The following is a 250,425-nucleotide window of genomic DNA, read 5'->3' as shown; positions in this document are numbered from 1 at the left end:
GCCTGTAATCCCAGCACTTTGGGAGGCCGAGACGGGCGGATCACGAGGTCAGGAGATCGAGACCATCCTGGCTAACACGGTGAAACCCCGTCTCTATTAAGAAATACAAAAAACTAGCCGGGCGAGGTGGCGGGCGCCTGTAGTCCCAGCTACTCGGGAGGCTGAGGCCGGAGAATGGCGTGAACCCGGGAGGCGGAGCTTGCAGTGAGCTGAGATCCCGCCACTGCAGTCCAGCCTGGGTGACAGAGCAAGACTCCGTCTCAAAAAAAAATAAAATAAAATAAAATAAAATAATTTAAAAACAGGCCTGGTGCTGGTGGTTCCCAGCACTTTGGGAGGCTGAGGCAGGTGAATTGCTTGAGCCCTGGAGTTTGAGACCAGCCTGGCCAACATGGCGAAACCCTGTACAAAAATTAGCTGAGTGTAGTGGCACACGGCTGTAATCCCAGCTACTCAGGAGCCTGAGGCAGGAGGATCACATGAGCTCAGGCAGGTCAAGGGTGCAGTGAGCCGAGATCACACCACTTCATTCCAGCCTGGGTGACAGTGAGACCCTGTCTCAAAAAAAAAAAAAAAATAATTGAAACAATTTTAAAAATGAAAGAATAATCTAATGAGACATTCTCACAGGCTTATAATGGTGAGATAATTCCACAATTTTGGGCCACTGCACTCCAGCCTGGGAGACAGAGTGAGACCTTGTTTCAATTAAAAAAAAAAAAAAAAGAAAAGAAAAAAAGAGAAAAACCCAGGGGCTGGGCACAGTGGCTCATGCCTGTAATCCCAGCACTTGGGGAGGCTGAGGCGGGTGGATCAACCTGAGCTGGAGACCAGTCTGGCCAACATGGTTTACCTTCATGGCCTCAGGCACATTTCTTTTTTCTTTTTTCTTTCTTTTTTTTTTTTTTTTTGAGACAGAGTCTCACTCTGTTGCTCAGGCTGAAGTGCAATGGCACAATCTCGGCTCACTGCAACTTCCACCTCTCAGGTTCAAGTGATTCTCTTGCCTCAGCCTCCTGAGTAGCGAGATTACAGGCACGCGCCACCATGCCCAGCTAATTTTTGTATTTTTAGTAGAGACGGGGTTTCGCCATGTTGGTCAAGCTGGTCTTGAACTCCTGACCTCAGGTGATCCACCTGCCTCAGCCTCCCCAAGTGCTGGGATTACAGGTGTGAGCCACCGCGGCCGGCCTCCTCAGGCCAAGCTCTGAGTCGGCTTCATCATCTGTAAAATGAGAATAAAAATAATACCTACTTCATAGGGTGGCTGTGGTAATTACTCAAGATGAAGTATTTGTGACAGATCATCACAATAGTAGTACAACTAACTCATCACAGTGCCTGGCCTGTAAATGTTCGTGGTTAACTACAAATAAATAGGTCATTGGGAAGGTTAAATGGCACCTACAGATGAAACACATCTATGGCAGTGCCAGGTACATGTGTAAAAATAGAATATATGATCTCCTTGGAGCAGAAGATTTTGTGGTTTTCTTTTTTTGAGTCAGAGTCTCACTCTGTTGTCCAGGCTGGAATGCAGTGGCCCAATCACGGCAGCTCACGGCAGCCTCCAACTCCTGGGCTCAGGTAATCCTTGTGCCGCAGCCTCCCAAGTAGCTGGATCCTTGGCCTCGCAAGGTGCTGGGATTACAGGCATGAGACACCACGCCAGGCCAGAGCAGTGGTTTTCAATGGCTGCTCATTCGAATCACTTGGGGAGCATAGCGGCATCTTGACACCCAGGCCACACTCCAGGCCAATTACATCAAAATCTCTTGGGGCGGAGCCCAGGCAGCGGTACTTTTTGAAGATCCCTAGGTAGGGTAGGCAGAATGATGACCTTTGGAAGAAGGCCCAGCCTACTCCCTGGAACCCATGTACATGTTAAGTTACATGGCACAGGAGACTCCAGATAGTAGATGGAATTAAGGTTCCTCATCACCTGACCTTAAAAGAGATAGGATATCCTGAATTATCAAGGTGGGCTCTTAAATGTGGAAGATGGAGGCAGAAGAGCCAGTGTCACAGAGACGGAACCAGCTATTGCTGCCTTTGAAAACAGAGGGAAGGCCGGGCGCGGTGGCTCACGCCTGTAATCCCTGCACTTTGGGAGGCCGAGGCGGGCAGATCACGAGGTCAGGAGATCGAGACCATCCTGGCTAACACGGTGAAACCCTGTCTCTACTAAAAAATAAAAAAAAAAAAACCTAGCCAGGCGTGGTGGCAGGCGCCTGTGGTCCCAGCTACTCCGGAGGCTGAGGCAGGAGAATGGCCTAAACCCGGGAGGCGGAGCTTGCAGTGAGCTGAGATCCCGCCACTGCACTCCAGCCTGGGCGACAGAGCGAGACTCCGTCTCAAAAAAGAAAAAAAAAAGAAAACAGAGGGAAGGGGCCAGGAGCGAGGGACTCTTGTCTCTAAAAATAAGTAAATTAAAAAAAAAAATAAACTTAGATTCTTTTAAGCCACCGACATTGTGGTAGTTTTTATAGCAGCAGCGGGCAACACGGTCAAGTTTACGAACCACTCACTGCAGGAGGGGTTCTGCTGCCTCTTGGCCATCATTTGCCAAAATCTTTTCTCAGCTCCTTCCTGAGAGGCAAAGGCTGGTCCCAGCTGTTTCCAGTCGTCTTGATCAGAATTTTCCCCTTATGAGATTCACCCTGCTTTAGTTTTATTTGTGTCTTTTTCTTTTCTTTGTTTAAGAGACAGGATCTCCCTCTGTTGTTCAGGCTAGAGTGCAGTGGTACAATCACAGTTCACTGTAACCTCAAACTCCTGGGCTCCAGTGAACCTCCCATCTCAGTCTCCCCAGTAGCTGGGACTACAGGTGGGTGCCACCACACTGAGCTAATGTTTAAATTTTACTTGTTTTTCAACTGGTCTTCTGACACAGGATAATTTTTTTTATCTTTTGTAGAGATGGGGGTCTTCCTGTGCAGCCCAGGCTGGTCCCCCCACCTCCTTTTTTTGAGGCAGGGTCTCTCTCTGTCCCCTAGACTGGTTTGCAGTGGTGTGATCACAGCTCTCTGCAACCTCAAACTCCTGGGCTCAAGTGATCTTCACACCTCAGCCTCTCAACTAACTAGGATTACAAGTGCGTGCCACCATACCCGGTTAATTTTTAAATATTTTGTAGAGATGGTGATGGGGAAGGGGTCTTATCATGTTGCCCAGGCTGGTCTCCAACTCCTGGGCTCAAGTGATCCTTGGCTTTGACCTCCCAAAGCTGAGATTACAGGCATGAACCACCACACCTAGCCCTCAGGCTGATCTTGAACTCCTGGCCTCAAGCCATCCTCTATCCTTGGCTTTCCAATACCCTGGGATTACAGGCATGAGCCACCATGCCCAGCCCTCAGGCTGGTCTTGAACTCCTGGCCTCAAGGCATCCTCTGTCCTTGACCTCCCAATCCCCTGGGATTATAGGCATGAGCCACGATGCCCAGCCTTATTTTTGTCTTTATGATCAGATCCTTATTGTTGTTACCCAGTTTAAAACTTAGAAAACCATAGTTTTAAGTAACAAAACTTAAAGTTTTATGACATTAGCACATGGATGCTAATGACAAGCTCAAAATTATTTGTCAGTTGGTTTAAAAATACATGAAAAGAGTTAAGCATTTATAGAATGTATAATAAAAGAGGACAAACAACAATATACATTTAATCAGACAGTTTTATGAAGGCCATAACTTGTTTGAACCTGGGAGGCTGAGGGGCTCAGGCCCCTCAGAGAAGGGGCGGAAAGTACAGATGCAAGACCCTGGCAGTCATCTCTAAGGGAACAGAAGCCCTTAAAGGGGTCAGCACTAGTAAAGAAATAGCAGGAAGAGCCTGGTTCCCCCTCACCTCTTCAACCACTCCCCGCTGACCAAGCTCACACCCCTTATTCTGTAGACATTTTCCCAATAAAATATTTTACTTGGCACTTTGGGAGGCTGAGGTAGGTGGATCACTTGAGGTCAGGAGTTCAAGACCAGCCTGGCAAATATGGTGAACCCCCATCTCTACTAAAAATATGAAAAATTAGCCGGGCGTGGTGGTACACACTTGTACCCCCAGCTACTGGGGAGGCTGAGGCAGGAGAACTGCTTGAACCCGGGAGGCGGAGGTTGCAGTGAGCCGAGATCGCACCACTGCACTCCAGCCTCGGCGGCAGAGCAAGACTTTGTCTAAAAAAAAAAAAAAAAAATTTTGTTTTACTTGGAACAAGACACTTTGAAATGGGAAGTACTGGAGAAATTTCATTCCCAGCCTTGGACTTCTCAGTGGGACTGGTGTATTCAGTAATGTGTTTTTATCATACAATTAAAAACTGAAGACAGTTCTTAAGGCTATTTCATAATCTGTAATGTGTGCTTTACATATTTTGAACCCACACAGCCTAGTACTTTGATGAAGATTTTTCATGTTTATACCCTAAGATCTCATTTAGAGATCTGACTTCCTCTTGCTTTGTGGAAGAGGTTAAAAAAAACCCCAAAACCCATAGTCAAGCTTGCTGGTCCATAGCAGTCCAAATTTTCTTTCTTGTAGAGCTGAAGAAACAGGGTATTTCTTAAAATAAGGGCTTTGAGACATGTTGAAAAGAAACAGAAGTCCAGNTTTGCGCCTGTAATCCCAGCTGCTTGGGAGGCTAAGGCAGGAGAATTGCTTGAACCAGGAACCGGGAGGCAGAGGTTGCAGTGAGCCAAGATCATGCCACTGCACTCCAGCCTGGGCTACAGAGTGAGACTCTGTCTCAAAAAACAACAACAAAAAAAAACAAAAAAAAAGGAGGGATGTTCAGGATAAACCAGAAAGTCCAAGCATGTCATAACAGTTGGTGTAAATCACAATAAAAGGATTTATATATCAAAAAAAACTTTTATATAATCAAGTTGTCATATTATTTTTAAATTTGGGTTTGCTTAGGGGAAAAAAAAACTGAGATAAAAATTTTTTAAATTAAGGTTTTACATCCATGTATCTTCCTATATGTGTTTTGAAAGTCCTTGCGACATTGAGTTACAGGGCTTTAACTCAGGTCTAAAAAGGACACCAATTCCTGCTAAATCTTAAACACTGACAGCAATTAAAGCCTCATCTTCAAGCCCCCGCAGAAGATACCAATCAAAATAAACTGCATTCCCAAGACACAGGGCCAGAAATTAAAGCCATTCAACTCCTCAAGGCCCAGGCACTATCGTGAAAGAGGTGGGTGCATAAGATTCTAAGGGGCAATTTTGAAAGATAAAGTTCATTTTCCCTGTAAATTAATCATTAATGTCAAAGGCACATGGATGCAAAACCAGTACATGGATCCATGTCAGATTAACAAGGTTTTCTGGAAGCTTTATCCAACACTTTAATAAAGGCTATAGAAGGCTTATGGAAATTATATTTTACAATCAAGATTAAATTTTATAGATTCTTCACAAAATTTTAAAAAACAAATGTAATTGGCTTCATGCTGTTATTTTATAAGTCTGACCCTCTCTCAAATAATGAAGACTTTTGCTTCTTTTGAAATCCTTGAATTATCACTTTAGTTAAATAAATGACTTTACAATGACCTGCAATTCTATTTTGTGATATCAAGTGTTTTAAACCTTTTATGTTTGACAAATTTTCCAAAATCAAATTATAAATTATATATATTTTAACCCAATTAACCCTTTAAGATATTAGGTTTCCTAAAGTCTAAAAATGACATAATTTGGCTTATATGGTATAAAAATTATACAGGAAGCATTGTCAAATATGAAATGGTGTTTGGTTTTATTTGGGCTGTATTTGTATAAGTATGTGATTGGTATGTGTTCCAAAATTATGGGAAACTCCTGTAATTCTGATACAACTTAGTGTATATTATCACTAATAATCATAATTGTTATGTTAAAATTATTGTGTGCCAGAGAGGTAACAAATTTGTCAATTGTGTCTTTTGACTATGGCTGCCTTAAAACTTTCTTTTTCATCCATGTACAATTGTTGTCTTGTTTTGGTCCTCTTTAGAAGGTGGTTTAATAATCAGCAATAAAACTCCAACAGGTGCTCTTAAATGCAGGTTTCTGATAACTTTGGAGATTGTGACATCAGAATAGAGGAAAACTGTGAGGACTCATGGAGAGGTAAAATGTTCAGAGTATCAAGCAGAACAGGAATTAACTGCACGAACTAAAACAATCTTTTTAACTTTAGCTTAAAATGTTTGCTGATCCTTTGTTTTGTTTTTCAGAGTCTTATATCTTTTCTTTTGAGCTACTGACAGCTTTTTAAAATTTCGTATACTCCTATTAACAAAATTTGGAGCATATTTGTTTCCCTCTACCTGATTTCTCCAGAATTTGGAAACTATTTGTGAGTTTTCTCAACTTATGGCAATACAGTTATTTGCATAAGTGCAGTAAGAATCTGTTTTCATTTGTAACAGGACGGCATTGGAGAAATTGGTTATTTTACCAAGTCTTCGACTGGAATGGTGTGCTTTCCTTTAAGGAATCAAACTTGACTTATGTAACCAGTAAAGCCCTTAAAAAAACTGGCCTCATATTTTGTGTGTACAGTCCCTGTGCAGAGTTTCTGACCTGTGTAAGTAAAGAATGTCACTTTCTGATAGGCACAGAAGCTCCAGGTTTAACTTGGAACCTCAAGAGGAGAGGAAATTCACTCAACTCATAGGTATTTGATGGCACAAATCCATAGCTGGGCTCTGCTTTAAAAAAAGTCTTATCTGAGATTCCTCCTATGGAACAAAGTTCTGTCAAAGTCAATGAAAAAGCCTATGTAAAAAATAATTATTCTTGCTGCACTGTATACAAATAATTAGGCCAAGTATAATAAAGCAAACCAGTCCTCCATGATTTGTCTTTAGTAAAATGGGAAACTGGAGCAAGAAAAACAATTATATTTCAAAACTGTAGTAAACCTGTTGTTAAATTATAGTCTTGCCTAATGTTTTTTTCAATTTTTATTATTTTCTACGGTTTGGACTGAATTCTAATTTTTCTTGGCTACAAGTCTTCAAAATAATGTTTTCAATTTTTTTTCTTTCTTTCTTTTCTCAATTTTTCCTAATTTGGAGTCACTGAAACCTAAGCTGTGCTTTCTTAAAACCCTACAAACTGAAGCCAGACAACTTAAAACTTCAGAAGAAAATAACAGCAACCTATGTACATACATAAGCTACTTTCATACCTGCCTACTGATGTATGGACTTCAGAGTAATGTGGCCTATATTGATTTTTCCAGGAATGTTCTTTTGTTTGTTGTTTTTCTCCCTCCCCACCCCCCCACCCCCCATTTTCTCTTAATAGGACATGAGACTTCATAACCTGCTAAAAATGAGCTTTTGAGACCTACCCATCTTGGAATATACTGTCCTACCCATGAGAGATCAGATGAAACCTGAGACCAGAGACTCGTTTTCTCTCTCTTTTTTTTTTGAGACAGTCTCGCACTGTTGCCCAGGCTGCAGTGCAGTGGTGCGATCTCGGCTCACTGCAACCTCCACCTCCCGGGTTCAAGCAATTCTCCTGCTTCAGCCTCCTGAGTAGCTGAGATTACAGGCACCCACCATCATGCCTGGCTAATTTTTTTTTTTTTGTATTTTTAGTAGAGACAGGGTTTCACCATGTTGGCCAGGCTGGTCTTGAACTCATGACCTCGTGATCTACCCGTCTCGGCCTCCTAAAGTGCTAGGATGACAGGCGTGAGCCACCGTGCCTGGCCCAGAGACTCATTTTCTTGTAAAATGCCTTCTCCAAAAGATTTTTAAAAAGAAAAAGGGGGAAATGTGAAAGGAAAATAATTTGGGCTTCTTGAAGCTGGGAACCACTCAGGGCAGCAAATCAGCCTCCCATTCTATTTAAGGTCATCCCTCTGCCTACAGAGACAGACATATATTCTGACTACCTCCTTTGGAAAGCCTTATCAGAAACTCAAAAGAATGCAACCATCTGTCTCTCACCTACCTGTGACCTGGAAGCCCCTGGGAGGCTTGGGGGGCAGGGCTTTGCTTTGAGTTGTCTCCACCTTTCTAGATGGAGCTAATGTACTTCTTACATATACTGATTGATGTCACATCTCCCTACAACGTAGAAAATCAAGCTGTGCCCCAAACATCTTGGGCATGTGTCGTCAGGACTTCCTGAGGCTGTGTCACGGGCAGGTCCTCAACCTTGGCAAAATAAACTTTCTAAATTCACTGAGACCTGTCTCAAATTCTCTGGGTTCACAGTATTTTCTGTTCAGTTGTTTTGGTATTCTCCTACAGGGACTCCTGCTATGATGAATCTTCTTTGCTTAGGTTCTATATTTAACACTTTATTATTATTATTATTATTTACTTTTTGAGATAGGATCACACTCTGTCGACCAGGCTGGAGTGTGGTGGCATGATCTCAGCTCACTGCAACCCCCACCTCCTGGGTTCAAGTGATTCTAATGCCTCAGCCACTTGAGTAGCTGGGATTATAGATGCACATCACCATGCGCAGATAATTTTTTTTATTTTTAGTAGAGACAGGGTTTCATCATGTTGGCCAGGCTGGTCTTGAACTCCTGGCCTCAAGTGATCTGCCTGCCTTGACCTCCCAAAGTTCCAGGAATTATTGGCGTGAGCCACCACACCAAGCCCTGTATTTAACCCTTTAATCTCTCTTGGTTGTGTCTATTTTCTCCTGTGTTGCTTACTTTTTAGTCTTCATGAATTTCTAAAATTTAAAAAATTCTTTCCTAAACTCTGTCAGTACTCTTTTTCATACTGTCCTGTTTGTCTTATTTGACTTATTTTTATTTCTCCTTCACAGTTTCTGTTACTTTATTGAGATCTATTTCATATATCATACAATTCACCCTTTTAAAGTGTAGAATTCTATTATTTTTAGTATATGCACAGAGTTATGCAACCATCACCAAATCAATTTTAGAATATTTTCATTATCCCTAAAAGAACCCCATAGCCAAGACTGGCCATTCCCCATCCCCCAAAAATATTCATCCTATGCAACCACTAATCTATTTTCTGTTTATATAGATCTGCCTTTTCTGGAAAGAAACTGGCTTTCCTTTAGCATGTTTTAAGGTTTATTCATGTTATAGCATGTATTAGGTTGGTGCAAAAGTAACTGCAATTACTTTGCCAAGCTGAGGATGTGCGTCCGTGACACAGCCTCAGGAAGTCCTGACATGTGCCCAGGGCAGTCAGGGCACAGCTTAGTTTTATACATTTTAGGGAGATGTGGGACATCAATCAATATACAACATGTGGTCAAAAGTAATGACAATTACTTTTGCACCAACCTACTGATGTGCTACTGATGTAACACTCCTTTTCACCGCTAAATAACATTCCATTGTATAGGTATGCCATATTTATGTATTGACATTTAGTCTGCTTCCATTTTTAGTTAAAAATAATGCTGCTATAAACATTCGTGTACAAGTTTTTATGTGAACATGCATTTTCAGTTCTCTTGAACATACACTTAAGAGTGGAATTAAGTTGGGTGCAGTGGCTCACGCCTGTAATCCCAGCACTTTGGGAGGCTAAGGTGGGCAGATCACTTGAGGTCAGAAGTTTGGCCAGGTCAGCCTGGCCAACATGGTGAAACCCCGTCTCTACTAAAAACATAAAAATTAGCCAGGTGTGATGGTATACAACTGTAATCTCAGTTACCTGGGAGGCTGAGGCAGAATTGCTTGAACCTGGGAGGCGAACGTTGCAGTGAGTGAGATCATGCCATTGTACTCCCACCTGGGCAACAGAGCAAAAGTCCATCTCAAAAAAAAAAAAGAAAAAAAAGGAAAGAGAAAAAGAGTGAAATTATTGGGCTGTATAGGAATTATGTATGACTTTTTGGGACTTCCAAAATCTTTTATAAAGTGGTTGAAGCACTTTACAAACCTAAAACAATACATGAGGGTTCCAATTTTTATGCATCCTTGTCAACACTTATTGTCTGCCTTTTTTATGATCATCATCTCAGCTGGTACAAACTGGGATGTCATTGTGGTCTGTATTTACATTTCCCTGATGGTTAACAATATGAGCATCTTTTCATGCACTTATTGGCCAGTTGTCCATTTCCTTTGGGAAGATGTACAGATCCTTTACTTTTTTTTTTTTTTTGAGACGGAGACTTGCTCTGCTGCCCACGCTGGAGTGCCGTGGCACCATCTCAGCTCACTGCAAGCTCCGCCTCCCGGGCTCACGCCATTCTCCTGCCTCAGCCTCCTGAGTAGCTGGGACTACAGGAGCCGCCACCATGCCCAGCTAATTTTTTGTATTTTTAGTAGAGACAGGGTTTCACCGTGTTAGCCAGGATGGTCTCCATCTCCTGACCTTGTGATCCGCCCGCCTCGGCCTCCCAAAGTGTTGGGATTACAGGCGTGAGCCGCCGCGCCCAGCCCCTTTAATCATTTTTAAAATTGGGTATTTGTATTCTTCTTATTGAGTTGAAAGACTTCCCTACACATTCTGGATACATTTTATCAGATATGTGATTTGCAAGTATTTTTCCAATTCTGAGCTGCTATTCTAATCTGATATCAATTGCAGCAAAAGTGTTTTTATATTTGATGTTCATCTGCTTTTTCTTTTGTGACTTGTGCTTTTGATGTCATATCAAGAAGGCTTTGTGTAACCCAAAGTCGTGAAGATTTACTTAGATTTTCCTCTAAGAGTTTTATAGTTTTAATTCTTATATTTAGGTGTTTGATACATTTCGAGTTTAAGTTTTGTATGTCGCATAAAGGAGTGGTCAACATTTACTTGTCCCAACACCATTTGTTGAAGACACTATTCTTTCCCATTTGAATTGTCTTGGCACTTTTGCCAAACATCAATTGGCTACATAACACAAGGGTTTATTTCTGGACTTTTAATTCTATTTTTCTTATCTTTATGCCTGTCTTATAAGTGTAGTTTTGCCCTAAGTTTTGACATCAGAGTGTGTGAGTACTCCAAATATGTTATTTCTCAGGATTATTCTGGCTACACTGGGTCCACATAAATTTGAAGATCAACTTGTCAATTTTTGCAAAAAGGTATCTGGGAGTGGGGGTTTTTGTTTATTTTGCATTTGTTGAATCTGCAGATTAACTTTGCAGGGGCAGTATTACAATCTTAAGACTTAATATCAAGTTCTCTGACTCATAAAATAAAGCTTTGCGTTTATTTAAGTTTTCGTTTATTTTTTTTAAACTTAAGAACATTGAAAAAAAAAAAAAAAATAGAGACAAGGTCTTGTTCTGTTGCCCATGCTGGAGTATAGCGGTGCAGTCACAGCTTACTGCAGCCTCAAACTCCTGGGCTCAAGTGATCCTCCTGCCTCAGCCTCTCCAGTAGTTATGAGGTACATGCCACCACACCTGGCTAATTTTTAAAATTTTTTTTGTAGAGATGGGGTCTCACTATATTGCTCAGGCTGGTTTTGAACTCTTGGCCTCAGGCACTCCTGCCTCATGCTCCCAAAGTGCTGGGATTACAGGAGTGAGCCACAGCATTGGGCCAATGGGTTTTCTTATATACAATGAGTAGTTTTTATCTGTTTTCAAGATTTTTTTTTCTTTCATTGTTTTTACTATAGTTTTGGTATGGATCTATGTTATCTTACAATTTGTTGATCTTCTTAGATATGTATGTGTTCATCAAATATTGGATTTTCAGGCATCATTTCTTCCAATAATTTGCTGATTCTTTCTACTGTGAACACCATCTACTGTGGAACTCCAATGAAGTTTTCATTACAGTTACTTCACTTTTAAACTCTAGAATTTCTATTTGGCCCTTTAAAATTCCTTCCTTTTTTGGTATTCTCTGATGGAATATTGTAAGCATACCTTCCTTTACCTCCAGCAGTTTCCTTTAGTGTTTTTGGGAACACACTTACAATAATACTTCGAAGTTTTTATCTGCTTCCAACCTATTGATCCTCTCAGTTTCTTTTGATTGCTTTTTCGCTCCTTGTATGGATTAGTTTCCTATTCTTCTGCATGTCGTGTAATTTGTTGTTGAGGACTGGATATTTTAGATACTGTGTCATAGCAGCTCGGGCTACTAATTTCCCTCCAACCCCTACCCCCTACCCTCCAGCACATTTCCTCTTGTTTAGTTTCTTGGCTGGGTAAGTCCACTTATCCTGAAGTATACAAGCTCTGATGTTCCCCCTCAGAGTACAGTCTGGGCGTGTGCAGTCACCATGACTACTCCCTCTAGCCCCAAGGACAGTGGTTTTGATAGGGCTCTCTTTTACCTTTTCCTGATCATTTGGGAAAGGTTCTAGTTAGTTAGAACCTCTTTTGTTACCACATCCTACTATCAGCACCCACTAATTTCCTAGCTAACCACTCTATTTTTTTTTTCTTTCATTTTTAGTAGAGACAGGGTCTCACTATGTTGCCCAGTCTGGTCTTGTACTCCTGGCTTCAAGTGGTCCTCCCGCCTCCGTGTCCCAAAGTGCTGGTAGTACAGGCATGAGCCACCACACCTGGCCACTCTATCGTTTCTGACACTGCTCTGGGGCACAAGTCGCCGCGCAGTTTAATCCAGTTAAATTCAGGCCCCTGTAGAGTATCCTTGGGTTTGTTCTAACCCTAGGACTAATAACAGCTGCCTCAATTTTTTTGAGACAGGGTCTGACTCTGTTACCCAGGTTGAGATGGAGTGATGTGATCTTGGCTCACTACAACCTCTGCCTCCTGGGTTTAAGCAATTCCCATGCCTCAGCCTCCTGAATAGCTGGAATTACAGGCACGCGCCACCACGCCTGGCTAATTTTTAAATTTTTAGTAGAGACAGGGTTTCAGCATGTTGGCCAGGCTGGTCTTGAACTCCTAACCTCAAGTGATCTGCCCGCCTTGGCCTCCCAAAGTGCTGGGATTACAGGTATGAGCCACCATACCAGGCTCTTTCTGTTGAGCTTGTTAACATTCCCTTTTGCTTGTTGCCATCAGGGAGCTATCAATCCGCTCTTGATTTCTCCCTTCCCCAGATCCAGCGTATTTGGTGGCACCCTTACAATTCAGCATCTTCCCTCATTCTATTCTAGTCAATCCCTTTATGGAGTGTTACGGAGCTGTTTTTTCCTTTTTTTAGACAGTCTCGCTCTGTCACCAGGTTGGAGTGCAATGGCGTGATCTTGGCTGACTGCAACCTCTGCCTCCCAGGTTCAAGCGATTCTCCTGCCTCAGCCTCTGGAGTAGCTGGGACTATAGGCACGCACCGCCACGCCTGGCTAATTTTTTATATTTTTAGTAGAGATGGGATTTCACCAAGTTAGCCAGGATGGTCTCAATCTCTTGACCTTGTGATCCACCCACCTTGGCCTCCCAAAGTGCTGGGATTACAGGCGTGAGCCACCGCGCCCAGCCCGGAGCTGTTTTTATGACTTGCCATTTCCACTGGACAGAACCTCTGTTCTGCTGCTCCAGAGCTAGGGATGGGGACAATGGCCTGCTTTTCTAGGAGTTAAACCCACAGTCTACAAGGGGGAAAGGGGTGATATAACTCCTGGTCTCCTCCAAGTGCATCTCCTTGCATGGAACCTTCACCCTACGTACGAGTAGAGAGCCTTCATCCTGAGTAAGCTGGGGCAAAAGCAACTGAGGCCCAGGATTCTCAGTCTGCTATTCCTGGGTTAGAGTTTCTGTTCCGTAAGTGGGGACTAGGTGGAGGAAGGAGCGCCAAACCTCTTGGCTACTCTTGCTTGCAAAAGGGCTTCTGCAACACAGAGCTTGAGGGAATGAGGCATGCTAGTAATCTACTCTTCCAGAGGAGAAACTGTAGTCTGGGACTGGGAACTGGAGAGAGGGAATGGGGTCATGGCTCAAATGCCACAGACTCCCTATTCCAAGATTAGAAGACTTTCTTGAGAACATGTTTTTGTTGGATGTATGCTTTTATGACAATTTCCACATAAACTTAAACTTCTAGTTACAGGTGTTTTATTGAGCAGAGACAGTGAAGTTCCTTATGCTGTTATTTCAAAAGTGTTTCCTGATTTCTTTTTAACGAATGTCTTAAAATACAAGCAATCAGGACCCCTTAAATTAGGCAGTGTGTTCACAAATCAAAATAGCTTTCTGCTGGCATCAGTTGATTCCACATCAACATGCAGTGTCCAGAATTAATAAGCAGTTCTTTAACGGTTAAATATATTCCAGAGGAGTGTTTATAATTCATTTACAAATGCAGTACTGCGCCAGTGAATGGTTACTTGATCTCTTGTATAAATAATGCCAATTAAGAATTAGTCCTGGAATAGTTTTTGAATTTCTAGCTCTGTAGATCAAAAACACAATTGTAAATGGTATAAAGACGTAAGAATCATATTGTGATAAAGTCAATCTCAAAAATAGGGAATCCAGACCCTTCCCAGATAATTTAAGAACTGAGAAGTTTTCCTCAACGTAAACATGATGGCCACACAGAAAATAATAAAGACGCCTTTCGATGTGATACAACTGTATCAAACTTGAGAATATGAGTATTTAGATGACCAATGTACAGACATTAATAGGATTTTAAAAACACATTTAAATCTGAAGCAGAAAAAAGGACAATTTACAAAGAATTACGGAGCTCTAATCATCATCAGAGTCTGAATCATATTTCTTTCCTCGGATAGTTTTCTTTTCCAGCTTTGTGAAGTTTGTTCCAAATTTCTTTTGGTTCTGAAATGGTGGCTCCATTAAATTTCCACTAAAAATAAAAATAAAAATGAAAAAAGCATTTTATTCTTTATGATTTAGTACTAGTATACTAAACTGCACAAAAATCTCTCTTTGCTCCCTTCCTGTAACATAGAATAAAATTTCTTTAAAATGCTGGTGGGTGTCAAGGAAGAGGTATAATGCTTATATTGATGGTTAATAGCCTTCAACCTTATTTCGTACTACTAAATGTTTTAGATCCATTTTATTTTCCTTTCTTTCTGAGACAGGATCTCACTCTGTGGTCCAGGCTGAAGTGTAGTGGTGTGATCACAGCTCACTGCAACCTCCACTTCCTGGGCTCAAGTGATCCTCCCACCTCCGCCTCCTGAGTAGCTGGGACTACAGGTGTGTGCCACCGTGCTCAGCTAATTTTTAAATTTTTTGTAGTGGTAACATCTCACTATATTGCCCAGGCTGGTCTTAAGCGATCCTTCTGCTTTGGCATCCCAAAGTGCTGGGATTATAGGTATGAGCCACTGCACGAGACCTATTTTCCTTTTTATCATTAATTATGGATTAACATTTGGTTAACACAGTGCTCAGTTGTCATCAGAAATGAGAGAAACCATCACACACCTCTTGATACGATGCATCACTTCCATAACATACCTGTCAGCAATCGATAATCTGAATCAAATCTTGAGGAAAGATAAGACAAACCCAAACTGGGAGATGTTCTCCAAAATAAACAGTTTGTACTCTTCAAAAACATCAGTCTTAAGAACGAAAGAATAACAACAGGAACTAGAGACATAATAACTAAATGTGCTGCATTTTTGGTATGAAGGACAATATTGGGACAATGATAAAATTTGAAATACGAGCTGTAAATTACACAATAATTCCTGTTTTAATAATTGTACTGTCACTATGTAAGAAAATGTCCTTGTTCTTAGAAAATACACGTGGAAGCCTTTAGGAGTAAAGGGACACTGTATTCACAGCTTCCACTGAAATGGTTCCCAAAGTACTTCATGGTATCTATAAAGACAATGAGAAAACAAATATAACATGCTTAACATTGGGTAATATGGGCAAAGGGTCAATGAAGATTCTTTGTATTAGTCTACAGGGGGTGGTTTCCGCTAGTTTTTTGTGGAGACGAGGTCTCATCTCACCATGCTACCCAAGTTGGTCTCAAACTCCTGGCCTCAAGCGATTCTCCCACTTCAGCCTCTCAATGTTTGTAATCTTCTGGGATTACAGAAGTGCCCCACCCGGCTGCAATTTCTTTAAGGTTTAAAATTACTTCAGAATATATAACTTTAATAAATATTAATATGTTAATATTAGGAAAAATGAAACCAATTTCTACAACATAGGAACGATTTTGGCATGTGTAGGAGAATCAGAGAAAAGACGGGAGGGAAATGGGGGAGAGAGAAAAATGGGAGAGAAACTTTTACTTCCTGAAAGGCACCGTGACTCTGGAATGGTAATTGCACAATTTTACCTGCTACTTTTGCAAATCAAGAAAACGGCAAAAAAGACAAGATGATATGCTCTGATTTGTGAAATCAGATAAGTTATTTGTCTGAGGAAGTGGACAAAGAAATGGAAGTTGGATTTTTAGATTGTTTTCGAACTAAAACATAGCCAGTAATGTAAGCTAGGCATAGAAACCTTTTTGTATTCATTAGCCTCTATAAGTAAAACAGAAATATCTATGTTAAAAATCTAGTATTTTAAAATATAACTTTCTTTGCAACAGTCTGCTTTTAATTTTTATTTTATCAAAGAGAATCACTTAAGTCACTATCCATTTGAGTAATCTGGCTTAAATTAGGGAACAGCCAACTCTGGATTGCCATTTTAAGTTTCCAGATTAATACAAAATTAGTGTCAACAGCACATGTTAAGCTGACAACTTTTACAGTCAGGAGTACTGTGAGACTCAATTTTACCTATAAAATCAGTTCTATCTGTAACTTTGATTTTGCTGTAAAATCACCCTAACAATACACACTTCAAGAAATATGGTTTTCCTTTGAGAAACTTCATACACCTCAGCCAAAACGCCCTGATTTCATATATGTTACAATGACAAAAATCTTCTGTAAAAATATCAACTATATATGAATTAAAATTAATCTCTTCTTTTGTTAAAAGTTACCTGTAATTAAGAATGTCCGAACAACCGAGCCTCCATTCTAAACTTTCCGTGGTGAAGTCATCTGTATTTCCCAGGTCAGTAAACCCAACAACATAATCCTGTGTTTTCCCGTCTTTTACCAGTGCTAGTGTGGGAATGACTTTGATACGCAGTCTCTCACAAAGGAAAGGTGCTTTTTCCACATTCAGCTTCAAAAATTTGGTCTCGAGGTGTTTCTTGGACAATATAGCCAGGTGTCTGTCTAGTATTTTACATCTGTAAGTAACCACACATAGAAAATTATAAGCTAAAACCACAGATCGCTGTTTTTCCAAATAAATGTCATTAAGGGAAATCTAATTATATAGTTTTTCTGTTGTTTGACTCTCATAACATGGCAGCCAACTTGCACTTGTGTCAGATGACCTCACTTCCAGATCAGAGGTTAGTTGCCTGATTAAGAGATGGGAAAACAGCCTATGAGATTCTAGAAAGTCAGATTTGCATTAATTCTCTTTTAAAATATTAAACATATGCTTTAAGTCATAAAGGAAGTTGTCCTATCTCTCATACAAGAAACTTGAAGAGGAACAAATTGAAACTTGACAGAACTCAGAAGAGACAAGAGTCAGAAATGCACACATGGTGCCATATTTGGAAGTCATGAAGAAAAACTGAATGGCATCGCCAAGGAAAAACTTCTTACTCCTAAATACGCAACTCTGTCAGTAAGAAGCACATTAAGACTAAGGGTTACTAATAATATTGAAATAAATGTGGCCATTATGCTTCTAGGGAATTAAAAAATACCAGTAATAACCTTTTTTTTTTTTGAGGTGGAGTCTTGCTGTGTTGTCCAGGCTGGAGTGCACTGGTGCAATCTCGGCTCACTGCAAGCTCTGCCTCCTGGGTTCACACCGTTCTCCTGCCTCAGCTTCCCGAGTAGCTGGGACTACAGGCGCCCGCCACCACGCTCGGCTAATTTTTTGTATTTTTAGTAGAGATGGGGTTTCACCATGTTAGCCAGGATGGTCTTGATCTCCTGACCTCGTGATCCGCCTGCCTCGGCCTCCCAAAGTGCTAGGATTACAGGCGTGAGCCACCACGCCCGGAAGCCATCTTCCAATGAAGAGGGAAACAAAAGTGAGATTTTCTTGGCTGGGAGCAGTGGCTCACGTCTGTAATCCAGACTGGAGTGCAGTGGCATGATCTCGGCCCACTGTAACCTCTACCTCCTGGGTTCAATCGATTCTCCTGCCTCAGCCTCCCAAGTAGCTGGGATTACAAGCGCCCGCCACCATGCCCAGCTAATTTTTGTATTTTTAGTAGAGATGTGGTTTCACCATGTTAGCTAGGCTGGTCTTGAATTCCTGATCTCAAGCAATCCACCTGCCTCAGCCTCCCAAAGTGCTGGCATTACAGGCGTGAGCCACCACACCCGGCCTGCAATCAGCCTTTTAAAATATCCAGATGAATCAAAATTCTCTGGCAGTGGAGTTGGGAAACATACAGCTGTTCTTATGCTCAAATAAAGCTTGAGAACTACCTCTTTAGATGACTATCACACAAAATACTTCATGATTCTTTTTACCAGTAAGCTTTTTGTGCACTTGATGTAGTTTTTCCTGGACTAGGTTTGGGTCTAACATAAATTACGTGTAACCTTGGTGCCTCATCACTTTTCCCCTGGATATATCTTGTCATATGTCAATCATGTAGTTCAGTAATGAGATTTCAGTGAAAAATGGTAAGAGAGAACAAATTAATGGTTTTTAAATAAAGCTCAAAACAAATGATAAATGAACCATCATATGAGAAATATGTTCCTGAAAATTTGTAAATAAATCAACTCCATACTTTAACTGCAGTAAGGAACGTATTTTTTTTTTTTTTTGAGATGGAGTCTTGCTCTGTCACCCAGGCTGGAGTGCAGTGGCACGACCTCTGCTCACTGCAACCTCCACCTCCTGGGTTCAAGTAATTCTCTTGTCTCAACCTCCTGAGAAGCTGGGATTACAGGCGCCCACACCATGCCTGGCTAATTTTTGTATTTTAATAGACAGGGTTTCACCATATTGGTCAGGCTGGTCTCCAATTCCTGACCTCAGGTGATCCACCGGCCTCGGCCTCCCAAAGGTGCTGGGATTTCAGGTGTGAGCCACCACACCCGGACACGAACCTATTTTAAATAAGTCTATCATTATACCATTTGTCAATCAATTTTTTTTGAGACAGAGTCTTGCTCTGTTGCCAGGCTGGAGTGCAGTGGTGTGATCTCGGCTCAGAGCAACCTCTGCCTCCCAGGTTTAAGCAATTCCCCTGCCTCAGCCTCCTGTGCAACTGGGACTATGGGCACGTGCCACCAGGCCCAGCTAATTTTTTGTACTTTAGTAGAGATGGGTTTTCAGCATGTTGGGCAGGATGACCTCGATCTCCTGATACGCCTGCCTCAGCTTCTCAAAGTACTAGCATTACAGGCATGAGCCACGGCGCCCAACCCGTCAATCAATTTTTAAAAATCCAAAACAACAGTCATGGTATGAATAGCTATAGGCCTTTATGTACATTTAAAAATAACTAAAAGAGCATAATTAGATTGTTTATAACACAAAGGATAAAAGCTTGAGGTGATGGATACTCCATTTACCCTGATGTGATTATTAAACATTTCATGCCTGTGTTAAAATATCTCATGTACCCCACATTTACCTACTACTACCCACAAAAACTTCAAAAATAGCAATAGGCTGAAAACATGGGTTCAGCCAGGCGTGGTGGCTCACGCCTGTAATCCTAGAAATTTGGGAGGCCAAGGCCGGTGGATCACCTGAGGTCAGGAGTTCGAGACCAGACTGACCAATATGGTAAAACCCCATCTCTACTAAAATTACAAAAATTGGCGCACTGTTTATACACCGATTAGCCAGGTCTGGTAGCATGCCCCTGTAGTCTCAGTTAGTCAGGAGGCGGAGGCAGGAGAATTGCTTGAACCCGGGAGGCAGAGGTTGCAGTGAGCCAACATCGTGTCACTGCACTCCAGCCTGGGCGACAGAGAGAGACTCTGTCTCAAAAACAAAACAAAACAAAACACAACACCCCAAAAAACATGGGTTCAAATTTTTTTTTTTTAATTTAGTATCTGAGTGATACTAGGTGAGTCACTTAATTTCTCCAAATCTTGGTTTCCACACATGAAATAAAGGAATAATAATAAGTGCCTCTGAAGATTATTGTGAATGTTCTAGGGATAATATACATGAAAGCATCCCACCTACTATGCGCTAGAAACTTTGCTAATATATAAAGTTAACTGGATGATTTTGATTTTTCAGTTCTGTTTGAAGGTGAGTACTCCTGGTGATGCACTGTTTATATACCGATCAAACGTATTTATTGACTACTATGTGTCGGGCAGTTGCCTTAGGGCTATGATCCCAGAGCACAGTGGGCCACAATACAGGCAAATGCTCTGCCTCTACAAAAACAACAATCTAGTTGGGGAAGACATACAAAACGAAAGTGAGGCCGGGTGCCGTGGCTCATGTCTGTAATCCCCAACACTTTGGGAGGCCAAGGTGGGTGGATCACCTGAGGTCAGGAGTTTGAAACCAGCCTGGCCAACCTGGCGAAACCCTTTCTCTACTAAAAATACAAAAATTAGCCGGGTATGGTGGCGGGTTCCTGTAGTCCTGGCTACTCGGGAGGCCGAGGCAGGAGAATCACTTGAACCTGGGAGGTGGAGGTTGCAGTGAGCCGAGATCCCGCCGTTGCACTCTAGCCTGGGTGACAGTGTAAGACTCTCTGTCAAAAACAAAAAAACAAGTGGACAAATAATATTTTTCATACTAGTATATTTATATATCACTTCATCGTATTTGTCAGAGGTTGGCAACAGAGGAATGTGTGCCAATGGGAGATGGTTGTGTACCACAAGGGCAGAGGTTTCTCTGATACCTTTCTACCTTCCTAATCCCTTCTCTCACTGTTCCTCACAAGGGATTTCACCATCTCAATATTTTCTTTCATTTTTATTCTCTTAGTCAATGAATACCAGGCAATCAATTCTTGAAAGGTGTTAATTAACAACGAAGCTGTTGGGTTGTGAGATGAAGACAAAGGGGCAGGCAGGCCACGGAAATGAGAAACACAGCAGGCCCAAAACCACAGTGAGTGCCAGAGACTCCAGAGCACAGTGCTTGTCTGTCCCGGGTGGGCAGGTGCCAGTCAGCAGATGACTGCCATTCTAGTTCCAGCGATGCTATTAGTAAGTTTTCTGATTTTTTTTAAAGAAAAATTCCGAATGTGGATATTTTCTAAAGGGGTTATCTCTCAATTTTTAAGTGTTGGCGACTAATCAAATCTGTGCACCAAAACCCACAAAGGCTTGGGTCCTTTGGTTTAAGATAAGACTTTTTTTGGGGAGGTATTAACATTTTATAAGAGATCGGCCTCCTTAGAGAGATATGGAGACGTAGGGTGGTCTAAGAAAAATCACTTCTTCCAGCCAAGACTGGTATATCACAATACTAGAGGGAAATACTTACTGTCATGCTGATAAGAATTTTAAGTGGGCTGAGCGCAGGGGCTCAAGCTTGTAATCCCAGCACTTAGGGAGGCCGAGGCGGGTGGATCATGAGGTCAGGAGATTGAGACCATTCTAGCTTACACAGTGAAACCCCATCTCTACTAAAAATACAAAAAAGTAGCCGGGTGTGGTGGCAGGTGCCTGTAGTTCCAGCTACTTGGGAGGCTGAGGCAGGAGAATTGCTTGAACCTGGGAGGTGGAGATTGCAGTGAGCTGAGATCTCACCACTGCACTCCAGCCTGGGCGACAGAGCGAGACTCCGTCTCAAAAAAGAATTTTAAGTGTACATTTCTAAGATGTTTTTAGAGTTAGCTAGTGAAAACACAATTCAAAAACATAAGCCGTTTATATGGGAATACTGACTTTCAGTAATATCCATTTATACTTTTGCAAGTAACTGTTCTTTAAGTTACTCCTTAAAATAACGATTAACTTTTTTTTTCTCTTTTTTTTTTTTTTCTGAGACGGAGTCTCACTCTATCGCCCAAGCTGGAGTGCAGTGTCACGATCTCCACTTACTGCAACCTCCGTCTCCTGGGTTCAAGCAATTCTCCCACCTCAGCCTCCCCAGTAGCTGGGACTACAGGTACCTGCCACCACATCCGGCTAATTTTGTAGTTTTAGTAGAGACAGGGTTTCTCCATGTTGGCCTGGCTGATCTCGAACTCCTGACCTCAAGTGATCCGCCCCCACCCTCGGCCTCCCAAAATGCTGGGATTGCAGGCTTGAGTGATTGGACCCCCACCTGCTGAATACTAAATAACATGAGAGAGTACAATGGAACAACTTAGGAAGTTTTTCCTTTTAGTTTTCTTCATTTCTCTAGTAAGCCAGTGTATCTTTATCCAAACAATTCATTGTGGTTTTTTTTTAGAAAAAGTCACAGATGGAAACAAAGTTACCTGAATGCGGAGTCTCTGTAGAAATGGCAAACCACTTTTTTACTCTCCTTGACTTCTTGAAAAAAATCTCTTTCACTAGGGATTTCTCTGTATTCCCCGTGTCCTTTAGAAAGCCATTCCTAATTTGGAGAGAAGCAAAACATGACACATGTGAAATCTCTCTTTCAGCACCACTTGACAGTTAAAGTGTCCAAATCACCGTCGTATTTTGTAATGAATTTAAAAACAAACAAAAAAACCACTTTTTTTTTTTTTTTAGTTCCTTCAAGTAGGGACCGAAGGAACACGATTCTCAACAGCTGTTGCCTGTTCCCAATATCGTGGCTATATCACAATACTGGAGGGAAATAATTACTGTCACGCTGATAAGAATTTTAAGTGGGCCAGGCGCGGTGGCTCAAGCCTGTAATCCCAGCACTTAGGGAGGCCAAGACGGACAGATCATGCTTTTTTTTTTTTTTTTGAGACAGTTTCACTCTATCGCCAGGCTGGAGTGCCACGGTGCAATCTCGGCTCACTGCAACCTCCACCTCCCGGGTTCAAGCAATTCTGCTTCTGCCTCCCAAGTAGCTGGGACTACAGGCAGGTGCCACCATGCCCAGCTAATTTTTGTATTTTTAGTAGAGATGGAGTTTCACCACGTTGGCCAGGATGGTCTCGATTTCTTGACCTTGTGATCCGCCTGCCTTGGCTTCCCAAAGTGCTGGGATTATAGGCGTGATCCACCACGCCCGGCCAAAAAGTTTTTTGTTTGTTTGTTTGTTTTTTGAGAATGGGTCTCACTAAAGTTGCCCAGGATGAAGTGCGGCGGTGGCATGATCATAGCTCACTGCAGCCTCAACCTCCTGGGCTCAAGAGATCCTCCTATGTCAGTCTCCCAAGGAGTTGGGACCACTGGCACACGCCACACCATGCCTGGTTAATTTTTTTTTTTTTTTTTTGGTAGAGACGGTGTTTTACTATATTGCCAGGCTGATCTCAAACTCCTAGGTTTAAGCAATCCTCCCACCTTGCCCTCCAAAAGTGCTGGGGTTACAGCTCTCAGTGGCTGCCATCCAAGCCTCTGCTTAACTCCTATTTCTCACCTTATCCCTCTGTTCTGGTCCCTACCTAAGTGCGCCAGCTCTAGTTAACAGTAGGAGGGTGCTTGGCTGACAGGAGAATATAGATTCGCCTAGGCCTATTAAGTGCTGATCTCCCCAATACCCTCAAGGATCAGAAAATCAAAATTACTGTATCATCTCTTATAAAAAGAATATCTACACAAATCACTAGGTTTCTTGCCTATTTCCAGAAAGCATTTTAATAAAAAAGATCTATTGAAATGCAATGAAAGTTCTAAAATAAGACCTTCTGAATTACTCGATGACAAATTCATTTTACATTGATTTATACATTAATAAAAAAAGGCCTATAGCCGGTTTGCCTTAGTTGGTTTTAATTATAAATACTCAGACCACTGTTTTGAACTGCCAAAAAAGTTCCTATAAGACATGATTTATGTTCATCACTGCGAATCCGGTGAATTCAGTCTCTCTGCAAAAATATCCTAGTTACAAATAATTATTTGTAGTTGCACATTAGCAATTAGTACTTAAATGTGACCATGAAATATGAGTTTGTGGTAGAACCTAAACATATATTACCTTAAATTCCAATAATCCGTCCTCTGCATACTAATTATCAGCCCTATACTATGAAAATGAGCCAATTGGGCCTGGTGTGGGGTGGCTCATGCCTGTAATCCCAGCACTTTGGGAGGCCGAGGCAGGCGGATCACTTGAGGTCAGAGTTCGAGACCAGCCTGACCAGCATGGTGAAACCCTGTCTCCACTAAAACACAAAAATTAGCTGGGCATGGTGGTGGGCACCTGTAATCTCAGCTACTTGGGAGGTCAAGGCAGGATGGGCAATAGACTGAGACTCCCTCTCAAAAAATAAAAAAGAAAAAGAAAAAGAAAAGCAGTCTATTTTCTAAAATAGGGTACATGTAAAAGCCATATAACATACTCTACTTTAGAAAACTCAAAATGTAAAAATTTGGACTCATTCATAAAAGATTTCCTTTTGTAGTAACTCTTCTAAACATATCAACTCTTCTAAACATGAGGGTGTAAACATATAAAGTGATGCTATAGCAATACAAACAAAACTCCTTCTCTCTTTTTTTTTTTTGTGGGGGAACTGGGTCTTGCTTTATTGTCCAGGCTGGAGTGCAGTAGCATAATCTCAACTCACTGCAACCTCCACCTCCCAAGTTCAAGAGATTCTCGTCTCAGCCTCCTGAGTAGCTGGGACTACAGGCACATGCCACCACACTTGGCTAATTTTTGTATTTTTAGTAGAGACAGGGTTTCACCATGTTGGCCAGGCTGGTCTTGAACTCCCAACCTCAGGTTGCCTGCCCGCCTTGGCCTCCCAAAGTGTTGGGATTATGGATGTGAGCCACCATGCCCAGTCAAAACTCTCTATTTCTTCAGAAAAGTTAAGCCTCATGTTTAAGTCACAGGCAACTGAAAAGGAACCAGAGTTGGTGATAATGTATTTCCATGTAACCCAATGGAAAATGTTTTAATCAAAATTCAATTTATAGAATTTGGCCGGGTGCGGTGGCTCACGCTTGTAATTCCATCGCCAACCTGGGAGGCTAAGGTTGGTGGATTACTTGAAGTCAGAAATTCCAGGGCAGTCTGGCCAATATGGTGAAACCCCGTCTCTACTAAAAATACAAAAATTAGCCGGGCGTGTGATGTGCGCCTGTAGTCCCAGCTACTCGGGTGGCTGAGGCAGGAGAATTGCTTGAACCCGGGAAGCGGAAGTTGCAGTGAGTCGAGATGACACCATTGCACTCCAGCCAGGGTGTCACAGCGAGACTCTAGCTCAAAAACAAGAAAAAAAATTCAATTTACAGAATTTAATCCGTTGGTTTCAATCCGAGTTTATAACTCTGTGTTTATTCTACACAAACATTCTAAGGGGCAACGAGGATAGAGCTGTGACCACCTTTCTTTGTTACAAAGCATGCATTCTTTTGAACATGCCACATAATTAAATATTTCATTGGAAATGCCTGAAATAATTTTTTCAACATAAACTGATTTAATAGCTCTTATCTCACCTGTCTTATCTTGTTTGCTTTGAAAATAGCTAAAATTTGATAGGCTTTAACATTACCTGAAATGGGAACCAATGACTCCCTAGCCCTCCATTCAACCACACAAATCCAAGCTCAGAAAAACGATCTTGGGCAGATCTTTCTTTTACTTGACTGTGGATTCACATAGAGATTGGGCTAATTTTGAATGTGTCTTTAAAACATATTTTTTTCTGGGCAAAATTTTAACAGTAATAGGTACTCTAAATTCCCAAAACCCTAAAAACAAAGAACGAAATGTAACTACTACGGCACATGGATATATAAGTTGTTAGGCGCATACTGTTAGAGCAATTTCAGAAAGCAGAGCAGAGAGGTTACTTGTTTCTGCTGTTGAGCTTTCCTGAGGGCCTCAAGTCTCTTTTCTTTCAGGCGTTCCAATTCATCCTCATCCATCTGATCCAGTTTTTGAATTTCAGAATCCAAATGTTCTTCCACTAGTTTGGTTGTCTGAAGCAGCTGATTCTCCAGGACTTTGGAAAACATGTCAACAGACGCATCAGCTTCCATTCTTCCGAATGGTGCAGAGTTCAGCCTGGGTGCTGGGGAGAAGATTTACAAACTATATTTTAAAAAATGCAAACAATAAGCAAGCTTTTCTCTACCATTTTCTTTTTTTTTTTTTTTTTGAGACGGAGTCTCGCTCTGTCCCCCTGGCTGAAGTGCAGTGGCACGATCTCGGCTCACTGCAAGCTCCGCCTCCCGGGATCACGCCATTCTCCTGCCTCAGCCTCCTGAGTAGCTGGGACTACAGGCGCCCGCCACCGCGCCTGGCTAATTTTTTTGTATTTTTAGTAGAGACGGGGTTTCACCGTGTTAGCCAGGATGGTCTCGATCTCCTGACCTCGTGATTCGCCCGCCTTGGCCTCCCAAAGTGCTGGGATTACAGGCATGAGCCACTGTGCCCGGCCTTCTCTACCATTTTCAAAAATTCTGGCACGTGTATGTCTACTCTATGGAGTATTCTAACGACATCCAAGCCCCTGATGTTGGGCTTAAGAATTTTTATGTTTTTAAATTTAATTTTCAACAGGTTCTAGTCACACACTCAAAAACCACTTATAGCAAATTTAGGGTGCTTCTGATTTAGCGTATGTTCTACTACACTAAAGCCAAGGCAAGTCTTTAAGACCATCACCAAACCACAGATAAATGAGTTGTGAAGTTATACCTAGTGATATATACTGATAATCAGTGTTCTTTACCAATGGGTAAGAGAAGTCAGAAACAACTGTCAACAATAGAAAGGTATACCTACTGAGGTTTTACACACACACACACACACACACACATATATATATATAACCTTACTGAAACACACAGAGTAGAGTTGACCAAAACACATATTTTTTCATGGCTGCTGCCCAAATGAGCTTCATTTAACTCCTAAAACGTCTTATTACCACTTATGTAAAGAACAGTGCCTGGTGTTCCCTAAGCATTAATGTCCATTCCTGTTCTCCCATTACCTAACAAAAAAAAATCTGAGGCCACAAAAATTAATACTGGTTTCCATTTACTGACAGTGTTCTTAACTTTGATGTAAAACACTCCAAATACTTTTTAAAACTTTGGGGTTTTTTTTTCCATCATCACTCCTCTGTACAAAATAAGAGTTTCAAAACAGAACTCATTCAGATTAGAAACGAAGACCTATCTCAATTAGACTCATGCATCACTTAACAATGGGAATACATCCTAGGCTGGGCGCTATGGCTCACGTCCATAATCCCAGCACTTTGGGAGGCCAAGGTGGGCAGATCACTTGAGTTCAGGAGTTTGAGACCAGCATGGGAAACATGATGAAACCCTGTCTCTACTACAAATTGAAAAATTAGCCAGGCCTGGTGGTGTGTGCCGGTAGTCCCAGCTACTAGGGAGGCTGAGGTGGGAGGAGGATAGCTTGAACCTAGGAGGCGGAAGTTGCAGTGGGCTGAGGTTGCACCACTTGCACTCCACCCTGGGCGACAGAGTCAGACCCTGTCTCAAAAAACAAAACCCAAAAACCCACAAAAAATGGGAATACATTCTGAGAAATGTGTCATTAGGTGATTCTGATACTGTTTCAAACATTATAGACTGTATTTACACAAACTCAGATGGTACAGCCTGCTACACACCTAGGCTATACCATACAGCCTATTACTCCTAGTACAAATCTGTACAGCATGTTACTGTATTGAATACTGCAGGCAACTGTAACATAATGGCATTTACGTATCTAAACACAGAAAAGGTACAATAAATACAGTATTATAATCTCATAAAACTGAAATGTCCTTATGTGGCACATGACTACATATTTTTAAAACAATGGAGTATTTTGTACGAGAAATTTTATATCAACAATTAGAGGGCAATTTTATGTGTATCTCAGGATTATTACTGCAGAAACGATTTATAATTTGCCTATTAAAGCAGGAGACTGTTGCATGTCAATAAACTATGATACATTTGCAAATAATACCTAAGCACCCCAAACTTGATAATAAACTGTGAATTCATTCGCTCAGCTTCTGACACAGATCCTGACCCACACGGGCCCTCTATCAACGTTGAGCTGAAGAGAAATATTCTTGGAAACTTCAGTTCTGATTCCTTTTTCTTTACAGGAAAAGCATTTGAAAAGGATACTTGATTTCATCTTTGTATCTCCATAGAACACAGCAGGTACTCAATACACATGTATTTAACCTTGAATGAACACGTGCCTAACTTCCATTCAAATTACTACACTGCTAAGTTTCAAAAGTATTTGAATTTAAAAAAACAAATTGTAAGCTCCTCGTTGAGTGCTATAAAATTGGAAAGGTGCTGTATTTCAAACACAGCAAAGATTTCCACACTCCCTACCACCCAAGAAAAATGTCAGTAGTACTGTGACCCTCGGTGAGGAAGCTGGAAGGAAAAAATAAGATACTGAATTGCACGTTGGAAGCTGTGCTCCAGGGATAAGCACAGAGAATGCTTATCCCTGCAATTTTATAGGATGAGGCCAGAATTTAATTATGGGATAACTGGAAACAGATGCGATTAAGAAGCGCTATTCTGGGTGTAGGTGTTGGTGGTTAGAGCATTGAGAACGGGGTAAAGAGACGATGCAATCCCCCGTTAGCTTTTCATTCTTCAAATCACAGCCTCTGATTCTTCCTTTTTACAGCTCCGCAGGAACGGTGGGACGGGACACCGCGCGTCCTCAAATTCCCTAGTCATTTCCTGGACACCCTTACAGGTATCCACCAAATCAATCAAGGGGCCTGGTCCTTAACCGAACCCCAGGTACCTCCCCAGTGGCATCCCGGCCACTCCCTGAGCCCGGGGAGACACAGGAAGGCACAGTCCCGGCTGCCTCAACTTCGACGCCTCCTGGTGCGCATGCGCAAGAGCCTCCGCCAGGACCCCGACACCGGTGCTGGGGCGGCGCCCCTCCTCCGCTCCGGATGTGGAGCAGCAATATGTTCACCAGCACGCGGACGTGGTGGTCGGATTTTTCTCACTACCCTCTGCCTCACCTGAGCTCTCGGTGACGTCTGAGAAGTGAGACAGCAGCAGTTTCAAAAGAGAGGTCCACTCGGCTTTTGCCTTGCAGTAGCTGCCGGCGGCTGCAAACCGGCCGTCACATCCGCCTCCCTATTGGCTGCGGACCTCTCGCGATATCACCTTGGACGCCAGAGGAAGGGGCGGGCGGGCGGCTGCCGGACAATTCTGCGCGTGCGCCTCCCGCCCAGCAGCCCGTAACCGGAGGTGTCTGACCCTTGCTTTCCTCCCGGTACACGGCCGAACTGGAAGGCCGCAAAGCATGGTGGGAGTTGCAGTTTCTTAGTGCGCAGGCTGGCGTGGCCGGACTTTCTCAGCACGGTGCTTCGGTACTCACGGTCCAGTGCGCGAGACTGGAAATGAGACAGCTGTGCTCTCGCTCAGCAGTGACGCTTGAACTGCGTTACCATTCTGTTAGTGTTGAATAAACATTTTTCTTTTTTGTTTTGTGTTTTTTTTTGTTTTCTTTTAACATTTTTCTTTTTCTTAAAGTCGAGGCATAAACATATACAGCACGATTAACTTTTGCGTAGTTAAAACCCAAAATATCACCGGCCATATCCAGATATAGAACATTTTCCACCACCCCTGTAGGTTCCCTCTTGACTCTTCTAAACACAGGAATGTTTAGAACTCGCCCTCGCTTTGAGGGTAAAGATGAAGACCTATGTTAGGGAATTCATCGGGTGTGTCCTGTTCTATGTTTTATTCAGTGACTGTACATAATGCATAACGCACGAATGTTACTGAGAGGTCCCTATTTTGTCCTGGATTTACCTCTCTCGCAAACCCCAGAGGACTCATTATTAGTTAGTTGTGGTTCTTTACTGAACTTCGTGCGGCTGAGAATACAAAGATATAAAGGGAAGCCCAAAGCCTACTCCTGAACCGAAGCGTGCGTTCCCCGTTGGGAGAGGGCTGAGGTGGGGAATTGACAGCTGCATTGTCCACCTCCGGGTTCTAGAACCTGGAAACCGCGCGGGCGTCGGCTCGCGGCGGACGCTTGCGGGCAGGGGGCGCTCGGGCTCCTGCCTGGCCGGCGGGTCAACCGGAGACGCTCTACCCGAAGCGCAGCTCTCGATGAGCCGCGCCCTGCGTCCTCACGCCGAGGCGGCGGGGCGATGCGCTTGCGCACTGAGAACTCACACCATATGTGCCCTGTTCCAGTGCGCGGGTCTGTGGAGAGCCGGGTGCGAGCGGCGGCAGTCCGGGGGGAAAGGAGCTGAGCGGAGACCAAAGTCAGCCGGGAGACAGTGGGTCTGTGAGAGAACGGATAGAGGAGCTGGGGCCACGAGCGCCGTTGACAAGCAATGGGGAAGAAACAGAAAAACAAGAACGAAGACAGGTAGCTAGGGGTTGGGTCCGTACGGCGGCAGCCGCGGTGGCTCAGTGGGGTGTGCGGGTCTCGCCGGGCGCGGAGTTGGACCGGGGTCTGGGCTCGCGACGAGCCTCGCGGGGTACCAGGCCTGGGCCCAGAGTGGGCGGCGCGGGCCCAAGCCCCCGGGCCGGGTGGGCACGTAGGGCCTCGACGGCCGGCGGGTCCTCCCAGTCGAGCCTCGGTCCCCCGGCTACCCCTTCCCCGGCCTGAGGAGCGGGGCAGTCATTTCAGGGTTCCTCGCCGCGCCCGGGGAGTCAGGCGGCTTCGCCAGCGTGGCCCAGGCCAGTGTGAGTTTTTTTCCGCGCTACTCTTGGCGAGGGTGGGGAAGTTCTTTTTATGCCTCTTGTACCTGTGAGTAGTTGGGAGAGAAGGGAGCCTGAGTGTGATGTACGGCCAGGTTTCTCTACTCGAGGTCTCAGGTCCATTAGAGTTGTGGGGAGGTGTTTAGCAGTTCGCTGTCTCTCAACTTAATCTGATTTGGATACAGTTCTCATTTATTTAAGGGCTGATTGTCCAGCCCTCATGCTTTTCGCTTTCCTTCTTCCGGCCTTTTGGTCGTGTCTTTGCTCTCTAGCCCTCCCCTAGGAAAGGAAAGGAAAGGAAGAAGAAACCTACCAACCGGGGTCGCTCCTTTCTAAGCACCTGAAATGATTTGGGGAGGGAGGATAAGGGTGTATGCGAGTTACTGACCTAGAGATTTTTGAGACGTTTTCTGTGTGTCACATTCGATTGAGTTCTGTTACTCTCATGATGGAAAGAGTTCACTTTCTGGGAGTGAACAACATCTGTTACTTTTCACGTTCGTACCCTACCCACCAAACTTAAATACGACGCGGAGAGTAAGGTAAATTAAAAAACAAAACTAGTGCTAGTTCATTAGTCTGACTCAAAACAGGTATGTTGTCTTGAAGTTAAGTTTACTGATTATAATTGGAAGCTTGGATCGTTTTCTCACCTAGCGTTTGACTAGCTTATGAGTAGAATTAAAAGACAACAGAAATAGTCTTGTATTTCAGTTTTAGGTATATTGGAGGAAGTTAATTGGTTTGGGGAATACAATTGTTAAACCAGATCAATGAGAAAAAATAAGGATTATGGGTGATGTAGTGGAACACAAATTTCTGTACTTTTGAAAGGAGTTTTTGATGTATAGGGTACTTTTTTCCTTGCTAGAGACATGTTCAACTGTATCTAGAAAATGGAGAAATGAGTATAATAAACCTTTATATATTAATTACTTGCCTTCAGCCATTGTTAGCACATGACCTATTTGGTTTCATCTCACCTACTAGATATCTATAGATAGATAGATTGATGTCTATCTAAATAGATAGATTTTTTTTTTTTTTTTTTTTTTTTTTGAGACGGAGTTTCGCTCTTGTTGCTCAGACAACAATAAATTTAGGGCAATGGCGCGATCTCGGCTCACTGCAACTTCCGCCTCCTGGATTCAAGCGATTCTCGTGCTTCAGCCTCCGAGTAGCTGGGATTACAGGCATGTGCCATCACATCCGGCTAATTTTGTATTTTTAGTAAAGATGGGGTTACTCCATGTTGGTCAGGCTGGTCTCGAACTCCCGACCTCAGGTGATCTGCCCGCCTCAGCCTCCCAAAGTGCTGGGATTACGGGCGTGAGCCACCGCTCCTGGTCCCCACCTACTAGATATTTTAAAGCCAATCTCAGTAGCTTTTCATCTGTAAGTCCACCAAGTATATCTGTAAGAAATATTAACAGTGATTCTTAAACATTAGCAAATATTCAGTTTTCTGATTTCCCTGATGGTCTTATTACAATTTGTTTTTTTCAATTAGTTCGTTTGGTTTAGGATTACACAAATGTGTTCTTTAGATTTCAAATTACATATATATGTGGTTTGGTTTTGTTTTGTTTTGGAGATGGAGGACCAGTCTCACTATGTTGCCCAGTCAGGTCTTGAACTCCTGGCCAGTGATCCTCCCACCTCAGCCTCCCTAGTAGGTAGGACTACAAGCGCGACCGGCTTATATGTTACCCTACTTACACTTTTTACTTTCCAGGCTCTTTCACAATGGAAAAAAGCCATTGGAGACAAGATGTTTATTCTTGTCTGTTCTTTTTAGGGAAAAGTGAGTCTCATTGATTTGTAAAGATTTTCAGGGATGGTGTAAAGTTTAAATTGCACACCAGACCCTGTTGTTAAATGATTGGTTTGGTAGTGTAGAAGAAATGCTGGGTTTTTTCCCCCTCTCAACCTAATCTGTGTTTTTTTGTTTGTTTGGTTTGTTTTGGCTCATGATGAAGGGAAAGTAGTGGCAATATAATTTTAAAACATTTATTTTCTCATATACCAATATATGAAGTTGATACATTTTGTGAGTGTGTGTGTATAGATGCCTCATGGACTCCTTTATATGTATGACTTTCAGATTGTGTCTAAGAAATCCTGAGCTTTAGCAGAGTCCCCTTTGAGCAGAACTGCTTGGGTTTTTATTTTGGTCTTCCACGGGAGATATTGGGAGATGGGGAATGGGAAGTTCCACTGCTTTGTGAGTCAGCTTTTTCCCTTTAATATTTCTTTCCTTTCTTCAGGGATATTTTGAATATTTGTAAACGGGACAAGAACACAGACTGGAAAGAAAATCTAGAGGGAGAAAGTCCAATTTTAGGATTAGTATTCTTGTTTGTGTAAAATGAGATAGAGATCTTGTTTTATTCTCCTGTGTGAAGGTCCACACAGGACAGTAAAATCTTTAGATTTTACTGTCATCCCACCTCCCCTCCTTGGCTGTGTCAGGCATGTTTCTGGCAAGGTGTGAACTGGGTGAGAAATGCACAGCTGCTTATTTAGTTATCAAGAGAAGGCATGGAGCAACTTTTCAGTTCTTGGAAAGAACATAAAATACTTCACTGTGCTTAATTCCTATATTTAATTAATCCTTATTTTAACTTCTTAGCCACTCAGTATTCATTTAAAATTAGATTGCAACTTATCTAATTTTATTTGTATAGCATGTGTCAATGATCAAGATATTTATTCTTGTCTGTGTATTTTTAGAATTCTAGAATTTTTGTTAAAGACCAAGTTCTAGTATTCTGTTCCAGTTTGTGTAATTCTTTTTTTTTTTTTTTTTTTGAGATGGAGTCTCACTCTGTCGCCCCAGGTGGAGTACAGTGGCACAATCTCAGCTCACTGCAACCTCTGCCTCCTGGGCTCAAGCGATTCTCCTCCCTCAGCCTCCCAAGTAGCTGGGATGACAGGCACCCAACACCATGCCCGGCTAATTTTTGTATTTTTAGTAGGCACAGGGTTTCACCATGTTGGCTGGCTGATTTCAAACTCCTGATCTCAAGTGATCCTCCCACCTTGGCCTCCCAAAGGGCTGGGATTACAGGTGTCAGCCACCATACTCAGCCCCAGTTTGTGTAATTCTTAACAATGAGATTTTGATACGGTGTTGGTTCAGCAAGTTTTCCTGACCTTTTTCAGTTGACTCGGGAAACTTGTTGAGACAAAGGCTAGGATTCAGCATCCACGTACCAAACAAATATAATACAGATAGCCTTGGTTTAATAAAGGAATTAATTTCTTACTTGCATATATTTGAATAATAAAACTCTTGTCTGCATAAATTACATCAAAAAAAGATGCATAGAGTTTTTTTGGTCTAGTCTATTCCTATCCTGACGCTTTAGGAAGTGCTAGGGGAAGAAGTCCTAGTTTGCTGTAAATTAATAAGAAAACAGATTATAGATTTTTGTTGGTAGTAACCTCTCTAGCCTTCCATGCTGAGATTCCCTGTGGGGAGCTCATTCAGCTACTTTTAATGTTACTTGATCATTAGTTGTGCTTTATTTATGCTTCTAAGTTTATTCCAGTAATGCAGTTGATCTGTAAGGTGGGCAGTGTTGCTTTCCCGAGGAACTGAGTGTCAGTGGTTAGGTTAGAATAGCAATTCTCAGACTCTGGTCCTAGACTCCTTTACACTCTTAAATTCCTAAGGAACACAAAAGCCTTTTGTGTATGTGGGTTATATCTACCAGTTACAAGTATTACAAACTAAAACTGAAAAGTTCTTCAAATATTTAATTGAAAAATAAAAATAAACTTACATTGTTATACATAACATTATTAAATAACCATATTTTCAAAAATAGTGAGAAGAGCTAAACATTTTTGCAAACATCTTTACTATTATGACTTAAGATAGATCCTCATATCTGCTTATGCGTTTGATTTGCAGCATCATCACACATCATTTAGCTTCTGAAAAACTCCTCTGTACAGTTGTGAGAAAATGAGAATGAAAAGGCTAGTAGCCTCTTAGTATTATTTTGAAAATAGTTTTGACCCCCTAGAGTAGTTTAGACTCCCTAAAGAGATCTTGGGAACGAATTTGAGGACTGTAGGCCTAGGGATTTCTGAACTAGATTTAGGCATTTGTGAGATTTCTCAAGCTGTTTGACCATCATTCGTGTATGTCTTATAGGTGCTGAGAATGCTTGAGAATCACTTAACGACAACTTAAGACATCTGTGGGCATGTTCATGTTCTTGATATTTTAACAATTTGAGATTTTTCCTTATTTTTTTAATGTAATACTTGCAAAGGTAAATATCAGTTGAGATTGATTTTAGTTGGGAGTCCATTAAGTTTTTAGATTATTTGTGACACTTGATGTCTTTATGGTATTGAATCATTCCATTCAAGAAATATATTGAGGTTTAAGCGCTTGAGTGCCAGTTATTTTTCTGGATGCTAGAAATATATTTGTGAACAAATAAGTAATATACTTTGCCTCTCCATTTAGTTGGTTAATTTAATTGTATAACAGTAAAATGTTATTATTCACTTTAATCTTTAGGATTTGACTTTTTCCCAGGTATCTCAGAATTTTTCTTGCTGTTAATGTAATCATTCATCCCCCTCCTTTTTTTTTTTTTTTTTTTTTTTAAATTTGGTAAATAGTAAGCTTTTTATCTCCTTTTCTCCTTCCTTTCTGTTTAGAGATGGAATCTCACTCTGTCACCCAGGCTAGAGTGCAATGGTGTGATCATTGCTCACTGTAGCCTTGAACTCATGGACTCAAGCAGTCCTCCCTCAGCCTCCCCAGTAGTTAGGACTGCAGGCATGCACCACTGTACTTAGCTTATTTTTAAAAATTTTTTGTAGAGATGGGGTGTCGCTTTGTTGCCTTGGCTGGTCTTCAGCTCCTGGCCTCAAGCAATCCTCCCATGTCAGCCTCCCAAAGTGTTGGTATTACAGGTGTGAGCCACTGTGCCTGGCCTGAGTTGTCTTTTTTTATTTCTTTTCTTCCTTTTTTCTTTTTTTTTTTTTGAGACTGAGTCTCACTCTGTTGGCCAGGCTGGAGTGCAGTGGCGTGATACCGGCTCACTGCAACCTCCGCCTCCCGGGTTCAAGCGATTCTCACGCCTCAGCCTCCCAAGTAGCTGGCACTACAGGTGCACGCCACCACACCTGGCTAATTTTTGTGTTTTTAGTAGAGATGCGGCACCATGTTGGCCAGGCTGGTCTCGAAATCCTGACCTCAGGTGATCCACCTCCCAAAGTGCTGGGATTATGGGTGTGAGCCACCGTGCCCAGCCTGGGTTGTATTTTTGTTGTTGGGTTGTAAGAGGTCTTGATATGTAGTCTGGATACTAGATCCTTATCAGATGTGTGATTTGCAGATACTTTCTCTCATTTCTGTAGGTTGTTTTTCCACTATCTTTTAAAGTTTCTTTTTCACAGAAGTTGTAAATTTTGTTGAAGTCCATTTTATTTTTTGTTGTTGTTGCTTGTATTTTGGTGTTGTATCTAAGAGAAACTGTTGCCAAATCCATGGTCATGAAGATTTACCTGTATGTTTTCTTAAGAGTTTTATTGCTGGCCGGGCATGGTGGCTCATGCCTGTAATCCCAGCACTTTGGGAGACTGAGGCAGGTGGATCACCTGAGGTCAGGAGTTTGAGACCAGCGTGACCAACATGGCGAAACCGTGTCTCCACTAAAAATACAAAAATTAGCCGGGCGTGGTGGCGGGTGCCTGTAGTCCCAGCTACTCGGGAGGCTGAGGCAGGAGAATTGCTTGAACCTGGAAGGTGGAGGTTGCAGTGAGCCGAGATTGCGCCCCTGCACTCCAGCCTGGGTGACAGTCGACTCCATCTCAAAAAATAATAATAAAAAAAAACTTCTATTGCCTTACCTCTTGCATTTTGGTCTTTGTTCCGGTTTGAATTAATTGCTGTGTATGGTATGATGTAGGGGTTCATCTGCATTCTTTTATGTACGGATATCTAGTTGTCCTGGTACCATTTGTTGAAGAGGTTTCTTTCCCTGTTGAAAGGTTTTGGCACCCTTGTCAGATCATTAGACGCTAGATATATGGATTTATTTCTGGACTTTAAATTTTATTTCTTTGGTCTGTATGTATGTCTGTGTCAATGTAGTCACCACAGTTTGTTGTTGTTGTTTCTGTTTCTGGTTTTTTTTTTTTGTCACCCAGGCTGGAGTACAGTGGTGTGATCTTGGCTCACTGCAACCTCCGTCTCCTGGGTTCAAGCGATTCTCCTGCCTTAGCCTCCCGAGTAGCTGGGATTTTAGGTGTGCGCCACCAGGCCTGGCTAATATTTGTGTTTTTAGTAGAGACAGGGTCTCACTATGTTGGCCAGGCTGGTCTCAAACTCTTGACCTCAAATGATCCACCTGCTTCAGCTTCCCAAAGTACTGGGATTACAGGTGTGAGCCACCGCGTCCAGCCGGTACCACGGTTTTGATTACTGTGGTGTGAATTTCCTTAAATGAAAAATTTCAAACACATACAAAAGTAGAAGAGTCTAATGAACAAACATGTCCATCACCCAGGTTCAAAGTCATTCATAGATCTCATTTCATATGTATTCTGTCCCCTCCTTTCTTTTCTCCATTATCTTGATACAACCTCAGACATTTGTAAATATTTCAAGAAATTATATATCCATTATAAGAAACATTTATATCTTAAATATAAATTTGTAAAAGTGGTACATTTCATTCATTTGGAAAATTCACATACAATGGAATCCTTGTCTGTTGTCGGATAAATGAAATGTCATTGTACTTTTTCAGAGGCATTTAAACTAGCATTTCAATTTATTGCTTCAGAAAATTCCATTTGGAAGTTTTGTGATCAAAGTACAGTAATTATTATAGTGTTAGACATGTTTTTTATTAAACTGCTGTGTTGAAACTGATTAGCTTTGCCTGTTGTATGAGAGTTGTGATTGCCATTCCAGAATAGGACTTTTTCCTTATTTATTAGTGCCTATTTGAAACATCTAACATGCGACCGGGCATGGTGGTGGCTCATGCCTGTAATCACAGAATTTTGGGAGGCCGTGGCGGGTGGATCAGTTGAGCGTAGGAGTTGGAGACCAGCCTGGCCAACATAGCGAAACCCTGTCTCTACTAAAAATACAAAAAATTAGCCAGGTGTGGTGGTGCATGCCTGTAATACCAGCTACTTGGGAGGCTGAGGCACAAGAATTGCTTGAACCTGGGAGGTGGAGGTTGCAGTGAGCCAAGATTACACCACTGCACTCCAGCCTGGGCAGTGGAGTGAGACTGTCTCAAAAAAAAAAAAAAAAAAGGAATGTCTAACATGCCTTTCTGGTTGCCACTTATAGAAGGTAGGTAGGTGGGCGGTGTGCAGTGGCTCACATCTGTAATCCCAGCACTTTCGGAGGCTGAAGCAGGAGAATTGCTTGAGGCCAGGACTTTGAGACCAGCCTGTGCAACATGGGGAGACCCCATCTCTACCCCCTAAAAAAAAAATAGCGAGTGTGGTGGTGTGTGCCTGTGGTCTCAGCTACTCAGGAGGCTGAGGTGGGAGGATTGCTGGAGCCTTAGGAGGTCAAGGCTGCATTGAGCCATGTTTGTGCCACTGCACTTCAGCCTGGGTGACAGAGCTAGACCCTGTCTCCAAAAAAAAAAAAAAAAAAAAAAAAAAAGGGCGGTGAATTGGGAATACAAAATGGAGTTTTCTGTTCTCAGAGAGCATTACATTTTAATGTAGCAAATAGGGATATGCACAGATAATACAGAGTGAAATGCTGAAGGGAGAAAATGGAGTATGGGAGTACCACCATATGTGAAATGAGATTTCACATTTGCCTCTTAAAGTTAATTGTTTATGCATCTTTAAAATCCTTTTCTAATTAAGTTTGCCATCAAGAGAGCATGCAGATTGGAAGGAATGGGAGTATGCTGTGTGTTTCTTTGTCTCTGGAGTACCAAGGGGGTGACCATGAGGAATATTTGAGATCTTCGGTTGCTCCTGTTTTGCCAATAATTTTGTACACAGGTGCAGCCAGACCATTCTAATGATGGTGTTCACCAAATTGGTTATTCAGAAATCCAGTCTTGAGAGTGGTTGTCTACATAAAAATTTTTATTAAAATTTATTAGTAATTATTAGATTGTTAATATTAATGATTTATTAATATTACAGTGCCAGGCACTATACAAGTTAGGTGGGAAAAGGCCTCTAACAGTGATTAAGGATCAGAGTCAACTTCTATGGAGTACAGAGACTGAGTTTGCCTTGAGCACTTACCATGTGGTCAGTTATTTTAGAACATAAGTTATATGGTTTTTTTTTTTTTTTTTTGAGAAGGTGTCTCAAGCAATCTCAGCTCACTGCAAGCTCCGCCTCCCAGGTTCACACCATTCTCCTGCCTCAGCCTCTCAAGTAGCTGCGACTACAGTTGCCCACCACCACGCCCAAATAATTTTTTGTATCTTTAGTAGAGACAGGGTTTCATCGTGTTAGCCAGGATGGTCTCAGTCTCCTGACCTCGTGATCCACCCGTCTCAGCCTCCCAAAGTGCTGAGATTTTGCATTTTCAACAAGATGATGATACTGATGCTGATGCTGCTTGTCCTATAACTATACTTTGAGTAGCAGGATCTAAATGACCATTTCCATTGTGAATGTATTGCCTCTTATAATGGATTTCTTTTGAGTTCAGTTCAGCATGCCTGAACTAGCAAGAGCTCAATTCTTCTGATACTTTTTTTTAATTTGAACTAGTGATTTTGAGCTTTATATGACAGTATCTTCTCTTGACAAGAAGGTTTAATTTACCTATTAAGTGTGCATCTGATCTTTTTCATCAACCAGAAATAATTTTGGGGGAAGGGGGTTGTAAACAAAAGCTTGGGTTGCTGTTCTGTGACAGTATACTGTGATAAGGTGGCTATCCATATTCATCTTAAATCTTTATTATCAAATTAAAATTTAAAACAGATAAAACAGAAGTTACTAGAGAGAATTTTGAAGCTTCTGAAATCCCTGCAACTCTGTTCCTCCCCACTCAATCCAGTTTGTAAAAGCTGTGCTGATCTGATAGTTAGACATACTGGAATCTATAATACACAAGAACTTAGGATATGTGTATCGGGGGGTCTACAAGATTTGTGTTCTTTTCAAATTAACGTATCATATTTAGAAAATAAAGGATTAGGTTGAATTTTGTAGAAGGTGATAAGATACACATATCCTTTGCATTGCATTGTATAATATAGTAGCAGTATGGTTTCATATCCCTTTTAAAGGAGTCCAGTCTTCATAAGGACATCATAAGCTGGGAGGGGTTTCTTTTGAGACATAACTAGTTCTCAGCATACTGATTGTAGTACTTGAGCCATAACTTCATGAAGGGAGTCGAGAGTGAGAACTGTTGAGATTTGTGGTTATAAGTGGTGGGGGCCACTGAGGAGCAATGACTGCTGGGCTTTCCCTTCTTTTGTCTTGTTTTTCCTCTTTTTGTATGTAACTGTTGATGATCAAGGATGTTCTGGGTAAGAAGATGAAGACCGGGGAAATGAGATGTCAGAAGGCAACCTGTAGAGAAGGTGGGACTGAATTTCCAATTTCTCTTACTGCAGCTGTTATTGCTGAGATAGAGTTGAGAATAAAGAGAAGGATTCCCTCTTATGCTCTCAGTCTCGTTAGCGGTTATTAAGAGTTTTGGTGGGGAGGGACAGAAGCCAAATTAAGTGAAAAAGGGCAGCAACGATGTTATAAGTGACTTACCCTTCCTTTAGTACTTTGAGGTTTTGGACAATTTGTCCATCAACTTGGGGGTGGGGATGGAGGAAGGAGTGGTGTAGTTTGGATTTTACACTTCTACCAATGTGCTTTCCATTACTTTAGGCCCTGCTATTGATTAGGAATAGGAAGAAATATGGGGATGCTTCGGTTATTATTGTATCATAACAAGTCATCCCAAACAGTGGCTTAAAACAAGAAAACTTGTGATTATCTTTCATGGTTCTGGAGGTTGACTGGGCTTAATCAGCTGGAGTTGTCAGCTGGAGCATCTCTATTTGATCTCTCCTGACCTGCACATCCCCATTAGCTTGGCAGCTGCCAGGTTAAGGCCTGGGCCTAGAAACTATAACAAAAGCCGCATCCTTCTATTTAGCAAGCAGTCCTACAACTCCCTCATTAAAGGAGATAGACCTCCACCTCTCAAAGAGTATCAGAGATATTTTGGGCCAGGTTTTAAAACCTCTGCAGTGGATAAAGAGGCATTGGAGAAGAGAGGCTGCTAAAAAGGACTCTTTAGACATCTTGGAGATTTTCAAGTGTGGAATAATTTGGAAAGGAGTTGGATTTCCTGTATTTCTTGTCAAACTTTACAATCATTACACAGTTTTTCAGTGGAAGATACCTATCATTATCAAGTGAAATTTGCTAAGTTTGGAATTGAGAGGAGATTTGTACATGAGGTTAATTTTCCTTTTACTTCTTTGCAGTGAACAATTTTTTTTTTTTTTTTTTTTTTGAGACGGAGTCTCGCTGTGTCTCCCAGGCTGGAGTGCAGTGGCGTGATCTCCTCACTGCAAGCTCCGCCTCCCGGGTTCACGCCATTCTCCCGCCTCAGCCTCCCAAGTAGCTGAGACTACAGGCGCCCGCCACCACGCCCGGCTAGTTTTTTGTATTTTTAGTAGAGACGGGGTTTCACCATGTTAGCCAGGATAGTCTCGATCTCCTGACCTCATGATCCACCCGCCTCGGCCTCCCAAAGTGCTGGGATTACAGGCTTGAGCCACCGCGCCCGGCCGCAGTGAACAATTTTTTTGTAATATGTGTCTTTAAAAGACTTTGTACTATATTGGTCACAAGATGAAGTACGTGTCTTACTTTTTATTTTTATGTACGGTTTTTATTTAATTCCAAAAGCCAAACTCTAAAGTTGAGTACATGCCTGCACACACAATAAAATGCTGTTTTTATACAGTTGAAAAATACAGGTTGTATTTTGTTCTTGATACATAATAATTGTACATATTTATAGGGTACAATGTGATATTTTGATATCTCTACACATTGTGTAATGATCAAATCAGGATAATTAGCGTATCACGTCAAACACTTGTCATTTCTTTGTGGTAAGAACATTCCAAATTATCTTTTCTAGCTGTTTTGAAGTATAATACATTATTGTTAACTATAGTTATCCTACTGTGAAGTAGAACACCAGAACTTACTCTCCTAACTGTAACTTTGTACCTGTTGACCTACCTCTCCTCATTCCCTCTCCTCCCTACTCTTCCCAACCTCTGGTAACCACTATTCTACTCTCTAGTTTTATGATATCAGCTTTTTCTGATTCCACATATGAATGGGATCATGCAGTATTTGTCTTTCCGTATATGGCATATTTCACTTAACATAATTACATTCGAGTTTGTATGTGTTGTCACAGAATGACAGGATTTCATTCTTTTTTATGGATGAATAGTATTTGCCTTGTGTAGATGTACATTTTCTTTATCCATTCATCTGTTGATGGACATTTAGGTTGATTCCATATCTTGGCTGTTGTGAACAGTGCTGCAGTAAATGTGGGAGTGTAAATATTCTTCAACATAGCAATTTCATTTCCTTTGGCTATATAGACCCAGTAGTGGAATTGTTAGATTATATGATAGTTCTGTTTTTTTTTGAGGAATTTCTGTACTGTTGTCTCTAATGGCTGTACTAATTTACGTTTCCACCAACAGTGTATAATAGTTCTCCTTTCTCCATATTCTCGCCATATTTTTTGTCTTTTTGTAAAAGCTAGTCTAAGGCATGGTGATATCTCAATGTGGTTTTGATTTGCATTTCCCTGATGTTTAATAAACGTTGAGTGTTTTTTTTCCATATACCTGGTGCCCATTTTTATGTCTTCCTTTTTTTTTTTTTTTTTTTGAGACGGAGTCTCGCTGTGTCCCCCAGGCTGGAGTGCAGTGGCCGGATCTCAGCTCATTGCAAGCTCCGCCTCCCGGGTTTTTACGCCATTCTCCTGCCTCAGCCTCCCGAGTAGCTGGGACTACAGGCGCCCACCACCTCGCCCGGCTAGTTTTTTGTATTTTTTAGTAGAGACGGGGTTTCACCGTGTTAGCCAGGATGGTCTCGAACTCCTGACCTCGTGATCCGCCCGTCTCGGCCTCCCAAAGTGCTGGGATTACAGGCTTGAGCCACCGCGCCCAGCCTTATGTCTTCCTTTGAGAAATGTCTTTTCTGATCTTTTGCCCATCGTTTAGGTGGATTATTTGCTTTTTTGCTATTGTTGTTTTGAGTTCCATATGTATTCTGGATATTAACCCCTTGTTAGATGCATAGTTTGTGAATATTTTCTCCCGTTCTATAGGCAGTCTCTTCACTCTGTTGGTTGTTTCCTTTGTTGTATTTGTCAGTTTTTGCTTTTGTTGCCTGAGCTTCTGAGGTCTTATTCAAACAATGTCATGAAGCTTTTTTCCTGTTTTCTTCTAATGGTTTCATAGTTTTGGATTTTACGTTTAAGTCTTTAATTCATTTAGAGTTGATTTTTGTTAAGTGGTGAGAGAAGAATGAAGAAATAAAGAATAAAATGTTTTTAAAAGACTCCTTCATTAAACATCATTTTAACTCCACATTACTGTGTTTAATAGAAATTAAGATACTAGAAAAAGATTATAGATTTGTTCTTGTTTTTGTAACTTATAAAAATGGATAAAAGGGCCAGGCATGGTGACTCACACCGTAATTCCAGCACTTTGGGAGGCCAAGGCAGGTGGATCGCTTGAGCCCAGTAGTGACTATAGTTTTCATGTTTTATTTTTGGTCACTGTAGTTTTGCCTTTTCTAGAAATTCATATAACTAGAATGATACAGTACGTAGTCTTTGTTGGCTGACTGGGTTTCACTTAGTACAGTGTACTTTTGAGATTCATCTATGTTAGCGCTTGTAGCATTAGTTCTTCCCTTTGTTACCTGGCATTATTATTCCATTGCCTGGATATATGACAGTTTATTTATATATTATCTGGTAGATGGATATTTGGGTTGTTTCCAGCTTTTCCTGATTTTGGGTAAAGCTGCAATGAACATTTAAGTCTTTGTGTGGACATGTGTTTTCATTTCTCTTAGGTAAATAAATACCTAGGAGTGGGATTAGGAGTGGGATTGCTGGGTCATATGGTAAATGTATATTTAACAAGAAGCTGTCAAACTGTCGTCCAAAGTGACTGTGCTGTTTTTGCATTCCCTCTAGGGATGTATGTGTTCCAATTACTCCACATCCTGTTTCAGCACTTGGTATTATTACCAATCTTTAATTTTAGTATTTCTAGTGGCTGTGTAGTGACATATTGTGGGTTTTGTGTGTGTGTGGTTGGTTGGTTGTTTGTTTTTGAGATGAAGTCTCACTCTGTTGCCCAGGCTGGAGTGTGGTGGCGTGATCTTGGCTCACTGCCACCTTTGTTTCCCAGGTTCAAGCGATTCTCCTGCCTCAGCCTCCTGAGTACCTGGGATTACAGGCACGAGCTACCATGCCCAGCTACTTTTTTGTATTTTTAGTAGAGACGGAGTTTCACCTTATTGGCCAGGCTGGTCTTGAACTCCTGACCTCATGTGATCTGCCCACCCCAGCCTCCCAAAGTGCTGGAATTACCTGAGCCACCGCGCCCTGCCTTTATTGTGGTTTTAATTTACTTTTCCTTATTAGTGATAACATCTTGTCATGTGTTTGTCATTCTTTCATCTCGTTGGTTATGTGTCTGTTCAAATCATTTTCCCATTTAAAAAATTGTGTTGTTTCTTTGTAGGCAAATCCTTTGTGAGATATATGTATTACAGATATTTTCTCTCGCTCTTTGTCCTGCCTTTTTTTTTGTTCTTTTTTTTTTTTGAGACGGTTTCACTCTTGTTGCCCAGGCTGGGGTGCAATGGTGTGATCTTGGCTCACTGCACCCTCTGCCTCCTGGGTTCAAGCGATTCTCCTGCCTCAGCCTCCTGAGTAGCTGGGATTACAGGCATGCACCACCACACCTGGCTAATTTTGTATTTTTAGTAGAGATGGAGTTTCTCCATGTTGGTCAGGCTGGTCTCCAACTCCCAACCTCAGGTGATCCGCCCACTTTGGCCTCCCAAAGTGCTGGGATTACAGGCGTGAGCCACCGCGCCCGGCCTGTCTTGCTTTTTCATTTTGCTAATTGTGTTTTTTTTTTTTTTGAGACAGAGTTTTGCTCTGTTGCTCAGGCTGGAGCACAGTGACCGTCGTGCCTTAGCTTCCTGAGTAGCTGTGATTACGGGCATGTGCCACTACGCCTGGCTAATTTGTTTTTCTATTTTTAGTAGAAACAGGATTTCACTATATTGGCCAGGGTGGTCTCAAACTCCTGGCCTCAAGTGATCCACCCACCTCCCAAAGTGCTAGGATTACAGGCATGAGCTACTGTGCCTGACCTATTCTGTTAATAGTGTCTTTTGTAAAGTTAAACTTTCATTTCAAGATTATTATAGATTCATATGCAGTTGAGACAGGGTCTCACTCTGTCGTTCAAGTTGGAATGCAGTGGCACAATCATGGCTCACCATAGCCTCCCTCTCCTGGGCTGTCAATCCTCCCACCCCAGCCATTAGAGTAGCTGAAAGTACAGACACATGCCACCATGCCTGGCTAATTTTTTCTTTTCTTCTTCTTCTTTTTTTTTTTTTTTTTTTTTGAGATGGAGTCTCGCTCTGTTGCCCAGGCTGGAGTGCAATGGCATGATCTCTGCTCACTGCAACCTCCACCTCCTGGGTTCAAATGATTCTTCTGCCTCAGCCTCCTGAATAGCTGAGACTACAGGCGTGCACCGCCACACCCGTCTAATTTTTGTATTTTTAGTAAAGATGGAGTTTCACCATATTGACCAGGCTGGTCTTGAACTCCTGACCTCGTGATCCACCAGCCTTGGGCGCCCAAAGTGCTGGGATTACAGGCATGAGCCACCACGCCTGGCCTGCCTGGCGAATTTCTTTGTAGTTTTTGTAGAGTCAGGGTTTCGCCGTGTTGCCCAGTCTGATCTAGAACTCCTGGGCTTAAGCAAGCCAGCCACCTCGGCTTCCCAAAGTGCCGGGATTACAGGCATGAGCCCCTGTCCCCAGCCATTACCCAGATAATGACACTGATACAATCCACTGATTATATTCAGGTTTGCCCAGTTTCATTTATACTCTTTGTGTGTGTGTGCTTCTATATTTAGTTCTATACAATATTGTTGCATGTGTAGGTTTGTATATCCATTACACAGTCAAGATGCAGAATATCAGTGCAAGAATCCCTCATGTTGTATGTTTGTAACCACCTCCTTCCTGCACTCCCCAGCCCACCACACACACCTCACCTGTCTCTAACCGCAAGTGTCTTATACATTTCTAAAGTTCTGTCCTTTCAAAAATGTTGTATCAATGGAATTTAGTATGTATGTGGCCTTTTGAGGTTAGCTTCTTTCTACTCAGCCTAATTCTCTTGAGATCTATCAAAGTTGTTGCATGTATCAATGGTTCATTCCTTTTTATTGATGAATAATATTTCGTGGAATGGAAATGAACCACGGTCTATTCAACCATTCACCTATTAAAGGAAATGTGGGTTGTTTCCAGTGTTTGGCTATTGAAAATAAAACTGCTATGAACTTCTGTCTACAAGTTTCTCCATGAACATAAATTTTTGTTATTTAGGGATAAATGTGCAAGAATGCAGTTGCTGGGTTATGTGGTAAGTACATTTTTAGTTTTGCAAGAAACTAATAGACTATTTTCCAGAGTGGCATTGCTATTTTATATTTCTACCAGCAGTGTGTGAATTTTCCAGTTCCTTTCTGTCCTTACCAGTATTGGTTATTATCACTATTGTGGGGGAGGAGGGCATTCTCATTGGTATGTAGTGATTCGTATGTAGTGATACCCCATTGTGGTTTTAACTTGCATTTCCCAAATAGCTAATGATGTGAACATTTATTTGCCATCTGTATATCTTTAGTGGAATGTCTTTTCATGCCTTTTGCCCATTTTTTTGATTGGATTGTTTGGATTTATTTTACTGTTGAGTTTTGAGAGTTTTGGGTATATTCTAGTTGTTAATCTTTGTGGTTTGGAAATATTTTCTCTCATTTTGTGTCTTGTTTTTCATTCCCTTCACATAGTCTTTCACAGCAAAAGTTTTTAATTTTGATGAGTTCCACTTCTTTTGGATTGTGCTTTTAGTTTCAAGCCTTAACTCTTAACTCTTTCCTTAGTGCTAGATCTGAAAGATATTTTACTCTTTTCCTAAAAGTTTATGCTTTTGTTTATTTATTTTTTTAAGTACATCATATATCTTGGGTTCACTCTTGGGTAAGGACTGAGGGTGAGGTTCATTGTTTTGTGACAGATAGGTGTCCATTTGCTCTAGCACTGTTAAAGAGGCTGTCTTCTGCTTTTGCACCTTTGTCAAAAATTAATTGGTTGTACTTTTTTTTTCTCGAGACAGTGTCTCCCTCTGTCACCCAGGCCGGAGTGCAGTGGTGCTATCTCAGCCCACTGCAACTTCTGCCTCCCAGGTTCAAGAGATTCTCCTGCCTCAGCCTCCTGAGTAGCTGGGATTACAGGCGCCCGCCGCCACACCTAGCTACTTTTTGTATTTTTTAGTAGAGACGGGGTTTTACCATGTTGGCCAGGCCAGTCTCGAACTCCTGACCTCAAGTGATCCACCCGCCTTGGCCTCCCAAAGTGTTGGGATTACAGGCATGAGTCACTGTGCCTGGCCTGATTGGTTATACTTCTTTGGTACTGTTTTCCGGTTCTCTCTCTTCTCTTGTCTTGATCTATGTCTATTCCTTTGCCAGTACCAAGAGCTTTGGTTAAGTCTTGAAATCTGGTAGAGTGGTTTCTCACATTTTAGTCTTTTTTCAAAATTGGTTTAGCTATTCTAGTTTCTTGCCTTTTCATATAAATGTTAGGGTAACCTTGTCTATATTGGTTATGTCCTAAAAATCTTGCTGAGATTTTTATTGGAATTGCATTAAACCTATATATCATTTTAGGGCTGATTGTCATCTTTACTGTGTTGAGTCTTGTAGTCCATGAACATGGCATGTCTCTTCACTTATTCAAGTCTTGGATTTCTTTCATAAGCATTTTGTAATTTTCCACATATAAGTACTTTACTTGTTAGATTTAAGTATGTTACTTTCTTTGGAATAACTGTAAGTAATATGATGGTTTTTCCCCCCTCAGTTTTTTTGTTTGTTTTTTGTTTTTTGGGGTTTTTTTTTTTTTGAGACAGAGTCTGGCTCTGTCGCCCAGGCTGGAGTGCAGTGGTGTGATCTCAGCTCACCACAACCTCCATCTCCCAGGTTCAAGCGATTCTCCTGCCTCAGCCTCCGGAGTAGCTGGGATTACAGGATGCGCCACCACGTCCAGCTAATTTTTGTATTTTTAGTAGAGATGGGGTTTCCCCATGTTGGCCAAGCTGGTCTTGAACTTCTGACCTCAGATGATCTACCTGCCTTGGCCTTCCAAAGTGCTGGGATTACAGGCCACCGCGCCCAGCCTACCTGCTCAGTTTTTTTTTTTTTTTTTTTTTTGAGACGGAGTCTCGCTCTGTCGCCCAGGCTGGAGTTCAGTGGCCGGATCTCAGCTCACTGCAAGCTCCACCTCCCGGGTTTACGCCATTCTCCTGCCTCAGCCTCCCGAGTAGCTGGGACTACAGGCGCCCGCCACCTCGCCTGGCTAGTTTTTTGTATTTTTTAGTAGAGACGGGGTTTCACCGTGTTAGCCAGGATGGTCTCGATCTCCTGACCTCGTGATCTGCCCGTCTCGGCCTCCCAAAGTGCTGGGATTACAGGCTTGAGCCACCGTGCCCGGCCCTTTGCTCAGTTTTTTAAAAATAAACTTTAATTTGTAGAAGTTTTAGATTGTGAAGACAGTACAGAGTCTCCATATGCCCCACACCTAGTTTCCTCTGTTATTACTATATTAGCATGGTACACTTGTTTCAATCAAAGAGCCAATATTATTAAGTGAAGTGCATACTTTGTGTAGATTTCTTTAGTTTTTCTCTACTGTCCTGTGTCTGTTCCAGGATCCTATACAGGATACCACATTACATTTAGTAGTCATTCATCCTTAGGTTTGTCTTATCTGTGATAGTTTCTCAGATTTCATTATATCACTGATGTCGATGTTGATCACTTGGCTGTGTTTGTCAGATTTCTGCAATATAATGTTACTTTTTTTTTCTCTTTCTATATTGTATTCTTTGGAATGAAATCACTGTACACAGCTCATTGTTTAGGAGTGGAAAATTATGTTCCACTTCCTTGAGGATGGAATTCTGCATAATTTATTTACTTTTTTTCTGCACACGTTTGTCTCTTCCCCATTTATTTACTTAATCATTTCTCTCTAATAGTATGACTAGTGGAATTATTTCATATTTAGGTTATAATTTAATATTGTTATTTAATTTGTTCTTCTAATTAATTAACATATTAATTTGTTGCTCCCATTGCCCATTGGGAGCTCTTTCAGTTGGCTCATGTGTCCCTTTGTCATAGACTCAACATTGTGTGTGTTTGTGTGTGTTTTAGCATTTTCTTATTTGTGTGTTTGTTTTTTGTTTTAAAATCATTTCCTTGCTTCCTACCATTACACAGTGCTCTAGGCTTATTTTGTCTATGTCTAGCCCCTGCCCTAGAATCAGCCATTTTGCTTTCTTACCAGGAATTGGTATTGTCAGTTTCTTGGGTTTTAGCAACTCTGATGGGTAAATACCACTATCTCTTTGTTTTAATTTGCATTTCCCCAGTGACAAATGATGATGAATATTTTTAATCTACTCCCCCTGCCCCTAATTTGACAAGGTGACTACCCATATTTTAATTGGGTTGTTATTGTTGAGTTTTAAGAGTTCTTTGTGTATTTTGGATACAGATCTTTCAGCTAGTAGTGCTTTGCAAATGTTTCTTTCAGTCTGTGGTTAGTGTTTTTATTGTAATACTAGTATCCTTCTCAGAGCTCTATTTCTGGGCTACCTGGTCTGTTGCCTTGATCTATGTGTCTCTTCTTTCACCAGTACTACACTGTCTTGATAGTAGCTTTATAATAAATCTTAAAATTGAGTAATGAGTCTTGCAGCTTTGTTCTTCAGTATTATGCTGACTTATGCTAAGTCTTTTGCCTTTGTATGTAAACTGTAGGAATTTCATAGCTATGTTTGAAGTTTTCAAGCAGGTAATACACTAGATTATTTCCCATTTTCTAGGAAGGCAGTAGAATCTGCTGTTAAAATTTGGGCTTGAATTCTTGGTATGCTACTTTGTAGCTGGGTGGCCTTTGAAAAATTACCATCTTTAAGAATAGTTTTATGGAATTGTTATGAATATTAAGTGTCAGTATATATATTATGTCTAGGCATTAGTCAGCACAATGCCTGAATATAAGCATATTACAAAACTGTTCATCTTATATTGTTAGCTACAAGAAGCCTTTCAGACTTAATAATGTACAAATGTAGTCCTATACACTGTTATCCTAGAGATGTTTATTGATGAATTCTCCAGAAATATAGCTAATCACAAGAAGATTCTTGAAGCTATTTTGATGAGATGAATACAGTTTGGGTGAGGGCAGATAAATTTTTGGAAATGAGATGCCAAACTTCATTCTCACACAGTTGTCAGAAGCTGCTGTAGTGTGAAATGTTGCCAGAGATGCCTTGGGGGATACTCCTGGGAGATGCTAGGGCAGATTTAGGTTCTTGTTACCTGATGGGACCTGAGAATTGTCCTTGATTCTTCCTTAGGACTCCTTTCTATATACATCCTGTTGATCACTTAAGTGTTGTTGATTTGATTCCCTTAATATTTATCTAACTGATTTACATCTTGCCTGCCACTGGGCAAGTCTAGGTGCTCATTGTTTCTCCTTACACTTACTACAAAAGCTTCCTAACTGGTCTCCTTGCTTCCTGACTAGTCAGGATTCAGCCCTGCCATTCATACCAGAGGTAGCGTTCTAAAATGCTTTTTTTTTTTTTTTTTTTTTTTTTAACAGGGTTTTACTCAGTGGCACAATTCTAGCTTACTGTAGCCTCAACCTCCTGGGCTCAGGTGATCTTCCCACCTCAGCCTCCCAAGTAGCTGGGACAAGAGGCATGCGCCACCATGCCTGGCTAAGTTTTATATTTTTTTAGAGACGGGGTTTCACAGTGTGGGCCAGGCTGGTCTCGAACTCCTGGGCTGAAGTGATCTGCCTGCCTCGGCCTCCCACAGTGCTGGGATTACAGGTGTGAGACACTGCGTCCAGCCCTAAAATGCAAATTGGATTATGTCAGCAGAAGTAAGACATCTGGCTATGGAATCAGACTTCCTGGGTTTAAATCCCACATCTCTGACTCCTGTGATCCTGGGCAGATTCTCTGTGCCTTAGTTACTAGTTACTTCATTTATAAAGGAAGAAGAGTGACAGTGTTCAGATCTGGTGCACAATCACCTGGAAATAATGTTGCTAAAAATATACTGCCTGGCTTCCCCCTCAGTTTCTGTTTCCCTATATCTTTGGTGGGATCAAGAAATACATAATGCTCAAACATTTCTTAGGTGGTTCAGATGTCTTTTGTGAGCCCTCTTGAGGCATAACACACCTTGTTGCCTTTAGCTTTTGGACTTACTGTGTCTGGTATGTGTACCCCTTTAGCTAAGAATAAGATGCCTCTGACTTTCCCATTCTAGATTTGGTACTGTAGGAAGTCCCTACCACTGCAGCAGATCAGTGTCAAATTATCTAAAATATAGGAAGAAAAGGAGCACATTTCAGTTCTGGCCAACTATTTATAAAAGCATTACGTTCTTTTACTTCAAGGCATTTAACATTTTGCAATTTGTGCTTTACTGGTTTGCTGTCTGTCTTCCCTATTAAGCTCCTTAAGGCTAAATTCTATATCCTCAATGTCTTGTCATATAATCTTTTAATTATATTTATAATATAGTTGGAAGTTACTTCTCTTTAGAAATTTTCTTTACTGAGGCTGGGTGCAGTGGCTCACCCTGGGTGCAGCACTTTGGGAGGCTGAGGGTGGCAGATCACAAGGTCAGGAGTTTGAGACCAGCCTGGCCAATATTGTGAAACCCCGTCTTTACTTAAAATACAAACAAAAACAAAAAAAACAAACAAAAAAAAAACCGGGCATGGCGGCGGGCTTCTGTAATCCCAGCTACTCAGGAGGCTGAGGCAGGAGAATCACTTGAACCTGGGAGGTGGAGGTTGCAGTGAACCAAGATCATGCCACTGCACTCCAGCCTAGGTGACAGAGTGAGACTCTGTCTCAAAAAAAACAAAAAAAAACAAAAAAAATTTTTTTCTTTGCTGAAATAAAGCATCTCTTTACAAGGCATCCATTATAAAGGCCACGTTACATGAGTTGTTTTCTTACTGTGCCATTCATTTGGATTCATCTACCTTTGCTACTTGTACATTTTAGACTGGGCCGCCTTCATTTTCTGTAGGTTTTAGCTGGAACTTAATTTGGTTTACTCCAAGTAATGTTGGTAGGTGAGGACATTGTTGGATGGATCCAGAAATGAAACCAGATGCGAACAGGTTTAGTTCTGGATTTTTGGTTAAGTATTTTATTTAGTGAATCATTCCTAATTCATTTAGATTTGAACATGTAGGTATGTTTTTCTCAGGACATTCAGTCCTTGTGCATTTTAGTTTCCCCATTGGTAAAATGAGATTACAGGCTAGATGACTGATCTCTAAACTTCCTTCCAACTCTGAAATTTTTGCTATTCCAAGTAAAAATGCACAGGGGTCCAAATATTTAGGTGTTGTTACTGATAGTTGAGAAATAAGACTTGTTTTATGTTTTAAGATCTCTCCATTTTATAAATAACTTCATTCAGACACACAAAAAACCTTTGGAGCTTTTCATTATCACTCTCCCTTATTTGAGTGTAATCCAGAAACTTCATTGAAGCAGATGTAGGGAGGCTGATAAGTAGATGTAGCTTGTGCTGTTATGAAAGAACTTGCCAAATGATTTTTCTCAGTGTGCTGCTAATGCATGAAAAAGGTCAAAATGATAAAATTTTCTATGTAAATGAATGATTATTTTACTTTTGAGTAACATTTAGGACGTCTTTGTTTTCATTTAAGTGCCAAGGATGACATTGATCTTGATGCCTTGGCTGCAGAAATAGAAGGAGCTGGTGCTGCCAAAGAACAGGAGCCTCAAAAGTCAAAAGGGAAAAAGAAAAAAGAGAAAAAAAAGCAGGATTTTGAGTAAGTATATTTTAAATATATTTGATTTTTATTTGTTTTGGTACTGAATTCACTTAATAAAACTATACCAGTGCTTCACAATGTATTTTAATCCTTTTCTAGTGAAGATGATATCCTGAAAGAACTGGAAGAATTGTCTTTGGAAGCTCAAGGCATCAAAGCTGACAGAGAAACTGTTGCAGTGAAGGTGAAAGACCTTTGTTACCTCTTCGTGTTTCATATTGTATTCTTCTTAATGTTGGTTTGGGGAATTACATTTGGAAACTTTTGAGCAGTGTACAATATGTTATTTAAAAGCTTCTGTGAAATCTGATGCCAAAGGGAAAAATAGGAATGTAAAGGTATTTTGTGGTATATTGTTTATTCATAAAATTGGTACATTTGGAGATATGATGTAATCACTCATCTCCACCTTCAGTTTTCTCTGTTGTTTCTTTTTCATCCTTCGAATTTGGATAAGCCTCAGAGTAATGGGAAAATGATAAATATTTTTTCTTCTTTCAACTTGTCCCTTAGGCTTTGTAAAGTTGGTAAATGTGGAGTGGTGATTAGTGCCTGTTTCAAGAGGCCCTGGATTCTGAAATTTGCAATGAATGCGAGATGTGTCTGAGGCCAAGGCCAACCTCTCGAGCTTGTTTGAATTTTATATTCCTATGAAAAAGACTTTGAAAAAGATTTTGAAATCATTTGAGATTTAAAAAAAATGTTTAGTTAATGAAGCACATGACTCTGGTCTCAAATGTAATTCTGTTAATCTTTTCTAACAATGGAAATTTTTTAGCCAACAGAAAACAATGAAGAGGAATTCACCTTAAAAGATAAAAAAAAGAAAGGACAGAAGGGCAAAAAACAGAGTTTTGATGATAATGATAGCGAAGAATTGGAAGATAAAGATTCAAAATCAAAAAAGACTGCAAAACCAAAAGTGGAAATGTACTCTGGGAGTGATGATGATGATGATTTTAACAAACTTCCTAAAAAAGCTAAAGGGAAAGCTCAAAAATCAAATAAGAAGTGGGATGGGTCAGAAGAGGATGAGGATAACAGTAAAAAAGTTAAAGAGCGTTCAAGAGTAAATTCTTCTGGTGAAAGTGGTGATGAATCAGATGAGTTTTTGCAATCTAGAAAAGGACAGAAAAAAAATCAAAAAAACAAGCCAGGTCCTAACATAGAGAGTGGGAATGAAGATGATGACTCCTCCTTCAAAATTAAGACAGTGGCCCAAAAGAAGGCAGAAAAGAAGGAGCGCGAGAGAAAAAAGCGAGATGAAGAAAAAGCGAAACTGCGGAAGCTGAAAGAAAAAGAAGAGTTAGAAACAGGTAAAAAGGATCTGAGTAAACAAAAGGAATCTCAAAGGAAATCTGAAGAAGAAACTGTCAAATCCAAAGTGACTCTTGATACTGGAGTAATCCCTGCCTCTGAAGAGAAAGCAGAGACTCCCACAGCTGCAGAAGGTTGGTTAATGCTTTAGAGGAAAGAGCAACAGGCTTTTGATTCGCAGTATAAGTTGTCATCATTATGCCCCAAGGTCATTTTGTTATTTGTCCATGGGTATAAAGGCACTTTATTGTAAGGAGCCATCTAAAAAATTACATCTAAGTATTTTACTTGATTTGCATTGTTAATCCTTTACATATATAGTATAAATATCTTTCAGATTATTTATGTACAGACTGGAATTTTTATAGAATTTCATTATGAAAACTCTTTTTTTGCTGTTGATGAAGACTATAGAAGTTACTTAATGAAAAATTTGTTCTTTCTGATAAGTCAGTGTCAGATAATATTTGAATTCTTTCCTGTCTTTAAAAACCTAGTTCAAGGGCCCGACGCGGTGGCTCACGCCTGTAATCCCAGCAGTTTGGGAGGCCGAGACGGGCGGATCACGAGGTCAGGAGATCGAGACCATCCTGGCTAACACAGTGAAACCCCGTCTGTACTAAAAAAATACAAAAAAACTAGCCGGGCGAGGTGGCGGGCGCCTGTAGTCCCAGCTACTCGGGAGGCTGAGGCAGGAGAATGGCGGGAACCCCGGGAGGCGGAGCTTGCAGTGAGCTGAGATCTGGCTACTGCACTCCCGCCTGGGCGACAGAGCGAGACTCCGTCTCAAAAAAAAAAAAAAAAAAAAACCTAGTTCAATTTATGAAATTCACAAATAAATGTTTTCATGAAGTTGCTAATATTTTCTGCTGCACTTAAAACTCAACATGCTAAAGTTAATGTCTTTTAAGCAATAATGAGACTTTTTTTTTAAACAACCAATTATAAAAGTTCTAGCTAATTTCTTCCTCTTACTTAGAATGAAAATAGCTAAAGATCAGTTGGTTTGCATGGCCATACTATATTCTTAAAACAGTAGTTTTTCGGCCGGGTGCGGTGGCTCACGCCTGTAATCCCAGCACTTTGGGAGGCTGAGGTGGGTGGATCACGGGGTCAGGAGATCGAGACCATCCTGGCTAACACGGTGAAACCCCGTCTCTACTAAAAATACAAAAATTAGCCAGGCGTGGTGGCGGCACCTGCAGTCCCAGCTACTCGGGAGGCTGAGGCAGGAGAATGGCGTGAACCCAGGAGGCGGAGCTTGCAGTGAGCAGAGATCACGCCACTGCACTGCAGCCTGGGCGGCAGAGTGAGACTCCTTTTCAAAAAAAATAGTAGTTTTTCTTTTGACTGGACAACTTTTAATGGGAAAAATGACACAACTTTTCTTTCTCTTTCTCTGCCTCTCTGTCTCTTTCTGTCTCTCTTTCTCTCTTTCTTTTCTTTCTTTTCTTTCTTTGACGGAATTTCACTCTTGTTGCCCAGGCTGGAGTGCAATGACGCGATCTCAGCTCACTGCAACGTCCTCTTCCTAGGTTCAACTGTCTCAGCCTCCCAGGTAGCTGGGATTACAGGTGCCCGCCACCATGCCCAGCTAATTTTTGTATTTTTAGTAGAAATGGGGTTTCGTCATGTTGGCCAGGCTGGTCGCGAACTCCTGACCTCAAGGCGATCCACATGCCTCAGCCTCCCAAAGTGTTGGGATTACAGGCGTGAGTCACTGTGCCCGGCAACTTTCTTAAATGCTAAGATTTTTATTATCTGGGTATCTTTGAGGAGGAACACCATGAAAGTGCCTTCATAGCTTTTAATTCTTTAGAGTTCTGGGAGTATAACTACCTATATTTCTGTATTTCATCCTACTAATATCCCCCTAAAGTAGACATCATTCTCATTATCTCCATCTTGTAGAAGTGAAATTAGCTACAGAACTTAGGTGGGTGTTAGTTCATTCTGATTGTTAGAACTTCATATAGGCATCTGTTGGATACCAGACACTCAGGTACCATGGATTAAGAGATACATTAAGTACAGGATTGCCCTTTTGCTGCTGACAGTATCCTTCTGTCTTACTGTATTCCTCGGGACGTCTGAGACCAACACCAGCATTGCAGACTTCTCAGGAGGCCATCTGTGAGTTATTCTGAGCTATTCTAGTTACCGAAGTGCTCAGGATGCCTTGATGCCTAGAGAACTTAGCCTGCTGCTGGCATCAGCCTTGGCCCATTATGGTCCTTGAATTATGGTTGGGTTTTGCTCATCATCACCACAGGGAATTGTTTTTTCATTTCAATGCTTTGCCTTTATTCTTTTTTGGTAGATGACAATGAAGGAGACAAAAAGAAGAAAGATAAGAAGAAAAAGAAAGGAGAAAAGGAAGACAAAGAGAAAGAGAAGAAAAAAGGACCTAGCAAAGCCACTGTTAAAGCTATGCAAGAAGCTCTGGCTAAGCTTAAAGAGGAAGAAGAAAGACAAAAGAGAGAAGAGGAAGAACGTATAAAACGGCTTGAAGAATTAGAAGCCAAGCGGAAAGAAGAGGTATGTTTTCATGAAGTTGGTAACACTGATCCTGTGTTTAACTTAAAATCTATTCTCTGTAAAATATCTTTAATCTTCTCATTCTGAGAATTTCATAGTTGTATGGTAATTCAGTTTTATTATTTTTCTGATACAAATAATAAGATGAAGAGGTACAGCACATCTTTATTTTCTCAATAATAGATTGCTTGATACATAAGTTGCTTATGTATCATTGCCAATAATCTGATATTAATTAATAATCATGTACAACATTTAAAATACTTTGATTTGGAATCTCCAAACATACTTTGCATGTGTCTCGAGATTTATTTGAAGTTTGGATTGTTTACATTTGGATTTTATAGTGTGTTAAATGAATACAGGTTTTGTCTGACATGTAGTCTTTTATAGGAACGATTGGAACAAGAAAAAAGAGAAAGGAAAAAGCAAAAAGAAAAAGAAAGAAAAGAACGCTTGAAAAAAGAAGGGAAACTTTTAACTAAATCCCAGAGAGAAGCCAGAGCCAGAGCCGAAGCTACTCTTAAACTCCTACAAGCTCAGGGTGAGTGGTACTCTTCATTAACTGAACAGTCAGAGAGCTCTGCACATGCAGTTATATCCCTTAATGTACAGAAGGAGAATGGAATTTGCATCAGGACAGTTCCTATGAAAATCTGTGAAAAAGTTTAGTAAAACGTAAGGAATAGGTGATGTAATTTCATTGTTTAGGAAGATGACGTCTACACAAGGATACAAATGTATATGTAAATGATAGTATGTCTAACTGAGTTCTCCCACAAACAAGAATAGTGATAATAATAGAATGAGTCCCTGTGTACCTATCAGCCAGCTTCAACAATCAGGACCGTTTGACATTCTTGTTTTGTACTTCTCCATCTACTTTTTATCCTGGTGTGTTTTAAAGTGAATCCCAAAAAATAAAAAAGAAGTACAGTGATTCTCGGACAGCATATTAGTTTACCCACATGACCACAGTGAAAAAGTATTCATGACCATTTTTTTTTACCTTTTCCTTACTTTCTGACACAACAGGATATCCCAGGTTCATCTTGCATGGCCTGAGACCTGGAATCAGTTGTTTATCCAAAGAGCTTTGGTTCCTTTTAGAGGGGAATAGTGTTTAGAGATCACAACTGGGCATATAATTTATTACTTTTTTGAAAGGTAAGATGATTTAAAATAGTGTCTTTGCTCCAATGAGAAGAATATATTGGGGCCTCTCTTAAATTTCATGTTCCTATATTCCCTAGATTTTTAGCTTATAGTCATTTTGGTGTTGATGCTGTAATTACAGTAACAGCTACCATTTATTGTGTGCTTGTGTGCTTGGTGTGTAACTGATGCTACAATGTCTTTGACATTGTCTATTTTTCCCTCATAAAAATTCGTATAGCTATTTTTATTTCCATCATATAGATGAGGAAATGGTGGTTCGGAGAGTGTAAACAGCCTACCCAAGGCCACAGAACTGAAATTTAAGCTGGTCTGTGCCACTTTTTCTTACACATATGTTCAGCTAGGAGCATTAGATGTGAAAAAAACCCAGTACTTAGATTTTAGAAAATTTTATTCTTAACTGAGAATATAGCTTTTTTAAAATTTTAAATGAAATTAGGTACGAACTTGAATATAGTTAGCATTCATACATCAGATTTCATCGTTGACTATTGGAGAGGCTAAAAGCACTCATGAAGAAATTGAGATGGGACCAAGCAGGGAGTAATTTGCCAGTCTCAAAAATGCTGTTTTAAGGAACAGTTAGAGTTGTAGTTATGGAAATTACAGTGTAAAATGATGGACTTTTAGCATCAGTCTTTAGCATAGGCTTGTAAGAGATGATCTCTCAAGTGGCATCTCTGACCCTGGTCTCTTCCTCTTCATAGTGTTGTCCAGTGTTTACCATCTTATTGGTTCCCTATTGTCTATTAATAAAAGTTCAAATTCCTTAGCTTCACATCAAGGTCCCCCCTCACAGCCCACTCACAGGAGTCATCTTATTAAAAGATCCTACGGTGTTGTTTCATCATATGTTTGGAAGATTGCTGCTTACTACATTTATTACCTAGGTATTGTAAAACTTAATTCATTGAGCTGAAAATGTACTCTCAGAGAGTGTAGGCATCTGCAGGTGTTTTCATATAATTACTCTGAAATGTGCAGCAGGTTAACTTTTCAATCATCCTTTAGCCTGTGACTACTAAGCACAGTCTCATATATATATATATGAGTATTTTATCAATAATTTGTAATAAACTCATTTCAGGCAAAGAGCTTCTTCAAGAACTTGATTGTGATGTCTCAGTTTGCAAAGTGAATGGAATGTCTAAACACATACAAGTCTTGGTGTTGATTCCAAATACAGCAGCTTATTTAAGAGTCCATGACTAGAGGACTAGTCAGTTGATTAAGTCTAGGGTGTTACTGGGACCACCCTTCAGGTAATCCAGCCTACAGTTTCCCCTCAGGCCCATGCTTTTCATCTTAGTAGGTGTAGGCTGCTAGGCAAGGAAAACTTTAATCGAAGTGATGATCTCTGCATTCTCAGCTGGCTTTATCCTCTTTCTTTGGTTTGTTTAATGTATTTGTCTTATCAGTCATAGCTATGGTTTTACCATTCTAGACATTCTTCAGCACATGCACAGCACACATCCATATATATTCCTACTTTAGAGATAACATTTTTAGTCATTTTCCTTTATTAGTGACTTCATTCAAAATCCCATGGTATACAATTTCTGTTGTCTTTATTCTAAGGCTTCTGCCCATAGTGAGAGACTGTGTCAGTAATCCAGTAATCTATATATTCAGTTCAATCCCAGTCAAAATCACAGCATGATATTTTGTAGCTATCTGTCAACTAGTCTAAAATGGATATGAAGAGACCAGAGAGTTAGAATGGCCAAAATAAGTTTGAAAAAGGAGAACAAACTTAGAATACCTGATTTCAAGACTTAGCATAAAGCTATAGGAATTAATACAGTGTGATATTGCCAGAAAGACAGACAGATAGTCTATACACGGTTAGTATATAGGTGAAAGGTAATTCAGTGGATAAAATACAGTATTTGTAGCAAGTGATACTAGAACAATTGGACATCTGTATGCAGAAAAATCCAAAACACTAGTTTTAATCCCCACTATATAAAAATTGACCCGGCAGGGCGCTGTGGCTCATGCCTGTAATTCCAGCACTTTGGGAGGCCAAGGTGGGCGGATCACGAGGTCAGGAGATCCAGACCATCCTGGCTAACATGGTGAAACCCCCTGTCTACTAAAAACACAAAACAAAGTTAGCCGGGTGCTGTGGCACGCGCCTGTAGTCCCAGCTACTCTGGAGGCTGAGGCAGGAGAATGGCGTAAGCCGGGAGGCGGAGCTTACAGTGAGCGGAGATTGCGCTACTGCACTCCAGCCTGGGGACAGAGCGAGAGACTGTCTCAACAAAACAAACAAACAAAAAATTAACCCAAATGGGTATTATATCTAAATGTAAAATATACAATAATACTTTCAGAGGAAAACATAGGAGGATATCTTGTGTTAGGCAGAGTGCTTAGATAGGACTGTGAACCATAAAAGGAAAAAAGATACATTTTGAGAAAGACCAGTCAAAACTTTTCTCTGCAAAAGACACTGTTAAGAGAATTCCAAGACAGTACCTCCAAATCAGATATCTGACAAAGAATTAATGTCCAAAATATATAAAGACCTCTCAGAATTCAACTATAAGAAAACCAATAAGTTCATTTAAAAATGTGCAAAAAGTTTCAACAGACATTTTCAGCAAGAAGCTATACACATCTGAAAAGACTGTTCTAAAAAAAGAGAAACTTATCTTTACCACATTCAGAGCAGCTGAAACTCTTTTTTTTTTTTTTTTCTTTTTTTGAGACAGAGTTTCGCTCTTGTTGCCCAGGCTGGAGTGTAATGGCGCAATCTCAGCTCACTGCAACCCCTGCCTCCCAGGTTCAAGCGATTCTCCTGCCTCAGCCTCCCGAGTAGCTGGGATTATAGGCACCCACCACTGCAATATAATTTTTTTTTAATAATATAATTTTTTGTATTTTTAGTAGAGATGGGATTTCACCATGTTGGCCAGGATGGTCCCAAACTCCTGACCTCAGGTGATCCACCCACCTTGGCTTCCCAAAGTGCTGGGATTACAGGCGTGAGCCATCACACCCGGCCGAAACTCTTCTGCATTACTGGTGGGAAAGCAAAGTAGTATAGCCACTTTGGAAAACAACTGGCAGTGTCTTTATAAAAATTAAGGTCATATTTACGTTATGTTTCATCTTTCACACTACAAAATATTTGCCGAATAGAAATGTTCACACAAAAACCTGTCTGAAAATGTTCATACCTGCTTTATTCATAATTGCAAAAAAGCAGAAACAATTCAAATGTCCTTCAGCTGTTGAATGGATAAGCAAACTGTGATATATCCATATGATGGAATGCTGCCCAACAATAAAAAGAAACGAAGTATTGACATGTGCAGCAGAGTGAGTGGCTCTCAAATCCATTGTGATGATAGAGGCCAGACTAAGATTCCATTCATGTGACATTTTAGAAAAAGCAAATCTTTTGGTTGAAGAACATATCAGTGGTTACCAGAGGCTAAGAAGGTAAGGAGGGTTTGACTACATGGAGCAGCCCAGGGTGATGGAGTGATGGAGCTTTTCTGCATCTTCATTGTGATGGTGATGCACGTATCAAAACTCTCACTGTGTATAAAAAAAGAATTTTTACTGTATGTAAATTTTAAAATACCTTATATAAAAAAGATACAAGTTTTTCCATGAATATCCTTTCATATTTTAGGGTATGTGTCTCTGTGGTGAATGAAATGCTATTCTTTAAATAGTACTTCTCAGGTGACATGTAAGTAGTATAAGCCTGAAGTTTTTCATTTTTATCCCTCAGGTGTTGAAGTGCCATCAAAAGACTCTTTGCCAAAGAAGAGGCCAATTTATGAAGATAAAAAGAGGAAAAAAATACCACAGCAGCTAGAAAGTAAAGAAGGTTTGTATACAAAATAGCCTGTAACGTAGGAACTATTTTGTTTGCTGTTACCCCACAGTCTTCAAAACAGTATCTGTAAAGAAGAAAGGAAAAAATCTGAAATGCATATTGAAACTTATTTTCTAAAGTTATTTCTTATTAATGCCATTATTCTCACTTGATTCAAATGACAAGCTAATGGAAAAAGTATTTTACTTTGAAAAATCTGAGTTCTAGCCTATGAATATTGTAACTGTTAACTCTGAGAAGTAAAACTACAATTCTTATCTTTTCTTGGTTTCCTTCTTAGCCTTCTGTGATTTTTGTGTTTTATTTATTGAGCAGAAAGAATAGTTTCCTGTAAAACATATGACTATATTTAAACATTTTCTAAACTTGGAGAAATAGGTTTGTACAGGCTGGGCGCGGTGGTTCACGCCTATAATCCCAGCATGTTGGAGGCTGAGGAGGGCGGATTACCTGAGGTCAGGAGTCCAAGACCAGCCTGGCCAACATGGTGAATCCCCGCCTCTACTGAAAATAAAAAAATTAGCCTGTCATAGTGGCAGGCACCTGTAATCCCAGCTGCTTGGCAGGCCGAGGCAGGGAGAGTTGCTTGAACCCGAGAGGTGGAGGTTGCAGTGAGCTGAGATTGTACCATTGCACTCCAGCCTAGGTGACAGAGTGAGACTCCATCAAATAAATAAATAAATAAATAAATAAATAGATAAATAGGTTTGCACTACTGTTTTTTATTCAGTACTTAATGGAGTATCTTAACAGAAATTATACATCGGAAAAAAACCATTATCTTGGTTTCTGCCCTTTTTTCAGTGTCTGAATCAATGGAATTATGTGCTACTGTAGAAGTTATGGAACAAGGAGTACCAGAAAAGGAAGAGACACCACCTCCTGTTGAACCAGGTGGATAGCATTATCTGATTATTTAATTAGTGAATTCTTATTAAATAGTGTTGATGTGTCATACGTTGTCTTAGTTATTATAAATAGTTGGGGAGAACCAAATAAGTATCTGACTGGATGGCTCTCTTTCTTCATAGTTCTTTCTTTTCTATTTCTTTTCATTTCTACTTTGAATAAGTACCCAAGTGAGACTTGCATCAGTTTTATTCTTTCCAGCAGTGTTAATAAAATGTTTTGTAGAAAGGATACACTTTGGGAGGGTGAGGCGGATGGATCACGAGGTCAGGAGATCAAGACCATCCTGGCTAACACGGTGAAACCCTGTCTCTACTGAAAATACAAAAAATTAGCCAGGCGTGGTGGCAGGTGCCTGTAATCCCAGCTACTCGGGAGGCTGAGGCAGGAGAATTGCTTGAACCTGGGAGGCAGAGGTTACAGGGACATTGCAATGAGCTGAGATCATGCCATTGCACTCCAGCCTGGGTGACAGAGCACAAAAAAAAAAAAAAAAAAAAAAGGAAGAAAGAATAGTAGGTTTTGGATTTTCTCTGATGTTTTTATTTATGAGTCAGAAATCTCAAAAAAAGACCTGAAGGTTTTCATTTAATACTTGAGAAGCAAATTCAAAGCATTTTTAACTAGAACTTTTTAAGAACCATAAAAATTGGCATTTTTAGACCTTCCTAAAGGTCAACTTCTATTTACAATAATCAGAGAATTCAGCTTACTCATTGTGGGGTATCTGTGTATGTGTTGAGAAGTTGAGGAAAATCTCTGGCTTAAAAAAAAAAAAGAAAACATTGTTCTAATTCTTAAGACTAGATATTGATAGGAGAGCTGGGGCTGCCTAAATGTATGTTTGGTATTCAAGAGAATCCCCAGCGTTTAAAGATAGGATCAGGAATGGGAAAAGCCTTTAGAGAATACTAAGTCCGATTAACACTGGTGAATTATATTATTGATAGTTCCTTTCCTTTTTCTCTTTTCTCTTCTGAGCGAATAGGATCATTTCACCTGGGTAGACCTCAGCCTAGCATTGATAAGACGAGATTAGAGAAATTCAGATTGATATGCTTAATAGCAGTCCATTATTTTAGGTCGTATTTTTAACACCAGAAAGAATTGCTAATTTAGATGGATGTTTTGGGTGCCTGTTTCTGAGTCTCATTTCCTCCTCAAGATAATTTACCCAGACTTGTTAGTAAATCATGATTATTTCAGGGAAGCCAGGTACTGCATGTCCTGTCCTACCCCTCATCTTCCTTTCATTTAAGAATAGTTGTGCCTGGTTAGATTTCGGTAAAGAAAAGCATTCTTGTTAAGAAGAGTATTAGGTCTGTAATATCTAAGTAATATTCAGAATTTAGCTTTCTGGCTGTTTTGGGGTTATGAGCACAGCATTCTATTCTTACTTTGAACTGGAGTGATGGTGGTACTTTTGTACCTTCTACTTTGGAATTTATATTTAAATACCTGTAAAGGTTAAAAGCAAAATAATAAATTCCTTGCATAAAGCATGAGTTGGATGATCAAAAAGAAGACATATGTGAAATTTCATTTGTTTTCAAGAACTGAGTACATTCATATAGCTTTTTCAAGATCTAAAGAAACATTTAAATTGATTAAATTAATGAAACAATTAGCTTGAATAGAAAATCGGTTATGTTTAATATGATGACTCTAGTAGGAAATGGAAGCATTTAGTAATAGTAAATTGTAACATGCTAGCTATGTTAAAAAGAGTTCTAAAGATAATAGCTGCATACATATTTTTTACATAATTGAAAAATTATTTTTGTCTGTAATTTTTTACTTTTTTCTAAATAATTTATTTAGAAATAATTTTTTTCTAAATAATTCATATTTCTAAATAATTTTTGTGTCTTAAATGCAAATTTTACTTACAGAAGAAGAAGAAGATACTGAGGATGCTGGATTGGATGATTGGGAGGCTATGGCCAGTGACGAGGAGACAGAAAAAGGTGAATACCTCATAAGCACACACTGATAAATCCAGTGGCTATTAGAAATGAATGATATATATTTAAATGAATAGTCTTTTGATTATGAAAGACATATGAACATTTCTGGGGATGGGGATCAGTCTCGTGTTCTCTTCTTTGCCGTGGTTTCTAAGTCCTCATGTGGATCTTCGTTTTGTGAATGAGTGGTTCCTCAGAATGTTATTTGTAAGATAACTGCCTAAGGTTTAGAATGCATTTTTTCAGAGTGATGATGTTACAAATAGGGTTGTTACTAAAACTGACTTACAAAAAGCACTGCTAAAAGGTAATGAAGAGATAAATACTATAGTTCCTGATAAGTATGAATAGAGAGTAAGCGTTTTTGTCATTATTTCCCCTTCTTTATTACTAAAATCTCTACTTTGAGATTTAATTTCCTGTTAATTTTACTAACTTACTGATAATGATATCTGGCCCTTTGATTTTTTTCAGACTCCCCCCATCTTTGTGTTTAAAGGTATACATTTTTCTTTAAGCATGACTTTAGTCAAATTCTGTAAGTTCTGATATGTTGATATTTTCTCATTTTCATTTTGATATATTTTACCTAAGATTTATTTAGTGTATTTCTTTTTTTTTTTTTTGAGATGGAGTTTCACTCTTGTTGCCCAGGCTGGAGTGCAATGGCGCAATCTTGACTCACAGCAACCTCTGCCTCCCGGGTTCAAACTATTCTCTTGCCTCAGCCTCCGGAGTAGCTGGGATTACAAGCATGCATCACCACACCTGGCTAATTTTGTATTTTTAGTAGAGACGGGGTTTCTCCATGTTGGTCAGGCTGGTCTCCAACTCCCGACCTCAGGTGATCCGCCCACTTCAGTCTCCCAATCCTGGGATTGCAGGCGTGAGCCACCGCACCCGGCCTAGTATATTTCTTAATTTACAAAAATGGGCATTTTCTCATTGTCTTTTGTTACTTCATTGTGATCAGAGAACATACATGATTCTATCCTTTGAAGTATGTTGAATATTGCTATACAACCTAGCATGGTCAGTTATTATAAGTGTTTCATATTTGGAAAGAATTCATATTCTGCAGTAGTTGGATGCCTTGGTTTCTATATTTAGGTCAAGTCTGCTAATCATTTTGTTCAAGTCTTTTATAGCGTTCTGAGGGTTTTTTTGTTTTTGCTTTTTTTTTTTCTGATCTGCTCTTTCTCTCTGTTACTGGGACCAGTGTCTTAAAATCTCCAATCATGATTGTAGATTTTCTGTTTCTCCCAAGTTCTGTTAATTTTTGCTTTATGTATTTTTATGCTGTGTCATTAGGTGAATACAATCTTGTATCTTTCTAATGAATTGACTCTTTTATCATTGATATATATATATATATATATATATATATATATTTCTAACAATGCCTTTTGATATAAAAGTCTGCCTAAAACTCATATAGGTACATGAGCTTTGATTTACATGATCTTTTTTGTTCTTTATTACTCTTTCTGTATCTGTAAATAGCATTTTAGTCCATTTGTACTGCTATAACAAAATACCACAGACTTGGTAGTACTAAAGAACAGAAATGTATTCCTCACAGTTCTGGCGGCTGGGAGGTCCCGAGATCAAGGCACCAGCACTGGTGTCTGGTAAAGGCTGCTCTCTGCTTCCAAGATGGCACCTTGGTGCTGCATCCTCCAGAGGGAAGGATGGTTGTGTCTTCACATGGTGGAAGGGAGGGAAGGGCAAGAGGAGCAAACTCTCTTTGAGAAGGCACTTTTCTGCGGGCATGAATCCATTTATGAGAGTGGCTTAATCAGTCCCCCAAACCTTCCCCACCACCCTGCTACCCGCTACCCGCAAAATGGGGATTAAGTTTTCAACATGAATTTTAGAGGGGACACCATTTACAAATCACAGCTAGGATCTAGTTGAGATTTTTTTAATCCAGTTTGTCAATCTTTATATTTTACCTAGAGTACTTAGCCCGTTAAATGTAACAGTTGGTGTAATTACCATTTGGTGTAAGTATATTGATTTTAAACATTTCATCTTACCAAGTCCTTTTTTGTTCTACGTGGTTCTTTTTCTCTCTAATCATCTTTTGGGTTACTAGGTTTTAAAAATTTTATTTTTTTCTCCTTCCATGAGCTTAGCAGTTGTATACTTTTCTAAAAAACTTTTTAGTGATTAAGAAAATTTTTAGCATATACCTTTGAACTAACAATGTGTAATGTTATCCTCTAACAATGCTGGGGCTTTAGAGTACTTGAATGACATTTACCCAATACTCTGTTTAGATATCATTGCTCTCGGCTGGGCGTGACGACTCACACCTGCAATCCCAGCACTTTGGGAGGCTGAGGTAGGCAGAGCACTTGAGATGAGGAGTTTGAGACTAGTCTGGCCAACATGGCGAAACGCCACCTCTACTAAAAATACAAAAATTAGCTGGGCATGGTGGCATGCGCCTGTAATCCTAGCTACTCACGTGACTGAGGCACAAGAATCGCTTGAACCCGGAAAGCGTAGGTTGCAGCCAGTTGAGATTGCGCCACTGCATTCCAGCCTGGGCAACAGAGTGAGACTGTATCTCAAAAAAACCCAAAAAAGATATAATTGTTCTCATTTCTTTTCGTTACCTATTTAAAACCTCATCTTAGCTTATATTTTATATAGTCAGTACTTACAAGTTTACCCACATTGTTAACATTTTGTTGTGCTTCATTTCCTGCATCTTTGACCTTCCGTTTGAGATAATTTCTTCCCATCTGAAGAACACTTTAGAGGTTTTTTTTTTTTTTTAATGAATCAGTTAGACATTCTGTTTTGCTTTGTAAAAACATCTTTATTACATCTTCATTCTTTAGTTTTATATATTTACTGAGTGAGGAATTATTGGTTGAAGTTTAACACTTTTAAGTTGTTATTCCCTTGCCCTGGCTTTCATTGTTCCTGTTGAGAAGTCAGGTATCAGCCTCAATTTTTCATGTGATTTTGGTTTTTAGCAGTTTTATCATGATGTAGCCAGAATAGGTTTTTTAAAAATACATTCTGTTTGTAGAGCTTTATTAATATATGGTTTTATGTTTTTATCAGTTTTATGTTAGGAGCCATTTTCTCCCTCAGAATCCCAATCATGTCTCTGATAGGCCCTCTTATTGTATCATTGTTTCCTATTTTCTTTTCTGTATTTTCCACCTAGTGAGTCTCTGTGGTTCATTCTGGATTGCTTCTCTTGACTGTCTTCTAGGTCACTGATTTTCTCCTTGGCTCTTTCTATTCTGAGGTTAGGCCCACCTTTTGAATTCTTAATTTCATTTGTTATATTTTTCAGTTTTAGTATTTCCATTTAACTTTTTTTATAGTTTTAATTTACCTTCTAAAATTTTAACTTTGTCTTTTGCTTCTGACTGAATGTTAGAAGCACAGTCATTTTAAAATTTTGATTTTATAACTTTATGAAAGTCCTTTTGGTGTTTTATATGTTGGTTCTTCTCATGTAAATTGTTTTCTTATGTGCCTTGTTATTTTTATATATGTGCTGGATATTTTGCTTGGAGAAGTAATTTGAGGTCAAGAATGATGTTTTCTTTTCTCCAGAGCTACTTTATATGTTACTTCCACAAGGTACCTGAGTGAACTAGCAATATGGAATCATCTTATTCTAGACTTAGAATCCAGAGGATCTGAAGGTGATCTGCCAATAATGGGGAGATCCTGTTTATTTCTTATTCATCCTTATTCCTAGGGTACAGCTCTTCATGATTGTACCCCACAGTAAGAGTGTAACCCAATGTCTGCTCACTGCACCCTCTTGAACTCTTAGTGTTCTGGTAGGTCTGGATTCCCAGTGCAGCTTAGCCTTTCATCTGCCTCCTCCCGAATCAACAAATGACCATAAGGGGAAAGTGGCACTAAAGACTGTTCTCACCTCCTTGGGTTTCTGTTCTCCCATGGATTCTGGCTTACTAATGCTGACTTCAGTATGGATTACTGCCTTAAGGTTTTACTGTTAAGTGACAGACTTCGTTTTAGCATGTAGACAAACACCTTGCATTTATGATGTATGAAAACACCGTGTTACTTCCCTAAGTACAAGTTGAGCCTCTGAAATTCAAAAATCTGAAATCTGAAATGCTCTAAAATCAAGTTTGAGCACCACTACGTGACGCTCAAAGGATATACTCATTGGAGCATTTCATATTTCAGGTTTTTCCGATTTCGGATACAAATATTTCAAATTTAAAAAAATACGAAGTAAGTATAGAATGCAAATATTCCAAATTTTAAAAAATCTGAAACAGTTCTGGTCCAGGCGTTATTTCCTTCCCCTACTTTAAAGCAGGCTTGTCCAATCTGCAGCCTGTGGGCCACATGCAGCCCAGGATGGCTTTCAATGTGGCCCAGCACTAATTCGTAAACTTTCTTAAAACATGAGACTTTTGTGTGTGATTTTTTTTTTTTTTTAAGCTCATCAGCTATTATTAGTGTTAGTGTGTTAGTGTATTTTATGTGTGGCCCAAGACAATTCTTCTAATGTGGCTCAGGGAAGCCAAAAGATTGGACACCCCTGCTTTAAAGTCTCTTATCTTGATATAAATCTGTCATATTAATGCTTATTTATTTAAAAATATATTTGCCTTTCTAGTAGAAGGAAACACAGTTCATATAGAAGTAAAAGAAAACCCTGAAGAGGAAGAAGAGGAGGAAGAAGAGGAGGAAGAGGAAGATGAAGAAAGTGAAGAAGAGGAGGAGGAGGAGGGAGAAAGTGAAGGCAGTGAAGGTGATGAGGAAGATGAAAAGGTGTCAGATGAGAAGGATTCAGGGAAGACATTAGATAAAAAACCGAGTAAAGAAATGAGCTCAGATTCTGAATATGACTCTGATGATGATCGGTCTAAAGAAGAAAGGGCTTATGACAAAGCAAAACGGAGGATTGAGGTATTTATTTTACCCTTTCTCTTTACTTTCTTTCTTCCCACTCCTCTGTGATTATTAAAACTGTATAACTAAAGGCTTTGAACAGCACTTTATATATCCTCAAGAATAGAATACTTTTCAGTTTTTGTAATGTTGAAATATTATTGGCCTTCGATACTGGTCTTACCCAAGGACCCCCCTCTCTTACCTGAGATAGAATGGTGTGACTACTTTATTTTTTTCTTGTTTTCTCCAAATTTTAATGTGCTCTTGGAGTGATAGTTTGAAAGTATGCACAGGTATTCTGAGCATGTGCCCTCTGCTTATAAACATCAGTTATAAGCAGTTATAAGCATCAGTTTGCCTCACATATTTAGGTTAGTCACCCTGAGGCATCTGATTACTTCAGTTGTTTAAATCTGGTGGGTTGATGAGGCTTCTGTTTAGTAAAGTCCAATGCCTGATAGGCTTTCTGTATTTTTCCTACTTAATGCCGTAGATTTCAGTGGGCTTCAAGAGAAAGTTTTCTTTAGTTCTGTCAGCTTAATGTAAATAATACATTAAAAACTAGTTTGCTTGAGGGTATTATACTATTTTAAAGCTAAAAACTATTTTAGGTTTCCTTTTTGTGTATTACTAATTTTTCAGTTTTTTGTTTTAATACCTATATATCGACATTTGCCTTTTCTCCTGTAAAGTCTAAGTATGGATAAATTGTCTAAATTTTTAAAGGACTAAGAGGGTTTGTTATTCTGAATTAGGGTTTCTCAGCCCTGGCACTATTAAAATTTGGGGGCCAGATAATTCTTTGTTGTTGGGGACAGGGACTGTTCTCTTCCTTGTATGATATCGAACAACATCTTGGCCTTGACCTGCAGATGCCTGTAGCATTCTTCCCCAACTGGCACCTCAGTTACGACTGTCTTTTCCCATAGCACCTGCTCCCACCAGCTCCCTTGCCATATACTCATGTTCGAGAGAGTGATGGAATATCTGTACTGTGCTTGCTGATTTACAAACAAAATAAGTATAAAGCAGAAGAGCTTCTAAATTATCCTACTCCCTAGATTAGTTAATGGTAGTGTGTATGAGCTTCATGTTTTTAAAAATAAAGGCCCTAGCCCCCAGTATAGTCATATGGAGGGTTAGGGCTTCAAGGTAGGAATTTTGGGGAAATGTTCAGTCCATAACAAACTTCATGGATCCATAAACTTTGCTACATATTATGATGTTCTGAAATTCAGTCCATTCCTGGGTCAGAATCTCCATTGTGGAATGGGATTTGTATTCTTGTGCTGTCATTGCTTCAGTATACTTAGAATTTCTGAGTCAGTTTGTAACTCATTGCCCTCTAAAAATTTTAATACTTCACTAAGTGTGGGAGAGAGAGGCAGTTGTCCGCCATGTCAAATAAAGTCATAATGTTTGAATTTGAGTTGTATGTACTGTGAGGTTGTTGGGTACTACTCTTTGCTAGTGAATAAGTCCTACTTTGTACTCATCCCTGGCATCTCACTTTTGGTATTTTAAAGAGTTTTTCAGTTTCAGTTTCTACCAAAAAATCTAATGTCTAGTACTAGAAATGCAAGTAAAGAGTTCTTACAGAAATGGTTTTTAGATGAAAAATAGTTTTGTAAATGACATTACTTCATAGTTTTTGCTTCAAGTGTTTAATTTGAATGCCAACTTTATTTGAAAGGTCATTTCAAAGAAAAACTATTGCTGGCATGTGTTTTTGGTCCTCAGAAAGCTGAAGCATTTAGGTCAGTGCGACAAGAAGCACACTGTGGTTCGAGGAAAAGCTTTCTCGCCCTTGCTGGTGTTCATGGGAGTGGTAGAACCTCGGAAAGTCAGGACATGTTATACTTATTTAAGCTGAAGCTTAAATAAACAGTCTCCTCCTTGAGAAGTTTTATAGCATTCATATATTGGATAAAAGTGTGTAATACATTGCCTTTAAAAATCTTTAAAATTCTTAGGTTGCAGTGAATTTTTGAAAATGTGCACGCTCACCTGTTTTTATGTAAATCCTCACACAAATTCAGGGTTGCTCTATATAGTCAGTATTATGGGAAGATTGATTCGTTTCGTAGTCATTCTATTCCATTAAAGTAACTATGTACAAAAGTATTCAAAAATTTTGAAATGACACTTTACAATATTCCTATTCATATTCAGCAGTGCTACTGTGAAATCTAAACAGGTTTTTCCTTGTCCAAAGGTGCTGTGGTGGGAATTAGATTGTAATGTTCACATTATAAATTGCAATTATGTGTAGTCAAATCAACAGAGAACTTGGATGCAGGCTGTGGCATTCTTTTGCCAAGGCAAAATAGAAAATAAGGATAGTGAGGATTTGATATATTTAATTTTTGATTTTTTTTTCTTTCCTAGAAACGGCGACTTGAACATAGTAAAAATGTAAATACCGAAAAGCTAAGAGCCCCTATTATCTGCGTACTTGGGCATGTGGACACAGGGAAGACAAAAATTCTAGATAAAGTAAGAAACTATTATATGTATTGATAGAATTTTGAAAGTAAGTGAATGGTACCTTATAAAAAAAAAACTTTTGAGACTAATAGGATATATAGGCAATTCTGCTTACAATAAATAAGTTGCTAATCTCTTATTATTTTTGCTGCTATCTTTTCCATGTCGAAATACCAATCTGAACTTGCTGTCTTCTCATAGCTCCGTCACACACATGTACAAGACGGTGAAGCAGGTGGTATCACACAACAAATTGGGGCCACCAATGTTCCTCTTGAAGCTATTAATGAACAGACTAAGATGATTAAAAATGTAAGTACATTGTATTTCATATATTTTAATCTCTTACAAAGATTAAGATATGAACTATTTCAAACATAGAAAAAGGACGGAGACTAGTATAACAGCTCCATATAGTCACCATTCGGAATTAATATGTATTATTTTGTCTATTTTGCTTTAGATCATTCTTTTTAAAGAATAAAACACTACATATTATAGGAGCTCTCACATTCCATTTCCTTCCCTCCCTTTCCCAGAGGCAGCCACTATTCCAGTTAGTCATTCGCCTCCATGCTTTAACACTGATAACATTTATCCCCATAATTTAAAGTTTTGTTTCGTTCTCTACTGTTTTTCCCTTCTAATCTAATCCATTTCTTTTCTTTTTGTCCCATATTTTTCTACTTGTTTGGAGGTATTCAGTTTATGTATGTTAGATGTAACACAGTAAGATAAATGTAAAGCTTAAAGAATCAGTATAATGCACACCACCCTTTAAGTGTCACCTTTGTTGGGCAGTAGAACCTTGCAGGCTACTTCAGAAGCCCTCCAGGTGTAGCTTTCCAATCAAAGTTGTCCAGCCACAACTTCTTAAGATAATCTCTACCTTTTAATATGTTAGGAGTTGCAAAATGTTGATACTTGAACTCCATCAGCCATTATTGGATTACTTCTATAGAGAAATGTTGCCTAATCTACTATTTGGTTATTCAGTGATGGGTTATTTAGGAAAGGTAGAATTAATACCTGATCCTTTACCTTCTTTTAACCAGCTTTTAAAATAAAAAGTGACCAATATGATTTTTCTTTTTTTCTATTTTTTTTGCCCCTCATAGAGACAGGATCTCCCTATGTTGCCCAGGCTGGTCTTGAACTCCTGTGCTCAAGCGATCCTCCCACCTCAGCCTCCCAAAGTGCTGGGATTACAGATGTGAGCCACTGTGCCCAGCCTGATTTTGTTTTGTATTGTTATGAACTAATGGATTTAAACATATTTACTGTGCATTAGTCCATTTCAGTTATTATTGTGCTGAGATAGTCCCATCTTTGCCCAGTGGTTGGCTCCTGAATCTTTCTCATACAATTCTGGTTGTCCTAGTTTTGGTTGCATTCATGCTGTCTGGTATAGCAGGATATTCCAGGCTCATGTAATACAGAAACTACCCAGACTGAGAACTGGGCCTTGAAACAATTCCTCAGTTTCATTATCACAGAGCAGGTGAAAGTGGTAGCTTTGGAACTGAGAAGCAATAAGTTGAAAAACAGAGCATATGTTATTACACGCTAATGTCTCCTTTTTTTCCTTATTTAGTCTTGGTTCTGCATGTAAAAAGAGTCTATGAGTTTTGTCTCTCCAGTTTTTGTTTTGTTTCTTTGCAATTGGGTTTTATGAAGCTTGTCTTCTAGTCAATTCCTAAGGAAGGGATTAGAAGAATTAACATTCCTTGAATTTTTAAATATTGAAGAGTTATTTTGTGGCCTTTATACTGGAAAGTCAGTTGGCCACATATAAAATCCTTGGTTGACATTTTCATTCTTTAAGTATCCTGTGTCCAATTTCTTCTCGCATAAAGTATTGCTGTTAAGTTTGATCATAAGCTGATTTTCATCTTTTTACAAGGCATATGGTCATTTTACATCTTGGTGTTGGTTCTGAGTTTTCCAGTTATGTGGTGTTCTATTATAATATATAGTATTGAATTTTTATTTTAGAACAGTTTTTTTGAATTATAACTTTTCAAATTTATAATTTATTTTCTTCCTATTTTAAATAATATTTCTATGTTTTAGTCACTAGAGAAGAGGGTTCATAACACCTTATTCCATCAGTTGCCAGAACTTGAGCTCTCATTGTTATTTTAGAACATCAGGAACAAGGTTATTATTAGGCCTGTATTAAAGTTCTTGGGATAACCTTTATATGACAATTGTAATTACTTATTGTTAGTATATAAGACACTGAAGTGAAAATAATTGTGGTGCTCAGTGAACATTGATTTACGACCACCAGAATGCAGATCTGAAATGTTTTACATTGCATTATTTTTATGTAGATCAGGATACCAAATTTTGAAAGATCATTTGGAGATTAGCAAAAAGAAAATGTAGATAAGCATAATACAAAAAAGGTATGTGTGTGTGTGTGTGTGTGTGTGTGTGAGAGAGAGAAATTAGTTGGTCAGTGTTACTTTTTAGACTAAAAGGGAATGTCCAAATGAGATCAGTTGTAATGTTATTTCCATTCATTTATGTGCTTTTGTCCAGAAAGTCAAGCATTTATGACATTATTTGAATACAATAGGGTATGCATTTACTCTTTAACATTTTTGATCAGTGTGGTAAATTTACTTTAAAACATACTTTTGGGATATATTTGGAGTCAGAATTGCTTTAAAATTGGACCAGGTAACTTTTCCCAATGCTGAGAACCACCTCTTGCATGTCAGATTTCTATGGATTATTTCAGATGACTGCCCTGTGATTTGTATCACCACTTACTTAATAATCTGCTCAAACTTGGACTACAGTCATAGTTTTAAGACCCTAAGAAAGGAGATATTTTCTCATTTAATTTTTTTTTTTTGGTTAAAATTTCTTTGGATTTTAGTGAAAATACTGACAATTGTACTTTGCTGGTTAACTCACTGTTTTTAAAGTCACTCATTTGGAAAAGGGACTAGTGATACTTCCAGAGTTTTATGGCAAAAGGATTGTTTTGTAAAGAAGCTTTCATGTCTGACTTCCTTAAGCTTTGCACTTTTCCCCACTGTTTCTAGTTTGATAGAGAGAATGTACGGATTCCAGGAATGCTAATTATTGATACTCCTGGGCATGAATCTTTCAGGTAAGACCAATTTGAGTCTTCTCTCATCAAGCAAACTACTTGAAACCATTAAGTCTAAAAGTTCAGTGGAGTCATTAACCTTTGAGTAGTAATTTGATCTCTATAACTACCAATCCTCCTTTATACTTCATTGATTTAGTAGTGTTTTCTTTGAATACTTGTTTTTTGTAGAGGGAAGTCTTTACTGCTTGAAAGGAGCAGAAAACGTGCTAATACATGCCAGGCCTGTCTCCCGTAAAACCCGTTACAAGTGGAATATTGTGCTGTTGTCTCTTGCCCATGTTGTTTAACACAGAAAACTTGATCAGCAAAATTATCAGAAATATTAGTTGTTCTAAAACTAGCTCATTCCACTTGAGGTCGATTCAAGTGACTGTTATATGAGCATTTGGCAATTTAAGGGCTAATAGTACTTGAACAATTTAATACATATACTCTGTTTTGTTTGGGTTTTACAAAGAAGTTTAAAAGTTTTAAGAAAAGTATTTCAAGATTTTCTATTTATAGATCTTTTCCTTCTTTTCAACAGTAATCTGAGAAATAGAGGAAGCTCTCTTTGTGACATTGCCATTTTAGTTGTTGATATTATGCATGGCTTGGAGCCCCAAACAATTGAGTCTATCAACCTTCTCAAATCTAAAAAATGTCCCTTCATTGTTGCACTCAATAAGGTACGTGCGCCTTCTGAAAAATTAACCTAGGAAAACACGTTTCTTAATTTTTTGTGATTTAAAAAAGTGGTATAATTAACATACAAGCATGGCTTATTTCATTGTGCTTCACTATATTGTGTTTCACAGATATTGTATATGTGTGTAGTTTTTTTTTGTTGTTTTTTTTTTGTTTGTTTTTTGAGACACAGTCTTGCTCTGTCACCCAGGCTGGAGTGCAGTGGCACGATCTTGGCTCACTGCAACCTCTGCCTCCTGGGTTCAGGCAATTCTCCTGCCTCAGCCTCCCAAGTAGCTGGGACTACAGGCGCTCGCCACCATGCCCGGCTAATTTTTGTATTTTTAGTAGAGACGGGGTTTCACCATATTGGCCAGGCTGGTCTCGAACTCCTGACCTTGTGATCCACCTGCCTCGGCCTCCCAAAGTGCTGGGATTACAGGCGCGAGCCACCTCGCCCAGCCTTTTAAATAAAATTTGTAAGTTTATAGCAGCCTTGCATCAAGCAAGTGTATTAAGTCTATTGGTGCCATTTTCCCAACAGCATGTGTTCACTTCTTGTCACATTTGTTAATTTGCAATATTTCAAACTTTTTCATTATTACATCTGTTACAGTTATCTGGGATAAATGATCTTTGTTATTATAATTGATTTGGGGTGCCACAAACCACACCCCTATAAGATGGCACACTTAGTCAATACATGTTGTATGTGTTCTGACTGCTCCAGCAACCAGCTGTTCCCTTGTCTCTTTCTCTCTCCTTGGGCCCATTTCCTGAGACAGTATTGAAATTAGGCCAATTAATAACATTACAATGACCTGTAAGTGTTCAAGTGAAAGGAGTCGTCGCATGTATAATATCAGTCCAGCCACAACACTCCCTTAAGCCAAAGCCTAATCTAAAGCAAGGCCCTCTCTTCAGTTCTAAAGCTGAGGAAGGTGAGGAAGCTGTGGAAGAAAAGTTTGAAACTAGTAGAGGCTGGTTCATGAGGTTTAAGGAAAGAAGCTGTTTCTGTAACCTAAAAGTACAAGGTGAAGCAGCAAGTGCTGATACAGAAGCTGCAGCAAGTTATCCAGAAGCTCTAGCTGAGATGATTGATGAAGGTGGCTACACTAAACAACAGATTTTCAATGTAGGCAAAAAAGCCTTCAATTGGCAAAACATTCCATCTTGGACTTTCAGAGCTAGAGAGGAGAAGTCACTGCCTGGCTTCAAAGCTTCGAAGGGCAGGCTGACTCTCTAGTTAGGGTCTAATGTGGTTGGTGACTTTAAGCTGAAGCCAATGCTCATTGACAATTCTGAAAATCCTAGGGCCCTTAATAATTATGCCAGATCCATTCTACTGTGCTTTATAAATGGAAATATAAAACCTGGATGATAGCACGTCTGTTTATAGCATGGTTTACTGAATATTTTAAGCCCATTGTTGAGACCAACTCCTCAGAGAAAAAGATTGCTTTCAATGTATTACTGCTTGTTAACAGTGCACCTGATTACCCAAGCTCTGATGGAGACACACAAGGAGATTAATGTTTTCGTGCCTGCTAATATAGCATTCATTCTGCAGCCCATGGATCAAGGAGTGTCTTCAACTTTCAAGTATTGTTACTTAAGAAATACATTTTGTATGGCTATAGCTGCCATAGATTGAGATTCCTCTGATGGATTTGGGTAAAGGTTGAAAACCTTTTGGAAAGGATTCATCCTTCTAGATGTTATGAAGAGTTCTGTTCATGATCCATAAAAGTACAAAATATAAACATTGATAGGAGTTTGGAAGAAGTTGATTTCAACTCTCATTTATGACTTTGAGGAGTTCAAGATTTCAGTAGAGGAAGTCACTGCGGATGTGGTAGAAAAATAGCAAGAGAACTGGAATTAAGTGGAACCAGAAGATGTAACTGAATTGCTGCAATCTTAAGATAAAACTTGAACAGATGAGAAGCTGCTGCTTATAGGTGGGCAAAGAAAGTGGTTTCTTGAGGTGGAGGTCTACTTCTGGTGAGGATATTGTGAACAGTGTTGAAATGACAAAAAAGGATTTAGGATAGTCAACCTAATTGATAAAGCAGTGTCTGGGTTTGAGAGGATTGACTACAGTTTTGAAAAAAGCTCTATTATGGGTAAAATGCTGTAAGCAGCATTGCATGCTACAGATGGATTTTTTTTTTTTTTTTTTTTTTGAGACAGAGTTTCACTCTTGTTGCCCAGGCTGGAGTGCAGTGGCGCAATCTCAGCTCACTGCAACCTCCGCCTCCCGGGTTCAAGCGATTCTCCTGCCTCAGCCTCCCAAGTAACTGGGATTACAGGCATCTGCCACCACGCCCGGCTAATTTTTTATTTTTAGTAGAGATGGGGTTTCTCCATGTTGGTCAGGCTGGTCTTGAACTCCAGACTTCAGGTGATCTGCCCGCCTCGGCCTGCCAAAGTGCTGGGATTACAGGTGTGAGCCGCTGCGCCCAGCCAATAAATCTTTCATGAAAGGAAGAATCAGTTAATTGATGGGACAGATTTCTTTGCTGTCTCTTTTAAGAAATTGCTACAGCCACCCCAGCCTTTATCAACCACCATCCTGATCAGTCAGTAGCTATCAACATCGAGCCAAGACCCTCTACCAGCAAAAAGAATTTGACTTGTTGAAGAATTAGGAGTTCGTTAGCATTTTTAGCAGTATTTTAAATTAAGGTGTATACATTGCTTTTTTAAAAAAGATATACTGCTATCACACACTTAATAGACTACAATATAGTATAGTATAAGCATGTGTATAAGAAAATGCACCCCATGCTAAGTGTTTATTTTAATTTGACAAATTTCCAACCACTGTCATTCCAAGAAAGTTCTCTTACATTACTTTGCAGTCATTCTCCTGCCCTCCCTAAACCCAGGCTAGTATTGATCTTTCTGTGTCATACGGACTAGTTTTGCCTGTTTTATGATTTCATATAAATGAAATCATATAGTATGTCATTTTTTAAGTTTGGCATTTTTTGTTACGTTATTACGCTTTATTCATGTTGTCATTATATGTATAAAAGGTTTTTCCTTTTTATTGCTGAATAGTAGTCCACTCTCCGAATAATGCTGCACTTCATCCATTTATCTGTTGAGAATTCCTGTTTCTGCATATCTTTGTGAATAGTCGCCCTACCTTCAGCATTCTAGTAGGTGTGTAGTTGAGGGCTAAATTATTGTGGTCTAGTTTGTTTCCACAGTGACTAATGGCTTTATGCAGCTTTACACGTACTTATGCTTAGAGAGAGATGGCAATATCTGTTTCTTTGAAAAGTATGTTCAAAATCCTTTGTTCTTTATTAGATTGTTGTTTTACTGTTGAGTTTTAAGAGTTCTTTATACTTCTGGTTCTATGTATATAACTCCTTTTTTTGGGCCGGGCACGGTGGCTCACGCCTGTAATCCCAGCACTTTGGGAGGCCGAGGCAGGTGGATCACGAGGTCAGAAGATCGAGACAATCCTGGCTAACACAGTGAAACCCCGTCTCTACTAAAAATACAAAAAATTAGCCGGGCATGGTGGCGGGCGCCTGTAGTCCCAGCTACTCAGGAAGCTGAGGCAGGAGAATGGTGTGAACCCAGGAGGCGGAGCTTGCAGTGAGCCGAGATTGCACCACCGCACTCCAGCCTGGATGACAGAGCAAGACTCCGTCTCAAAAAAAATAAAAATAAAAAAATAACTCCTGGCCGGGCGAGGTGGCTCACGCCTGTAATCCCAGCACTTTGGGAGGCCGAGGCGGGCGGATCGCGAGGTCAGGAGATCGAAACCATCCTGGTGAACACGGTGAAACCCCATCTCTACTGAAAATACAAAAAAATTAGCCAGGTGTGGTGGCGGTGCCTGTAGTCCCAGCTTCTAGGGAGGCTGAGGCAGGAGAATGGCGTCAACCCAGGAGGCAGAGCTTGCAGTGAGCAGAGATCGCGCCACTGCACTCCAGGCTGGGCGACAGAGTGAGACTCCGTCTCCAAAAAAAACAAAAAACAAAAAACTCCTTTTTCACTTGTATGTACTGCTGATATATTCTTATGGTCTGGGACTTGGTTTTTCATTTTCTTTGTTTTGTTTTTTTGTGTGTATGTATGTGTGTGTGTGTTTTTTCTTTTGGTGACTGTCTCTCGCTGTAGCCCAGGCTGGAGTGCAGTATGGCACACTCTTGGTTCACTACAATGTCCGCCTCCCAGACTCAAGCGATTGTTGTGCCTGAACCACCAGTAGCTGGGATTACAGGCATGCACCACCGCACGCGGTTAGGGCTTCTTTTCTTTTCTTTTCTTTTTTTTTCTTTGTATGTGTATGTGTGTGTGTATGTGTGTATATGTGTGTTTTAGTAAAGATGGAGTTTTGCCATGTTGGCCAGGCTGATCTCAAACTCCTGGCCTCAAGTGATCCACCACTTTGGCCAACCAAAGTGCTGGGATTACAGGCATGAGACACTGTGCCCAGCCTCCTTTTCTTAATAGTGTGTTTTGAAGAGAAGAAATTTCTGATTTTGGTGAAATGCAATTAATTTTTATATTTTATTTATTTTTGGGACAGGGCCTTGCTCTGTCGCCCAGGCTGGAGTACAGTGGCATTATGTCAGCTCACTGCACCTGTGCCTCCTGGGTTTAAGTGATTCTTGTTCCTCAGCCTCCCAAGTAGCTGGAATTACAGGTGCACGCCACCACACCCAACCAATTTGTATTTTTAGTAGAGACAGGGTTTCACCATGTTGGCCAGGCTGGTCTTGAGCTCCTGACATCAAGTGATCCGCCCACCTTGGCCTCCCAAAGTCCTGGGATTTCAGGCATGAGCCATCATGCCTGGCCCCCATTAATTTTTTTTATGATTTGTGTTTTATGTAAGTAATTTTTCCTATCCCAAGTTCATTACATTTTTCTCGGGTGTTTCCAGATGTTTAATAGTTTAAGCTTTTACATTGAGATTGATGATCTTTTTTTATATAGTGTGAGGTCAGGGTTTACTTTTTTTCCATAGAAATATTTTGTTATTTAAAGACTCTTTGCTGAAAAGATTATTTTTTCCCCCGTGGAATTAGTTTGGAATCTTTGTCAATAGTTAGTTGACCATATATGTCTGTTCCTAGAATCTGTCTTTTGTTCCAGTGTTCTGTGTACATTCTCATGCCACTACTACCCTGTCTCATTATAGCTTCATAGTAAAGTTGTGAAAACTGGTAGTGGTAAATCCTTCAACTTAGTTTTTCTTTATATTGTTTTGGCTATTTTAGTCCTTGGATTTCAATATAAAGTTTTCAAAAAAAGCCTTTTAGGATTTTGATTGGGATTGCTTTTCAATCTGTAGATAAATTTTGAGAGAATTGGTTCTTTTAGCAATATTGCATCTTCTGATCAGTGAACCTGGTATCTCTGTACATTTACTTAGTCCTTCTTTACCATTTTTAAAAATTATTTTTTATTTATTTTTTTAAATAGAGACAAGATCTCACTGTGTTACCCAGGCTGGTCCTGAACTCCTGGGCTCAAGCAGTCTGCCTGCGTCAGCCTCCCAAAGTATTAAGATTTAAGACAGCCACCATGCCTGGCCAGGCCTTCTTTACTTTCTCTTGGCAATATTTTGTAGTTTTATTGTCCACACGTTGAACATATTTTTCTGAATTTATCCCTAGGTATTTCATGGTTTAATGCTGTTGTAAATAGCGTGAACATTTTTTTGATTTCCAGCTGTTTATGACATTTACATTCAGTTTGTATCTTGTGACCTTGTTAAATTCACTGATTAGGCCTAGTATCTTGTTTTGTAAATAATGTGGGTTTTTCTATGTATGTGATTATGTTATCTGCTTATAAATGCAGTTTTTCCCCCTTATCTACATGCTTTCTACTTCTTTTTCTTCTTTATTGTACTAACTAGACCTTCTAAATAATATTGAATAGAAGGAATGACAGTAGACGTCATCCTTTCGTTATTCCTGATATTAGGGGAAAGTGCTCAGTCTTTCACTCTTACGTATGATGTCAGCTGTAGGTTTTTTGTGTTTTTTGTCAATGCCCTTTATTAAGTTTGAGGAAGTTTCCTTCTGTTCTAGGTTGTTTAGAGTGCTTTATGTTTTTATTTCTTTAATCATGAATGGTTGTTGATATTGTCAAATTCTTTTCCTGCATATTTAGAGATGTTCACGTGGATTTTCTCCTTCGTTCTGTTAACAACATAATTACTGTTGAATTTTTAAAATGTTAAACCAACTTTATTAAAATAAACCCTGGTTGGTTGTCATTTGTTATCCTTTTGATATATTGCTAGATTTGATTTGTAATGTTTCATTGTTGTTTTTGTGTCTGTGTTCATGAGTGATATGCATATGTAGTTTTCTTGTAATGCCTTTTATCTGGTTTTCATATCAGAGTAATGTTGGCCTCGTAAGATGAGTTGAGAAGTATTTCCTCCTCTGTTTTCTGAAAGAATGTGCAGGAATTGAATTATCTCAAAGAATTAGCTTTTGGTTTTATTGATATTCTTTTCTGATATAAGCATTTAAAGGTATTAATTTCTAAGTACTAGTTAGACATGGTTTTATTATTTAGCTTTATAAGCTTCAGGCTTTTCCTTTAAAGGTGTTGAACATGTTTATAAATACTCTAAGGACCTCATATTCTAATTTTAACATCTGTCATTTCCTACTGATTTGTCTCCTTAGTAGCATTCAGAGTCATCTGCTTCTTTATTTGATCACCCTAAACTCAGTCCCCAGATTATGCTTTTGGTTGGGTGGTTGTTTGGCTAGTCAGTATTTTTCATTTCTTCTATGCTCATTTATCTCTCTTGTTGAAAAGTGAGGGAAAATAGATTCTGTCATTAACAAAACAGGTTTAATCCTAATTTGAGCAATAAAACAATTAAAATAGGCTGTTCCCTAAGACAGAAAATATATATACATTTTTAAGTTTTTGGTATATAATTTTATAGTGATGGTACTTGCTGGGATTGATTGTTCCTGTTACAAAAACTGTTTTGGAATTTCAACAATATACATTAATAGTCTTAGGATAATTCTAGGATATTATCTTTTGCAAACAAATGGCAGCCACTTAGGAACTCATGGAGGTTGACAGGGCAGCATGGCACTGCAGCAGTTTCTAATTTAAGAGCAGGTGCCGATAAGCAGTCTGAAAGGAGCTTTTGGTACAATAAAGTGTATGAGTAAGTCAGTCACACTGTTCTGTATAGATGAGACATACATGAGGAATTTTCTGGAGCTATTAATGCAATTCTTGAATGTTCTGAATTTTTTAGAGCTCTTTCTCATGAAAAAACTTTTTCAGATTGATAGGTTATATGATTGGAAAAAGAGTCCCGACTCTGATGTGGCTGCTACTTTAAAGAAGCAGAAAAAGAATACAAAAGATGAATTTGAGGAGCGAGCAAAGGCTATTATTGTAGAATTTGCACAGCAGGTAAGAAGGCTTCCTTCTTTCCGAAGAGCCTATCTCAGAATAGTTATTATGTTATCTTTATAATGAAGTCAGTGTTTTCGTTAATACTGGTTCTTTTCCTCTGTTGACAGCAATTACTTTTTTAAAATTCTTCTTCCTTTTTCTCCTTTTTCTTTGCAGTCTGAATACTTTAATTTAGAAAACTGAGTTGACTTAGAACTACTTTGCTGTAATACAGTTAATGCTTATAGAATATACATGATCATTTTTAGTTTTTATGAGGAGTTTCAAAATGACGAGCCATTTGCTCATTCGCCTTCTAGTTAGTCACACCTATTCCAGATACGTTTTCTTTACAGCCTGGCGTTTTGGATGATTTTTGCTCCTAGGGTTTGAATGCTGCTTTGTTTTATGAGAATAAAGATCCCCGCACTTTTGTGTCTTTGGTACCTACCTCTGCACATACTGGTGATGGCATGGGAAGTCTGATCTACCTTCTTGTTGAGTTAACTCAGACCATGTTGAGCAAGAGACTTGCGCACTGTGAAGAGCTGAGGGCACAGGTGATGGAGGTAATGATCAATTTTTCAGTTTATTGTCTTTTTTTTTTTTAAATGGCAAGTTCCTTGAGTGGAGGATATTGACTACTTTCAGATTTAATGAACATGGTGCATTGTATGTACGTCTTTCTCTTTGTAATAACGTCTTGTAGGTTAAAGCTCTCCCAGGGATGGGCACCACGATAGATGTCATCTTGATCAATGGGCGTTTGAAGGAAGGAGATACAATCATTGTTCCTGGAGTGGAAGGGCCCATTGTAACTCAGATCCGAGGCCTCCTGTTACCTCCTCCTATGAAGGAATTACGAGTGAAGGTACGCTGAGGTGGTAAGCGTTGACACAGGGGGACTTGTAAAGTTCTGCTGAGATTGTTTCCTCACCTTTAAAGCTGTTTGACTTAATACAGAACACATAACATCCCTCGCTCTCCCTTTTATCTTAGATGTCATCGTACTGGAAGGCCTGTCTGTCAAGAGTAGAGATGCGTGAAAGTACCGGCTTACCAGACTAGGCCTTTCCCAGATACTAAACTACATTGTTTTGGTTCTACACTGCCAACTACAGTTGACTCTTGAACAACATGAGGGCTAGGGGTACTGACTCCCTGGCCAGTTGAAAATCCACATATATTTTTTGACTCCCCAAAAACTTAACTCCTAGTATCCTACCATTGACCAGAAGCCTCACCGATCACATAAACAGTCGGTTAACACGTTTTGTATGTTTTATATATTACATACTGCATTCTTACAATAAAACAAGCTAGAGAAAAGAAAACGTGATTAAGCAAATCATAAGGAAGAGAAAACAGATTTACTATTTGTTAAGTGGAAGTGGATCATCATAATGGTCCTCATTCTTATCCTCATGTTGAGTAAGCTGACAGGGAGGAAGGAGAGGGGTTGGTCTTGTCTTTGGTGGCAGAGGTGGAAGAAAATCTGGGTGTAAGTGGACACACGCAGTTGTTCAAGGGTCAACTGTAGTTTTTTATTAACATTTTTAATTGTGAAATAAAATAATTGCTCCTGAAAAGTACACAAAACATAGCAGAAAAGTTTAACACATTTTTGGGAAGCAACCAGATGGAGAATGAGAATGCTGCTGGTACCCAGAGGCTTCCTGTGTGCTTCTTCCTGATCAACCCTCCCCACCTTCCCCTCCTACCCCCAGACCTTTCATAGAGTTAACCATGGTTGCATTTTATGATAGTAACAGATATCCTTGCTTTGCTTTGTTTTTGTGTCTGAGAGTACTTCCCTTAGACGTGTCTATAGACTTTATGTAGAAATGGAGTTATTCTAAGTGTGTACTTTTATAGCTGGCTTTTTTTTTTTTTTTTTTTTTGGGAGATAGGCTCTCACTCTGTCGCTCAGGCTGGAGTGCAGTGGTGCAGTCACAGCTCACTGCAGCCTCAACCTCCCTGGGGTTCAGGCGATCCTCCCACCTCAGCCTCCTGAATAGCTGGGACTACAGGTGCACACCACCACACCTGGCTAATTTGTTTACAGATGGGACTTTGCCATGTTGCCCAAGCTGGTCTTGAACTCCTGGGCTCAAGCAATCCACCCACTTTCATCTCCCCAAAGTGCTGGGATTATAGGCATGAGCCACCATGCCTGGCCTATATCTGGCTTCATTTAGTGAAAAAAATGTATATAATTTTAAGATTTCTTTTCCATTGTGTGACTGTATCACAACATATCTATCTGTTCTGTTGATGGGAAATGTAGGTGATCTCCAGTTTTATTTTATTTTTTATTTTTTTTTTGAGACGGAGTCTCACTCTGTCATCCGGGCTGGGATTACAGGTGCATGCCACCATGTCCGGCTAATTTCTGTATTTTCAGTAGAGATGGGGTTTCACCATGTTGGCTAGGCTAGTCTCGAACTCCTGACTTCAGCCTCCCTAAGTGCTGGGATTACAGGTGTGAGCCACCGCACCCAGCCCAGTTTTTTATTTTTGTTCTTACTAACGATGCTGCTGCTGTGAACTTTTGTGTATATCTCTTGATGTGTTTGTGCCAGTTTCCCAGGTTATGTATAGCTAGGAGTGAAGGCCACACTTGTCTACAGTGGGTGTAACAAATTATATTCTCAACCGCAGTATTAGTTTCATTGTTTTACATCTTCATCAGTTCTTGGATGTCAGATTTAAAATTTTTTTGCCATTCTGGTGTGTAGCTCATTGCTGTTTCAGTGTGCATTTGCCTAATTGTTAACCTGGTTGGTCATTTAACAATGTTTATTAGCCATTTATTTCCTCCTTCGTGAGATGTACGTTTTTCTTCTGCATTATCTTTCTTACAGATGTATATGCGCTTATATATTCAGGATACTGGTTTGTTAGTTGGTGTGTTTTGCAGTATCTTCTACTCTTGTGACTTTTTTTTTTCCTGTGGTATTTTGAGAAATGGAAATATTTCATTTTAATGTTAAATTTATCAATCTTTTATTTTGTGGTTATTGCTTTTCGTGCCTAGTTTAAGAAACCTCTAAGATCATGATGAGATTCTATCACCTCCTACTGCTAACCACTTTTAAAGTACATTTGGTAACAAATGTTTTTCTCTCTATAGAACCAGTATGAAAAGCATAAAGAAGTAGAAGCAGCTCAGGGGGTAAAGATTCTTGGAAAAGACCTGGAGAAGACATTGGCTGGTTTACCCCTCCTCGTGGCTTATAAAGAAGATGAAATCCCTGTTCTTAAAGTAAGTTCATTTAAAATTTTTTTTCCTCAAAAGTTCTGGCACGTGTCAGCATTGCACATGCTAGGGATGGTGACCACAACTGGCTTTGTCTTTGTGAAGCCCGCCGTCTCTTGGCCTCTTAGCAAACTTGACGCTTTTGAATTACTTCAGTTTGTACAGTCATAGGAATTGGTATGATTTTTATGTGTACTAGAATTATAAAAATAATGCATTTTATTCAAATAAAAAAATGAGTCAAAAGCTACAAGTTGGCTGGGCATGGTGATGCACGCCTGTAATCCCAGCTACTTGGGAGGCTGAGGCAGGAGAATCACTTGAACCTGGGAGGCAGAGGCTGCATTGAGCCGAGATCGTGCCACTGCACTCCAACCTGGGCGACAGCAAGACCCTGTCTCAAAAAAAAAGCTAGAAGTTGTATATTCTTTTTTGGCCCATGTCCATTGTAGTTTCATAAAAGTGGACTTTGAGCCATAGTTTGTTCACTTGCCAAAGAGAAAATATAACTGTTCCCAGCACATGGCTCTTGTGTCCTAGGGCCATGTTTATTAGGCAGCATCAAGTCATGCTGTTGGGAATAAACTATCTCAGGGCCAGTGAGAGAATAGGACAGGCCTGCCTCTTCAGCCAGTCCTGAGTATGGAGTGGACTTATGTCCCTTCAGTGGCATTGATAAACTTGTTTTACTTATTTCTGGTTAAAATCTCTTCTTCCATTTCTAGACGAGCAGTGATGGAGGAAGGAGCTGCTGAGATCAGGAGATCATGGTATTTCCTAGTTAACACAGTCAAGCTGAGCTTTTGGGCTATCGTAACACATTACAGTTATGTGGTGCTTTTTTAACTTTAAAAAAATTTTTCTTCTCTACTGTTTAATTCTGCCCACCCATCTATTATATTTGCCAAGTGGAGCAGAGATTAAACATATTTCAAAATTAGCAAACTAAAGACAGGTGAAGCGAGATACAGTCAGGGTGTGGCCCCCAAATCTCCTCCTCCATTCCAGCACAGGTTCTGTTATGCCCTGCTCTATCTAAGCCTTAGTTTCATATTTGCAGATAAGTACTTGACCAAAGAGAGAAACACAATTTAATTCTAGACTGCTGAGGATAGAGGTGTGTTGACAACCTTATCAAATCTGATTTCTTTACAAGGATGAATTGATCCATGAGTTAAAGCAGACACTAAATGCTATCAAATTAGAAGAAAAAGGAGTCTATGTCCAGGCATCTACACTGGGTTCTTTGGAAGCTCTACTTGAATTTCTGAAAACATCAGAAGTGCCCGTAAGTAATTACACCTAGCTCCACAAGTGAGTGGTGGTTGGTCGTGGTTTTTGGTGCCATTACCATTACCTGATACATAAACATGGAAACTCCCATTTTTTCAGTATGCAGGAATAAACATTGGCCCAGTGCATAAAAAAGATGTTATGAAGGCTTCAGTGATGTTGGAACATGACCCTCAGTAAGTAATTTCTCTTGTTATGAAGGCTTTCGTGTTACTTACCTATCTTAAAACTGGCGTATCTTTAAAAACTGTCCTCTGTGACATACTGTTTTTCATTGAATGGTTTTTGATGTGTTTTAACCTTTTAGGTATGCAGTAATTTTGGCCTTCGATGTGAGAATTGAACGAGATGCACAAGAAATGGCTGATAGTTTAGGAGTTAGAATTTTTAGTGCAGAAATTATTTATCATTTATTTGATGCCTTTACAAAATATAGACAAGACTACAAGAAACAGAAACAAGAAGAATTTAAGTAAGTTACTGTTTTTATTTACTTCGAGTCTTTGTTAATGAACATGATTGAGAATTACTGAATTCTAGAAAGGGCTGTAAACAGCAAAATCATGGCATTTACTCATCTACCAGAGGCTGCATCCTGAAATGGTGTGTTGCAAACCAGAAACCCAACATACTGGGGACATTCCAGCAGTATGCAAACAAGTCTTGTCTGTGACTTCAGTTTCATATAATCTTAGCAGGCTTGGGTCTTGTTAATGGGTTAGTAGTTATTAAATTTCGGGACTTTATCTTGCTCATCTGGGATTACACAGATTGGAAGTAACAAAACTTGAGTGAGGAAAACTGGGAAATAAGGTGAGAGATTCTGTGGGAGAGAAGTCCATTCCTGTAGCAAACTTTCCAAGTACTCACAGTGCAGGAATTAACCACATTGCTGCAGTGGTAGAGGAAGCATCAGCCAAGAACCAGGCCGGCCTCCCTCCTCTGAGACAGGGTCTCATTCTGTCACCCATGCTGTAGTGCAGTCACATGATCACGGGTTACTCCAGCCTCTGCCTACCGGGCTCAAGTGAGCCTCCCACCTCAGCCTCCCGAGTGGTTGAGACTACAGGCTCACGCCGCTATGCCTGGCTAATTTGTTGTATTTTTGGTAGGACAGGGTTTTGCCATGTTGGCCAGGCTGGTCTTGAATTCCTGAGCTCAAGTGATCCACCTGCCTCTGCCTCCCGAAGTGCTGGGATTATAGGTGTGAGCCACTGTGCCTAGTCTGGGACAGGCTCTTATTGCAGGACAATCAACACATGTTGAGAAGTGCTGAAAAACCAAATAAAGCAGGGAAGGGCCTAGATAAGGAGAGACTGTGATTAATGATGTGGTTGAGGAAGGCATCTCATCTCTTCAGACAGAGCGCCCATGGGGAGTGTCCAGAGAGAACAGCAGTGTGAGGCGGAGTGACCAGAGGGGACAGTGATAAATGAGGTCAGAGAGGGTGGTGGGACCTGTATCGTCAAGCATCTTACAGGCCATGGGAAGGATTGAGCTTCTCTGAGTTGTGCAAGAAGCCATTGCCAAGGCTGTGTTCACCATCAGACTGGCTCACTGGGTTGTTATGTGGACCTCGGGTTGTTAGGAAGTCAGTGGCAAGACCCTGTCAGGAGGCTCCCACAGTCCAAGCAAGAGGTCTAGGTGATTCAGACCACAGTGATGATAGGAGTGATGGTGTAGTTTGGGATACATTTTTAAGTGGCGCTTACTAGTAAATATTCGGATTTAGACTGGTATGTGCTCACTTTAGATCATGAAAGCTGGAGTGAGAAGAACTCTGCTTGATTAACACGCGGCCGGAAACGTCGACCGCACTTGAAGCGTGTGCTCAGGAAGCGGGGTCGCCATGTAGTGGCCTTCTGGATCCATGGTTTGGGAATGTGGTGGAGAAAAGGAGGGTGATAATGTGGTTTGATGCCTCTGTGGTCCCCCAGTAGCCTACACACGTGCCCAACGAAGCCCTGCCTGTCACCAGGTGCTGCCTAGGTTCTAGCCCCAGCCTGGCTGACAGCTTCAGCAGCCAAGCTCAGTGTTCAGACTAGGAACAGAACGCTCCTGTGATGCAGCTTCTGTTGGAGGTAGGGCTTTAAAAGAGAAGAAAGCCCAGACTTGGGAAGCAGTAGAACGGGGAGGAGGAGGTTAAGAAGAAAAAGAAGAAGCGCCTTGTTCCTCCAATGCGAGAAGCCTGATGTTCAGCTGCAGTTTTTCTGTTTATATTTAAGTGATTCTGTAAGCTTAAAAATTCTTCTCTTTTTTTCTTTCAGGCACATAGCAGTATTTCCCTGCAAGATGAAAATCCTCCCTCAGTACATTTTTAATTCTCGAGATCCGATAGTGATGGGGGTGACAGTGGAAGCAGGTCAGGTGAAACAGGGGACACCCATGTGTGTCCCAAGCAAAAATGTAAGTTCTAGTTGTACATTTTGTGGGTCATTTCTTAAAGCAGTAAATGGGTGTCCAAGAGTCGTAGCAACACAGCTTTGTGCCTGTAGGTCACAGTACTGGGCTGTGTATTTAGTGTGGTCTCCACCTTCTTAACAAATGTTTCAGTGTGTTTTACCTCAGTAGGAAGAAAATGTGGTAACTTTAAAACAAGCAGAGCCTGTCACCTGCTGTGCTTCAGTGTTGGTAAATACCAGTGCTCCATAGTCAGTGTTGACTCAGCCCTGATCTCGTGCTTCAGTTATTTGGGCTCCAAGGCACTTGAAATTACTGCCTTTTATTTTATTTTGAAAGGTTTCAAGCCTGTGGAAAAGCTTAAAAATTAGTATAATGAACACCCATGTTTACCTTCCCTTTCTATCAGCATACCTAAGAAAAATTAATATTTCAGCAATATCCTATAATTTGCAGCCCTCAGCATTTCACCAATTATCCCAAAGATGTCTTGGTAACTCTCCCCACGGATCTGGCTCAGTGCCCTGCAAACTGCATTGTACTGGGGCTGTTTTGTGGTTAAGCCTCAGTCAAGAACAGTCCTCCGTCCTTTTTGAAGTGTCCCAGTGGTTTTGCAAATTCCTTCTCCATTTGGATTTATCTGTCTCTCCCTCCCGAGTAGACACAGGTTAGCATTACTGGAAAGACACTCATGCGGTTTCCCTGTGTGCCTGCGTCCTGCATGAGCCAGCCTGTCTCACTGCTGCCGACGCTCTTCTTCCCCGGGGAAGTGCTAGCCGCCAGTCATCTCCATTAGAAACTTGCCCTTTGTAATTACTCTGTAATCTATCTGGTACCTGGAGTTCCCAATGGACATCCTGTTTCCCAACAGCCTTTATCCCAGTGGTTTTCGTACCCACTGGCAAGCCTTGCCTGTCAGCTGTTACATAGATGGTGGCAAAATTGTGGATATACCTGTCCCCCCATTTCTTAGAAAGAACCTCTTCCCACTGACCTTTTTATTGACTCATAGACTTAGCAGGGTTTTTTTTGTTTTGTTGTTTTTTAAATATAATCCATTACCTTTATTCTTTTGATAGATTGTCCAGTGTGGTCAGTAGGAGCTCATTTAAACTGGCTCCTATATCCTTGACACACAGTAGTCTGAGCATCTTCTTCCCTTCTGGTGCAGTGAGATGTTCCAGCCTCATCTAGTACTTTCCCTGCCCCAAACCTGGTTCCTGTAATGGGCAGTGGCACTTAGAAGTTGTCATTGATTCTCTACCATTTCAGTGGACTAAGCCAGGACATTTGTGTCATTTTCTATGTGGCTTTGGCCTCCTAAATCAAACAGAGCTCTCTTTCTTTTCACTCTTACTCTCCTGAATCCTTTTCTCCACAAAGGAGTCAGGGTTTTTTGCCTCAAACTCTGAGATCACATCACTCATCTGCTCACAGGCCATCATTCTTAAAATTTCAGGATCGGTCCTCACTCTGACTTCATTCCCACCAGTCACTTCAAGCTCATTCCTGACTCAGACCCGTTGTGCCTGCTGATCCCTTCTATTATGGCACCTGTCATGTGAAATGATAGAGCAAAAATATGAAATGACATTGGGTCAACAGGGCACTTGGAATGTTTTGCAAAGCACATTATCTCCTGTCGTTCTTATAGCCGTCGTGAAGGGAACAGGGTGTTGGTGGTGCCAGCCTAATTTACCAAAACGTTACACTGTGAGACCTTAAGGGATGAATGAAGGATCGCACTGCCATGACTTTTAAAACAGGCTTTTGCTCCAGTTCTTATTTCAGTTGTCCAGCCATGGCGCCTGTGATTGGCATGAATTCTTCAGCATGCATTGTTAATATGTTATTTTACAGTTTGTTGACATTGGAATAGTAACAAGTATTGAAATAAACCATAAACAAGTAGATGTTGCAAAAAAAGGACAAGAAGTCTGTGTAAAAATAGAACCTATCCCTGGTGAGTCACCCAAAATGTTTGGAAGACATTTTGAAGCTACAGACATTCTTGTCAGTAAGGTAAGCATTTTGGCAAAAGTGGCATACTTTAAGAAATGGGGAATCACTCTTCTCGGGTCACCTGTGCCCAGAAGCTCCTTGGGCTTCAGTTTGATTGTAGTATCTGATGGGACTGGATCCCCCATTAGGGCCTGACCTTTAGCTGGGCCTTGTCTTTTGAGGAAGTTGCCCCATCAGGAAAGCAGCACCAACAGAGAAAGCTAGGACTTTTAGATCCCCTTGTGCCTGACGTACCAACCAGATGTGATTTCGGAATTCTACTCCCTTAGGCAGGCAAGCCCTGCAGAAGCTTTATTACGGTGAGAGCGGGCGTCTGGGGCCACAGCTTTCTTTGGCACGTTTGTTACGTTCTGTTTACCCTGTTTGTGCCTCGGGCATTGCAGATCAGCCGGCAGTCCATTGATGCACTCAAAGACTGGTTCAGAGACGAAATGCAGAAGAGTGACTGGCAGCTTATTGTGGAGCTGAAGAAAGTATTTGAAATCATCTAATTTTTTTCACACGGAGCAGGAACTGGAGTAAATGCAATACTGTGTTGTAATATCCCACCAAAAAATGGAACAGACGTATCTGGACACTGATGGACTTAAGTATGGAAGGAAGAAAAATAGGTGTATAAAATGTTTTCCATGAGAAACCAAGAAACTTACACTGGTTTGACAGTGGTCAATTACATGTCCCCACAGTTCCAACGTGCCTGTTCACTCACCTCTCCTTTCCCCAACCCTTCTCTACTTGGCTGCTGTTTTAAAGTTTGCCCTTCCCCAAATTTGGATTTTTATTACAGATCTAAAGCTCTTTCGATTTTATACTGATTAAATCAGTACTGCAGTATTTGATTAACCAAGCTTCTGCAGATTTTGTGATTCTTGGGACTTTTTTGATGTAAGAAATACTTCTTTATTTATGCATATTCTTCCCACAGTGATTTTTCCAGCATTCTTCTGCCATATGCCTTTAGGGCTTTTATAAAATAGAAAATTAGGCATTCTGGTATTTATCTGCTTTGTGTGAAACCATGGTGTAAAAGCACAGCTGGCTGCTTTTTACTGCTTGTGTAGTCATGAGTCCATTGTAATCATCACAATTCCAAACCAAACTACCAATAAAGAAAACAGACATCCACCAGCAAGCTCTGTTAGGCTTCCATGTTAGTGTAGCTTCTCTCCCACAAGTTGTCCTCCTAGGACAAGAATTATCTTACCAACTATCACACTACCTTGTATGCCAGCACCTGGTAACAGTCGAGATTTTTATACATTAATCTGGATTTGTTTTGTCCTAGAAAATTCCATCATACATACATCTCCTGGTATTTGGGCTTAGTGCTTCTAAATTGTTGCAGACACAACTTAATGATTCATTCATAGTAGTAATCTGTAGCTAGTTTTAGGGTTTTGTTGAAGTCAGTGTGGGGTGTTTGAGGAAAAAGTTCCAAATATCCACTAGCACAGAATTTTAAACTACATTTTTATTTTAAAGTTACGGCATAACATATAGCATAAAAATATTTTATATCCGTTTGAAAATCTATACCGTTCTTTTTTATCATCAAAGACAACATCACCTCTGATCTCTGATCTATGGGACAGAATGTTCCCAAGAAAAAATCTTCAAGTGGGTGTGAGGGTGTTTCTAATTCAAAATATGCAGATTTCTCCACATGGAAGAAGTAAAGATTTTCTGAACATGCTCCTGTGTTCATGCTTGGAGACAAGAATAAGATGGTTTAGAAGCTTTACCCTTTCTTGGAACAAGCAGAATCCCGGTCTGAGACCTCTCAGGAATTTCAGAGCTTAGCAGTCTGGCCTGGAGGTTTTTCAGCCTTTTAGTATAATAAACAGTAGTTGCTTCCTAGAGTTGAGTTTTTAAGGATTCACAAAAAGGAGCCTGTACAAAATATACATACAGTTCTTTATTAAACAACTGTAAACACTTCACTGTAAAAATCCATAAAACTTTATAAACAAACATTTTGTAAATAGAATCTATGCTACAGTAAAAGAATTAACACAATTATTTACATGCAATACTGACAAATTTGGCACTTTTTGAAAAGAAATGTACAAAACACTTGCTTTAAAAGAAATTTAAAATTATAAAAACTCCGAGCATTACTATCATGCACTTTGCAAATACCTCACAAGCACTTATGGCACAGCGATCGGAGAGCACCAGGCTCCCTGGTAATATTTATGTAACTTTTAATGTGCTTCCGTACGTTTGTTGTAAAACCACCTGAACATTGTCAAGAATAAAGTCAAACGCCATATTCCAAACCGATTCCACCGATTGCTGCATCAACCTAAAGGTGGGGAGAGAAGAAATGCCATCACGTAAAGTCCTTAAGACTATTCCTTTTTAAAAATAAAAATTGATTTTGGCGGGAAAAAAAAAAAAAAAAGCTCATGCCTGTAATCCCAGCACTTTGGGAGGCCGAGGTGGGCAGATCACCTGAGGTCGGGAGTTGGAGACTAGCCTGGCCAAACATGGTAAAACCCCGTCTCTATAGAAAATACAAAAATTAGCTGGGCGTGGTGGCACATGCCTATAATCCCAGCTACCCGAGAGGCTGAGGCAGGAGAATCACTGGAACCCAGGAGGCAGAGGCTGCACTAAGCCAAGATGCCACCACTGCACTCCAGCCTGGGTGACAGAGTGAGACTACTTCAAAAAATAAAATCCTAGAACACTAAAAAAAAAAAAAGCTTGTTTTGAGACAAGCTGTCAGGCTGGAGTGCAGTGGTACAATCATGGCTCACTGCAGCCTCTACCTCCCAAGTAACTGGGACTACTGGTGGGCACCAACCACCCCCAGGTTATTATTTTTTTTTTTTTGTATTTTTTTTAGTAGAGATGGGGTTATGCCATTTTGGCCAGGCTGGTCTCAAAACGATGCACCCACCTCAGCCACCCGAAGTTAAGTGCTGTGATGACAGGCGTGAGCCACTGCGCCCAGCCCACTTCCTGTGGTCTTCTAATCACATGTAAGACTTTGAGGGCGACACACTTGGAACTTCATTTACTACTTAGCCAACATGACAGAATAATGGATGTCACTTTTTCATTAACCCTAATGAGGACAGTTTCCCAGAAAGTTTAAAACTTCTCAGTACACCCTCACTTAGCCATTGTGACATGCCATTTTTTCCCATTTGATAAAAGTGATGAATTACTACCTTTTCATGTATTTTATAACTAGATCCAGTTTTTCCAAATCTTTTTCTTCTATTAGATCAGTACAATATTTCACAACTTGGAGAATGTCTTCTTCCATTGGATCTAGGAAGGGGAAAAACTTCAAATGAGGACCAGTATATCTTTTTGAAGGAGAAAGTCAGAAATCTACACGGATAAAGGAAAACTGCATTTCTACAAGTACGCTGCTAACAGCTATCAAAGGGATGGGCTTTGTTACTTGTCAAAGCAAGCCCCAGAATTTAAAAGATATTGGGGTAGCTGCTTTAAGCTTATTAGAGTTAGAGAAATGGGTTAAATCTACATAGTTTAGTCTGTTTATGTTCTCAAATCATGAGACGACTACATCTCAGCCTTGGGCCATCTAACACAGGCCAAGCCAACCTGAAATTGTAGTTATCCATTCTCTGAGCAAGGTCTTCACATCATTGAATTCAACAGCTCCAGCTAGATTGGGTGCTGGAGGTCTCACACAGCCAGCTGGGTCAGACTGCAAACTAGAAAGGCCTGGCACACCTGAAGTAGAAGCAGAGAGTTCTTCCTGTTAAGAAAACAAAGGATAAAATTGCTATATTCACACATTATCTGGGTACACTAAGATCTCATGAAGGTCAAAGTTAAAGAATTACCAGGGGTTTCTCTGCAGGAATTCCTTCATGTTTTAGAAACCCATCAATTAACTTCTGGGGACTGCCACAGGCCCCTGGCAGAGTTTTTGCAGGACTGTTTGGCAGCTTGTTTTTCAAAGGACTCTGAATCCTTTTTGGGGAACCGATGGGTTTTTTTTTCTTGTTTCTTTTCTTTTCTTTCACTGCTGCCTTTAGATGAAGTAAAGGATTCTTTGGCACTAAGAGAAGATAGATAGATACAAGATCCTCAACAAATTGATAGTACGGATAGTCTGGATGATAGTAGGTTGGGTTCTCTTTTCTCCTCCCGGATACAACAGGCTCCCTAGCCTACACCTCCCCTCCTGCCCCAAGTGAGAGGCAGTGAATGGCAATGGCCGAAAGTGCAGGCTCTCCAGTTCTCTCTTTGCTTTGCCACTTACTAATTCGGCCTTTGGCATGTTGCTCATCTATGATGGGTAGTAATAAATGTGGGTTTGGTGTTTGTGATGCATTTTGAACCTACATCCTTTGATTTATTCATCTCAAAGGACTCCTTTGATTTATTCATCTCAAAGGACAACTAGCTGAACAAGTATTCAAGACACTTCTGGTAATGTCCTATCCCAACTTTTTAAAAAAGTAAAAAGTGGTGTGTTTAAATCCTGAAAGTACAGACACAAATCCAACTAAAATATGACGATATTTACTCATACTGTAAACTTCAGATATTATCCCAATATGAAGAGCTCTTAATGCAACGAACAGCTTAGACTTTGGCCATTATATACTGCAATAATTAGACAACAGTGACTCCATTACTCTTTATCTTCATTTTTGTTACATGCCACTTCCAAGGCTCACCAGATGCGCTGGCTGACTGCTGGTGGCTGCTGTTCTCGCCCTGCCTTTGTCTTTGATCATATGCTGCTTTCAGCTCCCTTTGAAGTTCAGCAGGTAGGGCAGCAAATACCTCAGGGTCCACCTAGTGGAAAAGACAAGGTCAAAGTCAAACCTGAACTCCCTTCTAGATGGTAGCTGGTTTATCTTTTTTCACAAAATAGATTTTGTTTTCAAATCTTACTTTTCTGTACGAATTCTTAACGGTTCCGTAATATCAAAGCTGATTAAATCTTCAAAATGGTTAGAGCAAGAACAAGGAATTAAGAGTACTAACTTAAAAAAAACCACTACAACAGCAGAGCAACCTGGGCAAAATGCACTAGTAGAAAATGGGAAGCAAAACATGAAAACAGGAGCTCGGATTGTTGCTGCCCCCATGTAGGATTACACATCTCCACTCTGCTGTATTCAAGTGTGGCCACTGATCTGTTTGCGCCAGATCAATGTGCTTCTGTCTTATCGTGCCCTCCCCCGTCTCTTCCCTCTGCTGGCTTCAGCGGGAGGCTGCTCGGAGTGTCTACATCCTGCAGACGCAGGAGATGGAGACAAGCCCATTCTTCCCTCCCTCCCCTTCCCAGTGGAAGTGGTGTCAGATACTGGAGAAAGGGAAGTGAGACAGGTCCTGAGCTGGAGCAGGGGGGTGAGAATACTGAAACTACAGCAGAGGGTTCCCATATTTAACTTACCTGTGAAAATGCTGGAAGGGCTATTACATTTATTCCTGTGTCACTGTTCGATTCTTGAGGTTCTGGTATTTGCAACAAGACTGTCCCAACTGGTTGTGGCAAAATTCCTGTGTTACAGCCATTCACTGGTTCTTTCCTTTTGTCGCCATGTGCCTCTGCTTGCTGGACAGCACAGACTTGCTCTACTTGTTCCCGGAGATCAGGTGGAAGTGCTTCTAAAACAGACTGATCCAGCTATAAAATGCCAAACATGAGTTTGAAGTTTATTAAAGCGTGCTCAGAGGTGAGGTGTTTGGGAGTTAACATGCCACTTTCCATTTCAATTTGAACACTGGATAATCAATGTAAGGTACAGACAGACCATCAAGCTAGGAAAGCACCCCCAAATCAGCACATTTTTGGAACGTCTTGGCCTTTTGTCATTGAAGCCTGAAGTATGTGTAGTCTGGAGAAAAGTGTATATACTACTGGCCACTACCACATGACCAGGTAAGTCCAAATATACTCACAGAATGTCTTGCAATTGGGGCCAACAGATATGGATACCTTGGTGAAGCTCAAATTAGATCCCACCCCTGGGGAGGGGTGAAGGCCTGAGGCACATGTTAAAATTCTGGACAGGTTAACAGTCCTGAGTCAAAACTTCACCTCTCAGATGAGAGACTGCCCAAAAATACAGATAATTCTACTCTGAGAGCAGCACACTGGAAGAAAGGGTTTCTAGAAGCTGAATTTTCTCTAACTTGCAGGACAAAGCCCACTGTTCCTTTGACCAGGGCCTCCCTCCACCTGTCCATGCACATCTGGCCCTTTGGAAACATACAATCCCGTCAACTTGGGTAGGCCAATCTTACCTGCCAGGAGTAACTAATTGTGGGTATCTGTCACCATACAAGCATATCAGCATTGCCCCTTCCCCTAGTTTTACAGCCAGTATGTAACATCTCCTGCCTCCTTCCGTGCAGGGGGAGCGGGGGCACAAATGAACTTGCCCAATATAGCTTAAGGTGCTACCTTACTTTCAAGGACCAAGGGATGCCAGCAGCATATCACATGTACAGCCCACACAAGCTGAATTAAACCATCCAAAACTCCAGAGACCTGTTTGCAAATACTGCAAAAGCCCTTCGACATAAGGCCTCTACTTCACCACTAATCACCAAAGCTGCCTTGCTGAATACAGTAAGTCTACATGATGACCACTGTCACAGACAATGGCAGTCCACAGGAGGACTGCCTTTCAGCGATGCTTTACAACTTGCAAGAGTGGCAAATCTTTGCAAAAGCACTTTCATTCAACCCAGTTATTGCTTATTTAGAATCCAACATGATCTACCCGAACAAGTGACCCATTCTCCCTTTCTTGGTGAAATGGATGAAGAAATAAAAATGCCATTTTCATTTGTAAACTTATATTTTTGTACTTATATTTAAGAGTATAAAATGTACTTATATTTAGGACTATAAAAATGTACCTGGGAAGGTGACGGGACCTCTATACTCAGGTTAAGTCTTGACTGCACACTGACAGGAGAATGCAGACCGTTCCATTTCCCTGAAGACTCAGCCTTGTTAGTATCAGGACTGGTCGGCAGATGTGCGGGAAAAGGTGGCAAAGTGCAAGTTCTAGAAGCAGATGATATTTCCAGATCCACAGCAGTCCGAAATACTACGAAGAGAAAAGACATAAAATAGCCTCTTCAGATCATCGGGCAGGGCCTTTAATCCCTGATTTCCTCTGTCCATTACAAATAAAAAAACTTTATTATTGATACATCATAATGAAGAATATAATTTTTTTAAATCACATAAAGCTGTGTCAAGTTTAAAACCAACTGCCGTCTTTCCAAGGACATAAGCAGCACCTAAGCGAGAACCCCACTGATGACCACCAACCTTCTTTGTGCTCCTCTTCTGTGGGTTTCTTAGCTTTCTGAACTTGGAAGATATCACGGACAGAGTATGACCCACCAGGAAAGTGGCTCGACTGAACTGACGGGCGACTGGGACATGTGGAAGGGTTCAGATTAGTTGGAACCAACTGATTCACGTGAATCCCAACCTAGAACCCAGAATAAAGAGTATGCTTCCAGGAAAACTAAAGTAAAATATGAATTCAGCTAAACAAAATCCTCAGCAAATCCTTTTCACTACCTCCTAGATCCTGTTTCTAGAATAAAGGTAAATGAAAGTATTCAAACAACAGCATTCTATATGACTTATTACAAAAACAATTTCTAGACTAGCTAGTGAGTGGTCATTCATCTCAAACTTCAGAGTATCCAATTCTCCCAAAATATACCAAAACGTCTTTAAAATCAGAAAATCCAAACAAGTGGAATACTGTATTTCACTGATGTTCTGATCAACTAAGGTTTTAAATTAGGATAAAAAAAAATTTTAAGAGAGGACAGGCTACTTGGAAACTTAACTATTTTTATCTTTTTAAAATGAAATACTTCTCAAAAAATACCGGTGGGACTGGTGAACAGCAGGCACACCACAGACCCCTCCATAAAGTGCCACTGTAACAGTATTTCAGGGAGAAATTACAATTACGGCCGGCTTAGTGACTAATCCTTCAACGAAGTCCATAATCAAGCCAGAACAACCCTTAACTTACACATGCACACAATAAACTAAACCTACAAAGGTTCTTTTTTTTTTTTTCCTCTTTTGAGACACAGCCTCATTGTGTCACCCAGGCTGGAGTGCAATGGCATGATCTTGGCTCATGCAAGCTCTGTCTCTTGGGTTCAAGTGATTCTCCTGCCTCAGCCTCCCGAGTAGATGGGACTATAACGCATGTACCACAACACCCGGCTAATTTTTGTATTTTTAGTAGAGATGGGGGCCAGACACAGTGGCTCATGCCTGTAATCCCAGCACTTTGAGAGGCCGAAGCGGGTGGATCACCTGAGGTCAGGAGTTTGAGACCAGCCTGGCCAACATGGTGAAACCTCGTCTCTAAAAATACAAAAAGGCGTGGTAGCGGGTACCTGTACCCACAGCTACTCGGGAGACTGAGGAAGGAGAACTGCTTGAACCCAGGAGGTGGAGGTTGCAGTGAGCTGAGATCGCGCCACTGTACTCCAGCCTGGGCAACAGGGCAAAAACTCCGTCTCAAAAAAAAAATTAAAAAAAAACCCCACAAATAAAATCTATGGTTTTGACATTTTGATGCCTCTTGCCTGTTTCAAAGGCATCTTGATGTGCCTGTGGTTTCACTCCCTTCTAGGTCATCATATGGCAGACAGCAGAGTATGTTTCTGATTAAAAAGGAACTTAAAGGTACAAAATTTATGTATTCATACTCCTCACAGTCATATCTACTTCTAGGAAACAAGAACAGGGAGGACATGTATATTAGCCCCTGGTTAATTAGGGATACCTTGGAAAAGCACAGTAAGAATCTGAGAAAATTATTCTAAAATGAAGAAGATCAAAATGGAGAAAGTCAAGAATTTTTGTTTCTCTTTTCCTTATATCACAAAGCAGCTAAAGACCTACATATAAAGTCCCTATATGCCAGCAATAACCATTCTGAGAGCAAGCCTCAAATGACACAAAAATTACAGAAAGTCAGAATTTACAATGTTACTATACACTTACCCCTCTCATGTCTGATATATTTAGTTTCATTGTATGAAACATGTTTAGCATCGCCTTTCCAATTATTTTTGCATTATCTGTTGCCTGGTCAAGAGTTACAGTCCTGTAAGTGATAGAATTGTAAAACAAAAGCTTCATTCCATATGTATTCACTAGTACTAAAGTAGTATGGAACGGTTTAAAAGAGTTACAGAAAAGTTGGAAACAGTTACAAAGAAGATTATAAAAGTGAATGCCACAGCCCCCCTTCCAGGAAGCCAGAAATACCAAATTAGTTACACTGGCAAAGAAGGGGGAAAGAAAAATTATGGAACACTGGAACTTCAAGGTAATAACGATAATGGACACCTGGGTCAACTACAAATCAGTTGAGAAATTTAGAAAAAGGTATATTTTAGCCAACACATGCACAAATGAATACATATTTTCCAGCTACAGCACAAATGAATGGTAAACACAATGTTCTTGATTCCAAGAGAAGTTTTAGGTTCCAAGATTATGTATGCTGAGGTACAGCAAATATTCAGAAGAGAAAGATGAATTCTCGGTATGTTGTTTCTTGACTCTCCTTCGTGTTTACAGTAAAGCCAATAAACAATTCTTAGATCTTTAAGAACTCTTGAGAGTGGACCAAATGATCCATCAGCATTCCTTGGTCCCAAAGATGTGATGACCTCACCCACCATTTCCTTCAGAGCTGTTTGAGCTTCTCTGGCATGAGCAGGGTGTCCCATTACAAACAGAATTACTCACTCAGTAACAGATTACAAATTACTACCAGTTCTCTTTCCAAAGGAAAGTTATTTCGTGTTTTGGATTAATGAACAAATGAAGTTCCAGGCCTTTAAACAGAAAAAAAATACTATAAATTGAATCTGATTTTCCCATAGAAATGTTTAAGAAGACAATCGCATTACTTCATCTGCTTATAGAAATGACCACTAAAAACTGGGCACAGTGGCTTACACCTGTAATCCCAAAACGTTGGGAGGTCAAGGCAAAAGGATTGTTCAAGGCCAGCCTGGGCAACAGGGCAAGATCCTATCTCTACATAAATAAGTTTTTAAATAAATAAATGACCACTATTTACTATTTGAGATACATGTATATATCGTAACACTTCAGTAAATATAATTCAAGATAACCAACTGATAAAAAATGTATTTCATAAATCATGTTGTCTAATTGTAATTTGTAATTCCTGCTTTCATGGTAACTTGGGAGTTTCTCTGTTTAAGAGCCGTCATCTCATGACTTAGCAATATCATCATATACATGAATGCACCATGTATGGTTGGCATGAGCTAATCTTCAATGAAACTGTACTTCATAGTTCCTTATAAGTAGCTTTCTAAAGTGTCAAAAGCCTCAAAACTTTGGTTTCACAGATGACATACAGTCTAACATAAAATGACACATAAAACCACATATCTTCATATTGGTCACAAATCTTACATGAAGTTTAATATTAAGTAGTTGGCCCTGACATAAAAAACGAGGCTTTCAGTCCAGGTACATTGGCTCACGCCTGTAATCGGAACACTATGGAAGGCTGAGGTGGGCGGATCATTTGAAGTCAGGAGTTGAAGATCAGCCTTGCCAACATAGTGAAACCCTATCTCTACTGAAAATACAAAAATTCGCTGGGCATGGTGGCATGCCCCGTAATCCCAGCTACCCAAGAGGCTGAGACAGGAGGATCGCTTGAACCCAGGAGGCGGAAGTTGCAGTGAGATCCGATCGCGCCACTGCCCTCAGGCCTGGGTGACAGAGTCAGAATCCATCTCAACAGAAACAAAAACAAAAAAAACCAGGTTTTTAAATGCTTTCACCAGTTTTCAGACATTACAGTGATTCACTCATCTTTTTACCAATTACATTTATACACCTATGTAAATGAAGTTGCTCTCCTTCACCAGCATTTTTCTAGCTACTATTAGTCTGCCTTTGTGTATCGTTTTTTTTTTGAGACAAAATCTCACTCTGTTGCCCAGGCTGGAGTGCATTGGCACAATCTTGGCTCACTGCAACCTCTGCCTCCTGGGTTCAAGCGATCCTCCTGCCCCAGCCTCCTGAGTAGCTGGGACTACAGCCGAATGCCACCAGGTCCGGCTAATTTTTGTACTTTTAATGGAAATGGAGTTTCACCATGTTGGCCAGGCTGGTCTCAAACTCCTGGCCTCAAGTAATCCAGCTGCCTTGGCCTCCCAAAATGCTGGGAATACAGGCATGAGCCACCACACCCGGTCTGTATCACGGTTTTTAAGAACTACACTGAAATTTCCCTCAGGAAAAAAGTTTCACCAAGTCCAAAAATTATAGCAGTCCCTTTGTTCTGCAGCCTTGCCCTTTCTTTCTGTCCATGCAGTAAAGTTAACAGCCCAAAGATGCCAAGCAAAGGCTGCCAAGGTCTGGAATGCTGTCAAACCAACCTCCTGTGTGTGGGCCTGGCTGAAACCAAGTGTATTAACCTAAGCTGAATGCCTTAGGCTGATGCCTGCTTCTACAGAATACCAGATAACATGGGCTTACAGGTCTTTATTCAAACTCCTCCTTGGTTTTCTTCATTTTCTATTACTTACACAATTTGTACTGAAATATAATTACCAATATCATTTTTGAGGTGAGCTTACCTGGCAACGTTATCACAAATTCCATGGCCTCCAAATTTTGCAGTTTCTACAGGAGCCCCGGCCTTTCGTACCATGATTTTGAGAGTTAGACGTTTACCCTTCATGCCAGTGGCTTCTAGTCTTCTTTGAATTTCTTCTGAAAGACTCAGAAGAAAAGCTTCTGCCTCTTTTGGCTATGGAAAGACAAACATGGAGAAACTTCCATTCCATTTTCCTATATACCTAATAATTGTTCTCAAGTATTTTAACTCTGAATATTAAACATGTTGGTTACTCATTATCATGCTCAGCATCTATTAAAAAGAAACGTGGCCAGGTGCGGTGGCTCACGCCTGTAATCCCAGCACTTTGAGAGGCCGAGGCTGGTGGATCACCTGAGGTCAGGAGTTTGAGACCAGCCTGACCAACGTGGTAAAACCCTGTCTCTATTAAAAATGCAAAAATTAGCTGGGCGTGGTGGCATGCGCCTGTAATCCCAGCCACTCAGGAGGCTGAGGCAGGAGAATTGCTTGAGCCCAGGAGACGGAGGCTGCAGTGAACTGAGATCACGCCATTGCATTCCAGCCTGGGTGACAGAGGGAGACTCTGTCTCAAAATGCTAAAACTACAACAAGAAAAACCGTTTGGTATACCCTCACTATTAAATAAAAATACCCACCGTCCCAACAAAGTGAATATAATAAGTACTTTTAAAAGATATTTTTCCTTTCTTTCTTTTTTTTTTTTTTGAGACAAAGTGTTGCTCTTGTCCCCCAGCCTGGAGTGCAATAGCATGATCTTGGCTCACTGCAACCTCTGCCTCCCAGGTTCAAGCGATTCTCTTGCCTCAGCCTCCCGAGTAGCTGGGATTACAGGCGCCTGCCACCATGGCTGGCTAACTTTTTTGTATTTTTAGTAGAGATGGGGTTTCACCATGCTGGCCAGGCTGGTCTCCAACTCCTGACCTCAGGTGATTGGCCCACCTCGGCCTCCGAAAGTGATGGGATTACAGGCGTGAGCCACCGTGTCGGGCCCCTTTCTTTCTTTTCTATGCCATCATTGACTTGTTGAAATTTTTTTGTAATTATGTTAGTAAGTTCTGCTAATAAAATGTGTTCCAACACTGTGCTTATAGCCCAAACATCATCCATCTCCATGCCTAAGGAAACAAACTTCTGAGGTCCACAGTGTAGGCAGAGAGGGCAATTAACTCATCACATTTCAAATCCTTATGATATGGTGTTGTTCGTACATACAAATTCAAGACATATCCAGCCGGGTGCAGTGGCTCACGCCTGTAATCCCAGCACTTTGGGAGGCTGAGGCGGGCGGATCACGAGGTCAGGAGTTTGAGACCAGCCTGACCAACATGACAAAACCCCGTCTCTACTAAAAATACAAAAAATTAGTCAGGCGTGGTGGCAGGTGCCTGTAATCCCAGCTACTTGGGAGGCTGAGGCAGGAGAATCTCTTAAATCCAGGGAACAGAGGCTGCAGTGAGCCAAGACTGCGCCATTACACTCCACGCGCGGCAACAGAGCGAGACTCCATCTCAGAAAGGCAAGACATACCCAAATCCATAATCTGAAGGAAAATGGAAACCACTCAGCCATCTGTGCTGCAGCTTTCCAAAAGCCTGCATAAGGAGGAGCTTGCTGAAACTTAACTACAGCTTAAAAAGTATTTCCAATTTTTCTCATCTTCGTTATTGTTTCACTGTAAATTAGATTATAATCCCAAGTTCTCTAATAACTGGCCCCCAAGGCATAATCTTTTAGTATATTTCCTCAAGAGCTAAGTTTCCTCAGTCTCAGCCTTATCTGGGGCTATACCTTACCACACACTGCCTTAAAAGGCCGCCTTGAGGCTCTGGGGATACAACAGTTTTAAGACTTAATTTCAAGCATCAAGGGTCTTATGGTTTAGCTGGAGAGGTAGGACTATGTAAAAATGTGAAGGAACAACAGACGGTAAAATCTGTTCAATGATCAGTACCTGGGTAAACCTTATTCCATAGTTGATCTCAGCTGACACAGATTTTCTTTCCTTTTCAGTTCGAACTGGTCTATCATCCAAGCCACGGCAGAACCTATAAAGCATCTGACCTGTTTTGGGACCAAATTCTTTTTGGAGTTTTGCCATGGTCATATATTGCAAGTCTCCACAAGTTTTAATTCCCAAAGATGCCAACTTAGATTCCATTGAACATCCAACTCCTAGGAAAAGGAATATATATAGTTCTTTAAGTATGCAGACTAAGCTACTAATAACAAGTTTATTAACACAAAATACCCACCATTTATGCACAAAACAACTAATTTAAAATAATCTTTAAAGTCTTTAGGTGACGTAACTGAAGCATCCACAGGTTGAAGAATTTCTTGGTGCATAATCATGCTAGTAGGTGTATTTCTAGACTCTACTTCTCAATTCGGACTCCACACACAGATGAACAAGAAACTTTTAAAATACGTATAAACTCAAGCTATCAAAACTGTCCTTTCTTTATTAGTGAATAATATCAACATACCTATCTTATTCACAAAATCAACTAAGGAATCAACTGTCATTTAAACAAGTCTATAGTGTGACTTACAGACATACTAGCCGACTCACGAAATGTAAGGGACTCTATTATGATTTCGGGCATCACCAAATCTCACACTGGTGTGTAAGCTGTATTTTTTCAGTGAAAAACAGAACAAGAATTCACAAAATGGGCCCAAGTCCAAAAGTGTTACATGCTATCATACGTACCACTGACCTGAGGATGAAGGATCCTAACCAAACCAACTCGTGGTGGGGTAGAAGACAGACTTTTTTTTTAATCGAAAGGATGATCTCTCTGAAGAGATATTAACTCTCCTACAGCTGGGTCAGCAGGCAGCAGTCCCTATGTCCTATTCTGCAAGGTTTGAGCCCCACCCAAAGGATACTGATTCATTCTGTTGCTCTAAGTTGGAGTCTTGGTTTTCTTCAATTTGCCCTAAATGCTTTAAAAAGGTACACAAATTTGGGAAAGAGGTTTGGAGTAACCGAGGGAAACTATAATGCTTCCTAAAATGGTTCCACACCATCAAGTAAAACTTTTTCATTAATGAGGAAAAGACAGCGTTGTGTTTCTGGTCTTCTGTAGGAACTTATCCAAAGAGAACTCAGGCTGGGTGCGGTGGCTCACACCTGTAATCTCAATACTTTGGGAGGCCAAGGCAGGAGGATTTCTTGAGGCTAACAGTCTGAGTTTGAGGACAACCTGGGCAACTGAGGGAGACCCTGGCTCTATAAAATAGAAAACAGAATTAGCTGGGTGTGGTGGTGTACTCCTGTAGTCCCAGTTACTTGGGAGGCTGAGTTAGAAAGATCCCTTGAGCCCAAGAGTTCGAGGCTATAGTGAGCTATGAACCTGCCATTCCATTCCAGCCTAGGTGACAGAGCAAGACCCTGTCTTTAGACAAGAGACCTCAGAGTGAAGTCTGCTAACTTCTATTCATTGTTACTATTGTTAATTCTAGCTCCTATCCTCCTGAGTGGTCTTCAGTAGCAGGAACCACCATCTAGTCCAAGTTCTCCCAGGAAAACCTCTGGAACACAAGGTTAGGAAGTCATCAATGTGGGTCCGACAAGTTTAAACCCAGATACTTTATTCCTTAATGGAAGTGAGATGAAAGGCATTAAGGGTGCTGGTTCACATCTGTGCTATTTTAAAGTCCAAGCCAGAACAAAAGGCAAGTAAATACCAAAGACCTCAAGTTAACAATTGGAAAAAAAAAAAAAAAATCCTCCAGAGAAGTACCATTCACCAAAAGGTAAAATTTTAAGTGAAACCTAAGTGCTTTTCAAAATGGGGAGGAGAAACACAAGGGAATAGACAAATTACATACTTGGTTGGTCAAAGGTAGACACTTTGCACAGCTATTTGCTTTTAGGAAAGGCTTTTTTCTTCTATTTGCCCTTTTTGTATTTCTTTTTTGTCATAAGACTTCTCAACATCAGGGAAGACTTTCTCTCTTTTTTCCCTCCCATTGTTGCCCCACTTCCCACTCCCATAATCTGACCATGATCTTTCCCTTACAGTTCTGGGGAACCAATCTGTTCTCAGGGACTTGCAAGGTCATCAAGAGACAAGCATCATCCTAGGTTGGGTCAGTGTGTGCATGTGTGCTGGGGTGGATGGGTGTGGGGAGAAACCCATAGTTTAAAATTTTAGAGTATCCTGAGTATACTAGAACAAAATTATTAGGCACTACAGGTGCAAAGGAAAGGCTCTATTAAACATCACCAAGTTAACCATCATCAATCTAATCTAAGTGGACGTCCCTCTATGAAAGCAGCGCAGCTCTTCTCCATGCAAGCTCATCTGATGGAATGAAACGGCCTGGACTGGAGGTGGGGGAGGGAGGCAGGGGTGTGGTGTACCTCCAACTCCTACTGAGTGTGGGTGGGAAGATTAAACTTGGAGCCAGGACCAAAACCTCGAAGAAGGCTGCTAGTTTTAACTAAATGCGTCAATTAAGTAGGTTTTTATAAGGGAAAGATGGCAACTTTATGGACAAAAGTAAGGGGGGCTCCGGGCCCAAACAGTGCAGCCACCTATTAAGAAAAAGATGAAGGAAAATGCGCTCCTTTAGAACCAAATCTCAAAGAAGAGAAGAAAGAGTGAAGGAGGTTCCTGGTCAAGCAACTGGGACAAAGACCTGGCGTCTGTCCTTGAAGGGGAACTATTACCCTAGGTTAAAAGTGGCCAACAATGTCCCCTCCTTGGCATCCAGAACTTGGCTATCCAATACAGACACAGAGGAGTAAACGTCAAAGAATAAAGTTTTCACCATCTACACGAGTGCTGTTCAACGGAACTTTCAGCAATGATGGAAATGTTCTCGTCTGCTATCCAATCCAGGAGAACCTTGCTCCATGTGACCACTGAGCACCTGAACTGTGGCCAGGGCAAGTGGGGAACTGAACTGCTAGTTTTATTCAACTTTAATTCTAACTGTACTAGCTTCATTTGGCTAAGTAGCTACTGAATTAGTGCAGATTTTATGAACACCTACGTGATCATGGTGGTTCTCTGAAAATGGGACAGAGATGGAACTCATATGCTGGATGCACAAACCCAGCAAAAGCTGAATGAGGTGCAGAGGGTCCTTCATTCGAGAGTGCATGCAAGGGTGAAAAGCCCTGCAAAGTTTATCCAAAGAAAAAGTAGACACGGTTCTTCAAACTGTAACAGTCGTTGGGGTCCATCCTTTCTTTCATTAGGTCACCAGATCATAGTCTCCTAAAGCAAAAACTTATTATTGTGTATTTCCTTCTTATGTAGCTATTCTAATTGTGTATTACTGTGCGCAGCACGTGTGTGGTCGCTAAACATTTATGGGTACAAGGGACTAAAGAGGTTGGAGATAGGGCAAGTTACCACTGAATTTCTCCTGGTTATTGGTTACAGGACCAAGTTCCCCAAAGCATGTTCTGTAAGATATAAATAGGTACTATAAATTTATCACCAAATATCTTTGAGAAATTACTAGTCTTTAACAAAGATAAACAGGGTTCTTTACTAAAGTAATTCTCAGGTCTTTCACTGTACAAACCCCTCCACCACAGAAGGTTCCCTCTCGTGTATGAAACCTCTTTTTAAAGGAACAGCTTATAATCTGTGGAACACACTTCAGGACAGGAGTAACAATGGAGAAGGCAGATATTTTACAGACCTGAAATGCTCTGTAACAGTCAGGTTAAGGATTTGGGGATTTTACGAAAACCACATGGACCACTTGAGCGATGCAGACCGTGGCTCTGAAGAAGAGAAGGCCAGCTCTGCTGCCCTTTCAAATATCCCTTAGGAAATTCAAGGCTCTGCCTCAGCTTAGCCAGGACATGTAACTTCACACTTGCCCTTCAAGAAATAAAGTCTTTCCGGCCATGAAGCAAATGAAGGTGAATGGTAGGATTACTAGGTCAAGTAGCTAAAACGTCCCTATTTCTATTAAACAACAACAACAACAACAACACAAAGAAAACTACAAAAAGCATTCAATTTAAAGATGGTGTTTTGGACTACATTGTGTCTTCTCCCAAATTATATGCTGAAATCCTAACCCCAGTACTTTACCATGTGACTGTGTTTTTGTTTTTCTTTTGTTGTGTTTTGTTTTTTCAACATAGTCTCACTCTGTCACCGGTGCTGGAGTGCCGTGGTGCGATCTTGGCTCACTGCAACCTCTGCCTCTCCGGCTCAAGCGACTCTTGTGCCTCAGCCTCCCGAGTAGCTGGGACTACAGGCATGTGCCACCTACCCCTGGGTAATTTTTTTGTATTTTTAGTAGAGACAGGGTTTCACCATATTGGCCAGGCTGGTCTTGAGCTCCTGGCCTCAAGTGATCCACCCGCCTCGGCCTCCCACCGTGCTGGGATTACAGGTGTGAGCCACCGCGCCCAGCCACAGTGTGACTGTATTTGGACACAGCATCTTTAAAGGGGTAATTAAGATAAAACAAGGTCATATGGATGCACCTAATCCAACATGACCGGTATCCTCAAAAGAAGAGATCACGACGGAGACATGCATATGGGGAAGGCCATGTAAAGACACAGGGAGAGGGGGGTCACCTACAAGCCAAGGAGAGGCCTCAGAAGGAGCCAACCCTGCTGACACCTTGATCTTGAACTTCCAGTCTCCAGAGCTGTGAGACAACGCATTTCTGTAGTTTATGCCCCCCAGTCTGTGGTACTCTGTTATGGCACCCCTAGAAAACTAATAGAGATGGCTAGTGTAATAAACTTAAAACTCAAAATTTACATGCAGCTTTAAATATACCAGTTCCTTCTTACAGAAAACTGCAGTAAGATTTCTTATTAAAACTGTTCAAACTGTGCTGTCTACTAAGATAATTTGCTAGTTTGATTTTATAAAGTATTCTCAAATTAAATGTAAAACTAACCATCAAAAATGTCATATTACACATTTCTGACACTAATACATCATTTTAAGTTATATAGTAAGGGGGTCAGGAAGCTTTAAAACTAACCTACCATAAAATCCCATTTCTGTCATTTAATATTTATAGCCTGTTAACAGAAACTTCTAAGTTAGTTCGGACATTTTTATTAGGCTTAAAAATAGGCATCTAAAAATGCCACTAAATCTACTTTTAACAAATGAATTTTAAAACTTTCACTATAAATGAAGATGAAGACTTTACAAAGCTGACACAGGCATTTTATAATAAATAGGTAACTACACAAAAATATGAAATAATTCAACATCCTGCCCCTTAGGTGAGAAAGGTTAAGATGGAAGGTTTTCTTCCATGAGTGAGTCAACTGAAAACACAATTCTTCTTTAGGTTTCCTTTTTCCTAATACAGCTCACATACACGCTACTTTACTTCTAAACTACTTGTTTAATAAACTCAGAAAAATGTCGCTAGTCCTGCAGCATGAAATAGGAGAATCAATGCTCAAAACTTTTATCTTTGGCCCAGGAGTAAACTATTTCAATAATTGTTTATTTAAAGGACTCAAAGTCAATTTCATCATCTACCCTTTTAACACTGTTTCTTAGAATCTTGCTACTTGAGAAATACCTAAAGTAAAAACCCATTATAAGCAAAACAAAAATGTAACATTAGGGTCCTGACAAATCATTTGAGGGGATATTCAATGCAGAATTCCACATTTTGTTTTTCATGGCACTCAGTAAGACTTAAAAATTTTTATAATATTCATGTCTAGGCAAAAAGAGGTCTCATAGTTCTAATATTATAGACATGAAAAGGATTTATTATGCCTGTAATAAAAGTATTGTTAAAATATTTGTATTTACCTGGTAGATTAGTAACTAGCTGACCTCTGATAAAATCATCTACTTCTTCTGGTTTTAGGTGGTACTGCCCATCTGGTTTTGCTTTTCTAGTTGCCATTCTAGCCAGGAGAATATTAGAACCTGTTTAAAAAAAAAAAAAAAAAGTCATCTGAGAAATAGTCACAATTATTCCTTAAATTTCCCAACAAAGATCTCTTCATACAGGTTATCTATCAAGTTTCTAAAAACAATGAAAATAAATTTTGATTATTTTAAATAAGGTGTAGAATTTTGCTAAGTATTTTAGATCATAACCAATGGAGTACCTGGACAGAGGTTTCTCTTTGCTCTAACACAAGTGCCATTTCAGCAACTACCCAGAAGCAGGAATGGAGAAAGCAATCCTGATCTTTTTGTTTTTGTTTTTGTTTTTGAGACGGAGTCTCTCTCTGTCACCCAGGCTGGAGTGCAGTGGCGCGATCTCGGCTCACTGTAAGCTCCGCCTCCTGGGCTCACGCCATTCTCCTGCCTCAGCCTCCCGAGTAGCTGGGACTACAGGCGCCCGCCACCTCGCCCGGCTAATTTTTGAATATTTTTAGTAGAGACGGGGTTTCACCATGTTAGCCAGGATGGTCTGGATCTCCTGACCTCGTGATCCACCCGCCTCCGCCTCCCAAATGCTGGGATTACAGGCGTGAGCAGTCCTGATCTTAACAGTGGGTGTTTGTAGGACGTGAAGGCCACGATCAAAGAGTAGTTCATGTTCCCAACCACAGGAGCCAGGACTTGTAGGGAAACGAGAATACAAGAGTGCTACTGGACTGGGGACACCAGAAAGCCCAAAGAACCAGCAGGAACTGAGGGTAGAAGACTCTTCAAAACGCAGAGACAGGCAGTGAGGTTCACGGTGTGAGTGTGGGCAGGGGCCACAGAAGAGGTGGAGGAAAAGGGCACCAAGCCCTGAGGAAGGGGCAGGGATCTGCAGAGCTCGGCCGCTAGGTGGGCTTCTCTGTGAATACTAAAATCTCCAGACACAGAGAAGACCAATATTGAGGACATACGTTGGTTTTACAGAAGACTTATGTACAAACGATGCACTTTCCTAAAGTAAATACAGAGATTCACGAAGAGGGCAAGTTCTGAGAAGTCACACCAAAATGATACAAGTAGTGAGTTCAGGGGAGGGAAAGGAACTGAGGAGTGGGAATATAAAGTGGGACTTCGGCATTACATATGCTTGAACTTAAAAGAATGGATTCATATGGTCACTTATAAATGAAAATTAAAGACAACTAAAAACAAAAAAATAAAACTGTGCCTGACAATGGAATACAGAATTCCTAACTGAAATGTTACCAACGTCTGTGGGTCAACATCAGAGGGTAAAAGGTAAGCTAGCCAGTAGCTGTAGCAATGCTGGGAATGTATTAATCATACTTTTTATTTTCTGTATCTTGTGGTGTTTTGAAATCTTTACAATCCTGCTGGCTGAGGAGAGACTGCCCTCCCAGGGCTGGCTCATTCCTAAAGACAGCAAGCCTCTTACGTGGAAGCACACTTGTCACCTAACCTAACCACCTCCTGCCCCAAACTGTCCCAGGGCCAGCTACCAGGCAACTAGGGACCACCCTATGGCCCACAGCCCACCAGAATTACTCAAACTAGCCACTCCTAAAGTGTTTCCTCAGCCCTGCCTTGCCTTTCTGAAAACAAACAAACAAACAAAAAAACACGAACAAAGGCTCTGGAGCCTAGGCTTTCGTTCCACCACTCCTTCTGCTTCTGTCTCCTAACCACCCTGGTGCTTCCCCGGTAGTCCTGTGTAGCATAGTATGCTCCCCCCCCTCCTCTCGGGAAACGGAAGGAACAAATTCTTCTTTCAATGGCGTTAGCCTCTCTGCATCACCACTCAGTCATCAGTAAATTTCATGGGTACAAAGGAGACAGGGAACTTTGGAGGAAGAAGAGTTTTTGGATGAAGATGGAGGAATAATAGTTGAAAGTGACAATGGCAAGCCAAGACAAAGTTAACTTTACCTTCCAAGCCTGTGGTACACTGAGTATGGCAGCGACCAACTGGCTCTAGTAACAGAATGGCAAGAAAAGGGGTATCTTGCCAGAAGGTAATGAGTGGGTTAAGAAAGGAAGAGGTGACTCGGGGAAGCTTAAGTATGAAAGAGAGGGTTCCAGAGGACACGGCTGGAAGAATCAACAAAAGCAGGGTAAGTATTGGGAGTAGCTGTGGAAACAAAATGCAAGGCTTCAAGAGGGCACGGATGCAGATGGAGAAGAGACTGAATAGTTACTGAGAGCACTCGGAGTCAGGGTGACTTCTAGAACTGAGTGAAGACAGGAACAGCTCCATGTGCCGGGAGGCTAAGGTGCAGAGAGTAACAAGACTCAGACTTAACATGTAACTCTAAACCCATACCACCACCTAGCTTTAAATACAACTTCCGTTCACTTTTGGGGGGAAAAAATTGTTTACAAATGTTGAATTAAACCTTTCCAATCTTTTAAGAACAAGTAAGAAATATTCCAACTTATTTATTGTGAAGATTATCAACCACTTACTTATATTTCCAACACTTATCTCGTGTATCACACAATTGCAAGCAATGTTAAAAACTTTTACAAGTGAGAGGAAGCTAATAAAAACAAAAACTCCTTAAAATTAACTGAAATTCAAGAATCTTAAAGCAACTCTTTTGAGTACAAGATAAGCTAGATACTAACCAATTCCAACAGAGGCAGCACACTTTGTCTGGTCTTTGATTTCCATACGAACAGCATTTGCAAATTCATCAGGAGTAAGTTTGGTCTCTGCAAGGATTTCGGTGATGTCCACCAGTGCTTCATCACAGCTGACAGCTTCAATGTTATGAGTGTAGCTATCAACACAGAGCAAAGGCAACGAATCACAGCCACAGCCACCATCTGGTAGACCCAATGTTGCAAAATAAAGGCTTCTTACCCTATCTTTTTTCTATTTCCTCACAAGGCATTTTAAATGAATTGGCTGAAGTACCATTTTAGTCACCCAACTTTTAACTACAAAGTTAATTAGTGTGTTCTCTTTCTCCTTATTAACTACCAAAATACAGCATATAGGATACGAAAACGTTTGAGGAGTAAAATAACCAACAAAAAAAAATTTTAACACAAAAAAACAAAAATACAGCATAAATTATTATTTCAGTTTCTCTATACTGACAATACTTCTATAAACCTTTGAAAAGTTGAAAACTGGTGGGTGAATTTGAACTGTCAAAACATTTAATCTAATGGTTTATGAGACTCCTTTAAGGAACAGAAAAATGAGACAAATCAGTCAAATAAGTAATTCCCGCTCTCCTAAAACAAAAATATCAGTTAAATTCCATTCACTGTAGCAGGCCTAGAATACAGAAGGAAAAAGTGGCCAGTCATCCCAACTGCTTGTCTGAGAATAGCATCTGCACTCTCTGCATCTGGAAATACATTTTAAAAAATCATCTCATAGGATCTATCCACAAAAAGGATTTGTTGTAATTAGAGAAAAGAAAAAGGAAGACAAGAGCTCCTATGTGGCCCCCAGAGGAATATAAGGACTAAGAAACCACAAAATAGAACCGGACCGAAAATGGGAGGAAACCTAAGAGGCCTAAGGATCAAAACTATGTCTTTCATAATCCACTTGGTAATGTACACTAGGAGGGCAATCCTCATCTCTCACCTACACCTTACTATAGGCAGATTACAATCAGATTAATATCTCTATTAAGAAATAATCTCCCTATATTAAAGAAATAGGTATGTTTTGTTTAGGCTTAAAATGTGACATTTTTAAGAACAGAAGGATATGACCGGTATGAGGTATTTTGCTTCAGAGTGAAAGTTGCCCTGAGGCAGGGAGAACATGAAGCTGAGACAGGACTTCCCAAGGGTGGCAGAATAACACTGGATATTTTTCCCCTGAGAACAGAAACATGCCACTGAAACTGTCTCCAGCCTTCTACCAGGACTGTGTGCATGTGACTGTGTATAGAGTATGGTCACAGCTCGCTCTCACATCCTCCTAACCTCAGGCACAGGCTGATGGTTTGCTCTAGGGCTTCAACACGCAGGACACAGGAGCACCACAGTACTCACCTCAGTCACCCTTCCCTATCTAGCCCTCATTTGGATGCCACCACTGACTTCACCTTTCAAAGAGGATTTAAAGCACATTCCACTTGACAATACCAACATTCCTGTATTTGGGATTTATTTATTTAGTTACCCAACTCATACCTGCAAAGTTAATTAGTGTGTTCTCTTTGTGTTAATAGGATAGCTATAGTAAGTGGCTTAACATTCAGCACTCCCTCCTATATACTGATGCCAGGAAACAATCAGTTCCTTTACATTTTCTCTCTCTCCTACTAAAGCAAGCTCCCACAAGGGCAAGGATTAGATATTCCTTTCTGAGACTAGCAGCATCTAGCAGTCACCTGTACTTAGCAGTACTGGTGTTCAAATTAACGCATAAAAAGGAAGAGGCAGAGGTGAAGACAGAGGCAAGAAGTCTATCTCTTGGAACATTAATACTGCCCAGGAGTTGACAAACCTTGGCCTAAAATCCAGTAAATGCATTTTTTGCCCAGGAGTTGACAAACCTTGGCCTAACATCCAGTAAATGCATTTTTACTGGAACTACACAAAGCCCATTCATATACATTTCCCATAGCTGCTTTCCATTCACAACGCAGAATGGAGTACTTCCGTTGAGTGACAGAAATTTTATCTGGCTCCCTTCAGAAAACCATGCTGACCCCTGGTTTACAGCATACATAGGCTGGTTATACTTTTAACAAATTTCAGTTCTGAGTTAATATAAAATATATCTACATTTTAAAATATTTTTAAATACATCTACGATTTTAAATATTTTTAGCATTAATCACCTTTTCTCAAACCAACTCATCAACTATTTTGAAACTATTCATAAAGACCCACTTTTATGAAAACTAACTCTTGGCATATCCAATGATTTTTAAGAAGATAAAGGTTTTAAAGTGTCTCCACTTGTTATCAACCCATCAGTTCTAAGTTTGAACAAAACCATAATTAAAATGAAATAAAAGAGAATAACCAGGTTAACAAATTCCATCCTTCATCTATTTGGCTCCATGGGAAGAAACCAGAACCACAGACTAGAAGGAACGTAAGTGAATGATCAGATCTTACATCAACCAAGGAAGCACATGAACCATTGTGGCAATACAAAACTATCCTTTGAGATTGAGCTGCCTGGAAACTGCCCAAAGAAAGAAGATCTCAACCTGGGATGCTGAGGAGCGGTTCCTGAGAGAGAAAAGTCTAACAAAAGTGATCCCAACAATCCTAAAGAAAACTTGAACTATCTTTACTATTAGCTAAGAGAAGGAAAACAAACACAAAATGACAGTTTGATACACTGTACCTTGCCAATGTTTCATACAGTGTTCGTGCGACTTCCTTATATGCATGAAAATCGTATGGGACAGCTTGAAGATTGGGACATAGTTGTTTAGCATGCCCAAAAAACATTCCGTTCTTAATGCCAAGTTGCCTAGAGAGAGAACAAAACACAAATGGAGTTATTCTAGGAATTTTTAAACTCAAATATTTATCAAATATGTTGGTATCTCCCCATGCCACTAATTTATAATTTCCACTGAACTCCATTCTCAATAGGGGTTAAAGATAGGCATTAAAATTTACAGGCTTGTTTTCCCCCCAAATAAAGTCACAACTGTCTCAACAGTGCAAACATGACACATGTAGATGTGCCAACCATGTCATTAAAAGACCAGGTTTGGCTCTTGTCTGTATCTGAAGCTTTCTCATAAAACTCATACCTCTGGCCCCTTTGCAGAGATGCCAGCATGCCATATGCTGGTGATATCACAACCACCACAGAGCAGGAATATGCTGTCAAAAAGAGGTTTTCTTCCCCTAATACATGGCACAGTTTGGCCAGGGTTCAACCCCCAAAGACAAAGAATATAAACAAAAGAACTACACAAAACAGTGCTATGTGACAAACAGACAAAATGTACTCATCCTATTACCACCCAATTCCCAATTGACCAATTCCATGCTCCTGAAGTGGCTCCACAGTGGTTGAGATGCCAACAGCATTGTACATGGTAGGACATCACTCTGGGCAGGAGCCAGGGTTCCAGAACTTTGAGGGACCTAATTGAAAATGGTAAATTTTAAATCTGTGTGTCTCAATGCCCCACATTACCTTTGATATTTGGAGCATTCACCACAAAACTATAATTATGGAACTATATATAATTAGTAAAATTCTATTTTATCACTCTGTAAAGAATCAAGAAAAAAAATTAGAGTAAAAATAAGCAAAATAATAAAGCAATGTTTCACTAAATTACATATTATTATGTAATACGATAATGGTCATTTGCTGTATCTGTTCAATAAATATTTACTAACTACACAGCATGAAGACAGAATCTCCGTTTTAAGAAACATATATACAAACAATCGCCAATTACTCACAGGCCTCTGGCACCCTCCCAACATTCAGACTCTGAGAGCCAAGAAGGAAGAGTCCTCCAAGAGACTCAGCAGTAGATGCAAAATCACATGCACTTTTTATATTTCTAAAAATAGTAATATTATAAATGGCCTCAGTGCTAAGTCCCTAGTAGATAAGAAATACCTAAGTGGAAGGTAAATGACAGAGTCGTAAAGAAAACAATTCTTAATGTGTCGAGGACTCAGCGAGGTGCTGGGTACAGGATGGCAAATAAAGCAAACTCCATGATGTCCATGGGGACAACCCTGCACTCGCCTAGAAAAGATGGCCTATGGTCAACAAGCTTTGTCCACTAATGCAGGAAAGTAGATACCTAACAGTTTAGACATATATATAGAAACATAAAATAGTTTAGAAACATTATCAGAAACAAAGCAGAAAAAAGGTCTAGTGTTGAAAAGGGTAAACTTCAGGTAATAATTATGCCAGATATATAGATTCAACATGTAAAAGCTGAGTTTACAAATTAAAGATAACTCATTTTTAAAAAATGTGTTTATAAGTCCGGGCACGGTGGCTCACGCCTGTAATCCCAGCACTTTGGGAGGCTGAGGTGGGGAGTTCGAGACCACCCTGACCAACATGGAGAAACCCCATCTCTAATAAAAATTAAAAATTAGCCAGGAGTGGTGGTGCATGCCTGTAATCCCAGCTACTCGGGAGGCTGAGGCAGGAGAATCGCTTGAACCTGGGAGGTGGAGGTTGCGGTGAGCCGAGATCATGCCATTGCACTCCAGCCTGGGCAACAAGAGCAAAACTCCATCTCAAAAAAAAAAACCAAATATGTTTATAGTCCAGGCATGATGGCACACGCCTGTAATCCCAGCACTTTGGGAGGCCAAGGTGGATGGATACCTGAGGTCAGGAGTTTGAGACCAGCCTGGCCAACATGGTGAAACCCTGTTTCTACTAAAAATACAAAAAAAACTAGCTGGGCGTGGTGGGGCGCACCTGTAATCCCAGCTACTCAGGAGGCTGAGGCAGGAGAATTGCTTGAACCTGGGAGTTGGAAGTTGCAGTGAGCCAAGATTGTGCCACTGTACCTCAGCCTGGGCAACAAGAGTGAAACTGTCTCAAAAAAAAAAAAAAAAAAAAGAAAGAAAAAGAAATGTGTTTATAATCCCTGTAAAGATCATGTTCTTATATTTACAATATTTTCATTTTCAAAACATTTATTTATGCAAAAATTTTCCAAGGCACATTACTTAGTAAAGTATGGTACATCTACTTAGGTACTCATGTAAAATGTACCCAGAGAAAACTGTTTAAAAGCCATTAGACACTATAAGGAAGTTAAAAACAAAAAAGGAAAACCTTTTTCCTTTGGCTTGCCTTAGGTTTGCCATACTAAGGGAAGCCAAATACCTTGAAGATGGCTGGGAAATGAGGTTTGTTCCATAGAAAATAAATGAGTAAAGACAATTATAAGAAAGTCCAAAGTGACTCTTCATTACCATGACTCATCTATTACAACTAAAATCCCATGCAGGACAAATTACCAAAACTTCGTTAAGTGTATGCTGCAAAAACAGCTTATTCCCACGTTCAAAGCACAGAGGACATATTCTGTCTGGCAATTGCTTTGTTCAGACAGCTGTATTCGGTGTTGGATTCAACAATATTAAAAACTTGCTGGCCGGGTGCGGTGGCTCACGCCTGTTAATCCCAGCACTTTGGGAGGCCAAGGCGAGCGGATCACGAGGTCAGGAGTTCAAGACCACCCTGGCCAAGATGGTGAAACCCCACCTCTACTAAAAATACAAAAATTAGCTAGGCGTGGTGGCGGGAGCCTGTAATCCCAGCTACTCGGGAGGCTGAGGCAGGAGAATTGCTTCAACCCGGGAAGCAGGGGTTGCAGTGAGCCAAGAAAGGACCACTGCACTCCAGCCTGGGCAACAGAGCAAGACTTCGTCTCCAGGAGGAAAAAAAAATTGCCATCAAACCACTGTCGCTGTCCATTCTACATACTAAAATACATCCATAAAGTAAGAACGGTAGGGGTCCTTACAAAAGCACGTGGAAACGGGGTTTAGAAATTATTTGGCTTTAAAAATCTATGATTCTAGGATGCCTGCGTATCATTACCTATTCATGTACAATCTGCCTTCTTCTCATTTGTTCCATACAAAGTTTGCTCTCCACTGTAAGTATAGGCCAACTACTAACAGCAGTGCAAACTGTGACCCACATATACACATTCTACCTTGTATTTCTACCATTTCATATTCACATTCTATCCTTTGCTGGCCCCGTTATTAGGCTATGTATAGTGAAAACTCACCAGTGCATAAAACTGAGCAGACCATCCCCACAATCTAGCCCCCACTCCAAACTCAGAAACATTTCTCTTATGCAACTACTTGTACCTGTTAAAAAAATTTTCCTCAGAAAAGGAAAATATAACCCGTTGGATGGCCACAAAACAAGTATCCAGAAACTATTTTCTAGAAACTTTCACTGGGAATAGTCTTCTAGAAAACAGAAAATTACAATTAAGGGACAAAAATCTCATGGTTGCACTTTTTTTCTTCAAGTTAAATTCATTTTCATCACTTTATGCATCTTCTTAAACATCTGCACTTAAGTGGCACTTGAATGGCTCACTATATAGTATTGTCCTCATATATTGTCACCCCAATTATTGTGCAAGGCATGAAGCTTGACAGTCACCATCCGTGGATAAACACAAATGCACCATCCAAAGACCCAAGAGAAGCCTAGTGCCTAGACACAATTGTGGCTCCTGGAGTCCAAAGCCACCAGCGCTGATGACACTTTCACCTGGAGGCAGTCCTGCTTCCCAGCCGGCATTCATCTTGGTGGGGACTGGGTGTGAAGGTGTAAAGGGAGGCCCTGCAGAGGCAGTCTAGCAAGGGTAAACGGAGCTTGCATTTTACCAACTAGCGAAATTCAAGGACTGAGAATATTTCTGGGCTTCATCACACCCTCCAGATACTGCACGTAACTGTCCAGCCATCTGAAGTCCAGGCCACCATTCAATAACTTAGTAGGAAAAAAGAGACTACATAAACTCAGCTCTAGAGTGCCTGTGCTAATAAAAAGCAGTATAACAATTCAAAACGTATTTGTATTTGACTTAATTATCATTTAAAGTGAGTTTCAATTCCTTGGCCACAGCATCAAGTGACAATGAAAACCATTAAAACATAATTCTGTCAATGAGAAAGGCAAAGTTAGCCTGGGAGGAAAAGTTTGGCATGTCATGAATGGAAAACAATTTAAAATATAAGCATGCATGTTTAAACTTAATGCTTTTAAATATACTTTAAAAAAAATTAGCAAATTAAAAAAAAAACTATTATGATTAGACGATGCTGAGCTCAAATATCTTTTCTTCAGATTAGATGCTTGAATAGCCACAACTTTGAATCAAGATTAAGAAGATGTAACTAGGCCAGGCGTGGTGACTCATGCCTGTAATCCCAGCACTTTGGGAGGCTGAGGCGGGTGGATCACTAGGCCAGGAGATCGAGACCATCCTGGCCAACAAGGTGAAACCCCGTCTCTACTAAAAAAATACAAAAAAATTAGCTGGGCGTGGTGGCGGGCACCTGTAGTCCCAGCTACTAGGGAGGCTGAGGCAGGGGAATGGCGTGAACCCAGGAGGCAGAGCTTGCAATGAGCTGAGATGGTGCCACTGCACTCCAGCCTGGGCGACAGAGCGAGACTTGTCTCAAAAAAAAAAAAAAAAATGTAACTGATCTAAGACTGTTTCGTTTTGAAATTATTGAATACTTTAACACTTGCCAGCTATGTGTAAGGGCCTGCTGTGTTATACAGGTAAAAATGTCTGTGTTTGGTCGACAGGGAAAAAAAAAATTAAGACTTCTCTTTAATTATTACTCCCTCTACTTTTACAACTATTCCAATTATTTCAAAAAGATTTTTTAAATTATGAGGAATATATATATGTGTGTGTGTGTTTCTTCCTATACTGAAACAGCCAATTGTAATTATGGTTTCAGATCACTACAAGATAAACACCTATTCAAAAAGTTGGTGCTAACAAGCTGACAACACTATTACCACTTTTAAGTGAAGAGATATTAAGAATGTTAATAATTAAATTACTTACAATTGAATAGGCAATTGGGTTTTAACGTTAAAAAAAAACTGAGTATCAGGAAGAATGGATTACAAGAGATTTTTCTTAGCAATAAAAACAAAAGATGAGAGTAAATAAATATTAAAGTCCTCTTCCATTCAAAAACAATCTAATTCTTTTATTTCATGCTTCAAAAGACAATAAAAATGACAATCCCCAATGTCTTTTGGTTCCTACTACAGGACCTATTGGTTCTCATCAGGGAACTACTAAGCTGTTTGTTTAAAGTTATCTAGCACTGGTGAGGGGTTGTGGGGGGCATAAATGAAATGATTTAAGGCTAAAACCATTTATTTCCATAACACGTCTGTAACGTTTAAATCACTGGCCTGACTGGCAGGTCTGAATCCACTTCAAAAGATTACAGTTCAAAAAATTATATAAAAATAATTAACCAAATCATTAAGAATTATAACACATAACTTCTACATACCTGGCCTCATAACTACAAGATGCAATTTCAGCCTTTGACAAAACAGAATCAATTCCATTTGCTTGTGCAGAATCTGGATTCTCCCACAGTGATGAATCTGGTATATCTGCTTTAAAAATTTAAAAAAAATTAATGGTTATTTGTTATAAACTGATTTTCCGTAACTTTTTCAAGAAATTTGTTTTCCATTACTTTCATATAAAAATATTTAGTAAATTCCAAATACAGTTATCTCTATTGGCATTATCTCCTTATCTAATAGAAGAAAACTCTGTAACTCTAAAATGGTTTGCTTCCATTATATTCTTCATCAGCAGATAAAAACTTATAATAAATTCAAAGTGTCCTGGGAGTTGTTTTTTTTAAATACACCAGAAGATAAATATAGAATATCCTATAACACAGTCCCTTGAGGTGGACATGGATGAGAAGTGATCAGGGAGATGAACTCCCTCCTATAACCTTACAAGGACTGTACAGCTCTCGGTAATGGGGAAAAGTTAATGAAAAATATAAACTTCTCTGAATATTCGTTGCTGTTTCCTAAAAGAACTATCTGCAAAACTTAAAGCTAATTAACGTGTACAACAAACATGAAATTCCGACCATCTATCTGATCAAACAATAATTTAGTAGGTCACAAACCATGAAGAGGTTTCATTCTAAATTCAAGCTTTTTCTTTTGAATAGACGTCACATTATCCCCTGCTACAGGTAATTGTATTTTGGTTTAATAATGCATGTTCAATTAAAAACATTCAAGTGTGATCAGAGTATTGATGCTTTAGAAAACACAGCTGGAGCTCAGTGTGGCTTACCAACATGTCTTAACATCCGAACCAAACGTACAACTTTACACAAGAATACAAAAACACACACGCTGGAGAGCCTACTGGCTGCATGCCACTTTACTTCCTTTGCCACCTTTAGCTTCACTAGTAATTAAGAAATAAATTAAAACACAACTTCATCGTAGGTCTCTTGGGATACTACTATTAGGTTCCAAGAAGAGTATGCTGTAAAAAAAACAAAAAAACAAAAAAACAAAAAAAAAACAAAAAAAAAACCACATTCTAAAACCACAATCTCAGCCACATCTCTACTATTATAAACAAAAATACCATTAGTAAAACAAAGCCAAAATATATCACTTCAGCTATTCCAGACAAATCTATTGTGAGTACACTGTAACAATACATAACTAACAAACCCAGCATTTCTCTTCTGTTTATTTCAGACTTACTGTTCTGTGAAAAGTCAGCCAAGTTAATGCACCACCAGGAAAACTGGCAAAGTCTCTGGCTTCATGGGCTTAAACAACTCTTCCTGGTTTGACTAGTAATCATCAACATCTTTCATCTAACTATGCAACCCATACAAGCATTTCTGGATTTCAGCAACCATATATACACAGCATAAATGCAAATCAAACTGACTGGCATCTCAGTGGGGTCAAATCCTACTTGCTTCAAAACAGCTGAGTGTGTAATGTGAGCTATAGTTTCTGACATATGAGTAACATATGCTAGCTATACTATTACAAATTAAAGACAGAATCCCAAGCAGACTACCCAGTGTTTCTGGACGGTTTTAAAAGGCTAAATATAAATTTTAATAGTCCATTCATCTAAGCTGAAAAACTGTAAGAATTTCAGGACTGTCAGTATCACTCTTCAACAGAGGGTGCTACTAGACCCCAAAAAAAGGAGTGCTGAAGCTTGAACAGCCACAACCGTCTTGTAACCATGGTGTAACCATGAGTTATGCCTTACAAGTTGGAGAATTACCTGACTTTGATATCTGAAGGGCTAGTTATCTAAGACACTGTCTTGAAAATAACAGAAAACTTATGCTTGAGGAGAGAACAGTCTCTGTGGTCCATGCGCCCCCAATGCCCTGGCCTGAGAGGCAGCACCATCGTGTTCCTCTCCATTGGGCTGGCTGACCTGTTCCACAGTGCAGCAGAATGCGTGGGTCCCTCCACGAGCGGAGTGAGTTGCTTCATGTGAGATTCAGGGAAATGCAGGGACACACTGTCCTCACTGGAGGGCAAAGTAGAGAACTGCTCATCAAAACTTGACAAACTAGACGGGCACATGGAGAATGTGGAGGAACGGTTGGAGAAATCAGAGGCCAGGACCCAAGTCTGTGAAAAAGAAATCGCTGAGAATAAATCTATGACTAATACGATTTTTAAAACTGTTGTTCTTTAGAATGAAAACTGAAGCTGTCGATGGGATAGAAAACATCTGTATCCTGGAAATCCAGGAAGGGGTAAAAGGCCCCAACCATGAAATTTGGAGCATAAATTGTTCCAAACAATGAGATCATCAATGAGAAGTGCCACTACTGAGTATTGCTCAGGAAGCAGCCTCCAAAAGAAGTCATGGATGGATGAGATACCCTGGTTGCACTGGTCTAATTAAAGAGCTTTTGGATATGACAACTAAGAAACTAAAGTTTCAAAAAGGACTAAGGATGCTATTTGTCCTAATACGTTGTCTAGACATATAAGCCAAACATTAGACTGATCTTTTTTTTTTTTTCAAAGCTAGTGCACAGAAGCCAAAGATTCTAATTCCTAAACTGATCCTCAATATTTTTCTATTTGGTGCCATGTCTGATAATGACCCAGAGAAAGAAAGATCAGGGAATAACAAGCAAAGAGGAACAAAAGCATTGAAAAAAGCTCTGAGCACAAGCTTAGTTGTAATCAAATTTTATAATAAAGGATAATCTATTCATTTTATATGTAGCAAATAATCTGGTGAGCTCCTAATGCATGAAAAGGCTTAGCATATAAAAGTAAATGGCATCAAGTTAAAGTAAGAGTATAAAATACAAACTGTCATATCACCTTTTCTAGTGACGGGACAATCTCCTTTTGACAGTTTTCAATGGCAAGTGAAATTTAAATATGTCTCCTAATACTTCCCTTCTGGTTTACCACCCACATTTAGATGTGAAGGGGATGTGATTATAGAAGGTCATTAAAATGTTGTAAAAATTAGGTGACTAAACTGATGAAGACAATTAAGTAACCAATGACAGTATTGTGTTAATAAACCATTTATAGTAAGATTGTAACAGAAGAAAAGACAAAAGAGAACTAGCTCTCTGCTACTCCTAAGGAATGTGAGCTTGTCAAGGTCACAATTTTAAATGTAGACTGCCGACAGAAGGACGTGTGTAGCAAGACTGCCCACCAGAGAGACTCTGAGCACTGAAGATGCTACTGCACGTATATACATGGTGGTTTCTCTTCTTTCTACATTCTTTAGTATTTCATAAATGCCTAATATATGACAAGTATTGTGTACTTCCTTAAGCTATTTATTTCTTATTTTCTAGAACTTAAGATTTCACCTGTTTAATAGCACATAGAAAATACAAAAAGAAAAACCAACCTACCACACAAACCATACTACCAATACTTAAACTACCTATACCATAATACAACTAAATGTCAAGTTCAGTAACAGCTACTCCACACCTACTCATGACACACAAAATTCTAGAATCTCAAAAATCTCTGCAAAGATTTAAAGACCAAGAAAACATTTATAAAACTTGGAAATAAATGTACACACAAAGCGTAAACATGTATCTACAATTATGTTCTTTCATACTTAAGACCACATAAACAGATGATCAAAACCAACAAAAAGACTATAATCCCAAAAACGGTCCTCAGAGATGTTCGCTGGCTTTCCTTTTGCCTTAATTTCATTGGAGTCATTGTGACAAGTAAGCCCAACGTTTTATAACTGACAACAAGGGCACTGAAATAACTGCAGTAAAACTAAACTGCATGCTTTCCATTTCACTGTATATCTAACTTCTGACTACTTTCTGGGTAATATATTTCTGAGAAACTAATTTTAAAAATTCTCTTTGGCTTTGCAAAACAACCATGAGAAAACGAATCAATTATTTAAAAAATTTAATTTCTAAGAAAACATTTCTCAGCGAATTTACTCAGGGGAAGAAAGTAATAGACACATGAAAATCTTAGTAAGTATCATGACTAGTACAACTTATGATTTTGCTTAATAATATCCAAAATTAAAAAGTCAAGAGAGGCAACAAGGTTATATCTCATAACAAATAGGTTCACTAAAGGATATGGAGAATGATTACTGGTGTTCACTTTTAATTCCAATAAATTAAAAGTTCTACTGTTTGTTATCCTACTTCCTCATACAAATATCTTGAGCAACACAAACTTTAACATTCTTACTGTGATGCAATAACCAAATGACCAGTAATTAACTCTCACAATACACAGAGGCTTCTTTAAAATTATGCCCTTGATTTTTATCCCCAATCTAAATTTATACAAAGCAAATCAATCATATCTTGTAAAACATTCTTCACTCTCTATTTCAGGAAAATGTCACCCTCCAATTCAACAAAACCTAACAGTTGAAATCCTTAAAAGCCCTGAATGAAAAAGCTAATTGCTACAACTCTGCTCTCATTTCTGTAACAACCATGCCAATAGCAAAATCCAGAAGCCGTCCACAGGAGCACTAAGACTTCAAAGACAGCTCATTTGTACCTGCTTTGCCTTTCAGGATTTTATTCTGGTAATACTGCCACTCCAGCTGGGGGTTAGCGCCAGGACGTAAAGGTGCCCTTCCTGTGCCTCTGTTACTTGTAACAGCCACTGGTTTGCCTGTGAGGAAAATATTAAATTATTTCTGCATATGGGTACAGGAATGTTAACAACATGTAAGCAAAACTTTTTCAAATGATTTTTAAAACATGCCTTTTTTTTTCTTTACCTTTACTTATGACATTAATCCTTAAAGAAGCTAATACTTTAAAGACTATCAATCACCATGTAAATGTCATCTAAGTTTCTCAGCACCTCCAAAAAAGCCAATTATTTGTGACCATTCTGATACATTTTTTCAGCCTGAAAGCAGCAGTCAACTCAGCCTTCCAGGGTTTTTGTTTGATTTCGTATTGTAGAAAACAGGCAACTCAAGACTCTAGATTCAGACATTAAGTGGTGGGGAAAGAAAAACTAAGTATACTTTTTTTGTATTTCTAGAGTTAACATCTATACTTCTCTCTCAATTTTACAGCAACAGAAACTAAATACATACACATCGGAATCACAATCTGACCTACCACATTATCAAACATGAGCATACAGCCCCTCAATTTTTGCTTTAGTATAAACTTACTTTCCTGTATCATTTCCTTTTGTATGTGTGTTAAGTTACAAGCTTACTCTAACTTTGTAAAGCAACAGCATGGATAAATATGTATTTACTCAATGCATTATTCTGAGGACCAATAAATAAAATCAACAATGCATTAAAAAGTTACTCTATTCTAACAAGAACTCCTTTCAGAGCTGAGGAACCACTACCCATGACAAAAATAAAGTCCTGGTATTAACACAGCAGCTTCTGTGCCACAGTGATTCCTTATTTAAGGGAAGAAAACACTAAGTTGTCTCTTTCAGACAGAGGCAAACACTGGAAAACCCAGAATGTATGCTTTTCAAAGTACTAACTAGTTCACAAATATCTGCAATTTCACTAAGACAAAGACTGTCCACACGACTTAACATATTTTAGCAATATTCAATAATGCAAAATTATCCTACAATCAAAACGCTGGGATGTTCATGGGCATCAAGACAGTTAATCAAGTTATTTGCTCAAAAGAGAAAGCATAATGACCCAAGTCTCACAGACAAGAGCCACCATAAAATTTCCATTCATTAACAAGGAATACAGATACAAATTTAGAAAATGCCCAATATAGATCCTGCCTACATTAGTCTTCGATGACATATCCTTCAGGTGAAGATGAATATTGTTCCCTGAAGATCTCTACAGGGAGAAAGAAAAACTCTAATTCCCCTATACCTTCCTTGATAATTGAATACAGAAAATTTGGAAAAATTGATTTTCCCAAGAAAAATCACAATTTTTTAAAAAAAGATTTTGTAAACTCTTTGAATATGTATTTACAACAATATATCAATTTTCTTAAAACATAAGCAAGAATACAGACCTTTGAGATCTGGTCTATTTCGTATACCCACTGACACAAAGAAGCAATCCATATCAACATGCATTATACAGCTCTGATGTCTGGGAGAATTCAATACTGACATATCTCCTAGAAGGAAAAAGACAGCATTCAAACCCCAAGCTAATTTTTATTATTTAAAACATCAGGTCTAGTTAATTTTAGAAACTATATTTAAAACATGCTTCACCCAGAATGGAGTCTTTTTAAAAAACCAGAAATGACTACAGATTATTGCTATCACCTCAAGAGAAGCCCAATTTAATTAAGTCTCTAATTAGTTTGTCAAAAAGTACATCTTAAAATTATTTCATTGTGCTGATTATTTTATAAAAATACAAAGGTGTTGGCATACATTTAGTTACATGAAGCTAAGTAAAACTTATCTTGATGATCATTATTCCATGCAATCTATAAACACGCCTGGATAAAATAACAACAATAAAAATGGCTACTATTATCCAGTGCTTGGTAGGTGTCAGGCACTGCTGTTAAGAGGTTTACATGTATGTATTTATTTAAATTCTTACAACTATGAGGTAGGTAACCGTATCATCTCCATTCTGTAGACTAAAAGTTTAAGTCACACAGCCTATTATTAAGTGGTTGAGCTGTGATCCTGTCCCAAGCAGTCTGATTCCTGAGCCTTAAAACTACCATGTTGCTGTTCTAAGTACTTGAAAAACAGTCTATAAAACATAAATCTGTAAATTTTTACCCTTATGCCATTAAATACTATTAAAGATCAGAGCTGAATGACATAGACCACATTTAAGGAGATAAAGGTGAGTGTCCTCACCTAAGGACAAAAGCTTCTAATCATCCTGAGCTACAATGAGATTCATCAGGGTCATTTTAACCCTAATCCAGGCACAAGCAGAGCTTTCCTCTATTATCAGTCTCATCCTTAGACTTTTCCTCTGGTCCTCTAAGATACACAAGTTCTGGAAATAAGAACCCTGAGCTTGTAAAAAGTTCTGATCTCATAAAGGAGTTTTTCTCAGGCTTGAAAATATTAGTACTGAGGGTTAGTCTTTATAATAGGCTTCCAAAAACAGATATCCTCTAGCAGTTTTGGACCACTCCATTTATATTGTGCCTGCGATAGATAGCATGTACCTAGTTCTCCCCACTTTTTTTTGTGTGTGTGTGATAGGGTCTCACTGTGTTGCCCCATCTGAAGTGCAGTGGTGGAATCTGCAGCCTCAACCTCCAGGGCTCAAACAATCCTCCCGCCTCAGCCTTCCAAGTAGCTGGGACCACAGGCCCGTGCCACCATGCCAATTTTTTTTTTCTTTTTGATAGAGACAGGGTCTCACTGTGTTGCCCAGGTTGGTCTTGAACTCCTGGGCTCAAGCAATCCTCCTGCCTCAGCCTCCCCAAGTGTGGGAATTACAGGCATGAGCCACCGTGCCCAGCCTGCTCATGTATTCTTAAGCTCACAACCCCATGAGGCAAACATCGTGGACTATCTATCACTTCTCTTCACAAAGAAAACTAAGACTCAGAGAGGTGAACCAACTTGTCCATAGTCCTGCAGCATAAGAGTGGCAGAGTAAGGATTCAGATTCATGCTAAACTATCTAACTCCAAAGCCAGGTACTTCCTTACTGCCCTCTATATTATCTCAAATGATTCATAAAATAATCACAATTCTGCTGTATAGAAGTATTTTTCAAAGTATCACATAAACATAATGCAAGCAACTCAAAATAATGCTTTTAAACATTCAAGTAGTACAGAATGCATAAGCCAAATATCTACCAAATGCTTTCGCACAATAACAAAATTTCTCATTTTATTCCCACTCATAGAACTAATTAATCATAGTTCTCTGAAGCATTCAGAATTAAATAACCTTCAGGTAACAAGGCCAAGACATGATGTAAGGATAATCTAGTATCTATATTATTCTGAAATATTTCCTAAATGCCAAAAAGCATTTTTTGACTAAAAGTACGTAGGAATACATCAAACTCAGTAAAACATAACAGAAAACACCCCACATAGAGTCTCTATCACTTTCTAGGACAGAACCATGAGCTTCTCTCTATACCTCAGTTTCCACAGCTATAAATTAAAGGATAGTATTAATCTCTGAGGTCTCTCCCCATAAAAAAATCCTATAATCTGTAAAAGGAACTTAAACTTCAAACCAGATACTAATTTATGACTGGCACAGAAACACAGTCTGCCACTGTGTTTGCATTTGTTTTTGATAACAAGAAAAGTATTAAAATTCAAAATACAATGAACCAATGCACTTAGATGTCAAATAACCTCACTGAAAGTTTACTACTGTTAATTATAACAGCTCTATGTCAAAACTTATTTAAAAAATCATTATGATGCAAGCTTCTAGAAATTTAACAATTCCTCTTATCAAACCAATTGCATTCTTACAGGGGTTTAAGCATTGGATAGATGTTACATTAACACAGTTCAAAACTTCACCAACCGGTAAGGTCTACATGAGGAATGAATGCTCAGAATCCCAACCATCTTACTGTTTAAATTCTCTGAAAATTTTCAGTCAGCCACAATTAAATCTAATTGTTTTAAAAACATTTTAATAAATAAGCTTTCTATAATGTTATGCTTACTGTAGATTACATGACTTGACATTCTGAGACTTTTATATTATGAAAACTTCATATTGACCAGAAATACCAATAATAGCGTAAGAGCAAAATGATCAAGCGTGACTGTTTCTTAAGAAAACAATTTTAGTAAGTATCTACCTGTGTCAGTTACAACAAGTGCAGACCTGCCTGTTTTCATTTTTTTTAACTTTTCCCTTCCTGGAAAGATACCATTACTTTGTCTTTGTAGGGTATTGACAAACTCAGTCAATTCACACTTCCACATTGATATGTGATGCAGTCTTGAATGAGAATAGAAGTTTGAAATAAAATTGCAGTCTGAAGGTTTGGATGGCACTGAAGGTGCTGCCTTGCTAAGAGTAGATACTGAAGAAGTGCTTTTTGTGCTTGAAGGCCCCTGAACAGTGGAGTGGTGAGCACCATTGATTTTAGTGTTACTGTGCAAAGGTGATAATGAGAAAGAATTAGTTCTGTGTGGATTCCGCAAAGCATCTGTGTTTCTGGTGCTTTGCTGCAACTGCTGCAGAGTGCAGTCTCTGAAATCAGTGCTGCTCTTCTCAGCCTTATCCTCCTCCTGGGAAGAGGCTGGAGAAAGCCTGCTGGCAACACTGTTGACCATGGGCACCAAGCAATCCTGTGTCTTTAAGGCACCATTAGAGCTAGAAGTGTGTCCATTAAAAATGGCAGTGCTGCCTCTGGGATGAGGAATTCCATTCTGTTTCCTTCCCGGAGAGGTCTGTTCCAGATCCACAAAACTAAAATCATTATTTTCGTCTTCTTCATTCCAACTGTTCATGCCATTGACTTTGACTTCATTTTCTGTTTCAATCTTCTTAACGATGTGATTTCTAAAGCAGGAAAAAAATTTTAAGTTAATACTGTCTGACTTTTAGGTTAAAACAATTTTTTCATTTCAACATTTTCTTAGTGGCACACACTTTGGTATTTCTCTCTTTAGAAACAGGAAACTTTTTTTTTTTTTTTTTTGAGACGGGGTCTCACTCTGTTGCCCAGGCTGGAGTGCAGTGGCACAATCTCAATTCGCTGCAAGCACGGCTTCCCAGGTTCACGCCATTCTCCTGCCTCAGCCTCCGGAGTAGCTGGGACTACAGGTGCCCGCCACCATGCTGGGCTAATTTCTTTTTGCATTTTTAGTAGAGACGGGGTTTCACCGTGTTAGCCAGGATGGTCTCGATCTCCTGACCTCGTGATCCGCCTGCCTCGACCTCCCAAAGTGCTGGGATTACAGGCTTGAGCCACCTCGCCCAGCCAGGAAATTCTTATATTGAATATTGACAATGAAAAAAAACCCTGAAAATTAAACCACAAACTTTATATTCTGATTTGACAAAAGATCATTCTTTGCAAAAGTAGCAAGGTAACTAGAAAAATTCTAGAATATTAACAGCCCTTTAGGTGTTTTTTGTTTGTTTTTTATTTTCACTTCAGATAGTACCAAAGAAGAAATAAAATAGAATATTTCTCATGGCTGAAGAAAAACCCAAAAAACTTTTCAATTATTTTTTCCATAAAGAATTCATTGGAATCTATAAGCTCTAAATATCCAGAGTTCTGAAGCACAGTGCTTGGCATTTACTACATGGTCAATAAATATCTGCTGAATTAATATACTACAAATAACTTCCACAAAAATGGATTTTAAAACCTTACTTGAATTCTTATTCCTAGCTTTAGTTTTTATGAAAGGTACTATTCGACACATTAAATCCAGTATGAAGCCAGCTAGTTTCAGTAGGAAACAAAGTGACTATATTGATTAACCTATTAATGAGCTAACTGTTGCACAAGTAGACAAAAAGTAAAGCCATGTCAATGTGTGGGGGTAATTCAGTAAAATTTACACCCAGAAAAATGAGGACACTTGCCTTATTGACAAGGGAAATTGCACTTCATTTTAAGAAATGCACATTTAGGGCCGGGCGCGGTGGCTCAAGCCTGTAATCCCAGCACTTTGGGAGGCCGAGACGGGCGGATCACGAGGTCAGGAGATCGAGACCATCCTGGCTAACACGGTGAAACCCCGTCTCTACTAAAAATACAAAAACTTAGCCGGGCGTGGCGGCGGGCGCCTGTAGTCCCAGCTACTCGGGAGGCTGAGGCAGGAGAATGGCGTGAACCCGGGAGGCGGAGCTTGCAGTGAGCTGAGATCCGGCCACTGCACTCCAGCCTGGGTGACAGAGCGAGACTCCGTCTCAAAAAAAAAAAAAAAAAAAAAAAAAGAAATGCACATTTAGATGCCAGGGTGGTACAAGGCAATCTGGACCAAGTTTCCTGACGACAGCTTTATAAATGTAGAACCTATGACATATGTTATGCTAAAGTCACATCCTGGCTCCTCTAGACGTTTGTTTAGAAATGCATTCACAAGAATCATCTAAGTAACAAAAACAAAAACCTGAATTACAAAGCAGTAATTCATTCTACTTAGAAATGTCCAAATGTCCATAGCATTAATTCAATTACAGCGCAGGCTCCAGATGTAGGGCTACCCTACAGAGTAGTAAGCCACAGGTGAAATTACCACAGTATTACCAGGTTCCACCAAAAGTCCCTCATCCTAATACCAAACTGGTTTCTCAGTAATGAGAGCCTGACTACACAGAAAATCTCCACAAGCTGGATGATCACCCATTTCAGGGTTAGCTCAGGCCCTGGCTAAACATCACATGGAATGTGACAGGCAACTCTGAGTAGATGCCATCCTCACAGATGATCATGCCAGTGAAGGGGAAAAAGACAAACTGGATATGATTAAAAGAAGAAAAAAGAAAACTTAATTTGTCACATGCAGAGAAAGCCTCTTGAGATAAAGAGAACGCAAGGGAGCAAAATGTCACAGATGAGCATTTCAAAGAAATGTACAAAATGTACTGAATATACCCCCCAAAAAACCCCAGAAAACAACAAAAGTGATGTATGTCAGAAAGTCTTACATCTAGTTTTGTGTCAAAAACATTAAGATCCTTTACATGCATTATAGCAACACATCCAACAGAAATCCATATACTGGCAGGAAAATACATTGTTAACATACATTCTTCCTGTACTATATAGTTTCTCAGCCTAGACAAATGGACATTTGCAAAGTAGCTGTACTGGAAATATCATGGGTAGAGCTACATTTCTTAGGCAATGGCATAAATGTATTAAGTAAAATCTAATAGGTAATTTCTTCCTAAAAGTGTCACAAAGAAGATCTTGAAAAAACATATCTATTTTCTACTTTTATTAATGTGGGTAAGAAGAGAAAGATAAAGCTATGTATTCTGTGAAAAGGTTTTCTGGTATTATTTGCTATATACCTTGATACCACATTAGAAAAATTAAAAGCTATAGGTAACATGAAAAATATTTGAATACGTTTGTGAGTACAAGTTAAATAACAAATGACAACAAAAATTACAGAAGGCAGTGATACTGGATCCTCTCAGATTAATTAGACTCCTGGTCTTTTCGGAAAAAAAAAATATATCCAACTCGCAAAGCAAGCAATTTAATAAAGAGAAGGCTAACAAAAATGAATCACTTGATATACAAGGTAAGGCAACCCACCAATTAATTGTGAAACCAATTTATCCAGGGTTGCAACTAAAGCTTTTATCAATATTAAAAAAAAAAAAAAGCAGCCACACGGAATAAAGTCTAGGTTCACTCTCAATTCTATAACCAAGGGTCACCAACTAAACTTCCACTTATATATTTACATATTTAGAATTGTAGTTATGAATTTTGAATTTTTCAAAAATAACCCAGACGTGTTAACATGTTCATTGTCTTTTTATGCATGGAACACAACAAAAATACAGCTGGTGCAGTTAGTTCAGTTTTTGAGAAAGCAATACAAATTACTTGAGGAAATAATTACTTTCATGAAAATCCACGAAAAAACTTAATAACAATTAAGATCCACTAGCTTAAGGTGAGAAACTAGTATGAATGTAAAATCTTACTTACATGTATGAAATTTTCATAAAAATAATTCATTTTTAGGTAAGACACTCATACACATATATTTCAACATATTCATTATAAGTGAATAGCCAGGGTTTGTATCTGCTTCTGTCTGTCTGTAACAGAGCAGGCGCCATGCTCACTGATAAAAACCAGCTTTGCGGCCAGGCGTGGTGGCTCCTGCCTGTAACCTCAGCACTTTGGGAGGTCGAGGAGGGTAGATCACAAGGTCAGGAGTTTGAGACCAGCCTGGCCAAGATGGTGAAACCCCACTTCTACTAAAAATACAAAAATTAGCTAGGTGTGGTGGTACACGCCAGTAATGGGGGAGGCTGAGGCAGGATAATCACTTGAACCTTGGAGGCAGAGGTTGTAATGAGCCTAGATTGTACCATTGCACTCCAGCCTGGGCAACAAGAGCAAAACTCCGTCTTAAAAAACAAAACAAAACAAAACAAACAAACAAAAAAAAACCCAGCTTTGCAGTAATCCCCAACTAGACAAACTTACACCCTGTTGTTGAACTGTTTGGCTATATTGCTTGGACCTGGCACAGGATCCTCAGGTCTGCATACAGGATTAAAGCTGAGACCCTTCTGCACACTGGACTGCTTGGTGTACAGCTGATATGGAATGTAGGAGAGGAGTCGTCCAGCTTTGATGCTGAAACAAAAAGCAACATCAATTTAGAGTTCCATACTTGGTGACAATGAGCTTCACGAAAAAAAATCAATGTCTTCAAAGATACAGTATTTCACCAACAACAGGCCATCATCTGTTTTCCTAGTTTATTCCTTCCTGCTCAGTTTTAGTGGTCCCAATACAATATGATCTTAGAGTGGGGAAAAACTGCAAGCACAGAGCTGAACTAGTCAATATTTTAATCCTCATGACTTTATATTTTCCACCCTGTCAACAGTTAAGAAAGAATCTTTAAGACTTCATCAAAATCTCATCTCATATATTAAGGTTTTCCAGGATAAGTAAACTGAATAAGGATTCTAAATTTCCAAATTCATGTCAGAAACTTAATAAAAATATAGGACAAACTAAAGAATCTCAACTTCAAGAGTAATAATTTATACTATTTTTTTGTATACAGGAATGGTAAGAGCCAAGGCCATTTGAAGATATGAACTCTACAGGGGCCAAAACTACCATGTACATCCTCACAGCATATCACACATCACCACTCAAATCCAGGGAACACCAGTATTACAATGCTAGGTGGTACTAGCACTGTAACCGAAGCTCCCAAATGTCTGCTTCCTTGTGTACTTCAGAACTAAAACTAATTTGACTGCAGTATCTTAAACTGATATTTTCTTGCTAATAAACTGAGTTATATATGGCTACTCTACCTTTAAAATTATCATTTAACTTCAAATTTAAAAACAACCAATCAATATACTTAGGCTATCATCCAAATTTCAAAACAAGCTCCTTTAACAAATTAGAAAATATTTCAAAACAACCTCTGGATTTTAAACCTAAAATATATACCAAGGAATCATCACTTAGTTATTTAGAAAAAGACTGATAAATAACATGATAAAAATACATTTCTTATTGTCTCATAAATCTAAGACTTGATATTTTCATTTTCTTAAATGGTGCCTCACAAAACTTTTTAAAAAATAATAATCATTTAAGAAATGACTGAATTGGCTTACAGAATACTAATTAAAAATAAATGAGTCAACAACTTGGAATACAGGAAAACATACTAACAGATTCTAAAAATGGAACTATATACGACACAGAGTATGTCCTTTATATAATTATATCCATATATATTTAAAAATTCTACCTAAAGTACCTTAAACTATATCAAATGCTATAACTACTAAATTATGATAGTAAAGAACATACTATACTAGTCACAAAACATGTACCCAATGAATTTATTAGCAGGCTAAATGTTTTATCAAAATTTAGGTTACCTTCAAAATACATTCAAACACATTCAAAATTTCAGGTTACATTCAAATATCAGAATCAAAATCCTGAAATTAAACTATTTTTTACTTTATTCTTCCTCAAACCAACTTTTCTTCCCTTTTTTGAGATGGAGTCTCACTCTGTCGCCCAGGCTGGAGTGCAGTAGCACGATCTTGGCTTCACGCCATTCTCCTGCCTCAGCCTCCCAAGTAGCTGGGACTACAGACACCTGCCACCAGGCCCAGCTAATTTTTTGTATTTTTTTAGTAGAGACGGGGTTTCACCATGTTAGCCAGGATGGTCTCGATCTCCTGACCTCGTGATCCACCCGCCTCCACCTCCCAAAGTGCTGGGATTACAAGCGTGAGCCACCCTGCCTGGCCCTTTTCTTCCTTTAATAGTTGGTCTCAATTGCCTAACTATAAATCTTTGTTCTGTGGTATTATGTGTATCAACCCACTTGCTTCCCCCGCCAAAAGAAGTACAGATACTTAATACCTAAAATAAAATCCCAACCTTAGCTTTCCATCCTTTATCATAGATAGCTGTAACTAAGAAATAAGTAGAGAGTGAAACTACACCCACTGTGCCAGCTGCACATCTCAGGTAAAACCAAAGTGCAATGAACAAAGTGCCCTATGATCATGCTCGCTTTTCCTGACCTACTGACAGCATGCTGGAGTGATGCAGACTCTACAGGTGCTCTCTATGGTCAGCACTCATCATATACAAGACTGTCAGGCCTTGTCCAACTCCTAACAAGAGCCATGGGGCCACCCGCAGAATTCCTAGGATTACATAAGTCAGTCCATGGAGACTGCTACAAAATTAGACAGCTAATTTGAATACTCCAAGTCTCAAATCAGATATCCTCAGAGATACTCAGTAAAAAGAATTAAAGCCCAACACACTATAGTAATGTTAGCCAAGTAATGTCAGTTATAATCTGAAGCCTAAACCACTGATCTATCAGTTGTATACTCCTAATTATCCCTGCTTACCCATTTATCTATCTACAGATATATAGACAGAAATATTATCTGAAAGCATATTTGTATAAGACCTTTTTAAAAATCTCTCTGCGATTAATTTCTCACATTTACTAATTTCCCCTCTTGTTCTAAGCGCAAAGAAACTGTACTGACATTTTCTACTATTCTTTCAAAACCAAAAGCAGAGGATAATAAAAAAATCCATCTTTATCCAAAAGATAATACTACATGATTTCCTTATACACTGAGTTTTTTCATGTACATTGAAACTAGACTCTGATATATATATATGAAAGAGTTTACATTCTATACAACGAATCAAAACATAGTCATAGCAAGTGAAATATTCACCTATTTTGCGAAGTCTTACTCTTGCTTTGTTCTACAGCCTCTGTGTTCAGGCAGAACAAAATAAAACACAAGGAATGGCAAAAAAACTAATGAGAGATAAAACTGCAATTTTTATTTAAATGAGTTGAATAAGCACTCTAATATTTACACTGAATGTAATTAGAAACCAAAGTTTTGGCTCATATGTAAGCACATGACAAATGTAAATGGTTTGGGAATTTAGAAAGAAAAGATAAACAAAGTTGTACTAGTAGATCCCATTGAGTTGGCATGAACTGGAACAATAAATTATCATTCTGTCGCAACTCCCAACAGATCTACGTGACCATCTAATTACAGGATATACAAATATAATAAGGCCAAGCTACGAGGTTCTCAATCTACAAGGATCAACACAAAATCAAGAACAACAAAAACAAGAACAATCTGTAGTAACTTAGGACAATATTTTTAAATTACGCTCCATGACACTCCTCAAGCTTGATGGGCCAGTGGGGTATGTCATAGCAGCTTCTCATCTATTCCACATTCCAAATTTCAATGTAAAATTGTCTCAAGACAAAGACTGTGACAAAAATTTTTAAAACCATTACTTTCAATACACTATGTACAAGTTTGAGATTTACAAAACAAAGGGTTTAGTAAAATAATTTCAGACTTTAACATACACAGGCTCCTCATTAAAGGACTCCTTTGCCTCTTCAAAGTCAGGGCCCTATAATACAATGATTATGCCTACATTAACTCAGTTCTACTGACATACAGACCTCAGGGAACTGAAATGAAAGCAACACCCCACGTACTTACAAGTGGCAGCTTCTTTCCAAACTGCTCGAATAAAAACAAACACTAATTATTCAGAATAGTATGTATCATTTATTAAATAGCTAATACATGTTAAGACTTTTAAGTATAATAAAATCTCATTAAAGCACAGCTAAGAAGAGATCAACCAGGGATTAGAGTGTGAATAAAAACAGTGCCATGATTTAACCAAAAGGATTCCATGTTACAATGACATAATGGACTCCTGGCATTTAAGACATATGAGACATATGCCAACAGTGATCCATTTCCCCATGGGCCACCTATAACAAGCTGAATCTAATGGTAAAGGAGGACACAAACAGGATTCAGAACACCCGGACTCTAAAACGTGCTCTGTTCTTGGGCAAGTTAGTGAACCCTACTGGCCCTGTCTCCTCAAATACAAAATGAAGCCAATAGGATATAGAATCATGCTGTCCAAAGTCACTCTTAAAGACAAATGATTCAGTCTCAGTCCACACTAAGATAAAATCCATTAAAGTGAATTTTAAAACGTATTATCGAAGTTGCTTTTTCTATCTTATTATCTCCCTAGCTGCATTTGGCAAAAAGAAAACGTGCAAAAAACTCAACTGTAATGGAAAACAGCATTTCCTTTCCTTTTTTTTTTTTGAGATGGAGTCTCGCTCTGTCACCCAGGCTGGAGTGTAGTGGTGTGATCTCGGCTCACTGCAATCTCCACCTCCTAGGTTCAAGCAATTCTCCTGCCTCAGCCTCCTGAGTAGATGGGATTATAGGCACCCACCACCACGCCTGGCTAATTTTTGTATTTTTAGTAGAGACAGGCTTTCACCATATTGGCCAGGCTGGTCTTGAACTCCTGACCTTGTGATCCACCCACCTCGGCCTCCCAAAGTGGTGGGATTACAGGTGTGAGCTACCGCACCCGGCCGGAAAACACCATTTTCTACATAAATCAAAACCCCCCAGCAACAGCCCTTTCCCCTCTATGCTCCTCCTGCTCATAGAAATCCCCCATTCCCTCCAAAGCCTAACTATTGCTCCCAGATAAAAACTCTAGCTCTAGTGACAACACAGCTCAACTCTGAGTGATCCAACTTCAAATACTGAGAACAAGTCCTCTGAAGAGACACATCCCTAAAAGCCATTTTAATCAATACTATATCACAGACAGTGGCTAGATCATGAGATCACAGTGTAAAGGAAGGAATCAGTGGGATGTTATAGGGATGAGCCTTTAACTTTATCCCTCAAAGTTTAAAAAATCCTTAATATGTCAAATATATTTGACTTTTTGTTTGTTTGTTTGTTTTGAGACAGAGTCTTGCTCTGTCGCCAGGCTGGAGTGCAGTGACACAATCTTGGCTCATTGTAACCTTTGGCTCACTGCAATCTCCACCTCCCAGGTTCAAGCAATTCTGCCTCAGCCTCCCGAGTAGCTGGGACTACAGGCGCGTGCCACCACGCCCAGCTAATTTTGTATTTTTAATAGACATAGGGTTTCACCATGTTGGCCAGGATGGTCTCGATCTCTTGACCTCGTGATCCACCTGCATTGGCCTCCCAAAGTGCTGGGATTAAAGGTGTGAGCCACTGCACCCAGCCAATATATTTGACTTTCTAGAGGTAGTAATGTACTTTTGAATTTTTGGAATTTTCTAATTGTTAATGTTACAGAATAAAAATAAAACAGTAACAGGAGCTTCTCATATATTACACCTCTACAACACGCCAGGCTGTGCCAGGCTGTACAGACAATTTTTATCTCTCACATAACCACAGCAGGTAGGTATTAGCCTTCTTTCACAAATGAGGAAACAAGGTTCTGAGTGACTGCATAAATTTTTTTTTTTCCTTTTTCCTGAGATGGAGTCTTTCTCTGTCACCCAGGCTGGTGCAGTGGTGCCATCTCAGCTCACTGGAGCCTCCCATCTCCTGGGTTCAAGTGATTCTCCTGCCTCAGCCTCCCAAGTAACTGGGATTACAGGCGTAAGCCACCACCCCCCAACTAATTGTATTTTTAGTACAGCGGGGTTTCACCATGTTGGCCACGCTGGTCTCCGCCCACGTCGGCCTCCCAAAGGGCTGGGATTACAGGCGTGAGCCACCACACCGGCCAAGCATAAAGTTTCTAAAATTATACCAGGTTACATGGATACTGGACTGCCGAGTTTGATGTGAAGCCAAGTATGTCTCCAGAGCCCAGGTGCAGCCTTTTCCACCATGTTGCTTCTCCGTGAATTTATGCAGCTAAATACACTATACAAAAGAACTGAGTTAATATATAACTTGTGGAACAGTTAATGGAGGGTGTTATAATTAGTAAAAGCAAGAACCAGAAAAAAAATTCAGCAACTGACTTAAAAAGATAAGCAATTTCTCTCATACTGATTATAAACTATCCATACATAAAATTACTATTTTAATATTTTAATTCTATCTTTATAAATCAGCAACTGCTCATATGTATTGTATACCTCATGTCATTTAAAAATATAAACCACTTAAGTTTTGGCTCATCCCCAAGGTTTCAGATAACATATTTAAACTTAGGAAGTCAGTATGAATGGCCACCACTGATTTACAATTATCATTTCCAAACCAACAGCAGAGAAACCACAATATAATCATTAAAAAACAGTAAATAATACTGCGAACTGTACTCCCTCCTTTCCCCTACTCCTAGCATTCTAGGTCCACATTATCTTGATGTATTAATATGCTAAAAACCCATATAATAGGCAACATGGTATAATTTACTCATACATTACTCATTCTTTCTCTCCCAGCAGAATATAAACTCCATGAGGTAGTGAAGGGATCTTTGCTTTGTTCACTGTTATTTCCCAAGAACACAGAACACCGCCTAGTCTGTAGGAGGTGCACATATATTTGTTGAATAACATGCTTGATCCACCTTCTCCAGTAACTGGTTTCTGACACTTTCCTGAGTCATCACCCCTAACTCCTGGCAAAAACATTAACATGCTACTTTTATTAGGATGCCAAATCCTAGGCTATAGTATTATCAACATGAGGTTAAAGAGTAGTGTTAAGACATTATTTTTCACCCTGTCAATTAGGAGGCAATACATTAGTTACATACTTATAAAAGAAATAAAAAGGCCAGGCACAGTGGTTGTAGTCTCAGCACTTTGGGAGGCCAAGGCTGGAGGACTGCTTGAGTCTCAGACCAGTCTGGGCAACACAGTGAAACCCATCTCTACAAAAAATACAAAAAATCAGCTAGGTGTGGTGGCGTATGCCTGTAGTCCCAGCTACTCAGGAGGCTGAAGTGGAAGGGTTGCTTGAGCCTGGGAGGTGGAGGCTGCAGTGAGCAGTGATTACACCACTGCACTCTAGCGTGGGCAACAAAGTGAGACCCTGTCTCAAAAAAAATAATAAATAATAAATAAATAAAGTGTTCCAATTTTAAAAACTTATTAATTAAATTTAATAAAAAATTAAACTTACCTTTCCACAATCCATTCTGGTCGAATTACTTTTTCCCCCTTTAATTCTTTAATTTTGGCATTGGGAAGATTTGTGGCAATAATATGTGTTGTTTTAGATCTGGAATAATACACATGGTATTGACCTCCATGCAACATCATTAGTTTTCTCAATTCCTCAGCAGAAGGATCTGCAAAATTTATATTAAAATATATTAAGAGTCTTACGTGTAAGAAAGTAGAACCCTAGTGAATAACTCCTTAAATAGGTGAACTTTAAGAATGTCATTGGTTCACCTTCTCCTTGGCTGTGCTGCCAGGTAAACAAAGCTGGGAGGTAAATTACAAAGTGAGGAAGCTATGTTGCTTTAGTACATCCTCCTTCCCTAGCTGCCACACAGCCAACTAATACAAAAACATCTAACAAGTGCCTAGCAGAGCAAATAGGGACCTCAAGTAATGAATCAAATACTAATAACAGAACAAATATTTTTACATTTTTGACGTTACTTAGCATATGACCTTGATATTGTTTATAAAAATTAACTATAAACCCATTTATGAATCATTTTACAAAGACTAATCCTTCAGCTCCTCCAGACTATACGAGAGGAGTCAGATAAATAATACTTACACTTACTATAAAGGAGACTTACTGTAGGGCTTATTAGTAGATTTTACTTCTAGAAAGCTTTATGATTTTTATTTTTATTTAAGAAAATATCTTAAAACTTAATCGAATAGTAAATATTATCCAGTTCCCTAATATGAAATTTCATAAAGGCCAAAAAATAAAGTCCAGCAACACAAAAAGGATTGCAAACCAAGAAACACCATTTTTTTCTTCAATTTTGTTTCAAATGATTTATTCTTAATAAAACTACAGAAAATATCTTAAATGTCTTAAATACTGGAAATATTTTAAGAAAATATCTTAAAGAAGCAATGTGACTTATGCTTCCCTCTAAAAAGAAATGTCTGATTCACTAAAGTCATATTATGACCTGCATTACTAGCATCACATTAATCATTACTGTTCCCTTCCTTTCACCTATCATCCTAACTAATGCTCTCACACCTCCCCTAACAACAGCTGTACCCGGGAGTTTCCACATGTGGCTTATCCCAAGCTTAATCCCAAGCAATATAGGTCCAAGTATTTAAATAAACATTTTCATTATGACAATAATTAGGTGAGCTTTAGTTTCTAGAAGATAAAAAACAGCACATACAGACATACTAGGTTTGTCTAAATTTTACAGCACATAATTTGACATTACTGATTACAAATATTAGCACTATTCAGCAGAAAATATAATGCAAGCCACATAAAAATTTTCTAGTAACCTCATTACAGTGAAAAGGTGAAATTAACTTTACCCCAATATATCCAAAATATTATTTCAACATGTAATCAACAGAAAAAATATGAGATTTTTACATCCTGTTTTCTTCTTAAATCTCTGGAATCCAGTGCATATTTTACATTTACAACACATCTCAATTTAGAATAGCTGTATTTCAAGCGCTTAACACATGTTACTAGTAGCTACCAAACTGGGCAGTGTCATACAAAGAGATTTAAAAGCATCCTTTTAAACAAAATGAATTCAAAATTAATAATGGAAGTTTTCAGGGTTAAGGTTAAGTTAAAAACTGAACTATAGCATCAGAGTGATTTAAAGTAAAACAGTGGAAATTAAACAGCTAGCCAGTCAGGAGCCTACAGTTCAGTTTCTTTCTCTAATATTAAAGAACCTGGCTGATCTTATAAAGTAACAGTGAGAAATACCAAATTAAAGGCTATATTATAACGCATTAATATGGGTACCAAATCCAATGAAGTCACAGAAATCTAAAAAATTAATTTGCAAGTTAATCTGTAACTTTCCTAAACTAATTCTATTTAATGACTTAAAGAGAAAATGGCTGTCCTTTACCAAATAAAAAGACATGTCAAGAACACATTAACTTTCCATATACATACTCATCAACTACTCCCCCCTCTACTAGCTGCTCTTTGAAAACTAATTACTCCAGAAATTTGGAGCTGGAAAATACATTGCCCTTCTACTGGATGAAGCGAAGAGGGCTCTCTGAAGTTCACTTTTGAAAGCTCTTACATATTCTTCAGTGTGAAGTGAAGCATGAAAACCAATCTAGTTAAAAGGTAAGATCATATAAACTATGGAATAAGACTTAACTGAGTTTAATCTTAGTTTTCACACTCCTGAGTTGTGTGACTTTGGAGAAGTTGTTTAACTTCTTTAGGCTTTCTCCTCTTTCTCCATAAACAAAGCTGTTACCATGAAATGAGTCTGGCACGTACTCAATATGAAAACTGCTGTTATTATAAACTACGATCACACTAGAACTCCCTTTCGAGTAACGTATATGACCTCAGGATCCTGCCCTAGATTCTACAAAAAAAAAAAAAAAAAAAAAAAAAATGACAGAAGACAGCATACATAGGCTGGCACACGGTGACCCGAAGCTTCAACAAAAACAGACTTGCCAATAGTGCACTATGGACAGCGGCCAGGGACCACTTTGTCAGGCCCAACAGCCTGGCATGCTAACTCTTGGCGTGTATGGTAGCTGGAAGCTACCCTATTTTGGTGTTTTTTTTGTTTGTTTGTTTGTTTTAATTTTTAGAGCAGTATTTCTCTCTGGTTCTATTTCTTCAATACTAGAACATACTTCCTTATTACAAGTCCAAAGGAACATACACGATAACTGCAGATTTGCATAATAAATTCATTTTTGTATTTAACACTCTCCTTTAATTCAGCAGATGGGTTAATTAGAAAAAAAAATTGGGAGTCAAGCAGTGGCTCATACCTGTAATCCCAGCACTTTGGGAGGCCAAGGCGGGCAGACTGCTTGAGCTCAGGAATTGAAGACCAGCCTGGGCAACAAAGTGAGACCCTGTCTCTACAAAATATGGAAAAAAATTAACCAGGTGTGGTGGTGTGTGCCTGTAGTCCCAGCTACTACGGAGTCTGAGGTGGATACTTTGAACCAGAGAGGTAGAGTTTGCAGTAAGCTGAGCTTGCACCACTGCACTCCAGCCTGGGTGACAGAGCCAGAGCCAGTCTTTAAAAAAAAAAAAAAAAGAAAGAAAGAAAAGAAATAAATGGAAAAAACAAAAAAAAATGGGGAGATAATATCCAACCATGAAAGCTATGACATTAAACACTGTGTGACAAACTGCCTACAGAACCCATCCCTGCAATGTACTGTAAACAGTTAACTTTCTCCATAGCACTGATAATCTGAAATTACCATGTCTGTTTTTACTTGTTTACTGTGAGATTCCCCCCGAAACATATGCTCTTTGAAGGCAGGAACCTCGTCTGTCAAGCACTTTCATATCCCTGACACAAAGCAGGTGCTCAGTGAGTATTTGCTCAATTCATTAACATCCTCAATGCATCAGACTCCTGCCTAGAATCCATCCTCCAGCAAAAGTGGAGTACAAGTGGTACCAATACTTAAAATCTCAAAACACTGGCCGGGCGCGGTGGCTCAAGCCTGTAATCCCAGCACTTTGGGAGGCCGAGGCGGGTGGATCACGAGGTCAGGAGATCGAGACCATCCTGGCTAACATGGTGAAACCCCATCTCTACTAAAAATACAAAAAAAAAAACTAGCCGGGCGTGGTGGCGGGCGCCTGTAGTCCCAGCTACTCGGAGGCTGAGGCGGGAGAATGGCGTGAACCCGGGAGGCGGAGCTTGCAGTGAGCCGAGATCGCGCCACTGCACTCCAGCCTGGGCGGCAGAGCGAGACTCCGTCTCAAAAAAAAAAAAAAAAAATCTCAAAACACTTATTCACTCACTCACAAATCAGAGAGGCCATACAATGTATTAAGAGGACAGACTCCAACGCGGGAATGACTAAGGTCAAATCCTGGCTCCATCACTTGCTAGTTATGTGGATTTCAGGTAAGTTATTTAACTTCTCAGAACCTCAGTTTCCTCACATGTAAATTGGGGATAATAATAGTGTCTCAAAGGACTTCTGTAGGAATTAAGAGCTAAAAATTATAAATTACTGAGAAAAGTAACTTGCATATAGTAAAAGTTATGTGGCCAGGTGCGGTGGCTCACACCTGTAATCCCAGCACTCTGTGAGGCCGAGGCAGCAGATCACGAGATCAAGAGATCGAGACCATCCTGGCCAACATGGTGAAACCCCATCTCGACTAAAAATACAAAAATTACCTGGGCATGGTGGCGCGCACCTGTAGTCCCAGCTACTTGGGAGGCTGAGGCAGGAGAATCCCTTGAACCCAGGAAGCGGAGGTTGTAGTGAGACAAGATCACGCTACTTCACTCCAGCCTGGGTGACAGAGCAAAGCTCTGTCTCAAAAAAAAAAAAAACAAACAAACAAACAAACAAAAAAAACCCAAAACTAGATTCAGAGAAATTCTATCCTCCAAATTTTTACAATTGATGTCACTGTTTTGAAATGTTAGAGTGAGTGCTTTTCTCTTCATTGTTCTTTCCATTTTTATTTTTTATTTAGAGACAGGGTCTGGCTGTGTCACCCAGGTTAGACTGCAATGGCTCTATCATAGCTCACTGTAACCTCGATCTCCTGGTTCATGCTTGTAATCTGAAAGATTTGGGAGGCTGAGGCAGGAGGATCATTTGAGGCCATGAGTTTGAGACCAACTAGGCAACACAGCAATATCCCAACTTAAAAAAAAAAAAAAATCCACAAAAAAACAAAAACAAAAACAAAAAACAAACAAAACAGGCTGGGCACGGTGGCTCACGCCCATAATCCCAGCACTTTGGGAGGCCAAGGCAGGTGGATCCTCTGAGGTCAGGAGTTCAAGATCAAGTCTGACAAACATGGAGAAACCCCGTCACTACTAAAAATACAAAATTATCTGGATGTGGTGGCATGTGCCTGTAACTCCAGCTACTTGGGAGGCTGAGGCAGGAGAATCACTGGAACCTGGGTGGCAGAGGTTGCAGTGAGCCAAGATCGCACCATTGCACTCCAGCCTGGGCAACAAGAGTGAAACTCCATCTCAAAAAACAAAAAAAATCCAAAAATTAGCCAGGTGTAGTGGCACACACCTCTAGTCTCAGCTACTCAGGAGGCTGAGGCAGGAAGATCCCTTGCGCTCAGGAGTTTGGGTCTGCAGTGAGCTATGATCAGTCCACTGCACTCCAGCCTGGGTGACAGAGCTTATCTTAAATAAATAAATAAATAAAATTCCACAATACTCCTACTATTAGTTTCATTTTGCAGAACATTCTATATGCAACTAAATTTGAGGTTTAACTAAAACCAGACATAGGGACAGACAATTGAAAGCACAGTAAAAGTAAAAGCCATATACAAGGACCACAATTTGGCCCACATTTAGGCCTAAAGCTCTACAAGTAAAATGTCACAACAGCAAATGCCACCACCTAACATCAAAACAGTCATATGAAGACCACTTTCATGTCTGTACGTCCAGCTTACAGAAAGTGTTGCTCATCTGGTTAAAACAAATTCTATAAACAAAAATTTAAAATCTTGCACAAAAGCTTTCCTAGCTAGATTTCTACTGAGAAAACATTTACTATAAGCACCATTTCACCCTGCATATCCAAAGAACTTAACTGTTGGCTGTGCTATATAAATCACAGAAAAAAGTGAGGTGAATGGCTGCTTTTACCTCCTGTGGTCCTACCATAGCAAGACCATCATCACTTCATCTGAGTTTCACAATCTTATGAATTAGAAAAGATAACTTATTGATGAGGAAACAGAGAAAACTTACTATGCACACCCGTCTGTCTTTGGACTCCTGTCCCCCAGTTTCCGCAGCAGTGATACTTACTCTCTTGACTCTTCTCTCCCCTAACTACCTCAGACTTCCAACAAAGACCACAATCAACTAGAAGCCACAGATACACTCAGCCAAACAAAAACCGAAGAAAAGTTTCAAATGCTTAGGGAACAAATCTTTGAGTACCAACTAGGTGCAAATTTCACATCAGGTACTAGCAAAATTACAGGAGGTGGCAAAAATTAATAGAGTAAGTCTTCTCCTATGTCAGAGGTTCAATTCCTCCACCTCTGATCTACAGGATCAGAGTCTTACAGGAAATGGAAGGAGAGAGATATATCCATACAAAATAGTATCTGGGAGGCATTTATTTCCAAAAATTTAGACTTGTCAACAATAAAGAGAATCCTTTCCTAAATCACATTTGTATGTTTAGAAAACATCAATGTAAGCTGTCAGCTTTCAAACAAATCCCTATCACTTGAAATGTAAGTCTGTTACACTTGCATATTCCCCTTGTTTCATTTGTGAATTGTGCTAAAGTACTTGTCCGCCCCGCCACCTGCCCCATCTGCTTTTTCACAAACTTCAGCAGTGCCAAAATCAACAGACCTGGTCTTTTACCCACGTACTAAAGGAAGCAGAAGATAACCCGAACACCTCTTTCCATATGAACTGTCCCAATCTCATACCACTAGAGTGCAACCACTGTCCACTAGGTCTGAAGCACTGACTCCCCTAGGCAGCTTTCACAAAAATAAACATGCCCAGAGCTTACCTCCCAGAGATTACAATTCAGGCCTCAAACGTGGCCCATTCCTTAAGACTGAGTTGACTTAGCATGAGTGAAAATATTTTAACGTTCTGATGTACAAATACAAAACCTGTTATTTATTTATTCACTCAACTAATGTTTATTTAGCATCTACAATGTGCCAGGCAAGGTAGGTGCTGGAGATACGGCAATGAACAAGACTCAAGTCTGTGCCCCGTGATAGCTCTTGTATTCCACTGAGGAGACAAAAGCCAGTCATGCAAGTAATACCACTGTAGGTGCAAATAAATGCAATGAAGTAGTTAAATAAAGGGTTAGAGAGCGACTGGAGGGCAAAGTACACCTGTTTTAGATAGGCGAAGTCAGGGACGGTCTCGTAAAAAGGTAACATTTGAGCAGAGATGTGAATGATGAAGACCTGAGGAAGCAGAAGGAACGGCAAATTTAAGGCCCTGAGGTGTTATCTCTAATCCATGTTGGGCAAGGGATCACCTACACATAAAACAGGCTTCCTAACGCCAGAGAACTTAATATAGAATTAAGACCTAACAACACAAGACAAAAACCAGGTGTCAAAATAAATGTTTCTAGCAATAATGCTATGAACTATATATCTCTATATATAAAATACTACTACTATGGACTAGCTTAGCCAGGGAAGGAGGCAAAACCTAACTTTATCTGGATCTTAATGAATGAATTTAATTCCAGTTCACAGAAGTGAGGAGGGAAGGAGTTTTTCCTCAGAGGCAAAAGAACAGAAACACAGAACTGTAAAAGTAAAAAGACAAATCTAGAATATCAGAGTAATCTTGTTGAGCAAAATTTAAGAACATGAGGTTGGAAAAGTAGGTTAGAATTAGGACTAGAATGTTTTTCCCCATTTTCATTTGAAAAATGCCTGTTTATCTAAGACCAAGCTAAACATTTCAACTCCTTTATGAAGTATTCACTCCCACTCCCAAAGGCAACTGTTTCCTCTCTTCTGTGTTGGCACTCACCTTCCTCTGTTCATGTCTAAGGCTTAGAGATTACTTTTTCATCACAAAATCTACATTCTCCATCAACTGCTATCTCTTTTCAAACATAGTTCCTAACCCACAAGCAGCATTCAAAATATATCTGTTCAATCAACTAAAGTAAAATAAAATGGGATGTAAGGTGTGTAAACTAGAAAACTCAACACAGTAAAGGTGCCAATTCTCCCCGAACTGATCCACAGGTTTAATGTAATTCCTATCAAAATCCCAGCAAGGTATTTTGTAGATAAATGACTTATTTTAACATTTATACAAGTCAGGTGCACTGGCTCATGCCTGTAATCCCAGCACTCTGGGAGGCTGAGGCAAGCAAATCACCTGAGGTCAGGAGTTCAAGACCAGCCTGGCCAACATAGCAAAACCCCATCTCTACTAAAAACACACAAAAAATGAGCAGAGCGTCATGGCATGTGCCCGTAATCCCAGCTACTCGGGTAGCTGAGGCACAAGAATCACTTGAGCCAGGGAGGCAGAGGGTGCAGTAAGCTGAGATCACGCCACTGTACTCCAGCCTGGGTGACAAAGTGATACCTTGTCTCAAGAAAAAAAAAAAAAGAGAGAGAGGCATAGGTCCTAGAATAGCCAGAACTATCTTGACAAAGAAGAAACAAGTGAAAGGAATCACTCTACCTGATATCAAGGCTTACCACATGGGTACAGTATTTGATATAGTGTGGTACTGGTGAAGGAACAGACACAAACGTCAATGGAAGAGAACAGAGAACCCAGAAACAGATCCACCCAAATATGCCCAACTGACTGTGCTGAAACAACCAGAAATACACAAATAAAAAAAAAAAATGTTAAAACCTCAAAATGAAACATGAACTTCAATGTAAAACATAAAACTATAGAATTTAAAAATATACAAGAAAATATTTTGGATCTAGCACCAAAGCAACAAGTTCTTAGACTTGCAAGCACAATCCGTAAAAGGAAAGATCTACATATCAGATCTCATCAAAATTAAAAACACTGTTCTGCAAAAGACCATTTCAAGAGGATGAAAAACCATAGACTGGGAGAAAATATCTGCAAACCACTTTTATGACAAAGCAGTAGTACCTAGAATATATAAGGAAATCTCAAAACTAAACAGTAAAAAAAACTAAACCCAATTAGAAAATGGGCAAAAAAACCATGAAAAAACGTTTCACCAATGATGATGTAAAGATGAGAAATAAACACATGAAAGAATGTTCAACACTATTAGCCACCAGGCAAATGCAAATTAAAATCACAAAGAGATACACCACCATCTATTAAAATGGATAAAATGAAAACCACTAAATGCTGGCAAGGATGCAAAGACAGTTTATCCCTCATACAAGGCTAGTGGGAGTATAAAATAGTATAACCACTTTGCGTAACAGTTTGGCAGTTTCTTACAAAAACTAAAGACGTAACAATTACGGGAACCAACAACTGTACTCTTGTATTCATACAAAAACTCATACACAAATGTTCATAGCCTACCAAGAAATAACTCAGATGTCCCTAATGGATGAAAGGTTAACATACACATCCACACTATGAAATATAACTGAACAATAAAAAGGCAACAATTTTGATGACCTGAAAATTTATGCTCAGTGAAAAAAGCCAATCCCAAAAGGTTATATACTGTATGTTTTATTTATATAACATTCTTGAAATGACAAAATTATAAAAATGGATACCAGATTAGTGGTTGCCAGGAGTTAAGGAAAGGCGGCGAACAGAAGTGGGTGTGACTATAAAAGAGTAACACGAAAGACCTTTGTAGTGTGGAAATGTTCTGTATATTAACTGCATCAGTATTAATTTCTTAGTTGTGATATTGTTTGCTAGTTTATTAGATGTTACCATTTGGGGAAACTGGGTGAAGAGTTCACAGTATCACTGTGTGCTATGTCTTACAACTGCAAGTCAATCTACAACTGCAAGTGAATCTACAATCTAAAAAACAAAATTTAATTTAAAAAATGGATGGGCCAGGCATGGTGGCCCATACCTGTAATCTTGACACTTTGGGAGGCTGAGGCAGAAGAATCGCTTGAGCCTAGGAGTTTCAGATCAGCCCGGGAAATACAGCAAGACCTCGCCTCTATAAAAAATTTAAAAATTAGTTGAGCATAGTGGTACACACTTGAGGTCCTAGCTACTTGGGAGCCTGAGGAGACGGGATGGCTTGAACTTGATGTTGAAGCTGCAGTGAGCCGTGATAGTGCCACTGCACTACAGCCTGGGTGACAGAGGGAGACCCTATCTCAAAACAAACAAAACAAACAAAAAGGATAGAAGGCAAAGAAGTCAATCTTAACAAGCAAAAAACATTTTTGGGTCCAGGCGGAGGGACGAATAGGTTGACAGGTGAACTATCAAAGGATCTTCCCTCCAAGTTCAAGTTCGATGTTAACTTGGTTGGAAGGGACAGGGACCATGAAATCATGAGAGGCTCAGATGGCAGAACTGGGAGCTTTAAAGGAATCCAGAAAAACTTGGATTATTAAAGTCTGTGGGGAGCAGGGTTAAGAATCAACAAGAAAGGACCACACCTTCTTTTACAGTGAAAGTTGCAACTCCCAGGTTTGCAAACTGTTCACTGGAATGAAGTCTCTTTCCTCCAAATTCCTTTTCAGATAACTTTCTATTTTCTTTTTTTGAGAGGGAGTCTCACTCTGTCGCCAGGCTGGAGGGCACTGGCACAATCTTGCCTCACTTCAACCTCCACCTCCCGGGTTCAAGCGATTCTCCTGCCTCAGCCTCCCGAGAAGCTGGGACTACAGGCATGCATCACCATGCCCAGCTAATTTTTGTATTTTTAGTAGAGATGGGGTTTCACCATGTTGGCCAGGATGTTCTCGATCTCTTGACCTTGTGATCCACCCGCTTCGGCCTCCCAAAGTGTTGGGATTACAGGCGTGAGCCACCGTGCCTGGCTTGAGAACTTTCTTTCACAATAGCAATGAACAAAACTGACAACGCCTGTAGCTTTGGTGCTTACATGCTAATGGAGAAGAAAGATGATACAATTAAAAAAAAAAAAAAAAAATATATATATATATATATATATATAGGTATTCTACAAAATAGCTGACCAGTACACCTCAAACTGTGAAATAAAGCTTATTTTTTTAATCAAAAACAAAATAGCACCCCCAACTTGTCTTACTGCATCTAAAGAGTTATTCTTTACTTGCTAATTGTTAATGCTGTTTTATCTATAAAGCTGTATTCACTAAAACTGAATTTTTCTAAAAATACAGTTATTTTATAGCACCACAGTTTGGATGTCTCTGTGAAATTCAGCATAATGGAACTTTATTTGTACAATTATAATGAAATCTTAATAACAACAGCAAAAATATTATCATCTCTATCCTACAGAAAAGGATAGAGATAATAGATCCAAACAGAAAATGTTTTACAGTCACAAAAATTAGTGATAAAAGCAGATTTAGAATTCCAGATTCTCAATCAAAAAAGTGATTACTGCAATATTAATTTTTCCTCCCTCACACAAAGAATCTCTTTTTCTTCCTTCTATGTGAATAAGGGTGCTCTCTTGAACTGGAGACTTCCATGACGGGCTAATGTAAGAAGCAATGCCTACCTGTTTTCATTAACATTTTTAATTTTTCATAGCGCATCTCAGAAGTCCACAGAGCTTGAATTTGTTAGGACACCTACCTACGGAGAAAAGTTACAAGCTTTCTGCATGTGAACTTCCCAACGCTGTACCAGCATTTATTTTGAGGTGACATTCTTAGACTAAACTCATCATCAATGATATCTAATAAAACCCTTAATTACAAGCAACACACTCTTCTCTTACTAAACCAGATAAATGTACCAGTTAATTAATACTTAACTCCAATTCAATAAATATGTCCTGAATGACTATGTCCAGTCACTGTAGAGGCACCAAGGACAGAGTGATGAAAATGTAGCTCCAGCTCTTGTCCAGTAAACAGACAACTAAGGAAAGGTCTAAAGAACTCTAAGATGCAGATTCATTTAGGGAGCCGTAGCTCCAGAAGAGCACAAGTCACCTAAACCAGTACGAAGGGTCAAACTATCAAGGGGAAGTGAGGCATGGAGACCTGAAAGATAGCAGGTATCAGCCAGCTGAGAAGGGGACAGGGGAATATGCAACAGATTGACACAAATATTTACAGCCATTCACTTCAAAAAATACAATGAAATGATAATAAGGAGAAGAATCCCCCAAGAAAATAAAGAGAAAAATTTAGGCGAAAACCTGATAACTAACAGACAAGTGCTAACTGACTTTACAGTTCAGAGAAAGATAAAACTGAAGCTGGCCATATGGAAGCTCGGAAAGAAGCTGCTTGTTGCCAGTAAAACAAAGAGAAAGTCATGAAATAAAGACACAGGCACCTTCAAAAGTGGATGTGTGGATAAAATCATCCTTGAAACTGTGCAACAGACAAGTAAGAATTCGCAGATTTCTTTCCTCATTCACCAAGAATGAAGACTACACTACTCCTTCCAGATACCGGACTCAATGACAACAGGCACAGCTGGTGCGGAGGAGGCAGGAGTGAAAAAATGAATAGAGAGATTAAGTGAAATTTTACTTCCTAAACTGTGAGAATTCAGGTCCTTTCCTTCCCTGCTTGGTGACCCAAATGCTTGCAGTTTACACTCTTCTCCAGACAAGAGAGTAAAAGATTCTTCTCTAGGAAATCTGACACTGACACACATCCACACACCACCCTACCCTAAAGGACCTATGGATAATGACATCTAGAGTGTTACCAATGACATGGACCTACAGTGAAGCTCACAGTTTACAAGTCCTACGACCCATATGCAGTAATTTCCCAGTTAGCTTACACATTTTAAACCTCATGTGACTTTTTGAAACTACGTACTTTGATAAAAGTTAAAGACAATGGTAGGTAAAAGCAACATGGAAAGGAAAAAGAAGTATCTAAGCAGATGATTTATTTTTTATCATCTTACAATCATTTATTTATAATAAAAGAGTAAAAATAGAATTTTAAAACAAATCATTCTCAATCCTAATAAAAATACATGCCAAAATAGGGTTAAGTAAAAAGTACTCAACCTGTGTATCCATTAACATAGATAGCAACTCCACTAAAAATTGTAGATGAAGTCCCATCCTTCTGCAGAGCAGCATCTGATCGAAACTGTTCCTCCAATTTCTGGACCTTGGCAGCCATATACCCACCCTAGAATTAAAGAAAAGATAAACCAATCACAAAGGTTACATTTTCTCCCCCCTTTTTTGAAAAAAATAAAAATTATATTTTAAAAACTAAATAAATGGACCTTATTCTGTGCTAGTGATCAGAACACAATGACGACCTCATAAGCGTAAACCACAGGCAAGGCAATACGTAAAACAGGAAGGCTGGGCCAGGTGCAGGGGCTCACACCTGTAATCCCAGCACTTTGGGAGGCCGAGGCGGGCGGATCACCTGAGGTCAAGAGTTTGAGACCAGCTTGGCCAACATGGTGAAACCCTGTCTCTACTAAAAATACAAAAATCAACCAGGTGCGGTGCCCAGCGCCTGTAATCCCAGCTACTCAGGAGGCTGAGGCAGGAGAACTGCCTGAACCCAGGAGGTGGAGGTGGCAGTGAGCTGAGATGGCGCCACTGCACTCCAGCCTGGGTGACAGAGCAAGACTCCATCTCAAAAAATAATAAACAAACAAACACACACGTAGGTCAAAGAAGAATTTTCCCTCTATCAACCCATTTTAACTTTATTACATTCTTATGATTATAAAAGTTACTTTTAAAAAAAGCTAGGTCAATAATAATAATAATAATACCGACTGGGCACAGTGGCTCACGCCTGTGATCCCAGCACTTTGGCAGGCTGAGGAGGGCAGATCACCTGAGGTCGGGAGTTTGAGATCAGCCTGATCAACATTATGAAACCCCGTCTCTACTAAAAATACAAAATTAGCCGGGCGTGGTGGCGCATGCCTGTAATCCCAGCTACTCAGGAGGCTGAGGCAGGAGAATCACTTAAACCCAGAAGGTGGAGGTTGCAAACAAGCTGAGATTGCGCTATTGCACTCCAGCTTGGGCAACAAGAGCAAAACTGCATCTCAAAAAATAGTAATAATAATAATATCACAACATATTGTTCTTATGTACGTAATTGAGCAAGTTACACCAAAGTTTAAACCAATTACAAATTTGACAAGTGGTCTCAGAGCATACATCATTTTATTTTCTTGAGACAGAGTCTTGCTGTTGTCGCCCAGGTTGGAGTGCCGTGGTGCAATCTCAGCTCATTGCAAACTCTGCCTCCCAGGTTCAAGTGATTCTCCTGCCTCAGCTTCCCAAGTAGCTGGGATTATAGGCGCCCACCACCATGCCCAGCTAATTTTTGTATTTTTAATAGAGACGGGGTTTCACTATCTTGGCCAGGATGGTTTCCAACTCCTGACCTTAGATGATCCACCCACCTCAGCCTCCCAAAGTGCTGGGATTACAGGTGCGAGCCACCGCGCCCAGCCTCAGAGCATATTTTAGACTGGCTTCCACTATCTCCCATATACAGAGAGCTTAAAATGAATTATTTCAGGTAAAAATGAGGCAACTGGATAAACCAGTGTAGTCCTCCCTACACATGGGTAAGAATGCAATGACTGCTCCAGTGGGTAAATTCTGGATCTAATCAATCTATTTGACAGTAATATTAACTTTCATTAGATAACATCCACCTCACAATAAATATTACAAAATAACTTTTTTTGCTAAACATCTTGACAGATCTAGGGATTCAACTATACTTTTCCTGAACTTTGATATAATTAAGCTTGATTTCAATTATTAGGTCGTTAAATTAAAGCTGTAGGTGGCTAGAAGTACATGGTTTTTTCCCAAAATGGAAATGACTGCATAATTTTTGCTGATTATTAAAATATTACATGCTCACTATGAAGTCTCTTTTCAGAAAATACAGGAAATATAGGGAAGAAAATTAAAACTGGTATAATCCTATTCATTAAAACGTTGAAGTGTTGTTTTCTTTTTTTTTTCTTTCTGTTTTTTTTGGAGACGGAGTCTCACTCTGTCACCCAGGCTGGAGTGCAGTGGCCGGATCTCAGCTCACTGCAAGCTCTGCCTCCCGGGTTCACGCCATTCTCCTGCCTCAGCCTCCCGAGTAGCTGGGACTACAGGCGCCTGCCACCTCGCCCGGCTAAGTTTTTGTATTTTTAGTAGAGACGGGGTTTCACTGTGTTAGCCAGGATGGTCTCGATCTCCTGACCTCGTGATCCGCCCGTCTCGGCCTCCCAAAGTGCTGGGATTACAGGCTTGAGCCACCGCGCCCGGCCTGAAGTGTTGTTTTCAAAGCTTATTTCTATATCTCAGAGCATAGAGGTTTTACAAAAATATAATCATGCAAAATATTTCTTTGTAACACACTGTTTTAGTCAAGGTTATCTTTCCAGGTTAAGATATATAAAGCTGAATAATGACTGTACAGTGCTCTACTATACACAGATAACTTATTTGACCAATCCCCTATTATTGGACATTTATGTGTTTTCCTGTTTTTCAGTATTATTAGCAATACTGCAATAAAATCATCATACAGTAAATTATTGTGCACTAGACGTATTTATTTCCTCAGGGTAAAATTCCTGAGAGTAAAGCTTAGGGGATAAAGTTTATAAACATCATAAGGCTTTCAATACACTATGAAAACTCAAGGATTTGGTGTCTAAAGTAATTTACAATTTAGAAAACAAGTTAAACCACATTATAAACTAAAAGAAGAATGAAAAATATCTAGACAGTTTGATATAATTATTTTTACTCTTTTAAAACACACCCATTTTTCCCAGCCATCATTTTCAGCTCGCTTCCTCCATCCACCTCGCCTCATGGTGGAGCTTCTGTATTGGGGAGGAAAAAAAATACGTCAGTTTTATAACATAATGTATTCCTAATTGACATTTTATTTCAATATCAAGAAAATAAATTAAAATAAATTCAAATGTCCAATTGATGAAAGTCAAGAATACTAAGTAAACTTTTTCTGAAGTTCTCCATTCTCCAGCTTTACAAGTGAAATTTGTCTATAAAACATCCTCCTACAGATACGTTTAAACTGTAACTGTTAAATTTAAAATTCAATAGAAAAATATCTTTATGTATTCCTGAGCACCAATCCTAACACTCACTTACATAAAACATCACCAAATCCAACGAACATGGCCATGCTTACTTTACTTGTTACCATTATAAGATAATCTAACAAAATATTTCCCTTCATGAGTTGTCCCATAGCATGGCTCTTAAACTCTGTCTTTGCTTTACATACTGGACACTTAAGAGTTCAGTCATAGTGTGATTCACATATTCTGCCAAAGCCCTAGAAGAAGTCAATTAAAAATGATGCAGAAAGAATTACCATTGATAATAAACTATAACAGTAAATCTGTCATTCTCCTTAAGGCAACACTTACTTAAATAACTATACTACCACCAGGATGACCAAATGATGGTTCACATTAAGTGGCAGCTGGCTTAGTGGCTAGCAAAATATAAAATATAACTCATAAAAAGAGGCTAAATGAAACCCCTTGTAAAGTCAAAACCTTCTAACACAAATGACTACATTTTGGGATATGACTACATTTATCCTTAACAAAATTAATATAACTTCTATTTAGATAATTTTCGTCTAGTAACTATATACATGTATATCAAATGGTTACCATATGAAGTTTTATATATTATCCACGTCAAATCAGCTCTGACATGATCTATGAGAATTTTTTACTTAACACTTTAAACCACGACACTTTACCCCACACACATTAGCGGATATTTTCTTTTTTTCTTTCTTTTGAGACAAAGTCTCGCTCTGTCACCCAGGCTGAAGTGCAGTGGCACCATCTCGGCTCACAACCACTTCCGTCTCCCGGGTTCAAGTGATTCTCCTGCCTCAGACTCCCAAGAGCTGGGATTACAGGCGCCTGTCACCACGCCTGGCTAATTTTTGTATTTTTAGTAGAGATGGGGTTTCACCATGTTGGCCAGGCTGGTCTTGAACTCCTGACCTCAAGTGATCTGCCCGCCTCTGCCTCCCAAAGTGCTGGGATTACAGGCATGAGCCACCATGCCTAGCCAGCAGATATTTTCTTAAATATTTTTATTCTTAGTATACTATTTAGTTTTTCTGTGTTGACATTTATAACAATTTGAATTTTTACTGTCACCCTTAAAAGATACCTAAAAGACATGCAGAAATGTTGTCAAAAGGTTAAGTCCCAACAGAGACAAGATAATACAAAAGTTTTAGGGGCATGTGCAAGGTGCTCTGAGAAAAGGTGGTAAACTGATTAACCCTGAGGAGAGATTTTATTTTTAAGTCCCAAGGTAGGAGGAGCATGAATACCCAATGTGCTCATTATCCAGTCCCAGAAGTGCCACATGCTCGTTAAATATTTCTTCTGTTTTCAAGGGGCTCACTTTGTCCAGTCCCAACAGACTTCAGCCCTTAAAGGAAATCTAGGAGACACATTAACACCCAGTTCTGGACTACATGTAAACTGAATCCATACACCTGCTGGAACAAGTAGAGTTTGGAGTTCTGGCCATTATACACTAAAAACACATACCCCGATAATTAAAGGCAGCTATTAAACTGTTAAACAAAGGTAAATAAAGGAGTAAAGTGTATTTTATACATGTGGCCCAATCATTTAAGAGCTCCAGTGTTTAACGTCTGTTGTATACCTACTGCACAAGGCCAATAAAATCCTTAATGATGGTTTAATGAGGGTAGAAGCATGAAGCACAGTTGTAATACAAAAACAAAAACAACAGCAACAACAACAAAAAATAAAACAGGTATTAAGGGTTCTTTCCCCCAACTCCAAAGTAACAAAACCACTCCAGACAAACGTTTAAAACTTTAAAAGGAAAAGGAAAGAACAAAGGACTGAACATTTTAGTTTCATCGTTTCCAATAACTTGACTCATGAACAACAAACTCCTATTGATCCAGAAATCAAATAGTCAAAAATTACTAGCCAACATTCCAAAGAGGACAAAAATCTTCAGAGATCTGCCACCTCACCTCTCTTCCCCAAACCGGATTATTTTTCCCTCTGAGAATATTTGGCAATCCTAGAAGAGTGGCTGAGAGACTGGGCAAAGTTTCTGACAAACAGTGCTGAGAGAGAAAAAGCGGAGTCCAAGGGTCTTCCAAGGATACAGATTCCCACAATTGGTATTAGAACCCCACGAGTAACAAGAAATTGGAAGCAGACAGACCAAACTTTGCAGAAACTGTATTCTGCCTTACATTATTTCAATCTCTGAAAAGAGATTAAGGTGATCGTGGGCCGGGCGCGGTGGCTCACACCTGTAATCCCAGCACTTTGGGAGGCCAAGGTGGGTGGATCACCTGAGGTACAGTCTGGCCAACATAGTGAAACCCTGTCTCTATTAAAAATACAAGACTGCTGAGTGCAGTGGCTCACGCTTGTAATCCCAGCACTTTGGGAGGCTGAGGTGGGGAGTTCGAGACCAGCCTGACCAACATGGAGAAACCTTGTCTCTACTAAAAATAAAAAATTAGCCAGGCATGGTGGTGCGTGCCTGTAATCCCAGCTACTCGGGAGGCTGAGGCAGGAGAATCACTTGAACCCAGGAGGCGGAGGTTGCGGTGAGCTGAGATTGCACCATTGGACTCCAGGCTGGGCAACAAGAGTGAAACTCCATCTCAAAAAAAAAAAAAAAAAAAAAAAAAAAAAATTAGCTGGCACGGTGGCTGTTTCTGCTACTCAGCAGGGATCTTCGAAAAAGAGACTCCACCAATGCCTCTGTACTCACATCCAGGGAAAAGTTCTCCACTCTAGATGACTGATTTGCTTCTTTAAACTCCGTTTAAATTTTGCTCCATTCCCTAGAACGGAGGAGGGCATTTAATCAGGATACCACTACTTGACAGAAATATCCTTCAGAAATAACACACTCCCTTAGTTTTTTTCCTGTTCCAAGCAATCTCCTGAATTACAACGTGTCCTCTTGACTAAAGGTACTCACTGAGAAGTGACTGCGCTGCATTGACAAACCATCCAATTACCAAGCTAGACTTGTAAACAAAAATTGCCTTCCAGTTTTCAGAGGCACTCTTGCAGACCAGGCTCCCAATTTAATTCCACAGAACTTGATGACCTTGAGGAACATGACAACGGTTTCTGAAACTGTGATTCACAACCTAAAATAACCTGCCAATCTCTCCTTATCCAGTCACATTAACAGGGCAGCCAATTACTGTCTTTCAAAAAATTAGTTTAAAAAACAGATGAAGGGTGAATACATTAATGCAAAAGTACCCTTATCCTTAACATTTAGGGTACGCCTTCAATAAACATGAACTACTGTTACAGTAATCTACTCTGCCAGTCCACAGAGTGAAAATCGAATGAGACTACATATGTGGAAACCCTTTGAAAACCGTAACACAGGGAACATAGATATTTTAAGTTAGTTATCCATGGTCTACAACATAACGATAACAGCAGACTAGTAGATTTGGTGATAAAAGATGGGCTCAAATCCCAGTTCCACGACTGCCTAACAGTGTGATTTGGAGTAAGTCCAACAGCACTGAGCCTAACATTTCTTCACCTATAAAACCAGAAAGTTTGACTGCAGAATCTTTATGGGGCCATGACTGGATATACGGTGGATGTGGCGGGGAGAAGAAGAGAGTTGGGGGTAAAAACAGCAAGCAGGCAAGGTTCCACTCTCCAAACCCACCTTCAATTTTAGAAGCCGCGCTTTTTTTTGTCCCCCATGAGTTTTAGGTTTAGGGTCTGAATAAGATTGTTCTTGAAGAAAAAGCACAACAACTTGAAAAAGACTGATAATTAAGAGTAATGAACTAAAAACTAAGTACAAAATTTCTTCGTTCTTTTCTGTTTCCATATGTGACTCTACAAGAGAGTCATATGTGGAAATCTCCCAACCCTCGAAAGGTTCACAAGCTAAAACTCACCTACAAGCTAAAAATCAAATTATACAGACCAACTAAATTACAGGCTGTCAATACAGCCATGCCCAGTCCCCAGTGCTAACAAGCAGTAACAACTAGCCAGGTGAGGTAAGGCGAAGGCAAATGGGAGAGTAGCTCTGTCTACGAGGAGCCCAGGGATCCTGAACGCCTACACAAAAGACTTCCTCTCTCCACTCTCTCAACAGGGATGTTCAAAACTCTATTAAGGGTCTCATCAAGGACATGCTTATTTAAAAATATAACAAGATCACTTATGCATGCATTTTTCCTAATGTTTATCTTCTGCTGGAACACACTACTCTCAGTTCATTCTAAACTTTATTCTTTCTTTTTACTATAGTTATTGGTGGATTTTACTATCTAGCCCAAGAATGATGTTTATCACCAGGAACATTCATTTTCATGTAAATATGATATTTCCCAGCACTTTGGGAGGCCGAGGCGGGCATATCTTGAGGTCAGGAGATCAAGACCATCCTGGCTAACACAGTGAAATCCCGTCTCTACTAAAAATGCAAAAAATTAGCCGGGCATCATGGCAGGCGCCTGCAGTCCCAGCTATTCAGGAGGCTGAGGCAGAAGAATGATGTGAACCCGGGAGGTGGAGCTTGCAGCGAGCTGATACCGGGCCACTGCACTCTAGCCAGGGCAACAGAGTGAGATTCCGGCTCAAAAAAAAAAAAAAAAAGGTATTTCACATATTTACAAAAGAACTACTGACATTACAAGGTTCCAAACAGTTCATTACACACTAGAAAAACTCCCATTACAGGCCGGGCACGGCGGCTCACACCTGTGATCCCAACGCTCGGGGTGGCTCACACCTGTAATCCCAGCGCTCTGGGAGGCCGAGGCGGGTGGATCACGTTGTCAGGGTATCGAGACCATCCTGGCTAATACCGTGAAACCCCGTCTCTACTAAAAATATAAAAAATTAGCCGGGCGTGGTGGCGGCACCTGTAGTCCCAGCTACTCGGGAGGCTGAGGCAGGAGAATGGCGTGAACCCGGGAGGCGGAGCTTGCAGTGAGCCAAGATCGCGCCACTGTACTCCAGCCTGGGCGACAGAGCAAGACTCCGTCTCAAAAAAAAAAAAAAAAAGAAAAAAGAAAGAAAAACTCCCACTACATACCCACAAAATGTTCAAATGTTCAGTGTTAATCTGATGGTTACATATCTGTAACTCTAAAGTCTGTTGATTAATGAAACTGATTTTGAGTGGCTTTTAATCAGTCTTTATTACTACAGTCATATATAAATGTATACATTTGTAAAAAGTAGAGGTTCCTCTTCAAAGACTTTCCTCCCCATCTAATTAGGAATAAATAGTAACTTCTCTTAGAAGCAAAATTTATTCAAAGACCTGTGTTAACATTCTTAAACATCTGCTAGCCGTAATAAAGAAATCAATGTACTTTATGTTCTTAGCTCCCACAATTTAGCCTAAATACTTGCCCTGACACACACATACACACACACACACACACACATACACACACACACACAGGTCCAAGTCAGCATTAGGTCATAGCCTGTTCCTCTTCCTTATCTGAAGGTGTTTTTACCTTTCTCTGCATTCCACAAGTTAATTCCTCCTTCCTTTGTTCTCCTCTGCCTTTGCCCCTTTTAAAAAGTTCTAAGTTGTTAGCCAATCAGGACAAATACAGAATGTGAGGTCCTGGTTCCAGCCAATGGAAACCGGACATAACAGTAGGGTGGGCACATCAGGTTATAAATAACCCTGCCTTCTTTGTTTGGTGTACTCTCAAGGCAAAACTATTAGCGAGTGTACCCTTTCTGCAGAAAGTATAAAACTGGCCTTGCTGAGGAAATTAAATTTATGTTCAAGTGCTACTTCTTTACAACACCAGGGAACAAGCATTTCAATCATGTTTATCCTATCTTTATGTAATAGTTACCTAAAAAACATTTGCTGAATGTAGTGAGAATCGACATGCAAAGAATATGCAATGAATGAATGTGCACATTATAGCAGCATAACATAACTCATGAATGTGACACAAATGCAAAGAAAGCAGCCTGTGGCCACCCCTTATCTAGCAAGGCTGAAACAAAATTTGCCTTTGGCACCCTGCCATCTCTCTACTCCATACCTCTTTGTTTTCAGGGCCTCTTTGTCTGTCTTAGCTGTCAATTCTCTGCTAAGGCATATACTGACAACTAAGGAACTGGTTAAAAACTGGCTTAAGGTATGATGCAACCCAGGGTCATCTGTGTTTAGAAGAACTTCTTCATGACCATTCAATGAGGAAAGGACAATCTTTTCAACAAATGGTGACAGGAAAACTGGATATCACATGCAAAAGAAGTTGGACCTTTACACCACGTTAAAAAAAAACTCTAAGTGTATGAAAGGCATAAATATAAGAGCTAAAACGATCAAACTCTTAGGAGAAAACATAAAAGCTTCACGACACTGGATTTTGCAATGACTTCTTGGGGAAAATGTAACAAAAGAAAAAAACAGATAAACTGAACTACATCAAAATTTAAAACTTCTGTGAATCACAGGGCAAAAAAGGGTAAAAAGGCAATCCACAGAATGGGAGAAAATATCTGCAAATCATACATCTGATAAGGGGTTCATACACTTCCCATTATAAACAACTCCTACCATGAACCGTAACAATAAACACATAAAACCACTAAGAAATAAACAAAGGATCTAAACAGACACTTCTCTAAAGATAGACAAATGGCCAATAAGCACATAAAAAAAGTTCAGTGTCATTAATCACTATGGAAATGCAAATAGAAACCACAATGAGATACCACCTCACACCCAGCAGGATAGTGACTATTTAAAAAAAAAAAAAAAAAAAAAAAAGTGTTGATAAGGATGGAAAGAAATTGGGCCCAGTGAGCCCTGTTGATGGGAATTTAAAATGGTGCAGCTGATATGAAAAACAGTATCGCAGTTACTCAAAAAATCAGAAATAGAATTATCCTGTAATTCCACTTGTGAGAATATATCCAAAGGAACGGAAACCTGGGACACAGATATTTATGTGTACATTCATATTAATAAGCATTATTCGCAATAGCCAAAAGGCGGAAGCAACCCAAGTGTCCATCCACAGATGAACGGGTAAACCAAACGTGGCACATACGTACAATGAAATGCTATTCCGCCTTAAAAGGAAGGAAATTCCAAAGCTTGCTACAACCTGCATGAATCTTGGAAGCCATTACGGTAAGTTAATTCACAAAAGGACAAATACTGTATGATTCCACCTATATGAAGTATTTAAAGTAGTTAAATTCAGAGACAGAAAGCGGAATGGTGGTTGCGGGTGGAGTTACTGTTTAACAGGTAGGCTCAGGCAAGATGAAAGAGTTCTGGAGATGGATGGTGGCGATGGTTGCACAACACTGTGAATGTACTTAATGCAACCGAACTGTACACTTAAAAACAGCTAAAATGGTAAACTTTTACACGTATCTTACCACAATTAAGAAGAGTTTAAAAAAAAAAAAGTACTTCTGAAGCTGCAAACACTCCACAGGCACCTGCAAGATGCAGTAGACAGGATCTTCAGGTGGGGTGCAAAGCTGGGAAGAAGCCTACTTCAAGAAAACTATACAGCAGTATCTGGGTGTTTTGTTTATTTTTTACTTTGAATTGGGGGCAGTGGGAGGCCATTTGAGAATTTACAAGAACCAGGTATTGCCTTTATGAGTAACTAAGTACATAAAGTGCTAGCTAGCACACATGCCCTAAAAAAAGTTTGGTAACAGTCTGCTCCAATGTGCTCTTATTCTGTCCTTTAATGGTAAAAGTTTTAACACCAGAAACAGCTTTTTATGTAACATTTAGATACAAAAATACAGCTGTTTGTGGATCTTATTTTGATTCAATCTTAGAGACCATCATTGTCTAAGGCTACAGTTCTCAAACAACTGCTGAAGTTGTATGGGTACTACAGACATGCACATCCCACAAACTAGTCAGGTTTTGATCGTGAAAGGACTCTCACCAAGGTATATAAAACAAAACAAAAGGCCAGGCCTGGTGGCTCATGCCTGTAATCCCAGTACTTTGGGAGGCTGAGGTGGGCAGATCATTTGAGGTCAGGAGTTTGAGATCAGCCTGACCAACCTGGTGAAACCCCATCTCTAAAAATACAAAAAAAAAAAAATTAGCCGGGCATGGTGGCGCATGCCTGTAGTCCCAGCTACTCGGGAGGCTGAGACAGGAGAATCACTTGAACTCAGGAGGTGGAGGTTGCAGTGAGCCAAGATCGTGCCACTGTACTCCAGTCTGACAGAGTGAGACGGGAAGGGACGGGACAGGAAGGGAAGGGAAGAATTCAGACACCTAGGTGAAGGGCGCAATTTCCCAGAAGTACAAGTACTGGCTCTAATCTTCAACCTGTACTTGCTTTTAGCAACTGATTTTAAACCAAGCCAACAGTTCACATTCTAAGCATAGTGCTGTGTCTTTCACGTATTTAAGATATCTTTTAAAAATACACAAGTCCAAGATATTTAGATCAGGTTTTATTCCTAACCTAATAAAACCCATTTTTGCCACTTTATGTGGTTTTTTTACACCTTCAGCATACTGAAACATTTTCCTGTTACTAATTTTTTCCTGCTGCAATAAAACAATTTCTGTACCAGATGAGATACTGTCTTGATAAACGCAGAATTCAAAGAACTTCAAACTATCAAAGTGGCACACAGCACTCTCCATAGAAAAAATTATAGGTTTTGGTACATAAGCCTTTTCTTGAAGTCAGTATGATCTTTCAATCTTTTCTTGGGACATTCTCTATTATTCCCTCATCACTGAATTGTGTTTATACACTGCTTTGTAATGCTAAGTACATTATACAATCCTGCTAAGTGTTCCTTTTCAAAAATAGCTTTTCTTGCTGTATTTATAAAAGCAATTCGTGTTCGTTGCAGAAAATTGGAAAATACAGAAAACAGAAAAGGAAAGGAAAAAATTACTCACATTCCTACCACCTAAAAAATTCACCTATTAACTGACACTTCATATTTCCTTCCTTTTAGTGTTCCTTTAATTTTTAACATTCATATTTAATTTCTTTACATTTAAATACATTACTAGTAATACCTTTCACTTCTCAAGTGTCTTCAGTTTTCCAAGACCCCTTTACATCTACCATTTATCTTTACAACTCACCCATAGAGTAAGTCAGCCAAGTACTATTTATTTTGCACACAACAGTTGCCTTCTAGGGTGGAGAAGCTAGAAAGTTCTATAAGGCTGCACTGCTGGCTCGTGGTACAAAATCATACTCATCTTCTACAAAATTATGTTCCAAAATCTTCAATGGAAAAAATAATAATGGTATCAATATGAACTGCTAAAAAGTTAAGAACACTCCTATTGAACTGAAGTAACCTAACACAAAACAGATTCTTCACCAGGAAATCTAGCAACAGTCTGGATTATAATACAGCCATACATGTAACAAGACCAAGGAAGAAAACAGGTCCTACAAATAAGCTCCATCTAGAACCCAACTAGTCCATATTGATAAGTAGAGGTCGGGTGTGGCGGCTCACGCCTGTAATCCCAGCACTTTGGGAGGCTGAGGCAGGCGGATCACTTGAGGTCAGGAGTTTGAGACCAGCCTGACCAACATGGTGAAACCCTGTCTCTACTAAAAAGAAAAAAATCAGCCAGGCATGGTAGCAGGCACCTGTAATCCCAGCTACTCGGGGGACTGAGGCATGACAATCACTTGAATGCAGTAGGCAGAGGTCGCAACGAGCCGAGACTGTGCCACTACTCTCCAGCCTGGCGACAGAGCAAGACTCCGTTTCAAAAAAGAAAAGAAAAAAAAGTAGAGACCCAAAGACAGCATCAACTTTGTTGCTAAGCAGTTCTCTGAACTTAAGTCATAATCAGTCATATTTTAGTTCCTCTGTATGTGGAAAGAGTTGCACCTGTTTGAAATGCTTGTTCCCCGGTGCCATAAAGAAATAGCACTTGAACATAAATTTATTTAGTAAGGCCATTTTTATTTCCTGCAGAAAGGGTACACTTGCTAGCAGTTTTGCCATGAGAGTAAACCGAACAAAGGAGACAGGGTCATTTATAACCTGATGCGTCCATCCTACTGCTGTGTCTGGTTTCCACTGGCTAGAACGGGACCTCACATTCTGTATTTGTCCCGATTGGCTTAACAACTTAGAACTTTTTAAAAGAGGCAAAGGCAGAAGAGAACAAAGGAAGGAGGAAGTAACTTGTGGAATGCTGAGAAAGGTAAAAACACTTTTAAGTAAGGAAGAGGAAAAGGATATGACCTAATGCTTGCTTGGACCAGTATAAGCATGCCAGGGCAAATATTTAGGAGCAGAGGTCTTTGAATAAATTTTGCTTCTAAGATAAGTTAGCCAGATGGGGAGGAAAGCCTTTGAAAAGGAACTTCTACTTTTACTTTTTACAGACCTGACAAATTCTAGAGTCTTTTGCAATTGTTTAAATGTACATGATTCTATGCTTGAATCCAGGAGGCGGAGATTGCAGGGAGCTGAGATCGTGACACTGCACTCCAGCCTGGGTGCCAGAGCAAGACTCCGTCTCAAAAATAAACAGGCAGTGGCTCATGTCTGTAATCCCAGCACTTTGGGAGGCCGAGGCGGGTAGATCACAAGGTCAGGAGTTCAAGACCAGCCTGGACAACATGGTGAAACCCCATCTCTACTAAAAAATACAAAAATTAGGCTTGGTGCAGTGGCTCCCGCCTGTAATCCCAGCACTTTGGGAGGCTGAGACAGGCGGATCACAAGGTCAGGAGATCGAGACCACCCTGGCTAACATGGTGAAACCCCGTCTCTACTAAAAATACAAAAATTAGCCGGGCACAGTGGCGGGTGCCTGCAGTCCCAGCTACACGGGAGGCTGAGGCAGGAGAGTGGCGTGAAACCCGGAGACGGAGCTTGCAGTGAGTGGAGATCGCGTCACTGCACTCCAGCCTGGTCGACAGAGCAAGACTCCGTCTCAAAATAAAAAATGAAAAAAAGAAAAAAAAAAAAATTAGCCAGGCCTGATGGTGGGCGCCTATAACCCCAGCTACTCCAGAGGCTGAGGCAGAGAACTGCTTGAACCTAAGAGGCGAAGGTTGCAGCAAGCCGAGATCACGCCACTGCACTCCAGCCTGGGCAACAGGCGACTCCGTCTCAAAAAAATAAATAAATGAAAATAAATAAATAAATAAATAAATAAATAAATAAATAAATAAATGTATACGATTATATACATCGTTTTAAAAGAGCTTTCAACAAACGCATACATATTAGGCAACTTTATATAACTTTTTCTATGCTTTCCAAAAAACAGTAAGATGCGCCGATCCACAGATGTGGCTGTGCAGTAAAGATCTAACCCGGAGGTTTGGCCTTTGCCCTTGGTTCCCGGGAGGTAATCCTTTCTCTTCCCCACCTTCACATGCTCCAAGATGAGACTGGGAGGTAATCTCTAAGCCCTTAGAATGTCCACTCTATGGGAGCAGTGGCTCACGCCTGTAATCCCAGCACGTTAGGAGGCCGAGGCGGGAGGATCACGAGGTCAGGAGTTCGAGACCAGCCTGGCCAACATGGTGAAACCCCGTCTCTACTAAAAATACAAAAATTAGCCAGGCACAGTGGCGCACACCTATAATCCCAGCTACTCAGAAGGCTGAGGCAGAATTGCTTGAACCCGGGAGGCAGAGGTTGCGGTGAGCCGAGATTGTGCCATCGTACTCCAGGCTGGGTGACAGAGCAAGGCTCTGTCACAAAAGAAAGAAAGAAAAAAAAAGGATGTCCACCCTGTTAAGGGCTTTTGTTAACTGGGGGCTTTGAGCCACTCCAGATAGTTTCGCACTATGATTTACGGTGAAGGGCTTTCAGCCATGTATTATCAACTTCCTGAAGGGCTGAAAACGAAAGGTCACCATGCCAACAGTCAATCATATCCAAGTGACCAAGCCCCAGTACAAATGCTGGATACCAAGGCTTGGGTGAGCTTCCCTGATTGGTAATCTCCATAAGTACTGTCAGAAGTTGGCACTGTCCACAACTTCACCAGCAGAGGATAACTGGAAGTTTCGTAAGTGGAACTCTTCTGTGTGCCCCATGCACCTCTTCCCTTGGCTGATTTTATTCTGTATCTTTTCACTGTAATAAATCCAACGATAAATAAAAGCCCTTTCAGTAGTTCTGTGAACCCTTCTAGCTAATTATTTAACCTAAGGATGGTGTGGATCCCCAGATTTGCAGTTGGTCTCATGAGGGTGGTCTTGGGACCCCCAACTCCGCGATGGCAAAATGGCACTGTCCTCCAGTATTCATTCTTCTTTCTTACTTTTAGTAATGGAACACCTCTCCTGCCCCTCTTAGCAGGAGGCAGAGTGGGCAAACAGAGACTACATTTCCCAGGCTCTTCTAAAAATCAGGGCTGGCCACGTGACTCGGTTCTGGCCAAGGAGGTATGAGCAGAGTGATGTGTACAAAAATATGAGCCATATTCCTAAAGAAAGCTGTTTACTTCTTTTTCTGGGATGCGGTTGTAAGGTAACCCAGCTTCACCCATGGGAATAAGGACAATACCCTACGGAATGGCTAAGCACACAGAAGAAATGTGGAACCCCTAAAATACTGACGTGCTCACCCACTACAGACTGCCTGTCTACCTCTGGGCTATTACAGGATAAAGAAAAACTTAAATATTGTTTGTCCTGTTGTATTCTGAAGTCCCTGTTACAGCAGCTTGGCCTGTACCCTAATGTATAAGTACATCTGAGCATTTTAATATGATTTTGATTCAGTATCTACATAAATCAGAGATAAAGAGAAAGACACACCATAAGATGTACTGTATAAAAAATATTTGGATATATTAAACCTGAAAATGCGGCCGGGCGCGGTGGCTCAAGCCTGTAATCCCAGCACTTTGGGAGGCTGAGACGGGCGGATCACGAGGTCAGGAGATCGAGACTATCCTGGCTAACACAGTGAAACCCCGTCTCTACTAAAAAATACAAAAAAAACTTAGCCGGGCGAGGTGGCAGGCGCCTGTAGTCCCAGCTACTCGGGAGGCTGAGGCAGGAGAATGGCGTGAACCCGGGAGGCGGAGCTTGCAGTGAGCTGAGATCCGGCCACTGCACTCCAGCCTGGGTGACAGAGCGAGACTCCGTCTCAAAAAAAAAAAAAAAAAAAAAAAAAAAACCTGAAAATGCATAACAAACATTTGTATGTCCCAGTTTGAGGCTGATCTGATTAAAAGGAAAGCATCTATCCCAAACAATTCAATATAACAAAGAGTTTTCTCTCATTCTTCTTGCTATTCATAACTACCAAAAAAGATGCTTGATTTAACAAAATCAATAGTTAATACAAACTGAAGGGGGCTTCCTGAACGAATGACTAATGCTTTTCTTCCCTTCAATCAGATTTCCACAGAAAAGGAAAAAAGTAGAGACACTGTTTTAATAAAGTACCTAGGAGGCTGGGCATGGGGGCTCATGCCTGCAATCCCAAGACTTTGGGAGGCCAAGGCAGGTGGATCACCTGAAGTCAGGAGTTCGAGAAGAACCTGGCCAAAATGGCAAAATCCCATCTTTATAAAAATACAAAAATTGGCCGGGCGCGGTGGCTCAAGCCTGTAATCCCAGCACTTAGGGAGGCCGAGACGGGCGGATCACAAGATCAGGAGATCGAAACCATCCTGGCTAACACGGTGAAACCCCGTCTCTACTAAAAAATACAAAAAACTAGCCGGGCGAGGTGGCGGGCGCCTGTAGTCCCAGCTACTCGGGAGGCTGAGGCAGGAGAATGGCATAAACCGGGAGGCGGAGCTTGCAGTGAGCTGAGATCCGGCCACTGCACTCCAGACTGGGCGACAGAGCAAGACTTCGTCTCAAAAAAAAAAAAAAAAAAAAAAAAACACAAAAATTAGCCAAGCATGGTGGTGCACACCTGTAGTCCCAGCTACTCGGAACGCTGAGGCAGGAGGATCACTTGAACCCGGGAGGCGGAGGTTGTAGTGAACTGAGACCATACCACTGCACTGGGCAACACTGAGACTCTATCTCAAAAGAATAAAAAATTTAAAAAAGGAAGTACCAAGGAGAACTGCCTTCTCTTGTTTTCCAGAGTGCAGCCAAATCACCCCGTTTCCAAACACCTTCACCTGAATTTTCCTGCTTTCCTGTGTTCCAAACCACGTGGCCCAATTGCATTTATTAAGCACCTCCATCCACTAGGATGTTCTACACATCTCAAAGTCAGCATGTCCATAAGTGGGATCAAGCTACAAAGTATGTTCTGGAGATGACATGATAAAAATTAAAATCTAGAGGAAGGAGATAAGAAGCCACTGATCTTCACTAAGGAGAAGTGGTATAATCTCACAGGAAAGCCAAATGATTATCTGTAGAAAAGTTCAAGGTTGCAATAAATAAGGGATTCCAAAGGCCACAGTAGAAGAGCTAGTAACAGGAACAGAACTTAGCCGAAGAATAAAGGAAGTAGTATCAAAGAAGAGGGAAATGTATCTAAAGCAGTAATTCTCATGCCTGAGCATGCATCGCAATCACCAGCACAGGGCCTGTGAAAAGACAAGATGCTGGGCCCCAACTCCAATGTTTCTGATTCAGTGAGTCTAAGGTAGGGCTGGAAATTTGCATTTCTAAAACGTTCCCAGGGAATGTTGATGCTGCTGGACTGTGGCACACACTTTGAGAACCACTAGTTTTGCCTGTACCTAAAAATGTAACTATAGTGGTGAGAACAGAAAAGGACAGTTCAGTGATAATGAGAAAGGTTACATACAGTAGAAAGAATGATGCTACAATGTGTCCTAAGTAGAATGAATTTCACATCAAGAGTAATGCAATTCACCAGGTGAAGATTTTAATTAGATTGCAGGTGACAGGCTGGGCGCAGTTGCTCATACCGGTAACCCCAGCTCTTTAGGAGGCCAAGGAGGGCGGATCACGAGGTCAGGAGATGGAGATCATCCTGGCCAACAAGGTGAAATCCCGTCTCTACTAAAAACACAAAAAATTAGCTGGGTGTGGCAGCACTCCCCAGTGTCCCAGCTACTTGGGAGCTGAGGCAGGAGAATTGCTTTAACCAGGGAGTGGGATGTTGCAGTCAGCCGAGATGACGCCACTGCACACCAGCCTGGGCGACAGAGCGAGACTGTCTCAAAAAAAAAAAAAAAAAAAAAAAAAAGATTACAGATGACAAAATCTCTCCTGTCCTGCCCCCCACTTCCCCTTACCCCAAATTCCAGGTCTGAGCTAATGGTTTTTCTCCATTCACTTAGCATTTACTATAATCTTCAGTTTTCAAGGTGAGTAAAATGAGTATAAACCACAATCCAAGGTTATCAGAGATTTGCATACAACTATAATATGAGATCTGTAATCCCAGCATTTTTGGAGGCCAAGGTGGGAAGATCTCTTGCGTGAGACCAGCCTGAGCAACATAGCAAGACCTCATCCCTAAAAAAAAATAAAAATAATAAAAAGAGCCAGGCATGGTGGCACACACCTGTAGTCAGGAGGCTGAGGTCACTCGAGCCTGGAAGGTCAAGGCTGCAGTGAACCACTGCACTTGGCCTGGGAGACACAGCAAGACCAAAAAAGTAAAAATAATAATACTAATAAAAGATTCTGCATTATAGGCACTAATGGAATGAAATAAATGCACAGAGAAAACAGCCATAAATCTCACGTTCGAGAAGACACCCGAAAGCATCACTGAGAGTAGATCTAAACTAAGAACAATCAGCAGGATTTTATGGGATAGAAGGTAGGTGGGAAGGGGTGACATGAAGGCAAAGATTTCAGGAAGAAGAAAAATTCATAATCAAAAACTTAAAAGGGCCGAGCACAGTGGCTCACACCTGTATCTCAGCACTTTGGGAGGTTAAGGCAGGAGGACTGCTCAAGCTCAGGAGTTCGAGACCAGCCTAGGCAACAAAGTGAGACCCTCCTTGTCTCCACAAAAAAAAGTTCTTTAATTAGCCAGTCATGGTGGTGCACGTCCGTGGTCACAGCTACTTAGGGGACTGAGATGGGAGAACTGCTTGAGCCTGGGAGGTTAAGACTGCAGTGAGCTGTCATCACATCACTGCACTCAGGCCTATACTATACAGCGAGACCCTGCCTCATAAAAAATAAAAAGAAAAATACAAAAAGACGTTTAGGACAACATTCTAGAATTTACTGGTATGTAGGAACATGGCCAGATGTAGAGGTAGACCAACTAAGGTAGGTGGTAAAATATAACAGAAGGCCTTGAATATATCATACTAAGAAGTTTAAACCTTACTTTCTAAGTTTTAAGCAAGTGTAAATTGGGTGGGAGAGTGTCTGGCTCCTAAGCCTAGCCTACACCATAACCTATAAATCTTAGCTAAAGTCCTCACCTTGTGCATTCCACCCACACAAGTCATTAGATCTCTGAACTCACAAGGTAACTGGCATAAACAATGATACATAACTAAAAACAAATCCCTCAGAGCAACTGCATTTCAAAAATATAGTCAAACTCTTCTTTTCTGGACCTGCTATCAGTTCCAGCATTCATAAATCCCTTTTCTCACAAATTTTTCTATTAAATATAATTGCAAGTAAACAAAAAGGGAGCAGAAGTTGCCACTGCTTCTGGAATCTTCCCTTGCTTACATCAATAATATATTTAAAATTATACACTTTTAAAAAAACAAAAACATAACACTACAACATGCTACATTCTTCAAGACACCAGAAGTCTTATTCAATGTAACAATTTAGCACACTATAATCTCTAAGAAACAGTGAGTTCCAAGATAATTTAATACAATCTTTAAAGTGACAATCTGAAATAAGATTAGGCATAAATATGCAAAAGAATATTAACCTCCAACACAGTAAACCTGAAGCGTTAGTAACTTTGACTCAAGTGCTAAAATTCAAAACAGCAATTAAGTTACTGAAACATTTTACAACCCTAACACAAACAGATTATCAATGCCTCCACCCCACCCATAAAAATCTCACTTCATATTTTCTTCTTCCAAATAACTAATGAATAATTACGTACATCTAAAAGTACAAATTCAAGAGCAATACCAAAATTCAAACTTTTTACAACCAATTATTAAGCTTTAAAGTATCAAATATGTAGTTTATAACCCAAGCTACAACAAAATTTATGTAATTAAAACATTTAACTCAAGTGAATAACCCAAGTTTTAAATTCTATTGTATCGATAAAAGAAAATGTTATGTAGCAATTCTCAACAGAAGGCAATGCTTCTATATACATTTAAATGCAACCTGTTCCAATTTTTAATACAACAGAGGTAACCGGGTTACTATCACTACCACTAGTTTTAGCTGTCACAAATTGAGCAAGTATCTGTTCTCACTTATTTAGCCAGCATTGTGTAATAAAGAATTTGGGGCCCAGGCACAGTGGCTCATGCCTGTAATAGCAGTACTCTGGGAGGCCAAGGCAGGAGGATCACTTGAGGCCAGGAGTCTAAAGCCAGCCTGGGCAACATAGGGGGAGACACACACACACACACACACTCACACTCACTCTCTCTCTCTCACACACACACTATTTAAATTAGCCAGATGCGATGATGCATGCCTGTAGTCCTAGCTACTGGGAGGCTGAGGCAGGAGGATCACTGTGGCTTGACAGCTGGAGGGTACAGTGAGCTATGATAGCACCACTGTGACACAGTAAGACCCTGTCCCTAAACAAACAAAAACAAAAAAAATTGGCCACTGTCTGATTCCTGGAAAACTCTACTCCTGGAGTCTCCCAACTGATAGGAGTGTCTTTGCTATCCATGAATCCATAATGGGTCCCTCTTGGCCCACAACTGAGTTTCTATTAACAGGGTGACGCCCAGTAAGCCCCTAGTCTCAGGATGGGGGTTGGCCATGCTAGAAATGCCAACCATGTGAACAGTGGGTTGGGGCTTTGAGCAAGCTGACACCAGCCTAACAACTTGACCTCCAGGGAGAAGCGGGCTGGCGACTGAGTTCCATCATACCTATGTAATAAAATTCCCACAAAAACTCTAGATGCTTGCAGAGTAAGAGAGAATTCCCGGTTGGCAATCACTCACTGATGTACTGGAAGGATGACACGTCCTGAGGACGTGGAAGCTTCATATTTGGGACCCTCCCAGATCTTGTTCTATGTGTCTCTTCAATTGTCTGGTCCTGATTTGTATCTTTTAAAAAATAACTATAATTCCAAGAACAGCACTTTCCTGAGGTCTGTGAGTCATTCTAACAAATTATCAAACGTGAGGTGTAGTGGGAACTGATAAAGTCATAGCCAGTTGGTCAGAGTGTGGACAACCTGCAAGTTTGTAGAGTTTGTAGCTAATACACGAAGTGAGAAGAGTCTTGTAGACTGTACCCTTAACTTACAATGCCTTACCTCACTCTGGGTAACGGATGCCCAAATGACACTACAGCTATAAAACAGGATACGCTGCCTTACCTCTCTTCCCGGTACTCTTAAGACAATTAAATGAGAAAAAAGTTAGATGAAGCACTCTTTTAAGATACAAAGCGTTGTGTTTGCTTCGGCCGCACATGTACTAAAACTGGAATGACACAGAGAAGATTATCATGGGAAAAAATTCTGTATTAAAAAATTTACACTTTGGGAGGCCGAGACGGGTGGGATCGCCTGAGGTCAGGAGTTCGAGACCAGCCTGGCCAACATGGTGAGATCCCTTCTCTACTAAAAATACTAAACTCAGTTGAGCGTGGTGGCAGGCACCTGTAATCTCAACCACTCCGGAGGCTAAGGCAGGAGAATGGCTTGAACCCGGGAGGAGGAGGTTGCACTGAACCAAGATCACGCCATTGCACTCCAGCCTGGGTGACAAAAGCAAAACTCCATCTTAAAAAAAAAAATTGTTAGGCTCCTTAAAATATTGAAGAAGAAATTGTTAAAATATTTTTTAAAGTTCAGGACTGTCCAGGTTAAATGGTTTTTTTAAAAAAAAGGCTTAAAATAAACAGCTAAGGAGTCAAGAAACTGAATTTTTAAGACTAAAATACAGAACTTAATGAAAACCAATTACAAGAACAAAATATCTAAATAAGAGTTTCAACTACATAATTCAGACCAGTGCCTAAAAGATAAAAATGCATTAAGTCCATTCCTAGAAATTGCAAATATAGAAATGATGGAGCTTAAGAGAGTGTAAGATGCAGCCACTGTTTCGTGACTAAACCTCCAAAAAGTTCATTTTAGCCTTGGGTATGATCAGGAATGACTGAGGTCAGTAAGCAACACTTTGCTTAATCAGATATGAGTTTGAATACGAACTACTCACATCATAACCAACTTTTCTTGCCCATCACTACCTAATATTTTAATTCAAGCACAAAGTCATGGGACCCAACTGGTCTTTAAAAGGTTTCTCAAAGTATCCTACGTAAACAAGGCAGTTACCTGCCTACATGAGAAAGCATCACTTTCAACTGCATTATAATAGAGGACAACATTTTTTTCTGCTATGTTCCAATGATAAAATCAAGACTTTAAATCATAATTGTACAAGAACGTATCATTTTATTTTCTGTCCTCTTGAATATGAGATACTAAGTGTTGCTGGTCTTTCCCTCAGTAATGCAGGGAACAGTTTAGTGTAGCAGGGGGAAAAAGGCCTTGGGGGGAAAAACCTAGGCTCCAGTGTTATTTCTCCTCTTTAGCAGGCAAATGACCCTTGGGGTCTCACTTTCCTCCAGTAAGATATAACAGCATGGCCTATGGAATCTGTAAGATTCTTTCTACCCCTGACATTCTGAGGTGTTGAGAAGCCAATAACTCGTAATTTAGATATTCTTACAAATTAAAAAAGCCTTGCAAGGAAATGTCAGAAACCATTAAAATTTATGTAAAAACATCCCACCTATGTGTTCCTCCTTATTAAAGGAGATCCAGGTGAAGATCAGATATGTAGACTATTATCCTTAGCAAACTAACACAGGAACAGAACGCCAAACACCACACGTTCTCACTTGTAAGTGGCAGCAGAATGATGAGAACTCATGAACGCAAAGAAGGGAGCAACAGACACTGGAGTCTACTTGAGCATGGAGGGTGGGAGGATGGAAAGGAGCAGGAAAAGTAACTATTGTGTATCAGGCTTCATACCTGAGTGATGAAACAATCTGTATAACAAACCCCCATGACATGAGTTTATCTATATAACAAACATTCATATGTACCCCAGAACCGAAGATAGAAGCTTAAAAAAAAATTGCCCCATAATCAGCAGGAACACATCACTAGGAACTTTCATTAAATATTTACTTGCTACCTCCAATTTAGCCTTAAGCAAACTTAGACGTTTATGTTTTCTTCAGTCTAACATATTAGATGCAAAACCTTTTCAAACTATTTACAAAGCTGAAGCACCAAGACACAATTCTTTGACTTATTTTTAATGACTTTTAAATGTGAGAAAAACATTAATTATGATGCAAGTCATCATCCTATTAAAACATTTCACACTTATAACACAGGCATTTTAGTAGTTAAACCTAAAAAAAAAAAAATCAAAATATTAGCCATAATGATTAAGCTGCCAGTAGTTACACACACTCACAAATAATGTGATAAATTTTAACGGCAAGCTTCCAAACAAAAACCTTGTCATTTTTAACATGCCTCACAGCAGACTGGGTATGACCTCAGCAACTAGCCTGAAATCTTGGCTCCCTTCTTGTGCAACCAGCCAAGTAACAACATCTCTTTAAATCTGTTTCTTTATAAGGTGCCAACCGTATATGGCAGCTGTAGATATTAAATAAGACACTGCACCTAGCAAAGAGCCTAGCACACAGTAAATATTTAATAACTTACAATTAATAAATTTTGGAAGAAATGTTACCCAAAGCAGCAGTCCTTTGACTTTTTTTTAAAAAAATTTAGGCCTAGAGTTTAGGATCCTATTGCTTGTTAAAGTTCAGACTGAGAAATAAAACAACAAGCCTACAAAGAGGCATTTCACTAAGGACAAGTGAATTTAAAATAACCGGTATTATGCAAATTCAATTACCACAGGCAGAATTTTAGTTTATGAGAATAATTCAAGTTGTATTAGCTCAAAGTATCTATTATTACAAAGTCACTGTCTCCATCAATTCTTTCTCCTATTTCTATAACTGCTAAAGAAAAATAAATCATATTATGAAAAGAACAGAAAGATACAAAGCACAGCTGGGTTAAGTTCCAATTAATAACCAAATACAATTTGAGGGGAAAAACCCACTGAAAGGAGGGAGAAACTGAACACAACTGAAGATGATAAAAAATTTCCTTCCTAAATACTACAAGACTCATATTTCAACTGGATCTTCAAGGACTTTCCCTGTCTGAAGACAGGAAGCCTCTAGCAAGTCCTTTCATCACCACAATCGGATCTCAGCTGAACTTCAAAGGGAACTATATAAAAGCCACTTTGGTGGACAGTTGTTGAGATAATCACTCTTAGCATCTTCCACAGATTGAAGACTAAAAAAACCTGACTTACACATTAAGACCAAACACCAGTCACCATTCTCAGCAATTTATTTTTTAATTTGTTCTAGACATCCACAAAATGTATTTTTTAAAGGAGTTCCATAAATATAATTTTGGTAGCTAACAAAAATTCAGCACCAAAGTAATACATATAAAATTTAATCAGACACAGTGGCTCACACTTGTAATCCCACCACTTTAGGAGGATGAGGCAGGAGGATCACTGTAGCCCAAGAGTTTGAGACCAGCCTGGGCAACATAGTAGGACCCCATCTTTACAAAACATTAAAAAACTAGTCAGGCATGGTGGCACACGCCTGTAGTGACAGCTACTCGAGCGTCTGAGGCAAGAGGCTGGCTTGAGCCCATGAGGTTGAGGTTGCAGTGAGCCGTGATCACACCACTGTATTCCAGCTTGGGCAACAGAGTAAGACCCTGTCTCAAAAAATTTAAAAAAAGAAAAAAATTCAGTTAATCCAACTTTATCTCATGCCAAAATACAAAATCCTAAGTGAACAAGCTAATTTCAAATAGTTCTTAGAAGGTCTAAAATTACCCTGTTCTAAGCACTTTACATATATTAACTCAATTATTACTCACCATAATCCTGTGAGGTAGGTATTATCATAGTCATCTTACAGATAAGCAGAACTGAGGCACCACCAAGTTATTAATTTGCCCACGGTCTCACAATCAGTAAATGGCAGGAGCCAGAGAATTGTGACCCAAGCTGTCTGATTCCAGAACCAATATTCAAATCAACTATACTATTCATTTACTCAACAAGTTTTATTGACAGCCTACTATGTACCAGGTGCAGTTCTAAGCACTAGGGATAAAGCTGTGCACAAGTCAGACAAGGCCTCTGCTCTCTTATTGAGAAGAGGGCTGGCAGCAAACAAGTCCAAGCGGGGAAATAACTAAGTAAGTGAAAAAAACAGTGTATCTTCACCTAGTGATAAATGCTATAGAGAAAAAGAGAATAAAGAATAAAAGATTATAAAAGAAGGGGCTGATTCCTATTTTAGAATTAGAAAAGGCCTCTCTGAGGCGATGACATTTGAGCAGAAACACAAGATGTAAAGAGCCATGACCACTTAGAGGAAGGGGTCATGCTAAGAGAATAGTAAGTATAACATCCCAAGGTAGAAACACTTTGTTCAAGAACCGACAAAATGACTATGGGACTGGGGTAGGTTGCTGAAAGTCTGTCACCTAATAAGAGGTAAGCTGGAAGTTGCCAAATCATGCTATACCCTGATGGGATGTGCTAAGGGCTAAGATTCAAATGTAAGTGTTAACAGGAAGCTTTTGGAGGATATTAAGCAAGAAAGTGACAATCTGATTTCCATTTTTAAAAAGATCCCTCTGGTTGTCAAGGGGAATCCCTAGGGAACAGTCAGGGAGCAAGACAAATAAAGAAACCAGTAAAGGCACTATGGCAACAGTCCAACCAAGAGATAATGGAACTTAGACTAGGATTCATGTACTGTTTATAAGTAGATGCTAACAGAAGAGCCTGCAACCTAATTGCCTCTAAAGAGCCTTTTTAATATCCATTTTCCCGTCTCCTCTCCTCACTTGCTTTTGAAAACAAGAAAGATTCTTTTTTAATGTCCATGTTAACGCTTCAGTTGGTGCTATTACAGCAACAGAAAAAAACTTTTCATTTTTAAATGTTGTTTAACATACCCTATGATTAGTAATATGCCACATATACACGTCCATACATTCTTGAAAAGCAGAAAGAGCCACAATGCTCTTTAGTGTAGGACTTGTTCATATATTTGGAGAGAAGAGGTACCTGTCACCTCTTCTGATTACCTTTCCTCTCACGCGTTGTCTCTAGCACATCCTGGCTCATTCTAGATTGCGAACTGCAATAAACTGGTATACCAAAGGGAGTATGTATTTACTGAGCACCTCCTGAGTACCATGGTGTCACTAGATGTCTCACATTTAAGAACTCATTTAATTCTCAGCTACCCAAGGTGGGAAATGGTATCTTCATTCCACAAACGAGAAAAAACCAGAGATACTAGTAACTTGTCCACAGTCACCAGCTAACAATTTGCAGGGCCAGAAATCTAACCTCCATCTAACTGTGAAGTTCCTGTCTTTCCACTACAGCTGCTATCAAAGAAAGTGCTTTCAAACATATATTATATGCAGTCACTGCAACTTCTTACGAATAATGACCAGTTTGTTGCTGGTGAGGACAAGGTTTCTTTAATTCTCTTATGTAGAATCAGAGTTTTGAAGCTGGGAGTGGGGGAAATGTAGGGATCTTATACATTCAAGCACATTATTTTTCAAAAATTATGTTCTACTTGAAACTTCCTAGAAATTAATCCTAAAAGAGCAATTCCCATCTTTAGAAAAAAAATATTAAATATGTACTGTTTACCACAAAATAGCGGTTAAGGTTCTACAACAAAAGACAGGAATTTGGTACAGACTCTACCCTCAAAGGTCCTACAAAATAAGAGAAGACAGGGCCAAAAAGATAATCATAACACAGTGAAGGGGGCAAACAGCCTCAGAATTGAATGTAAGAGAGCCTTGTATACCGGAGAATGATTCCTGCAAGAAGAGGAACTTTAGGTGAGCTCTTAAGGGTCCAGAACAGGAAGGCAGGGAACAACACGCAGCACTTGTGCTTGCACGGGCAAACGCAAGGATATGTGTGAAAGGCTGGCGGACAGATAGATGGTTCCCAGAGGCTTATTGGCTATATACAGCACTCCACAGAGAGAACCAAGGTTATGGTTGGTCCTACCCTACCTAAACAGGAAATGGCTTCTTCTCGGAGACTCAAGTGTAAAGTCAAGAGAAAAGACCAGACAGATACACAGAATTACGGACTGTTACATAAAGTCCTTAATAGTTACAAGACCTTGTTGTGCTATGTGCTAGTCTGCATTATTTTCACCTAAATGAAACCATTTCTACTTACTACATGGCGTGAGAAGACGTGGAGATAAAGAGAATTAGCAGACGTATACACCTGCAATTTATTTTACGGGGCAATACATTAAGGAGTGTTATGTGAGATTATTTCTTTACAAACTGGGAAGAGGCAGGAAAAGCAGCGAAACACAGAGTGGCATCACTGTAACAGTACGCAGGTGGGCAAGGGGCGCTCGGAAGGACAGTTGGGGAACGGCGCCCTGCGTTTTAAGGGAACAGACAAGCGGCAAGGAAAAACAAGCGAGCAGCAACCGCCTTCGGACGCTCCGACCGGTTCCGGGACGCCCCGGGGGCGTCGGAGCCGGGGTGCGGGGAAACGCTGCGGCTGCAGCGCGGCTGGGAGCGGCGGCTCGGCCGGGTCCACATTCTACAAACGCTTGTGGAACGAACGCCCGAACGCGCGCGCGAATGAATGGCGCGGAACTGAATGGCCGGCCGAGGCGCCGGCGCAGGAGGAAGGAGTTTGCTGCGCGGTCTGGCCGGGCCAGCGGGACGCGGGGAGCGCGGGGGGAAGGGCCGCAGCGCCAGGGGTCTACGCGGGGCGGCCATGGAGCCGGCGGCGGCGCGGGGCTGGCCGCGCCATGACGAAAGGGAAGGGGAGGTCACACGTTACATAACCCGGCGGCTGCGGGCACGAGAGGAGCGCGCCGCGGGCAACCCAGGCCGCGAGAGGACGGCCGCGGGCCGGGGCCGGGGCCAAGCGCCCCTCCCCCGCCCCACCTCAGGCCGGCCGCGCTCTGGCCGCTGCCGCGCGGGTCTGCGGCGCCTCCGGGCGACGCGTGTCCGGTCCCGCCCCTCCCCCACCCGCCGCCGGCCCGGGGGTCGCTCACCTTCCGCGTTGCCCCAGACCACCATGCCCGGGCCCGGCCGCCTCCTCCGGCCTTGCGGACCCCGGCCCCGCCGCCGCCAGTGCCCCCGCCAGGAACCAGGGAAGAGGGCCGGGGAAAGGCAGACCCACCGCGGCGCCGCGGTCCACGCTCCGCCACGCTCACGGCAACCAACCCCGCGCGCGCTCCGCGGTGGCTCTCCGCCCCTCCCCCTCCGGCTGGCGCGCGCGCCGCAGCCACGCCCCCTATAGCGTCCCGCGCGCGCTCCCTGGCCCCGCCCACGCCCCCTCCCAGGCCCCGCTCCCGCTCACAGCAGCGCGGCGCACGCGCCCTGCTGCCCCCGGCCCCGGGCGACCCCAGCCTCGGGCGTGGCACCACGGAGCCAGGCGTGGGCCGCCGTGTTCCTCCCCTCCCCGGCCCCGCCCTCTTGTTCTGCAGCCGCCCGCAGGGGGCAGCGCCTGGGCGGCACGTGACCGTCTCGCTAGCAGGGCGGAGGGGAGCGTGGCACGGGCCCGCCCCCGCACTGCACCGCCCGCCCGTACTGCCCCGGCCACCTCCTCGCTTCGTGCCCGGGTCGCGGCGCCTAGGTTGCCATTGGGACAGCGCGCCGCTCCGTGCACAGCGAGTCCCCGCGCCCGCCCCGCCTGGGGGCTCCCCAGTCGGGAAGGACACAAGTGCAGGCACTGACCGGGCTTCAAACCCCGGCACTGTGTGGAGATGCGCCAAACACCCGGGTTCTCTCCTTAAGCAATTGATTTACAGTGACATCTAGTGGAGAAGGGGACACATATGAACTGACATTCCTATGTCGGGAGCAACAGAGAACCACAGCCCACGCAGGTTCGCGGGAAGGAGCACTGCGCCACGGCGTTTTCGGGATTCGTGGCCAGCTCCCGCAGGGCACAGACACTTCTGTTCTTTGAGGGCCCGCGCAGCCTTGCACCTGGGTATTTGTAAACAGAGGGCCGGTATCCCAGCCCACCTACAGCACTGGAGTTACGTGAGAAAGCAATTTTCTACGAATATAGAAATAATATCCTGTATTATGTATGCATATGTACAATTCTAATTGAGGGCCTTCCAGCAGGGAAGTATCCGTCCATAAGGACCACTTTCTCCCTCTTGGCAGGGTTGCTTTGAAGACGCCACGTTGTTACATAATCGTCTTTATTGTTGTAATGCACAACATGAAGATACTTTTTACCCCTCATTCTCTTGCCTAAAATGCTTCAGAGTTTACAGGTACTTAGGAAACAGTTTCTTTTGAAAACTTATTTGCAGAGTTGGAACTTGTTTACTAGCAAGACAGAATACTCATAGCTCATTTCTCTCCCTTTCGGTTTTTGCCATTTTATAGACTTCTCTAAATGCTCTTCAACTTCAGTATTCTCACTAACCCAACGAATTCAGATTGCATGCTTTTCAAAGACGTCATAATTTAAAACAAATGGCGTAATTTTTTTTTCTTTCCTTTTTTTTGAGACGGAATTTTGCTCTTTTGCCCAGGCTGGAGTGCAATGGCGCCATCTCGGCTTACTGCAACCTGTGCCTCCCGGGTTCAAGTGATTCTCCCACCTCAGCCTCCCGGGTAGCTGGGATTACAGGCATGCGCCACCATGCCTGGCTGGTTTTTTGTATTTTTAGTAGGGACGGGGTTATGTATTTTTAGTAGAGAGGGGGTTTCACCATGTTGGTCAAGCTGGTCTCAAACTCCTGACTTCAGTAATCCACCCGCCTTGGCCTCCTAAAGTGCTAGGATTACCGGCGTGAGCCACCGCACCTGCCCATAATTTCAATAGACTCACAACCAGTTGCCGACTGCAACACCAGGAGGTCATCTGCTGAGATGCTACAGAAAAACAGTGGCAACCCCTTGTTATGGGTGGTTTTGTTTGTTTTGGTGGTGGTGGTGGTTGCTGTTCTGCTGTTTTTAAATGTCTTGCAGCATTTCCATTAATGAGAAATGGCAAAACTCGATTTGAAAATGAAAAATAATTGGTGAACTCTGCCGGAAATGTACGATTGTATTTCAATTTTCTTTTCCACTTTCCTACTCAAACCGAAGATCTTTTTTTTCTTCTTTCTGTGTTTTTCTCAAGGAAGGAACACAAACCTTCAGCCAACTGACCTTGGCAATACCTTTATAGAATACAGTAAAATGGTATTAACTGTAAACTGGTAGGCAGCCTCCGTAAAGGAGGGAAAAAAATCACGTTGCTGTCTACATAAAATAGGATAAAAAGATAGATGGGGAATACATAAATAAAAGTGTATTTATCGACAAATTCAAGCATCCTTGTGACAGGGTCTTGCTCTATTGTCCAGGCTGGAGTGCAGTGGCAAGATCATCGCTCAGTGTAACCTCAAACTCCTGGTCCCAAGCGAACCTCCCGCCTAGGTGTTCCAAAGCACTAAGATTACAGGCATGAACCACCTCACCCAGTCCAAAGTTTTATTTTTGTCCGTTCCAGAATATTCTGTTTTATGCCATCACATAATGATTGAAGTCCTCTTGTTTCAATTTCATGCACCTACATTTATTCACCCACTTACCTATTTATATTTATTCTCATAGGATTATCTTTCTCATGTAAGGGGAGTCAGGCTGACCTTTGGGCCACTCTGGGGGTTTAAAGATGGCCACTCTGGACCCCCACACTTGGGGGAGTGCTTTGAGGCACTGTACCTTATTTCTGTTTTCTGAACCTCATTAAAATTCATTTTTGAAAATTCTATCATTACTGCTATCTCAAGGGGCCTATGAAAGTGCCGACCAGTGACCTTTGGAGGGACAGCCATGGGTAAGGACATGACTTCTACTGTCCATCTAGTCTCTCAAATACCGGAAAAAAAAAAAAAAAAAACAGCATGAAACTATTAAAAACAGAGGTTTGTACTCAAGACCCTTGGCTGATGTCGACACAATAACATGTGATTTACTCCATAGTAAAGAGTGTGCTGATTGTTATAAGGATTCTGTGCATTATGCTTAAAACCCTTGAAAGGTTTTAAGCAATAAAGTGAGTTTTGAAAGTCTCTCGACTGATGCATGGAGAATGGGTTTGAGAGGCGGTCACGGGGTCTTGCAATAGTCCAGGAGTACAGGTGCAGCCCAGGGAAGGCAGGGGGCTAGATTTCACCAGGGTAGGGCGTCTGTAAAGCAATATAATGAAACAAGAAGAGGTCAAGAAAGTTGAGGGTGTAGGCAAGGGGGGAATCATAATGATTGATTGTGGCACTTAAGCTGAAGGGGGAAGAGCACATGCCAAGGGTAGGTGGAGGTTGCTGAAAGATGGTATCAATGGATGGGGGTGAAGGGCAGGTATGGAAGTTGTTTGAAAGGCTCTTTGGAGTCAGGCATTAACATTACATTACATGTGGCAATGACAAGCTTGCAAAGGGAGTTAGTGGCTGAGATACGAGGGAGAACAAAGTCATGGAAGAGAGAAGTTCAAGGATATAAGAGGCCACAGTGAGAGAAGGATCATCTCTGTGTACATTGAAATCATCAAGAATAAAGACTGGAGTCGTGTTGGAGCAAGGGACAGTGAGCCCGAATACTATCTTGATGGCTCCAGGTCAGAAGGATGAACATCATTCAGTATACTCCATTCTAATATAGTAGTGGTCCTAGGGCAGAGGTTCCCAAACATTCTCTGTTCATGGCATCATTAGTGCCTCAGTAATTTTTTTCTCAACATCCCTTTTTGCCAAAAGTTATACCCAACAGTTTTGCTTTTTAAATAGGTAGGACCAGGCCAGGTGTGGTGGCTCACGTCTGTAATCCTAGCACTTTGGGAGGCCGAGGCAGGCACATCACTTGAGGCCAGGAGTTCAAGACCAGTCTGGCCAATATGGTGAAACTGCGTCACTTCTAAAAATACAAAAGTGAGGCATAGGGGCGCATGCCTGTAATCCAAGCTACTTGGGAGGCTGAGGTATCAGAATTGCTTGAACCCTGAAGGCGGAAGTTGCAGTGAGCCGAGATGGCACCATGGCACTCCAGCCTGGATGAAGGAGGGAGACTCTGTGTCAAAAATAAAAATTTAAAAAAAGGGCTGAGAGCAGTGGCTCACGCCTGTAATCCCAGCACTTTGGGAGGCCAAGGCAGGCAGGAGTTCCTACAATGGGTCAGGAGATCGAGACCATCCTAGCTAACATGGTGAAACCCTGTCTCTACTAAAAATACAAAAAATTAGCCGGGCGTGGTGGCAGGCGGCTGTGGTCCCAGCTACTCAGGAGGCTGAGGCAGGAGAATGGCGTGAACCCAGGAGGCGGAGCTTGCAGTGAGCGGAGCTTGGGCCACTGCACTCCAGCCTGGGCGACAGAGCAAGACTCTGTCTCAAGAAAAAAAAAAAAAACCAAACTACATTTTCCCTTAGGTGAGCTCTAGAGGGGTAATTTTTTTTACCAAGTGGATATCCTCTTCAGCAATCTTTTCACCATATGGTTTCAGCATCTATTAATGATTCTGGCCTGAAAAAACCATTTTATTGATGTCTTAGTCCATTTTGGTTACTGTAAAGGAATACCTGAGTCTGGTTCATTTATAAAGAGAAGAGGAAGGCTGGGCACGGTGACTCATGCCTGTAATCCCAACACTTTGAGAGGCCAAGGCGTGTGGATCACCTGAGGTTAGGATTTCGAGACCAGCCTGGCCAACACAGCGAAACCCCGTCTCGACTATAAATACAAAAATTAGCTGGGCATGGTGGCAGGCGCTGTAATCCCAGCTACTTAGGAGGCTGAAGCAGGAGAATCACTTGAACCTGGGAGGCGGAGTTTGTAGTGATCCAAGATCATGCCTTTGCACTCCAGCCTGGGTGACAAAAGCGAAACTCCATCTCAAAAAAGAAAAGAAAAGAAGTGGCCGGGCACGGTGGCTCATGCCTGAAATCCCAGCACTTTGGGAGGCCAAGGCAGGCAGATCACAAGGTCAGGAGATCGAGACCATCCTGGGTAACATGGTAAAACCCTGTCTCTACTAAAGATGGAAAAATTGGCCAGCCGTTGGTGGCGGGCACCTGTAGTCTCAGCTACTTGGTCAGCTGAGGCAGGAGAATGGCTTAAACCCGGGAGGCGGAGCTTGTAGTGAGCCAAGATCATACCACTGCACTCCAGCCCGGCGACAGAGCAAGACTCCGTCTCAAAAAAAAAAAAAAAAAAAATTCCAGCGACTTTCCCAAAGCTTTCTTGCTGGTCATTTTCCCACAATAGGTGTTTCGTTTCTAAATTGTTGTATACTTTGATTTGGTCTTTCGGTGTTATTTTGTTTATCATTTATTTTTCCCTTCAAGGTAAACGTGCTTCTTCCTATTTTGAAATCTTTCAAGTTTCACCTATATCTCTGTTTATTTGCTGAATACCCCTGAGACAATAATATCTGGGCTTGGCGCTCTGCTTGGCTGAAATGCATTCTGCCTGTTAATCATTTCTACTATCAGCACCCTTTAACTCAGCCTCCTGGATATCAGTTATTGTTCCTAGATGGGACTCTTCATTTTGGCAATTCTCTACACTCTCCCTTTGTGAGTAATGAAATTGTCTTTTCAAAATCTAGTCTGTCTTTATCTCTTTTGTACTTTGAACCCTTCTGTTTTCCTGTGTAATAATATTTTATGTCTGTATATGGTTAAAAAGCCTATGATGATGAATACTGCTTGCAATATTGAGCCCCTTGATTTTTAAAATATTTTCCTGATTAAACTCATATCATGATTAATTCTGCTTGTCTTTTATAATTCTCTTATCTTTATTCTGGCTTCTTCATATTATTTTTCTTAAAAGACCTGAAACAAAAGTCTTCTCTAGTGTTTTTTCTTTTTCTTTCTTTCTTTCTTTTTTTTTTTTTTTTTGAGGTGAAGTCTTGCTCTGTGGCCTAGGCTGGAGTGAGTGGCATGATCTCAGCTCACTGCAGCCTCCACCTCCTGGGGTTCAGTGATTCTCCTGCCTCAGTCTCCCAGGTAGTTGGGATTACAGACACCTGGGAGACAACAGGTGTTCCCCTCCAAATCTCATGTTGAAATTTGGTCACAGACACCATCAAGCCCAGCTAATTTTTGTATTTTTAGTAGAGATGGGGTTTCATCACTGTTAGATATGAGTTCTAAATTTCTTTTCAAAGAATCAATATGTCAGTATGTTCAATTCTTTACCTTCTGCTTTTAAACTTAATTTCCTCATAAAGCAACCTTTTTCAATTACCTGCTCCACCCTGATTCACTTCAATCACCTGCTCCACCCTGACTCATTCGGATTACCTGCTCTGTCATAACCATTTTTCCTGCCAAACCACTCACCCCCATCACTCTCTTTAAATTAGCCAGTCGGAATTAGTTTAGCCTGTGCGGTCTAACCCCAGCCAATAGGGGAAAGACAGCAGCAGCTGCCACGTGCCTCAGGGATAAGAACCCCTTCCACTCCCTCCTCCAAGTGTTTCTCACCATTGCTTCATCTATAAGGGCACACCCTTCTATAGAGGTACCTTGCCTTGGCTAGGCACAGTGGCTCACGCCTGTAATCCCAGCACTTAGGGAGGCCGAGGCTGGTGGATCACCAGGTCAGGAGATCAAGACCATCCTGGCTAACATGGTGAAACCCTGTCTCTACTAAAAATATAAAAAATTAGCTGGGCATAGTGGCGGGCACTTGTAGTCCCAGCTACTCGGGAGGCTGAGGCGGGAGAATGGCATGAACCCAGGAGGCAGAGGTTGCAGTGAGCTGAGATCGCGCCACTGCACTCCAGCCTGGGCGACAGAGCAAGACTCCGTCTCAAAAAAATAAATAAATAAATAAAAGAAGTACGTTGCCTTGCTGAGAATTAAAAAGAAAATTTTATATTCGAGTGCTATTTCTTTCACAGCACCAAAACTTTATATATAAAACAATCAGGATGGCCAGACTGGTCTCGATCTCCTGACCTCAGTTGATCCGCCCACCTTGGCCTCCCAAAGTGCTCGGATTACAGGCATCAGCCACCGCACCTGGGCTATCTTCCTTTAATTGAATATATTTCTGTAACCATTTTATCTTTTTAAGGTTATAGTAAATGAATTGTATTATTAATGTTTCAAGACTACATGATATAATCATCATTTCAACTCACCTTCAAAATCCTTAAAATGAAGGTTTTCATACAATTTTGGAGCTAGAGAATATATTATGTACTTCGACACTTCCGTTTTCAGACCGAGTCTTCGAGGTCCAGAGAAGTTAAATTATTTGTCCAAAATTAAACAGCTCATTAGTTACAACGTCAGAACGAGAAACCTGGTTCCTGACTTCTGTCCAGTGCTCTTTCTACAGCAGGACTGCATCTCCATTTAAAGTGTCACTTATATTTGAATACCATGAGTATAAGTCATCATTTTCACATTGTGTGCATTTTTCCCCTTCAGTATTCGTAATTAGAACACGCACAAAAGAGAAATCTTCCAATAAAATTCGATGTCCCTACAGGTCCCCAGAGTTATTACCGACGGCGTGGGCAGTGGAAGTCCCTGGGCTTTGTGTTCCATTCTGCCGCTGATTTGGTGTATCACTTTGAGATTATTTCCCCCTTGGGCTTTCCTAATGTGTTGGATTCCAGTTATAGGCAGAATCTCTGAAAGCCCTCAACTAAGTCAGTCTATTGAGAAAAAATGTGTATGCTAAAATGAAAAATAGAAAATAAAAAAGACCGTCAAAAAACAAGGTATATAGCATCATTTAGGACATTACATTTGAGGAAGTGCACTTACTTTTAATCCAGAAACTTGATCCTCATGTCTCTCATGGTGGGTAAGGGTATATTTCTAAGCCTCTCCTCCTAAGTATAATCATCACTTACGTAGATTATTGATCTATCTTGGCCAGAAAGCACAGACCCTGGAACATCTGATGTGTTATAAAGGACTGACCTATAATTAACTGACCTAAGTATGAAAATAATCATTTGTTAATTTGAAAAAACCAAACAAGGTGACTTCCAGTGAAACTCTTGATTGAACACACATTAGTTTCTCTGGACCTTTTCAAATATAAAAATTACTGGAATTTTTTTTTTTTTTTTAAATAAAAGGGACTTAAATACACAAGGAAAGGAGACTGGGAGAGGGGAGGAAATGTGTACAAAAGTTTGGGAGCTGGAAATCAGAAGGTGGGTGGCCATATACTTGACTGCCCAGGAGAAGCTGAAGGCCAGTTGCCAGTGGGGTGAGTCAACAGGAGGGTTCTCAGAAATTGGAAGTGCCATGTACCTCTGAAGGCAGGGATGGAGGTGAGACCGTAAACAGGAGGATGGGTTGGAAGTCTGCTCCTCTCCATCCTCTCCATCTCTGTACATGGCAGCCAAGCAGAGTGCCAAGCCCAGATATTATAGTCTCAGGAGTGTTCCGCAAATAAACAGAGAGATAGGTGAAACTTGAAAAAAAAGTTATGGGAAAAAACAAACAACCCATGTGAATAAAGATTTCAAAATAGGAAGAAGCACGTTTACCTTGAAGAAGGGGAAAAAAAGATAAAGAAAAGAACACAGAAGGACCAAATCAGAGTATATAACAATTTAGAAATGAAACACCTATTGTGGGAAAATGACCAGCAAGAAAACTCTTGGAAAGTCACCAGAATTTTTTAGAAGCACCATTTGGTCTCATTTTTAGACACAAAGTAGTCACACATAACCAAACTTCAGGCACTTCTTGAGGTCATCGCTGTGATGATGAGGGAAAGCCAGTGGCTGGGCCGTCCTGAACACATCGATTCTTAGTAAGGATTATTTGCAAATTCCCACACGGGAAATTAATTTCAAATGCTAAGTCAGAGGCAGAAGTTGCCCAATTTAAGAGTCAGCAAGATGTAGGAAGGTGGCCCATCAGTGGACCTAGGACCAGGACATCACTGCTGAGAAAGTCTGTTAGGCAGGGGACGGTGGCTCATGCCTGTTAAATCAAATTTAGCCTAAAGCTGCCTCCTGACATATTTTAAGTTTGGCGGAAACATTTCTCTGTGCATGGTGAACTCTAACAAGTGGAGGTGTGAACAGACCATAGCCTACACTTGTGCCAATCACCAAGTTTTGGCCAATCGAATGTAGCCAACTGTTCAAATAAGGTAAAAGCCAACCTGTAACCAATCCAGCCGTTTCTGTACCTCACTTCTGTTTTCTGTTGGTCACTTGACTTTTTCTGTCCATACAGCTTCTTCCACCACCTGGCTACACTGGAGTCTCAGAGCCTACTCTGGGTTGGGAGGTCACCCAATTTGCGAATCGTTAATTGCTCAGTTCAACTCCTTTCAGTTTAATTCAGCTGAAGTTTTTCCTTTATCACACCTGTGATCCCGGCACTTTGGGAAGCCGAGGTGGGCAGGACGCTTGAGCCCAGGAGTTTGAGATCAGCCTAGGCAACATCGTGAAACCCTGTGTCTACTAAAAAATGCAAAAATTAGCTGGGTGTGGTGTTGGGCTCTTGAAGTCTACCAAGGAGGTGGGGGCCGGGGGGTGGCTCAGGCGGGAGGATCACTTGAGCCCAGGAGGATGAGGCTGCAGTGAGCCCAGATGGTGCTACTGCACTCCAGCCTGGGTGAGAGAGTGAGACCTCGGCTAAACATAAAAATAAAAAAATAAAACGTTAGACACTAAGAGAGGAACTTGGGAAGGGCAGTAGGAAAGGAAGAAAGAGTGAGGGAAGGGCAAAGAAAGGAGATTTTGAGGTGAACAGCCTATATCTGTGCAATCTGGTTCCTCCTCCTTAGCAAAATTCTGTTCTTGGCGTCTAAGACCCGGTGAGATCTGACCCTGCATCCTGTCCAGTGCCTTCTTTCTCACCACTCTGCAACCAAGCTCGATGCCTTTGTCTCATCTCAGGGTCTTCGCTCTTCAGTTCCTGGAATACTCTTTCCAGGCTCTCTGGCCAGCTCCTGCTTCTCACTCAGGTTTCAGCTCACAGCTCACTGCAACAGAGCCAGCTTCCCCCACCATTCTGTCTGAAGTTGCCACCTCCACCCCTTGGTTCACTCTCCATCACACCATCATCCCTATCTGCTGTCTCTCCTCTTACACATGCACTGGTGGTCTTTGTCATTGTCTTCTCTCGTGGGAATACGAGCTTCTTTCAAAGAAGGACTCAGTTGTCTTGTTTAGCACTATGTTCCCGCACCTGGTATACATTGCTTGCGTGAATGAATTCATGATAATTATTTAGTTCCTACTAGTTCTTACAAAATGTCTTTTCTTCCAAAATGCTGCCGTCTTTATTCCCATAACTCCAGTCTTGGCACAATCCCTCATCTCTTTACTCTGAGGTAAGCACAGTTGTTTCCTAATTACCCAGAACCCCACACGTTACTTTCAGGTGATTCTTCCTAAAGCATCATCTTTGTTGCGAACTCTCCCTAGGATGGTATTGTCAATGCCTGTCAGTCAAAGACCACCAGGGACACACTGGTAGTTGAAGAAGTTGGGTTTATTACTCATTGCAGTGAGGGAGAACACACACCATGGGGACTCATGGGTGTCTCAGACAAAGGGCGTCAGAAAGAACCTATTATGTGACTTGGCCGGGCACGGCGGCTCATGCCTGTAATCTCAGCATTTTGGGAGGCTAAGGTGGGTGGATTGTCTAAGGTCAGGAGTTCCAGACCAGCCTGGCCAACGTGGTGAAACCCCATCTCTACTAAACATGCAAAAAAAAAAAAGAAAAAAAAATTAGCCAGGCATGGTGGTGCACACCTATAGTCCCAGCTACTCAGGAGGCTGAGGCAGGAGAATTGCTTGAACCTGGGAGGCAGAGGTTGCAGTGAGCTGGGATCGTGCCACTGCTCTCCAGTCTGGGCAACAGAGTGAGACTCTGTCTCAAAAAAAAAATAATAATAAAATAAAATAAAATAAAAAATAACCTATTATGTGGCTTGGCTTTGGTTGAGTGATTTGAGGAAAGGCCCAAGGAAGTGGGGTATGCTCTAGATTGGATGTTGCCAGAAAGCAGGGGTGATTCTATGATTTCATGTCTTAATAAATCTTGTTTTTTGTTGTTGTTATTGTTTTTGTTTTTGAGACAGAGTCTTACTCTGTCACCAGCCTGGAATGCAGTGGCACGATCTTGGCTCACCGCAACCTCCGACTCCCAGGTTCAAGCAATTCTCCTGCCTCAGCCTCCCGAGTAGCTGGGATTACAGGTACATGCCACCACGCCCAGCTAATTTTTGTATTTTTAGTAGTGACGGGGTTCCATCGTGTTGGCCAGGATGGTCTTGATCTCCTAACCTCGTGATCTGCCCGCCTCGGCCTCCCAAAGTGCTGGAATTACAGGCATGGGTCACTGCACCTGGCCAGTACATCTTATCTATAGAGAGAGGAATTTAGAACTAGGATAAAGTTATAACTGGTAAAGAAGCAACAGCCACTCTTTGGGATGGGAAAGGGGGTGTTTGGTATTTTGTGATTGGGAGAGTGACCTTGTTTTGCCTGTGCTTAGATCAAATTAGGAAGTGGCCTTGCTTTTTCTCATTTTATCATGATCTCATAATGGCTTTGTCTGAGATTGGGATTCTGTGAGATTGTTTATACCTATCTAACAGGAGATTAACATGCTTAATTGGGAGAGTCAGACCTGCTTCTGAATGTCAGGGGCTGCCTTTTTTTTTCTTTTTTTATTCCTTTTATTTCCCTTTTGGCCAACGGCAGACAAAGTCAGACCACAGAACATAATGATTATATCCAGATTTTCACCATTGCCAAGATATTGTTGATTAAGATCAGAAGATTGCCCATTGAATGTAGCCTCTGATTGATCTAGGGTTAATCTTTCCTTTACCTTCTGTTGTAGGATGAGTGGCTGAACCTCTGATGAGCTAATGGCTACACAGAAGCATTTAAGACTCTGGATGGGATCCATCAGCCAACTCCACCACAGGCCATTATCAGAAGCAAAATGACAATTAGTTTTTACATTACGGTTTGAGGCCAAGAGCCTAGATCATGAAACCCAGGCAATGAAACCATGTCCCATAATCCATCTGAGAGAGCCAGATGGCTCTTTTTTTAATCTTAGTCATATACTGTTCTATTTACCCAGAAGTATTTATGTAGGTGCAGCTGAAGTGTCTACTGTGGCACAAACTCCTGCTTGGCTGGCTAAGAGAAAATCAAGGGCTATACAATTGTTCATGACAACTCTAGCTAATGAACTTAGATGAGTTCGCTTGGCTCCAACAGCAGGAGTAGTATTGTTTACAACTTTTGCTAAAGTCAGGGACAAATTTCTAGCCACTTTTTTTTTTTTATTTAAAAGACAGGGTCTCCTTGTTATCTAGGCTGGAGTACAGTGTCGTGATCATGGCTCACGGTAACCTCAAACTCCTAGGTTCTCTCTCTTCCTCCCACCTCAGCCTCCTGAGTAGCTGGGACTATAAGTGTTTGCCACCACACCCAGCTAATTTTAATTTTTTTTTTTTTTTTGGTAGAGATAAGATCTCACTTTTTTTTTTTTTTTTTTTTCTGAGACAAAGTCTGGCTCTGTTGCCCAGGCTAGAGTGCAGTGGCATGATCTCGGCTCACTGCAATCTCCGCCTCCTGAGTTCAAGCAATTCTCATGCCTCAGCCTCTTGAGTAGCTGGGATTACAGGCGTACGCAACCACACCTGGCTAATTTTTGTATTTTTTAGTATAGAGGGAGTTTCGCCAAGTTGTCCAGGCTGGTATTGAACTCCTGACCTCAGGTGATCTGCCTGCCTCAGCCTCCCAAAGTGCTGGGATTACAAGCATGAGCCACTGCGCCCGACCAGGATCTCACTATGTTGTTCAGACTGATCTTAAACTCCTTGGCTCAAGCGATCCTCCTACCTCAGCCTTCCAAAGTGCAAGGATTACGGGCGTGAGGCACCATACCCAGCCTCAAACCACTTTTCTAATTGTATGATTCCTGTTATAGGAATCACAGCTTGCAGAGTATACATGAAGAGGAAATGGGTATTGCTCCTGAAAGTTCCCCCCAATAATCTGTGTTTGCTTCATTTTGGAGGCTTCTGGATATCCTTCTCAAGGATATAGGATCCAATAGAAGGATGATAGTTTTAAACATTTGGAAATCTCTGACAATTGCTCTGAACACACAGGATCAGTGAGTGTGAGGTAGGGAGGTCTATGCCTGATGTCCCTTTAAGGAGTAGTATCCTTAGTGCAACATGGACTGAATTCCCTCGAGATTAACAAATCCCTTGAGTGGAATTAAACAGTTCCTGCAAGGCAGGCTGAAGTATCTCCGAAGAGAACAAACTATCACGATCAGGCATAGCCCAATATTAGTGCTTATTACCTATTGACTAGACTTTGCTGATAGGATTGTAATGATCTCAGTAGAAACATTTCATTGATATGAAGTTAAGATCAATTTTTTGCAAGATGAGAGGTTGGGATTAATGACTTGAGGAAAACTCAAGTACCAGAAGCATTCTGTAAAAGGGAATTTTCCTTCTAAAGTATTTAAAGGAACAGCTGTTATATTTTTGTCCACAGGGTCAGTTAGGGGATTACAGATTCAGCAATCCATTGGCTTCAGAGCCACAGCTGCGATCTGGGAAAAACATATGAGAGTTTTGCTTTTCATTAAGGAATACAAGATCACAAGGGTCAGAAATATCAGGATGGGTCAGGCGCAGTAGCGCACGCCTGTAATCCCGGCATTTTGGGGGGCCAAGGTGGGCAGATCACGAGGTTAGGAGTTCGAGACCAGCCTGGCCAACATGGTGAAACCCCATCTCTACTACTAATAAAAAAATTAGCCTGGCATGGTGGTGCACAAAAAAAATATACTAAGATGAAAATAAGAGGCATTTATTAGTATTCTAGAAGGTGTTGAAGTGGCACATTAGACAACATTGTATTGTTAAGGGAAATCAGAAAATTGATGACAAATCTGAAAATGTATCTTGTTCCCTCATCTTCAGGAGAAGGTGTCCACTTTGGAGCTCCATTATTTTTTCTGTATTCTGGGGTCAATGCTGTCCATTTCTGAAGTTGACAACTTCTAGAGAATTCCTAAGAATCTTCAGTTTAAGGCTTCAGATGAAATGGATGTTTAGTAGTCAGGAGGAAGAGATGCGTATTTTTTTTTTTTTTTTTTTTGAGACGGAACCTTGCTCTGTTGCCCAGGCTGGAGTACAGTGGTGCATTTTCAGCTCACTGCAACCTCCGCCTCTCAGGCTCAAGCGATTCTCCTGCCTCAGCCTCCCAAGTAGCTGGGACTACAGGCACGTGCCGCTGCACCTGGCTAATTGTTGTCTTTTCAGTAGAGACGGGGTTTCACGGTGTTAGCCAGGATAGTCTCGATCTTCTGACCTCATGATCTGCCTGCCTCGGCCTCCCAAAGCGCTGGGATTACAGGCATGCGCCACTGCGCCCGGCCGAGACGTGTATCTTTTGAACTGGGAAATGTGAATCAGAGGACCATTACTTTGGCGTTATACTGCTATGCTATTTGGCAATAGTACCTGGTAAGGTCCTTTCATTGTGGTTCAAGGGCAGTCTTTCTCTAGTGTCTTTTCCAGAAGACTAAACCTCCATGTTGCAGATAATATAGAGGTTGTTCAGAAGGTGGTTTGGAAATGCACCTTTTGCTTGTTGATGAAGTAATTAATCATATCTGCCTGTAGAAAGATAATGTGTTAGTTTCCTAGGACTGCCAAAACAGAGTTCCACAAACTGGATGGCTTAAAATGATAGAATACGGTTCTGGAGGCCGGAAGCCTGAAATCAGTGTGTTGAAGAGCCATTCTCCCTCTGAAGGCTCTAGGGAAGAATCCTTCCTCCCCCTAACTTTTGGTGATTGTTGGTAACCCTTGGGTCTCCTTGGCTTGTAGAACCATCACTCCAATCTCTGCCTCCATCACCACATGGCCTTCTTTCTGTGTGTGTCTCTGTATCCAAATTTTATTTATTTATTTATTTTTTGAGAAAGAGTCTTTCTCTGTCACCCAGGCTGGAGTGCAGTGGTGTGATCTCGGCTCACTGCAACCTCTGCCTCCCGGGTTCAAGCGAATCTCACACCTCAGCCTCCCTAGTAGCTGGGATTACAGGCATGCACCACCATGCCTGGCTAATGTTTTGTGTTTTTAGTGGAGACGGGGTTTTGCCATGTTGCCTGGGCTGGTCTCGAACTCCTGAGCTCAGGCAATCTGCCCACCTTGGCTTCTCAAAATGCTAGGATTACAGGTATGAGCCACCGCACCCAGCCCAAATTTCTCTTTTCTTAAAAAGACGTCTGATGGCCAGGCTCACGCCTGTAATCCCATCACTTTGGGAGGCCAAGGTGGGCAGATAGCTTGAGCCCAGGAGTTTGGGACCAGCCTGGGCAACATGGCAAAGCCTTGTCTCTACTGAAAAGTACAAAAATTAGCTGGGCGTGTCAGTATGCACCTGTAGTCCCAGCTACTTCGGAGGCTGAGGCAGGAGGATTGCTTCAGCCCAGGAGGCCGAGGCTGCAGTGAGTTGAGATCACACCACTGCACTCCAGCCTGGGCAACAGAGTAAGACTCTATCTCAAAAAAAAGAAAGAAAAAAGAAAGAAAAGCACGAGGACACCTTGTAATTGGATTAGGGCCTACTGTGATCCATTGTAACTTAATCTTGATTGCATCTACCAAGATCCTGCTTCCAAATAAAGTCATGTTCACAGGCATCAGGGGTTAGGACTTGAGCATAAATTTTAGGGGAGACAATTAAGGTAGAATATAAGATTGGGGGTGAAATTCCCAAATACATGGGGCAATCTGTTATTAATTCATAAAGAGATAATCTGTGGGTTTTCAGAGGGGGTTCATTTTATAGACATTAAATCTAACGGTAATACTTCAGGCCATGGGAATTAAGAGTTCCTGAGTGCTTTGCTAATTTTATTTTAGAATTCCATTAGTTCTCTTTGTTCCCTGAGGATTATGGATAATGCATTTTTGAGTAAAAGACCAAACTTTACAGAGTGTTGTATTAATAGTACTAATAAAAAGAATGTCCTTCTCCCTAGAGAAATAAGTGGGAATTTCCCAAGTTGGAAAAACAAAAGCAAGATTTTTTTTTTTTTTTTCTTGCCATAGTTAGAGGGGTAGCTCTCTGGCAAGGAGAAGATTCAACCTGCTCTGAGAATAAATAGACAATAACCAGAACATATTCCTAACCCAGTGCAGGAGGCATTTATATAAAGTCCATCTGGAGTGTTCAAGGGGCCCTCCAGGTCTGGTTTCTGTCCATGTCTGATCTTTACAGTTCTGCCAGGATTTTGTCACTGGAAGGTAGGAGATGTTTTGGAAACATCCTCAGCAATACCTCTAAATTTAGCCCGCTATGTTAGTCTAACATTGTTGCCAATTTATTTCTGCTATTATGCGTAATATCATGAAGCATCTTTACTAAATTCCTTTTTCCATTTTTTTGGCACTACTGGCGGATCATCCTGCAAGTGCCAAATATTATCTGTATGCAATGAGCATCCCAATTTTTTCCATTTGCTTTTTTCCAAACCAGGAGTTTGTCTCTGACAGTCAATAATAGCCTTTTTGAATTCTTCAAGGCCTCTCTTTTCTGTGTTATTACAGGAACAATTATGTTTGGCTAATGTTGCCTTTTTTGGCCTAGTGGTCAGCTAAAGCATTACCATGAGATTTGGGATTCTTGCATTCTATAAGCAAGGAAATAATAAAATAATAAATAAAATAATAAAAGTGGAAGGTCATAAATTTAGGGTCCAGCCCTAAAAGTTTCTGTTTTTAAAAAGAAACCATCCACGAATAAAATTACATCAGACAGTCGGGTGCGGTGGCTCATGCCTATAATCCAAACACTTTGGGAGGCCGAGGCAGGCGGATCACCTGAGGTCAGGAGTTGAAGACCAGCCTGGCCAACATGGCAAAACTCTGTCTCTACTACAAATACAAAATTAGCCAGGTGTGGTGGCGAGTGCCTGTAATCCTAGCTACTGAGGAGACTGAGGCAGGGAGAATTGCTTGAACCTGGGAGGTGGAGGTTGCAGTGAGCAGAGATTGTGCCACTGCACTCCAGCCTGGGTGACAGAGGGAGACTCCATCTCAAAAAAAAAAAAAAAATTACGTCAGGAATATCTGGGGAATTGGTAACAAATCTGTATAAGATGCAGGTGAATCTGTAAGACAGACTTAATTGTGAAGTTCTCCTTCAGATAAAGGAAAGGGAGTGGCTAGGTTTGGTGTGTTGCCGCGATAGTGATATTTGAAGGTGAAAGCATAGCATTTGATAGGATGTCAGGCAGCTAGCTGAGAAATGCTAACTATTTTCCATTAACAAAGGAGTATGTACATGGGAAACCATTAAGTTTCATGGTGAAACCAGAACTGAGCCACTTGAGGCTTCCATAAATATACTGGTGCTGCTATAGTTCTTAGGCAAGGTGACTATGTCTTAGCTACTGGATCTAATAAGACTGAAGTAAGCAAAGGGCCTCTGATGGTTGTCAGGTAATTGAGTTAGTATTCCTAGTGTTTAGACTTTTTATAGCAACATAGGAAAGGGGTTTATGATAAAAAGGTGACCCCACATTTGGGGACTGTTGCAGATACTTTTTTAGGTTTCAGAAGTATTATATGAATGTTCCTAGGGTAAGAGGTTCAGGATCTAAGGACTTAATTCATGGAAAGGGATTGCAATGGTAGAAGAGGTTGGCACCCATCACCCATAACATACAGTCACCCTAGGAACCCTCAAAGTTGTTTTGTAATAGTTGGTTTGGGAAAACTGAATAATTTGTAATTTTTATGCAGTGAGAGATTTGCTTTCTTGCGATGGTGTGTGCCCTAAATAATGAACATTTTGTTGTTGCTATTGTTGTTGCAGCAGAATTTTAATTTCTCTTTGAAGGCTTTATGTCTCTTCTGAACTAAGGTCTTTAATAAATACGCAAAATCAGTCTTAAAGTTTTGCTTGTTTTTTTTGAACATAGTAACAGATCATCTACATATTATATTAGAATAGACTCACAAGGAAATCTCAAATCCTTGAGGTCCCAATTAAGAACCTGAGAGAAATAAGAGAAAATCTTCAGTAAATCCCTGAGGCAAAACAGTCCAGGTACAGTATATTGTTGATTTTCCCATGAGAAGGGAAATAAATATTGACTGCCTAGATCTAATGGGATGCTAAAAAACATAAGCCCATCACAGCGAAGTGAGTGGCTTCAGGTAGTATTGAAGACAAAATAGAATTTGAATTAAGGACCACTGGGAAAAGAAGAATCACGATCTTATTTATGACCCCCTGGTCTTGCATAAATCAATATCTATGCCTACGAGGCTTTTTACAGAGCAACACTGGAGCATTACAAGGGCTGGTGCAAGGAATAATGAATGAGTCCCTGTTTATAAAATCTTCCATCGTGGGCCTTAATGTTTTCTTAGCTTCGGGCTTTGAAGGGTATTGAGCAAGAACAGGTTAAGGTTTAGAAAAGTCAGTTTCTGCTTTGATGGGCTTGGTCCCCAGAATGCTTCCCTTATCAGAACTCTTGTCCCAGGCAGAATCAAGAACCTTACATTGGACCTTACCTCAAATAGACATTGGGTTAAATGTACAGGGACAAACAAAGTGCCATATAAATTGCATCGTTAAAAGATTATGCCTGGGAGAGTTTTCAGGTGCTTTTGGAAATAGCCCATCTGAGGAACATTTGAGTTGGCAGTTCCATTTACATAAAAGATCCCTCCCGGCCGGGCGTGGTGGCTCACGCCTGTAATCCCAGCACTCTGGGAGGCCAAGGCGGGCAGATCATGAGGTCAGGAGATTGAGACCATCCTGGCTAACATGGTGAAACCTCGTCTCTACTAAAAATAAAAAAAAATTAGCCGGGCGTGGTGGCGGGCACCTGCAGTCCCAGCTACTTGGGAGGCTGAGGCAGGAGAATAGCGTGAACCTGGGAGGCGGAGCTTGCAGTGAGCTGAGATTGTGCCACTGCACTCCAGCCTGGGCGACAGAGCGAGACTCCATCTCAAAAAAAAAAAAAAAAGAAGATCCCTCCCAATGCAATGTACTTGGGTGGTGTCACAGAGAAGAAATGCATGTTGACTGGTGGAGGGGCCAAGAATGATAGTCACAGGTCGCATAATAGGAAGTATTTGAGTGCTGTTTTGAAATTCCAAAATAGTTTAGTGACTTTAAGGAAGATGGGTAGGAATCATGGTAGAATTTGTATTTGACAGAGTAGCACCTGTACCTATCAGAAAGATTTGCTTTCTCCCTCTATTATTAAAGATAATACTCCTTAATGATTTGAAGGAGAAATTGGACACTATAATATTGCCCAGAGTCCCTTCATTATTCCTATTTAGAATAACAGGGAAGAAACATTACTTCTGTTTCATTTTAGTTAAGATGGGTTACTTTTCCTAGTGCTCTGCCCTTTGTTAAGAGCAGTTGGCCCTCTGTATCTGTGGATGACACATCCATGGATGTAACCAACCTCAGATCAAAAATATTTGGAAAAAAATGAAAAACAATAATACAGTAATAAAAAATAATGCAAAATTAAAAAACAATGCAGTATAACAACATTGTATTAGGTAATATAAGTAATCTGGACATGATTTAAAGTATAGGGGAGAATGTGTGTAGGTTATATGCAAATAGTACACCATTTTATTTTAGAGACTTGAGCATCTGTGGATTTTGGTGTCTGCAGTGGGTCCTGGAACCAGTCCCCCTCGGATATCAAGGGTGGACTGTGCAAGTAAGTGTTTTTGTCAAAGGGCAAGTTTTTACTGTCTCTTGAGGTACAGGAGGATAGAAATAATTGCTTTAATTGTTACATGATGTGCTTTGTGTGTTTGTTTTCCTTTTGGGTATCTAAAGCCTCTTCAAAGTGTTTGGCCAAACATTGAAGTTCAGGCAATATGGTAATTTGTAAGCCATGTTTTTTATGTTCCATATCTGCCCAACAAAATGGTGGAAAGGGCACTAGAAATGCCAACACCAGGTGTTAACTTAGAACACTATCTGAATGTGCTCATTTGTCTGTAACCAAAGTCTCTTTGGTGTCTCTGTTGCTATTTGCAAGATTGAATCAAGGTCCAGTTTATTTTCTTTAGTATTTTTATTTTTAAAATTAAAACAAAATTATGACAGTAATAGTGTGACCATTTTATTTTAGCAGGAAGGTCTTGTGTTATAATTCCAAGAGGTTGTCACGCATCTGCTGTGTTTTAAGTAATCCCAATTGAGTAAAATGCATTTGATTTTTTTAAAATTAAATTTTATGTGTAAGTTCACATGCAATTCTGAGAAATAATAAGGATACATCTCACGTATTCTTTACTTGGTTCCTCCAATGGCAACATCTTGCAGTTATAACACAATTTCACAAAGATACTGACATTGATACAATCTACCCATCTTGTTCAGATATCCACAGTTTTACTTATATGCATTTCTGTGGGTGTATGTACTTAGTTCTATATGATTTTATGGGTAGGTGTAGTTTTGTGTATTCACCACTGCAATCAAGATATAGAACAGTTCCATTATCACAAGGACCCCCTTTGTTGTTCCTGGATAAACCCGTCCACCTCTCTCCCACCCCTTTTCCCCCAACTTCTAACGTCTGGCAGCCAATAATCCATTCTCCATTCCTAAAACTGCATCATTTCAAAAATGTTGTATAAATGAAATCCTACAGTGTGTAACCTTTTGAGATTGGCCTTTTTTACTCAGCTTACTTCTCTGGAGATTCACCCAGTTGTAGCGTGTATCAAATAGTTTCTTCCTTTTTATTGCTGAGTCATATTCCACTTCTACCCGTTCACCCACTGAAGGACATCTAGGCTGTTTTCAGTTCTTGGCTCTAATGAGGAAAAATTGATATGAGGATACATGTACATGTTTTTGCACAAACATAAATTTTCATTTATCTTAAATAAATGCTCGAGAACATAATTACTGGATCATATGGTAGTTGCATGCTTAGTTTTATAAGAAACTGCCGAACAGTTCTCCAGAGCGGCCGTACTGTTTAACATTCCCACCAACAATGCATGAGTGATGTAGTTTCTCCACATCCCTGCTCACATTTTTTTTCTTTTGAGCCAGAGTCTCTCTCTGTCTCCTGGGCTGGAGTGCAGAGGCACGATCTCGGCTCACTGCAACCTCCACCTCCTGAATTCAAGTAATGCTCCTGCCTCAGCCTCCAGAGTAGCTGGGACTACAGGTGCACACCACCATACCCAGCTAATTTTTGTATTTTAGTAGAGATGGGGTTATACCATGTTGGCCAAGCTGGTCTCAAACTCCTGACCTCAGATAATCTGCCCACCTCGGCCTCCTAAAGTGCTGGATTACAGGTGTGAACCACCGAGGAATCAACTTATTTCCTGATGAAGCCATTGTTAGTTTTGAGTCTCTGTCATAGCAGCTGAAGCAAGATCTAGCTAATTTTTGTTTTGAGCCACCTTTGCCTGTGAATGACAAAAATTCTGCCTCAGTCAACTTGCTTTCTCTCAGTTGTGTCTAAATTTGAGGGTCTTCATGGGACCCGGGCACTTCAGGGTCCTGACAGTGTCCATCTCCACAGGCTGATCCTGCTGTCATCCATGCTGGCTGCCGGTCCACATCCATGTCCTCCCGAAGCCCAGGCACCTCCACACTTTTCCTCTCTGGGTTTGCTGCCTTCGTGGGCTCTGCTGGGGAGGAGGGCATGGCCACTTTCTGCTCTTGGCTCCCACACACGTATCTAGGGGTTGCACTGTCTGTAGGGCTCTGACCTGGAGCCAGTTGCTGGGCCTTCCCTGGAACCCATTTAAGTCAACACTCATACCATATCCTCAGCCACACTTCCCTCAGTCAGCCTGGGATCACTCTCTAGTGTCCTGAACACCTACACTCCTACTCTTGTCCTCTCCCCTTCCCTGGGGGTTTTGGCTTTTGGGTTTCCCTGTCTTTTAGCCTGACACATCTTTCTCTTAAGACAATGAGCACAGAATATTGAGAGTGCTTGAATTCTAAGGTGAGGACAGGTGATAAGTTTAAAAATGTGGGAAAACAACTGGCAAATACCTCAAAAAGTATTATTCTAGCCCAAGAGGAAATATTTAATTCCTTATTGACTCTGCTAATATTCTGTATACTCTACTTAATTCTTCTCCTTCCCTTCTTTCTTTCTCCTTTTTTTTTTTTTTTTTTTTTTTGAGATGGAGTTTCATTCATGTTGCCCAGGCAGGAATGCAATGGTGTGATCTTGGATCACTACAACCTCTGCCTCCCGGGTTCAAGCGATTCTCCTGCCTCAGCCTCCCGAGTGGCTGGGATTACAGGTGAAGGCCACCATGCCTGGCTAAGTTTTGTATTTTTAGTAGAGACGCAGTTTCACCATGTTGGCCAGGCTGCTCTCAAACTCCTGACCTCAGGTGATCTGCCTGCCAAAGTGCTGGGATTATAGGCGTGAGCTACTAAGCCCAGCCTTCGTTCCTTTCTTCTATCCTTTCCTTCTTTTATTTATTTATTTTTTTGGCTCGTTCAGGATGACTTTTTAATCCTAAGTGTAGTCAGCGCTGGAGTTTATTTTCATACTGCTTTGTGCTATTTCACTTCCAATAGGAAGATGACCCTCAGCTTCAGGCATGCCAGGGGATTAAGTGCCTGTACTTACGTGCCAGCTTTATGAGGGACCAGCATTTCTTTCAGAAATGCTTCAGTTCAGCGGACTCTGGAGGCCTCCTTGCAGTTTCGCAGGATCAGGTGGGCAGGTGGAGGAGGAGGAGGAGGAGCTCTGTGGCCACCTTTAAGGGAATTTCGATTGCTCAATTGAAAGACAGAGCTAGCGCCAGGTGTGGTGGTTCAAGCCTGTAATCCCAGCACTTTGGGAGGCCAAGGCAGGCGAATCACCTGAGGTCAGGAGTTTGAGACCAGCCTGACCAACATGGTGAAACCCCGTCTCTACTAAAAATACAAAAATTAGCCGGGTGTGGTGGTGGGCACCTGTAATCCCAGCTACTCAGGAGGCTGAGGCAGGAGAATCCCTTGAACCTGGGAACAGGGGTTACAGTGAGCCGAGATAGCACCACTGCACTCCACTGTGGGTGACAGAGCAAGACCCCGTCTCAGAAAACCAAAAAAAAAAAGAAAAAAAAAAAGAAAAGAAAAGAAAAAAAGAAGAGGAAAGGAGCTAGCGGTTGGCTGATGCCACTCTGGATGATGGCTTGTCTGAGAGTGCAGAGCGAGGCTGACAGCAGGGTGTGCTCCACCTGGGAAGCAGGTCTGAGGGGCTCCCATGGCTGGGCAGGTCACTGAGGGTTTCCTCCCCTCACACTCAGGGGCAGTCATAGGCCAGTCACTGCTGGGAGCACATTAGGCAAGAAGGGACACCTGTGAAAGGCCAGTGTTTGAATAAGGACCATCTGGAATAAGCAGTCATCATCAGAGAAATGATAAAATACTTCGCCTGGGATTCAGAAAAGTTTCGGCAACGGATCTAAGTACTAAGGACCTCACTTTATTGACAGACATCATTTTTATTAGAGACCAGCGTTTATTTTTATGGTTTAGTTAATGGACTCCTAGAAATAAAAATTGCATATAGACAGCAACATTTACTACTCATGTAACACTAGAAAAATCTCTAACAGCCTTCCCTTCTTCTTTCTCCCCCTTCCCTCTCTTCCACCTTCCTTCTCCCTCCTTCTCTCGTTTCCTTTATTCCTCCCTGACCCCTTCCTTCCCCCCACATTTATTTGTTGGGCATCTACTCTGTGCTAGACATAGTAGGCTCGGTATTGCAAAGCGAAATAAAAGAGACCCCCCTGCCCTCACAGTCTAGTTCACAGTCTGGTGCCATTAAAGTTTTGCGTGCAGGTGATTACCAGGTAGTGCACGAAGTGTCTGGATGGAGATCCATGCAAAAATGCTTTGAAGTTCAAAGGCAGGTCCCCTCACCCAGGTGGCGGACAGGGAGCAGTCAGTAAAGGTTGGATTTGGGAGTGGGTTGGCTGGATGATGCCAGAGTAAGTTTTTTGTTTGTTTGTTTGTTCATTTTTGTTTGTTTGTTTTTTTGTTTGTTTGTTTTGAAATGGAGTCTCCCTTTTATCCCCCAGGCTGGAGTGCAATGGTGCGATCTCGGCTCACTGCAACCTCTGCCTCCCGGGTTCAAGCAATTCTCCTGCCTCAGTCACCTGAGTAGCTGGGATTACATGCGCCCGCCACCACACCTGGCTAATTTTTGTATTTTCAGTAGAGATGGGGTTTCACCGTGTTGGCCAGGTTGTTCTCAAACTCCTGACATCAGGCAATCTGCCTACCTCGGCCTCCCAAAATGCTGGGATTACAGGCCTGAGCCACCGTGCCCGGTCTTTAATGCTTTTAAAGGCACCTTTTTTCCTGCTTCTTGAACAAGGGGTCCCATAATTTCACTTTGCACTGGACCTTGCAAATTACATAGCCAACCCTGGGGGTGAGGTGGGGGGTGGGATATCCTGTGCATTGGAGGATGTTTACTGACCTTAACCTCTTGACCATTAGATGCCAGCGGCAACCTGTGTCCGTGATGGGACGATGAAAACTGTCTCCAGACATTGCCAAATGTCTCCTGAGGGGCAAAATTACCCCACATTGAGAACCACTGCTTTAGAAGAAAATCCAACCTCTCTGATACATAGGACCCTTAGTGACGTGGCCCTTGCCTCTCTTAACCCACTCACTTCTCGCCATGGAGGGCTCCCATTATGCTGAGCCTACTTGGGGATTCTTGAACAAGCCACACTTGAATGACTGCATGCCTTGGTGTACCCTCTTCCCACTCCCTAGACCACCTTTCTCCAATTTCACTCAGTCGATTCCTTATCAGCTTTCAAAACTCACTCTGGGTCGGGTGTGGTGGCTCATGGCTGTAATCCCAGCACTTTGGGAGGCCAAGTTGAGCAGATCACCCTGAGGTCAGGAATTCGACACCAGCATGGCCAACAGGGCAAGACCCCATCTTTACTAAAAAATACAAAAATTAGCTGGGCTAATTGCTTGAACCCGGGAGGCAGAGGTTGCAGTGAGGCAAGATTGCCCCATTGCACTCCAGCCTGGGCGACAGAGTGAGACTCCGTCTCAAAACAAAACAAAAACAACAACAAAAAGTATTAAAATATAAGGCCAATATGGTGGCTCACATCCACGTTCCCAGTGCTTTGGGAGGCAGGAGGATCTCTTGATGACAGCCTGGGTGACATAGCAAAACCCCGTCTCTGCAAAAAATTTAAAAATTAGCCAGCACGGTAATTTGTATGTGCCTATCGTCCCAGCAACTCAGGAAGCTGAGGCAGGGGGATCATTCAAGGCTGCAGTGAGCTGTGATCACACCACTGAACTTCAGTCTGAGCGATGGAGCAAGACCTTGGCTCTAAAATTAAAAAAAAAGTTTTAAAACCTAAAGATTTTTTCCCCTTTTTTCCATCGTCTCTTTTTATTTGTCACGGTGTATTTTATTTACTATTTAATGTCATTCTAAGTAAATAGAAATTTTAAAATTTAAAGTATGAGCATGAATTTTACCTTTTCACCACTCAATGCCAGTTTTAAATTGCAAACATAAGAATATTTAATTCATCTGCAGAATCACCAAAATTATGCTATTTGTATGTCATAGTTCGTACATACATATGTATTTTGTTCTTACGAGAACAGTAGAAATGGTGCACAACACTCAGCCACCTGTTTTTATTTCACTTCTTCATATTGGCACATTCCACCAATACTCTCTACCTTCTGCCTAGTAATGAGGGAGGAAAGGCTGAAAGGAAAAGGAACGGAGTTTTCCTTTCCTTCTATGTAGGGTTACCTGATAAAATATAGGATTCCTAGTTTAATTTGGATTTTAGGTAAACAACAAATAAAAATGTATTTTAAGTATGTGCCATTATATATTTTGGGACATATTTATACTAAAAAATTATTTGCTCTTTATCTGAGATTCAAATTTAACAGGTATCTTATAATTTTATTTGCTAAATTAAACCCTACTTCTGTAACATCATTTTCAGCATAAGTAGTTGGCAAGTTCAGGGAAGTAACATTAGTAAGAGAGTATGTTAGAGTTTCTTGGTCATTTGCATTTCTTAGTAGCCATTGCCTGCTTTCTGCATTCGAAGCAGGTCGGAAAGCACCTTGGGGCTATCAGGGACGCTGTTTACTCAACTGCCGACTCAACACACTTATTTTGTACTTGCTTTTTCACGGAACTTCCAGGCATCATGGGTCCACCCAAATTCTGTGCTGTGGGGCACTGGGAACATTATATTGCAAATGGGGCATCAATGGCCATGGGCGTGCATACTGCATGTATCTACTCTGCTCAGGGGCACACTGGATTGTCCCATTGAATTTAACTTACAAAACACAAGTTTATTTATTTATTTTTGAGGCAGAGTCTTGTTCTGTGGCCCAGACTGTGCAGTGGCATGATGTTGGCTCTCTGTAACCTTCACCTCCCGGGTTCAAATGATTTTCCTGCCTCAGCCTCCCAAGTAGCTGGGACTACAGGCGTGCACCACCACACTCAGCTAATTTTTGTATTTTTAGTAGAGACCAGGTTTTGCCTTGTTGGCCAGGCTGGTCGCAAACTCCTGACCTCAGGTGACCCTCCCCACTCGGCCTCCCAGAGGGCTGAGATTACAGGCGTGAGTCATTGTGCCTGGCCACAAAACACAGGTTTAAAGTTAAGCTTATTAAGAACGTCAGGCGGAGCTTGCAGTGAGCTGAGATCCGGCCACTGCACTCCAGCCTGGGCGACAGAGCCAGACTCAGTCTCAAAAAAAAAAAAAAAAAAAGAACGTCAAGATGGTGAAGCAGAGCAGGAAACCAGGTAGAGGGCCCTTCTGAGCTCCTCGCCCTATGGGATTGTGTGAGTTGCATGCCCACGAATCCAGCCCTGTATGTGGCCCAATACTGCTGAGGTTGGGAAACCCTGTTCTAAAGGAAATAGAGAGCCATAGAAGGATTTTAAAAAGTTAGAGAAGACTGAGTTTGGGGACGGGTGGCAAGAACAGATTATGCTTTAGAAGAATCTTTCGGACAGACAGTGTAGCATTTGGATCCAAGTAGGGGAAGAGTGGACTTGCATCTTTCTTGCAGGGGAGAGGTTTAATATATTTTATTTATGTTTTATTTTTTTGAGATAGAGTCTCGCTCTGTGCCCCAGGCTGGAGTGCAGTGGTGCGATCTCAGTTTACTGCAACCTCTGCCACCCGGGTTCAAGTGGTTCTCCTGCTTCAGCCTCCTGAGTAGCTGGGATTACAGGCGCCCACCACCACGCCTGGCTAATTTTTGTATTTTAGTAGAGACAGGGCTTCATCATGTTGGTCAGACTGGTCTCGAACTTCTGACCTCAAGTGATCCACCTGCCTCTGCCTCCCAAAGTGCTGGGATACAGGAGTGAGCCACTGTGCCCGGCCATTAATATAGTTTAAAAAGTGTGAATTGAAACAATTGTGTGCAGTCAAATGCCCTTAAAACCCCTTAGGAAGGTGCTGGGTGGTGAAAGTCACACCTGCTTGCCATGTGCTGCACCCAACCAGGTTTCCTCCAGCTTCGGTGCAGATGATGTGTGAAGTTGGGAGCTTATGTTTAGCATCTGTGTTGCATGAAAAACATTTAAACACTGGAATTGCACTCAAGGTGGGGAGATGCTCATGCCACCAGCAGCCCACAGGTACTGAGACTGACTGGGAGGAGAGCAGACACTGGTCTCTGTATCCTGCTCACTCTAGAGTGGCCAGTCACTGGCTCACCGTACATACTGGTGGGTGGAATTAGCAGTGCCATTTAAATTGCTGCTCCAGCATCCATGATCTCCTTGCCCCATTTTGTAGCAGCCATATTGTGTGGGGAACTGACCCCAACCCTAGCCCTAGGCATGGGTCCTGACTAGGACTAGTCTAAGCCAACCAGATTAATTCTATCTCCTAGCCACAGTGAGATTGGCTGAAATAACTCAGGCCTAAGTCAACAGACGATGGTGGTCCCATGGTCACAGCAAAGTGACTTGAAGTCAGGACTTCTGTTCCATGATTTGGACCTGCTTGCTTTTTCCTTCTTGGTGTAAACAAGGAGTCCCAGATGCCACCAGAAGCCACATTGTCATGATGAGGAAAGCCATGTCGGCAAAAAAGCCAACACATGAAGGAAGATAGAGCTGAGAGTGTAAGAATTAAAGAAAGAGGAGAGAAACATGAAGGGCAGCTTGACAGTCAACAGGTTTATTTCAGAAAACAAACCTGGGAGGGACTTCTGAGTTGGGTTAGGAGCTGCACCCTCTTACAGACTAAGAGTTTTTAAGGATTCGTGGTTGGAGAGTTTATTAGAGGCTTGGACTGCTTCTGTGTCTCTTTGTTGTGCTTATCTGGGAGGCAGAATTGTATGTCTGTTCCCATACATCTTGAGGTAGCTGCAGGCATATGCCCTGAGTCTGCTTTTAGCTTCCCTATCTTAGTGCACTTGAAGGGAAAGGAATGTGCTTATTAAGGCCCACTGTTTTACTGGGGCCCGTTGTATGAGGGTGAAGTTTGGTAGTTAACCAAGAGACTTTCTTCCCACCTCCCAAGGAGCCACTATCTGCTCTTTCTGGCTCCTTGTAGTTAAAAGAGAAGTAATTTCCAGCCGGGTGCGGTGGCTCACGCCTATAATTCCAGCACTTTGGGTGGCTGAGGGGGGCGGATCACGAGGTCAAGGAGATCAAGACCATTCTGGCCAACATGGTGAAACCCTGTCTCTACTAAAAATACAAAAATTAGCTGGGCATTGTGGTGTGCGCCTGTAGTCCCAGCTACTTGGGAGGCTGAGGCAAGAGAATCGTTTGAACCTGGGATGTGGAGGTTGCAGTGAGCTGAAATCCAGCCACTACTGCACTCCAGCCTGGTGACAGAGCGAGACTTCATCTCAAAAAAAAAAAAAAAAAAAAAAGAGAGAGAGAGAGAGAGAAGTAATTTCCTTGAAATGGATGAGGCTAGAAAGGGAGCTGGAATTTAAAGTGGTGGTGTTTGTCCAAGATAATGGTACTCCTGCTCTGTCAGAGAGAACTGCCAATAAATGAAGCCAAATCATTGACTGAATTACACCTGAAGCCTCCTCCCATGAAGCTCTTAACTTTTGGGTTACAATCCTCTTTATGGCTTACTCTGGTTTGAAGTAAATGGAAGTTGAGTTTTGTGATGTTCTCAAGCACAGGCATCCTGCCTTTCAAGCAGGACCCCACTGCACACACAAGATGAAAGGTGTGCCATCTTGTTACGGAACAGAGAGAATGAACTCTTAGAGAAGGGGGAAAGGGTTTTGCTAGGCGTTCTCAGTTGACTCATACCCATAACAGCTCCCTTTGTGGGTGTATTGCCACTGTTGTATCCATCTTGTGGGAGGTTTTATGACTTACCCACTGCCACAGTGAAGTTGAATAAAGATGACTGTACCACCCTGTGCAGATGACTTCCAGAGGTCTGATGGTCCTTGGGTTCCACAGCAAAGTAATATTGATGAGGCTTAGGATGCATGAGTGAGAAGGCTGTGCATAATGAGCCAGTGCACACTCAATGTCTAGTGTGAACTGGAGTAGTCAGAACTTCTCTATCCTCCCCAGCCAACACTCCTCCTCTCTCCTGGTTTCTGCTTTGCTCTTAGCCAGTTCCCATGTGGTAGGCAGAATTCTAAATTGGCTCCCCAAGATTTTCCACCTTAATCCCTGGGCCTGTGACTTTAATGAGATTATCCGTCCATGATTATGTTGTGTTACTACTCGCAAAAGAGATTTCGAAGATGTAATTAAGGCTAATAATCATTTGGCTTAGAGTTAATCAAAAGGGAGATTATCCAAGTGGGCCTAAGTGGGCCTAACTTAATCACATCCTTTTTGAAAGCAGGGTTTTCTCTGGCTGGTGGAAGATGAGGAGGTCAGAGAGATTCAAAGCATGAGAAGGATTTGCTATGTCCTTGCTGGCTTTGAAAATGGACCACAGTCAAGGACCAGAGAGAAGCGACAGTTGCTGACGGTGACCCTTCACCAACAGCCAGCAAGGAAATGGACCTAAGCCCATAGCTGCATGGAACTTAATTCTGCCAGCAACCCACAAAGAACTTGGAAATGTGTTCCTTCCCACAGCACCCCAGATAAGAGCCCAGCCAAGCTGACATCCTGATTTCAGCCCCTGAGTAGAGAACCCAGTAGAGTTTGCCTGAGCTTCTGACCCACAGAACTGTGAGATAATAAAAGGGTGTTGTTTTAAACCATTACATTTCTGGTAATTCATCACAAAGCAACAGAAAACTAATACACTCCATTAAGGTGTCAGCTAGTAATTCCTCAAGTGCTTTTAATTAGGAGCTCTGGAGGTAGACAAACTTAAACATGCAAATGTATGAATCTCTATTTTAGGCACCTGGTTGAAGAGGAAGATATTTCGGGTTAAGAGGTATGTCTGGCATCTTATTTTCATTTATTTATTTATTTAGAGATGGAGTCTTGCTCTGTCGCCCAGGCTAGAGTGCAGTGGTGTGATCTCAGCTCACCGCAACCTCTGCCTCCTGGATTCAAGCGATTCTCCTGCCTCAGCTTCTTGAGTAGCTGGGATTACAGGCATGCACCACCACACCTGGCTAATTTTTGTATTTTTGGTAGAGACGGGTTTCACCATGTTGGTCAGGCTGGTCTGGAACTCCTGACCTCATCATCCATCCGCCCGCCTTGGCCTCCCAAAGTGCTGGGATTACAGGAATGAGCCACCATGCTTGGCCTATTTTCTTTTTTAAAAGCTGAGACCAATGGTGTGGGAGCAATCACATACCTCCTATGCATATATAAAAACCAGTAAGATCCTTAAAAATAGGTTTGGTTTCCAATCATTGTTAAGGTTTTCAGGCCGGGTGCAGTGGTTCACGCCTGTAATCCCAGCACTTTGGGAGGCCGAGGTGGGTGGATCTTTAGGTCATGAGTTTGAGACCAGCCTGGCCAGCATGGTGAAACTCCATCTCTACTAAAAATACAAAAATTAGCCGGACATGGTGGCACGCACCTGTTGTCCCAGCTACTCGGGAGGCTGAGGCAGGAGAATCGCTTGAACCCGGGAGGCAGAGATTGCAGTGAGCCAAGATTGCACCACTGAACTCTAGCCTAGGCAACAAGAGTGAGACTCCATCTCAAAAAAATTTTTTTAAATAAAAATTATAAATTGTGAAAGGCACAATTATAGCTTTGTGAACAGGCACGTAGTAACCCTGATAGGCAAAGGGGCTGTCTTAGTCTGTTTTATATTGCTATAACAAAATACCACTGACTGGGTAATTTATAAACAGTATAAATTTTTTTGGTTCACTGTTCTGGAGGCTGAGAAGTTCAAGATCGAGGGGCCACATCTGGTGACAGCCTTCTTGCTGCCTTATACCATGGTGGATAGAAAGAAGGGCAAGGGAGGGCAGGAGAGAAAGCATGAGGGTCAGACTCCTTTTTATAACGTCATCTTTTTATTTTTTTGGGGGATGGACTCTTGCTCTGTCACTCAGGCTGGAGTGCAGTGGTGCAATCTCGGTTCACTGCAACCTCCGCCACCTGGGTTCAAGCAATTCCCCTGCCTCATCCTCCCAAGCAGCTGGGATGACAGGCATGTTCCACCACACCTAGCTAACTTTCCGTATTTTTACTGGAGACAGGGTTTCACCATGTTGGCCAGGCTGGTCTCGAACTCCTCACCTTAGGTGATCCACCCACTTCAGCCTCCCAAAGTGCTGGGATTACAGGCATGAGCCGCTGTGCCTGGCTCTCCCTTTTATAACATCTGGCTCCCTCAAGATAACGAACCCACCCTCACATTAACAACACTAATCCATCCACTTCTTATTCACCCTTGCCTCCCAACATTTTTGCATGTTAAGTTTCCAACACAGGAACTTCGGGGACACATTCAAATCACAGGGGTTCTAATATAGTGACCTGGGAAAAGATAAAAACAAAAAATATTCCTTGACCTGTCTAATGACCCTTTTAGAGGTGAAATGCTGCATTAGGTACTAAATAATTTAAGTCTAAAATACATATTCAAGTAATGCATTTTAACTTTTTTTTGAGACAGAGTCTCACTCCATCACCCAGGCTGGAGTGCAGTGGCTCAATCTCGGCTCACTGCAACCTCTGCCTCCTGGGTTCAAGTGATTCTCATGCCTCAGCCTCCCGAGTAGTTGGAATGACAGACGCGCATCACCACGCCTGGCTGATTTTTGTATTTGTAGTAGAGATGGGGTTCTGCCATGTTGGCTGGGCTGGTCTTGAACTCCTGACCTCAAGTGATCTGCCCACCTCAGCCTCCCAAAGTGCTGGGATTACAGGCATGAGCCACTGCACCTGGCCAAGTCATCCATTTTAGATTGGTGCAAATGAAAGCAAAGAGGCAAATGCATGTATCAGAGTTGTAGTGCCAGATTCTGCCCATGAGGGTTTGTAATTCTCTTTACCTGGGTCTGCAGGTGGAGCGCACGAGTGTTGCCAAGGGAAACATCTAGCCCTTTCCTTGTCAAACATTGCTCTGAAAGCCAATTCATATGGCTATCTGTACTCTTAATTGGACACCCAGTAATTTTGCAGTATGTGCAAAATATCGTTAGGCTGGCAGGTTAGGCGGAAGGAGGAGCAGGCGGAGCACAGAGGATTTTTAGTGCAGTGAGCAAACTCCGATACATGTAATGGTAGGTACATGTCAGTATACATTTGTCCAAACCCACAGAATGGACAACGCCAAGAATGAACCCTGATAGAAACTACGGACTCTGGGTAATAAGAATGTATCAGTGCAGGTTCCTCAGTTGTAGTGAATGGATTACTCGGGGGAGGTACTTTGATAATGGGGGAAGCTAGTCATGTGTGGGGACAGAGGATATATGGGATATCTCTGCACTTTCCTCTTAATTTTGTTGTGAACCTAAAACTGCTCTGAAAAATAAAGTCTTAAAGATGTGGGCAGGAAAAAAAATACACCGGGCCTCGGGAAGCTGGAGAAGATGCCTTTTGACCTAATGCGCTGATCAGGGCCCCCTTTCAACATGAGTACACCAACGCCCAATTATTGCACCTCTGTCTCATGTAAATTTCCTTCTTCCAATGTTAAGAGCAATTGCAGCCTGCTCAAGGTTTTTCTTTCTTTGTGTGTGTCGCATCAATCAACAAACAGGTAAAAAGAAAAACCCACTATTTTTCCAGATATTAAGAATGCAGAAGGCAGGAAGTATCAACAAAGTCACTTCCTTCCTTCCTTCATTCATTCATTCATTCACAGAGAGCAGGACTCCGCACAGCACACCACAGTCCCTCACATTGGTTTTGGAGATCAAGCGGCTCACGAGGCTTCCCAAAGTCTAGGACCCTGGATCACCAATCCTCGTGTAAAAGCCAGCAACTGTGAGTCCGTACTCCTGTCAATTCCTCTTCCTGTTCAGAGCCTCCCTGCATCTTACTTTCTGTGCACTCAGCAACTACCTCTTCTACTTCCTAATTGTTGACCTCAGATGTAGAATTTTCTTTCTTTTTTTTTTTTTTTTTTGAGACAGAGTCTCTCTCTGTTGCCCAGGCTGGAGTGCAGTGCCACGGTCTCGGCCCACTGCAACCTCCGCCTGCCAGGTTCAAGCGAGTCATCTGCCTCAGCCTCCCAGGTAGCTGGGACTACAGGCGCGTGCCACTATGCCAGGCTAATTTTTGTATTTTCAATAGAGACGGGCTTTTACCATATTGGCCAGGCTGGTCTTGAATTCCTGACCTCGTGATCCACCCGCCTTGGCCTCCCAAAGTGCTGGGATTACAGGCATGAGCCACCGCGCCTGGCCAAGAGGTAGAATTTTCAAGTCACCGACTATTTGGAGATTCTCAGGCCAAACCTGTCCATTTTCAGAATGAGTCTTTCATGGAAAGATACGAAGCGGCAATCCAGTGGGAAAGGATTGGTGGGCAAAGATTCAGCCTGTATGCCCTGTCACAATCTGTCAGACTCTCGGGATGATTTAACCAGACGGAAGGGGCCTCCCTGAAGGTGGGAAATTATTTTTGTGACCTCTGATAGACACTCATCTTAGCACGGATGATGGCTCCCTCCTCCCCATCTTAATGAATCCATGTGAATTAAAAGAAATCAGGCAGATCTAAAGACATCATTCAACTGTGTTTCCCTTCCTCCCTCCCTGCTTCTTCTCTCTTTCTTCCTTCCCTCCTTCTCTGCCTCCCTCATTTCCTTTCTCCTCTCTCCCTTCTTCTCCCCCTCTAGGGCTCAGGTGTGCACCATGGTCAACAGGTCTCTCCCTTATTACCTTGAGCTGTAGAGAAAGAGGCTGGGACCACAAAAAGAGGGCAAAGGGAAGAGAATCCATGGAAACCTCTGAGTCCTCATTTTTCCTGGTCAGTCTGAGGTTGGGTTATATGGCTATAGAGGAGAACAGGATGAGAAGAACCTGTCCCTGCTTTACTCAGTGATTTCTTCATCGTGTTCTGGATCATTTGGAAGCTCCATGAGTAGAGTGAAGGAGAGAGGTTGAGCACCATCCCCGCTGCCCTCAGCTGTGTGACCGTGAAGAAGTTGCACGGTTCCAGTTTCGCCATGTGTAAGCCAACCTCACACCAAATAGGGCGCCCTAGCTTCCTGCCCTACATGTTGCAAGGGCTCGGTCAATGGCAGGCCTGTGTGCAATGGGTTATTACAGGAAATGCCAGTGCGAAAGGGATTGTAGGGGTCATTGAGCCCAACTGCTTGACCTTCCTAATGTGGAGACCACAGCCCAGAGAAGTTAATGCACTTTTCAAGGTCATAGGTGTTATTTCACGGCACCATTCCCTGGGCATCAGAGTCCTCGGCTGGAATTGTCAGTGCTTCCTAAACCCTTCTTGGAGTGAATACATCAGAACCATTGAAATACGCATTTGCGTCTTCCACGTTTTCTTTGATATGTGTACTGGCCATTGCTGAATACAGGGTTTGAAGCTATCTTTTTTACACCAAAACAAAACAGAATAAAACAACCCATTCAAGATGATTTACAAATTGAAGACACCTAATAACAACACCTTGCATTTCTGGAGAGCTTTTTATTTGCACAACACTTCCCAGACAGTAACTAATGAATTCTCCAACTCCCCTTAGGAATAGAGACACATGCATTCCCACGCACACCAGGAACTTAATTTACATGAAATGAAGAAAAAGTCATTATAGAGCGGCATTTCCCTAAATCATAATTACAACCTTCAGCCCGAGGTAAACACGCTGAACCCTCCCAGGGATGCTGCGATGTTCACCCACTGCGGGGGTCTCCACTTCGATCCCAGCACTGCCTGCATAGGGAGGACAGACCAGGAGTATTCATGTAAAGTCAGCTCTCTCTGGGATCAAGGTCCCATTTTCCAGCCAAACGACTGGAGGTTAATGGCTTGTTAGGGGGCAGGTGCTGGGGCAGTGGTCTCCTCCTGTCAATCAAAAAGAAGACAGGGTGGTGAGATGTCATGGAGGTGCCAGAAACTCGTGTGTGAACCGGGAATGTGCGTTTTTACAAACAGGAGCATGGAGGTGGACCTCTAGGAGTTTTTGGTCCCTGCGGGAGGAGCAGCAGTCTTTCCAGCACTTTATGAACCACATACTGGCTGTTGCTGCCCTTGCCTCCCCAAGGGACTGGTCCCATGCTCTGGCGGACAGGCTCAGGCGTCCACCTGTCCACTCAGCGCCTTGGCCCCTGCCGTCGGTCTTGCCTTATTTAGCACAAATAACCCTCAGTGCATTGTGATGATATCAGCCACCAATGTCGATGTCTCCAAGTACCACATTTGAAATGTCTCAGGCTAAATAGCTGCTTTTTTTGTTTCATTTTGTTTTTTAGATGGAGTCTCGCTCTGTTGCCCAAGCTGGAGTGCAGTGGTGCGATCTCAGCTCACTGCAATATCCGCCTCCCAGGTTGAAGCGATTCTCCTGCCTCAGCCTCCCGAGTAGCTGGGATTACAGGTGCCCGCCACCACGCCTGGCTAATTTTTGTATTTTTAGTAGAGACAGGGTTTCACCATGTTGGCCAGGCTAGTCTGGAACTCCTGACCTCAGGCAATCTGCCCACCACACCTGGCAAGAAGCCACTTATTTATTTTTTATTTATTTATTTATTTATTTTTTGAATTTTGTGAGACGGAGTCTCGCTTTGTTGCCCAGGCTGGAGTGCAGTGGCGCAATCTCGGTTCACTGCAAGCTCCGCCTCCTGGGTTCACGCCATTCTCCTGCCTCAGCCTCCCGAGTAGCTGGGACTACAGGCGCCCGCCACCACGCCCGGCTAATATTTTGTATTTTTAGTAGAGATGGGGTTTCACCGTGTTTGCCAGGATGGTCTCCATCTCCTGACCTCGTGATCCGCCCGTCTTGGACTCCCAAAGTGCTGGGATTACAGGCGTGAGCCACCGCGCCCGGCCAGAAGCCACTAATTAACGTGGGGACACATGAGCTGGAGCAGCACAAGGGGAGTGGACTGAGCCACCTGGGCTGAGATGTGGCTCCTGACTTAGGACAGCCCAGAGTCCAGAGCCTGGGGCGCATGGCATCAGCCATAGGCAGGAAAAGGCTGAGGAGTGAGGAGCAGGTAAAAGAGCGCAGTCCTCTCGCTCAGACCCATTCTCAATGAGCCTGCTGACCAGAGAGGGGCAGTTCCATATTTGGTCACTGTGTCCTTAAGAGAGCAGCCATTGGCCAGGCATGGTGGCTCACGCCTGTAATCCCAGCACTTTGGAAGGCTGAGGTGGATGGATCACTTGAGGCCAGGCATGGTGGCACAGGCATGTAATCCCAGCTACACGGGAGACTGAGGCAGGAGAATCACTTGAACCCGGAAGGCAGATGTTGCAGTGAGCTGAGATTGCACTACGGCACTCCAGCCTGGGTGACAGAGCGAGAGTCCGTCTCAAAAAAAAAAAAAAAAGTGGCTTCTGCCCTTGCTCCTGGACTGGTTCCTGGTTCATACCCAGCATAGGGTGTACTGTGTTGACCTGCAGTGGGTCGGAACCATTTGGCCTGACTTCTGCGTGCACCTGTTTCAAGGCCAGAGTAGAAATGGTCTCAACGTGATCTCTGATAGATAAAATATTTCTGCCTCAAGGGGATATTTTTAAAGGCTAGATAAGGGGTGCCTGCCAAAAACCCACCTCACACTAGACTCACAGCTGTGGCTGAGACAAACACAGCTCACAGGGAGAAGAGAGCTCCCCAGGGTCCCACTGGATGTACTGAGCAGAGACGTGGCAAAGCAGCCAGCAGGAATGCACAGCAAAGTGAACCAGGAAGGCCAGAGTAGCCAGAGCCAAGTAGGGTGGCAGCCAGCAGGGTTGCAGCCTCAGTGAGGTGCCCAGATGGCCAAGCCACTCTCAGAAAGCAAGTTAGACGGGGCCAGGCGCAGTGGCTCACGCCTGTAATCCCAGCACTTTGGGAGGCTGAGGCAGGCAGATCCCTGGAGGTCAGGAGTTTGACACCAGTCTGACCAACATGGTGAAACCCCGTCTCTACTAAAAATACAAAAACTAGCTGGGCGTGGTGGCACATGCCTGTGGTCCCAGCTACTTGAGAGGTTGAGACAGGAGAATCACTTAAACCTGGGGGGCAGAGGTTGCAGGGAGTCAAAAAAAAAAAAAAAAAAAAAGAAAGAAAGTTAGGAAGAAGAAGGAACCCACCCACTAGCATGCACAACACCCCTTAGGAAAGTCTGAGCTGCATCAGGTCTGAGTCTTACATGGAAATTCTCCTGCCACTGGCAACCATTAAAACTTGATTTATTTTATTTTATTATTTTATTTTATTTTTTGAGAGAGAGTCTTGCTCTGTCTCCCAGGCTGGAGTGCAGTGGTGTGATCTTGGCTCACTGCAACCTCCGCCTCTTGGGTTCGAGCAATTCTCCTGCCTCAGCCTCCCGTGTAGCTGGGATTACAGGCACGTGTGCCATGATGCCCAGCTCATTTCTTTTGTATTTTTAGTAGAGATGGGGTCTCACCATTCTCGAACCCCTGACCTCAGGTGACCCACCCGCCTTGGCCTCCCAAAGTGCTGGGATTACAGGCGGGAGCCACCATGCTTGACTGATGTTTTTGAAGGAGAGAGAGGATCAAGATGGCCATAGAGAAATAATAATAATAATAATAAAATTCACGATTTCACTAAAAATCAAGAAGGGGTGCCTTAAAAGGTCCAGGAGCTTTGAGGCACCTCTAAGAGACGGAAGAAGCCTGGGATCATCGTGAAGAAGGAAATCACAGTCCAGAGGCTATGCAGAATGAAAAATATAAAGGCTGAGTACAGGCTGGATCACGCCTGTAATCCCAGCACTTACGGAGGCCGAGGTGGGAGGATCACTTGAGAGGCCAGGAATTTGCGACCAGCCTAGGCAACATAGGGAGACACTGTCTCTACAAATACAAAATTAAAAAATTAGTTGGCCACAGTGGAGGCACACTTGTAGTCCCAGCTATTCAGGAGGCTCAGGAGTCCAAGGCTGTGGTGAGCTATGATCACATCACTGCATTCCAGGCTGAGGAAAAAGAATGAGATCCTGTCTCTTTAAAAAAAAAAAAAAGAAAGAAAAGGCACAAAAAGAAAAAAAACCCCAAAGGATGGGCTGCTCGTGCTCACAGGAGCAGCTCGTGCTCACAGGAGCAGCTGCCGCTCCATCCTCAGGCCAGGAAGCAGGCAGCAAGATTTGGGCCCCTGGTATAGAGCAGAGGGCTCAGACGGTTGGGATGGAGAGGTCGCTGGGGCCCCAGCAATGCCCAGCAGGGATGGCATGCTCTTTCTGTCCAGGAGGTGAAATGCAGACGATAGAAAGAGCATTGGTGGAGAGGCTGCAAACTGAAACCCAGCGTTGAGCTCACACCAATAACCTCTCAACACTTGAGAAAAGCCATAAAAGAGAGGCATCCATCCCAACGAATGAAAAAGTTTACATCCAAAGAAGTTGCGTTAATAGAGGAACCCGAACAAGGATTTGGTATATATATAATTAGAATCCTCAGAGAGAAGTAAAGTGATATTGCACCCATAAAAACAAATGTTGGAGAGATCTTGGAAATGAAAAATTTGATGATTGAAATAAAAATCTCTGTAAATGGGCAGAAGCATTGAAGATTATAGAATAAATTGAAAGGCTGAGCCACAGGATGCTCTTAGAATAGCAAAAATGGACAAGGAGATGGGGGTACAGAAAATGGTTAAGAGAATTTGAAGATAGACCCTATAGTTCCCAACATGCATCTAACAGAGCTTCAGAAGACAAGACAGAGGGACCGGAAGAGACAGTGTGCTCAGAGCAATCATGGAGAATGGGCTCCTAGGTCAAGGGCAGGTGACAGCCCCAGAGTGAAAGTGCCTGGGGATGGCTGAGCAGAATCATGGACAAGCTACAGCACGGTGACATTTCAGACATCAGGGATAAAGAGAAAATCCCAAACGCTTCTGGGGTCAGGGGAGTGGGGAGAGGTGAGACCGTATTACTACAAAGATGTACTGAATGCAGGAAGAAACTGGAGCAATCTCTTCCAACTTCTGAGGAAAATACTCCTGAATTAGAATTCCACAGCAAGGCCGGGCATGGTGGCTCATGTCTGTAATCCCAGCACTTTGGGAGGCCGAGGCAGGTGGATCACCTGAGGTCAGGAGTTCAAGACCAGCCTGGCCAGGTACGGTGGCTCACACTTGTAATCCTAGCACTTTGGAAGGCCAAGGCAAGTGGATCACTTGAGGTCAGGAGTTCAAGATCAGCCTGACCGACATGGTCTCTACTAAAAATACAAAAATTAGCTGGGCGTGGTGGCGCATGCCTGTAGTCCTAGCTACTCAGGAGGCTGAGACGGGAGAATTGCTTGAACCCAGGAGGCGGAGGTTGCAGTGAGCTGACACTGCACCACTGCACTCCAGCCTGGGCAACAAGAGCAAAACTCTATCTCAAAAAAAAAAAAAAAAAAAAAATTCTGGAATTAGTGGTGATGGTTGCATAATCTTGTGAATACACTAAAATCCACTGGACTTTGCACTGTAAAAGATAAATTTTATGCTTTGTGAATTATGTATCAACTTTGAAAAACGTAATGAGTCAACTTAAATATCCATCAGTAGGGAATGTTAAATAAACCAAGATGAATTGTACTGTGGAGATACGGACCAGAAGTCCCAAGCAATGAGGTAGATCTTTCTGTACTGATACTGAACAATGTCCCAGATTTCCTACTAAATGATAAAAGCAAGTTTCAGAACACAAAACAGCATGTATAATGTGAATCTATTTATGTTCAATACACACACACACACACACACACACAGAGACATGTAAATGAATATGGACAAATATATCTAATTGACAAGAGTGGGTGCCGTGGCTCACACCTGTAATCCCAGCACTTTGGGAAGCTGAGGTGGAGGATCACTTAAGGAGCTCGAGACAAGAGTGGCTGTCTTTGGGGCGAAATGTATGGGGATTAAGGGGAACGCTTATCTATTTATATTTTGTACTTTTTTAAAGACAGTATTGTATTACTTGATTCAAAATAAATTTCAAAGAAGAGAAGGACAAAGAAATGCAGTGAACTAAAAATGGCTTACGTTAGGGTTTAGCATTGAATATTTTAAATGTATGTCTGCTGGTTGTTTGAATTATGTCACAAAGTAACAGCTTCTATTTGCACACTGCTTTACAGTAAATAAAGCTTAGACATATTAAAAACAAAAAAGCAAAAAAAAAAGCCCTTTAGCAAGAATAATCCAGACTCTATTACAGGTTGTTTCTTTTTTACTCTAACGTGACACTTTTAACATTTTCTTCCAAGAGCATTCTGATTGGCACGCCTTTATTTTTTCTTTTTTGAAACAGGGTCTCATTCTGTTGCCCAGGCTGGAGTGCAGTGATGTGATAATAGCTCACTGCAGCCTTGAACTCCTGGGCTCAAGCGATCCTCCTACCTTAGCCTCCCAAGTAGAGCAGCTGGGACCACAGGGATGTGCCACCACGCCTGGTTAATTCTTGTCTTTCTTTCTTCTTTTTTTTTTCGAGACAGTCTTGCTCTGTCACCAGGCTGGAGTGCAATGGCGCCATCTCAGCTCACTGCAACCTCTGCCTCCTGGGTTTAAGCCATTCTCCTGCCTCAGCCTCCCGAGTAGCTGGCACTACAGGCGTGCGCCACCACATCCGGCTACATTTTTGTATTTTAGTAGAGATGGGGTTTTACCATGTTGGCCAAGATAGTTTTGATCTCCTGAACTCGTGATCTGCCCGCCTCGGCCTCCCAAAGTGTTGGGATTACAGGCGTGAGCCACCGCGCCAGGCCAATTTTTGTATTTCTTGTAGAGTCATGGTTTCGCCATGTTGCCCAGGCTAGTCTTGAACTCCTAGGCTCAAGCGAGCCGCCTGCCTCAGCCTCCCAAAGTGCTGGGATTACAGGCGTGAGCCACTGCCCCTGGCTGTTCCTTTCTTTACAGCGATGTTACCCATTTTGGTAGTTTGGGTGGATTCATACTTTTGTAGGGGAAAAGGTAGTTTTTTAATGCTTAGTTGATTATACTTAAGATAAAACATAACACATGTGAAAGGACAACATTTTACTTGGAAAGAAGTTTCAGGAAGAGACACTGGGATGTTTTAGAGACAGAGTGATGTTGATTTCAAGGTTTATTGAGACACTAAAAAAGTAATTTCACTGATGAATTAATATTTCCCTTTAAATATAAAAGTGCTTATGCTTACAAATCCTTAAGGCTCATTCTGTTATGGGACAATAAGATGTTTCCCCATCCCAAGAACTGCGCTGTATGAGTTTCAGGTGAATTACAGAAACAGCAAAATCTCCAAACAGTAAAGGAAGTGGTCAATGACTCCATCAGCTTTGCACTTGTAAATTTTAGACTGAGACAAAATACAAGATCCTTCTAGACAAATTCTTAACATTAGATGTGTTCTCCACGCCTTCCTAAGATCATGCCAAAATAATTCACCATTAAATTATTCATGATTTGAATGTGGAGTTTTCTTTGCAATATGACGAATGCAACTGTGGGGACATGAGAGAGAGAGAGACAGAGAGAGAAACAGAGAGAGAGAGAAAGAAAGAAGGGGGGGTTAACATTTGCACTGCCTCATGCAGATATAGGTAACCCCCAAAGTGAAGACTTTAGGTTCCGGGTGTCCAGGTATCTTAGAAGCAGACTGGGAGATGGGATTCCTAAACAGGAGTAAGAGATTTGGCCTGCTTAGTGGGACAGATCCACTTAAACTTCCTAGGAAGACTTACAAGGTCACTGTTTCAGCTGATATACTTCGCAACCCCACTGCAGATTGCAAATTATTTTTGCACATTACTACACTAGAACTATGCGCAATGTCCTCATAGTTATGTGTAGATGTGCTTTCAGGAAGAAGACATTTATTGTAGGTTTTTATAATTTCTTTTTTTGTTTAGATGGAGTCTCACTCTGTCGCCCAGGCTGAAGTGCAGTGGCGCGATCTCGGCTCACTGCAACCTCCGCCTTCCAGGTTCAAGCAATTCTTCTGCCTCAGCCTGGTTTTTAGAATTTCTAATTTCAGAAAAATCACAAGCTCACTGCAGAAAATTTGGAACACAGAGATAAGCACAAAAGAAAACACCAGTCTTCCAAACGGTGAAATATTTTGATGCATGTACTCTCCAGTCTATTTATATGAATGCCTTCAAATAAATTTTTATCATATATAATATTTTGGAGTAGAAAAAAACTAAAGTTTCCTTGCAAGAAGGATTCACAGATTTTGAGAAGAAAGGGCTGGAAGAAGTGAGTCTTACTAAAGCCACTGGTCTTTAATGAATTGCTTGGATTAACTTTTTTTTCCCCCACATACTCAGATACACAGATAGGAGCCCGCAACTTTCTCAGCAGTGCTGTTTGTAATGTTGCTGCTTAACAGAGCCATTACGGCGACTTGGATTAAAATAGTCACTGTCGTCTTTTTTTCTTCCCGTGCCGGTATCGCTCTCGCAAGCATGGTTAACGCCCCTAAAACCCACCGGACTTTCTGTAAGAAGTGTGGCAAGCACCAACCCCACAAAGTGACACAGTACAAGAAGGGCAAGGATTCTCTGTATGCCCAGGGAAAGCGGCATTATGACAGGAAGCAGAGTGGCTATGGTGGGCAAACTAAGCCGATTTTCCGGAAAACGGCTAAAACTACAAAAAAGATTGTGCTAAGGCTTGAGTGCGTTGAGCCCAACTGCAGATCTAAGAGAATGCTGGCTGTTAAAAGATGCAAGCATTTTGAACTGGGAGGAGAGAAGAAGAGAAAGGGCCAAGTGATCCAGTTCTAAGTGTCATCTTTTATTATGAAGACAATAAAATCTTGAGTTTATGTTCAGTTCAAAAAAAAAAAAAAAAAAGTCACTGTCAACACAGATGCTGGATTTTCTCCACAATCACATCCAAATGCACTAAGAAGCAGCCCCAAATGAGTATTAGATAACAAAATGAACTTGATCTGCTTTAATAGAGAATAACTAGAAGAGATATGAAAATGGTATTAGACCTAATAAAACCGCATTTTCATCAGTGCTACAATACGTACATTTTCACGACATATATCACTACACAGAATTGTCTTATTTAAAATCCTCTTCAATTCTTGAAACCTTCCTAAGATCGATGCCTGTAAGAAGATGAAGATCCTATAATTTGTTTTTGTGACTGCGAAAGCTGGATCACTGGAAAATTCTCGAGGGAGACAAGCTGGCTCCCAAGTTGCTGACAGCTTTCCCAAGACTGAAACACAGAATTTGAAACGGTGTTCGATATGACACACTAGGCCTTTGATATCAGAATACTGAAGTAGAGTTGCTAGCGCCATGAAGAAACCTCCAAGATGACACACACAGCATAAAAAAAAGGTGGAACTTTAAATTCCTTCACTGACTGGGGCAGACTTCATGCAACGGACTTTAAATGTTTGCAGAACTGTGCAAGCAAGAGACTATTACACTGTAACAGGAGTATCTGTCCCTTAGCACCCTGCCTGAGAAAGGGTGAAGTCCAAGTGTCCACCTACTGTATTTCCTCCTGCTAATAAATATTGTGTTGCCAGGCTGGGCGCGGTGGCTCACGCCTGTAATCCCAGCACTTTGGGAGGTGGAGGAGGGCAGATCACCTGAGGTCAGGAGTTTGAGACCAGCCTGGCCAACACGGTGAAACCCCGTCTCTACTAAAAATACAAAAAGTAGCCGGATGTGGTGGTGGGCGCCTGTAATCCCAGCTACTCAGGAGGCTGAGGCAGGAGAATTGCTTGAACCTGGGCTCGGGGGGTTGCAGTGAGCCAAGATTGTGCAACTGCACCCTAGCCTGAGTGACAGAATGAGACCCTCTCTCTTAAAAAAACAAAAACAAAAACAAAAAACAAAAGATTGTGCTGCCACTCTAGAAGGTTTTAGCCAACTACTTGGAATTTGCTTGCACTGGGCAAGGTCTCGTGCTCCTGTGAAAACGACATTAGCATTGAGTTAGGCATAAATCAGGCTGAACCTTTCATCATCTCCAGCCATGGTTCCTTTTTTTTTTTTTTTTTTTTAAACTGGAGAAAGGTTAGGAAAGGGATTTCCAGTGAGTATGAAAAGAAGGGACTCTTGAGTATGTCACGATTACTTTGGTTAAGCTCAAAGCACTGATTTACTGATGCAAGGCAGACAGACACGCTGGCCCTGGGCCTAAATAATATAACAGCTAAATATTTCAATCCAGCATTTAGGGCTTTGACCCTAGTGGTGTGCAACATCCAGATCACTGGTTGGATTTCTAGTCTTTGTCTGCATGTGTGGGGCTAGAAGGTCCAGTCATGAGTTGGGCATCACAAAGATCGATGAGATCATATGCTGATTTTCCCCTCTACTGGTACAGACACTAAGGTTTCTCCTACAAGTAAATAATTATGTTGATGCAGCCACCTAAGCCCCTAGAGAAAAAAAATATCACCCATTTTCTCAAGAGAGGTTTCCTCTTTCTTTCCCGAAGCTCATGCGTGACATACCTAAGTCCCTTATGACAGATCTCCTTTCTCAGAGATGAACCTCCCTGAGCAGGTGTCCTCTACCTCCTACCCCCGCACCCCCAAACAAAAATTACCATCAGAGGCACAAGATCCACATGAAGAGAACTCACCCTGGGGACACAGGAAGCCTGACTGTGCCACAGGCCTCTGGTGACACTTGTACTGTGGTGTGCAGTACGCACGCTATTTTCTCATGGAAGATGGCAGCCATTGGAAGCTTGGACCCCATGGTGCTTCTTCCTTTTCCCATCTGGATAGCCCCCGCTTTTTTTTGGAGGGGTAGGGGGGGACGGAGTTTTGCTCTTGTTGCCTAGGTTGGAGTGCAGTGGCACAATTTCAGCTCACTGCAACCTCTGCCTTCTGGGTTCAAGCAATTGTTCCTCCTCAGTCTCCCAAGTAGCTGGGATTACAGGCGCCCACCACTACACTCAGCTGATTTTTTTGTATTTTTAGTAGGTTTCATCATGTTAGTCAGGCTGGTCTCAAACTCCTGACCTCAGGTGATCCGCCCGCCTTGGCATCTCAAAATGTAGGGATTACAGGCATGAGCCACCATGCCTGGTCCTTCTGATTTCTTGAAACTAGGGTGCGATGAGAAAGAGGAGGATGGGGTGTACCACCCACAGTGGGGTACTAGGTAGCCCTGCTGCCCTGCCCGCTTCGGTCTGTTAGAACTCTGCCTGCAGCCAGGAAGGCCTCAAAGTGGTATCCACACAGGTGAAGGAGCTCCCTCTTTGGTGTCTTCCCTGGCTGTTCCTGTCCCCTCCCATCTCATGGGGGCGGGTATAGCTACCCTGCTCTCACCCTCTTGGTCTGCTAGATCCTAGTCCAGATCTAGACCCTAGGAGAAAGTTCCATCTCCCACATTGTACACGTGTGCACCTTGGTGCCTGCAGACACAATGCATTTCCTTTGCCTCTGTTCCTACAGTAATGTTTAAAACTCTGTCAAGTGTGACACTTAGGTATTTCAAAAAGCTTGCCCAGATCTGTCGATCCTCACAGTCGCTCAGTAAGGTGATTGACATGTTGAGTTACACTTCACATAGAGACAACTGAGGCATGGAGAGGAGCTTTATTCAAAGACCAGGTGCAGCAGGGCAAAGGAAGAGGGTGCTTGGGCACTCCAGCTACTGTTCCAGCTGCGTGGCCTGAACATGAGCACATTATTGTACTGGAGCTCTATTTCCTTAAAGCCTCCACTGTTGCTAACAACTGTTCTATTAATAGTAAGGAGTCAAGAAATGAAATCCGACTTACAGAACTTACAAGGAAAAAACTCTAAAGGAACAAAAGATCAACCCAGTCCACAGAGGAGGATGTGAGTGTGTGTGTGTGTGTGTGTGTGTATGTGAAGCCCTGGGAACTTCAGGGAATTCATAATCAGTTTGCAAATTACTCAAAAGAAAGTGTCAATGCTGCTACATCATCACTTAAACAGGCCTCAGAGATGGCTGGTGATGCTATGGAAGTGTCTATCAGTAAAGATCCGTGTGACGCATGCTTAGAATTACGGACATCTCAGCTACATGGCCATCCTTTGGGCTTTGTAATCACTCACGCTACAGATGAAGGTAAGATGGGAGACTCCAAGAATGCTCTTCGAAAAGTCAGATACCCTTGGCTCTTGTGGACGGAACGCTGCTTAGTGAAGTAACGCACATTCCTCGCTGCTGAGTATGTTCTTTTTGCTCCTGTGGGCATCTAGAAATAAAGGGATCCTGAATACTGGGGAAAATTCAGTTTTGTTTTATGGAAAATTGGAAAAGCAGCGATAAGGAAACTAGAACATCGATATTATTTTAATAACCCAACAGTACTCTGAAAATCCTAAACATGGGTGCTATGTTATATCATGTCTAGATCCAAGTATTTCTGGATGAGCTTTCCTATTTTAAAAATGGGTAAAAACAAAAAAACAAAACCAAACCAAACCCAAGTCCTTGATTCAGCTTTTCAGGCTACATCAATACCCCCGGGGCTTCAACAGAAATGCTGACCCTTGTATTGACTTGCAATTAGTGCCCTGAATTCAACCCTCAGATCAATGTCTATAAAATTGGCTGTAAGAGGTGGATTTTCAAAGTAACACACAGAGATTTAATCCCTTGATTCCCATTACTGTAAGTAAGAGCTGTGAACCTAAATCCCCCTGCAACCGACCCAAAATTTACCCCTTGCTGCCTCGGAGTGCCAATTAAAATAATACAAACCAAAACCGTGGTCAGATGTAATTAGTTTGAGAACCGAGTTTATCATTTTCCTCATGCCAGGCAAACAAGTTAACCCCTTTGGTGACAGATACAGAATCATCTGGACAAAAGGAAAACAAATCTCAAGTCTGAACATTTCTTGTGCTATTTGCTGGAAGTTGTGACATTGAAAAACTGTGCTCTTCTGCGAACGGGAAAACGAGGACATAAACTCCAGTTCCAAATGGTTGGAAGTGCAGTTTATGTGGTAAGGTAGTTTTTCCCCTTTCATTAAAAAAATTTCAAGATGCCACTTGATCCGGGTTTCTCCGAAAACGTATTACCTCTTAAAAATATAATTCTTATAGGGACAGACTTCAGCTGTGTAGCAGGCAAAGCTGCAGAAGAGAACATTCTTGAAAGACGGCTGGGTGTTTCTTAGCACAAACCACCTCTGAAAGAGTATCAAGCTCAGCGGTTGGTGAAGCAAAGTCAAGTCCCTGTCCCACCCATCTTTGGGATGAGGAGTTCCCCATGGTGACCCTGAGTCAGGCTTCCTCTGCACCCCTCTGCTTAGTTAACGAGGACTCAACTGAACTGCCCATCTGCAAACAAACCCCTTCTGCATTTTTCTCTCTAGACACGAGTGAATTGTGTCAGATGGTATAGTGGGAAAAAGACAAAGGATATTTGAATCTCAGGATATGGGCTGGATCGGGTGAAGGGATGGTTTTGTTTTTGTTGCTGTTTCTGCTTCTTTAGTTTGGGGAGGAGGATAAGGAAAAGGGAGGGAGATAAGGCTAAAAATGAGGTTAACAAACATACCCTCCCACATAGGGGATACTTCATGTCAAGCCACTGGTCTAACACCTCCGTCTTCTTTAGTTCAAAATTCTCTTATGTTACTCAACCAAAAATTGCAAACATGATTCCACCATGTTCGTTTCAGTTGTGCGCAGTTCCCTGACTGCACACAAGTCATGGAAGTAACTTGTGACTCTAAAGAATGACAAGCAAAGAGGCATCCCAGGGCTACTGGTTGAAGAGGAACCCTGTGGCCATTGAGATGACCTTCTCAAGCTTCCTGTTGAGACTTCACTGGGACGCTGGAGCGTGTGCATGTATGTGCGTGCGTGTGTGTATATGTATCAGGAAATAGCAAAGACAAATAGTAAACTATAGTTATAATGAAGAAAAACATACTTTTTTTTCCATGAAAAATGTCAGACTTCATACTGATAATCTGTGGGAGCTACATTTAAGCCATTTATGAAACAAAAAGATTGCTTTTAAAGAGATTATAAACTGGGAGCCAGAACAACTGACTTGAACGTATTTTGATTCTCAAGTTTCCTTGTAAAAATATTCATAGAAATTGGTGGACGTCTTTTACGTACAACTCAACTTCTCTCATTTACAACATAAATCATTTAATGTAACATTTGCAACCTTAGAAAGGCAGACATATTTAATCCAAGTCCGTTTATAAATTCCAATTTCACATGGATTAAAAACTGCAGATAAATTAAGTCACAATAATATCCTGTACATGCATTAAGGCTGGTGACTGCTAAAGTCTCTTGGGAATCTACAAATAAGAAATCACACGCAGATTACTGGGTCTGAAGAGTGTCTACATTATTAAAAAAATCTTGCTTTTTTTTTTGGTGATGCAGATTTCAACAGTAACTCTGGAAAACTGTGAAAAATGTTATTTAAAAATATATATGTATATGCTACTGCACAGTTTCAAAGATGTGATTCATAAATAATGTTGGCTGCACTGATTAATTTTATAACAATTACTGCACTTCCAAGTTGATGCGAACACGCAGTGACTTTGACTCAATATTAGGCACTAGTAATATCCTTCAGGCGTACTACAGTTTTATGTTAGCTGTATTGTACATATATATTTTTAAATGTATGCATTTATACAAACTGTGTCTATTATGTATGGGTGTCAGAAATGTACACATCACTGTTATATAATACACATATCATTGTTGTACATATTAGGAGAAGTTTTAGTGCAGAACGTCTCATTGCATTGCATTCCATGTGTTCAATCTAGTACACAAATTTGTCAACTCTTCAGAGTATTTTTCCAGTACATTCCTTATTAGATCGTGGGTTTCAAGTTTCCATTTGCAATTTGTGTTTTTTTTTTTTTTTTTTTTTTTTTTTGAGACAGAGTCTCGCTCTGTCGCCCAGGCTGGAGTGCAGTGGCGCAATCTCGGCTCACTGCAAGCTCCGCCTCCCGGGTTCACGCCATTCTCCTGCCTCAGTCTCCTGAGTAGCTGGGACTACAGGCGCCTGCCACCGCGCCCGGCTAATTTTTTTTTGTATTTTTAGTAGAAACGGGGTTTCACCGTGGTCTCCATCTCCTGACCTTGTGATCCGCCCGCCTCGGCCTCCCAAAGTGCTGGGATTACAGGCGTGAGCCACCGTGCCCGGCCCCATTTGCAATTTGAATGTTGCCAGAAATCTCTGTCTTAACCAAACCTCTCTCTCCAGGCACGATTCTGCACGTGAGTCTGATCTATGCAGAGCAGTATCATCAAAAATGCCAAATTTTGATCAGGAATATACCTGGGCTACTCTCTTTCAAAGGCAATTGAACATTGTGATAAAGGATAGCATCCATTCAGGTCATGGAAGCATATGGTCAGTTGAACTTGGGTTGAACTTCAGAGGCAAATGTACGTCTTCAAAGAAAAAGATGTGGTAATAAAAATTATTTGCTTAAATGTGAGAGTCTCTGGAAGGATATATATCAAACTGCGAGCAGTGGTTGTCTCAGGCAGAAGGGACAACCGGGGACTTATACTTTCTACTTTCTACATTTCTGCACTGTTGGAATTCTTACAATGAGTAGGTATTACTTTTCTAATCAGAAAACACAAGAAAGATATTTCAACTTGAAACAAAACAAAACAGGCCAGGCATGGTGGCTCATGCCTGTAATCCCAGCACTTTGGGAGGCCGAGGCCAGAGGATCGCTTGAGCCCAGGAGTTTGAGACCAGCCTGGGCAACATAGTGAGACCCCATCTCTACAAAAAAATAAAGAAAAAATTAGCTGGGTGTGGTGGCATGTGCCTATCTTCCCAGCTGCTTGGGAGGCTGAGGCAGGAGGATCGCTTGAGCCCAGGAGTTTGAGGCTGCGGGGAGCCACGATCGCGCCACCGCACTCCAGCTTGGGCCACAGAACCAGACCCGGTCTCAAAACCAAACCAAACCAATAACAACAGCAGCAACAACAAAACTAAGTAAAAGGAACAAGTTATGAATAACTTTCACAAGCAACAATCGGAGGATGGTTTCTAACCAAAATCACCTATGCCAAACGCCACAGAAACTGCTGTGCTCCACAGACGAAATGAGAGACGGTCATAGGAACTGCATGCTCTGACCACTGCCCACAAGGGCAAGTTTCAAGAAGTTTGCCTGGGAAACGTGGGCCATCAGAGTGCTGATAAAACACTGCTGGCTCACCTGTCAAACGGGGCTTCACAGGGAAGCTCATCACACAGATGCCACAACAAAGCCTGCAACTTTCCAGGTAGGTAAGATCAGAGAAGCTCTCCAGGGATGCAGGACAGACCTCCAGGGCCATCCCTTTATGTGTTTGAATATTTCATCAGGATTCTTCAAGAGTAAGTAGGACAAAGTCTCAGTCCTCCAAAAAAATGACTCAAAATTTCTTAAGTTAGGTTCAAGCTTCCGACATAGGATGAGATTGTGAACTCTGACAAAAATTAGTTGAAAGGGCTGGGTGTGGTGGCTCACGCTTGTAATCACAGCACTTTGGGAGGTGGAGGCGGGTGGATCACCTGAGGTCAGGAGTTTGAGACCAGCCTGGCCAACACTGCGAAACCCAGTCTCTACTAAAAATACAAAAATTAGCTGGGCATGGTGGTGCATGCCTGTAATCCCAGCTACTCGGGAGGCTGAGGCAGAAGAATCATTGAACCCAGGAGGCAGAGGTTGCAGTGAGCCAAGATCGTGCCACTGTACTCCAGCCTGGGCGACAGAGCGAAACTCGTCTCAAAAAAAAGTGAAAGGATTGTAAGAAGCACCGCAGTTGGAGACATGTAAAATGGAAATTATCTTAATATTTCCAAATGCTTGAAGGCCAAAGCCAAATGCAAATCCCACAAGCCCTCTACTTGCTGTTTTCAATTTATTTCAAATCATCTAAGTTGTTCAATCATTTATACAATTTTGAATCAGTGCTCAGAGCTAGGGAATCACAATGATCTTATTTCCCACCTACAGATCAGGCCGACAAAAATGTTAACAGTACAACCCAACCTGAAAGAATATCGGTGAATGTATAGAGACCAGCATCTAGTCTAAGTATTTTGTGCCGTCATCACCTTGAAAAAATGGATTGCTCCATATGCTGCACCGCCTGCCTCTCTCAGACCGTCCTGGTGCAACTTTATCAAGCAAGAGACCTCGAGGACATTATTTTTGTTTTTAAAGTGTGGCAAGATAGACCCTCTTTTTCAGGAGTTACTTTCTCTTCGCCAAGATTTCATATCCAAATATATGTAACAAGATGACTAAATCTAGGGCATAAGACACTATAAAAGAAAAAACATCAGACAAAAACTGTAAACAAGATGTCAAAGAAACTAAAATGTAAGCTTAATTAAAAAAAGAAAACAAGAGAAAAACTCAGAGCAAGGTGTAAACACACCAGACACACAGGACACAGGAAGAGGCTCTGGTTGCTGCTGCCCCAGAAAAGAACTGTGGTCCGCACTGCAAGCAGCCTGCTAATCAAAGCCGGAAAACTCGCCCCCAAATCAAAACGCATCACAGGGCTGCAGTGGCACACTCTGCATGAGTGTGAGAGTATCAGACAGCATTATCATGGCAAAGAGCTCTTAGCCTGGTAAGCAAAGGATTCAGGCTCCTACTGAAGGGACATTCTAGGTCATGGCCTCATTTAGCCAAGAAAATCTGTAAGAAAGCTACTGGTGGAAAGAAAAGACTTGCAACAGATTGGCTGACAAATGCCATGTGGCTCTACAGCCACCGAGTCACAGTGGCAGGAAGAAGAAATGCATGTGGCTGGTGGGTTTGTTATCACAGGTGCAGAAACCTTCAACTCCTAACTGAGCTCCAACACACAGGCACTGCTGCTTTAGTGTCTGTGAACTTTCAAAGATGTGGAGTTTTTGCTAAATCTCAGTGCCATCTGCACACTACTTGGAGGTGGGGCTGGGCAGGGCGGTGAGTGTCCATCCGTTTGCCTGGAATGCATTGAGCTGACAATAAAGTCGGATGGGGGAAGGGAATTAGAGGAAGAGCAGGGTATTTGGTAACATGCAATCTAGGAAACTTCTGGCACAAAAATATCTGGCTTATTTTCATTATTCAATTACCCATTAATACATACCGATCAAAAAATAACTGGGGAATAGTATATTAATACTGAAAGTAATCAACAGTATAAGAGCAAGTCTATCTTCACCAGCAGTCAAGCTTTTGGTGTGCTGTATTGCACCTGGTTAACTAACCCATGAGATTTTGGTTGAATTTTCTAAGAAGTCATGGTTTAGCACTGGAATAGAAAGTGTGCGTCTGTGATTGTGTGTGAGTATGGTGTGTGTGTGTGTGTGTGTATTTCTTCTAACTAGAAACCTCTGATCACTTTGTCTAGCCTGGGATTATGGAAACTAGACAAAGAAGGTGTGTTCTGAAGAGCTGTGTTTCTTACACACATACACAGGCGGCTTCTTATATACCCACACATACAAACACACATGCCCTGCAAAAGACCATTGTTCAATGCTGAGGAAATGTTCACCACAGTCTGATAAATGCTGTGGCTGGGAATCTCAGTAGCACAGTGTCCAAAAGTGTTGAGCCATCTGTGGAGACCAGAGCCCGATCTGGCTCCAGGGTGAGGTCCCTATGACAGGTGGGCGCTGTTTCGCAGCCAGTGCAGGCCCTGTTGGGAGTACTGGACCAGGTGCTCCATGCTGCTGTGCAGGGTGACCGGCCCCATGAGCAGATCCAGGTCGTTGAAGAATTCTAGGGGACAGAGAGAGTCGTTAAGAATGCCACAGATGCGAGGTGTGCTACCCTGAGCAACTGATGTAAGAAAAAATTGCATTCATGGTCTCGATATAAATCAAGGGTTCTCTGTTCCATCATGGAACTTTAGCATTCCTTGGAACAAAATAAAATCCAAGCGTGGGGAACTCATCCTATATCCGAATAAATAAATACATGATATCTGCCATTTCTAAGTCAAATGAATAGCATTTGCTTAGCCAAATCGCAAAGAAAATGCATATCCTCTGGTTGCATTCTCCTAGTCCAGTAATGCTTCCCACTCCTGAATGTGAACGTGGCTCTGTCGTCCCTCACCCTGTACTCAATTCAGGCCTGTGCTGAGCCCCAGGAGTGAGTCCAAGGGGTGAGGCTCTAGTTTTCTAGGGGCAAATCAGAGATGGGCCATGAGACACCTGAACTGAAGTCACCTTCTAGCTTCTGAACATTCCCTAGGTTTGCCCTTTCACCAAACATTTATGATGTGGCCAGGCACAGTGGCTCACACCTGTAATTCTGGCACTTTAGGAAGCAGAGGCCAGTAGATTGCTTGAGGTCAGGAGATCGTGACCAGCTGGGCCAACATGGCAAAACCCAGTCTCTACTAAAGACACAAACAAACATTAGCTGGGTGTGGTGGTGCACACCTGTAATCCCAGCTACTCCGAGGCTGAGGTGGGAAAATCGCTTGAACCCGGGAGGTGGAGGTTGCAATGAGCTGAGATTGTGCCACTGCACTCCAGCCTGGGCCACAGAGCAAGACTCTGCCTCAAAAACAAACAAATATTTATGATGTACCAAGGCACTCTGCTAGGTGCAGGGGGGTAGGGGAGGATAGCAGGATGAATCGTGTGGGCTCTGCTGTCTCTAAGATCATAGTTTGGTAGAGGCAAACACATTCTTATGGCTACTCTACTGTCATGCTGGTCACGGAATACACTTCTCGGTAAGTATCTGGGAGAAGTGTCTCAAAGGTCCTCACATACATGTTGAATGAAGACCTGCTGGGGCAGGGATGGGGAGGTGGCTGGGAGGTTGGCCGGGGCAGGGATCCAGGGATAGAACAGAGGAGGAGCAGCAGGTAGGGGCAGGGGAACAATGCCAAGTCTGCACTGGACACTTGGCACTGAGCCCCCTGGTAGGAGACATCTAGCAGGCAGCTGGCAGCGCCATCTGGAGCTTGGCTTGCTCATAGTCTCCCAAACTGGACACGTGTATTTCTACACATTTGTCCTTTCTGTGTTGTCCACTGGTGACACCCACCCCACCCATTTCAGTCACTCAACTGCTAAGCACTTTTCTTTTTTTCTTTCCTTGAGATGGAGTCTCGCTCTGTCGCCCAGGCTGGGGTGCAATGGTGCGATCTTGGCTCACTGCAACCACCACCTTCCAGGTTCAAGCAATCCTCCTGCCTCAGCCTCCTGAGTAGCTGGGATTACAGGTGTGCACCACAACACCCGGCTAATGTTTATATTTTTAGTAGAGACGGGGTTTCACCATGTTGGTCAGGCTGGTCTCGAACTCCTGACCTCAGGCGATCCACCCACCTCAGCCTCCCAAAATCTAAGTGCTTTTCAAAGCCCTGTTCCATGATTCTATGCCAGACCCTCTAGCAAGCTCCTCTTTGTGGCTTCTGACCCCCACGGCATTCTCACTGGACTCTCTCTGGGCTGCATGTTATGTACTATGTGGTTTTATTTACAATCTCACGCACTCTGCCACACATTCCTTATCTCATCCTGAACATCTTGCTCTTGACTTTGGAGCTATCATGCCTCCATGCTATCACAGGAACATAATTTGCATTTCATGAGCTGAAAGTGAACTCAGATTTGCACTCTTACCTGCTGCTGCAGGGACAATAATAAATTAGTATAATCTTTCAGGAGAAGAGTTAACAGCATATGTCAATATAGAGAACAATATATATCTTAAGAGAATGTATACCTGTTGACCCCCAAATTTTATTCCACAACTCCCTCCTAAGAAAATAATCAGAAATGTGGCCAGGCGTGGTGGCTCATGCCTGTAATCCCAGTAATTTGGGAGGCCGAGGCAGGCAGATCACGAGGTCAAGAGATCGAGATCATCCTGGTCAACATGGTGAAACTCCGCCTCTACTAAAAATACAAAAAAATAGCTGGACGTGGTGGCACACGCCTATAGTCCCAGCTACTTGGAGGCTGAGAGACTCGCTTGAACCCGGGAGGCAGAGGTTGCCATGAGCCGAGATCAGGCCACTGCACTCCAGCATGGCAACAGAGCAAGATTCTGTCTCAAACCAAAAAAAAAAAAAAAAAAAAAAAGAAAATAACCAGAAATATGAACAATGACTTATGTAGGGATATTTATCCCAACATTATTTGTCACAGTGGAAAAAAACTGGAAGGAACGTAAATGTCTAACAACAGGAGAATGGTTTGAGAAATCAGGATACTTTGTGACTATATAATCAATGTACTAGGATATTATCATAGAACCACCATAAAGGGTGTTTTTGAACTAGTTAGTGACATGAGAAAATGCCTGATATAATGTCAAATGAAGAAAGGATATACAACTGTACGAGTATCCCAGCTACTCAGGAGGCTGAGGCAGAAGAATCGCTTGAACCCAGGAGGCAGAGGTTGCAGTGAGCCGAGATCACGCCACTGCACTCCAGCCTGAGCAACAGAGTGAGATTCTATCTAAAAAAAAAAAAAAAAAAAAAAAAAAAGATTATTGATGATTTAGAAGTTGTTTTCTCTGAAGTTTTCTGTGCTTTACAAATGTAGCCATGGTAAGTATGCAGTATCTTTTTTTTTTTTTTGAGATGGGAGTCTCGCTCAGTCGCCCAGGCTGGAGTGCAGTGGCACTATCTCAGCTCACTGCAAGCTCCGCCTCCCGGGTTCACGCCATTCTCCTGCCTCAGCCTCCCGAGTAGCTGGGACTACAGGCGCCGCCACCTCGCCCGGCTAATTTATTGTATTTTTAGTAGAGACGGGGTTTCACTGTGTTAGCCAGGATGGCCTCGATCTCCTGACCTCATGATCCACCTACCCTGGCCTCCCAAAGAGCTGGGATTATAGGCGTGAGCTACCGTGCCTGGCTTTTTATTTTTTATTTTTTTATTTTTTTTGAGACAGAGTCTCGCTCTGTTTCCCAGGCTGGAGTGCAATGGCATGATCTTGGCTCACTGCAACCTCTGCCTCTAGCAAGTCTTTCTCCTGCCTCCCGGTTTCAAGCCATTCTCCTGCCTCAGCCTCCCGAGTAGCTGGGATTATAGGCGTGCACCACCATGCCTGGCTAATTTTGTGTATTTTTAGTAGAGACGGGGTTTTGCCACGTTGGCCAGGCTGCTCTTGGACTCCTGACCTCAGGTGATCTGCCCGCCTCGGCCTCCCAAAGTGTTGGGATTACAGGTGTGAGCCACCGTGGCCTGCTTTATATTACTTTTATAATTAGTAAAAACAAATGTTATTCAAAAAGAAATACAGCTTACACATAAAACGCTCTTTTCAACTGTAAGCAGCCGGCACTCAGAGTTAGTAACATTCTCATTCATTCATTCATTCATTCATTCATTCATTCATTCATTCAGTGTTTCAGAGCTGTGTTCTAGGCACTGGGCTAGGTCTTAGGAATACAAACTTGAATACAATATAGTTCCTCCCTTCAGGAAGCCTGCTGGCTAAAGGGAAAAGTGTAGGTGTGCGTATTTATACCTGCACCTGGGTGTGTCTCACACCATCTTCCACTAAGGATAGAGGGAGACCAAGGCATCGGAGGCCCCGCGGTCAGGGAGAGGGCAGGAAGGGTCTCCCACCACTGGCGACAACTCCTCCTATTTCTCTTTCGAGAGGTCATGGAAACTCGCCCACCGCTCTCCCGATCAGGTGGGCCCCTGGTTCCCCGTGGGGCGCACTCACCTCGGTTTTCCTTGGCCAGGTTGTCGGCCATCTCCCAGTAGTCGTAGCTGTGCAGGATGCTGTTGGTGATGCTGACGTGGTTGGCCGCCATCTGGTGGATGCGCTGTGGGATGCTGACGATGGTCGACGGGGACAGGGCGCTGGCGTTGGAGAGGCTGCCCTGAGACCCCACTGAGCTGGCGGGAGAGGGGTTGGGAGACATGGGGGATGGGGTTCCAGTGCTCCTGGAAGGGGAGAGGTAGAAAAACCAGAGTGGCGAGGTCGGGAGCAAGCGAGGCAGGGCAGCCCCTTGGGGAACGGAAAGCAAAGCGCAGTGGCCCAGCACCATGCATTGTCTGGCTTACCGCACTGACTTTGGAAAAGTGAACTTACTTTCCACTGGCCCCCCACGGGGATGGGGCTTGGGCGGCTTTAGATGAGTTCTGCAAGAAAATAACAACAGTGACAGTGAGTGCCATCTGAGTGAGGTGAAACAGGCGACATGCACGTGTCTTCAGGTGACTGCAGAGGGAAGCAAAGGCAGACACCGCAGGAGAAAGGCCCCTTCAGAGAAACTGGACCTGGGAAGTCTCCATCACAGTTCTCTGTTCCCTTTCTGGAAGAGAGTCAGGGAAGCTGCTGGACTTCCGAAGCTTAACAGTATTTCCCTTAAAGGAACTTGCTCTGGAATACTCCTAAGAGAATATACTTAAATGTATTTCCCTAGCAGACAGGATACTCCAAAGTTCTAGTTCATCCGAATATTCCGATTTAGAAGTTATTTTGCACGAACGAGGTGCCTGCATCAGCCCTCAGTGAGGTAAGTGAAGGGCTTCACCCACAGTCTGGGTTTTTATGCACAAATTTTAGGTACCACATTAAGTCATAATCCCAAGGGTCTGTTAAATCTTGAAGCAGACTTATTTTTTCATTGTAAATTAATTTTTCTTAAAAGGAAAAAAGAGCAGGAACTCCCTCATATCCCCCCTTATATACTTTATATTTAAAAGTAGGACATATTTGCAGAAACAGTCGACATACATTTGCTTAGTGCCTGAAAATATATGACATCAGATTACATTGTTTTAACTTAGAAAGTTTAAAAGTATTTCTTCTTAAAGGAAGTTGCTATTGCATATTCCTAAGAGAATTGATTAAAATATATTTCCATAACTGACAGGATGTTCAGACATTCTGGTTTATCTGAATATTCTGGTTTAGGAAGTTCTGTTGCACAAGCCAGGGGCTTGCATCAATATTTAAAAGTTTGGCCTCTAGTTAGGGAAGCTGCTCAATGCACAGTTAGATTTCCTGTCAGAACCCAATCATGCCTTCACAGGACTGTTAAAGAAGAAAACGGTCTTTGTGATGCTGATGGGAGTTTTTCCTTTCCAGAGACAAGAAAACAGCCTCAGCCTGGTTCTCCAGAGACAACACGTTTCTTTTGGTTAGAAAGGACTTTATGGAGTGGCGACTGATTTTTCTGGTTTTAGCGCGGGTGTTATTAAAATGGCAAGAAATGGCCTGTCAGAACTCTGAGGTGCTACGATGGCAAGATGTACGTGTAAGGACAGCATTGCAAACCATGCCACTTCTGCCTGTCTCAGGAAATACAATTATTTTCATGAGGAGAATCAGGGAACCTTCCGGAACAGGGGAGCTTATCCTCCCTTTCCTGACGGAATGTTACTGACCCCTTTCTCAAGCTGGTGCTACTGGACGGATCGCTTTGTTTCCATTTCATCCTGTGGTTCTGAGAACGTGATCTACAGAATGGATGTTCTGGATATAAGAACACTAAGGGCAGAAGGGGAGAAAGGCTTGGGGGTTGCAGAAACAGTCCAATAAAGGCTACTGAATGGAGGAAGAAGGTGGTGGCTCACGCTTGTAAACTCAGCACTTTGGGAGGCTGAGTTGGGTGGATCACCTGAGGTCAGGAGTTTGAGACCAGCCTGGACGACATGGTGAAACCCTATCTCTACTAAAACTACAAAAAATTAGCCAGGTGTGGTGGCACACGCCTGTAATCCCAACTACTTGGGGGGCTGAGACAGAATCGCTTGAACTTGGGAGGTGGAGGTTAGGGTGAGCCAAGATTGTGCCACTGCACTCCAGCCTGGGTGACAGAGTGAGACTCCGTCTAAAAAAAAAAAAAAAAAAAAAGAGGTCTTGAGTTCTCTTCCTCTACCCCTAAGTCCCATGCCCAAGAAATACCAGCAGGAACAAAGTTCTTTTTTTTAGAGCTAGCTCTGTACTGATAAAACACATATAGCCACATTGTCTTGGGTACCTAAAGATTTCATGGTCTCTGAACTCAAAGTAGCATTTAAATAGCCCTTGAGGCTGCGTGTGTGGCTCACACTGGTAATCCTAGCACTGTGGGAGGCCGAGGCGGTAGGCTGGCTGGAGGACAGGAGTTCGAGAAGAGCCAGGACAACACGAGGAGATTCTATGTCTATAGAAAATGAAAAAATGAGCTGGGTGTGGAGGCGTGTGTCTGTGGTCTCAGTGACTTGGGAGGCTGCAGTGGGAGGACGGCTTGAGCTCAGGAATTCACAGCTGCAGTGAGCTCCGACCGTACGACTGCACGACAGTACGACTGTACGACCGTGCGACTGTATGACCGTACGACCGTACGACTGTACGACCGTGCGACCGTATGACCGTGCGACTGTACGACCGTGCGACTGTACTCCAGCCTGGGCAACAGAACAGGACTCAAAAAAACACAAAAACCAAACCAAAACAAAGCCCTTGAAACTTTGTATCCAAGTTTCAGTTATCAGGAATAAGTTCTGGAAATCTACTGTAAGGCATGGTGACTACAATTAATAATAATGTATAGTATACTTGAAAATCTCTAAAAGAATCGATTTTCAACATTCCCATCACAAAAACAGTATGTGAGGTGATGGATATGTTAATTAGCTTGGTTTAATCATTCCACGATGTATAAATATATCAAAACATCACATTATACATTATAAGCACATGCAATTTGTTGTTGGTTAATTAAAAAAATTTTAAAAATAGCTTTTGATGAAGGGTAAATGACATTAACTCCCAGAGGAGAAACTCTGATTTTCTTTTTTTTTTTTTTTTGAGACAAAGTCTTACTCTGTCGCCCAGGCTGGAGTGCAGCGGTGCAATCTTGGCTCACTACAACCTCCGCCTCCCGGGTTCAAGTAATTCTCGTGCCTCAGCCTCTCGAGTAGCTGGGATTACAGGCGCCTGCCACCAGGCCCGGTGTGTTTTCTACCCATTCTGTATGTATTCGTGGACTGCAGAGAATATTAAGAACTTGTATTCCTTAAAAGTTTGTTGTAGCTCCTGGCTGCTTACGGAATTCAGCTTCCTTCTTTATTCAAGCATTTTCCTTGACTGTAATAATTTTCTTTAGTATTAGCTCTTATGGTCTGGATTTCTGAGCACTATTGATGTTGATGTTAGGTACCTGAAGGAAAGGGAAGACTCAGTGCTGGTGCTTGTCCTGACGACACCAGAGGGTCAGCGGGTCGAGGAAGTGATGTCCACGGCCTAGCACCTGGTTACTCATGTGGACAATTAGAAGGCAGTGTGCTGAACATGCCTCAGGAACCCCCAGCACAGCCTGGCCATTCGAGATCACCTCTAGAGGAGGCTGGGCATGAACAGATCTCAAATGATGGTTGTGTATCTGACAAAGGGCTGTTGGAGATAGAGATGGCATAATTGCTAGTTTCTATAGACAAACAGAGAAGAGGCCCAGAAATCTCAAATGAATTATTAATGTAAGGTCAATCTCACAACAGTACATCAGAGAAGGCTTTAAAAAATTTATTCTCCCAGTGAAAATAATTTCATTCCCTGAGAAAAATAAAAGGTGGCATGGTTTGCGATTTTATCCCTATAGCTACACATTGCTATCTACTGCTTTCAACAAGCCATCTCTTACCATTTTAAATAATGCCTCTATTAAAAATTAAATTAGCTACCCGAGACTAGCTAAGAGGGAATGGCTCTAAGGGGTTACTTATAATGAAAAGAAGCTCTAAGTGAGCACAAGGAATTTATGTTAGCTATAAAGATGAATTTCCTAGGACACTGGAAAGAGTAACTGGATCTTCTTTCTCTTGAAGTCATAAAAATACTTGGACAAGGCTGGGCGTGGTGGCTCACACCTGCATTCCCAGCACTTTGGGAGGCCGAGGCGGGCACATCACCTAAGGTCAGGAGTTCGAGACCAGCCTGACCAACATGGTGAAACCCTGTCTCTACTAAAAATACAAAATTAGCCAGGTGTGGTGGCGGGCGCCTGTAATCCCGGCTACTCTGGAGGCTGAGGCAGGAGAATCGCTTGAACCCAGGAGGCGGAGGTTGCAGTGAGCCGAGATCATACCCTTGCACTCCAGCCTGGGCGACAAAGAGTGAAACTCCATCTCCAAAAATACAAAAAAAAAAAAAAAAAAAAAAAAATACTTGGACAAGGCAGGGAGATACATTAGATGGGCTCTGAAAGGCCCATTCTGAGTCCTGAAAGCCACAAGGGTGGCATCAATTGGGTTAGCTTGGGGACCAGAGGTGACCTGCATTAGCCCCAAAGCAATGGGTTCTACCAGGTGCTCCACAAATGACCTTGACAGGGAGACAACTGAATTTAAGGGACAACTCCACTCGTTCACTAGACAGTACCTTGAAATAGTCAATTAGTGCTTTTGAATACTTTACAGCGTGGTCCCTTTTGAGTCGAAACATCCGCCAGTACAGGAGAGCCAGGCATCGGTAACTGCAGGCGAAAAGAGAAACAGGCCCAGAAGCGACTGAGTGCGTCCTGTGCAAACAAGACTTAAACATTTTTGTTGTCTGTTCTAAGGCACTCAATAACTAAACCTTGTTTCTATATAGGAAATCTTTCTCTATCTGCATATAATGTCTGTGAGTGAACACCTTTTGTCCAAAAACAGAATTCAACATTCCAAGAAGGTATTCCATAAATGCATTTACCACTAGGTAATTCTACAGCATGACGGAATCACTGTTGGGTCACAGGGGCTGGCCGCTTCCCTCTTCCACCACGAGAGGGCACTGTCTCTCCACGAGAGGCGAGAGGTAGCTCTAGCACGCAGCCTTCACTGCTTCCCGGGCCAGCCCCGCTCTGCGGAAAGGATGGCGCTGCCACCTGACTTTACTGAACCATAACCAGCTCCACTAAAGTCGCAAACATGAATGTACTTTATAAACAATAAAAACACTACGCTGGGAATGGGTGCCATCATTTTATTGTTTCCTATACTATTCTGTATACTTCCATCAGTATTCTATCTTATATCATATTATTACTGTCATTTAGTGTATTATTCCAAGATGGGACTTAAAGTTTGAAAGGGGCACAAAAGGCATTTCTGAGACGTATCCTCTCTTCCTTGCAGCTCTTCACTCAGTTATTTGCTAACTCGGATCTCATGCTCGACATCCAGAGTGTGAACATTCTGGGTACAATGGCACCATCTCCTCCTAGCAAACCAAACCCAGGACAGGTAACAATCTGAGACCTTTTTTGTGTCTGTTGCTGTTATTATTATTATTTAATTTAACTGTCTTTATTTCACTGCTTGATAGACATGTATTCTATCAACATTCTCTGCCTTCCACCTACTGATGAGTAAGGAAGGGCTGACAGGTAAAGGAACTATAGATGACCCCATCGTTCCCTTTTTTCTGTGGCATCATTTTCAAAGTAAGTGGCTGCGCCGGGCGCGATGACTCACGCCTGTAATCCCAGCACTCTGGGAGGCCGAGGCGGGCAGATCACCTGAGGTCAGGAGTTCAAGACCAGCCTGACCAACATGGTGAAACCCCGTCTCTACTAAAAATACAAAAATTAGGCCGGGCACGGTGGCTCGTGCCTGTCATCCCAGCACTTTGGGAGGCCTGTCGATTTTCAATCACTGTGAATTCAGATCATGTATAGTACGGCAGCAAAAAAATGGTCTGGACTTTCCCAGGTCATTAGAACTGCTCTGGGGCTTTGTATGTTAGAAGACACTGGGCAAACACTATGCATTTCAGCACCTGGTTTGCCAGTGACGGCATGCGAGGCTGGGGCTGCTATTCTAAGCGGAGAGGGGCACTCACCATAATGCAGCCAGTTGTTTGTCTTCTGGTGTGGCGTTGGGGCCTGAGTGGGTTTTTAGTCTCATGGCATACCTTAGAAAAAGGGAGGAGGAGGAATAGAATAAAAAATATAAAAAGCCAAGAAATTGTCAAACAAGCTTTCTTATTAACAGAACTTCAATGATGGGAGTTCTCCCAGCCTGATCCTTCGCTTTGCATAGTACTTGCTGATAATTCTTTCTTAAAAGCTAGCTGGTGCTGCTCCATTTTCCCAAGTGTTACAGTACTGTGATGACTAGAACAGCTACTTTCTGCTCTTTAACAATACAAGTTCGAATGCTACAGATTGTCGGGAGCGATACCAGTTCAAGAACTATTCATGATTATGGTAACATGTCCATTTTTCCAAATTTTGATTTATGGCTGAGTGTCTGACAGATGGAGGTGAAGTTCCATCCTTCTGTGCTTACCTCCGGAAGAATTTCCACCCTGGGTATGCAGAGGAATGCTTAGATATACCCCTCTTTCTTTGTTATGTAACTTTTGACAGCTATGTAAGTGTCCTGAGTACATTTTAAATCTCTATTTGCTTCTACAGACAGGTGCGAAGAGAAACTAGTGGCTTTTATGGGCTGCACTTAATTCCACTTATTTTTCTGAACCAAGGGGACTGTGGCCATTGCTTTCTCCCAACAACATACCAAATTACATATGTAGACTCTTTGAGAGAGCTGAGGCAATAGGTGTAATGATCAGATTGTCCTAGGTTCAAATCTCAGCTCAGCGACTTGTAAGTTGTAAGAGCTTAGACAAATGTATGAACATATTTAAGCCTCCATTTACTTACCTATAAAATAAGACTAATACTGCCAATCACATAACATTGTTGTAAAAATTAACTAAGATAGTGTTTGTGAAGCTCTTGGGATAGCAGGCCGGCTTGTAAATTGCTCAAGAAACATACTGTTACCATCGCACTATCTCCACAACATGCAGACTTGTAGCATGTTTGAGTGTTATCTCTTTGCATAATTTTTACAGTGGTTGCTCTGGGTTTTACAATATACATGTAATTTATTGGTATCAACATTTTATCACTTTGGATAGTATGGAAGTATGGAAGTCTTACTTCAATTTAGATATCTTTACCTTCCCCACTTAAAAACAGCATTGTCTTGAGTATCAGATGGTGGTATAATTTTTTAGTTTTTCTTTTTTTGTTTTGTAGCAGTGGGGTCTTACTATGTTGTCTGGGCTGGTTTCAAACTCCTGGCCTCAAGCTATCCTCCCACCTTGGCCTCCCAAAGTGCTATGATTACAGATGTGAGCCACTGTGCCTGGCCTGCTGGTATAATTTTTGTTTCAATCCTCAAATCTGCTTTATAAACTCATAAGGAGAGTAGTATATTGTATATATCTATGTGTCTGTTCTTCTTTCTTTCCCAATGCTCCCATATTCCTTCTTTTGCCATTTTCTTTCTGTTTGAGAAACTTCCTTTAGTCAGTCTTTAAGGGTGGGTCTTTTAGAGACAAATACTTGTACTTTTCCTAAATCTAAGGATATCTTATTTCCCTTCATTCTTGAAGAACAGTTTCACTGACTCTAGAATTCATGGCTTGAGAGTTCCTTCTTTCAACCCTTGGAAACTGTCAGGCCACTCCCTCCCAGCCTGCATAGTTTCAGAGAAGCCTGCTGTCATTTGAATTGATTCTCCCCAACAGATAATTACCATTTCTCCCTGGCTGCTTTCAGGATATTTGGTCTTCAGTTTTTGGAAATGTAATTATGGTGTGTTTTTGCATGCATTTCTTTGAGTTTATCTTATTTGGGTTTTTCTCTGCTTCTTAAGTCTGTAGGTTTATGTCTTTTGACAAATTTGGCAAGTTTCAGCCATTATTTCTTTAAATACTCTCTCAGTCCCACTCTCTATTCCTCTCCTCTGAGACTTCCATGACACAAATGTTGGATCTTTTCTTATTGTGCTTGAGGCTGTGTTCATTTAGCTTTTTCAGTCTATTTCTTCTTTACTGCTCAGATTGGGTAAATTATATTTTTTTGTCCTCAAGTTCATTGACTCTCTCCTGTCATCTCCACTCTACTACTGAGTCCATTTTTGGGGTTTATATTAGCCAATTCTACAGTTTCACAATTTCCATTTGGTTCTTTTTAAAGTAACTTCCATTTCTTTGAAAAGATTTTCTATTTTTTGTTTGTCAAGTGATAACTGTGATTATTTATTGAAGCATTTTTACGATGGCTGCTTTAAAAATCCTTGTCAGATAATTCCAGCAACCGATTCATCTTTGTATTGAGGTCTTCTGATCATCTTTTTTCATGCCAGTGGTGACTGTCCTGGTTCTTGGTATGAGGAGGGAGCTCCTGTGGTATCCCGGACATTTTGACCTTTAGGTTAGGAGACTCTGAGTCCTATTTTAAATCCAGCCGCCCTGTTTAGGTCTAGCAGGAAGGCTCTAGCCTGCTCTGGGGGCCGTGGTTCCAATTACCATGTAATTTTCAGGGCCTTTCTGATCCTATTTTAGTCTGTGTGGTTGATCTGGTGTCACCAGCGTTTCTGCTCATCCCTGATAGTGCTGCCTGCGGAGAGCGGGAAGGTGGGAAGAGAGGGTCACCAGGCTGGGCTCTTGTGGTGACAGTGCTCCAATGACCCACGCCCGCTTGGCCATCTGGAGTTCCCTGGTGGAGAAGGGAATTCTCCTGTCTGTAGGGACAAAGTGTACATCCTGGGCTAGGTCATATTTGGTGGTGAGAACCCCTTGCCAGTGCTCCAGGCCCTTCAGTGTCTCAGTAGGGGAGAGGAGGGTCAGCAGGGTGGGCAATGTGCGGATGTAATTCATGCTGTTTTCTTTTTTTTTTTTCTTTTTTCAGACGGAGTCTCGCTCTGTCGCCCAGGCTGGAGTGCAGTGGCACAATCTCGACTCACTGCAAGCTCCGCCTCCCGGGTTCACGCCATTCTCCTGCCTCACCCTCCTGAGTAGCTGGGACTACAGGCGCCGCCACCACGCCCATCTAATTTTTTGTATTTTTATAGAGACGGGGTTTCACCGTGTTAGCCAGGATGGTCTCAATCTCCTGACCTTGTGATCTGCCCGCCTCGGCCTCCCAAAGTGCTAGAATTACAGGCATGAGCCACCGCGCCTGGTCAATTAATGCTGTTTTCTAATGTAGGTT

At 41.3% G+C, this 250,425-nt stretch overlaps 5 protein-coding genes across 6 annotated transcripts in view; 2 read left to right on the top strand and 3 right to left on the bottom strand.

Annotated features, from left to right (window-relative positions):
• Window positions 1-13,916: 13,916 nt before the first annotated feature.
• TXNDC9 (thioredoxin domain containing 9) lies at window positions 13,917-29,173 on the bottom strand. The gene is made up of 5 exons (XM_025355081.1): window positions 28,946-29,173; window positions 25,755-25,975; window positions 22,280-22,398; window positions 16,814-17,068; window positions 13,917-14,686 (listed from the first exon to the last, which is right to left on the bottom strand). The coding sequence occupies exons 2-5, from the start codon at window positions 25,941-25,943 to the stop codon at window positions 14,569-14,571; spliced, it is 681 nt and encodes a 226-aa protein (XP_025210866.1). The 5' UTR covers window positions 25,944-25,975; window positions 28,946-29,173; the 3' UTR covers window positions 13,917-14,568.
• Window positions 29,174-30,078: 905 nt separating this feature from the next.
• On the top strand, window positions 30,079-93,129 carry EIF5B (eukaryotic translation initiation factor 5B). The gene is made up of 24 exons (XM_025355080.1): window positions 30,079-30,315; window positions 52,803-52,928; window positions 53,031-53,115; window positions 53,710-54,382; window positions 56,569-56,786; window positions 57,180-57,330; window positions 61,714-61,812; window positions 62,626-62,715; window positions 64,623-64,697; window positions 69,331-69,623; window positions 71,997-72,104; window positions 72,297-72,407; window positions 75,155-75,222; window positions 75,752-75,893; window positions 83,194-83,325; window positions 83,694-83,876; window positions 84,017-84,178; window positions 86,441-86,572; window positions 87,723-87,854; window positions 87,959-88,035; window positions 88,167-88,331; window positions 90,127-90,265; window positions 92,120-92,281; window positions 92,665-93,129. Exons 1-24 carry the CDS (start codon window positions 30,281-30,283, stop codon window positions 92,770-92,772), a joined length of 3,666 nt encoding a protein of 1,221 aa, XP_025210865.1. The 5' UTR covers window positions 30,079-30,280; the 3' UTR covers window positions 92,773-93,129.
• Window positions 93,130-94,176: 1,047 nt separating this feature from the next.
• Window positions 94,177-184,163, bottom strand: REV1 (REV1, DNA directed polymerase). Of its 2 annotated transcripts, none has more exons than XM_025355078.1 (23): window positions 183,967-184,163; window positions 158,425-158,488; window positions 155,673-155,799; window positions 143,008-143,176; window positions 135,971-136,123; window positions 131,627-132,336; window positions 128,868-128,975; window positions 127,393-127,509; window positions 122,832-122,940; window positions 117,148-117,276; window positions 114,441-114,595; window positions 111,726-111,845; window positions 105,896-106,116; window positions 103,922-104,094; window positions 101,289-101,391; window positions 99,573-99,738; window positions 99,152-99,345; window positions 97,677-97,910; window positions 96,952-97,072; window positions 96,109-96,326; window positions 95,864-96,020; window positions 95,461-95,563; window positions 94,177-94,586 (listed from the first exon to the last, which is right to left on the bottom strand). In XM_025355078.1, exons 2-23 carry the CDS (start codon window positions 158,476-158,478, stop codon window positions 94,475-94,477), a joined length of 3,753 nt encoding a protein of 1,250 aa, XP_025210863.1. In that variant the 5' UTR covers window positions 158,479-158,488; window positions 183,967-184,163; the 3' UTR covers window positions 94,177-94,474. The 2 variants fall into 2 exon arrangements, with proteins under 2 accessions (XP_025210863.1, XP_025210864.1); XM_025355079.1 differs by having other exon boundaries at window positions 122,832-122,937; window positions 183,967-184,111.
• Window positions 184,164-226,949: 42,786 nt separating this feature from the next.
• Window positions 226,950-227,314, top strand: LOC112605059 (60S ribosomal protein L36a-like). Its single transcript, XM_025354637.1, has one exon. It carries the CDS (start codon window positions 226,950-226,952, stop codon window positions 227,268-227,270), a length of 321 nt encoding a protein of 106 aa, XP_025210422.1. The 3' UTR covers window positions 227,271-227,314.
• Window positions 227,315-233,649: 6,335 nt separating this feature from the next.
• The window catches only part of AFF3 (AF4/FMR2 family member 3), a 580,919-nt gene continuing 564,143 nt past the window's right edge, over window positions 233,650-250,425 (bottom strand). Inside the window, exons 21-25 of the mRNA XM_025354195.1 lie at window positions 247,257-247,328; window positions 245,814-245,907; window positions 241,536-241,585; window positions 241,164-241,387; window positions 233,650-237,234 (exon numbers count right to left, since the gene is read on the bottom strand). Coding sequence (XP_025209980.1) covers window positions 237,113-237,234; window positions 241,164-241,387; window positions 241,536-241,585; window positions 245,814-245,907; window positions 247,257-247,328 — 562 coding nt within the window. The 3' untranslated portion in view covers window positions 233,650-237,112. The remainder of the gene's footprint in view (window positions 237,235-241,163; window positions 241,388-241,535; window positions 241,586-245,813; window positions 245,908-247,256; window positions 247,329-250,425) is intronic.

The sequence above is a fragment of the Theropithecus gelada genome, chromosome 13 (genome assembly GCF_003255815.1).
Source record: "Theropithecus gelada isolate Dixy chromosome 13, Tgel_1.0, whole genome shotgun sequence".
Lineage (NCBI taxonomy): Eukaryota > Metazoa > Chordata > Mammalia > Primates > Cercopithecidae > Theropithecus > Theropithecus gelada.
Note: the sequence above shows the minus strand (reverse complement) of the source record. Positions and strands in the feature narration are given on the sequence as shown.

What these genes read in the sequence shown, in the direction of transcription:
- TXNDC9 (XM_025355081.1), bottom strand. Translation starts at nt 25,943, where the DNA reads ATGGAAGCTGATGCGTCTGTTGACATGTTTTCCAAAGTCCTGGAGAAT. An exon ending in TACAGAGACTCCGCATTCAG is followed by an intron (nt 17,069 to 22,279) that starts GTAACTTTGTTT and finishes GGTTACTTACAG; the next exon opens with ATGTAAAATACTAGACAGAC. An exon ending in TCGGACATTCTTAATTACAG is followed by an intron (nt 14,687 to 16,813) that starts GTAACTTTTAAC and finishes TTTTATTTTTAG; the next exon opens with TGGAAATTTAATGGAGCCAC.
- EIF5B (XM_025355080.1), top strand. Translation starts at nt 30,281, where the DNA reads ATGGGGAAGAAACAGAAAAACAAGAACGAAGACAG. An exon ending in GACTCCCACAGCTGCAGAAG is followed by an intron (nt 54,383 to 56,568) that starts GTTGGTTAATGC and finishes CTTTTTTGGTAG; the next exon opens with ATGACAATGAAGGAGACAAA. An exon ending in TTGTAGAATTTGCACAGCAG is followed by an intron (nt 83,326 to 83,693) that starts GTAAGAAGGCTT and finishes TTTTGCTCCTAG; the next exon opens with GGTTTGAATGCTGCTTTGTT.
- REV1 (XM_025355078.1), bottom strand. Translation starts at nt 158,478, where the DNA reads ATGAGGCGAGGTGGATGGAGGAAGCGAGCTGAAAATGATGGCTGGGAA. An exon ending in CCAGAATGGATTGTGGAAAG is followed by an intron (nt 136,124 to 143,007) that starts GTAAGTTTAATT and finishes TTTTTGTTTCAG; the next exon opens with CATCAAAGCTGGACGACTCC. An exon ending in TGCTGCCTCTGTTGGAATTG is followed by an intron (nt 111,846 to 114,440) that starts GTTAGTATCTAG and finishes TTTTTTAAACAG; the next exon opens with GTTCTAATATTCTCCTGGCT.
- LOC112605059 (XM_025354637.1), top strand. Translation starts at nt 226,950, where the DNA reads ATGGTTAACGCCCCTAAAACCCACCGGACTTTCTGTAAGAAGTGTGGC.